Raw genomic sequence first — 223,034 nt, forward strand, 5'->3', positions numbered from 1 at the left:
ACTGCTGTTTCCCCTCTAAACTCTTTTATGGTGACAGTCCTAGTCTTCTAAAGTGTAAAGACTTTAACTGAAATCAGTGGGAGCTGGACAAATAAATACACTAGTGGTGTTCCCTAATTGCCAGATCCCTTGTGCAAATTCTGCTGTGACTGCATTATGTCCTTGAACGCTGTACCCCGACTGTCACTGTGGTGTATCATTTTAACGGCTGACATCCACAAATGCGAACTTATGTATTAAATAAAAATCACTCTGGACCATCCTCAATACTTTATTAACTTAAAACATTGTTCCAATAAATATGTATCAATAAACATAAGACACTCCATAAAATCGAAATAAGAACATTTACAAACCTGTCAACAAAGTAAAAACAGCATTTTTTTAACTGAGGTACATGCAGGGTCATTTAAGGCAAATTCAGTCAATTATACTTTTATAATGATTCCTGCCCACCTCAGCTGAGTTTCCCTTTAAAAATTAAAAAACAAACCCAAATATACAAATGATGCTATTGACTAGCTATTTTCCAGTTATTACAACAAGCCCAGAGTGCAGAAGGTGGTAATGGGTCTGGACAGAAAGTCCACGCCTCTCCGGTGCTCCTGCCCTTCCAGGATCACTTGTTGGATGGGTTTCTAGTTGTAAGGCGTAACTCTGTGCTTTGGCTTTTCCGCTTGTCTTTCACCAGCTTCCTCCTCCCTAGTGGATGTAGCAAGAAGTAACCCCCCATGCCTCAAACATATATGCACACAGCCAGGGCTTGCACAGAAAGAGAGAGATGCCTCTGGGAGGATAAAAAGGGCCTCTCTGTAACTGTTAATGCAGCTCCTGATTTGCACCAGAACAAGAGCAGGATCAGGCACAAACTGGTACTTTTAATTAAAAACTAGCAAGATGTCAAACTGCACAGTTCAGTCCTGATCCTCCAGGTTTTCCTGACAGAAAACCAAGAGTGAAGCCATTCAGCACTGAAACTCAACCAAGGTAAGAGGTCCCTACACCACAGTGCTGATGGCTCACTGTCATTATCATGTAAACACTGTTAAACCCATGTTTCACTGCAAGGTGATTCAAGCTACTAAAGACTTTCAAGGGGTTCATCTTGGCCATGGGATAAATATTTTCCAGCTTACAGATGTCTGGTAGCTTATCTGTCTTTGGAATATCAGGCTTCATATCTAAAAGGCTTATTTTCCAGTGTTATTTCAGAAACAGAGAGGGGAAGAGAAAGAGAGAAACCCCTGCCTTTAATTTCCACTTTCACAGTCATTCAGGTTGAGCTGTCAACTCATGGCCCCGTCCTCTTCTTTCCTCTCTGAGCTCCTGGTAATGCCAGGTTCTATGCTCAGGACAGGGCTTGGGTCCAGCAGGGAAGCCAAGGGAGTCTGTTCTCATAGTGTTGTAAGGTGCTCTCTGTATTGCAGCTGGGACTCATTTCAGGCCATGCTGTGTCTCCCGGTGTCTTCGTAAATCCACCTTCCGTTGGAAGCCTTTGCCACACAGATCACAGCCAAAGGGCTTGAAGCCTGTGTGCTTCCGACTGTGGGTGATGAGGTTGGAACTCTGGCTAAAGGCTTTTCCACACACCTGGCACTTGTGAGGCTTCTCACCTGCAAGTAGAAGGCGGGGGAGGGAGAGAGGGTGTGAGAGGCAACATGCTGCTTATGCAGGACCAGAGCAAACAGGAAATGTACACTGGGCCTCAGAGCTAATCAAAGGGATTCCTGTGTGATTACCAAAGAAGTCATTCTTCTAAAAAACATGCAATTGGGAGCCCCAAAGCATTAGCTTTGCACTGCACTGCCGCTGAGCAGGCCTGGACTTGGCTGCACCTCTATCAGCCCACTGTAGTCTTGGGAGCAGCCCGAAGCAGAGAGTGATCTCAGGACACCATGACTTGTGAATACATTGGCTGCATGGGCTCTGTGTGATTTAAACTGGCTTTGTGTTCTAGAAACACGAGGAACTGCTGGAAAGACCCCTAGGTCGTGCTGAATGCCTGACATTGATTATTATAGCATCAGCATGGGGGCAGGTGGAACAGATAGATGGAGGTTGTTAAGCCAAACCCAGTGATCTGGGGTCTGTTCCCAAGGGAAGTATGAGGACCCTCAAGTAAACCCTGAAGGGCAGAGTTCATCCAGAGATCTGCTCTTCTCTCCATTCCCCATGCTAAAATGCTAGCAGTCACCCCAAGCCAGCACTGAAGTTCTCCTGCAGACAAATAACATACATGGGAAAAATCCAGCCCCCGGAACTTCTCCTCAGGAGGTATCAGTGGCAAAACTCCACTGGCCTCCACAGGAGCCAGATCTCAGTGCATTTTCATAGTGTTTATTATCACATAACGGAGAAAAGGGAACCCAACCACAAAACCAAGCCTGATTTTCAGAATGGCTTTGCACCTGCAGAGCCCACTGACTTCAGCTGGAGCAACAAACTCTTTGCATGTTTGAAGATCAGATTCTTATAAAATAATACAAACTGTGCTGGAGGTTCAGTTCACAAGTGTATGCTGCATATGACAGGGATGCCTGATTCAGTTAAGGACATGGTTTTATGTTACCAGTGTATAAGCCCAGACTTTTAAATTGTGAGTTTCTGATCTCACAACAAAATAATAGTTTTGACTGATTCAGAATTTGGCTAAATTCTACTTAATCAAGCCTCCTTTGAAAAAGTTATTATGGAAATACTTTTTGTGTTATTTCCTAAATAGTTCATTTTCATCCAGGAAACACCTGGTAAAAAATCCCTGTAACTTAACATTTATTGTTCACTGCCTGTCACCTAGAAAAGTCACAACCAAGCAGTGCTACATATAATGCCATCTTTCTACAGATTTGCCCTTTTTAGGCTTCACCCTTGATATCTGCTAGTGGTCACTATCAGGGAAAAGGATTTTGGTCATCTGAACCTTGGGTTTGGCCAGTACAGCTGTTAATTCATGTCTACAAGTGCTTCTGTATCTCACACATCATTTATTTCCCTCTACTTTAACTGAATGGTGCAGGTCTGAAAGGTGAGATTTTCTTTTAAAGATTTCTGATAAACCTTGAATGACATTTTTAAAACAATTTGCTTCAGTGATTCACCTTCACTTTATTAGTTTCCATGTTTATTACTAACAGTGAAACTTGAGAACTCTGCACCTCTCCTATTCTGTATCAAACTGCAGCCATTTCTCAGAAAGTCCGGGTGGAAGTGCAGACAATCTCTGAACAAATATTTAGACTAAGAGTTGGACCCTAGGCCCTCCAGTTTAGTGTTTGATCTAGAGGAGGAGACTTCTGTTGCTCCTAGTGTAAATTGGTAGATCCTGCAAAAAGAAATGCTGCAATCAAATTCACCTGTCATTTTCCAGGGACCTCAGCTGTAAATCAAGGCTACATGAATACTCTACAGATCATCTTATACAAAAGCCCTTTGAACAAACATTGGTGGATTCTATTAAGGGAACACTGATTGGATTGCGAGGATTTGGGTTATTTTGCAGCTGCTGTTCGTGAAACCACACTCAAATCACCCTCCTTTGCACAAGTAGAGCTCAGATAGCATGAACAGCAACAGGGCGGTGAGAAGCAGGGGGAGGTGCATGTACTGTCCCAGCTGAGGAGGAATGGACTGCTGCAGAGAGACCTCTTCAGAGACTTGCCCTCACAGTTGGGGCCAAACACGAGCAGCTGCAGGGCTGACCTGTGTGAATGAAGGTGTGTTTCTTCATATCAGATTTCTGGTGGAACCGCTTCCCACAGTACTGGCATGGATAGGGCCGGGTGTCCGAGTGGATGAGCAGGTGGGTGGACAGAGTAGAAGATCTCTTAAAACTCTTGCCACAAATCTTACAATCAAAGCTGCGTTCCTGCATAGAGAGGAGCCCAAACACACACGTTACACTACACCAACAATCACACCAGCAACAAACTGCCTAACACCACATCAGTGTTGCCCCTTCCACCTTAGCAAGCACTTTTCCAGAGAGCTGGACTGGCCTGCAGAGACGCTAACACTGGCATGATGGCACTATAATAACAGAAAAGATAATGTGCCCTCTCCCAGTGCTGTGCTCCTCACAAAAACATAACTGAACAGCTCTTCCCACTGACAGGAATGGCCAGGTGAGAGCAGCCCAACTGACCGGGCAGAGTCTGCCTGCACATTTCAACAGGGGCCCAAGACATGATCACTCTGCTGGGAATCCCAACAGCTGCAGCACTGTTCAGAGGCCGCCTCTGAACTGTACACAGGAAAGTGGGTGCTGAGGTCTGCTTGACTCTCCTGGGAAATCTCGGTTGCAAGCTGACTTCTGCTGGCAGGGTAACAACTATCTGCTTATTTGTAAGTCCATTAAAAGTCAAGTGAAAGGTATCTAGAGCATCTGGGGAAAACAGCTTTTTGATCAAAATAAGTGTATTAAGACCTTGCTGTCTCTCTACTCTCCCTCACACACTCCTCTCCACTACTTTCTTCCACCATAAATCACCTCTTCTTTCTGTCCCTTAACTACCATCACACCTTCCTCTTCCTGCTATGCTTTCATACAGTCACCTTAGTTTATGTGGCTTTTAATACACTCTCCCTGAAATGTTGTGCCCTCCTCGGACACAATATGCAGTGCCGCTCTTTTCACCATTATTTAACGGGTGATATTTCCCCTCATTGTGTGCCCTGCTGTTGCACACTCATGAAATTATAAATAAAACAGCAAAAAACCATTGCTGTAACTCTAGGAAGATTTGCCAGGTCAAGTGGGTGGGTGAAGGGGAAATATGGCACAATATCAGCAGGTGGAAAATGTTACAAGTCCTCCTACCAAAATTAACTACCATATTCTTTTGGTGTGTGACTCAGAGTGTTGAGATGGGTGAAGTCTGTGCTCTATACCTGACTGGTCGTTCAGATGTTCCCGGCACAGACACAATGACTACAAACAAGGGAAGGTTCATTTCTCTGGGGGAGGGGAGGAAAAAGAATGAGGAGAGCTGCATCGAAAAAAAGCAAAATATGTTGCTTTAGCTGTTAAAAAAACCTCCACATCCACATTACAATTTCCAGCTCCAAGAGTGAAAATTCATTATTTATTATCTCTTACTTCTAGAGTGCCAACAGTGCCCATTGCTTAACAGACGCATGCAAGGTCTGGGGAATGGGAACAAAGCCTGTTCTTTAATTTGTTGATTTTCTCCTTTGCTCACTAGCTGTGCACCCTTTCCTCTGCCTGCCACCACATTCTGTACCCACAACAGCCCACTGCAGCCCTACCATGTTCTCTTCCTCTCCTCAGTTTAGATGCCCACCTACTGCCCTGCGATTGCCTTCATGGCCTCCCTAGAGCCAGCAGAAGCAAGCAGCTGGCCCTGGCCCTCAGACCTCCATCCTGGCAGTCCGCCCCGCTCTCACCTGCGAGTGCACGGCCTTGTGCTGCTCCAGGCTGACTGCATGGCCGAAGGTCTTGCCACACATGTCACAGGCAAAGGGCCTCGTGCCACTGTGTGAGCGGCGCACATGTACCTCAAGGCCATGCGGTGTGGAGAAGACCTGAAGGGAGAAAGCAACACAGGGTCAGGCTTGCCAGGGAGAAGGGGCTGGAGAAGAGTCATAACCATTGTGGGAGAATGGGATTCCTACCTTGCTGCACTTGACACACTTGTAAGAGCCAGTGCTGATGAGCAATGGGCGGCACAACAGGTCCGACTCCACTTTGATGCCACCCGGCCCCTTCTCTTGCTGCAGCCCAGGCTGTGTCTCAGCATAGAGTCCGGGTGCTGCTGCTGGTGGCCGCTCAAACAGCCCCGGGCCTGGGGAGCCGAAGTCACCATAAAGTCCGAGGGAAGAGCTACACTCTGCACCGTAGAGGGCAGGCTCGGAGCCTCGCTCGCAGAAGAGCCCCAGGGCTGAGGTTCGCTCCAGCGGCGGGCAGGGCCTGTAGCTCTGCACAAGATGCCTCAGCTCGGAGCCACCCAGGCTGTTCCACATGTATGGTTTGAAGGGCACCGAGAAGGGGGGCGCTTCATCTAGCGATGGACACACAGATCGCTCCGAGGCTGCAGAAACACAAGGGCTGGGAATTAGTGCGCTCCACAATCCAGCCACTGTCACGAGGCAAAATCGTCTCAGCGCTCAGACGTGTGCCCAAAGCCAGACCCCGTACTGCGCAGTAAGGCTGCCCTTTCATTCTAATGGGAGGACATTTTATATTGCACAGAAGGTTAGCTGTACATCCAGTACTACCTACTCACCTGCTGTCCTAGCCAAATTATTTAAAGCAGCCACCAATTTTGTCTACCTCCATCTCTGGGTGCCAAGGTGTGTACACACTGATCTGACTGTTGAGACACTAAACAGCTCAAGTATGCAACATCCTTTGGTTTTATCTGCAGATCCTCAGAAAAGTATATCCTCTATGTCCCAAGATGGGCATCAAAGCTGACAGTCCACATGTTTAAGCTCTGATGTAGATCCCACACATCCATATAGCACATGTGACATTACAGAGGTGCCAGAAGGAGCAAGCGTACCAAGATTTACCTGTTCAACAAAACTAAAAACTGCTTGTTGCACAATTTAATACCCAAATCTAGTCACTCAAGTTCATGCCACAACTGTCTGTAACTGTATTACAGCATAATTGAAATAAAGAACAGCTTCTGAAGTGCCTGAATGTCATGCCTCGCTTTGTCAGAAAAAATATAAACTAAGATCAGTCCTCATCTGCAATAAATATCACAGCTGTTTCAGATTGCTCTGAGTTTCTCCAAGTCAAGAAATGGAGTCCACCCAAAACACAGAACTTCACAAAATCATTGGTATAGGCCGCATTAAAAATTGAAGACACAAAAATATTTTCCTAGCAGTCATAATCAAAGAAATCTTTCACCAGGGTAAGCTCAGATGGTTTCAGCTGGCTCTAACAGGCTTGCCCTTAGCAACGGCTTCTGACCAAGGCAGTGGGCACCACAAGATTATTCACACTTGGGGGGCCCATAGCAGAGTCTGATGCAATGGCAGGAACACAGCCTTTGAGATCAGTGTCTAAAGGCACAAATGTTCAGGAAGCCTTACACAGAGGAAAGCACAGCTGGGCAGGGAACATGAGGTATCAGACCCCAACTGTGTCTGCCAGAGATGCTGATTAATGCCCAAGGTGCTCTGCTTTCACTCTTCATCACAACAGGCACTGGGAGAGTCAAATGTCTCCACTGGGCAAATGTTTTAGTGAGCCAAGGAAAAGATGAATCAATTAACTGCTGAAGTGCTGACACCTTCATAGAGATACTGGCATGGCTTAACTACTTGGGCTTCCAGAATAACCGCCCTTACCCAAAAACTTGTCCACCCATAATTCTCTTTTGCTTTTTCTCATTCCTGTCAGCTTCACAGCTCCTATGGCTTTCTCAACCTTCAGCAAACCAAGATAACCAGGGGTGGGCTAGGGAAGGAAGGCATGATGTGTTAGGCTATCCATCTGGATGGAGAAATGTTCACTGAGGGTTACAGAAGGGAGTGGGAAATTAGGTGAAAATTGAGCTTTGAATGACTTGATTGTTTCCTATCTTTCACATAATTTCAGAAATTAACAGTCTCAGATTCTTCCACTGAAATTAGCAGTCTTTTGGTTGGAAATATATGCGCACATACCAACTGGGACATTTGAACAGAGCGATGAAATCAAATTAGCTGACATGGTGCTGAGCATGATTTTTCCTGTTCTGCACTGACTGCAAAGTTGTGGTCAGCGTCACATCATCTATCTTGTGTCTTTGCAACCAGTTTCAGTGTTGCCATCTCTCACGATTTTATCGCAAGATTCAAAACTATCTTAAAGCCCCAGCTCTTGAAACTGCATGATTTCATCAGGCCCTCAGCTTTCCTTTTGTTTGCTTGTTCTTGTTTTAACTTTTTTTTTTTCCTCTTAAAGTCAACTTCTAGCCCAGACTGTAAAAAAACCCATGAAAATGTAAACCCTTGATATTTCAATACTAGAACTGAATATCCATAAGGTATTACTTACAATCTTGATTTCTAAGCCAGTCCGTTGAGTGAGAGGAGAGGGAAGGCTGACCTGATTTTTGAGCCCTTGGAACTGGCAACTCAGGACACAGTAAACATTGCACCACAGATCAGTTTGCGTGTGATGTTCCTTCCATCACCTCACATGCTTTGGAGACCTCTCAAGCACAAGTGCAGGGGAGCCACACACGCAATACTTCTCAGGGGCAAGCTCAAGCCATCCAAGCCCTATACCCAGTGCAAACGTGACCTGCAAACCCTGCCCTGTCACACCGCAGGGCACTTCTGTATCTGCCTCTCCTTCGTTCCACAGCATCTAGGCCTCCATGGGGAGAGACAGATTCTCCCTCCTCTTCCTAGCAATTCTATGCAGCCTTTCTACAGACCACTTCTGGGAGAAAAAACTTCAATGCTCTTTTTTGAAGGCAAGGCAAACTCAACCTAAAATAGTTGGGAATGGATTAATATGTACAGTAAAGAAAGATTCAAGTGTCCTCCTCCACAGCCCACAAAACACCACGCTCTCAGCACAGCTCAGTTATAGCCAGTAGAAGCCTCCCTCCAAGACTGCAGCATCAAGAGGCTCATCAGGAGATACTAATATACTGCTGCACTGAGGTATCAGGCAGCTTCTGTCTATGCAAACGCATGTGATTACAGACACACGTAGAAAGTGAGGTTAAATAACCGAGTGATTTGCACTGATGGAGTCAACAATGTATTAGAGTGTTAACAGGTATTGTGTCTGTGCATGCCTGCCTGGATCAGCAGCACAGCACTCAAAGACAAACTTGAAATTTGGCTTTCAGAGCGTATTGGAGTGCAATCTGCACCTATGTTCACTTCTCCAGATAAGGGGGTGATCGTAATACTCACCACACCTGCCCTGAGCATGATTTAGAAACATAATTTCTCATCTGCTCTGCCTGCCAAAGCACAGAAACTGTGCCCCACCGAGACAAACACAATCCTAGAAATCCCGTCTCTCACCAGTGTGTCTTCCAGAAGCAACCTAGGCTCAAATTCCAGCTTTGTGCTGAATCGGACAAAGCAGCTGGAAAGCAGAGGGGTTGGGGGGAGATGTGGGAGGAAGCCTGACTATCTAATCCTGCTGCCACTGTCTTCATCATTAACATAACGGCACCTCTCTCTATGCACTGAAGTGCATTTAACAAAGCTCTTTCCTTACAGTACTTGGCGTCCCTTACACTCCCGTTCCTCCTGTAAATGGGATCAGACAGCCCCAGGACCGTCCTTCCCCACCTGTCCCCGAAATATATTGATCTGGGGAGGTCACCCTCGTTTTACAAAGATACCTTCCCTGGGTAGCTGGATGGTTGGCTGGGATCTAACGAATCCCACAGCAGGGGAAGAAATAAGTAGTGAGGAAGAAAAGGCAGAGCAGTCCTGGTAAATACCTGGTCCATTTTACATCTGTCCTTTAAGCAGCTCGTGAAAGCGGTTTGGGAAAGGAGGAGCGGCACAAATCCATTAGAACAAAAATTACACACATTGCTACACTTTGTGCAGAAATATCAGCAAAAGAGAAACTGCTGCACTGCTGCATTTGGTCTGGTCTGTCATTTACACAGCCTGAAACTGTCCTGTGGCTGGCTGTAAGGACATTGGGCAGCATTTTGAATGTCCCCTCAAAGGGCTTTAGGACTCCTAAAAGAGGGGGAGGCTTTAAAAATGCAAACCCGCACCATTAAAATCAGCCGTTGATATGCAAGGACACTGTAAAGTGGGAAAATCAGTGGGGAAACGGGACTAAGTATTTGTTTGCTGGTGCCTGCTGTCAGTTGGTAAAGCTGAGACAATTTTTCCTTCACTAAGACAAATTGTTCTTTTTTTCCAGCTGTCACTTTTTAACCGAGGCAATAAAAAGTGGGTTTTATATATACGTATTTTTGTTATAAAATGACGCCATTGTATTTTTAAACGAGATAAGTATTTGCGCCAGGCTGGGGACAGCATCTCCCACTGCTCCAACCACATCAAAGGCAAGACGAGGGAGCTAGAGACAGGCGCTGCAGCCATAAGTGTGAGTTTCCTGGATTTGGGGTGTTTAAATCTGACCGTCATTATTTTCCTCTGTTTTTTACGAATGCGTTTTTAGAAAAGCAAAAAAACAAAAAGAGAGAGAAGTGGGGGAGGGAGGGAGAATAAGAGATCCTTTTTATAGGCAAGAGGCAAGAAATAACCTGGAAGGGAGTTAGGGAAAACGTCTAGCAGGTAGTACCAAACACAAAGTAAACGCTGTTTACTACAGGTATATAGATAGCCCAGTAGAAATGTTTACTGTTTTACAAAACTCTGGGTAGCAGGACCTGTAGGAAAATGCCGGGACTTTTAAAGCATAACCGGCTTGACTCTAGCAATTAATCAGAAACCAAAAAATCAACGGCCGATGGCATCACAACTTTCCCGTAGCCTCACACCCGCTGCTCCCTCAGCAGTGGGAGATGGGCTTGAAAATCAAGAAAGAGGTAACCCGAAAACGAGTGGAAGGGACAGATTTGACTTTTCTCACTGCGTGGAAAAAGGCAAATCTGTCCCTTCCACTCGTTATCGACGGTGGCGGCCAGCCATGCGACGCTGCCCCACGGCACCGACGGGGCCACGCAGCCGGACCCTCGCCGAGCGCCGCTCGCCCCGGTCCTACCTGGCGAGACGGAGGGCGAGGGAGGTCTCCAGAAATCCTCAAACTCGGACACCCTGTCACAGACGCTGCCCTCGCAGCTGGGCGCTGACTCGGAGGTGCCATCGGCAGCCTCGGTAAGGTGGGATTCCGGGGAGAAGCGCCCCTGGGAAGGCTCCGGATCGGGCAGGACGGTGCGGCACAGCCCCGTGTCCTCGGGGATCTTGCTGTCTGCGGGGCAAAGGGGACAAGGGGGGGTCCTCAGTGCGGGTCCGCGCTAGGAGCCAGCCACCTCCCGCCACGGCCCCGCTCCCACCAAGGTTTGCGGCCGGACTCCGTGCAGCCCCGCGCCAGCCTCTCCGGCGTGCCACGGGGGCTGCACGGCTACCGGCGGGCGCTGGTGCAGCGGGGCGATGCGGGGCGGGCGGGCTGTGTCCCCCGCAAGCGAGGCCGCCAACCGAGGGACTCCTACCTGCACAGATCTGGGCTAGCACCGTCTCCAGCCGCAGGCTGTAGTCCTCGTCGGCGGAGCGGGGCTGGTGGTAGCTGTGCGCCTTCTTGCTCTTCACTAGAAAGGACCTCGGCATGGTGGGGTGCTGCCACGGCCGGCGCGGCCGCACTCCCTCTCCAAGCGCCGGGCACGGCGGCGGCGGCGAGCGTCACCCCCGAGTGTCCCGCGGGGCGGCGGCGGGGAGGCGACCTGCGGGGAGGCGCCGAGCCCGCCGGTGAGGGCCAGGGGCGCCGGCCGGGAGGGGCCGCTCGCCGGGGGCGGCGCGCCAGGTGGCGGCGCGCAGGTGGCTCCGGCCGCCGCCCCCGGCCCCGATCGCCTCGCCCCCCCCCTTCCCCTCCCCTCCCTTCCCGGGGCGCGCCTACTCAGCCGCCCCCCACCCCTCGGTGCCCCTGGGGCCGCTCCGGCCACGCTCCGGCGGCCCGACGGGGAGCGGTGCCCGGCCTGTCGGAGGACGGACGCCGGCCCGACGGCGGCTGACGGATCGCGGAGAACTGGCAACGGCAGGGGCCGGGCATCGTCCGTCGGATGAGCGGGGGGCTGAGGGCTCGGGGGGGGGGCGGTCATGTTTACCCCCGTCCCTCCGCGGGAGCGCGGCCGCACTCGGCGGAGTGGACACACTGCGCCTCCATGTTGGCCTCCGCGGCGGCAACCGCAGCGCCAAGAAAACGCACCCGCGAAACGGCTTTGTCGGTCCTCGCCGCCCAGAGCGGGATGGACGGCGCAGAGCTGCTGCCGGGACAGTCGTTACAAACCCGACATCCTAAACCCGACGCCTGAGAGGCTGTTGCTGTCGGAGGGACTGATTCACCCCTCCAGCGCGAACCACGATAACGCGAAAACGAACAAAACGGAATCTCTCCTGCAGCCCGCAGCTGCAAGGTGCCGCGGCGCCAACAGCTGCGGGCACCGAAAGCCGGGGCGGGGAGAGAGGCGAGGTGGGAAACCTCCGGGGGGGGGCCCTGCGGGGGACCGAGGGGGTCGGGGACGGGGACCGGGTTAAACAGAGCTGCCCCGAGCCTGGTCCTCGGAGGAAGGCGGGAGTGGTTCACTCGAACCCATCCAGCGCCGGGCCGCCTCCGCCGTTACACTTGACACTTCGCCAAAAAAACGCGCGTTTAAACCACGTTTGTTTGGTTCTGTCGGGGGACTTCAGGGGGTCGCTTTTTTTAACTTCCTCCCGTCAGTGGCCTCAAGTTTGCGAAGGGGCACCCCGCCTGCCCCGGCCGGCGCCGAGCCCGTCGGCGGGGGCGCGGCAGCCACCCCGCAGGTGTCGACCCCGGCTGCGCCGCCAAGCACCGGCCCCGCCGCGCCCGGCGGGGCAGGGCCGCTCCGCGCCGCCGGGGAGGCGCCGCCCCCGGGCACAGCGCCGGGAGGGCTGGTGGGAGCGGCGCTGCCCGGGCCCACCTGCGCCTCGGTTCATCCTTGAGCGGGGGCTGGCAGCGAGCGGGCCCGCGCGAAGGGGGGGCGAGAAATCAAAGCGGCCCGATAACACGTCGCCCCCCTCCCCGTCAGCAACGGCAGCCGCAGCCGTTGGGGGGCTCCGGGCGCCGCTCCCGCCGCGCGTTTTCGTCCCGGCGCGGCGCTTTTCCCTCCAAAAGCCGAGGCGCCGCCGGCCTCCGCCGTCCAAGGCCGGAGGCTGCCGGGCGGGGGCCGGGCCCGTGGGAAGGCGAGTCCCGCGGCCCACCTGGCCGCCGCTCTGCCGCGGCCACCTGCCCCCGCCGGCCGGTGGCCCGCGGGCCGCGCGCGCTGCCGCTGCCGGCCCCGGGCGGTGCGCGGGGCCCGCGCCAGCCGAGGGCCGCTGCTGCGGGGTGCGAGGCCGGCGCCTCCCCGAGCCGCCGCGGCTGAGGCAGGGCCGGGGCGTCCCGGGGGGGCGGGGGAGGAGGGGGCTCGGTGCCAGCCCGGCCCGCCGGCCGGCAGCCACCCACGCGAGGAGAGAAAAGCAAGAGCGCTTACCCATCTGGAGGGGTGAAGGAAGCTGGGCTGCAGACGGGGTTCGCGCCGCAGCCTGCTAGTTTGGGCGACTTTAAATTTAGCCTCCCTTTAAGGAGTAATGGTGCTTGAGTTGGCTTTTTTTTTCTTTTTTGTCTCTCTCAACTCCCTCAGAGCTCGGCCCCCTAAACCACAAATTCCACTTCCTGAGCGTTAGGAGCTTCTGCAACAAAAAAAAAAAAAAGCTTTTTTTTTTTTTAAAAAAAAAAAGCCAAAGCCTCACAAATGAGCACTGTTTCCCCTCCTCTGTCTCTCATTTTTCCTTAAATGAAAATGTCTTACGGTATTCCACCTCACAGGGCTCACTGAAGTGACATCGAAGTGTCATTCTGGAATCGGGCGTTTCATTTCTCTCGGGGTTTTGCTCTAGAAATTACACACATCTATCTGAACTATTCTTGGATCCCCTTCAACTTCCGCAACGAGAACAAGTCACAGATTCAAAACACAGATTGACTCAAGGCGGGCAGAGGCAGAGGGCAGGGGACGGAGGCGCCGGCGCCCGCCCCGCCGAGCCGGCCCCGCGCAGCGTCCCTGCCCCCGGCCCGGGAACCGGGGACGCGCCTCCCGCCGCCGCCGGGGCCCGCGCGCCGTTATAATCGGGGCTAAGGCAGGGCCCTGGGCGACGGAGACCTCCCCTAGACTAGAAATAACTTGTTGTGGAAAACTCTTTTGGGATAAATACGCCCAACGGCGCTGAAAATACCTTAAGACCCAAGCCTAGAGGTTTGCTCATTTCCCTTTGGATTTAGGTAATAGTTAAATATGGAAGGGGTAGGCGAGATCCCCCCCCACCCCCCTTCCCCGGCGCACGGTGGCTACTGTAGCTTCAGAGCGATTCAAACACGAAGGCGAAAGAGGAGCGGACCCAGGCGAGAGGGAAGCTCTCGACTGCCTGCGTCGCCTGCGTGCCGGCGCTCAGGCTGCTACCTCGGGGCGGATCCGTGGGGCAGGCACCGGCGGCCAGCACGGTAGCGGGGGCCGCGGCAGGCAGCGCCCCGCACCGCCCGCACCCGCGGGGACCCCCGCGCTGCGTAGCCAAGAAGCCTGCTCCCTTCTGCGAAGAGAATGCTCGCCTTGCTTCACACACACCCCGGCCCCAAAACACAGTTTTCCAGGTCTAGCCTCGGATTCCTGATTCTGCCAGGAAATCCGGCTCGGGTCTTCCGTACCCTCTGAGGTGGTTCTGGGCTTCGCTCTCGGCATCTCAGGCCACCAGCAACTTCGTTTCGATGACTGGGCCGCCTAAAGTATGGCTCTGCAGGGAGCGAATCGAGATTTCCCCTTCAGAAACGACCGAGACTGAAGTCGGACAAGGCAGGAGCAAACCTCAGCCTCCCTCACGCCCGGCTTTGCGAACAGGTGCTTTTCTTCACCACCACCCCCCCACCCACCCCCACCCCACCCCAACCCCCGCCCCGAGCATTCACAGAAACATCAGTCACTTTGCGCCTCTGAGCCCGCGTGGAACACAGAATTAACGTGACTTCCCAAAATCTAACGAAGCAAGCAAACACCACGACGAGAAAACCCGTCCAACCTTTTGCGTGAGGCTTCAGTAGTGACACAAAAGGAAGTTGAAGAACACGACTGACACATCGCCCTTAACACCTTCGTTATTGCCGGAAAGTTCCTGGTGCTGGGCACAGCACTTTTACTTACGGCATCAGTGTACCGCGGGCTCCTTTCTGCGCCCTTGGTCGGTTACTCTGAAAATCATTCACGCCGTCAGCCTTGAAAATAAATGCTGGCATCAGTAGAAATAACCAGATTAGAACAACTCGGTGTGATTTCATGTACGTGTCTCCCTTGACTGTTTGTGACTTTTTGAAAAACAGTCTTTCTCGTTTGCCTCTGAAATGGGATGGTAAACGAACAGCCTTTCGATCCCCTTGCTGAGCAGCGCTTTGACTGCGTGTAATGAAAGCAACAGAAAACATTTCTGTAAGCACCGTTACGCTCATCAACAATTCCGGCTCCGTTGCCGTCAAATACGTATTTATACAGCGAAATTCAACATGTGTACAGGTGCTTTAGCGCGCTCTGCAGCGCGGTGGTGTCCGTGGGGAGGTGCCCGCTGCCCGCCGCGGGGCTGGACGCGCTGCCGGCCCCCTCGGGGCTCTCCGGCGGGAGGCACCGCGCCGAGCCCCCCTCTGCTTAGCCCACCGGCAGACGGCACGTTCTCACCTACTGCTTCCCGAACTGTTTAAAAGCCTTCAGCAAAAAGAAGGAAATCAAACGAGTGAATCAAGCAAATGCTTAATTCAGCATATAATCTCTCGTGGAAGAGTGGGTGCTGCGCGGGCACCAGGAACAGACATCGGGCTCGCGGGGCGTCAGCCTTCTCAAACGACTCGAGGAGAAGGTGTACGAGAACGGCTTTGTTCCGCGATTTGCAAAACCAGTCCGCGCCCCAAGTGCGCCCTGCCTTCCCCGGGCTTCCTCGGGACGGACGATTTCCTTGCCGCCGCCGGTGAGGACGGGGAAAGCGGGAGGCGGGCGGTAGCGCCGGTTTAGCGCTGTCCCGAAGGCGCGCGGCCGGGACGCGGCCGGCTCCGGGGGCCGGCACACAGGCCGCCGGTACCGGGGGCCGGCACACAGGCCGCCGGCACCGGGGGCCGCCGGCCCCCGCCGCCCCGCGCGGCCGCCTCGTGCGCTGCTGCGCCACGTGCCCGCGGGCGGCGGCGCGAGGCCGGGCGAGGCGGGAAGCGGCGGCGCCTCCGTCACGCCGCTGAGGGGAGCCGGGGGGGGAGCCGGGGGCAGCTCTGCCGCCCGCCGAGCAGCGGAGCGGAGCAGAGGTGCCCCGCTGCCCGCGGCGTGCCCTGCCCTTTGCCGGCTGCCGGGCACACGCGGGAGCCTCGGGGCGGGAGCTGTCGGGCCGTGCTGCTCCCGCGGCTCCGCCGGCCCCGGCTCTCGCTGTACCGCGGGAGCCTCTTTCATCTCGCGGACATCCAGCGTTTTTATCTGCAGCTCGCCCCTCACGTCGTTTTTATCTTGCAACCCAGAAATATCGCCGGATTGCTATCACCGCGGAACAGGAGACCGAAAGAAAAGCGCTGCAGCTGCTGCAATCCGCAGGTAGGGCCTGAAGGCCACTCCTTGGCCTCCGACAGCCATTGTCCCAGGGTTCTTTCCACCCCCGAGAGGAGCTCGCTATTTGTAGTAACGGCACGCTGAACAGAGGTGAAGGGACTAAGCTCTTATTCTTGGTTTGTGGTGTGACCTGTGTGCTGCAGTTTAGTAACCCTTAAGATGGCCTTGTGTATGCAGTGGTCATCATGTGACGCTGTAAGGGCTGTGTGACAATACCAAGTATTCTGTATGCCAGTGTGAAAAAGTCAAAAGCCAATGGTCCCAAGCTGGTGGAGGGATGTAATTCATCTGAAGTGTAGGTGATGGGGGCTGGGGATGGGTTTTAACAGAGCTGCTCACGCACAAAGGGAGTGTGATATTCAAAGTTAAACATAAAAACTCGGTAAGATAAGAGTTGAATGCAATGGTAGGTACAGGATCATTACCCCATAGTGACAAAAGACGGGAAAAAATAAAGGAGGGGTTTAAACTAGGGTGGGATTACATTATAGTCATGCTTAAAACTGAAGAGCTACTCAATGTAATTTACTGCACTGTTCACAGCAGCTGCCCGATGTCACCGATTAGATCTAAGAAGACATTATGCACCAAAGGTGATGGGATGCAGATGAGATCTTCAGGTTCAGAAGCCATGAGACACTTCGTAACAGGAGGAAGGATTTGAAGAACAGGATTGACAGGTTAGCTGCTTGGTATGTAGGGGAGGAGAAACAATTTCTTGTGTGTGGAAGTCAGGATTGGGAGAAAGCAGAATAGGGTGGTTCTGTGGGGAACTTGTAACATACAGTTTAAGGTGGTAAAACCCAAGATCACAGTTACCCAGAACACTTTCAATATGAGAAGCAACTAGAACTTGTAGCACTGCATTCTGTTGGGAACTACATCTTTTATGTCTTTTAAGGCATGATTTATGTCTTAAATCTGTTTTTTTATGACTTTTTTGTAAATGTTTAATTATTTTTAATATATCCTGATTATTTTTTTTTTCCCCCAGCATCTTGTCACTACCTTCTTTATGTTTGTCCTTGTGGCATAAACATGTGCTGTAAATATATGAGACATTAATCGGTGATTTTGATAGTAATTTTTCTGATTGCTGGGGAAACCAAAGTAACTTCTGCTGCTCTCAGAGCAGATTAGAGAAGTAATGATCACTGTGAGCACCTACTGGAAAGGGGAAGTGACAGTAGGCTGTGGTGTTGAAGGCTGGGATGGAAAGAGGGATACCAGTTTTGGGAAGGAATGGATCCAGAATTTACCCCATTATGAGTAGAAGAAAGTTGAATCAACAGAATGTTACAGAACGTAGACTATGAAAAATGGTCTCAGGAGTTATAGTTCTCATGGCAGAACGCTAGAAATTTCAGTCACTTATGCAACAGTATACAATTCTTAGCATATGCCACATTGCTTCTGTTTACATAACTGTGAAATGTGTTAATTAAAGGAGGGTATTAAGCTGTTGTATGTTGGATCTAGCAGTTGTACCTTAGTCAGTGCTCATGTATGTGTAGGTATGCATATGTTGGCATGTTTTCTCCACTCTGAAGCTGAAACTTCATGCTATATAGAAGTTATATTGAAAGTCAATTTGCCGTATGCTTTTGATTCCATCATTCAAAATCTCTGGTTCTATGGGCTACTCATAAATGTATTTCTCTGATTTTTCTTAAGTCTTAATCTAGTTTGTAAAAAAAACCCCAACCAACCAACCATCTAACTAAAACCCTCAGAGAATTACAAAAAATATATTGGTGCAGTATGATGGAAGTATTTCACAGAACAAAAATGAACTTTATTAAATCCAGAAATCCATTAGCTGATATATGTATAGCTTTCCTCTTCCCTCTCAATACACAGTCAGTAGCTGGTGCATAATTAAACATAACACTGTAGTTTCCACTTAGATTGTACTAACCTCTATTTTATAGATTGATTTTTTATTTTAGTCGCCAGGACTAGCCTAATGGCTTTCCCAGGGGATTTGCATTATCCTCTACCTTCCCCCAAACATTATTTGGAGCCTCTACAGTTAAGGGAGTTAGCAGCACATCCAGTCTAAAATGGAGGTATTTTATGCTAACATATCTTTAGGTCATTCTAGTTTAAAATATAAATGTTGTATAAGCATCAAGTTTCACTAAGTCACTAGCATACTCTCTGATATAGAGCAGTGATTACGTTAAAAACCCCAGAGAACACACAATTCCTTCTGTGTTGCAGTTCCATGAAAGGGCCAATTACTGATGAAGTTCAATAGTTTGAAATTTACCAAGTGGTTATGGTTAATTTATGCAAACACCTATGTGGATACTTTCATAGCAATTTATTTTAGTTAAAATCATATGGGAAATTGTGCATACAGTTGAAAATTTGATTTAGTGGAAAATACTTTGTCAGTGTGTACATAGATGAGGCCTGCATTTGGTCAAAAACCATGACCAACATGAACAGTGTTGAGCTGGGAACGTAATAAATACACGCTTCTTAACTTCACAGATGTACTTTCTCCCAACTAGTCAGGTTCCCAATTTTTCATAAACATTACAAACTTCTAATGTGTGAAATGAAATGTCTTAAGTAAAAAGAGATCTTAATAATAAATGCTATTGGGACCTAAAATATTCACTCCCTTACCCTAGAGAAATAAGAAAATGTAAATATTGAGGCATCTGTAGCTAGTGAAGACATTTGATTATCAGACTGGGAAACTAGAACCATTTTGACTACCAGACATAAAACATAATTTACATGGAAACTCTGTATATAGCAGGGCATCCCCCTTCCCTATTTCACCTGTCTTGTCAGCTGCAGCACTTGTATATTCAAGAATGTAAGTTTTCATGTTTACGTGCTTTTTTTCCCTTATGCTTTTAGCATTCCCATTGAGCTCTTACAGCCTGCACGTAAGAACAAATCTAAGTGAACAGCAATGTTTGTTAGAAGGTCATGGTGTGTAGCATAATTAGTATGCTTTATTTATTGACATGTTAATAAATACATTATCTGTGCTGATGATGACTTGATATTGTTGTGGTGTATATTCAAATTATAACACACATAGGCAAAGATATTTGTGTCATTTTTTGGCAGAATAGTTGCAGAAAAAGCAGGATGATTCTGAAGAGCCTCTCTTGGGTTGTCTTCCAGGATATTCTGTGCATAACTAAGTCTTCTGAAACTACAGCATGTCCAGTGATTCATCTTAATCACTAGAAATGATACAGTTTAGCTAGGTAAGGGCTTTTGCTTTTCCCTTGATATTTTTATTTATGCTGTTATTCAGTGTCAGTATTTATTCTATTAGTACACTTTTAAACCACAAAAGTTCAGGAAATAACCCTTGCCAACTAATCTCATTTGCTATCACTTGAACAGTAAGGCAGTTATTGCAAAATCATAACACTTCACTGTTCAAACAGACAGGATTTTTATGGCTCTCCAACTGAATTTTGCTCCTGCTACAGAACATTACCTTTAAGGGAGACTTGCAGCTGGTACTGATGACAGGCAACAAGACATTTGTCACCTATTCTCTCAGGCAACAATTGTCCAGGTGCAAACGTAAGTTACCAGATGCTCATTGGAAGGAAAAAAGGCAACTGTTACTTGTTAGCGAACGAAAGTGCTCATGATTTGTTTTTGCATACACGGAATTTCCAACAGGGATCAGAATCAGCCAGCTAATCCACTTTAGAGATGGCAACATCCAACAGCTATCCTGGGAACTATGTATTCACCTGCAGGATGTGGGGAAATTTTGGAGAAATACTGAAGCAAGTTAGGAGCTGCAGAAATCTGTAACTTGAAATCTGTCACCCACCTACTTTAAGATTTAAATTAGATTGCACCTGGGCAGATAATACTGTCGGGACACCCAGAATGCACTCCTTCCATGCAGCCTTCCCTATCATTCTTTGAACATCTGTTTTCTCCTCAGTTGTGCTGTGTCCTTCTGAGGACACATTCAAAATAAAAGCAAAGGAAATGCCTAACAGGACTAGCAGACGCTTTCAGCAGTATGTTTCCACCCTTTTGCATTTTTAAATAACTACACTGTTTCTCAAGAGTAGCAAGATGGTTAACATACATGCTGACTCTCAATACCAACTCATGCATGGCTTTTTTTTTTATTAATAGAACAGTTACAAACATTGCTAGAAAAGAAGTCTTAAGGATTATTTATGTAAAATGGCAATAATAGCTGCTGTTAAGAATATTGTTGACCAGAATGTGTCTGAGAGAGCAAGTAAGTGTTCACATGACAATAGTAGAATATCTTATTCTGTTCAAGAAATGACAAGGGTCATTGTACTGGATCTCAATTTTCAGGAAAATGTGAAAAAGAATGCTTAGCTCAGCTCTTACTGCTTTGGTTAGTCACAGCTACTTGGTGACAGGACCAATAGCTTACTGCTTAGACAGCTCTGCAATATAAAACTCTAAGAAGACTGAACTTAGACATTTTTACTGCACTGACCATGCCTTGATTAGAACTAATGCTAAGACATGAATAGTTTTTCACCTTATTTGAACTGCCACTCTAATCTAGAACCAGCAAACAACTATGCAGTAACCAGGAACTGTAGCTTAGAAGTGACTAAACAGTAAATGCTGCAACCTTGTTAAATCATGAAAAATTTATTTTCATTACGTATATATGAAGGTAAAAGATTTCAGTCAATAGTGTTTTGAACAAGCATTTCTGACATGAACCTGTTAGTGTAGCTAGGCTGAAACTTAATGCAAAGTTAGTGTTTTGCCTTTATTTAGTAATTCATTTCTAGTGTGTATATACAGAATTCATTTTCCTGTTAGAATACCAGAGACAGTAATATCGCAACATTTACATTCCTCATATAAAATGGTGTAATGTACATTTTCAGCTTGGTGTAGATATATAAATATGTACAAAATAAACATTATTGTAATTAATATATTTAGACCAGGTATTATTTAGCAACATCAAAAGCAGATGCACGTAGATTTTAAGTGAAAATGGTGAAAAACACCTTTATGACATTAGTGACCATTATTTGCGTATATGTAGTATAGATAAAGGCTCTTCTTTCAAGCCTTCTGTGGGCATCCAATAACTTTAGTAAAAACAAAAGTAATCGAGACGCATAAGATAATTATGTATATATATATGTGTCATGATCAGATGGTTTACTAAGGTCCATCTTGATCACAAATGGTTAACAATGTAAAACATACACATTTGTTCAGAGCATAAAATATTGCACAAGAGCAATTTCTTTTGAGGAAAATAATTCCTGTGTTTGTGAACAGCAAAAATGGTTCTTAGGCATTAAAGAAATGACATATTTGCAGTTTCTAAACCAAGGAACATTCAGTAATACTGTCAGAACTGTCATCCATCAACTTCTTCCCACCCTGTTTTATGGCAATGGTATGTCACTAGCAAGATTTGGCAAAGAGAGAAGGCAGACAGACAGTACATGTATTTATCACAGGCCAGACCAGATCCAATAGTTGTCTAAACCAATTGCTGGATAGTTTCATTTATCTGACAATTTGACCCTTAAAGAAATACGAAAGGCTTCAATGCCAGTCACAGTGATAATCACACAGTAGTTGAGTAAGATTCCATTCTTCTCTGCTTGGAAACCATCTTGTTTGAATTCCCGGTCTGAAGGGCACTTTCCTCAGTATCACTGTCACTGCTGTCTACAACTGTGTGATCCAAAACCATCTGCCCAGTCCTCCTGTGTAGATGAAAGTTCACCCCACTCTCCTGTATGGAGTTAGTTATAAAATCTTCATCAGAAGAATGAAATGATTCATCATCTCCTGTGAAATGGTTGACAATGTGAATCCCATCAAAAGTGGGTTGGTCTGAGAAGTCTCTCTGGCCTTTCAGACATTTGATCTGTTAGAAAAAGCAGAAGTTAACAGTTAATCAGAGCTGAAGAGTACAGCAGTAAACCAAACACATTTCCAATAAATGTCTCATTGAACTTCACTGGATTAAATTAAATTTAAATAGGTGTAGAAGTAGCACATTTCATGATCACTTTGAAACTCAGCTAGAATCAGCACAAAGTGACTTCTCACTTATGGCCACCCAAGCAGAGACCTTGAAAGAATATCTTAAATAGTACTTGGAATTTTCCAAAATTCTCCTTTCATGCCTGAAGTATTTCAGTTTCAAGGCTTAATAATTGAGGTACCTATAACCACTAATGACAGATTCCTCCAGGCTGTTTATTGCATCTGTAATATTCCCATAAGGATGGTTTATAATTAAGTTTTCTAGAGTGGCCTATTTGTTTTGACAGCACTTTTGGCCTTCACATCTTACTTTTACAGCTCCATTCTCTCCCTTATCACCTAACTTCTCATTTGAGAAGAGCCCTCCCCCAGTCTCAAAGAGCAGGGTCCCAAGTGAATATTGCCAGTTTCACACAGACACAAAAGAAACCCCAGAGAGTATGTTTAGTTCTGTCTACACTGCAAGATTGAGTGCCTTTTAATTATCTAGTTCAGACCCAATGAGATTTCAGATCAAGAACTGTGAGAGAAACTCCTCTTTGTACAACGTAAATAGATTGTAGTTTCAATTTGAAGCGAACATCAAACAAGACAAAATGATGTCATTTTTGATGTCAAAATTTGTCAACAAACAAAAAAATGTCAGACCATGGACAGATACAATACGATAACATTTTAATTCAGAATGCACCGTGGAGTGATAAACTATTACAACCATGCATTCAAGCTATTCAAAAATAAAACCTAAAGCTCTGAAGCCTGGCAAGACCCGTTAATTTAGTGAAAATAACTGCAACTCATAGAAGACATTCCTGAGGTGGGTTTTTTTTTTTTTTTTTAGAATTTCATGTTTGTTAGCTTTTAGTAGCAACTACTTCAAGGTCAGTTTGACAGTCTAAGGGTATTATGATAAAAAATCCTAAGGATGCAGAAAAACATTAAAAATGCATTACAGAGACTTCCTAATGTCACTCTGGAAGCTTAAAATGGAAGATGTACCAAGTGCTATTTTGTAAAGGACTTTTCACAGTAACGGAGACCTGGAAAATAGAGAGAAGACAAAGCCTGAAGAGCTTCTTTACACAAATCTATTTGACTTTTCAGAAATCAGAAGCAATATTCACTTCAATAAATAAAAAGTCAATGTAGGTCTTTGCTCTTGACACCAATAGATGATTTTACCTGTCCATTTGGGGAAGAACGAATCTCTGTACTTACCATGGGCTTGTGCAAAAGAATAAAAAGGGGTTGAAAAAAGATCACAGGGGTCATGCTAGAAGCCATCAAGTTGGATGTTAACAGCATGTAAAAGTTCCAGCTTTTAACGTATATCAAAACATCCCTGTTAGGATTATGGGTATATGCTGTAGATCTATACCTTGGTTGTAACTACACATACTAATGTTAGATTTTTGCATTATCTTCACATACACATAGGCTGCAGTCGTTTCATGAGGCAAGCAAAACCAAGTTCCACACTTACACACCATAATTCATGATGTAAGCAAAACCAGTTTATACCAAATATTAGATACTGGACATGTATCTGGAATAAATACTTTTTACTATCATATAACTAGATTCAGAAAGCCCGATACAGAGATTCTTGTGTTATTTAGAAATACTACCCCTAAAAATATCCTGCAATATGATCAGATTAGCTGCCACATGAAGTTTCCAAAACAGCTATCAATTTTAGTCACTAAGAAAATAAAACAGAGAAAAACAAAATGAAAACCAACAATTTCTCTCCACCCTCACCACAGGAAAAAAAGCTTCACTGTACAACTGACTACAAATTTCATATTAAAGAAATTATATGCTTTTAGGTCTGCACAGCTAAGCCATTGGTTCACCTAACCTTATAAAGCTGATGCTCGATGTTAGTTGTTTTGAACATTCAGAAAGGCAAGCCAATGACCTCAACTGTTTTCCTGAAGACTTTAACACAATACCTTTAGATGAGTGTATTTGGGTAACATGACAAAATCATGGCTTCACGGTTTTAGGCAGTAGCCTTTCCAATCACCAAATGAGAGTCCGTGGAAAATGCTGTTGGTGAAAAAAACAATGAATAGACACAGCTTTTGCCAATTCCTAAAGTGAGTCTGGGAAAACACCATGGTGTTATCTTCTGTTACTGTAATGAAAGGATGCACAATCTGTGATCTTCCAGAAACACTTCTTTTGACCTGCAGCCTTACACTTGCCTGTCCTTTGTCTCAAGTACTCCTCACATCCAAAAGGAACCAGACTGCTAGAAAGAAACATGAATGTACTGTAGAGAATATATGCGACAAGTCTGTTGATGGTCACATAGTTCTGTAACTGCTCTGTGTACTAGAAAAATGGCCATCTCAGCCAGAAGCACAGACACTGTAGCATAGAATTGCTCGTATTACAGGGATCGACAGGCTGGGTAGCAGCACTGCTGAAGAAGACAGGGCAGTCCCAACACGCAGGAGGCTAAACATAAAGCAGGAGCGTCCCTGAGCAGTGATGAAGACTAACAGTATACTAGGCTGTATTGGCAAGGGCACAGCCAGTACATCGTGGGATGGAGAGCTTATGCCTTAAAATAAGAGAACTCGTTCTTTACTGAAATGCATGGTGGGAGGAGACACTGATCACAGCACACAACACAAGGCTGTGTTTGAATATGAAGGGAAGATAATTGTTACAAGGCTAGTTAAAGATTAGAACAGAACAGAATCAGAATTGCTCAGAAACTGTGGATTCTCCATCCTCAGTGGATTTCAACACCCAGCTGACAAAGCCCTAAGCAACCTGCTTTGAATTCAGTGTTGATCCTGTTTTGAGCATGCAGTTGGACTGGAGGCCTTCCATGGTCCCTTCCAGTCAGTAAGGATTCCAGTTCAGTGAGAGACGTATTACTGTTCTTATGGCAGCCATTTTGAGTTTGAGAAATGAAAGTACCTGCCAATTTCTTAAAAATGCTGTCATTTGAATCCAAATGCCTTTACATTAAATGTCAGTACATTATCACAAAACTTAGTCTTCAACAGAATCTTACTTTTATTTTACAATTAGGAATCTGTCACTTAATCTTGAGAATAGTTAAAACAGGTTGTTTTTCAACTAATGGTAGAATGTGAGTTGCATCTTAATTGGTTTTTAAGCATGAACATTGATGAAAGTAACTAATCTTCAAGAAGTATTGAACAGAAGAGGCTGGGAACAGTTGTGCACTATTTCCAGTTCTGTGTGGTTTCAGAGTTGAAGATACCTCAAGCTAATATTTGTTTAGGAGCATTTCTGAAGGAACCTACTTATCTGTAATTTGTGTTGCAGCAGAAAGGCTTTGTAAGGCTTCTCAAAGCATTTGGAACAACTTGTAGACAGCATGTGCTCCAATGCCATTAGATATTAGTGGCTAATGCCAGCCTCAGGCTCTAAAATAGAGGTTTCTTAAAATGAAGAGTTTTGTACGTAACTTCACAGTCTAGCAAGTGAGGCTCTGCACTTCTAATAGAAAAAGCAGTATCTTTTTTCAGGATAGCAACATAAGAAGTTTCTTACTGGCTCAGGGCAATGGTCCATTCACCTAATACTTTGTCTCCAACAGTGACAATAGGACTTCCATGTTGTTTTGTTTTTAAGGGAAAGCATGTGAATATGACCGATTTTTGCAGTCCATTCCCTTCATATTCCTAACCCCCTGCTCACTTGTCCAGAAGCTGCTGCAGCAGATACAAGAATGCATCTCTTCCTAGCTGGTTCAGCATCCATTTATAGACCAGTTGTTCATGACTGATGATTTTTTTTATTTGCTGTCTACCTCCAGAACTTCCTGTAGCAGGAAGTTCCAGAAATTCCTTTATTTGTTTTAAACTAATCTCCTACTTGTTTCAGGAATTGCCCCCAAATTCTAGTCATGCAAGAATTAGTGGTGAAAACAGTTCTGCAGTCATGATTCCAAAACTTAGATCCTAATGCCTCCCTCAGTCTTCTGTCCAAGACAGATGAGTCCCAAGACTTTTTATCTTCTCACAAACAGGTAGTGGTCAAGACCACTGATCATTTTAGTTGCCCTTTAACTTCCCTACAAACCTTCTTTAAGCTCTCTACATCCATCCTGAGTTGTAGAGACCAGCACCGCACCAAGGTTTTGTAGTGGCAATATAAAACTCTTTGTGTTAATATGCCTCCTATTGATGCCCAACATTGTCTCATCTGTTTTGGCTGCTGTGACACACTTAAGCCAATGATGTCAGAGGACTCTCAGTGACAACTTGAAAATCTTTCCTACTTTGTAACTACCAATTCTGAGTTTGCCATCATGTAGGTATGGCTTAGATTTTGCAATTGATGAATTACCTTATTCACATTGAAGCTCATCCGTCACTTTTAAGAGATTTCTTGAGATTCTTGCTGTCAGTGTTTTATTTGAACATGCAAAAAGAGCTTAAAGTAGGAAGTAAAGCATTATTAATGCCAAGATCTTGTCATTCATGTAGCAAGCATATTAAGATAATGGGAAATCCAACTAAGGGCCAGGGGGAGGCCATGGACCCAACCCAAATATTCTCCCCCTCAACCCTACTTCTACTCTATCGTTATCATTCCACCTGAAGGAAAAATAACAGCCCTTTTTCTTGCAGCCATGTTGAGTAGAGTATGGGCTTACACTCCAGGGTCTGTCACTTCTGTTCTCTTTTGAGAAGAGCCAATATCGGTTAAAGCCTTTCAGTTCTGGGTCTGGCCCTCCTCCATGCGAAGGGACCTAGACCTCTGTTACCCCAACAAGTGCTATTCAAATGAACCTTGGCTATTTCATACTACTTCATTTTGGCAAGAATCTCAAATCTGATCATATCTGTAAGAAAAACAGGTCTGGTAAACTCAGATGTTTTTCTTTCAATTCTCAAATCCAGGCTGTATTGTCTAGATGACTGTAGCTTTACCCCAGTTTTCACTACAGCACATCCATGGGGTCTTTAGGACATTTCAAAGTGTTATTAACATTATGTGACCTAAATGTATGTCATCGTTACCCCTTCAAAAGCCAGCTGAATCAAGCACAGAATCTTAATAATAATTTTTGCATTTATATACCTTCTTGTGCCTAAAGAATTCATCATTTTAAAGACAAACTGTATGTCCTACTGGTCAACATCTGAAAAGGCTTTAATTGTACATACTCTGAACAGGTAACAGTGTACTTTCACAAATTCAGAAGAGCTGAGAAAAGGCTAACAATCAGATCCATGAACCTCAGAATAAACTTTCTTCTTACCTGATGCTGACTGCCTCATCAAGCCAGGCATGAAGGAGAGACAGTAAAAAGAAATTTAGAAGTTTTAGTACAATTCAAAAGTACCTGCATGTTAAATCCTAGAATAGTTTGAAGGGTGCTAGTCAGTTGCAAACACGTTAGATTTCTAAGCCCCTTTTATTTTTTCATCAGTGAACATACATCAAATTTTGAAGTGGGACTTCATGAAAGAGTTCTACTTAAGCTTTGGGAGACATTTTTATGTTGTAACCTGTGAGGGTTTTTTTAAAAGCTATGAATTCAGTGGTGAAAAGAAGTCACACTAAAATGTTAGTTTGCTTCCTTTAAAAGGCTTCAGTGACTAATTCTTGGAATTTACTCAGTTCTGAAGTAGCAAGGAAAAGTTTTAGCAAAGCTTGCCAATAAATAGTCAATCTACTCACAGTAGGATAAGCAAGCAATACACAAATGAGATAAAAGTTTGATAAAAATATGGTAACTGCCTTGGGTGAATGAAATTGATTTGGGCAGAGGGCGGTATGTTAATTTTTTATTTAAAGAATAAAGATACTAAATTCTCAGTGCTTTTACTTACAGCAAGAGGAATCTAAAAATCAAAGTTCCCTATTTGTCTCCACCTCAGTAACATTAGGAAGTCTTAGCAAGATTTCCTGCTTAAAAATCAAACATGATTCTAAAGAAAAATAGAATATTGCTGAAATTATGATCTAACCATGTTTATCTGAAGAGAAACAAGCCATAAGCATTTTCAAATACCCGTCCTGTACTTCAGAAAAAAACATTGTCAACTTGGCAACATGAAAAGAGCAATTCAGAAATAAAAATCTAATGACAGGCCAATTAAAAATATGTTATGATCTATTAAATTATAATCGCATTTGACATGAATAAAAGCAATTTAATTGGAGTTCTTAAAAATTCCTGAGACTAATGGTCCACAGCAGCTAATGGGATCCCTTATCATACTCAACAGCTGAGTGCTATTTACAGCTGACCCTCTCCCATTGTGACAAGATCACTCCAGCTTAAGGCATACACTAGTACGCTATCACTTCTTTAAAAAAGCTCCTAGTAACTTCTTTTGGAAAAATTGTTATCTCAGAAAATGAAGTAGTTGCAGTATCTCAGACAGAATTAATGGAAAATACATTGTCATTTGGGAGACAAATACCAGTCCACACAAATACTATTTCCAGTGGGTACCTACAATGCCAAAGCATTTCTGCACACGCACACAAAAAGAATGAACAGTGTTAAGGCTGCAGGTCTTTTCATGCTACTTTTTTGCTTCCACAAACACAAGCAACTCCTTAGATATCTTAAGCTCTTTGAAGCCCATTTTTAAATATACGGTTGTACTTCCACAGTGAGCCACATTCATACTGAAACCATCGCAACATGAACACTGCACAAATGGAGACATCATGAGCTAAATGAATAGTTGCAGAAACTAATATTAGCAATCCATCATCTAAAACAATTCTTAATGGCTGTACAGCTACAATGCAAATGGTGTTTCTAAAGCTCCCCAACAGAATCAGCTTCCTTATATGAAAGGGACTGCTAGGCATGCATTGTGACAGAACTGTATCAGAGCATTTTAATGAAAGCCACTGCTTACTGATCTTTGAAAACTCTGAGATTTAAAAAGTGCTTAAGTATGGTTTAATATATCGTGCAATAAAGAAAAAGTTTAATGCAAAACCAAACCAACTTTAAGACATTCTTCATTTTCCTAAAGCATGAGACAGTTTTTACCAAAATACGTGGATTATATGCAAAAGACAGAGGATAGTCTTTTGCGAGCTTCCTGACAACTTGTGTAACTCAAGATTACAAATAAAATGTATAAAATAAGTCAACAACACATATTGCATTAATCTGACAACTTACTTTGTTTAGAAACAGTGACACATTCTCTAACAAATTTAAATACAAATTTGAAAAGGTATGTTACATTAGAAATGTGTTATTGTTGTAACTGTTTTAGGACAAAGCTCAGAGTTGTGGCTTTTATTTCAGTGTCAGTGAATTTCCTGTTTCACTTCAGTTAACATTGAAAGTTTTTTTCTAAAGTCATAGATATAAATGCAGCCATAATTAGGATTACTAACTTGTAAATAGCAGCCATGAGCAATGGTAACAATGGTCATTCTTGGAAATTACTGATGATTCAAGACGCCCAAAGCGATCAGACCAAACAGATGCTGAATCCAGGAACTCCCATGTACTCTTCTTGCTCCCATTACCTGATCACTGTTGTCTCTCCTGAGGAAGAGACCCTAATATCATGGACTCACTGTTTGAAAGATAACAGCTGGGAAGGACTGTATAGGATTCTCTTCCCCGAAATCCATATGAAAAGCTTCAGAGATGGCCACCCCCACATCTCTTACCGAAGCCATTTTGGATTCTCCAATACCACAATCTACCTCTGGAGATTTAAAAACTGATTTAGAATACATTCTGTAGACCTCAAAAGATATGCAAGGAATATGTTAAAAAAAAAGGGAAAGAAAAGAAAAATCACAGTGAACCATCTTTTCCTTTCACTGTGAGGCAGACATGGAAGAGATCTGCAACAATCAGAGATATCCTTAGTAGAGAAATTTAGGAAGTAAGTTAAATCTTCATTTATTGCTTTCACACAGTTGTCTTTTTTCAATTATTATTATTTTAAAATATTAAGAGTAAAACTCTTCGAGAACAACTTTGAGTCTTCTCAGATTTCCTAAAGATGCTCTGCTTCATCTTAAGATCTAACTAATTTTGAAATGGATACAGTAGACAATTATATTCTCAAATACAAAGTGTTATTATGCCATCCTCTTTATAGCTCCTTTCCCTGAGATTGAATTTTGTGTCAAAATTCAAAAAATCCCAGCAAATTAGTTACATTTTGTTGAAATCAAGTTGTTCAACACATTCTAATAGGTTGTTGAAGAGTCATGGAGGTAAGAAGGAAGTGAATGCATTTAAAAATTAATTTTAAAAAATCTGGAAAACTATTTCAGGGAAGTTTTGCTACAACACTAACATGGACAGAAATACTTTTTCCCCTTGTAGTTCACCTAAACTACAAACAGTAATGTTAGTCTGAAGTGTTTGGGGTGGGGGTCTGACATAAATTTAGGCTTTAGCGGATTGGAATCACCATTACATATCATTATGATTTGTCTTGGCTTTTGCTTCCCCCCACCCCCAAAAGTGATGTTTAAGGCAGTACTCAAGATTCTAACCAGTCTAATTTAACAAATTAGATTAGTTAAGCAAAGTCAAGCAAACAGATTGCTGTTTAAAAACAATCCAGTGTATTAGGTACTGTGACTTAAGAAAGCAGGAAATGTCTTGATCATGCTTACAAATAACGTGCAGTGAAAGCATTTTGAAGTTTGTTTGCAAAATTGCTTCCTTTGCTTAACAGTTAATACATCACTATGTAACATTTCATTTATCCTAGAGGCTTAAGACATAGTTTTTTGTCTTTGATATCCTTTAAATGTTGAAATTAACTTCCTCATCTAAAAATTTTCACCCAGCAGGAGTTTTAATCCAATAAAGAAAATGCCATTGTTTGGGGAGTCTAGCAATGACCTCTGAAATGAAGTTGTTAGGCAGTTCCTGTAGGATCCCTGTAGGAAGAGCCAAGCTACACTCTAGCATACTCAAGACTGGGATCCACGTTAGCACATTTGGCCATTTATTTGGGACTGAGTTTAGCATGGCTAAAGCGGGAAACTTGCACAATCAACAACAAACCCTGAGAAGAGTTAATCATTCTAGAATAGTGCAATTTTAGTCGTTTCTATAAAATAGTATTTCTAAAGAATATAAACTATAAAGAAAATGACCTCTGCTTTGTATGGATGAGTTCAGAGCTGTATTCGCTTCTTGCTAACACTGCTTCATCTGCTTCCCGAACAATTTTATAATGCTCATACCAAGATAAAAATCAGTTGACAAAAATTCTTAGAGGACTTGGAATATTTGGCTCCTTGTTTTGAAGTGTCATAAAATGAATCTTAAGAGAAAAGTTCATTTGATTTGTTAGGTTTTTTAGGATAAGCAGGAAGAAGCAGATAGAGAAAATTAATTTTGTATTATTTTTAGTATGGCAGAAGGGTTCAAAGGAGGCTGATTTGCACCATAACTTAGTGGTAGGAAGATTGCACCTGTTCATACCTAGTTATCTCCAGGGTCTCAGTGCAGATTAAGAAGTTCAGGCACATATCTCAGAACAGTACAACTGTTTCTGGAGTTCATAATTTGAATTCAATCTAATATAGTTGCAGTATGATCTATCCACTTGTTAGAGCAATTGCAGCAAAACACCTTGACAACAGAAGCTGATCAGAAGTCTGAGCAAATATTAAACTCCAGGCTTGATAAGCCTACCAGAACAGCAGTGAATGACAGTATTATATACCCAAACTGACCTAGACTGCTTTTTGCAGTTGTCCCAATATGGCTGCTATTCTTAAAAGATAAAAACCCAAAGAGTTTCCACACTGAGATTTTTTTTTCTTTTTGTCATCTATAGTGGGATTAAAAGCAACAGTCATGAGGTACTACAACACTAGATGAATCTCCCTCACTCATTAACTCTTTGGAATCCAGGTTCACGTATGTGATTGACTACTAAATTCTCCTGTTTAAGAAAAGAATTACCTTTGTTTTTGAAACTCATACTTTTAAAAGGATGACCCAGAGTAACACACTGGTATACAACCTGAAATATTTATCTCAAATGAACTTTGATGACCATATCACTAGACAGAGTTCAAACCACTGCAGTCTGTCATAAGTGAAACGCAAAAGAGCAGCAAGAAATTTCCAAGACTGAGTCATTTCAGGCTTCTGGGTTTTTTAATAGCACTTAAATATTTGGCCTTTGTTTTAAATTGCCAGCTTCTGTAAATCATATTCAGTCTCACAGTAATACAAATGCGTTACAAAATCCCTATAGATGTCAGAAAGTTTAAGTAAAAACTATGAAATAGTTTTGTCTTAAAGAAAGCTCATCTCCAGTTGTCCTGCTATTTCATATTGCTCTGAATGTACTCTTACATTTCCTGACTTAAGTTCTTATAAAGTGGTTTTTCAACATTATCAGTTAAAGAGCACTTGAGCCAAAAGGAAATATGATGTTAAATATATGTTGTATATCAGTTTTATCATAGAGGAGTCTGCTGTATTGTAAACGTGACAAAGATTAAAACTAGCAACAAGCGTTCAGACCAGAGGGTTTCCAGTGAATCAGAACAGGAAACCAATAAAGCGATCAATGGGAGGTCATGACTTTTTGATCACAACACTATATGGTTAAAAAATCTGGTTTTGATCTAGTGCCGTGTAATCAAATTAAACTTTGAAGTTCTGTATCAAATATGCAACTGAAATAGCAACAGTGCTAAGGAAGTACCCAACTTTTAAACTGTTTACAAAATAAATCAGTCTTTGAGAGCTGTAAGATTTCATCTGTTGAAGGAATTTTTCTAAGATCTGAAAAGTTTGTTGTAGTGAGATTGTATGTAACTCCAAAAAAAGTTCTAAACTGACTTAGCCCTGGGAAGTTTCTATAAATAGCTAGTTGGTAGGTGGAAGGAAAGTTCCCAGAAACTCTTTCTACAAGAAGTTCTAATGAAAGTGTTTATTTGGAGTGAGGACATGGCAACAAAAATATTTTAAAAAAGCAACATGGTCACACTGAATGTACTGCAATTACTATATCCAAAGAACTACCTAAATCTCAATACTCCTTCTCCCTAGAGCATGCAGCTATAAATACAAAAGTTACTGAAACCTCAAGCATTAACTAGAATGTACTGGCTGATACAGAGACTGAAAATGTACCCATTATGGGCAACAGTTACAGGAAATGATCATTTCACACTTTTACTCTGTCCTTTTAAAGTAGGAGTTAAACTCAGCATTTTTAAGCCAACTAAGTGACATTTATTTTTGCCTCTGATTACAGAAATTACTTCTATCTGTGCTGGCTGGTACTGTGCAAGTGATAAAAGAATTTTAGGAGGCATTTCTACTGATTGCCCCACTTATATTCAGATAAATTTACAGATACATACTACAAGCTAATGCATAGCATTCCTCTCCTGAGATTGTTTCTCAGAGATGGCACCTGTGTATGGTTGCTAACACAGATTTTTTTGCAAGGAATAACTACTCAGTAAATTCAAACCAGTGGAACCTCAACCCCTCCACTTCTGAATCGCCGAAACTTGATTTAGAGACAGAAACACAGGACAGGCCCTGACATAGCTCTAATTAGTACAGTAGACAGGTCACACAGCTTCAACACTCAAGAAAAAAAGCATTATTACCATGATAATGAAGTAACTATCTATAATCAATTTACTTGCTTTGGCAATCCAGATAAAACTCTAAACAGGGACTTAGTATAGTTAAGTATAGCTAGCTAGATTCATCCCTAATGCTGCAATCAAAAACTAGTATATTGCTCAGCAAGACAGATCTGGAGCTTTGACACAGTAGGATACAGTCAGAAAAATGTTTGAGAAGGGGGGAAATGTTTCTAAAGAGAACAATCACCAATCTTTGTTTATTTGACCACTGAATCTAATCTGTCAGTAGTGGCAGTGAACCAGTTAAGATTCATACCTAAAACTGTTGGCTTTGATGAGGGCAACAAAATCAAACCTATTCTGTTTGAGGACAGGCTACATCACTGTCCTGGTAACACTGTTCACATCTAGAGGTTTCCTTCACTCTCATGAGAGATGGAAGATATTTTGCTGATGATGTTGTTAGTGGGGTGAAGGGAGAGGAATCAACCTTACCTCATGCAAAGACGAAGATGGAGTTTGTGGCCAAAGATTTGTGGAAGGAGTACCATTATTATGGAATCAATCCTGCCTTTTTGGGCAAGTGTAACATGCCTGTGTTAATTACACTATGAACACCCATTCAAAATTAGTTGAATTAATGTTCATAAAATATACACGGATTCCACTGTGCAATAATACTTCTGCCTGTTGATTGCTTAGTTAAGACAGACAGTTTCTGAAGTTACTTGTTTTGTTAAGGGCGGGGTAAATAAATTGGAGAAAGTTATTAGAGAATTAAGACTCCCCATCTATTCAGTCTCACACTTCTGTAACAATCTTGGTATTATCAAGCCAGTATAACATCTGAATCTCAAAGACAAGCTGAAGTAAAGGAATAAAGCAATTCACTTTTCTAAAGCGCACAGTGTATATTTAACTATCCTGTGTAGACAAAGCTGCTACATTAGATTGGGTGTTTGCAAACCACATGACCTCACAAACGCTATCTTATCACATCACAGGTTCCTCAGACTGACCACAACCACTTAAATCAGACTCTGCCAGCACAGAGGCTCTGTAACTTTGACACGTACTAGTAAAGCAACTACATATTTAACTGTCCAGCAGCCTTGAAAGAACTTTACTTGTGGGGAGGGAAAAATCTGATGGTCTCTTGTCCAACTGTGCTTGCAAGATATGGTAAAAGAAAAACACATGATTTATTGTGCTGTAAACTTCCACCACAAGTTGAAATGCTTACTTTGTAAATCTGAGGGCTAACATATTTCCTTTCAGGGACAACATTTCTTATCGAGTAAGAAAACACTTATAGAGCGCCACATATTTTGAAAGCATTTGCCTAGTAAAACAAACTATTGGAAGGTGTTAATGTGATTCTAGATAGTACTGAGAAACAAGTAACTTTGCAAGAGTTAATACAGTACTTTTAACAAACATTACAGTTTTAGTGAGAACAATGTAAAAATTGACTGAAATTAATCCCACAGATTATCTGGTTTTATGAAAGCAAGCAAGTAAAATGATTACTACTAAGAGGCAAATATATAGCTGCCTGTACTATATGGAAAGCAAATAGTACAGTCCTTCCAGAAGAAAGGGCGTTGTGAAATAAATTGGCAAGAGACTGAGTGGAAAAGCATTGCATGTAATTACAAATTTTACAGGAAGAATACTAAACCTTTTTGGATTTGCTGTTCTCTCCTTGGTTCTGATGAAAGAAATGTTACCAATTTCTGTTTCCAGGATACCTAAATGCTGATAATTCTAATCTTCTTTCATTCCCATTTGCCTATATGATCTGATCTGCTGCTAGCCATCACCCTATAAATATGTCTTCAGAGAACATCAAAAAAATTCTAGGAGGTTGAACTTTTAACTAGAATGCACTTTCCCCAGTTAATCCTCCTATTTCCATCATGTAAAGCTATGTACAGCTCGCTCATAGCTTTAAAAGTTCCTGAAAGATTTGCCCATGATGCGGTCATGTCTGCAACACAGCACAGGCACACCTAAAGATGGACATCAGCAGTCCAAGTACAGCAGGATGAAGCTCAGTTACATACCCTGCTTCTGAATGTAATCTAGTCGTGCTTCAGATAAAAGAACATTTGATTTGGTAAGCACTGAATTTGACTCAAAGGAAGCCTAGTAACAAAATTAACAGAGGAGAGGAATAATGTTTCCTGCTGATATCCCATCATCTAGCCCAGATACTATTACCAAGAGACACACAGGAGCTAGGAATGCTGCTAGAAGCGGCCAACCCATCTTGTGCTACTCCAGTGGGCCACAAACAGCATCCTAATTTTGTGGTCATCTACAGCTCACGCAGGAGTCATCATTTAGCTGCTTGTAAAGATATTCCTTCATCTCCTCAGGGGACAACCTGGACTAAACTGTGCTGGGCACCAGAACCACTCATTGTACCATACTCATTTAAGATTATTAACTAATAAGAAAAAAAACAGAAGGAAATAATTTAGCAGCTTTTAAACACAGCTTACCTCCATAAAAGTTTATAGTATTTAAGACTACAGGAACCGTTAATGTGGTTTAAACTTTCCTCCTGTGTACTATAGCGCACTGAGTTTTATTCAGGTGTTATATTATGTGGCCTATATAGATGATTTTTTTAATCCTTCACACTGATGGCTACAGTTTACTTTCCCTTCTCCATTTTAGTTTCAGCAGTGAAAGCCTAGAAAGCTAACCCAAGTTGCAAAATGTGTCCTTATTTTAGCCATATTACTAATTACTCCTTTGATCATAACTTATGCATTATTTATCCTCAAAGTAATTACTTAAAGTGTCTTGAATTTTATTTACACAAGCAAAATCTTTTAAAAGCATAGTATTTAATCTGCAACTTTTGTATCTCTTTCATTAAGCCAATCTTAAAATGTTAGCTCACCAGGAGCAAGATCAGACCATGAGATAACACTTATATCAGAATCTTACTGACTGCATTAGGTTCTTAAAACATAATATCAGATCCATTCCTAGATAAACTATATGTATGTGGTAATGGAAGAGTAGTAGACAGTGGTCACTACTTCTTCAAACAGCCATCAAGTTTTCAGATAATGAAAATAAGAGATACTTTTTAAAAAATCCCCCCTTTTCTGCATTGTCAACATGCAAGAATTCAATCACCAGAATTTCACTTAAATTTAGTATTATAAAGCCTTTTAAAAGCCTCAAAAAATTATTTCAGTGGAATAATAATGCTTCAGTCATCTATCAACTTGTTCTTTTCCATCAGCCATGCTGAAATACTGTTAACATGGGCAGGTTGCAAAGGGTTTTTTTCTACCTGTTGCAACAGTGTGCCACACTAACATCAGGATTTTGTTTTTCATTCAGATACCAAAACCACATGCATAATATTTGCACATGAGAAAACAGTCTCATCCCTGCTTCCTCTCCAAATATTTCAAGTAATTATTTGTTAAGAGGAGTTTATCTCATTACAGAGGAACAGCTAGGAGAAAACTAGCTCTATATTCTGTGTCTGACATTGGTCAATAGTTGCCTGGGAAAGAATATAACAAGAGGCAAGAATGTTCTCCCCAGACTCCAGCAAGTAGCCCACTTTTCAATTATACATGTGATATCTGTGCATCTCATGGGATCTCCCCCACCCCCCACACTTAGGCAGTTGGTTTTTTCCAATTTGTATTAACATGAGTTTTAGTATAATGAACAATTTTGGATCAAAAGGAATTACATCTTTCAAATTCGCAAAAATCATACCCTCTGGTAGTGTTTTTTCAACACACCTCCAGTTTCATTTGAAGATCCTAATTCTTGCACTGGAAGAGAACACATGCTCCCTCATCCACCTTCTTCATCCCACCTACGACACCCCCCCCCCCCCCCCCCCCCCTTCATCATTCCTTGGTTGAAACACCCCCCCCCCCCCCATTTTAATTGCTAATGTTATGTAGACACCAAAAGTAGGTGGGTAGGAATTAGCTGATCCTCCTTCTTAGGGTCACAATTTGCACTGGCTGACAACAAGAAGAGTATGAGAAGCAAAAGAAAGGGCACAAAGAAACAAGTCAGTTTATTTTAAAACTTGCTATTTTGCTTCAGTTATCTTCCCTGGTAACTTTGTGTTTATTATGCTTTTACAGCATTAGTTCTGTCAAGCCCTAATTCCATCAGTTTTTTGTATCCCCTGGAAATGGCAAGAGATATAGGAAAGAAACATTCCAGTATCTTTTGAAAGCTCTACTCAAATCTAAGACAAAAATTCACAGAATCTACCTTCTCTCCTTCACAGGTCTCCTTGACTCTACATAGGTCTGAAAACTTTTAACTGGAAATAATTTTTTTTACCTAAGAATATTAGGTAAAATATTAGGGATATGGTGTATTTGAGAATGGTCAGTGTTATGTTAATGGTTGAACTAGATGATCTTCAAGGTCTTTTCCAACCTAGATGATTCTGTGATTCTGTAATATTGACTAAGAGCAAGAAGTGCCAGGATTATAAATAATATTTTGTATGTCAAAATGCCAAATAATTTGTCAAAAAGAAAAAAAAAAGGCATCACTAAACTCTTGAGTATTCTTCAACTGCATCCAAACTAAAAACAACTACCAGATCTCTCAAGTTTAGGAAAACATGGTTAAAAATGAATTTTAAAAGAACGATCTTCAACATCTGTATTCCTGCTTTCTAAGAAAAAATGCATGCTAAATGAAGAAAGCACCAGGTTTCTGTATGTTGCTGCTCCCCTTCATAAACCTGTCCCCTCATGCAAATGGCCAATACACATTGGAATCATAGCCTTGTGGAGTAATGCTCCACAATCCCAAATTGTACAGGCTACTTGCTTTTGTAGGCTTAAATACATATTAAGCATAATTTAATTTTTCATATGAAAACTGTCATAAGATTAAAACAAACCTACATTTGAAATAGTGTAGTAATATAATTAAGAAACTGAAATTTAACAGCAAGACAAACTCACTAAAGCATTCCAACAGACACAAAAATCAGCTAGCAGTATGAAAAAGACAAACTTTGCAAAGTTTCACTTGAAATACAATTTAAACTTAAGCACTTCAGTCCTAAATCACAAAGTCTTTAAGACTGGAAACCACTTGCTTTTGTCTCCAAAGGTGTCTTGTGGTCTGCCAGTGTAGTTTGTGGGTAAGCACGTCAATTCTAATCTTTTGTACCACTCCTGTAATCTAGGTAACACATACAAGCCTTGCAACATCCAACAGGAAGCAGAGACAGCTGCTGTGTAATGTATATAAAGTGTCTGCATGTACAGAGGGGTAGTGCATGAAATGCAGAACTTCAGCAGTTTATAAATCATTTAATTCCATTCAGTTTGAATTAAAAGTAAAAAGTGGCAAACTACAAAGAGCCTCCTCCTTTTTTCCACAGTATGTGATTTATGTTGAAATGAAACAACTAGTTCAAGATTTATCTTAGCCAGGTTTTTTTAAACCTTCAATTTTACTTAAATGGAAACTTCTAACTGTCCAAACTTTCTACATATATTTTTTTCCACATCCAGTAACTGCTTTATTTCAGTACTATCTACTGAAGTGGGATATTCTCTTGAATAGTAAAAATATTTCACAAAAGTTGCTTTCACACAACATTTCACCTTTAATCAAAGGCAACTTCTATGAAGTACTAGCACTCCTTGTGCAACCTAAGAGAGTGTAACCCACGGTATAAATCTTGCAGTGCCTGTATAGTCATGCCATTTACATTACATCAGTTAAAGCACATTAACTGTAAGGTCAAGTGAGAGTATAGTGCTCACCAGACCTTTTTTCTCTTGTGTCAAAACCAGGGCAACGAAGCTTGTGTACTGACAGGAGTAACAAAGTTGCTTCACAGAAGCTGCAGCCTGTCAGGGCTGCACAGTGGAAAATTCTAAGTTAAAATCCTACTAAGCTGTAAGTCAAGAATGCTGTAGAGACAGCTTTAAGAATGGAAAGAAAATGGAGGAAGAAAGAAAATGCTAGGTGGAAAGATTTCAATTAATGAAAAGAACAGATGGCAGCGAAAAGGCGAGCCAAGTGTCTAAGTCTAGTGCATATTAAAAGCTCTGAAAGAAGTTTACGTCATAACATCCTGTTTGTGACAATCCTCAAAATTTCAGGTTTTCACACTAGTTTCAGCCTTCAACAATAAAGTCATAAGGCATAAGCATCTAACAGCTTTTTGCCCAATAAAGCAACTCAGCGAATAAGGAGGAAAGGAAGTGCAGCACTAACCTGATGCTAAATATACACAACTTTTCACAGGATTAGCTATTGGATAACTAGAAGTATTGCAGTCTCTGAGTGTCCTTTTATTATGCAACAGATATTCTTCAAATGTTGATAGGTTACGTAAAAGATTAAAGGATAGCTGTCAGTATCCTTCTAGGGAACGAACGTAAAAATGACTGACATACTTACTAAAGCTGAAATTGCAAGTTAATAGTAATTGATCTACATGTATGTGAACTCTGAGTGAAGTTATAGCTGTGCTGAGGAATTTAAGTATGAATTCAGCATTTTACATAGTAATATAAATTATGTTCAATCTTTTGATTCTAACATATTTGGTTACTCAAGTTAGTGCAAAGAAAGCTGCGTGTGAGTAGATCTAAGATGATGCGCATAGAGCAGAAGTCTACAACACAAGTCTTGTTATAATGTTCTCAAAGCTCCAGATTTTGGCTGTTTGCTCTCCAGAAGTGTTCATCAAATACAAGTCTAAGACCTACTGTGAAGAAGTCAATATACAATTCATCTTACTATGTTAAAAAATCCACTGGTTGAGTATCTTGTTAAAACAAACCAAAAATCCAATATGGTAATTCCATTTATAGTTATTTTACCTTATTTGAAAAGAAAGACAAAAGGCATCATCTTTTACTACTTAATTTACCTTGTATATTTAATAGCCATGTGCCTCATTGGTTCAGTTTTGGATGCGATACTACCAATTTCCAGTACACTCACTTTTACTCAGTAACAGGAATACAACTTGAATTTACTACAAATAAATTTTATAATATGATTCAAAGACTGACTGTAGCATTACTATTCCTTGACGAGTAATAAAAGCAGCTGAAATTTGTTCTTTGGGCTGCAAGCTGCACCATATTTAAGATGCATTAAAAATTTTGAGCTCAGAAAAGGAAGATCAAAATTAATCAGTGGACTCATATTACAACGAAGGGCAATTGGGTGGAAGTTTTTAAAAGTATAAACAAAACTTTTGTAAAATAAAATTAATAATCTGAAATTATATGAAGAGTTGTGGTATGTAGCTGATTTAGGTTACCACACTGGAATGGGTGAGAAATCTGAGAGTTAAACTTTCCTCCACTACAAAGTCAAGAAGTGTCACAGCAGCAGCCTGTTGTACATGTGCCATAGGAACAGACACACCACACCCCCACGGCCCCCCCTTTTAGTGGAGAGGATTCAGCTTTCAACCCTGGGCAGCAATAGTGACCCTCCCTTTGCTGTTCTCTGGTGTTCCTTATTGGTTTTCCAGGTTTGCCCTCTCCTTGGCTACTAGCCTGGCTTGCAAACACTGATGGAAGAGTAGACCCTTCACTGGAACTCTGTGATTAAGATGGATCGTGCTGTTGCCACATCTTGGTACCATCACCATCTGATGGATCATATCACAGGACAGAAATAAAGTAGCTCCTCCAGGTTCCACTGATACAAGAACACATGCATTCAGATTGCTGGCCAAAGACATGAAATAGTGTTTATCAGAAGGCCAGAACATGGACTTAGTTTGCAGTTACTTATATTCAATATAGAGTTTATTCATTACTTTGTTCTATCCTTCAGATGCAGAACCTGCAATTCTTCTGATGTAAATTTCTGTAAAAATGCAGTAGTACTACAGAGAAAAAAAAAGTTCAATAAGCAGAATCAACACTGATATCCATGCTAAGACATTTAGTCTTGTTCCACACCCACTCATCCCACTCCTACCTTAAACTATAACTTTTACATTAGTTTATATCCAGTTTAAAATTTCACAGTTACAATATATTAGATGGTAACCATGCAGTCACCAAGAACTTTGTTCCTTTACCAGTGCCTTTTACATGTTAACCAGTTGGGAGGTTGTGGTCAGCATGTCACATACACCATCACCCTATCTTCAGGAAGATGAATTTGCAAATTTGTAACGTTTCTTTTAGCTTTTGCAGAAGTAAAATCAAAAAGGAGCTAGCCAAAAAGCAAAGAACATGGTCATTCATGGATCCACACATGAAGACACTTCAGTGCAGTTCTAAAAAAGTTGATTTATTTAATTGGTATTGACTAAATGATACAAATCCTAACCTTTAGCGGTTGAGAGCAAGCATTTTTTCCTCTTTGTTTGCCTTCTTATTCAGATTTTGCTGTTTCAGGAAACACTGCAAGCAAAGTTCTTCACTTAGCAGCTACGTTATTTAAGACTATTATTTATTAACAGCAACTTACCTATAAATAAATACTACATACAGAATCAGCCCAGTGGGTTATGATCAAAATAAAGGATTATGTATGAAGTATTACTTTCCCTCCAAAGTTTTAATTTAAAACCTAAACAAATAGATATGTAAGGGAAAAAAAAAAGTCATTAGTAAACAAGGAATTCCAGGCTTAAAAAAACTCTGTGCAAGGAAGCATTCAGAAATGCTGCCAAGGTAGAACATGTCTACATACAGAGTTTATTCCTACTGTTTCCACCTATCCTAGAAAGAGATACTTCGTTCCTGTAGTGTTTACCTAGTTTGGAAATTAATAAAGATTTGTCTAGACTTAACTGTTTGGGAATCACTGGTATGACAGAATTATTATTGTTTTGTGAGGTAATGAACCTCATCTTCATTCTAACCTGTTGGTGTTCACTTATACACATTAAGCATGTACACAATTGTACGCCTTCATGACAATTGAGTTGCTAAGCTAGGCATACGACAAATGTTTGAGTAGAGAAAATTGTGCAACAGCTTTCCAACAGTAATTCTACTTTTCCTCCAAAGCAGTGGTTTCTTACCTTTTAAACCTACAAAGAGCAGAGGAAAAAAAATCAGTACAGTGCCTTATTTATTCGTAATGCAAAATATCTGGCTTTCTGGGAATTCTGCAAGCAACTTATTTTCTCATAAGGTACAAAGCGAACTAGTTATAGTACTTTAATGGAAAAAGATTATTGATTTTTAGATTTGTTTTTAAGTGAACTTAATGATTGGTAAAGGTGCTGGACTGATGGCCCTGGAGACTATCCTCAATCTGTAGCACAGACAGCATTCCGAGATCCTCCACTATGTTATAACTCTCAAGGGATTGAACCTAAAAGGTTGGATCCACTAAGACTGTTATGAAAATACTACCTACACTTAAATCAAGAAAGGATGTGCTTATTTAACAAAAGCAAAAAGGCAACAAACAAATAATAAGGTTGTACTGCTCTATAATACTGAGGTTTTAAGTAACACTATCAGATCTGTGTATTAGAAAACGTATGGAAACAGAAGCAGACTACAATGCAAGAAAGACTGGACATTATGCTCACAGTGTAGTATTAGGTAAAGACATTTCTTCACAGTGCAGGATGAAGTGAAATGAGCTAGTGAGCACAGTAGTTACATAAGCCACTTCAGTTTCAGGACCTTCTGATCTTTTTGACTAACAGAAAGTTACTACAGCTATGAAAGCAAGGAAGTTTGAAGACAGAAATTTCATAGGTTGAAGGTTTTGGCAGTTTAAAACTTAAAAATCTGTTAACTGATATTAAGCAAGCATCCTTTTTCTTTTTAAGCAATGTGGTGTATACTACCACATAAAATTCATCCTCACAACAGCAAGAACCCACAACATCTACACATGGACTCTTCTACTTGCACTAATGTAGTTTAGTTTCTAACTACATTAGCCTTAAAAGTTGTAGCAAATAAAGACATAGAGGGGCTTATTTTCATGCACACAGCTCCAAATGCAGTAAATGCAACACAGTGAAATACAATCAACTCATTAAATTAAGGAAAAAGCCAAGATGAAACATAAATACTGATCTCATTTAATGTCAAATCACGTAACAAAGCAATTTTTTATTCTCTTACATCCCAGGATTCCCAGGATAAGGGCAAGATTCATGTATAAGAGCTTTATTGCATTCATTTAAAATAACATACACTGGCAAAATCAGGTACTGAAGCTGTAATAACTATTAAATAATCAAAACATGCTACAAATGAAAGATAGGACAAAAGGTGCAAATGATCAGAGACGGTAACATTTTTATCACTTACCTCATGATGCAGCTCAGCTATCTGATCTTTCAGTTCTCTGATGTACTGGTTAGAATCAGACTTATTAAGCTGCCCTTGAATTTTTCCTTCTTCTTTCTGTTTTGGTTAAAAAAAAGAATCTTATTCAAATTATTCACGAAAATACTACATTAAAAATGTTATTTTAACTCTCTGCATATTTTTTGTCATGAACAGAAGCTATTCACAGACACCATCCAGAATTTTTCATCTGGTTGAAGTTACAGCAGGTATCTAGGGGTGTCAGTAGCTCAGATCAAGTTGACCCTCTAAATGCTGCCCATAATACAGACAGGATTCTATGGAGGAGCATGAAGACTTAGAGCTTCACAGGTGGAATTCACATCCAATGTACATGAGGTTGCATATGCAATTTAGTAAAGCATCCCTACAGAATACTATCAATATATGGAACATATCTTAGTGTACATTATTTTCACTAATGTGAAATTTTCGTTTAGTAACAAGTAATTTCCCTTTGTCTCTAAGTAAACAAAACATGTTCCTCCTTTGCATTGTAGGACATGCGCTGGGAAACACTACATATAACAAGCTTTTTTCTCCCCTAAAAAAAAGCTGCAATGTATAAAATAGTGGTATTTATCATATAGGAGTTCCAGAGAGCATAAGTGAAGAGAGGTATGTCACCTAGCACCAATGCTGTGAGAGGTAGAGAGAAAAATCAGCAAGTAAAAAAAGCCAGAGATGAAGAGGAAGATTAGATTTCCCTCATTTGTCAACCAAATGCAGCTTCTAAATTTCAGGATGTTCAAGAAACCATCATCTGCACTTGAATGTCTGCAATATTAACTTTCAGCTTGTCTCTAAAGGGAATCCTGACATGACTGAACCAGACTTAGCAGATCTGAGATAAACAACCACCCTTGATGGAGAAAGCAGCCCATGTCGTCAGTTTGCTCCAAGTCAAGAGCAGTGTTAGGTTTTTTTCCCCCAGATGAATAATATCTGAAGCAGCCATCAGCTTTAGAGGACAGAAGCACCTTGTTTTTATATAAATCTTTACCATGACTGTAAATCACATACAATCAATGTATTACAGAAATACAAATAGAATGGGAATGTCTGGTTTGCCTACCTGTAGCTCATTTTGCTGAAGTTTTAATCATACTTGAAGAAAGCAAACAGTTCATTCCAGCAACAGGCAAGTTCAAAGTAATTTGTAAACATAATTTAAATACCTTTTAGAATGAAAGGTGTTAATTGTTCCTCAAAAGACAAGACAAAAAGCTTTAATGGAGAGGTTCTTTTAAAACATCCCTCTAAAATAGCAACACCAGGACAGAACACATACCAGGACATTAGGGGTAGGGACAGTATACCACCTTCCAAACCCTTTTGCTGTATGAAGAGAACAACCTTGAGCTCTGTCAGTGCTGGCAATATCAAAGCAATTTCTTTAATTTCAGACTTTGGGTTTTTTTTGCAGCAAGGTATGCATTACAATATTACTCAAAAAATAATTGATTTATATTCACTATTGATTCACAGAATTGGCAACATGGAGACACAAGATCCTTTAATGCACAATTCTATATTGGACCTAGTTTCTAAAGCAACCTATGTCTCAAATTCACAAAGGATTAATATTAACAACATTACTAATTGTTCCTGTCTTAAATGTGTTTAAAAAAAAACCAACACACAAACCCATCATCTCTCTTTACAAGGATAACTGTTGATACCAGAGAAACCAAAACAGAAGCAACATAACCTGCAGACTAAAAATAATGCTGTCTAAATCTGTATATAGAAAAAGCTTCATTGCTCTCAGGAACTAAGATTCCAGACAACAAGAGTGACTGATCTCTTGTGGTAGCAGGCATATATGGGAGAAATGTTTTGTTGAAGACCTTTCCCTTTGTTTGAAACCCTGACTTTTCCATTTAAGCCTCTCGTTCTGTGGACTCCAAATTTCTATATAACCATATACTATCAAAAAGCTAGAGTAAAGCAAGGTTTTACCATAAATAGAAAATAGGTGCCAGAGCCCTTTTAAAATGAAAGCATAGTAAGTAGCTGAGCTTACATTCACACTGGGTGCACAAGAACACACAACAGGCATTCCCAAGTTAAGTCAGTATAAGCTAACAGCAGAAGCCTTAACATTTACTAGCTTAAGTTTGGCATTGTACAAATAGCTGAAAGCTGGTAGCGTATACCATATAAAGTATACCATATTGGGAGTTATATCCCTTTGTTATATTTAAGTGGTTTTATTGTTACTTTTTATTCCATAAGTAACACTCCAAAGTTAATGCAGATATCACAGAATAATTCGAGATGCATATCTGGTCTTGGAAGAACTGACTCTAGCTCCAGTCAATTGGAGCTGAATGTAAGGCGTAAGCCTGGCTTGCAAGACCCTTATTAATGAAGGGCAAGTAAGTTTCAGTTTTCCTTTCAGAACTACAGATTTTTTAGAGCTGACAATTCACAAAAGTGCATTTAGCACAAAAAAGGAACCCTGCAATGTCATTTTCTACATAAACATACTTTACAAAGAAAAGTCATGCTGTAACTTCCTCTTGCAACATTCAAAACACTGAAGGTCAGAAGATGATCCTTTTAACTGGCTGCAACAGAAATCAGATATCTCTACCTAACTAAATAAGCCTGTGTTCTGTAAACTACAAAGTCTGTCTACAGTGGGTAAATTGGAAGGATGACATAAGAGAAATTTTAGGACAAGGTATCAGAGCCTTCATCACAGCTGCTGTTCATCTCCGTGCAAAGACATATTCTACTTCTTTAAAAAAAAATAAGCTAAGTTGATCATGGCATTCGTTTAGTTATTGGTTTGTGCCAAAGTACAGCTGTATGTCACCGTGACTGGTCAAGGCCCCAGAGACAGCAAGCACATGGAAACTGCATGAAGGATATGATGTTCATATTTCATTTAGTAGCTTAGTGAAGAAGAAGAAACCTTGAGCAACTTCAGCTTGGATTTTTCTGTTTCAAATATAATACCGTATTAGAGAGATGTAATTCCTAACTCTTGAGACTGATCTAATCATGAAGCAACTGAGATTATAACAGAGTCACCATTTGTTCTTAGTTCAGAATCTGAATTAAACTTGGCCAAGAAACAGAGGGACAGGGAATTAATTAGCTAGGTTGTGAGTGACATGGAAGTGGGACAGACACTGAAAAGTGAAGATACAACAGGTACTGAATGGAACTGAAACAAAAGGTAAGAACCTCAGACAATAACACTGATGGATTCTTGCAGATTTCATCTTCAGCCCACTATCTGCAGGATATGGTTGTTGCATTTCATTAGTTGATGTACTGCAGGGCAACCGAAGATAATAATCTTCCAGGAATAGCTACGAGCCTTCTATCATTCATTTGCTTCTAAGGAGACTGCATGTTTTCCGTCCTTCCTATTCTACTGCTGCCATCCTTCATGTTTTCCGTCCTTCCTATTCTACTGCTGCCATCCTTCATTTTGCTTTCAGGTATCATAACCCTCTAAGGCTCCAACAGTGTATGTTGAAAAGGTTTCTAGGCTCAGGTAGGAAAAAGCCCATTTTGTAAGGATTAAGTCTTGTGTGGCCTCAGCCACCTCAGTCGAAGAACCAGATATGGCAGATGGAAGCTCAACTACTGAAATCAAAGGATAACTTGAGTTAGGGAACAGAGGGCTACTTGCCCAAAAGGACAGAAGTCTGCACTCTCTATGGTCCAATCCCAACAGCTGGAGAGGTCAGAGCCCACATTCAGGACATTCTTGATACCCCTCTTTCTTGTCAATCCTAATATTATTATTGCTAGCTTCTTGCTTCAAAGTCATGCAGATGTGCTGGAAAACACATGCTGGTAGGATAGATTGATTTGGCAAGCCTTTCACAGCTAAACCAAATTAATATCAACTCTCTTAAGTGGTAAGGGTGTTCAAGGGCAAAGGACATAAAACCTGTCTTCTGTAAAACCACCAAGGAAAAAAAGCTTACTGCCCTGCTCAAGGCCCTTCTACATTTTGAATTTGGCTTTAACTTTCCATTTTGAAAAAGTACCTAAAATCTAAGTGTTTCTGTTTCCATTAAGTTACGTTTTCATATGCTCTGCCTGCAAACCGGTCCAGCCTCCTCAGAAGAGAATAGACTATTTCAGTTGGAAGGGACCTACAATGCTCATCTAAGTCCAACTGCCTGACTAATTCAGGGCTGACCAAGTTAAAGCATATAATTAAGGGCCAAACTGTATTAAACACTGACAGGCCTGAGGCACTGACTACCCTCTTGGTAAAGAGATGCTTCCTAATGTCCAGTCTAAAACTCTCCTGGTGTAGCTTTGAACCATTCCCACGTGTCCTGTCACTGGATCCCAGGGAGAAGAGATCAGCACCTGCTGATCTCCTCTTCCCCTTCTCAGGAAGATGTAGAGAACAATGAGGTCACCCCTCAGACTCCTTTTCTCCAAACTAGACAAGCCCAGAGTCCTTATACACTCCTCATAGGACATTCCTTCCAGCCCTTTCACCAGCTTTGAATGCATTCAGAGGAGGGCAACAAAGACCTTCACATCCTTCTTAAATTGTGGGGCCTGGACTGCACACAGTATTCAAGGTGAGGCCACACCATAAGTTACTAGACAGCCCCACTGACACTAGAAAAAATAAACTGCTTTCATGTTGCTTGAGTTAATTTAATTGAATGCTTGTTATTGGTAGCATTTACTTCAGGAGGAACCTGGCATTTCACTCTGCATTGGTTTTATACTCTGCTTGAATAGTTTTGTACTACTGTGCTTGAGTAGTTCTGTACTTCTGAAGAAAACACTCAGATCAACTGTACTGATTCAAAAGTGAATGTTAAGACTTCACTTACAATTTAAGGTACAGTATTGAAGGTATGAACATTATACCTTTTAAAAGGAAATAGCACAAGCAACCTCTCTCTTCATGTGTTTTTTTTTTAAATCTAAGATTATACACATAGGATGTGGGTTGTTGGCTTGGGTTTTTTTGAGGGGGAGCACTATTACAGAAAATCTATGGTATTCTGGGGAGGTCACAACACAAAGAATAGCTGGTCTCTAGGCAAATAATAGGCATTTTAAGTTTAAAGCTACACAGTGAAAAAGCCAGATAACATATCAATAAGCAAAGTGTGAGTATTATCAGAATAGCAAAATAATGAAAGCTAGCCAGTTCTGGAATCTAGGAATTTTGTTTTAAAAAAACCCCCAGCAGTCAAATGTGAACGAATCTCTACATCCATTTCCCAAGGGGTACTGCTTCTGCATATTGGCACCACTGCAGTGCCTACCTCTCCTTCCTGAGGGGGTTTTAGAAAAGTAATGGCAGATGGTATTACATTGTAATTAAAGACCCATCATCTCAATTTCACTGCTTTTGAAGACTAATAACTTCCCTCGTCTGTCTTTCCCAACAGACAAGCTCCACCAACACTAACCAACAGGGTTAAAAAAACCCTGTATCAGGGAAGCAAACGCCCTAGTGGCCAGGTTTCACCTCTGCTCAAGGACAAGGGACTTCTAAGCGTAAGCAGACAAGACACAATCCAACCTCCTGCCTCAAGAGTTTGTGTATAGAGAGGGAGTAGCACAGGCAGTGAAGCAGGAAATAAGCCTACACATCAAAAAAATCAGCTGCTAAAACAGAACTCACATCCCTTTAGTTTTGGAAGCTCTCACCTCTCATCCTGCTCTGAAGTACTAGAGTAACTGTACTTGTGTGCATACCAAGAGTTACACTGAGAACTCCTGAGAAGAAAGATCTGTTCCCCAAAAATCTGCATCTTAGAATGAGGAAAAATTCTGCCCACTGAAACATATCACTTGAGATTCACAGTTGTAGTATCATACTTAAATCCTCCTTTGTCTGGCTTTCTAAGAGAAAAACAGCTTTTCTGTACCTTCAAAAGAAGTAGCAGCTAGTTTCAAGGAACATACCTGATGCGTACTGAGAACTAGTGAGCATGTGGAGACCTTCCAAACTCAATCAGCATAGGACCCGGATGCACAGCTAGCAACACAAGTGATTAGAGAGAGGCTGCTTCTAAGAATGTTGATCTTACATACCTGAAACCATTACTGTATACTACTCCCCAAAAATCAAGTATAGTAGTCATGATAAAACAAAGTTTAAATAAGAAATAAATCAATCAATCACTGGAAACCACCTGGAACACACAGGAAGTCTTAAACCTGCTTTTGCTGCCTGATCAAGGCTAAGTATAAAATGCAGAAGATCAGTGTAATCCCATTTCAGTTGCAGGTGTTTCATCCCAAGAGAGCACAAGCACTAAGTTTTCTAAAACATTCTTGATAATCACATCAGAGTAGGAAAAAACAAATACACATCAACAAGAAAATAAGCCATTTTAAGTTATAAGAAAACATCTATGGTTGATTTCACTTTAATAACTGTGAACTTCAAAACACAGAAAACCAAAACCAATGTGTTGTATAGGCAGCCAAAATCCGGGCACACCAGACAGTTGCTCTTCCTCAGAAAACAGGGTATCATCTTTACTAAAAACATCTAGAGGGTAGGACATTTACTTAACACCTTCAGTTTGATCTTTTCTGACTTAGAAATATTTACTTGGCAACAATCTGCCTCAGTCTCTTTTCAGGGGAGGCTCTTCAAATCTTACTTTGTGGCAAAAGACACTGCGTTAAAAATGTAAATTAAGTTTATTCAGAAGGGTAAATGTGGTAACTAGTGTCCTTTCAGTGACTTTACAGTGACTCATTCTAGACTTTCAAAAAACACATCACTAACATCACCACTATTGATAAGAGTAAAAAAAGTTTCCTGTAATTTGAAAAGATGGAAACAATTTCTTTACTCAACAGTCAGTACTTGGAAAAGTTATTAAACAGAGGTCATAGAAAGGCTTCATTCTAAGGAAGTAGTGCTAAAAGTTTAAACTGTGGGGGAGAGAACTAGCACAATCATGGATTTCCTTTACAGTTGTTCTCAAAGCAGCTTTGACATGGTTAGAGATAGGGTAAATTCTCTGAATCTGCCAGGAAATACAGCAGGAGGAAGTGATGTTACTCCCTGTCCAGATCAACCTAACAAAGAGAAGAATAAATTCTTATAGATCATTTTTGCTTTAAGATTACTCAGACCTAAAACCAGTTTTCTATATTATGAGTGTGCTCTGTACCTCCCCAACACAAACCAGCCATGGATAATTTTAAGACGATGCTACAAGTCACCAGCCTGAATAGAAATAGATGGAGACAGATTAAGCTGCAAAGCTCAGTCTGCCTACACTTTCACTGGCCTAGTGTTCCTTACCCTATCCAGCTGATTGACTCTAGCTTGTAACTGATTTAACCTTGCCTGTATTTTTCTAAAGCCTCTTTTTCTCTCACTTCATCTGTCCTTCCTTCAACTACTGCAGGGAAAAAAACCCAAAAAAAGCAGCAGCAAGGGACCAACAGGACTGCTTGTATGTGAACAGAAGGAATGCTTGTTCTTAGGCCAGAAGTGTAGCAAAGCTTGGTAGACTTTTCTTGGCAGCTTTAGGAAAGCACACAGAAGCTAAAAGCAACAGGGTTTTAGAGGCTGATACTAAGAAATTAAAAGCATTTGCTTGTTGCAGTTTGAAGCTATCAGACCAGCTCAGTAGAAAACAGGAAAGGTTAATTCCCTAGGAAACAAACCTGAGGTTTTGTTGATTGACTATAGACATAGAGGAAGACAATATCCATTCCTTAGCCCTGGCTCTCTATGTCTTACAAAAGGATGGGACAGAATGGATCAGAGAGTGCATGTAGCTTGGCCAAAACAAGTAATTTAGTTATAGGATGTGAACCTCTAACCTTTGTGACAAAGCAGAACATATCATATTAAAGAGAACAGCTCCTCCCCAGTGTGGAGGTACAAAAAATAGCAGCCCAGACATCAAAAAATCCATCCTTCATTTGTTAATAATTTGCTCAAATGTCCTGCTCAAGGCCCAGAAGCCTGCCACATACTTCGAAGTCATGTTTGCTTCCCAGGGGTTTTATAAGCTGAACTGGCAAGTGAGAGAAAAATAAGGAGAGAACAGAGGAGAAAACAAAGGCTGACAAAACCTTTGTTTACACATAACTTCAGCGTTTTTGTCACTTCTGGGGCTTAGGTATATGCAGCATAAGTTAAACTTCAGTTACACTTCAATTTTGTTATTTAGCTAAGGAATGACTGATACATTTCTTTCGTTTAAGAATATCCATCACATTGTGAACTATTCCTTGCACTTCAATACACTTACACAAAAGTTTAAAAGCTTAGCATCAGGAATTGTGAATGCCCGACCAAGGTAAGATAACATTCAGAATATATAAAAAATAACTTCCTAACATCATAATAAACTGACATCTTGCTGCAGAATTACATCTACTATTAAATGAGAGTTCTCCTCCTCCCTCTCTGTCATTATTACTAACCAAAACTAAGAGTGACCCAGAAACTGTGATTTAAATCTAGCATTTGTGTGTGTAACGTCAGATCAGTTCTTATGTGGGAGTAGTGATACTCTGCGTTACAAATTTAACACCAGTGTCTTGCACCTACACCTACATGAACATTTAAAAGAAAACGGTACAATTTAGGCTAAGCATTGCTATGGACCATGTGGACCTGGCACTGAATCCCTAGAGCTTCTTAGAAAAGCACCATCCCCCTCAAAAAAAAGGAAGGTTATGTGGTAAGTTAACTTCCTCCCTTCATCTTTATCAGCTTTGAAACAATATGACAAGCAGACCTATTTGTGACACTCCATGTTAAAAGCACAATTACTTTGAGACTGACACCTACACTCCTAGACTGACTAAATGTATTTATAGTGTTAAGTATTGCATTTCAAGTCATTAAAGCACATTCAGATTAAAAGGCCCTCTGCAAGAATGGGAGTCAGCTCTTTCTCCACTGATGAAGTTATCTAGGTTTTCAGTTTCCTTAAAAAGCAGCTTTTGTTTAAACTCTATTATCCGTTGCATGTTTTATAGCTTACAAACTTTGGGAGTTAAGGCTTTCCAACTCCAGTATTACTTTTTTTTTGGTGCAGGTGTTTCAGAGGCCTTTGAGCATGAGTACCCAAAAAGGAAGTTTTGATCATAAGTTTCATATTTGCTGGCAAAACACACTGGTCAAAAAAATATATTTGCTTACAGAATCTTACAGAAAAAAAATCTGTCACAGCCCAACAAAAGCACTGAGTCACATCCAGAGTGTCAAAAATAAGTAAATTGACATTAGAGGAGCTTATTTCTACTAAATGACTTTTGTTTTAAATGTCCTTATACAGTTAATGCTCAAAACCTGTATTTCACAACTGAAGAAGTTGTATTCAAGCTAGTATAAGTTTGAGATCAATATTACACCAAAAGCTTAAGAGGACAAACTCATTAAATTAGAAACGTGAACCACAACCACAGAATGACTTCATACTCCATGTACACAAAGAAAGCACAGCATTCTTATTTGTGCAGAAAATCAAGGATCTTACTAAGAGAGATCAACAAGTAATTAACAGGTGATTATCTAAGAACACCAAAAAGACTGGAACTTGAAATACACTTCAGTAGGCAACAAAAAACAAGGCTAGATAGAATATGATAAAAAACCGGAAAAACATAACTAAAGATTGCATCATCCACAGTAGTAATTGTGAAAATAAAGGAGAGATGATGCGGATAAACAACTGAACATGAGACAGCGCCATATCATGACAAAACAGGGACAGTGTAATCTCTGGATGTATTAGCCAGAGTCATGAAGTAGATTACATTTCTGCACTTCTTTACCTGTCTCATGACAAGATATTATAAAAATCTACAAGCATCTTCTGGCACCCAAAGCTTAAGCAGAAACATGGAAAGGGAATAGAAGAAAGCCATAAAATGATTGAACACTGATGATTTGATCAGTCAACAGAAAACTCAAGTCAGATGTATTTACTGTATTAAAAAATGGACACAATTCTAATGGGGTGACAGCTATCAGAAAAAAACAACTGATCATTATGGGATTCACCTTTTCTTCATTTTATAAAATCAGGACTAGAGTACTTTTTGGGAGACCCATGTCAGTCAAACAATGGAAGCAGGATGGCATTTAAAGTCTGCTGTAAGAAAAAATAATGCAAAATGAGTACTGGCTCCTCACCTACAAAATCACATTGTTTGAAGTAACCTTTAAACTTTTTTAGTAAAATGCTAACATATAAGATTGACCTAAACTCAGCTACTCTTGTTATCTTACTAGATGATAAATGATTCACATGCAATGCTTACTGTACTTATCTAAGAAATTCTAATGTACTGATCAGAGCATTATCTAAGCATTATGTGACTAAAAGAAATGATTGCTTTATCTTTCAATAAATTTAGTGCCTGCTGCTCTAGAGAAAGAATATTCAAAACGAGAATTCTTTATGCAAGCTCCATTAGATTTATTTATACGTTCCATATATGAAGAGATTAAAAAGATGCAAGTGGTTGACAACTCATAGGGAAAAGAAGGCTTTGACACAATACAGTAAAATCATCACCTTGAAGGAAGGATTTCAGAGGGAAGACAGACACTAGCAATATTGGTCTTTAAAATAAAAGTAAACTAGAGAGTAACTAGCTTGTAACTTAGGCATAATAACCAAGAAAATCTTTTTAAGTAGGAACTGCAGAATTCAGACCAGACAACAGTATGAGTATAGGAAGGACAGACTACAATAAGACATCATGATTTCTCAAAGCCAAGAAAATATAAAGCACAGTCATTTCTGGTTCTCTCAAAGGAGCAGCAAGTTGCATCTTCAGATCCTGCAGTGACAAGGTAGCAGTAAATAACATTCCCTATTTCAAGATTTACTTAAAGGAAATAAAGAGTTTTACAACAAATCTTCCAATACTAGTCATAGCAGAAGAGTAAGCACAGAAAAGAATGGTTGCTGAAATTAAAATGTGTGCATTTTTTTTTTGACAGAGGATGTTTTCAATCTATTAATTGGTAAAAATTGCCAATTACAAGACAAAGAACAAACACAGGAATCAGAGTTTAAAAGAGTGTTGCCTATAGCATGGTGCTTGTATAGAAGCAATTCTTAACAGCGTACAAGTATGCCTATAAGACAGATTTAAGGCCTTTGCTTATAAAGGAGGCCCATTCAGTAACACAGCATTATCCCACTTTGCAAAGCAGTGCCTTGTATTCACAGCAGGTTAATAAGCAAAGTGGAGGAAGAAAAAAATCCACAAATTACTAAAAGTAATCCCTATCAAGCTACCACATTTAATGCTATCGCTTGTTACCTGGATTTCTAATTCAGCAATATGCTGTTGGAGTTCAGCCACAGCTGCAATGCGGTCTGCCTCACGGAGCCGTACTGCCATCACTTCTTCTTTACTCTGAAAGAAATAATAGATTGAAGCTAACAAATTATATTCGTTTCAGTTGATTAAAGACTGTGCACTGATTTTACCCAGGATCATGTAAGTAAAGAAAAAAATTTCACACTGCTGTGTGAAATATCACACCTACTGATAAGGCATATTTCTAAAGAACACAAATTTAATTTTAACCCACAGAATTGTGTAATCATCTAATATCAATTCTAAACTATAATAATCTAAAAAAATCTGTGTACTTTTGAAAACATGCTGTTACCAATTTCCAGGTCCAGAAACCAGCTGTCTCATGTTCCAGAATTATTATATTGTAAATTAAGAAAAAGTATCATCAAAACAAAAAACACCCAGCTCATGCTTCAATTTTTGACTTTATATGTGAACAAACAGCAAAGCTACACAAGATTTACTTATTTCATAATTCTCTTTGTCTAAAGAAATATTTAAAGAAGCCAAAATACAAGAGCACAGATATTCTCAACCATATATAAGTTCACCTATCATAATCATAGTATAAAGTAATGATTTTCAAGACATTTTAGAATAAAATTCTAATGCCGTAACCTACTGTCAGACTCCTGGTGTATATTTAACCTGTAAGTTTGCCTGTAAATGATAGACAATTTGAGTTTGGACAACAGAGAAGGAAATTTCTTTATTTCTGTTTTATAAGGCAAGTCCTCAAGACTTCAGAGCACAGAACAATTAATATTATAGTCAGCAGTTTGGTATGACCACAGAGAGAAAATAGTGATAGAACTTTCAGCTAGACTGCAAGTAATTCTGTGGAAGACACAGACTAGGCTCAGGTACACCTATTTTATGGCAGACTGGTATAAGTCTGAAGACTGTAATTACTATAAAATAACTGAAATACTGGAAACAATTTACTGTGTGCTTCAAATGGACAGTACTTAACCACCCTTTGTTAGTCAGTTTGGTTAAGACTGAATTGAACATGCCAAAACTTATATATAGTAGCTACTGGAAAACATGCTGTTTGTTTTTAAAAAAAGACTCCTGTTATGAAGGTACATCATCTACAGGGTCCAGTTAACAGCATTTGTAATCAGTGGAATCCATTTCAGAGGAATCCATCATGCGTAAGCCAAAGGTTAACCATTATTGCTAAATTCTGCTGCACAATTGCTTGAATGAAGCCAAACCCACAAGTCCACAGGATTGCATGTATTTAACTGAAAGCTAAAGGACAGACCGGCTTGGTTTGACTTTGGTATCTAAGATGAGTCAGTAGTGTTGCTCTAGGCGGCACTGATGCTTTATCTCTGAAACTGAGCACATTCTCAATAATTACCAAAAAAGCTGGTATGGTAGGAAAGACAAGACTGAGGTGGGGGCACAAATCTTACATTGTAAGTTCTTCAGCAAAACTGATAGGAAAGATCAGTGCTGCATTTCAAGAAACAACTTCAACATAGAGACATAAAAACCTAACAGTACAAACCAGTGACAGAAAACACTTGCTGTATAGGTGATATGAAATGCAGCTTGCTACAAAAATTTTAACTTATGCTTACATATTTTAAGCTAGCCTTTAAAAAAGAAATATTACAAGCTCCAGAAATAACGTACTAGTTCTTTCTTCAAAGAAAAAAACAATTTGAGGGGGTGAAAATCTAAAATACATCTTTTTTTCATATACATCTTCAAGTAGAAATAGTCCTACCTAGCCAAGATGTAGTGACAGAAATAAAACTAGATCATTATTTCAGATGACTTGAAACAACAGGAAAAAAAAGAAATAAAATCAAACATCAGTTTCTAATGGAATCGGGAATAACAAACTTGCTAGATTTCAGGAGATGCAAGGTGAAACTTTTAAAAATATTTAGTGCTACAAAAACTTAACATTTGTCTGTATTGCTCCATGACATTACCTGAAAGATTACCAAAACTTTCTTCATCAGTTTTGAGTACAAAGTTGCTTTATCAGTAACATAGTAAACAGCTTTATTTCGGGTATTTACACAGCAGTACTGTCTTTTCAGTTCAACCTACTTGCTATTATCTGTATTTCAACTCAAATCTAAGTTGGCAGCAACACTATTTAATAAAGTTACAGATACTGAACCTACTTTTAGAAGGACTGTAAGGTGTGACAAGTCTGCTGTTACTGTTGCAGGCTGACCCTTCATGCTTGTAGTACATGCCTTACATTGTAGCCATAGAACAGGATGGTTTCTTGTACACTGAGTTAGTATAAAAAGCCAGTAACATTGCAAGGTTTTGGCTTGACAAGCATAACACTGTTTCTACTTTAAGCTTCAGCTTTTCTTTTTTTCTTTCAATTTGCTTTAATGTTAAAATCTTGTTTTCCTCACAAAGTGAAATGCCCTTAAATAATACGAAGCAGGAATTTCCTTCATTTACTGCAGTGCAGTGTGAAAGCATCTGGCATGAATCTTAGATTAAGCTAAAAATGCTTCCGGCAGTTCGAATGTGAAGAGCAAGGGACAAGAAACAGAATGACTGACAATCCTTACAAACCAAATGTCAAAGACACTGGCTTTTTATATCGTCTCATTTTCACTTACTTTGGTATTGAGCTTCCTATTGCTGCTTCAAATTTATGAAAATCTTTTCAATTTCAAACTATATGATAATATATAGTTATATCTCTTAAGGAGCAGGAGAACACTGAAACTTGCGTTAACATGGCTTAATTTTTTCAATGACACTGCATTCTTATTAAATCTGTAAAACACTGCTGAATTGTTTGTATAAATTACTAGAGAATAAAGTCACAACAACAGTTCATGAAAAAAGTCAGAGGTAGAGGGAAAAGGACATATGAGGGGAAACTACGTTGAAGAAAGACAGTTTCCAACAAGTTAAATTTGAGCATCTTTCAATACAGTTAGCAAAAAAACCCAACTTGTGTATTTAAACAGTACGGGAGTCTATATAGTATTATACTAAGCCTCATCCCAAGAAGTCACAGTCTAGCTCAGTTAAACAACAGAACTCCAGGCAATGTATAGGCAAAATTGGTAATAATTCATTTTATATCATACATGTCAACTTTGAAAACACATTACAATATAAACTGTAATCTTTTTCCTATCAGTGACTGCAAAATAAGTTTCAGGATCTAATGTTAGTGTATGTCAGTACCGCTATTTCACTGGCTATAGACCGTTGCTACTTGCAGAGAATCTCTAAAAAAAATATGGTGCTCTGGCTATTACTATCACACTTTTCTCTAGCCCATATTCGAACATAACTGTCCAAACAAATTATCCCAGTGAGAATAGTCATATATCTTATTTCATTAGAGATAGGACTTCTCAGTCAGATTAAAAACGTATTACTCTTTTTATAGTCAATATAAAAACTTCAGAACATTGACTATACCTTCTTAATCTGTCAAGGATTGATGATGACCTTCAGTATCAAATACCAATCACACAAAAACATTGTGGGTTATATGAAAAGACATGTCACCAAGATCATGAATATTTAAGAAAATAATCAGTAAGAATAATATCAGCATTAAAAAAAACAGCACTTAGGAAACCAGTGATGATGGTAAGCAAAAAACAGTCAATAGAAGCAATTTCTTCTAGTTAAGATTCAGTGTCTTGTTTTCTAAAAGCTTGTAATGGAGTTTGATGAGTCAGTAGTTATGTCTTCACCACACTTTACATTCAGGTTCCATTGGAAACAAATAGAACTGGCAAGACAGCAAGAAAAATGTAAGCCTAAAAAACCCTGAAATACCTGGAGTACATCTCAGTTATTTACCGTTCTTAAATTTCTTTCAAATGGAAATGAACAACCACAAAAATCAGCTTCATTTTGCTGAAAGAACTATAACTAAGGCAAAACTAGCAAGAAATTGTGGATTACAAATTACACGCTATGGCTTTGAGTCATGAACACAAGATTAGAGTTTACTATACAACTAGATTGCCTAGACTTATGCATTACCTTGGAGAAAAGAAATTACAAGAAGAAATGAAAATCTGTAAAAATTGAGAAATACAATATTATAGCAAAACTACACATATTAATAATTAGGATATCATTTCATCTCCAGGCTAAGTGACAATGATAAGCCACTCAAACTACACTCTTGATTCATATTGTCCACAGAAACCTTTGATGGAATTGCAGCTAATGCAGTCTTTGGGGTACATACGGTGTTACAAGCAAAATGCATGTATACTGGATAAAATTAAACACTCAACCAGTAACAGTGTTCTGCATGAATGAACAGAAACAAGTAGTGCACATAAAAAAAGGTTCGGTTACATTAAAGGCAAAACAAAGATGTGAACATGAACAACAAATTATATAACAGCATCTGCTCTCAAATTGTCAATTCACAACACAGTTTAATAAATAGTATTCTGATATTCATCTCATATTACAGTACTATTTTTAACATACTAATCCTATTTAGAAATTGCTAACTGTTCAGCACTAGCTGATTTCATAAAGGACTATTGATACATCTTTTGGAAGTAAGATTTAAGTAAAAAGTTGTTCCCATGTCTCTAGCAAATAATATCTTAACTATAGTGATTTGTCAACTGATACTGCCCTTTTTTAAAGTAAATACAACTAATACTGCCCTTTTTAAAAATAAACATCAGTAGCAATTTCAGGAAAATTTTCATCCAAGTTAAGAGCAAAACATTTGTAGGACTTATCCTTTATTTCTTGTCCATATTATGTGTGCACAAGTTAAACTCATAAGTTATTAGTAAATGGCTATGGATTTAGTTATAAAATTAAATAATTAAATCTGAGATTCAAATATCAGATTGGGCTTTCCCTTGTGCATTGACAGTAATGAAAACAACTCCTGCCCAGTGTTTTCGGGCTGTCCCCTAAAAGTCTGGTTACTATTAGGCAATGACTACTGTAATGCTCCCTTCTGTAGGCCTCTCCATTCAAATACTACTTTTACTCCCTTTTTTGAACTTGAACTAATTCTGTGGCAATAGTCAGAGTTGAAGTAACGAACCTCTTCTGTCACTAAAGACAACAGTGATCAGAATCGGTTGTGTAAGAGTGTCTTCTTATATAGTATACACAGACACTTTTCTGAGTAGAACCACACTCAGAAGTTTATCTTTGTGGGGCCATAAAGAAGCAACTCTGTCAAAACCTCAAGTGATTTTTTTTGAGATGATAAATTCAAGATGATGTCAAATCAGTAAAAGAGAGTTCTGGTTTTGTGATTTCTACTTCTCAATTAACACACAGTCCAACTCAGCAAAAGCAGACAAGACTAAAAAGTTCATCTACATTACCACATGAAACAGTCTATTCACGATGTTTTTTACCTTGCATTCAATCTCTGCTTGTCTACGTTTTGCTTCATTCAGCTGAGCAAGAAGTCCTTTGTTCTGTGCAGAAAGATACTGTACCTTCCCCTGTAGGTTGGTAACCTCTTGCTCTGCCCTTCGTAAATGGTTACTATTGATCTGATTCTGAAATTTATGACAAAAAAAATAAGAAAAGAAAATGTTAAAGAATGATCTTTGATATTAACTCCCCAAAGCCTGACAAAAAAGACTTATAAATCATTTATTATAAAAAAATTCTAACAAAAAAGCATTCAGAATTTTCTGAGTATAGTCAGAAAAGTTTGCATGATGTTTGGTTTACGATGACCAGGATATTTAAATTGTTCTTAAACAACAGATGAATCATTATAAGAACATTATTGCAAAGCTCCCTGTACATCTCTTGCTTAGGTAAGGCCAAGGTATTGTGAACTTGTATCCCAACTACAGCAACAAGCTGATGCATCCAAGAAACATCAGGTATGTCAGAAATATACTGGACAGAGAAATGTGCACATAAAATTCCTGAAAGTAACATGGCACGTTAATTAAGATCAGGGCATTAGTACAAGTCACATCATTTTCATAGGAAGCTGTACACAGACCACAAGCTGTGTATGTAATACAAGAACCAATGCACTTCTGTCAACTGATAGCTCAACAGCATAGGCATATACAAAGACTTGATGTGTAACACTGCAGTGAGAAGTACCCAAAGGTCTTGTGACTTTAGTACGGGTAATCCAGACAGCAGGATACCTATGCCCCCTGCTGACTAAAATACACAGATGGGGGGAAAGCAACAAAAGCACTCTAAATGTATGTAGTGAAACAGTATCAACACTTTAATTAAACTTTTAAAAGTTAAGGCAAGAGGAAACTATTATTCAGTTGATATAGAAAAAGTGGCACTTCTGTCAGAAATAAACCACTACGTGCTCTGCAGTTAGCTCATCATCTTCAGTAGCACATCCTCACACACTCTCTTGGTTTCTGGGATTGCTGAAGCTTGTCAAATAAAGTTTTTGTTTGTTTAGCCTTTTGGATGCACAGGTCTCCTTCAAGTAACAGTTACATTAGCAGGTATATCATAGAAGATTTTTCAGAAGCCTATTAGAAACCCTTCTCAATCAGCACATTGTGCTTACTGCTTCAGTTGAAAGTTCACTAATGTAACACAAACTGACTTCAGTGCACTTTCATTTCAGATTTGTCTGCTTAATAACAACTTATTTCCTAGTTACTCAAAAAAGATCTCGGCAGACAAAATGTTTTTGTAGTTTCTGCACAAGTCTCAACAACGGTGAATCATGCTTTTCGGGCACATGAAAGGTAAAGCTTCTGCTAAAAAAATCTGACAAAATGTAGCTGATTTGCTGAAAGTCCAGTTTACTAACCTGACTCATTACCATAGTAGGATAGGCTGTTTCACCAGAAGAAAGAAAAAACTGCTATTTAAAGAATTAGAATTACTGTTATCAGAATCATCAATTAGGTTTGTGAACTTTAAATTACCTTAAATATACTTTTACACCAGTTACAATTTAATGGAGATTCACACACATTCAGAGTCTACCAATTAGTCAAAGAGAAATTCAGAAAGTTTAGTAAAGTTAATTGGACTGTATGCACTAGATTCTCCCTCCTAGTCTAACAGCATTAAAAACCCCATATTTTGGAACTGAAGTCATGCCTGTAGATGGTAAAGATCGTCATTGGATATCCACCATTTGACAACAATTGTCAGCATTCATCTCAGTTCACACATACTAGTGTTCAGTAACATACCTGTGTTTCCATCTCCATCATTCTTTGTTTGGTCTCTTTCAATTCAGCCTGAGTTTCTGCTTCTCTCAATCGGACTGTCATCAGCTCATCCTGTAGCTCATTCACTGTGTTTTTTCTGGGAGGATCTTTCCATCTTCCAGTGGTACGAGCTAGATGACGCTGAAAAAATACCATGCCATTGCTGACAATGCCTGACCTTTCCTGGTGTTCCCTTATTTCACTTAAGGTCTCAGAGTTATAGGGGAACAAGTTGCTAGAGTGCTCCTGTTTATCCTAAAAACCAGAGACCCATGGAAACTTACTAGTTTTAAGAATAGATAATTAAAAAGCTGAAGACAGTCATTCCCAACTACAGCAAGTTAGTGAATTGCCAGTATATCCTGAGACTTTTACCTATTTCTAGCCCTTATTAACATTTAGTGCAGTAGGAGTACTGATCAGGTAATCTCTTTCTACCAGAATGGTTATCTGGTAGCACAGGCTCCTTGCCATCTGTAACAACCAGGGACCAATTTCTAACATACTTTTGAAGTTTCTTGTAGCAGCTGCATTTAAAGATTTTTTTTCACCTCAGCAGCTTGATCCACTTTATCTCTACACTTCAAAACTCCATAGTCCTTTGCTTTATCATCATTCACTGAAAACAGAAATTGCTAGAAGTGTATTGCCAACCATACCTGCCAGTGTTCCTCCAAGTCTTTGACTTGCTGCCTCAGTTCTTTGAGACCCATCAGAGCTTCCGCTTCTCTTAATTTTACTGCAATCAGTTCTTCTTGTAGTCTAGCAACATTTTCCTCATCAGGCAGAGAGCTGTTCCTCTGCAACAAGGACCATCCTCTTAAATGTGTATTTGAATAAAATTGTGCTTAGTGAGACCCACTCCAAGAATACAGACATGGAATGATAACATTACTAATGAAAGTTTCTTAATTACATATCCCTTGCAAAATAAAATCTCTCAAAAATCTACGTTCCTGGGTACAGTGAGTGCATATAAATGTCTTCCAACTGCCAACTTGAGAAAAAAAATTGACGAGGTAGTTTTAGGTATTCTGACTTCTAGATTCCCCTGGATCATATCCCTGACAAAGCATTATTTACACTATTTTTCACACATCATCAAAAATATGAAGAGGAGAAATCTGAAAGATTTTGAGCTAGTTCATTAAAGCAATTGAGGAACTGAAATTACAGTTTTTAGAGTGATAACTTTTTTTTAGACTTACAGGAAAAATAGTAAATGGGAATTAATTTTTGGGAAGTAGGTCATCCATCTTTGAAAAGGAGAAAAGATATGCTGACAAAGAAACCATCCATTAATATTTATAAACCATCACCAGTCAAGAAAAGGTCTTACAGATGAAAGTGCATGGACATTTACAAAAACATGTGAGGAAAAAGTAGAAAGACTAAATAAAGCTAAACAGAAAACAGGAAAACACATGGCAGGAGTGACCTGGGGAAAGTAAAACAGCGATGAAAGGACAGTAACAGAAGTCTGAAAAAAACACAGAGAAGAAAGAGAAAGGACATAGTCTGCCTAACTACAATATCCCTGCATCGAATCATTGGTCACCAGATACTTACTCAAAGCTGAACTGTGCTTCATCCCTTTCTACTGTGTTTCTCAGTAGTACTTTTCAGCAAAATCACATATTGTAGATATATAATACTGTGACAGTTGCCAGGTTTTTTTGAGAGTTGAGAGTAAAGTACTTTATTAACAGAACACAGCACAACAGCCATTTATTAGCACCATCATGTTTCAAAATCATGGGACGTGAGTACCGGCAATATAGGAAGTGATAGGATGTGTTTCTGGATGTTTACATCCCTGTCAGTATAGTGATGCACGCCTTGGGTTATCAAGCAGAATTTTTCCAGATTACATGACACATCACTAACAGCAGTAAAAAGCTGTATTTGTAGGGATTTGGGGGAGTTAACTTCAGTCACTTTCTCATGTGCCTAATTATGACATCTGTACATCTGAGTTTGACTGGTACACTGGAATTTCCTCCGCTGCTCTAGTTTTTCTTCACATTTAAGTTTTCAGTGTATGCTATCTTCATGCTGATGGTTAAATAAGTAAATAGTCTCTTTTTGAACTTTGAAAAATACCTTAGATCCTGAATTTTTACCAGTGTTCAGTAAAAAACTATCACACTATTAACCTCTCAGACTCTCATCAAGCCCCTCAGACAAAAAGAGAATGTAAAATCTTGACTCTGGTGAGTTAATCTCATTAGCTAGTAAATTCTGGCCACACTCTTGAGAATACAGCTCTTTAAAATTTCCATGAGGAAACAATTTCCAAAGCCAATACAACAGGATCTAAAAAACATGCTTTATGTTAGGTCAATTAGTGGGTTTTTTCTTTCATTTTTTTCTATTTAATTTTGCGGTTAGGTTTTCCTTCAAAGAAAAGTAGGTGTTTGACACTTGGTTTGAGTACAGCTTGAACTTGCATAAAAAGCAGTAGAGATTTTGATACTAAGCAGTGGAGGTATTCTTTCCCTGCCCATAATGGGATAAAGTGGGAGACACTCAAGAACTCAAGACCTGGGAATGGTAATGTTGAACTCTTTCTGCCTCCCCACCCAAGCTATTTAGTTTCACATCACTTCAATGCTCACCCTAAGCCTACTTGTTGCTTTCCTCTGCAGTGGGCTTCAGGAACAGGAGAGAAGCTATCTGTTCTTCACAAACCTTTCCCAGTGCAAACAGATCTTAGTTTTTTTGCTATATTAACTTCAGGTTTGAAAAGCATCTTGCAGTCATGAAAACATAGAAGAGTCTAGAGAAGAGTTACGTGAAGAATTACAGGGATCTATATTCTATTTCTAGTTTTATTTTATACGGAGGGTCCTGGTTTGATTTACCTTTTCCATCTCTAGAACTTTATCTTGCATCTCCTTCAGGGCACAATGGGATTCTGCTTCACTCAGCCTGGCTTGGACCAGCTCTTTTTCCAGCTGTAGCACAAAGTCTTCACTGTATCGTGAACTGCATTTATGCTACAAAGTTTGCAGAAATATGTTTAGTATGAAGCACAGATGGTTTGAAAGGGGTTTTATATGCCAAATTTGGAGTGAAAAGTACAGTCAAGTGTTTAACATTAGGAATACTAGCTTAAGACCAACAGAAGTGCTTACCTTACACAAGTCTATTACCACGTCCATCCAGGCTGCTAACAAGAACCCTAATGCTGTGCCTCTCAAACAACTGCTGCTCCACGCAGCCAAACAGGTAAAACCAAGCTGAGATCCCTATTAGTACTTGATGAGCAACAACTCACACTTTTCTCTCATTGTTACCCAAACTGAAAAGTTCTCAAAGAATCCATGATTATTTTGTGATATGCAGAAAAAAAATGCTTAGGAAAGACTAGCTAATTACAACATTAATACAAGTATCTCTCTTGATCCCTACTCACTGAAACTCCAACAGAAGACTTCCATAATCTTAAATTTAAAATAAAGCCATGTATGCTTCAATACACAATCACTTTGATTTACCCCTTTCTTTCACTCCAGCCCTTGTTTCTCATTTATTCACACTATTATTACACATATTCACACATATTCCTTCTGAGATTCTCTTCTAAGGCAAGCCTTGTGGACTTATGAGAAAAATCCAGGCACAAGTGGCAGTACAGCCCCTTCTAGACAGACAGCAGAGGCCCAATCTACAAAGAAATGTGGCTCTTTCCATAAAGGACTTACTCCATGACTATCCACAGCAAGCTCTGCACAGCCAAACACATTCCCTCAATAATAAAACATCAGTTCAGAACTTAAGGTCACCCTTTGCAAACTTCAGGGGGAAGGGAAAAAACCCACAATTCTGCTCAAGTAAGTTGATTTACCATTAACTTATTTCTTGACTGTTGATTCATTGGAATTGAGAGCTATCCCTCCACTTGCTAAAGCACAATTTCATGAAACTGCATCTTTCAACAGACACATGCAGCTGAAGTCATACTAAGCATTTGTATTCAAAAGGCCCCATTAACTTTTCCTCCACTCAATAGTTACAAAATACATTTTCTTTCTTTCTTGGGTCACTTAAAAATGACTTGAGATTCACCAGAGATTGTCAGACTTGCTTGACAGGCCATGCCATCCCAAATCAGCATTTTAATTTCTGATTTAGGAAAAAAAATGGGTGTCGAAATCCCCAAAGCATAGTTGCCTAGTTACTACGTATGCATAGCTACCCTGAAAATTAAGTTTAAAGGGAAATAATTTGATACATCTTTGGTGCCATTAACTACATTGTGAAGAACAAATACTATAGTATTGGATTCATAGATGACATTTTATTAACAATGCAACTTTAAAATTCATATAGCATTCAATGTACTGAAGATACAACTATTTCTTACTTTATGGCTGCATCAAACAATTCAGCTTTCTAACCAGTTGACAAGATCAACAAAAAAGTCTTCAGTTCCATATGCTTCCGTTAGGGTATGACATTCCCTGACCTTTAATGCACAAACTGAAGGCAAACAGGACAAAGCAAAGTTTACAACACAACTACATGGTCAAGAAAATGTTTTTTCATTTATTTTTATACTACTGCATGCCAACTAAGCCTTTTGTCATGATTTGTCAAAGATCCAGATTAAAAATCTACACGAACTAACCTTGGTGTTACAATTTACTATATTTCTTATATATATATATATGTATGTATGTCTACAGGGAGCTATAACAGAGGGTATATATACAAAGCATTAAAAGGCAAATATAGCTCATACAGGCAGTCTTTAGTATCACCGAGACTATCCATTTAAGCACTTGGCCTACTTAACTGTGCAGCTGAACACACAGAGAACACTTAAAGTACAAAGATCATAGTATATTTAATATTAATTTTCCCTTATACAATACTAATTTCATTCATATTATTTTCAACCCATTTAGCATCTTTTCCTCAGCAAGTAGTGAAGGCAGCCCTGATTTGAGTGTAAGGAGAGGATGGGTGGACAATGCCGATGCATTTCTACAACTGCTTCACATGATACAGGAGCATGAGTCGCATATGCGATACCAACATGCAGAGGCAGAGAAGCGACAACAGCTCGCTCTATTCCCTGGCTGTTTGTACAAGTTAATCAGATGATAGACACAGCAGCTTAAATGGACTCTACACTTCTGGCTCCAGATTCTGCTTATGATAAGAACAAATGCAGTGTTCTTCCCTCAGGTAGGAAGTCCTCTTGTACTTCCAGGAAATCAAGAGAAAACAGCAGATTTGAAGGTCTGAATACATTCTGAATTTGTAACACTACCTAACTGTACTCTAATAGTTTTGGACTACAAAAGTCTAACTGATGCTTGTCAAATAATAAGTAATAAAGCATGTAAGAGAAGTTACTTATCCAGTTTCAGGCATAAATCATGTTTTCTTTCAATCTGTCTTTAGCTTTCCCCTGCCTAAGGAATGTTAAGAGTACTTATCTATTTAGCCACAACAAACTTTAAATCAAATCTTGACAGACTGGCAAAAAAATACAGCAAAGATCATAACATTTAAAAAACAGTATCTACAAGTTCAAAGTTGTGATTTTTTGCTCCTTAAAGAAACACCACACAATTTTAATAATTTAGTATATAAAGGTAACACAAGTTTACAGTCAAAACAATGTTTGAAATCTATTTTAAGACTGACTTCTTTAGCAAAAACCCCGCTTTTCTGTATTTTCCTTAAGCCCTAGAATTTGTGACAGAAACCACAATATGAATCCAGATTTCCACACACCAGCCAAACGTTTTAACCACAGTAACACTGTTGTTCTTGGCTGTGTTGAAAAGATGTCTGCAGTATGAAGCACTAAAAATGTAGTTCTACAGCCATTTAATTCTGAAAGAAACAAGTCCTCACTTGGCTTCACACAAGTGGATTTATTCTTTCCCAACTTTTCTTAAAATCTCAGAAATATTAAAATCTCAGAGACTGACACAACCATTCCTAGTATTACTTTGGCCTATGACAAATTATTACATGTGATTACAGAATGTTTTTCCAGTTCTCTGTACTGACAGGTAACTAACAGATTGTCCAGCAGCTGCCCAGATAACTTAGTTTACACATTTAAGCACTAACTGTAGTACTTTACTAAATACAGTATTTATTTTCTACTTTTTGGTTGCAAATTAGAAAATATAATGAAAGTATACTGTAAAATAAAGTGAAGCCTTCCATAAGGTTGCAACAGTCATTTACAAGCATATATTCCCTATATCAATTATTATGCTCTTAATCCCACGTGGTGGGATGGCTCCTATGACTGGAGTGTTGGAATGGAAGGATAAAGGCTCTTTAGGAAGGACAGGCAGGGGGAGCCGAGGAGGGATGTCACCCTCTATTTCAGTGACCAGCTGGAGTGCACAGAGCTCTGCCTGGGGATGGATGAGGAGCTGACTGAGAGCTTAGGGGTCAGGATTAGAGGGAAGTCAGGAACAGAAGATATTTTAGTGGGGATCTGCTACAGGTCACCCGACGAGGAAGACTGTCTATGGAGGGCCTCACCTACTCAGATAGGAGCATCCTCACATTCACAAGCCTTGAACCTCATGGGAGACTTCAACAACTCCAGTATCTGTTGGAGGGACAGCACAGCAGGGTGTAAGCAATACAGGAGGTTCCTGGAATGAGCTGATGATAACTTCTTTCTCCGAGTGACAGAGGAGCCAGTGAGGAGAGGTGCTATGCTGGACCTTGCTCTTCACCAACAAGGAGGGGCTGGTGGTGAGTGTGAAGCTCAAGGGCAGCCTTGGCTGCAGTGACCATGAAATGGTAGAGTTCAAGATCCTTGGGGCACCAAGGAGGGTGCACAGCAAGCTCACTACCCTGAACTTCAGGAGAGCAAACTCTGGCCTCCTCAGGAATCTGCTTGGCAGAGTAGCACAGGATAAAGCCCTGGAGGGCAGGGGGGCCCAAGAAAGCTGGTTGATATTCAAGGATCACCTGCCCCAAGCTCAGAAGTGATGCATTCCAACGAAGAAGTCAGATAAGAATGCCAGGAGGCCTGCATGGATGAACAGGGAGCTCCTAGACAAGCTCAGACACAAAAAGGAAGCCTACAGAGGGTGGAAGCAAGGACAGGTAGCCTGGGAGGGATACAGAGAAACTCTATGAGCAGCCAGGGATCAGGTTCGGAAGGCCAAAAGCCCTGATAGAATTGATCTGGCCAGGGATGCCAAGGGCAACAAGGACAGCTTCTATAGGTACAGCAGTGATAAAAGGAAGACTAGGGAAAATGTGGGCCCTCTCTGGAAGGAAACAGAGACCTGGTTACTAAAGATATGGAGAAGGCTGAGGTACTCAACGACTTTTTTTACCCATCTTTACCAGCAGGGGCTCAGCCACACCACCCAAGATGCAGAAAGCAAAGGCAGGGACTAGGAGAATGAAGAACCACCCCCTGTAAAAGAGCAGGTTCGAGATCATCTAAGGAACCGGAAGGTGCACAACTCCATGGGACCTGATAAGATGCATCTGCAGATTCTAAGGGAACTGACAGATGAAGTGGCTAAGCCACTATCCATCATATTTGAGAAGTCACAGCAGTCTGGTGCAGCCCCCACTGACTGGAAAAGGGGAAAAATAACCCCCATTTTTAAAAAGGGAGAAGACGATGACCCAGGGCCAGTCAGACAGGCCAATCAGTCTCACCTCTGTGCCTGGCAAGATCATGGAGCGGATCCTCCTGGAAACTACGCTAGGGTACATGGAAAATAAGGATGTGACTAGTGACAGCCAACATGGCTTCACTAAGGGCAAATCATGCCTGACAAATTTGGTGGCCTTCTGTGACAGGGTTACGGCACTGGTGGATAAGGGAAGATCAACTGATGCCATCTACCTGGACTTGTGCAGGGCATTTGACACTGTTGCACATGAGATCCTTGTCTCTAAATTGAAGAGACATGGATTTGATGGGTACCCTACTCAGTGCATAACGAATTGGCTGGATGGTTGCACTCAAAGAGTCGTGGTCAAGACCTCAATGTCCGAGCGGAGAGCAGTGATGAGTGGTGTTCTTCAGGAGTCGGTGTTGGGACCAGCGCTGTTTAACATCTTTGTTGGCAACATGGACCATGGGATTGAGCGCACCCTCAGCATGTTTGCCAATGATGCCAAGCTGTGTGGTGCGGTTGACGTGCTGGAGGGAAGGGATGTGCCATCCAGAGGGACCTGGACAGGCTGGAGAGGTGGGCCTAGGCAAACAAGTTCAACAAGGCCAAGTGCAAAGTCCTGCACATGGGTAGGGGCAATCCCAAGCACAAACACAGGCTGGGTGATGAGTGGATTGAGAGCAGCCCTAAGGAGAAGGACTTGGGAAAAGTAGTGGATGGAAAACTGACTATGAGCCAGCCATGGGCACTCACAACCCAGAAACCCATCAGGAGAAGTGCAGCCAGCAGGTTGAGGAAAGGGATTCTCCCCCTCTACTCCACCCTCATGAGACCCCCACCTGGAGCCCCCAACGTAAGAAGGACATGGATCTGCTTGAGCAGGTCCAGATGAAGCCATGAAGGTGCTTAAAGTGGCCTACAAGAAAGATGGGGAGGGACTCTTTATCAGGGAGTGTAGGGATAGGACGAGGGGTAATGGTTTTAAACTGAAAGAGGGTAGATTTAGACTAGATCTAAGGAAGAAATTCTTTACTGTGAGGGTGGTGAGACACTGGCACAGGTTGCCCAGAGAAGCTGTGGCTGTCCCCTCCCTGGCAGTGTTTAAGGCCAGGTTGGACCTTTCAGCAACCTGGGCTGGTGGAAGGTGTCCCTGCCCATGGCAGGGGGTTTGGAACTGGGTGATCTTTAAGATTCCAACTCAAATTGTTCTAATTCTATGATTTTGTATTTATTATCAGTCATTTCAGCATGAGTTCCTGAAAAGAAACTATGCATTATGGAGTTGCTGTAACAAGAACCAAATACATGGCTATAAATTACCTTGCAAAATGCATATGCTTTCATTTGAATGTTTAGTCAATTAAAATTCTATCTTCACATAATACACTTGGAAAGACTATTTAAAAATCAGATGTGAAGCAATTTTAACTTGAACTGTCTCTCACTTCTCAGATTCAGTTTTCAAGAATTCAAACTGATGAACTGGATAATCATCGAAAAAGACTGAGATTTGTGTTCTGGAGGTGTATCTCACTGGCAGAAATCATTACAGATTATTCATTTTTATACATCCAGCAGAAGCTACCTTTCTCACTTAGAAACAATAAAAGAAAAAGAACAGAGAAAAAAAATTTATCACATGATTATCAGGAATAAGTCAGAACAGGCTGATTACCCTCACCTCTTAACTCCTCAAACACCATCACTCTTAGCATGTCTCAAAAGAAAACCTTCTGTATTCTGTTGAAGTCAGACACAACTTTCTCTATGCAGTTCTTGATTTACTAGCAGTATGAAGAAGAAACCACTTTCCTCAACCTTTTGGTTACCCACCACATCTAGAAGCCTTTAGCAAGTTTCTATATTTAAAGATGATACATGCCAAAGACAGGTTAGTATCATTTGCTTCAAAACCATTCAGGCAAATGTATAGGTAGCTGAAGCACTGAACTCCAAGAGCCCTTCAAAATATTGTTAGCTTTACAGTTATTTTTTTCCTAGTTATCAGTATAAAAAAGTGTACAGGTTATACATGTTTTTAAAAACCTTACACTGGCTAAGTTGCTCTCCACTAAGATAGGAAAGTTCATATCCAAAGTAAAATTAAGTGTGAAGTCTTCATCTCAAACCTTATTATATTCCACTTCCTCTCCTCCTTTCAAATGACCTTAAATATATTCAGAACATTTGATGACACTTGACATGTGATTTATTATACCATCATTAGTACTATTTTCAGGTTATCCGGGAGAAGTACTATAGCAGAACTTCCTTTCACTAAGAAACAACAGTAAGAACAACCTCCCTAACTTGAGTCAGCACTCAAGTTAGTAATAAAGTCATTCTCGTTCAACTGAAAACTCCCTATAAATACTTCAGCACAGGAAAAAAAGTTGCATGTAATTTGGGCTTCTAGTGTTGGACTTCAGTCAAAATAATACTTCTCTACCTGTCTCTGTATTCTGCCTTACAAATAAGTGCTGCAATGGAGAGCTTCTTCATACACACAGCCCTCCCCCAAACCCCACCCTGTAAGCACTTTCAGTACTTACCTTTAAGCCATCCAACTTGTGCTATCAAATCTCATCGAACAGATAGAATAAACCCTAGATAATATTTAAGTACAAATGCATAACCTTTTCACAAAGGATTTGTTAGCCTTCTTAGAAATACTATGGTTTAGATATTTTTGCTACCAACAAAACAATAACCCCCTACTCTTATTTCTCCTGCCTCACTATTTACAAGTAAAAGTGGGCTGTGTTTTCTTTTTTTTTAAATCCCATAGTGCTGGTCAGAAGAGGCAGCCACAAGCTTTGACAGTTCTTTTCATACATTCCTTTCAGAAATTCATACCTGAACTTTACAGTTTCTATCATGCTGAAACAGACAACTCAAGATTGGAAAAGATCTAGATTATGATATGTAGGACACATGATGTACATTTAAATAAGTACAGATAAACTATGAAGCCATTTATAAGTTCACTGTGCAATCGTTTTTGCTAATCAGAAACAGAACTGAAATAATTGGAGGAAAAAAACCAAAAAACCCTATTAAGATTAAATATTCCTAAAACAATACTGAAGAGGAATATTGCCAAGACCAATGCTACTGGCACTAGGAAGCGACAAAAAGATTTCTCTGTGTATTCCACTTAAAGGACAATGCCAAAATTCAGGAGAAATTCCTGGATTTCCACTAGATGGTGCCCCAAGTGCACGCAGCTGTTACATTTGTTGCTCCTATTTCCGTGCTTGGAAACAAAAGTTAAAAGCCTGTTCAATTACACATCTTCCTAGTACAGCAGAATCTAGGGAACTACTAATTAAAACCATCTTAACACTTTCACTGTATTGTCCAAGTTAATGCAGAGGGCCCCCAAAACCACAATGCTATTCCTTACATTTCAAAATTACTCAGCTACTATGCACAAATCCCTCTGTAACCGCATGGATTTACAGCCTCAGCTCCACAGAGTCAGACTATTTCCTTAATCATGTTCACATTTAAGGGGAGGAAAATAAGGCTGCAAGCATGCAGGGTAGCAAGTGTGGCTCTTAGTAACTGCCCATTCTCGCATGCTACATACTCTCTGCTCCTGCGGTACCTATCCAGTCTTCTGCCCTCACAGCTCCAATTCAGCCAGTTTTGCAATTCACAGTTACCTGTACTTTTGCTCAGGACTAGTTCCCATGTCTAGGCAGCCTGCCAGGCTTTCCCATTATTGCTACATAAATAAGGTCGCAGGGTAATTAAAAGCATTAGCTTTAAAAGCCAAATCACCTATCAATTAACTAATAGATAAATATAGCATTTTAGTCTCTTTTAATAACTTTTGAGTACAGGTAACATGGATGCCTCAAAAAGCATGCGTACTATTGTAATCAGACAATAAACAGCTAGCTACCCAAGTCTTATAAATATTTCTCATTATTTCACTTGAAAGAATACAACATATCTATAATTTTGGAAAGCATAGCTAGAACATCCTCATCCTAATCATAATTTCTTCATGTTTTTCTTGCTAAAGAAATTGCTAAAGTTAAATAAAGTTAAATGAACAGCTCATTAGTAACTCCTTGCAACTCTTCTAAAAGATATCCTTTTTACACTGAAATGCATTTAACAGACATAATAAACTATTTCTATAACGTTGCATTTAAGTTATGATTTCCTTTCAGTCTAACAATAAATCCTATCTCTACCTTCCAAGACAAGATACAAGAGCTCTAGTGGAAGATGCATAAACCAAACTGCTATATTGCCCATAAGGGATCTGGTAAACAGCTGCAGCATGCTATAGTTGTAAAAAGTTGTGTTTCATACACTGATATGCCCAGCTTCAGACAAGTACTTGGATATCATTTACTTAAAACAACATGAGCATATCCACATCAACACTGCTAGTGCAGAGTTTACTGAGCAAGTAAAGACTGCTGAAACTGCTTCCCTCCCTCTCTCAAGAGAAGATAGTGAGCAGCTCGTAAGTAACTTCAGTCTTACAGTAACAGTGCGAAGTCTTGCACATTATACTACATAAAACACATACACAGTACTACACAGAGCTGCTAAATTATTTTTCTGCTCTATCTGCACATAAAACCACACCTTTTAGTAAAGTCCTGTAGTTCCAAACTGAGAGACAATACTCTTCTATTTTTGCAAGCAGCAAACTTAAGCATGCTAGGAAAAAAAATAGGTACACAGAAGAAATGTTAACATGGAAGAGACTAACTTAAATGAGAAGCTAGGCAGAGGCATTATGAATCAACTCTCAAATTTTGAGTATTCAGAGTGACACAATTTGCAGTGGCTAGATTTCTAGCACTAGAAACTACCAAAGATTTTGTGTGTGGTTTTTTGTTAGTATTTCATTGGTGGTGGTAGGTTTTTGGGTTGGTCTTTTTTGTTGCTGTTGAGTTTTTGGCTTGGTGTGATTTGGTGTGCTTTGTTTCTTTGTTTGCGTTTTGGTGGTTTTTTTTTTTTAAACTAATAACTTACATCTATCCAGGGTTATGAATCTCATCTACCAGCAAGAACAGACCAAAATACCACCTAGTCCAATTTGTGTAGTTTTAAGAATGCAAATCACAATGAACAAGCATTTACAAGGACAGCACAGAGATCATGTCATGATGATGAAAAATAGACACAAGTGAGTGAAAAAGATGAGATGATGTGCTGCCAGGCTCCTTACCCATTGTTGCTGCTGCTGGAGCTCCCTGATGGTGTTCTCAGCTTGCTCCAGTTTAGTAATGGCCTCATCACTCTGCTGTTTGATGGTGGCCAGCTCCCGTTTTATAAGGTAGTTTTCCTCAGCCTCCTGGGCCCTTGTCACTTGTCCCTTAGGACATAATTTATTTTTTTTAAGCAATTGAGGACAAATCCAAGAAAGACTGCCTTTGTGATGCTCAGCTACTTATTTCATCAGATTCGTTTTGCAAAGGGTACAATTGGTAGAAATTTTAGGACAAGGTAGTACTAAACAGTTGCTTTTACAAAGTTCAGCATCCATTTAGCAAGCACAATTGTGTACTTGCATTCAATAAAATTCCTTTCATGCAATATTACTTGATTGTACATGCACAGATTTAAGCTTGCAACATTCAATTTCGGTGTTAATACAGTCATAGAATCCATCTGTCATAGGGATTTGTACCAAAAATTACATTAGGTTAGGAAAATTATTATAACGTGCAGGTATTGGGTTTATATATTTTTAGTAAATAAAATTAAGTAAGTTTCTAGCAAGAGATTAGCTCTATATTTATTGCAAATCAAAGCAGGGAGAGAGTACAGCATGCAAATATGCATGCATTAAAGCAGCTTGGGGGTTTTTTGAGAGTAGGAAGAGTCATACAGGAAAAGACTAAAAGACTATACCTGTATCAATCTATCTGCCAAGGAAGCACTTTCCTACAAAGGAAAAATTCAGATAGGAATAAGGAAAAGAAAAACCAAAAAACAAAGGGGTGATAACAGTGACAAAAAAGACAAGAGCCGATAGAAAGAGTATGCCCAAGTTCTCCCACTTTCTGTACAAACTCTTTTTGCTAAATTAACAACTCTTCATATAAATTAAAGGAATTCAAGCCTGAAAGTCCCAGGAAGCAGCCTTTTCTGCAACAGATTCAACACAGTCCATTTTTGATACAAGAAGATTTCTGTAATGCGTAACAGCCAATTAATCAAATTTACTGATATAATCTAGTAGATAGATGCAAGATGTCATCTATGGTTCGTCCACAACATGAAAGGCAGACATAATTTGAGCACAAAGAAAACTCCACTAAGCACCAAGGCCTTCATGCAGAACTAAAGCTCCCAAAAAGATGCAGGAAAATGGTGCAAACTGACAGACACAAGTATAAAATTTCAACTATGACAGCTAATATTTTAATGACCTCTTGCAGTAAGTCAATTGAGCACTTCATAGATTCTCTTCCCTTGCCAAAATTTTGCAAGAAAGAAACTTTCATTTATACACACTGACAAGCACTGCACCCCCTCAACTGCACATTTAATTAATTTCTACTCTATCACCCTTAAGAGCACTCAACTTTTGCAGATTCTAGAACAGAGAAAACATCTCTTCGCAGACCATCTTTGTCCTTGGAACCTTTATTAAAACTCAAGTTCAAACTGGTTAATAAGAGCTCTTACTTAGAAGATAAGGTAAGAAGTTTGTCATTACACTAAGGAAATCACAACTAAATCATACAGGTTAGGATGAGGAAAAAATATTTCAAAATAAAAAGAAGCTTCCAGCAGAAGAACTGAATGTGTTTGTTCACACTTTATGATCTCTTTTTCAGATGCTGTGATGATAATGATCTTCAGAAATTCTTACTAATAGAAAATATTTTCCCATTTTGAAATGTTCCAATTCCAGTCAGAATGGGATTCTGAAATTTTCAAGTATAGAATTGCAAAAACACTAGCATCTGGCAGTTCATCATGAACTTCCTATTAAAAACAAACAAACAAAAAATTGATTTCAAATCTCTGCAAGTTAAGTATAAAATAGGGATATTTACTATTATAAATTTTCCAAGAGCACTGAAGTGATTCACTAGAGCTTCAAACTTCTTAAAAAGAGCCTGCTCTTTTCAGTTAATTTTATCAGCACTTCAATATTAGAAACAAGTAAGTTTACAAAATTGTATTTTTGGTCACAACTTTCACAGTATGTCCTCATGTGCATTTTTGCAAAATAAATTCAGAAATCATTTAACTAGAATTTAACATAGATTGACTTTTTTGAAGAAACTGTAATGGATTTAATATCTGAAGTGTGACATCTTTCAATCGTGTCACCCTAAACTGAATCTTTACCGTTTTCTGCCCTGTGAAGCAACTCACAAGAGTATTCAATTTCATTTGTTGAAAGATAGTTGGTATTTGTGGTTAAGACAGACAAGAATGGTCTTCTAGAGCAGACCAGCTTGGATGCACTGTCAGAGGAAGCATGACACCAGAATATAGGAGAGACCATTGGAGAACAATGCCTGCATGTTGGCAACATACCAACAACAGTTATTGTGCATACCTGTAAAGTTATATCCAGTTAGAGAAGCCTAACAAAACTCTATTTCAGACTAAATCTGAGAAGTCTTAAAAGACATTCTCCCCGCTGCCACCCCATGTACCCAGAATTGCTACAAAAATTCAAAACTGTGTAAAAACAAATAAATGACAGCAGACTTCCTGTACTGAATGTGAATGCTGCAACAGCACCCCTCTACTGCTGTATTCGCTAGTGATGAAGTTATCTGCTTTCATCTCCATCTCTCTCTGGTCATTGGTAGGACTGTCATTTTGCTCCTATGTAAAAACACTCAGCAACTTCAGATTTTCAAAACCGAGGATTCTTTCATAACAACCTCTTTTCCACCCAAGCAGTCCACTATTTCATGCAGTCTTCTGGACTTTGAACAGATGCTTCTAATTCAGAAACAAAACACTACAACAAAAGTTGGGTATGTCAAAATGCTTGATTCCATATTCACTAAGAGCCAGACATAACAACCTTAAACCTTAACAAGCACTGACCCTAATTGCTTCGTTATTGCCATGCTATTTGGTTAAGGACTGTCAGTAAAAACCATAGATTAGCAGGAAAAACATCAAGCTATAATTCTGAGATTCCCATTTAATGTAATAAAATTGCCATCAATTTAAGTATAAATTAACACAGATTAAATCTGATCACCAACATACTTACTTTTTCTAATGTTTCAATGCGCTGCTTTAGGAGTCTATTTTCAGTTCGTAACCTCTGGAAGGTAAACAGTTAAGAATTGTATTTCTCGAGTTAAGAATTGGAAGTCTGATAAAAGCCAAGCAATCTAACAATGTTTTTATATTATCACATCTATGAAAATCTATATAAATACAAAAATAATTAGTGACCTTTTTAACATACTGTTATATGATGTACTAACTCAAAAGATGAGTTTGATACAGCAAAGGTGCGAACTCCTCTGTGTTACGCGAAAGCATTTGTGTTCATTAGAAGAAAGCAGTATGTCTGCAGGCGAACCACAGAGCTTAACCACACATCAAACTTCAGAGAGCCAGACACAATCTTCAGGGTTAAGGGATATGGAGGTGCACTCCTGGCACTAGGACAGGCTGATGAGATAGCTACAAGGTTTCCTTCCTTTCCCTCCCAATAATTTATGTTAAATTATAAAATAATTTTTATTTAATCTGTAAAGTTATACTAAGAATGATTTACCTCAATGCCCCAGACGTGAGAAAGAATTGTACCAAATTGCAAATTTTACAAGTGCATTTTCTGTAAATTTTAGCAGTCAGCATTCAGACAGAAGAGATCTGTATCCCTGAGAATAGAGCCATGGATTATCAGTTCAGAAATGCTTTATTCTGCCAGGCTAAGAGGCAGACTCAATGTGCTTGTTTTTCCATCTCCCTAAAATAGCAGAGCTTCTTAGCAGAAGAGAGCAAGTCAGAAATGGTTTATATCAGATTGCAAAGCAGGGCCTAGAAGCAGACAGCTTTGGGTTGTTAGGGTGGGTTGGTTGGGTTGGGTTTTTTTTGTTGGATTTTTGCTTTTGTTGGGGTGTTTTGGGGTTGGGGAGGGAGCAGGGCAAGATTGAAGTTAGAATAATAAGAATCTAACATTACAGTTGTCTTTGACATTATTTTATTCTGTCCTATTCTGGAGAGAGCTGCCATTTAAGTCCTGCAAATCTTCTGATTTCAAATTATAGACCATTACAGGAGGCCTAACGTTGTTAAATGCCTTGCTGCCTGTTACAACAATAACAAACTGCCTGGAAAAGCTTGGAACACCTTTGTGCTCCCAGGTGCATGTCACTGAATTTTTCTGAAGAACCAATGTCTTAAAAACTGATACTGAAAGGCAAAATGACTAGCAGTGGACAGGAAAAAGGAAGGCTGTACCTTGCTCCCTCTACTAAGCTTTATATACTACACTTGCCCATCATTTCTCCCACTACCTTTTCTCATGGAACTGGCTAAAAACATGACACAAAGAAGCAAATCCAGATCAAACACCATGCTGTGAAAAAAACGTGAAAAGGGGAAAAAAACCCAGCAAAAGCCTATTTATGTCACAAAAGCAAAAAGGTGCAGTGATTAAGGACATACAGAAAGTAGGTCAGTTAGTAAAAGGAAACAAACTGCACTTGCAGGGTGATTTTTTTTTCCTCACATTATGTATCAATTGCAAAAGCTCCAAAAGAAAAAGTGACTGCAGACAGAAGACACTCAATCTGGGGTCCAATGCACAAGAAAAATTAAGACCTCAAAATCAATGATAAACCACTCAAGTGCATTCTAATAAACTCTATCTTAACATGTCTTATAAGCTTGTTTGGGACACTTACATCTAAACCAGCATGTTCAGAACCTCCGATAAATGATGCCATTTGTAATCATGCTTTAGTCAGTAGAAAATAATGAAAACTAAATTACAGGTCTCCATCAAAGATTTTTTTTTTAAAAGTTCATCAGAAGTCTCAATAATTTCACTAAAAGTGTCCTTTATGAACAGACATCCCAAATACAAATGTTGAAAGAAAAGAATTCAGGGACCTCAATTATGTCCTGCTACATACACAGATCAAGTATATAACCCCACATCTAGGAATTTAATCTGTTTTGTGTCTCTTACTTTAATTTCAACTTGTTCTTCCATTTCTTTTGTCTTTATTGTAGTGTATTCCTTTTCTAACCTAAAAATTAGAAATCATAAATTATGATTAGAAAATTTGTGGATAGCTTGGTGTTGTACCTAACGACAGTAGAACAGAGATACAGATTATTGATATTTCCTCTGTTTAAGTAGACACTTAAAATGCACTCCTGTAAATATTTAGACTGGACATTAAATTCAAACACAAAGACTTCTGTAGATATGAACAGAGTCTGAACCAGCACTCTGAAGTGCAGGTGCTTGCTTGTATACATTACAGTGGCAATGATTTGGAGCTACTCTGTAATAACCATTCAGTGTAATGATGTGATAATCAATTTGATAGATTCAGCCAAAAGAAAACAAAGCTTGGAAAGTCTGGAAGACAGAAAGATGCAAAGAGATTTGAGACAAATATCTTAAACGTACAAAACAATTTTGGCTCCTCTCCAGCAAACCACAAAGTTGTCCCAATCGAAAAAAGTGCCAACAAGAAAAACAAGCTGAGATAAACAACGCCTCTACAGAAGGCAACCAAGGAAGTTTAGACTTGGAATGGCAGGATTTTAAACTATGTACATTTATATCAGCTTTCAGAGAAAATGTTTTTCCTGAAAGCTTTGTTACCCGTTCTGTTTTAGAGAAGACTGTTCACTCTACACCATTGATCATAGGCCACTGACAGAAGAATTGGCAAATTCAACTTGAAAGACCCTAACACAGACTGCAGTGCAAGAACAGTGAATGTACAATACATTACAACCAGAGAACGGCCAAACTTAAGCCTGGAAAAGCATAGTATGTGCAACTTGGCTTATCAAAGCATAATTTACCAAAGGCAGAAAAGATAAGACATACAACTGACCTTAAAAAGAAGTAGCACTATGCTCAGGATTTCAAACCCCAAATGAAAGTGATTTTACAATTATCAATGCTATCACAAAGTTTCATCCATTTATATTTTACATAGAACTAATCTTGACCATACATGTACTCTTCAGCACAGTGATTACTAGTCTTAAAAATTCAGGCCAGATGAAAGTAACCTCCTTTCCCTACACTTCACCCTCAGAAAAACAAATAATCCCTCTCCCCACAAAAACCCACAGCCCGCCACACGTGCCGCTTTTTTTTCCTATTCAGATCCTGTTTACAGAAGTGCTGTAATTCCCCATAACTTGCAGCTTTCTTCAAAAAGCTTTTTAGGTTATTCTTATCAATGAGATACAGCTCTACTGTATTTTAAAATAAATGTAAATAGTTTTAGAAGAATTTCTTGCAGACCGAACTTCAGTTTTAACTGTTTATAGTATAAACAATTTAAAGATGGAAAATTCAAAATTAAATACTGAATAAGTAGTTTTAAAGATAAACAAACATCTTAGCAACAGTATAATCTATTTTCTCAAAATGTTATACCTACTTTTTCATCTTTTTTGCATTGTATTTGACTTGGTAAGATGCTTGGATTAATTTGTCTGGACCACTGTCAAACTGATGTGGAATGACCTTTTGAAAGTGCTAAAAGCAATCAGAGCACAAGATTACATATAATTAATAGCTGCAAGGAAATACACACACATTACACATTTTAGACATCTCTTACAATTATTATGACCTTAATTTACCTGTAACATTCCTTCCATGTCAAGTTGCAGTAATTCTGCTTGGTTCATCTGAAGTACTGCTAAACCTACTCGAAATACTATCTCTAAACCCTGAAAACAGAAGTTAAGAAATATCCAACAATTATTCATGGCATTGTCAACAGTAGAGAACAATTCTACGATTTATCAGTGTTGGAAATCTCACCAGTTTCTCAAACAAGCAAAAGGACTACTGAAAAAAATATTTCAGCAAATTGGTTGTGGGTTTCTTATTTTGTCCCAAGAACAAGCAGTCCAGCTATGTGTCCTGATGCCAGACCCAACCCCTCAGAGAGGCTAGTGCTGAAGTAAAAATTCCTGAGTCACAAGTGTTCTTTATGTCAGCTTTATCAAACATTCTAAATACACCTAGTACAAAAAAACCCCAGGTACTCCTCAAAAAACCCATTTTCATTTCAGACATGGTATAACACAGTTGAACTATTTAAGCAGATACAAGGGAATGTCTCACTCATGTCATATCTGCTCTCTTGGACATTCTTGTGCATAAACTGAAAGGATCCACCTCTGACTTATTATTTTCTAAAAAATGATTGCCGAGAAGGAGCATAAATGGACCATAAGCTTTGGTTTGTTACCAGTTACAATCATGCAAAGCTCTAATCCTAAGATAAGTACCTTCATGATAGTTATAATAATATATAATAACTGAATAATTCCATCAATTTCTTTGGCTACAGTTCATCATTTGGACAATAAAAGATGCCAATACTCCTCTTGGCCTGCATATCTCCATGGAGCTTTAACTTGGCCTAAAAGCAGAACTAATTCCACCCCAAACTTACTGTAATACTGAGAAACTGCTGTCCCTGCTGTATGCAGTGCTATTGCATTGCATCCAGAACTGACAGATTTGGTAACTCTTCAAGAGACTTAAGAGAACAAAATTGCAGACAGTATCTATAGTCAAAGATTTAGTTGCTCTTCCTTGACAAACTACATACACAGACATCTTCCCCTACAAAATCATCTGATAAGCATAAGGACTAAAAAGCAAGACTATTGAGACTTGCCCATCATAATGGGATTTAAACCACTACCTAAATAACTGCTTTTAACAGCTACTCTTGAAATACAACATATGAGTATTGAGTAGTTACCTCAGACATAAAGATATCAAATATTCTTGTTGCAATCGGTAGTGGAAAAGTTGTAAGGAATATAGTTAAAAACCATGACGATGCGTACATGGAAGTGTGGAAACTCTGAGACTGAAAGTGCACATAAAGCTCTGGAAGATGCTCCTGGAAAAGAAAAGGAAGAAAAAAAAATTATACACATTAAGCTTCTGCTAGTAGTTTTAGTGTGCCCATGTTTGTGACAAATTTTGAATACAATAAAATAATTGATATTTAGGACAGACAGCAGCTTTGTAACACAGGACTAGGAAAGATATTACTCATCGTTATCAAGAACCATGTACCAGAAGTCCCCATATAGAATGCCCTACAGCACTTCTACCCTGAAAAGCACAGGTTACAAAAACACTTCTTGATCCTAATAGGAAGTCACAAGCTTGTAAATCCTCAAGTTACATCTAGAGCAGGACACAAAAAAAGAGCTGGAAAGATGTAGGGTATGGCCAGAGACCATTTGCTATGTACATCCCACCCCTTATCATCATGTTAGGAACTGGATTACAAAACACAAACCTGTTTGTCTCTACCTGCTTGACCAGGAAAAAAGTGTTTCATGTCCCAAATCTGAACACAATTTTAATTCTACATATAAGGGTATCTCCCAGCTTCCATCTTTTAGAATAGCTACGAAGACAATAACTATGAAGACACTGACTTTCAGAGTCTTCAGTCCAAACAGAATTAGACATTCTTATGCATAAACTGCAGCAATACACATCCTCATGCTTCAGTGTTTCAAGCCAGTCACTGTCTGCCAAAGGTTAAAAAAGTAGACAACACATGCATTTACTTCTGAAGTTCTGAAACCAGCTACTGGCAAGAGAGCAGCCTAGTAGCCAACAGGCATGCCTGCTATTGAACTGTAATTCAAGTTCCTTACTGCTTACTGAAGAGAAAGTTTGATAGATTTTGTATGTACCTGTATCATGCATTCAAACTGGTACATACAAAGGCCCAGTTCAGCCATGCTTGGTTTAAACAGTTCTCGTAGTCTGTAATCTTGCATTAATTTAACAAACACACAGAATGCCTCTTCTTCTGGCATCTATATTGAAAATAAAAAAGCACAGTAAAAACTCTGGACAAATGTAAGGATATATAAGAGTAAGTGCCTGGAAGGTTTAGTTGTTTGGGTTTTTTGCATGTGTGCGTGCGGTGGGTTTTTGGGGGGTTGGGGTGTTTTTTTGCTTTTGTTTTGTTTTTTTTAGGGGATTTATAACCCATTACTGTAATGAATTTTTGCATATATTGAATTCTAGCAAGTGATTTCTAAACTTAAATGGGAGTTTTGCAAGTATATCCTATCTTGTCATAAAACAAAATGCAGTAATACAGAGGCAGCTTTAAGATTATCAGATCAACTGTGAAACTTTACTTGAACTCTGAGGAGATTCAGTGTAATAGAACTGATAACAGAATTTAAATGAGACGTGCGTCAATAGTTGAAACAACATTCATCAAAATAGCTTGCAAGTCTGCAATCCTACCTTAGCTCTGAGAAATAAATGTGTTCTCCCACTCAAAGATAGTATCTTCTTGGCAAATAGAACCACAGAGAATAAATCTCATTTGATATGCAGAGTAAACAGCTGCCCTTGACAATTTCATTGTAACAAAATGATGAAGGAAAACTATTATAAAAATTCCCAATAAACCACCATAATATATTATGCATTCTAGTAGGGATTTTAAAGGTTCACATATTAAAAATATCATGTTTACCTGCATAAGCAGTAATCCAACTATAAAAGCACTTCCTTGACAGTATCCAACTTCCCGATCCACCAAGGAATAAGCCTGGGAAATAAAATTTTAAGACTCTCAACAATTAAAAACTTATTATCAATAAAAAGTAATCATAGTTCGTGCTTTTTTTGCTAATAATATATTCTTCCTCTCCCAAATCCAGTGAGGACAGACATTCTCTTCAGAACTTGTAGTTAGATATTCTAGCTGCTACTAAGGGGTATGAACTCTGCTCTCTGATAGCCTACAAAGCTAAAATAAAAGGCATACCTAAAAAAAGACATGCCATTTTCAACTACAGGAATTTGCCAAAAGACAACAGAGTCAGCTAAGCATACAACCTGCACAAGGTTACTACTTGTATAGGAGGCAGACCAGACAAAGAAACAACAGTTCTGTTCAGAGAACTTATGTGCTCCAGTTTTATTTACAGGTGGAGGTAATGTGGTAATCTCCATGCATGATGCATCTTCACTTTAGAGTTATGGTAATTACTGTGATTTGAACAACTGCCAACTTTTCTGTTGAAACTACATTGTATGGAAAAGTCTATCTTTCAAAAATTAACTTCTACCACAATGAAGACAGAATAATGCAAACTTACTTCTCTGGTAGCATTCTCATTTTGTGCTTGGGCACTGTAACAACTGCACATTAGCTTCTAACTGCTATTTGTTGCTACCACTTGCAGGTTCAAAAACACCTGAAAACTAAATGCTAGTTCTGATTTACAATGTTCTTGTCTTGGTCAACACTGTTTACTTTACTTCACGGCACACTTTATTCCATTATACTATCAGCAGTTAGCATGTGACTTTTAATGCAAACTTACTATGTTTTTTAAATCTCTTATGAAGTAAAACCATTAGCTATAGGAACACCATATTTGAAACCAGAATGTAATTTGTTAAACCATTCCAGTGACAAGTAAGTTGTAAAAACTTAAACACATGTAACTGATGCAAGTTCCCTACACACAAGGAAAATTATTTTCCAAACCTTTGTGCACATTCTTGCTAATGTATTTTCAAAGGCTGAAATACTGACTTACCTTCATTACATTGAACAAGACCTCCTGACCAAGGCTGTCTTTTTCTTTAAAGAAGTCATGTTCAGGGTATGTTCTAGCAATGTCCCTTCTTATTAATTTCTCACAAGGAGATGTCATTTTCAAAAGCTCTGAATACTGATCCTTAATTGGCATGCTTTGAGCACTGCATAACAGTTGCCAGACAATGGCTCTGAAATGATGAGGTATTCCTTTTCGAACAAGCTCCTAAAGCAAGAAGAGACACAGAAAATCATTTTTATTGCTTGAAAATATAAGCCTAAAGAACAAAACGCTTCAACAAATTAAGTTCCTTACAATTTCAGAAAATGTTTACATATTGTCACAAACCAATCATACAGTTGTAACGTCTAAACCTCAATTTCAGTGTGATAGGTTGTTAGCTAACAAAAGTAGTGAGACTGAATCCTTTTTAATAGCTAAATTAGCTAATGAAAGTAGTCTCTATACTTCATAGTAAGCTACTTGAAAAACTGAACATTCAAGTAATTTTAAACAAGAACTCCCTTAGCCAGAATTTAATACAGTTATTTTTATATTTCACTGAAGATAACACCCTTAATTATATTTGTAGTGATTGAGATAGAAATCACCAATTAAAAATTATTTCCAAGACAGGTGAATGATAAAGTGGAACTAACTGTAGCACAGCCAACTGCAACATAAGAAAATTGTACAATACTACTATCAGAAGTCATTTGACAAAATCGACAAGTTGTGTCTAAATTATCTTATGTGACAGTATTTCCAAGTTCTCTTTTAAGAAAGTATTTAAATGTAGTTTCAGACACTGGACCAAGAAAACATTAAGTTCACATCTACTGAATTAACTAAATTTACTTTATCTTCCCTGGGAAAAAAAAAAAAAAAAAAAAAGGTCAGGTATTATACAATTCAAGCCTTCCCAGATCAACAGATCTAAGAACATGATACTTGTCTTTCAAGAAAGCACAAGCAGAAAGTAGTCTTATTGCTCGATCTGAAAACTGAGAAAAAAAGTATGATTCAGGAAGTTTACAGACTGTCTTAGTGGTACTTTCTGCAACTAGGATCAGTCTGACCTAGAAGATTGTCTCTTCAAGACAAGAAGGTTCCTTCAGTAATTTTGTGTACTTTAAGAATTGTTATCAGGTATTCTGTCTCAAGTATAGTCTCTTTCACTAGTATTTATTCTGAAGCCAGAGTACTCTTATTCTGCACAGTTTTCTCTTTTTCCTGTTTGTTCCAAATATTTCTTCTACTTCTCCAAACATTAATGCAACAGTGATAACTTTTAAAGATAAGACTCTTGCTTTCAAGTTTTGTTTTTGTTAAGCTTGAACTTTACCAGTTTTGCATCACTGACCTCAATTTTCTAACATCCCTAAGATCTCCAGCCTTCTTCAGAACCATCCTAGTAATGCCAAACCAACTGTCTTGTCTATTGTGTTATTTCCTAAAAAAATTTCCAACTCCACGACAACAACCCTAATGCATTAGCTTTCCACATCTGTCTCTAGATATCATTTATCAACAATACAATAACAGATTGTAGATCAGTCATCTGAAGCCTCAAGGGCTACTAATAACTAAGCATTAGCAAGTGGTTTCTTGCTTTAAGTGACCATGCACCTGCTTGACAGAGTAACAGGGTTAATCCCTCCAACATTCCTAAAGGAACAGCAGAAAAACACACCTACTAAGCAGGACTAAAATGATGCTATTCTACATGGTATTATGCACACTGAAAAGCAGGACTTGTCCTCCTTCAGAATCCCTCCATAAACAGGAAGCAAGTTCTGAAGTGGATCAGGAGACACAAGGATGGAACACATCACCTACGCAGGAAGGTACATGCATCTATGCCTAAAACTTAAAAAACTTATCTACTAACTTAAGACCAGCTTTTACAGCCAAGACAAAACGATACCTATTCTGCTGAAGTGATACCTACTGGCGCAATCAGGAAATTAGGTAAGGATGTTCTGGTATTCCATTGTAAGTACAGAATGACACAGTTTAGGCTGACTTTCCACAAACAAAACAAAAACAATATTGAGAATTATTTAGCCAGCAAAGGAAAACTCACTAGTAATATAATTAAATATTTACTAAAATTTCATCAAATGCTCCCCAAATTATACTTGGCCAGCTGTAAAAATAAGTGATACTTGTGACACTTTAAAATGTTCAAATGCAGGCAGTTAAAATTAATTCTATCCAACCAGATCTACTTATTACCATCTCACTTCTCCTTTCTCTTGCCAGGTTCACGTGGCCTTCTTTTCGTGGCCTCTGGGGAACACCTTTCCAGAAACTGTTTTCCCTATGCAAGCAGGAAGTCTTGAATTCATTTTCTTCCCTTGTTTCCTCTCTCAAATCATGTTCTCTCTTCACAACTGCTTCACATAAAAGATACTTTACTTTAGCCCATTGTTCTGCCTTCCCACAATCTATTCACACACACACATTTCAAACTGCTCAAAAGGCCTTGAAATTTGTATTCTGCACATAAAACTACAGACTACAGCCAATAGAGCCAAAACAGAACAGACTTGCCTACAAACAAAAAAAAAATCCCACGCTGCTGTACTTGCTGCCTCTGAAACATGGATATGTTCAAATGCCCTAGATGCTTTTTAGTTGAATTTAAAGTGTAATTGAATTCCATTTCTGTACATGCCCACAACTAACCCAGACTGGACACATACTGGTCAAAGTTTATCCAATCCACCCAGAATTTATAAAATATGTGTTTTTCCACTTGAGGTCATCCCTGGGGTCAACACACTTAGCATGCACAAAAACCTACACTCATCAGAGCCTCATACAGTAGAATTACCAGTTCTTCCAACAAGAACACTTTAAAAAGACAGCTGCTCAATAGGAAAATAATCACAGCATCCAGCTATCAGATGCCCTTAAGTGGGTTTTAAGTAATTCCATTTTGGAAACATGAAGCAAATCTTCCCTATATTCATGGAAATCTCTCATTAGAGGTAGACTGAAAGCTTTAGTATTCGAGATATAGTAAACACATCTAGTTTCCAATAAGATACTTTTGCTGGGCAAAACTGTTACCAAAAGTCTGGTAAAAATCACATAGAAAGTACTAAGTTTTAGGGATGGAACAGATTCAACTGGAAGCTTCCCTTACATATTTATTTCTTTAAAAAAAGGCCAACATTTATATTACGTTAGAAATATATTCTAAAAAATAGTGTCCAACTACTACCTTAACTTGCTTTTCTTTCTTTTTCCGTACATCTTCCCACTCATTCACAATTCTCCCCCACAGGATCCACGAATCTTCTTCAAGATGGCTGAGATTGCTAGAAGCTGATGAACTAGATACAAGAGAAGATCCACTGTTTCTTCTTGACCCATTTACTGATCGCAAGGATTTGCTATCTGTTTCCAAGAGTCTACAAAGAAAGCACACAAAATCCAAATTTAAGTTCTTCTAATCACAGAACCACACTATTAATAGTTTGTTTTGAAGTCAATTCATCCAATCTCTTTACAAAGAATGCACCCAAATGTTCAGTGAAGTCGTTTTTCCAACATACATTTGTACTTAGTTTGAAAAGAACTACTGGTCAATGTTACTGTTTCTTCTTGAGATCTCAAGTAATTCTACAAACAGAAGAACAGCTCACATAGCAGCATTTTAAAAAACAGATAAAAATGTCACACCATGCATCAACAACAAGTAGTGAGATTTTAATATAAGCATTTTGCAGTCTCACAAACTAGATCTTAATACATAAAGATATCAAATTAGAGAAAGTGCAGAAGCATTGCAAGTCCAACTCTACATATTCATCACCTAGAGATTAATAGCCCTACAGGAAACATGCACAAATTTTGTTTTGAAACATAAGTACCAGCAAGAGGTCTTTGATTTTACTAGCAACAAAAAACCCACAGCTGTTGTGCATCAGACAGACAAAGAGAACATAAGGAAGTTAAATATCATCAGTGATAGCGTCAAATGTCAGAGTACTGCAAAAGAGACAGTGATTTTTAAAAAAGACAAAAAATTAGCCTCCTAAAAGACACGAGAATTTCTGGGGTTATCAGGCAGCAAGGTTTGCCAAGTGCAGGACAAGTTCCTGAAGAGACTTCCCTGTTAGCTGGTTGCTATGGCCATCAGTTTTGCAAGGAGCTGGGATTCTGGGCAAAAAGGTGTTTTGTTTAGCTTCAACCAATATTGAGCCCCATAAGCAGGGGGAAATTTTTTAGACCACATATTAGGTAAGAGCAAGAAATCAGACTAACTTGATAAAGTCTTTTTGCTATATCATGAGTTTCATTTGTGATTTAACTTCCAAGAATTCCAACGTCTGTAAATCAGTGATCTGGTTGAGTAATTTCTCAATGCACCTGCACAAAAGCTAACACCCCTCCTAAGCATTTTGGCACAGCCAGGTTAGGTTTTCGATATTTAAGAAATTATCACCTGAGTTATATTTTACCTGAGATTGGACACAAATCTCAGCATACCTACAATTTTTAAGCTCTCTGCTACTATAGAGATATTTAAGCTAGAAAGCTAGTAAGCTTTCTCTGTTCCCACCTTTCATCTACTGTTGTTTATGGAAGTTAGGGATAAATGTAATTTAGTTCATGAAGACAACAAGTACAGTCTCTGCAATAGTATTTTGTCTGGAAAAGGGTTAAATAGTAAAGCCTTTGGGGAAAAAAAAAATTAAGCTTTTTCAAGACCAATTCTAAATTTAGTCTATATTACTGGAATGCAGAAAATCTTGTTTTGAGAAAAAAAATGAAAAAACCATTTTTAACATTCAGAAACGTGGTCTATGCCGATCCATAACAAAAATTTACAGTTTGGAACTCCTCCTCTCAATCTGAGACAGTGCCTAAAGATCAAATTCTAAGTGATCACAGAGAAAAAACAAGCACAAAATAAACATTATTATTACAAAAAACAAGGTTCTAACTAGTCACTCAATTTTACAGCTTTCTACAGAAGTTATGCTAAATTTCTGTAATTTGACCTTACCTGGATAAACTCATTGTCCTCAGATTTGAAAATGTGAAGTTCTTTTTACAGTAAGTAGTGAGTTCTGTGGCATTTAGTCACTGTTTTCTTTCACTTAAAATTTATAAATGATTTACTAATGCCAAACAGCTCCACCAGGACTCTGGACCCAGCTACCTCATTATTCTGAGGGGACTTTCAGTATAATTGGATTACAGAATGCTACAAGGCATAGTTTGATACAATTTGAGTTCTTTCTAGCTGTTTAATTCATATTATCCTTATTGACATAGAAGCCAACAATGAAAATGAAACCTTTAAAAATAGCAATCACCAGCAACTCTTTCAGCACAGAGAAACAAGAATAGTTCCTTGTGTTCAGAGTGCAATTCTTTATCAACAAAGTGCCACTGTGCTAAAATGCAGATTCAAACTGTCCCAAAACTATAGTGCACCCAGCATAAGAGCACCAAATTTCTGTATTAAAGTGTAGTATCTCACAAGAAAAGATATGCTTGCTAGGATAGCCTGTAACTAGAATTCACACACAAGACTAATGTGGGATTGAACAGGTCTGGCTAAAGTTAAGTAAAACCAGACAAGATTTGCTAGCTTATTTACTAAATGAAGAAAGCTGACTTGAAAAAGAAAGCCTAGCTATCCCAAGCTCCCATTCTTCTTTCAACAAGCAAGCTAGTCTAACTGCAGGGCTTAATGAGATGACTCTGATGTAAAGACATTATGCTCCAACACAGATAAGGGGTCCAAAGAACCCTGCTTTTCAAATAAATTAATCACTTAGTTGTGAACAGAGCAGAATGCCTCAGATTAAATGCAAATTAGCTTTCTTAAGAGTACTGTTTAATTTTCTCCTTCTTTAGATAAATTTTCATTTGTACATCAAAAATTACATATAGTTCATCTTTGAAGGAGAGACGATCTCATGAACCACAAGGAGAAAAGGATGAGGTGGTTCTAGAAGCTGCCTTCCATTCTCAGTCAAGAACCAGAGATAACAAAGTCCCTGTAATACGTGTTGCTATTAGGCTGCAGAATACAAACATGAGAGAAGACATGCCAAGTGACACAGTGGCATTAGCCCCTCCTCCTCCTAGTACTCTTCTCTACTGAAAGTTACTACCCTTATAACTGAATCAGCAGAGTTAAAGAACAAAAAGGTAGTCCCTCAACTGCCTCAGTGCAAAGTCCAGCACACTAGCAGAAGCTGGAACAGAAGCTACTTTGAACTAAACTATCAAACCCTGCACTTCACTACAGCACAAAGGATAGCAATCTCAGGAAGTATCAAAGCCCTGCAGTTAATGTGCTACATCTAAAATGTATCTGGAGCTCAAGTCCTCCTCTACAGTAAACCTCTCATGAACTACTGGAACATACTTGTCTAATATAACCAAATTTTGATGACATAAAAGTCCCCAGAACTGCAAATACAGGTTCTGGAAATTCAGCATACAGTCCAATTTTATCTTAGTGAGCAATCAGTGAGATTGCCAATTTGCAATTACTGTGCACGTCAAGAGTAACTGATCCAACTGAAAGTTGCATCTTGAACTATAGATGGTGCAGATAAATATAGATGGAAAGCCTGCCAAGAAGACGGTTGCTTACTATACAAAAAAAAAAAAAGCCAGAATGAACATAAAAGACTCATTAGGAATTTACTTTTCATGAAATTAAGACATTATGCATCTGCCACCATTAGTGTAACAGCAGTAAGATGGCCGAACACTGTTCTTATCTCTAAACATAGCAGGCTATATAATGAAAAGCAAGACCTGGGTAAAAATGGAAAAAATAGAGAAAACGGAATTCAGAAATCCGTAAGATTTCAAAAGCTATTTGAAATTATAGTTTTGATTTAAGAAGGTGCAAAGGTTATATGAAAGTCTCATCCCTGAGATACTGTAGTTTAAATTGAATTCTGAAAGTCACATGGGTCCAGTGTAATTTCTTAGGATTAGAGGCAGCTGTAAACACTCCTGTAAAACCAGAAGATAAAAACACATTTCAGAGTCCCACAAAACCAGAACTTGTGAAAACACAGCACAAAAACACAAGTACATAAAACTTAGGGCCTTGAAATTGAAATGTTGTGCCATGAAGTTTTACCTAACCCCTCTTTAATGGCCTCTATGCTGAAATTGCAGTAAACCTATTTTGTCTCATTACTATACTTTGAAGACCAAAACATTTTCCATTCACCTGTTCTGTTCCTCAAGTTTAGCGAGTAATTCTAAGTCATCTGGACTCAGCTGTGTTGGTGAGGATGGTGATAACGCGGGTGTAGACAGAGTGGTAGAGGAGGATGTAGTGTGTAATGAGGCAGATGGACTTGCCACCTGACTGGCCATTTGACTGACGGTGTGCGATACAGTGTTCTTCACCCATGAGAGAGTAGAGCTCAGCTTTCCTGCCACCTTGTCTGTCGCCACCTGTGATGACAAAAAGAAGAGGATGCAATAGTTGTCTTTTTTTAATACCTTTTTTCAGTAGACCTGCTGCACTGAACAACGGAAAAAGTATACCATGTGCATGAAGTGATAGTGAGATTATTTATTTCTCCACAACACCCAAGACTCTCAGAAGCAACACAAGCATCAACAGCAATACAATACTATAAAAGTAGTAACATGTAAGTATGCTGCTAATTCACAAAGAAAGACTCAGGAATTCCTGATGTATACTCATAGAGCTCATTTCTGCAGTACAGAAATACTACAGGATCCAGGACCAGCTCAGACTTCCCGTTACAAAAATAAATAGAAATAGAAATTTTAAAACATCTTAAACTAATAATGGCATAGATACTGTAGAAAAAGAGGTATAGAAACAGTCAACTACTTTACTGATGGACACTGGAACAGTACATCAATTCAAACACTCCAGATCACTCACTGCTCACCTTCATTAATCCCTACGGTGGCAGGACAGATGAGCAGGGGCACCACATTTCATATCTACAACAAAGCAAAAGATCCTTTAGTATCTGCCAGTGCACAGAAAAGAGTCACAAAGAATTTATGCCCATGAATCTAAACCAGCTCCTGAATGTCTATATTAAGGCCTCATGCTGCCAGCTCTTCTCCTTCCTCACTTTCTCTTCAGATCAGCCCTACAGCAAGCATCCTTGAGCCCTGATCTCACTGCCAGTGCCTGGACAAGCCTGGGGTTTGAGAGGGGTTCTGAAGGAACAATGAGAGGTGCTACTAGAGCAGAAGGAAACTCTGTCAGACAGCCTGGGAAACTGCAGGACCAGGAACAACAAGGTTGACTGGGGTTGATCATAATCTACCGCTACTTCTTGAAGAAAGACCAGCAGCCCCTGGAGGCATTTTCTAATGAACCCCTCACTAGAGCTTCCTTCAGCAACTGAAAACGTAAGAGGCTTTAACCCACACTGATTTACGACAGAGTTAATTCATCCCCAGCCCAACTTAGAGAAAATCTAGATGCACCTAAAAAGAGGAGCTAGCTGCCTAGCAACAGGTTAAAACATTTCAAAACCACGGTTGAAGAGGAACTTCCTTTGAAGTGGTGCTGCTGGCAACTATTTATTTCTACCTTTGCTGACTTCCTCAAAACACTGCATTGCTCAATGATTGTCACAAACAATTCTGCAGTACAGCCTATACAATAATTGCTAAGACACAAGACACTAAGCTACAGGAAAAAAATCCTTTCCCAAGATCCTCTAACAGAAACTAATTAAAGCAGAATTTCAACTGGAAAGTAACTCCATCTCAGCATACTTTGCATTTATCTGAAGCACAGTATATAGACTGGTTGCTAAAGCAGAAGCTTTTATTTAGATATAATGCTACAGTGAACTTTTTTGTGAATCAAATCCAGCAGTATTTTATTTTCACATCATATCAAAAGGAAGACACGCTGATTGCCTTCAGAAAACAAGAGGAACACTACAGGCCAAAGACAAACAGTGGTACTCAATCTCCCCACTTCCTCCCATCAGCAAGAAGATGCTTAGAGCTCTCCTAGAGGACTGCAAAGGACATATGCTTAACGTTCATTCCAGAAACAGTAACAGATTCTTCTAGAAATCTTCAGATGCAGGGATACAAACCACAGGTGGGAATAGTAAAGGTCCCAACAGAAGCATTAGAAAGGTTCCAGCTGGTTCTTATGTCACTGCTGGACAGGAAAGCTCAGACATATCAGTATGTTTTTAAAAAAAATAACACAACACACATGATCTTTTAAAGATAATCTTTGAAAAATCATTTCCAATACTAGTATTTGATACCATTTTTTATGCAAGAAAGGGAAAGAAAATTGCTAGGTTTCAAAATCTTAACTTTAATACATGCATTAATATTTCACTCAGTCAGTATCCTTTATTCTCTATTGCTATGAAAGGATAAAATATTGCTGTTTCACTTTGAATAAAATAGTATTATGATAAAGTTAACTCATACATCTCACTTAAGACTGATTACTTTCTCAAAGGCTTTAAATTGCTTCAAATATGACAAGTTAATGCAGCTATTGCAAAAATAAATGCTGGCAGAAAAAGGGCCAACAACACAGAAAACATGACTGCCATACATAGCACGTTTTAAGAGTCACCCATTATAAGATTCTTACATATACATACTAGAAAAGCAGTGACTGAGTAATACCCTATGTGACAGAAACTGGAAGAGCAAGTATACAATCAATTTTTATCTCTTTACAAAGTAACTAGGAAGACTTAAGGTGAAAAAAGTAAACCCAAGCTGAGCCTGGCTTATGCATGATGAGGCTCACACTCCACGTTAATATAGCTGAAGCAAGGGGTGAGGTGGGGACAGAAATCAAGAATCTGACATTTATTCACCAACACATCACTAGGCATTAAAAAATTAAATGAAAATGTTTGTAGAAACCAATTATGTTAAGAAAGAAAAAGTATGGTCAAGAAACCCATGCAAGACAGCAGTTAAATCAACAATGTGTCTAACAATACTAGTGTTTCTAAAAGCAGCTCAAAGTTTCATTAGAATATATTCAGAGAATTAGTACCTAAAAACTATTCCTAGTCAACCATCTAAAAGCATTAACACATATAGCAAGCAAAATGCACAGCTGCAAAAAGCAAATGTTTGAAGATCAAAAGGCTCACAGTGCAGTTTGCATCAAAACACATGAAGAATTTGTTTGGGGAAAAACAGCTACTGCAGTCACCCAGGGCCAAGCTAAATTAAGAAAAAAAAAATCTAATCTAATAGCTAACTGCTCAAGCCTACATCCCTTTTGCCAGGCTTTTCCAGGGTTTCAAAAAAAAAAAAAAAAATCTAAAACTAGCTCTCAAATTGTCAGCATCGGTGAAAACTCCTGGACCTAGACATGAAGGCATTTAGCTATCAGTTTTTTACCCATTTCCCTAAATAGGATAGAGTAACAGGATTATCAAATTTCATCACTTAACCTATGTTAATTGCAAGATTTATATTCAGTGACAGATTTCATTGAGTTATTCTTTGACAATTAAAGCCTTCCAGAAAACAGGTCACTGAAATTTAAAAATGAGAAAACCTAAGAGCAACACACCAGTAATTCCTATCAACACACGCACAGTGCTTCTACACTTGCCCTTCTTTATGCATGATGAAAATCACTACTACATATCAGAAGCTTTTCAGCTATGTACATTGTTCCATCTAACAGGGTAGTTGTAGTCATTACTCAACCACAGACCCCTGCTCCTTCCCACCTTTCTGCTGACTATCCCCACAAAAAGACAATAGATACACAGAGTACAGAAGTGAACCCCACTGACTCCCACCACTATGACAATATACACATAGTACAGAAATTAATCCTACTGACTCCCAAGAGATACGTACCTCCTCCCCTGACAGCACAAAGAGCTAATCGTTTTACTCTAGCCCTGTTGGAGAACTCCCACAATTAAAAAAAACACAGAACTATCAAGTTGTTGACACTAGTCCTTTTGCCTTTAGTTACACCAGTGAGAATAAACCCAGTATGAATGATGGCAGATACTTTCACTGGGTATCACCAACTCCAGGAAACAGGAAAATCTGTATGAGCATTTGGTTTAACACCTCCCTGCTTTAGAGATGTGATTTTGCTTAACACAGCATTCTGGAAAGACTCAAGAAAGCCAGTAGCGGTAAACCTTTATTTTTTTTCTTTGTATTTTTGCACAGTCTCCTCAAGGCTTTCCTAAACAAATTTATTTTAAAAACTGGTTATTATTTAACCAGTAATATTTCTGTAGGCCTGCAGCAGTGTCTCCCTTTTGGCTACAACAATGATGCTCTGCACTTTAGTTATGAAGAGTCCTTCCCTTTGCAACTCCTCATTACTGTGAAAAGAGATCAGTCACATGCTCAGCTGTTTGTAGCAGTAACAGGGACAGCCAGATTCACCACAGCGTCTATCCCAAAAATCTCAGCTAGGTCACAGCGATAAATCTAACTGCACGTGAGATAGGACTTTCACCATCATGCTCTCACTAACCATATACACCTATGCTATTCCCGTTCTGTTCAGCCTTACCTTACTGCTGAAGCACTCACACCTGTAAAGCTGCTCTACCTGGTGCCCTCTTGTGCTACAACCATGCATGGCAGGCAGCAGCTACATGGCCAGCCCAAGTCCAGACATGGCTCTGTGAACCCCAGTACTACCAGATTCACACAAGCTCTCCATCCCTTCATCTAAGCAGCCCAGGCTGGAAGCCCCCGTTAACAGCATTCTTTGCTCTGCTCACCTCAGCCAGTTTTTCAACTAGGCAAAGAGACTTGGTTTCCTTTTTATTCCCAGCCTTTTTCAGATACTGAAATTCAAGTTACATTTGAAGAGTAAAAGGTAACCTACATTGCCTGGGAAACATGCCAAATCGAGAACACCATCAGGATGATCAAGCCATTATTAATGTGTGATCAAAACCAGAGTCAACCCATTTTAAAAACGTGCTCTTCCCCTCAGAGGGGTCTCACTCAAGAACCTGCCAATTAATCAGACTTTGAACACCAGTGCTGCTCCTGGCCCACTCCCAGGGACACTAACACTTTCCATTGAAGACGGTCAAGTCTGGAGACCAGCACGCAGGGGTATGCCACCTCTACCCTTGGAAAGAGGACCCAGCAGAGCTCCAAACCAGGTATATTAATTCAGGCTCCAAGCCATTATTAACAGTCACACTGCTCCCGGTTTGCCAACAGACCAAGAGCACAGAATTTGTTTGCATCTGCCTGCTTAAGACCATGTAGATACCTCCTAAATGAAAGTTTGCCCCTGAGTTTGAAAATATTGATCTTTAAAAGGATGAGGGGAACAAGACTTAACTACTAAAGACTTTCTACTCTGCTGCAGTTTCCAGTGAGCAAAACAGAACTACCAGCAATGCTCAACCGTCTGTTCAGTCATCACACAAGGCACGGACCTGCCTGCTACATACTTTAAGCTACTGCAAAGATAATAAATGTTTACACTGATATACACAGATACACATGATGTGAAGTTTATATATGTCAATTAAAAAACATACAATTCAGTATCTCCACTTTACATTTAGTATCTTTAATTAGCTGATTACAGCACTTTATTACCAAGAGGAAGTACAATACTGTGTTTAGATTTTTGAGTTACTCAAAGGAATACTGCAGTGGAGCAGCATATGAAATATTTTAAGTAAGGCTAGACCACAGCATCCCACATTACATACAATTACATAACTCCCCTTCCCTGAGAATCCCAAGGTGTTGTGCATCACCTTACAGTAAATCCCAAAATATTACCACTCCATATTTTTGCATTTGCCAGAAACAGTATTTGTTTTTCAAAAAAAGATATCTGTATAGATTTCTTTAAAAAAGGTTTTTCACTGGACACATTGAATTAGCTTAATACCTGTATTCTGCATTTCCCTAAGGAAGATCTGTATTAAAGTTACAGGTATCCTGATTACCCAAAATACTGTCTCAACTATTCTTGTCATATGACAAAGCAAAGATAACTGCAAGCCTTAGACAAACACTACTGTATATATTATATGCTCTCTACTCTTTCTCCTCTTCCTGAAAGGAAAGAAATGGGAACTTCCAGAATACAGGAAGTAACCCTCATACTATTCTACATATAATATTAAGTCTCACATAATTTGGGCTGAAATTGTATATGTGGTTTTCAAGCCAGTTCTATAGCATTCCATGGACCCAGCCTCCTGCTTGCTTCAAAAAAGTTAGCAGCATTTTAATAGCTGAAGAATAAATTAAACTGACTCAGTCAATGACATATGCAGGAGAGGTAGCTGGTGAGTCAGCCTGTTATCATGCTTCCTGACAAGCTAAAATCCTAATTTAGGGCTCAAACACAGTTTCACTATAAGCTTCATCTATATCTTTTACTGTACAAATTCATATAACTGATTTCCACTGAAGTCTTAGGAAAAAGTACTGATTGACTCTCATATTCCTGATTTTTCTTGTAATATCACCTAACCATAGTCAGGAATATCATCGCTAGCATTCACCAACTTCCATTTCACTTGATATTCACTAGCTCTCCAACTCTTTCTGATATAAAGAATAAAGCAGTCTAACATTTTATATTGTGTAAATCTTTAGCTGTCAGAAAACTTTCTGTAGTAGCATTCTTTGAAAGTTGTCTTCAGACTCTTAACATGTTAGGGTTTTGATGGTCCCAAAACATCTGAAAGAAGGAACTTGAAGCTGCAAGTTCACACACATAACATCACAATCTAATGCATCAGGTGTTTTAAGGAGGTACATCATTAGAAATGTTGTAGGGATCCACTAAAGGTTGAAATCATTGCTCAAAGCCATATGAATAACTTTTCAATCACTGACCAAATTGCACTGAAATCTATTTATTTCCAAGAACAATTGCAGGTTTTTGATTTCCTCTGAAGTCCAGCATTGTTTACAATCTGTCAAGCATTGCCCCAGTATGCTAGCTGAGAAGACAAACCATGATGCTTTTGCACATTATCTCCTGTCCATCTAAAGATGGTCCTTTACCAAACAAGTTTAAAGTTACACAGGTATGTAACGAGCTCAGGAAACCATCGCAACCTTTTTTCAAGGGAAAAATAGTTAGACCTAGTGCTTTTGTACCAAAGATGGCTGAGAGCTCCTCAGAGCTTCAAGAGAAAATTCTGAAGGACTACAGTAAAAACCTCTACCAGGGAACTTCCTTTGTTTCGTTGTTCCCTTAGACCTCAGTTTGGATAACATCTTTGTATTTGAGGTTCAGCATGCCAAGTTACACACACATATACTTGAAGGACCACCCCCTTGGCTAACAAAACAGAAGGAAGAAACAGATTAAATCAGCTAAAACAACTCCTGCAAAGTCAGTTTGTTTCTGCACTAGATTGGAAGATTTTTTTTTTCTTTTCAAAAAAATGCAACTCAGTCATTTCACTGAAGTTCAAGTAAGTATCATCAGGCATTTACAAAGAAGGAACAGACACTGAAGAACACATATGTTTAACATTAAAACTCCTTTCTACAATTTTACTTTCCTACTCATTCCCCAAAGCCTAGCTTCCTCAATGTTGCTTTTAGCCAACTTCCTCCTGGAAAGGAGCCAGGACTAGCATCTAAACTACATTAGGGCAAAAATAGCAAACAAAAGTATATAAAGGCAGTTAAATTTACTAAAAGCCTTAGGTCCATATTTTGGAAGTGAGAAACCACTAAGTCGTATTTTTAAATGTTCACTGAACCTTAACTGAAATCAATGTTTTTAACTCTTCATTAAAAAAGTAGACAAAATTTGCAAGGAGTTAAATTGGGAAGTTTAAAAGGATCCAATATCTGACAACACAAAAACATAACATTCCATGCAACATCAATTTTTATGTACTAGCAGCCCCAGTATTTTCTAAGTGTAATTCTCCTTGTTTATAGAGATTAGGTAAATTTATGCCATAATCTACAGGCTAGAACCAAAATGCGCATCTCCTGTTTACGGAGTTGTGCATGGTTCCCTTTCCAAAGGGATGTATGAAACAAGACTTGATGGAGAAACCAAGGAACATAAGCATGGCCTTATGGAGTATGGTAACACTTGAAACTTTATGAATTCCTAGAATTTTAAACAAATCAGGTAACAGAGGTTGATGAGGCCCTACCTCCAGAATATTACTCTTCTTTCCCTTAAATGATCAGCTAAAAGGTCAACTTTCTATCAAATACACTCAAATTCAAAAGAGTAAAGCAGTTTCTAAATGACTGACAGGTAACCAGCTTTACTTGTGACCCACAAATTCATTGCAACCTACAGCTATTACCAGAAAAAGGTGAAAGTTTTAGAAGTGAGAAGTATAACAAATTTAGTAATTTCCACATAGGAAAGCTGTCTGAACTACCCAGTAAACACAGCAGATTTAAACCTAGATGCATACATCAACAGTCAATTCCTTTAACACAATCCATGCCAACATTTAATTTTGCCCACCAATTTACTTTGTATATCCACAACTTGTCTTCAGAAGCACTTACAGTATAACCTGAAGCAAGCATGTTTTTGTGGCTGTAGAATTCCTCCTACATACTACTGAAGTCTGGAACAGTGCTCCTGCAGCCTTTTCTGAGCACAATGCTTAGAGAGAAGTAACTTTCCTCAGTTATTGACTAAAGAAAATGAAGATGGCTCTACAGAGAAATTATGTATCTACTCATCAAATGAAACCAGTTATCTTCCGATTAGTTGACCATTAACTTTTACGCTTTCATTTGAAAATAAGGGCCTATTTACTCTTTCTAAAAGTCCTACTAGTGGAAAAATGCAAGGAAGATCAATGAAACATGAATGATTTTTAGTGCCACGTGTGACACCAAAAAGTTTATGTAAAAATCTCAACCCCATTCTATCATGGTCTGTATCTTATTATGGAATGTTAACTTGCCTTTGTAATTTTGTCTTTAGAAAGACTGATCACAATTCTTTTTCCAAAGGGCTGAGAGATACTGAATCTACAGCCAAACCCATAAAGTTCCACCACTAGTACATTCCAGGGCAGGGGAGGAATTATTTTGCTTAATGAATATTGGGGTTTAGCTCTGCTGTTTCAGAGAGCACAGAAGTTGGGATTTCTTTTTACTATGCCTGAAAGTAGTTCACTGTTTGAACTATATATACATCAAGAAGAACACCTGAAAAGTGAAAGATGTAAAACTAACTTCTTTTATACAATGTCACTCTATATAGTCACGTGAATGGTACATATCCAAAATGTTACGTTTGGGTTAGCTACTAGTTTTTGACACCCATTTTAAGTGACATTTGATAGTTTTACCCTTCTATAAGAAAAATAACAGTAAGTTCTTCTAACATGCTCATAGAAGTGCTCCGTCAACCTGTGGCGACAAAATCCACTACTAAAAGACTGACTCCATCTGCCAGTCTGATGAAACCAAAGAAAAAAAATAAGTAGTTAATCCAGTATAAGATATTGAAGAGTCAGAATTCTGTATCATCGCAACATAATTATACTTTTTTTAATTAAAAAAAAGGAACAAGAACATGTTATGATGTCATCAAATGGGTATTTAATGCTAAGAATCATTAAAACTTGGTCATCACAATAGGGCATAAGAAGTTTGAGAAATTCAATAGCTTACCATGTAGCAAAACACATTATAACCACCTCTTACCAAAATGTTAAGTTTGGGGATTTTTTTCTTTAAAGGATTAAGCTGTGGAAGTAAAAATAATACAGACCAGACAAGATGACATATTTTGGTAACAACCCCATTGGAGACAAGTAAAATTTGTTCCAACAAAAGAAAATAAAGATACTTGGTGGTTGCTTTTGGCTGCTTCCCAAGTTGAAAACTAATACAAAAAAGTTAAGTGCCCACAGCAGTTCTATCACACTACCTTACTTTTTGTCCAGAATAAATCCCAACCTTATATTGTACTTCAACCCCAAATCTACAATGGCTGCCTCACTGGGACTCGGGAAGGATTACTGTTACAGTCAGCAAAACAAAGTTGACAGCTACACAGCCTGGAATAACACGAAGACCACAGCAAAATCCCTGTCAGCATGACCAAAAAGGAGATCCCATTCTTCATTGCCTAAATCCTACAGCTGGCTCAACACTTCTAGGCCCTCCCTGAAACACTACTTCATGGCTAACTGAATATTTTCCACAGTTCACACGAAGTTAAACACCACTGAGAGTAATTAATGAAAAGCTACAACTCACTAAATCACTTCTGCTGCTGCCTTGTGAGAATACAGTTTCTGTGGACAAGCATACAACAAAACCCATCACAAATATATATAAAATGTGCAAAGCAAGACAAGAGCCCCTGCACTATCACTAACCCACCACCCATTTATTCCAGTCACTTGCTGGAGAAGGAATTCATGTGCTACAACTACAGACACTTAGGCAGACAAGACTACAATGGAAGGAAGGCAGTATTCCCAATTTAACAGACTCAAAAACTTTACCAACAGATGATGTTGGTCATTATGAATATGAAAGACACAAGGCTTTAATTCAGTTTGCTTTCTACAGACTTAAGTGATGTATATTGAAGGGCTTCAGAGAATATATCTAACAACTCAAAATGACAAACTCCTACAATACTTACTATTTGCTTTTTTAAAAAAAAATGATAACTATTTTAATTGGGTCTTGGAAAAAAGTTAATTAAGAGTATGTAATCAAGGCAAATATGTCATCTGAGAAAACAACATTCATAGAGTCAGGATTTGTTTTCATTATTGTTCCTCTTCTCAGACTACCAAAAAATACTTTCCTTTACAACTGTGCGTTTGACTAAACATTAAATTAAAAATTAAACTAAAATATTAAATTCTACTATGTCTCTTCCATAAGCATTAGAAATATATTTTTTTTTCTGCAAGTTAAGAAAACAAACAAACCAGGATGAGTAAGAAAATGTAAACAGAATATTAAGTATGCATAGCCCAACTTCACAGTTTTCCCCCTTCTAAATCGAGATATTAGCATCTTGAATTAACAAGATAAACATATTTGTTTTCCAAAAATTCATTGACAAAAGACTCTTCTTTAAACTTTTATTACTTCTCCATTTATTATCAATCCTACCCAGAGAACAAACTGACTGTAACTGTTTAGGCACATCACTTCCCCCATTGCTTCTCTTCTTGTAAACTTCGACAGGCTTTTCTCCCATCTCTTCCTTTCCATGAACTCCACTTCAGCCATTCCACTCTCCAACCATCTCCTGCTTACTTGTTCAAAAGCAATCAAACAAGTCCACAGAAGACAAACATAGGGGGAGCAATGAAAAACAAAACAAAACACAAAAATCCAAGCCACCATCTGTAGCTGGGGAAGTCCCTAGGCCTCAGAGGGTGGGGGGCAAGGAAGAGATATGGAAAAGTAGGGCTGCTCTGTCAAAGCTTTCTTCTGCAAACATCTGCTCCCTCTGAGGTGCTGTTGGGCTGGACATTCAGTGACAGTCACTACAGCTGCTCTCAAGCCCAGTTTATCAAACTCAGGCAGTGCTGATTCATAATACCAAATGCTTTCCTCCTGATCATGCCCCTCTTTTTCACTAGCTGTCTCCCTTTCGTCTCATAATCCTTACTTGAAAACTAATTCATATCTACATATTTCAAAATAAACCTTCAATCTTTTTAAGTGTAAATACAGAGCTGTACAATCATGATCAAAGCAGAAACTGCACATAGAAAGCAGGGAAGGGAAATAAACAGGCACATTTATGCAGAACAATTTTTAATATGATCTACCAGGAAAACAAACAGGATCCAGTTCCTTTCTTGTTTAGGCATGTGAAGTAAAGCAAATTTTAAAAAAATAAAGTTTTAAAATTTTTGACAAATACTTCAAGAGATAAATAAAACATAGCAGATATTGTCAGTTCTCTATAGGAATCTGCCTCCTCCCTCTATCTTTTGTACGGGATCTTTGAAGAAAAAACCCCAACTGTCCCAGGCTGATGTGAAACTGTTTTTTGATACAGTCAGTGTTAGTGCCAGCTCATGCTGGAAATTCAAAATAGTATGCCAACATCATGTTTGCTATAAAAGTGCTCTGATTAGCAACGCTGAGAATTAGCAGGAATTGTACGGAACTACAGAAAAACGACGCTAGGAATCAAAGCTGGAATACATAACGAGCAGCCAGAACACCAATATCGACTTTTTACCCCCATTATATAATCGCGTTCATGCAGCTGCAGCAGGAGGTGCTAGCAAGGGAGATCTCCGAGGCGGCATTTGAAAAGTACCTCTCAAGAATGAAAGACCCACGGGCTCCCGGTTCAACGTTACGTCCACGGAACCAAGGCAGAAATCACCCCCTGCAGCCAGACCCGCCGAAGTCTCCCCCGGGCCGAGGGCGGGATTCCCCCCCCCCGCCGCGTCCTCAGCCGGCACCACAGGGCACTTCCACTGCGGAGCCAACAACGACCCCCGCGCGTCCCCGCGGCAGCCAAGCCGGAGCCGCCGCCGCAGCCCAGGGCACGGAGGGGCTGGGGCACGGCGGCCCCGCAGCCCCCGAGTCGGCGGCAGGGCCGCGCCCCGCGGCCGCCCGTCGCCCCCGCCCCGCCGGCGGGGAGCGGGGCTGGCCCTGCCCGGCAGCGGCCCGCCGCCGCCCGCTCCGCCGCCGCCCGCAACAGGAGGGCCGCGGGCGCTGGGCGGGGGCGGCTGGCGCAGCCCGCGGGGTGGCGACACCCGGCCCCGCCGCGGCCCGACGGGAGGGGCCGGGCAGGGTCAGCGCGGCCGGAGTCGCCGCGCCCCGCCTAGGCCCGGCCGCGCGCCGCCCCCGGCCCCTCCGCGGCGGGGGGGTGGGGGGGGAGGCGGGGGCACGGGCCCAGCCGCGCCTCACCTTGGAAGCGTTGCCCGCGGCAGGGAGCTGCGTGCGGCGGCGTCCCCCGCCGCCGGCCTCCCGCGGAGCTGCCCCCTCCCCCGGCGGCTCGCCGCGCTCCGCCGGCCCCGGCAGCCGGGCCACGTCCCTGCCCGCGCCGCGCGCAGGCGCACTCCGCGCGCAGCCGCCGCCACCGCCGCCGCGAGGGGCAGCCCCGCGCCCCGCCGCCGCCTCTGCCCGCCGCGGCGGGGGGCCGCCGGTAACGGCCCCGGCGGCCTTGCGGGTAGCCGCGGGCAGGGCCCGCCGGCGGGACAGCGGCGGCGCTGCCCTCGGGCGGCGGCGGCGGCTCGCCCAGTTCACGGGGCAGCTCCGGGCTCGGGGCTGCCAAGGCGGGCGGGCGGGCCAGCTGCCCCCACAAGCGCGCCTGTCGCCTCTCCGCTCCTTCCCTGCAGCTCCCCCTGGCCTGCCGCGGCGGCGACCTCCCCCAGCCGTGAGCCGGGCCCCCGCCGTGCCGCTAACCCGGCTGCCCCTCGCCCCGGCCGCGGTGCGTTGCGCCCGCTCCGTTAAGAGGCTCTTCTGGTGTGGACGGAGCGTCTGCCCAGGGCTTCCCAGACGCTCTCTGCACGCTGGAAGCCGCACGGCACCGCACGGCGAGCGGGAGCGGCGGCGGCGGCCCCGGCCCGATGGGGGCTCGCTGCGCCGGGTGCCGGCCCGTTACACCAGCAGCGGAGACACCGTCTGCCCGGGACAGGGCCCCGTCCCGTGATGAGCCCGTTTGCCATTTTCCTTCTACAGTGAAGAATAGGGACTCCTAGACAAAGCCATACAGAAATTTTCATTTGTAAGGATTCTAACAGAAGCTTATTTTTAAAAAAATAAAATCCAACACTGCCAAAACACAGACATACTGCTTTAGAGCAGGTTTTGCATATTGTCAAGTACACAAAGAGTAGACTCTTAGAAAACAAGTAACAACTGGAATAGGTTATAGATAGATAGGTCCCCAGCATTTTTTTTTTTCTTCAGTAAAGATACTACTCTTGCAATCAACAGCAAAAAAGGTGCAATCACCACAAGTGACCACATAGACCAGTCCAGTAACAGCCAGCAGCCTTGCAGCCTGAGGTCCCCCACAGATACCAGGGAGAGGGATCCTGCTTACAGGAGATGCTGCTAAAACACCAGTCCAAGAGACTTCTTCCAACCACAAGACACCACTCTAAAAGACCTGCGTGAGACCTTACTCTCCAGAACATACCTAAGTAAAGACATCATATACAACAAAAATTGAGAAATAGCATCTGAGAGAGGGGGAAAAAAAGCAAATATACTTTTTTCCTATCAATAAGTGCTATCAGTAAAAAGTATTTTACTAAAGCATTGAAATACTTGCTTTTACCTCAACAAGTCCAGAGCCTCTACGAACAGCAGTCAACCTTTCAACAAACATTTCTGCTGAAAGCAAAAAGAGGAATTTGCCCTGAATTTGTAAGTGATTCAGAGGTGGGGCTTAATGGCTAATAAGCTCAGCTGGAGCCTCCTTGTTTTGTAGAGTGACAACTAGTAAGAAAGTATGTGGTGGTATTATGGGATAACAGGCTGGATTTTGTGATGGTGAGCAATTTTAGGAACAAAAAGTCTTCTTACAGAGAAGAATAAGAAATTGGTTTTATTTCTTCTTGTTTAACAAGACTAGCGGAGTCTTGCTTATGATACCATTGCCTTGAGGCGTTTCTCATCAAAGTAACTAATCACTCAGCAGTTGCCAGCAGACCCGTAGTGAGGAACAGGCATTTATATGGTAGAGAGTAGCTAAAACAATGTGCTCCCCTAGAGTTACTTTATGTAAAAATTGAAAAGCACATAGAATTCTGAGCTTTCTAAAATTCAGTCTTAGATATTTTTGAAGCTAGTAGGTACCTGCCTGGCATAGGAAATATTTAATATTTCTTTAATTCTCTTGTGGTCATTCATATCAATTTCATAACTTTTTAAAATGTTGGTCAGTGTATAACAATTAGTGTCGGTTTGCTGGTTTGCTTTTTTTTTTTTTTTTTAGTAAAGTGAATAAGGATAACCAGACAAATGCATCAGGAGCAAAGATGCTACTGTTGTGCACTTCTCTCTGACCGTGTCAAGAAATCTGACACCACTTGACCTGTTTGTCCCAGCATATGTGCATATATATATATATGCAAGTGCATATTCTTGCTTTAATTCATCAAATATCGATTATCCCAAGGATCTATAATTTATTTTAGGAACAGCATTTGACTGGGTGTTGGTTGGTTGAATGTTTTAGTTATTTACCGTTTCATCAACTATGAGAAATTTCCCTAGAAAATGAAGGGAAATAAAATCCTGTGACATTTCCATACCTGGTGATTTTTAAGATCAAATCTATTGATTTTTCTGCCGTAAGAATCCCTTCGCTGCCCTTGCTAATAACTGCGATAGCTAACGCAAAGAGACTGGGAGGCGACGCCCCGTTCCGTGCAGACATTAGCCGGCAGCAGTGTTATTTTTTCTGTGGCAGGGCACTGCTCCGCTCCGCCGGGGGGAGCCCTGTGCCTGCAGCCCCGCAGGCAGGGAGAGGGGCCCCCATCCCGCTGTGACCCCGCCGGCCGCAGGGCCCGCTCCTCCGGGCCGGCAGGGGGCAGCACGGCGGGCGCCGGGGACGGGCGTGCCGGCGGCGCCCCGCCTCGCCGGGCAGGCGAGTTGCTGCGGCTGCGCAGTGGGCGCGGCCTTTTCCCCCCTGCTGCGGAGCGCAGTCGTTGTGCGGAGCGGGCCCCGGCCTAGGCCTAGACCGGACAGTACCTGGCACGATGGTCAGTACCGGCCGCTGCGGGGCCCGCGCGGCGGGGGGGGCTCTGCTCGCCGGTCTGCGCCCGCCGCGCGGCTCTGTCCGCCCGGATGGAGCCCGATTGACTCGGGCCCGGGGCCGGCTCCAGCGTGGCGATGGCTGCCATTAGCGTTGGGGCTGCGCCGCGGGGCGGCTCGGCGGGGCCCGGCTCGACTCCGCTGCCGGCCGCGCTGCTTCCCCGGGCCGCGGTCCGCCGGCTGGGCGCGGCGGCAAGAGCGGGTCGGCCCCGGGCGGCGGGGCCGGGCTCGCCGGAGCCCCTCGTGCCCTGCGGCGGCTGGCGGGGGCTGGTGGCCCGGGGGCGCGGGTGTCGGACTGGCCGCCCGCCTTAGTGCCGCCGGGACGCGCCTCCGAAACGGTGGCGGGTGTTGGGGAGCGCCGGTCCCGTCGCGGTGTCAGCAAGGGTCGTTGTCCCCGCCGAGTGGCGGGGGGCTGCGGGAGAGGCCGGCTCCGTGGCGGAACTCGCCAAAGAGATAACTGCGTAGGGGGTGACTGAAAATGACTGCGGTTACTGTCTCGGGCCGTGCGGGCAGGCGCAGCGTTAGCAAACAGAATTTCTGGCTTTCTCCTGAAACTATATGAAGTTATGGGAGAAGTGTGCATTAGTTCCGGTGGGAAGGATGGAAATTCTGGGATTCGATGTGTTAGAGTTTTCTTAACATTTTATTTTTATGATGCTTTTTTATCTAAATGTGTAGGTATGCTTGCTACTTTATTCCTGATTTTGTCACGGTTTTATTCATGGCACGTTTAATTAGAATGGCCTTGGCTTATGTGGTTGTATGTTAATAACGTCTAGTTATATTTCTTATTCAAGGGGTTTGTGAAAGTTGTCAAGAATAAGGCCTACTTCAAGAGATACCAAGTGAAATTCAGGAGAAGGAGAGGTATTGTTAAATTTCCTGTAGCATGCAATTGAAAGTCACTGATGAATATTCCCACTTCTTTCACATGTGTTTGCCACACCATAACTTCTTTTTCAGAGGGAAAAACTGATTACTATGCCCGCAAACGTTTGGTAATTCAAGATAAAAACAAGTACAACACCCCAAAGTATAGGATGATTGTGCGTGTTACCAACAGAGACATCATTTGCCAGGTAAGGTCTGTGGTGCTTGCTGCTTACTCACCAGCTTTCCCACCTGAAATACAGAGAAAGGGGGATGGTTGAAGCAGCTGGAATCTTTTAGGCTTGATCTGAGCGGTTTTTATATTGGAAAATAGTTCCTTAGAGAACAACCTTTAATGTTGACACAGATTCAGTAATAAACTGTATTCATCATTAAAAATAAATTTTAGTAGTGTCAACATTCTTCAGCAAGGTTATTTGTAACATAAGACTGTACTGGTTTAATGATGCTAAATAGAAGACTTTAGGGAGAGGGAAGGTATCTCTATTTTTCTTCTGCTGTACTTAAAGTGCATTGAAAAGGGCCTTTTTTCCTTGGCTGAAGACAACAAAGTTGACTGGGTATCCTGTCAACCCAACCTGACACTGTATCTAAAGGTGCCCTCTCTTTTGAGAGTGCTTTTCCTGTGATGTTATGTGGATGACGTGAAGCAGCTAGGCCTTACGATGGCTTTCCTGTGAGATTAAAGGAGACCAGTAAATAAGAACAGTAGGCGTTTTTTCATCCTTACTAAGTATGCACTTGTGTGTCCCATCATATGCAGTTCCTCGCTGTGGTTCACTTTCTTGTTTCATTTTCAGCATGTTTTGATTAATTTTGAAGTTTAAAACTTAGGTGTGTTTGTTTTATTACAAATGCATGTTAGTAAGCTCAAAAAAGAAGCTAGAAAAATTTTAATTGTAATTTCTTCTTGGAATAATTACCTGTTAAAAACAGTGGACAGTGCTCTTTTTACAGTCAGTTCAGAAAACGTTATATGATCTTGACGAGGTTGTTTTATTTTTGAAACTCAAACCAAAAATGAGCGGTGGTAGGTGCTCATATCTGATAGTGCCTTTCCAGTGGGTGGGAATCCTGCAAAAAGGAGACAACTTTTGGGTGTAGGAAGGAGGTGTGGGAGTCAAAAGGAGAAGGTTCTGTATGTGAAAGGAACAGTAGAAACAAATCTGATAGTACTGCTGTCTCACAGGAAACCCCTGAGATGATGAAAATCTCAGACCCATGAATTAAATCATTGCATAAGGTTACCACAAACTCTGTATTGGATGCTTTCTGCATTTTTTTGGAGGTACATTATATACTGTGTCACATGAGAACTACATTCAGAAAGTGGGACAGAATCCATCCACATCCATCATGATTCCTTGAAAGGTTGTCTTTGTAGGCAGTTCCCTGGCTTCTTGATGTATGTGGAGAGGTAGACAAAAGTTGCTGGTACACTTTCTGTGGCCTAATACAGATTTGAATTCTTTGTGTCTGTGCTTGAGAAGTTATTTATGTCTTAAAAAAAAAAAAACAAACAAAAAACAAAAAAAAACACAAACCCTTGAGCTTGCGTGCAAAGGTTGTCAGTTTGCTGGACATTCCTATACAGAACTCCTATCAGTTTAAGTAGATGTCAAATAAATAATAAATTGAGCCCAGAATTGTGAGAAAGCTAACATTTGTTTTGTTGTCAGATTGCCTATGCCAGAATCGAAGGCGACATGATTGTCTGTGCTGCTTATGCCCATGAGCTGCCAAAATACGGTGTGAAGGTTGGCCTGACCAATTACGCAGCAGCGTACTGTACAGGTCTGCTGTTGGCACGCAGGGTAGGTATCCGTCAGGTTGTCTGGAAGTTGCTGCTCTGGTTTTCCAATTTGCTTACAAAATAGAAAGCCCACTTTAAGTGGCATGTTAGTGTAGATACTTGACTCTGTGGGCTTCTCTAAATAATGTCTGCTCTTTACCATAGAGATTTGATGGCCTCTTGTGTCTGTCAAATCATAGTGAGAAGTATGGCAGCATGCAGCTTCAACTCCAGCAGCTCACTTTAAGTCTCAGCACTTAAGTATCGTGGAGGGAGGGAGTCAGGATAAAAATGTAAGAAAGGTACCTTTAAGAGTTTGAAAACATATAAACAGTGTCCTTCCATATGAGCTTATGAATAAGGCTGAAGTTCACTGGTGTACCTGTTGGAACAAAAGGTTGAAACTTAACAGATGTGCTTAAAGTGGTGGTTGTGAAAACCCTTGTTATTAGTATGGGGTGCTTAATTTTTGTAAAGGAATTTGTCAAAAACATCAAGATGCTACTGCAAATTTGTGTTTTAAGGTAATGGTGATTCTTCATTTTGTCATTAAGTTGAAAGAATTTAAGAAGTGCTTTAATTTTTTTCTTCCTTCACAGCTTCTGAATAAATTTGGCCTTGATAAGATCTATGAAGGCCAAGTTGAAGTGACTGGTGATGAATATAATGTGGAAAGCGTGGATGGAAAGCCTGGTGCTTTCACATGCTACCTGGATGCGGGTCTTGCCAGAACTACCACTGGAAACAAAGTCTTCGGTGCTCTGAAGGGTGCAGTGGATGGTGGTCTGTCCATCCCTCATAGGTAATCTAGTCTGTTTGGAAGAATTCTGTTAGACTTAACCTGAGATGCTTCTGTATGCGACAGTCTACTTACAGTGTCATTTTATGTTGAAATAGTTCTGTTATAACCTGGTAGTGATGATGTAGCCTAGATTCTGGGGTGGGGGTTTTTTTGGTTGTTTTGTTAGCTGTTTTTTTAATCCAGAGATGCAATTCTGATAGTGCTGCTGCGAATCTTGCAACTATTGAGATGCTATTATATTTTAGAAACTAAAGAGCCATCTTGTTGCTTTTACTTAGTCGTCAAATGCCTGAATGCACTTAAGTAAATATCCTTTAGTATTCCGTTGGTTTAAGTCCTTAGCAAATTGTGTGTATGCATTAACTTCACCGTGAAAAACTGTACATGCCAGGTAAAAAACCCACTGACATTTGCTACAGTTGTCAGTATGATAGTAGGTCCGAGCACTCTACCTGCTCTAGAAATTTCCACATAGAAGTTTTGACAATTCTGTCTCAAGCTGTGAATGACTGAATCAAGATTTTAGGCAGTGTTACCTAACCCTGATACTATAGCTGACTGCTTCTTTCTGCTATATCTAAGATCTGTTGTGTATTTTCCTACCCTCTCCCATGCTGTCCTAGTCATTCTTGACTAATTGTCCAGTTTTTCTGACTTGGCTGCTACATGATGATACTCCCAAAGACTGAACACTCTGTAGTTGGTCCACGGTGTGTATATGATGTACTGCACTGTTTCAAGACGGGACTGATGGCAGCTAAGATGAACTTAAAACTTCCATCTCTTAATTTTCTATATTTCTTAGTTTTTAATTGGAGGGTCCTACCCCTCTGTTACCTCTAGGAGAATCTGATGTATTAGTCACTTCGGTGTGGAACCTAGCCTCTGAATTAGAGCATTCGTCAATATGTCTTAATTTGAGTGTAACTGCTGTTTCACAGTACCAAACGCTTCCCTGGTTATGACTCGGAAAGCAAAGAATTCAATGCAGAGGTTCACCGCAAGCATATCATGGGCCAAAATGTTGCAGATTATATGCGTTACCTGATGGAGGAGGATGAAGATGCTTACAAAAAACAGTTCTCCCAGTACATAAAGAACAACGTAACACCTGATGGGGTAAGATTTATCTGGCTGGCTCCTGTGCATTAATAGAGATATTGATGTCTTGTGTAGGGACTTCTTTAGTAATGCAAAGAAGTTTGGTATATAAAATAATGTGATTCATGTTGTATGTTATTCATGCAAATACTTTTTTCTTCATTAGGAGCTGTATAATACATCATAAGTCTCTTGAAAGTGATATCTTTTTTCCTGCCGTGAAGCTGAACATTTTACCTATAAATCTCAGCTTACAGGACTGCATTTTAAACTGGAATACTTTTTTTTTTTTTTTCCTGATAGGGAAATTGACTTGCAGTTTCCACACATGCTACCCACTCATTCCCAATCCTCCACCAGAGCCTGTCATTTCTGCAGCTGTGAGGGTGTGTTCTATGTCACATCTGTTTCCATGATTGTGTGACCCTATAGGTAGTTCTAGGTCCCAGGTGAATACAGAACAGCCCAAGCTAGCTCTGGTGAAGCTGGCATCTTGTGAAACTACAGAGTGTAATACATCTCATTTTAGTACTACTTGAAATTTAAAGAGCGTTTTCTACAAAACACTAGAAGATATGTAAGATAACCAAGGTCCTTCTTTCAAGTGTTGAAACTCCTTTCAGATGTCTTGCTGCCTCTAATATTCTTGCTTGGTTTCCCCAATTAGTAGTCCTGAAGCTTGAAACAAACATGTCTGCTTTTTAGGCTGTGCAAAACTTAACTTCATTCTTTATCCCTTTATTGCTGTGGGGTCTTGTGGGGGTTTTTTTGTAAACTTTGTTTTAACTTTAGTCTTTACTGAAAAATAAGTCATGTATTGTAAATGGCAACTTATTCTATTTCACTGAAGAAACCATATCTGTATCTTGTACTGCAATTGAGTCCACAACTTATGTCAATAGCTGGACACTTATCCTTTGTACATCTAGAAAATTTTATGCAGCTGGGATCTCATGGTCTGAATTAACCACTACCAAAGGTTATTCTTTAAAATTGGTGCCATTCTGGAACCAGAATTGTCTTTGGGACAGAGCAGTGTTATTGTATCCTTGCGGACATGGCAGGAACTGTCATGGTTCTTGCAAGACTTGTTAATCTGTACCTGCTTTCACAACTTAGACTTTCTCCCCCTTCTCTAAGCAGCTCTGTAAGGTGTATTAAAAGTGGTAAGATTGCAGGTCTGATGACAAAGTTTGTGTGGAATCTTTTTGGTTTAGTTAGTAAACATTAAGTATTTTATTCTGGGTAGACGTAGAATAACTTTATATACTACCTTTTAAATGTAGGGAAGCTATGGCACTGAAAAGTAGACTTCAGAGGAAATAGTGTTTCAACTGCAAGATGCTAGTATGCATTGGAGACTTGTAAGTAGCCTGTAGTTACTCCATAGCCTTGGTTCCTTAACTGTAAAATAAGGATAAAATAACTTTGTGTGTTTCAGTATTTAATTTGTATTATAGTGGTAGTAGGAATTTCAGTATGCTGTGGCAGTGATCTTCTGAATAACACTTTCTTCATAAAGGCAACCACCCAAAATTACAAGATGTATTGTGATGAAACCCATTTCTAGTGCATGCTTTGGTAAGGGTGTCTTTGATTTTTTTTCTATGATTCTCAACTGGGTCTCTGGAGAACTTAACAATTCTTTTTGGGTTTTTTGTCTTCAAGATGGAAGAAATGTATAAAAAAGCCCATGCTGCTATACGGGATAATCCAGTCCATGAAAAGAAACCCAAGAGAGAAGTCAAGAAAAAGAGGTAAAATTCATCCTCTTTAACATGAATTTGACTTCTCTGTTGAAGATACCTTAGTTATGCTAAAACTATCAATGTAATTCACATTGCAGTTCTGTAAAAACACATGGTCTTTTAGATTAAGCTAGAAGGATTTCACTGTAACTTTGTCAGGAGTTAACTTTAGCAGTAGGAATCTAAATTTAAAGAGCTCTCAACTATATACAAAAAAAGTGGAATGTGCTCATGGCCTGAATAGCTGGAACTCTTAAGGGGGAGAGCAGCTTCTCTTCAGGTGAGGGCAGGCTGATTTAATTTGTCAAGATCAAACTATTTCGATTTTTCAGGAGCCTGGGAGAAAAGAAATTGAGGCATAGCTGTTGCATTGGGCCTTGATACTGTCTCTAGTCACTAAAGAGTAATTCTTGAGGAATTAAACTGCTGCAGTCAACCATGCCTTTTTGCAGCGCCCTAATTACAGCCTTAAATCATTACAAGGAAGTAGTGTGTTACAGAAGTGGGAATATGTTCTAGCATAGCACTTTTAACCATAATCCTGGTGCACTGCAGCTTTCTTGACCACCTTTTTGCTTATTTCTGCCTTAAATATCGTACACTGTGCTTACATTGCAGATGGAACTGTCCCAAGATGTCCCTCGCCCAGAAGAAAGATCGTGTTGCTCAGAAGAAGGCTAGCTTTCTCAGGGCCCAGGAGCGTGCAGCTGATAGTTAAGACAACTTCCACAATTTTCTATGAAGCTTTGGAAAAAGTGGCAATAAATTTATTGAGTAAGCAACTGTGTAAGACTGGCTTATTAATATATCTTGGATACAGAATATTTTTTAATTCAGATATTCTGTAGCCTTAAGGACTTTTTTCCCCTTTCAAAGTATGAATTGTAGTCATTCACAGAGAAGAGAGGTGACAGACCTAAAAGCCAGGGCTGCTGCATTAGAATTACTCCCATAAACAATTTGATTAATTTTTGGCATCACTAGTACCAAAGCCTAGGTCTAAGAACTCTTGCTTCTAGCAACAACAATATTTACGTTTTTTTAAAGGGCTTTTACATGTCCTTCACCCTTTTTCTTTCAGCATACTTAATGTTATGGAGGAATCTGTATGTAGCTTTAGAGAAAAAAGCAGCAGTAATCACAGTAGGTTCTGAAGCTTCTGCCTAAAGGCAGCCTTAGGCTTTCAGGAACACAAATGATAACACTTTCCCTACTGAGACTTAACTGTAGCTGATTCAGACAGGCATTCCTAACTGAAGTGCTTAAGGTTCTTCCAGTAACTGAAGTAAGCCCTTTCAGACACTCAGCTTTAAGCTCTGGATGCTCCTGAAACATGTATGACCTTAAGCTGAATACTTCACATTATTTGATTAGACAAGAGGATTCACTTTTAAGTTGCATATATGGGCTTAGTTACAGAGGCCTGGATGTGCTCTGATCCCTTACTTTCTCCTACATCTCCATTTTATAGGAACTTCTTGTTTCCTATTAGACTTACTGAAGCTGCTTGCACAGTTAAACACAAGTCAAATAGGTTACATGGAGGAATGTTTTGCTCTAAGATACTAATAGATAAGTACTGCTATTGAAAGAAGGAGGCCTGTGATTTATTGTAAACAAAAGTGTATTTTTTTCCACTGAAAACTCGATGCAACAGCAATAAAAATGACTGTTCTGTACATCAATCTGTACTATTAAACATGTTTTCCAGTTGTTTAAAATATCCAACATTTTATAGTCAATAATCTCTGCCCAAAACCTAGTAGCAATTACAGTCAGATTTTTTTTTTCCACCAAGAACATGACCACTTTACACTTGAGTGCATTGCTGGCTATAAATAATTCTTAGCTCATGGTTGAAGGACATTATCAAGTTAGAGACAGTGATTAGCATAGTAATTCTTAAACTGAAAAGCTGCTGTTTACAAAACAGTACATCCTTAACCCAGGCTGCACACTATTACAGAGGATAGGGAACAGGGACTTGATGTTGGTCCTGGAATCCATTCAAGGAATGCATTTAATACAGGATACCTAAAGCAATTAACAGCCTTTCACATATATTTAAATATAGCTTGTCCTTCTTACAGTGAAAATAAATTATGGGGCCAGGGTTTAGGAGTATATGGATGACAGCTATTCAAATAAATAAGGATTGAACTACTTCACACTTAAAGCTTTTATAAATTAAACATTAACAGGGAAGTACTGAGCACAGTATTAAGGTATTGTATGAACATCCAGTTCTACTTAATTGTGAACACAGATGTAAACCTGAGACACAACAGGGATGCAGGTCACAGGTGGTACAGTGGTCATGCCACATCAAGTGCCATAATCAGATGGTGTTTACTTACTCTGCACTTGAGACTTAACAGTGACTCATAAACAGTACTAGAAAATAATAGTAACACACTACAGCTCACTTACGTTCCACCTTGGTCCTAGCTGTTACTATCTCAGGCTCCTATTTAAGTAATATTCCATACAATCCAGCTTCTGCCCTACAGTTCAGGTCTAGTTCTGGCTTGCATAAATCCTCTTAACTATTGCAGGAAGTAAGTATAAGTCTAGCTCAATTTGGACAGTGAAAAGTCAAGACTTTAGACAGTTATTACTTGTTTCACATGTTCAGTAGATTCCTACACTATGCAAGCTTCCTTTTTTACTGTTAGGTCATTTCTGCTATCAGTTCTTTTAAAAAGAAATAGCTTCAGTTCTGATACCTTAGTCCACAAACTTTACTCCTCAGCTACTACAGCTTAATTTGGGTTAAAGACCTCAAGTGATTTACAAAAATGTAGGTATTGAAACTGATGTTGATATTGCTGCTAGACTATATACATGATTTTAAGAAATAACATTCTAAAATTCTTGGCTCCCAACAGGGTTCATTGTTTAAGGACTTAAATTGTTGAACTACTTAAACATTCAAGATGTAAGCATGAGGTAACAAGGTGTAAACAGAATCTAAGTTTCATAATACAACCTGTCAGTTCTAGAATAAAATTATAATCTTCCACAGTTTAAAAATTTTTAATGTGCAAATTCTGCCATGCCAAGGTATTAGTAAACTTCAATCTCACAGTTCATTTACGACAGCAGCTTGGACTCAGACACGTTATTTGCAGTAGTGGTGGTTCTTCATAAAACTACTTAGGATAAAAATCTTTTGCAGGTATTTCACAAGTGAGCAATGATTTTCACAGAACTGTAAGATATTCCATCAGTTGATGTGGTGGCACAGTGAATACTTTTTTCCTGTTCCAAGACCTGACAAAGTGCACATAACAGTCAAGCATGCAGGGGTTTTGTTTCCTTAACAGCACTGGCACAGAAGTGCTTCTGGCCTCTGCCCGATCATTCAGTGGCATGTTCATTCTTTGAGAAGCCCTGTCATAAGGTACTGACTGAAAGGCAAGAGCCATTAATGAAATCTGAGTAAAGAAACAGCTTTAAAAAACGCTGCAGATCGGTTTTAACAAATGTGGTAGGCCACCTCTAGTGGCAGGCATCAGTATTGTCTTCTGCTGGTGGAGAAGCTAAGAATCATTTGTATGGGAAATTTTCTTCCACAGTAAAGTTTTTAAGTTATTGAGTATTAAAGAATGCTCCATTTCCATCTGATTTGCTGTGACTTTAAGGGCAATACACAAGTACAGTTGTTTTTCTAGTTCTTCATGGATATCAGAAGGAGCACCACGAAGCAGATAGTCTTTAAGTAGCTGACAGGCTTTTGCCAAGTTTGGCTGAATTACTTCTGTGGTGCATCTCATTTTGCTTTGGTCACACAGAGTTCTACAGTCTGTACCATAAATACAGTCCAAATCCGATTCACACTGACGATCTTTAATTATTTCCTTCAAATTCATTTCTGGCACAATTTTTCTCATGTCCATCATTTTCAAATCATATTTATCATTATATCCCAAGTTTTTGGCACTTGTATCACACATAAGAAAGTTTCCATAAGGTCCATGGAAAATATCTTCCACAAACTCTAAAAGCCCTATAGCTATTTTTGCCTTTCTTGGCCATGATGGAGTAAACCATTGATCCATGCTTCTTCTGAAGCCAGAGGGAATGAAAAGTTCTATAATCCATGGAAGGCTGATTCCATAGAGAGAGGTATATTCAACTCTTTCAGTCACATAGAGATCCCCACAAAAACCCATCAACTTGGGAGTATGTTCTTTATCCTGCAAGATCACCATTAACAGAAACTCATCTAGCTGCAGCAGTGCCCATGCAGATTTCGCCTCTGGCAAAGAAACTCTACCATCTTTGTTTCCATCAGCAAAAGATAGGATGAGATTAACCAGTTCTGAAAGATTTCCTTGTTCACCCAATTTTGCCTAAAAGCAACAAATGAAAAAGATTAAGTATGATTTCATTAACTACCACTATTCCACCTGTCATTCTACATTCTGTTATTCTCGTTCTATGGATAGCATGGTAGGTGATATTATGTTCTAGTTTTCTTTGGTAATAGATGTTATAGACCTTGCTATCTGATGCCTGAAGAGCTTTTTTTTTTTTTTTTTTGTTCTGTTTTCAAAGGCACCAAGTATACGATCTTCTGAAAGTAATAGTGTTGTTTGCCTTTCAAAATGCAATCATTGGTTTTGGTCAGATCAGTGTTTAAAAAAACCATATCAAGTAGTTTATTAAATATTCTCTTCTAAAAGTATGTAGAATTGAAATGTTTAGATAAGGTTTAGTTTTCAGATTATTAAACCTTACAGGTGTACAGAAATTACACTATCAACTGCATTTTGACCAACTATAAAAAGTACCAAGACACACTGGGTACAAATCCCATATGGTAAATGTACCAAGATATTTAATTTTGTTATTTGCTGTAACCACCACCATTGTATCAATACAGAGAAAGAAGCCATTGCTGGAATCACAACTGTTGCCTTTTCAACTACCACCAATGCACAAAGACAGACAAGCTTTTTTCCAAATTCTCTTAAAAACTACTCTGAAATACCTGCTGCTCACTCGTTCTTAGAGACAAAGCTACTGTAATGCGTAACAACCGTTATCAGCTTTACATAATTATGCTGTGTGTGTACATGTGTACACATGCTCACTCAGCTGGAACAGCATTACTTCCATCACTGGAGACATAGCTCCTATGACAATAGCAAAAGAACTTCAAGAAAGAAAACCCCAAATCAGTATTGATACAGCACCAAAGTGACTATATTATGAAAATTCTGGGGTAGCATTAAGACAATAGAAATAAGCATCACATTAATATAACAAAACAAAGAACTGGGAGAAGTATGGCTGGTCCTTCTGGTGAGAAAGATTCCTGCTGCTCAGTTAACATAATAGCTCTTCCCAAGCATGAACAGTTTTCAAATTGTGCTTCAGTCTTTGTACTTGGTTACAATAACTCCAAAAGCAGCACAAAAAAAATATACCATATTTTCTGTACAAACAGAAGTGAAAGCTGTAGACATGCAAGATGCATACCAGCTTTCATCTGTTAACAAGTAAGCAAAAAACCTGATAATCAGTTACTTCAAACTTTGAGATAAGCACCTCTGGGAAAAACTATTTTAGTGCTGATTATTCTTCTAACATGCAACTGAACAAGGCTTATACAATAGGGCATACTCCCCAGCTGCAGGAAAATAAGCCTGTCAGGATAGATTAAATAAGCATATACTTACTTTAAAAAGACCATATACCATTTCTTTGAATTTCTCAACAGTGGTTCCTCTTATTGGTTTATCAAATAGGACAATTTCCTTCCTTGGTTCTGGGTCAGCACCAAGATCAAGTTGAGCAGCTTCTTCCATTTGGCATTTTATAACACCTTGAAGATTTCCCCAGATTCCTAAATACATCTATGCAGGAAAAGAGGGAAAAAAGGTAAAAAATACTGTATAAGTCCAAGATCTAAAGACCACCCATAGTCTGGCCCAGTCCAGCCACTGCTTCAAGTAGCAATGCAGGGTAGAAAACCAAGTCCTGTGTACAGACAATGCATGCAGCACATTCAAACAACAACCTTAAATACAATACACTATTGCAGGTACTTCAGAGACACTACACTGTCAAAACACAAACACAGCTTGAGAAACAGTATATTGGCATTACTATCACTGCTGCATAGGTTAAGAGGCTGCAGCTTCTATTTGGGAAGCAGGATAGCAGAGTAGTAGGCTATAAAAAGATACAGTTATTCTGTCAAAACTGGGAAAGATACAGTATATTTTTTATATGTATATATGTTTCCAAAATATATGTATGTGTATTACACAATAATAATATAGTCCTGTGCAGGTATATTCTATATGGGTGCATACCATATATAATCTGTTACCAATAATATATATTATACCTATATAGGTATATTTTATATATATATATAAAAACATGTTCTGCATGTCACAGCAAATCAGGTTTGAGATAATATGTACTGAACAGGTACAGCTTGCTGACACCAAGGTCTAATTCATGTTCCAGACAATGATAATTTCAGTAGGAAATTACAAAACTAGGTTGGATGAGTAAAGCCTTACCTGGTTATTAGGCTTTGTTGACAAACATTTTCCAAAATACAGTGTTTCTTTAGCACAAAGACTGCTACATGCTGATCCATCAATAACTCCAGTCTTGTATCTATCACACTGAAACAAACAGGGAGGAAAAAAAATTATTTAACAATCTGCCTGAGAACAGAGACAACAACTGTATCTCTCTTAACACCTGATTCTTGACAGAAAAATCTAAGAAAACAATTTTAATAGCCCTATACCAAAACAGTGTTAAGAAACCTAACTGGTTTTATCTGTAATTGAAGATGTAATCTTACTTCAACATGATGGAATATCGGATTTTGAATAATTTACATGTGGCACTAACTGAACTGGCTGTGGAATTAGTCACTTAAGAAAAACATTTAAGAAGGCTAAGCTAAATATACTTACTATTATTTTCCTACAGTCATGTCCTCTGCATAGTTCTGTGTAGGTGGAGTACTGAACATACATAACCCAGCTGCCGATAAATACTACTAACCAAGAGATGAAGAGATACTTCATCCGCATATATGAGAAACGTACCTAGAGGACACAAAGAGAAAATATTATTTGTAATTCATTCAGCAGTAGTCAGAATGATAGAAACAAACCTGATTTACTATTTCACCTTTAAGGATTTGTCTTCCACAGTGATAAAACAGACTGCATTACATGAACATTCACTTCCTTCAGTGAGCAAAACTGACAGAGGAGGTCACTTTGATTTATATGAGTGGAAGGAAAATTAAGATATAAATAAACAGAAGGTGACAGACCCTCATAGGGCAAGCTAGGCTGCAAGAACCAATCTGACCAAAACCATAAACTGCCAGAGCTCAACTACTTGCATTTTTCTCTAAGACCAGTTACTTGTGTTCCACTCCTGGTAAACCAAACGCAACAGACCAGGAATCTGGTCAAAAAATAATCTGTGTTAATGTATAAGTACGCAAGATAGATATACAATGAGCAGGGTGGGTATCGGGGACAGGTTCCATGTGTGAAGTCTTCCACTCCTTCCTTGAAATGACACCATTTAGTTACGCAAGTAAAATTCTTCTGTACTAACCTCACCCTCAGTGGTCTTTCCCATAACAGTATGCAAGACTTGCCTGTCGTTTCTGTGGCCTCACATTTACATTTTCCACTAGGGACAGAGGAAAACAGTATTTATAAATTAAGAACTGAGGGAGAGTTAAGTGCCTTGTAAGGGAGCAGGCACATTTTGATTGTTTTCTCCCCCTCTGCTGAGTCTGGTGTGCTAACAGTTTGACTTTCATACTCACATCAGGATTAGAAAAGAATTAGAAAGTCGTGATCAGCTTTAACAACAGTATGTAAGGAAAATTCATGACAGCATCTATATTGGGTCAGTACAAGATCCACTTCTAGTAGTATCCTGATCTTCAGCAATAGCTACAAACAGATGCCACTGAAGAATGAGAACATATACTATACATCCCAAATGTGATCTCATTTTCCTCTAGAAGAAGTTGCTAAGCCAGATGTGACTTTCTATATTTAGTAAATCTCAAACCACTTCTCTTTCAGGAACTTACCCAGACTCCCTTAAAATCCAAGTAAACTTTTAGCATCCACAACACCTTTAGCAATTAATTCCACAGGACTACTATTCACTATATTGAGGTTAGGTACTAGACTATTTTGCTTAAATCTGGTTCATATTAGCTTTGCTTGAGATTTCTTAGTTCATGTATTGGAAGAGATGAGTTACCAGTTTCTGTCCCCTCTCTCCCACATCTGCCATGATTTTGTAAGCCTCCATCACATACCTCCCTGTCATGTCATCTCTCTTCCCAACTGACAGGTCCTAACTTAGCTGTTCCTCACAGAGAAACCATTCCATATGTTTGGAAAAGGTTCCAAGAAAAGTAGTAATGATGAGCAGTTTTGCTGTCACATACATACATACCAAGTTAACCCATCTCACACACACTAATTTCAGATGGCTCCATCTGCATGGGAGAAAAAGCACTAAAGTAATTCCAAATTACTACAATTTGACAGTAGTTATCTTAAATCTCAGTAAATTGAATATATGGCTTCAGCTTTTAAGTATTTTATATTTTACAAGAAAATAATGTTATTAAGGAAAATAATCTTCCACAGATATAGAAAGATCTTCAAAGATGAACTTCCCTTTCTAAATATGTAATTTATTTATTTTTAAGGGAAGTAAGGTCAAAGAAGCAGTTCTAATCAGTTGATTGGTAGTTTGGTTTAACACTTATTACAAGGACTGACTACTTCAAACCTTAACAAAAGTAGTATAATCCCTAGCTACAGGAGTCTTACTCAGCCTAGAGTTTCAACTCTTCTACTGTAACTCATCTCATGATTGAGGGTGTACTTTCACACAGGTACTCACTACATCCAAAGACTAAAGAGGAAATGTATCTTGACCCTACAGAGTTCTGTAAGAAACATCAAGTCTCAAAGATAAGCAAGAATGCAAGAAACAACACAAAAACTGCTAGGAAAGATGATGCTATATGGCTCATCCCTTAATTCTATATTCTATCACCATTCCATTTTATAGCATAGCAATTTTTAAAAAATAAACAGGTAATTGTGAATCAAGACAAAGGTGCACAGGTGTTTTCACATTTTCAAATGTAAAAAAGCAGTCCCAAATTCCATGTGTCTCATTCTGAGAAAGACTGAGAGTCTCTTCACTATATTTTAAGAGAAGTGAGTAGACACCCCTTATGCCCAAACAACCCTAAAATACAATGCTGCCAAAGTCAAAGGCCACAGTCTGAGGAAATCTTAATTCCCGCCTGCCCCCCACAGCCCAAACTTAATAATGCAAGAAGTTAACCCAACAAGCTATTCAAAATGCAGGAGCATGCTGGTATGGCTTTTAAATAGTTCTAGCATAAATATTTCTCATGATGCTTTATGTCCCTTCAAAATATGTAGTCCCATGAAATTCCACATCAAAACAGTGTCTGTAGTTTCAAGATGCTAACAAACATATCCAAAATCTCTGCAAGAAATATAAATCTAGATACAGAACGGGTGAACACTTCTGAGCACAAGCAGAAGCAGATCAACCCACTCAAGGCCTCACAGGTAATGACTTGTACTTAAATCTACATCTCCAAAGTCACAGTCCACTGCTCTAACCACAGTCTCATATTTGTCTCTTCCTACAGTACAAGAATGTTTTGATGTTGTCTTTACATGATCTGCTGAAGCTTATTCAAATCTGCACATTTTTCACCTTGCTCAGCACAAGAATTCAAAGCTTCAGAAAAAAAAAAAAAAACAGGAGCATCACTAGTTTATTTGGGAACAAGCTCAAACTTCAGACACCTCACTGAAGTAAATGAGTTGTAACATGCTTGTATACAAGTCTAACACAAGAGGCTTGAGTTGAAAGTGGATGTTTTCTTTCTATAGGATCATACTGGTCCACACACACACTTGTCCACTTTATCATCTCAAAACTTCTTTCCTTGTTTCAAGACCAGTTCTTCTGCCTTTGAGTAAATACTATAGATACATCCCAGCATCTGGAGATTTAAGAAAGTGATTTCTATTTTCTTTAATATACTAAGATATAATTTTCTGTATTTCAGCTGAAATATCACAAGATGATCTGGTCATACAGCCATAGGAACTTCACTGATAAGTAAGTAGTTATAATCAAAAACTCAGTGTCATATTCTAACTTTTTCGCTTTTGAAAATCAGAACCAAATCTTTGGATTTGCTTAGACTGCAATTTCACTATACAAATTGTTCAGCATGGTACAAATTGCTTTGCCCCTACTTCTTCACATCTCTATACTGAAGCCCATTTTTGTTGGAATTACACCCAAAGAACTGTTTGTGAGAGTATACCACAAGTGAAATCAGGGAGTTGACTTGACTCACAGAACAAGCCTGCCAATAGTTGCATCAGCACAACAACTTGAATCAGATCACATCTTATTCAAAATAAAACTTCCTTAAATGCTGGTGACTGAAAGCTCATCATATTATTTCACTGCTAGAAGTCTCTAAGAGACACACCTAAGAGAAGTGAATTTTCTGTAACCAGGGGCTTGAAACGGCTTATACCCTTGGGTTAAGGTCAGCAAGGGGTCAGTGTTAAACAGATAGATCAGATGCAAATTTATCTATGTTTAAGCAGAGGATTTTTGTTTCCAGGACAGCTAGCTCCGCAACTGATTAAAAATTTCAAACTGTTTTTCAACTTTTATATAACTATGCAAATGTTTTACTGTGAACAATCAAGAGTTAAGCTAAGAAAAATGAAATGGAAAACCTGCTACTGCTTCAGAGTGAACTCTCAGCCACAAGCTGAAAGCTTGGAAAGCTTATGGAGGGAGACCTGGGAGGGGAGGAGCAAGCAGTTCCAGAAGATGGCAACAGGATGAACAATATTATCTAGCTTTAAAATGGAGGGAAAACACTGAATTGCAGCAGATGTAAATATGTCAGCTTTTTTAACTAGAAAGATTACAACAATTTATGAGTACCTTTAAAAATATGGCAATCAGCCTGCATTACACCCTTTCCTCTTAAAGGTGAAGAAAGGTCAGTTCGAGAACATCCAAAGGTGATTCCAATCCACACAGCTGTGGCCCTGCCACATGCCTCAGCTGTGCCTCCCTATTCCTTCACACACACACACTCAGAGAACTTGATCTGAAAACTACCTAGTTCAAAAACAAGATAGATAGAGCTAACTGCTTTTATTCTGGTGATCTATTTTGACCAGATAGTTCCTTCAATCATTTCTTCTTTTATGATATTTTATTGACAGTGTTGTAAGACAGAAATAATTTCTGCTATTTTACACAGAGCCACAAAGGCCTTAGTTAGGAGTAACATATAATTTCCTCTAAAGCATGGTATCCACAATATGGATACAAACTGGATGGAGTACAAACGGAGACTGACAATAAAGCTGTGTGGTTTAGAGCACATTTAGAAACAGCTTAGAAAATGTATGAAGAAAGTGGGGGTAGGGAGGACAGAATGGCCAAGAAAACAAAACTGACAACAGGGTGCTGGGTAGCATCAAAAAAGAAATATTATATATAAGCCTTTAACATTGAAAGAACACTACTAAAATGACAGAATTGCAAGACATTTAGGGCAATTTTCTAGCTTAAAAAAGACAAAATACCACACCTACATGCTTACAACATGAAGAATCCCAAGCTTTCTTGCAAACCACACTACTTGAACAGACTGATGAAAAGCAGAAGTCATCATTCATGTGAACCTGCAAAAGTGAGAACTGATACTTTACCAATGGGTTCAGAAATACTTCCACCACCCCCAGAACAAAACTGAAATCTTAGTTCAGGCTCAGGTGGACTTCATCTACTCTTTCTTCCAGACCATCTTCTGTATTTAGTCATTTACATTTTTCACTTACGTTTTTTTCTATCCAGTACCCATCTCAAACTGTTTGTTTAGCCAGTCTTAGTGTCCCCCTCTTGAACCACTCATTTGCTATTCTTCTTCTTCCAGTTACTTCCAGTCTATTTCCATCTAATTATGCAACACTGGCCTCAGTTCTTGTCTTTCTCCTTGTCTGTCTTCCATTCTCAAGTAAGTTTCCAGCACTACTCAGTGCCTCATCCAGTTCTTCAGCTTCTCTAGCTAAGTTTTCCTGCTTCAGAATCCTTGTCCTGAACTACTGCCCATGTACTAAACATGCTTATCATCCACAAGCATCCTTCTTTCACAGCTCTGGGAACCCAGCAGAGGTAGTATGGCAAAGCACTAGGAAAGCATTTCTCTCCCTGTTCCCACTTCCAGAACCAAAGGAAAGCTGTAAGCAGGTCAGATGGACTCTTTACATAGTTTAAATCTTACACCTATACTACACAAAATAAACCAGAGTGATCTACTATTCCCCAGCAGATCTGTCCCCAGAAGAACAGGTTACCAGCCCTGAGGCAGCCTCCAGCAGAGGTCTCTTGAAACACAGTTTTGAGCTGAAAGGTTAAACAAACCAATATATAAAAAACATTTAAGGTACAGATTGAGTGATCACCTGATCTGGATCAGTTGTGAGGATACAAACAGATTTTTCTCAGTCCATATAAAGAACACAATGTGTTGGGGTTTTTTTGCTCCCTTCATACTTTCTGTTGGTTGAAGGACAGATGATATATAATAGTTTTAGCATTTACAAATAAGTACTAATATAGTATATAGTCATGCAGGTTTAAGGTCTTCTGTAATAATTCTGTTTTTTCTTATACCACCCAAAACCTCATGGTTTCATAATCTAGAGTTTATTTTTTTTTTTTGCTGGTTTCAACATAGTAATAATACCAATGAGTGTTCTATAGTACAGTTCCTGAAATTATCTAACTAGGTGAGTCATTCATCTATTTTTACTTCGCCCTAACATTTCTGTAACTAGATACAGCATCAAACAGAAAGAATGACCTTCTTTGCCTTTGCAAGCACAATGAGATACAGCAGCATCTGAAGAGCTGTGTGAGAACTCTTTGTAATTAAAGCATGGAATTTTGATAAAATCACATTCAGTTAGTGGTAACTGTGCAATGAAGGCATGTTCATTAGTCTTTTGTACTTGTCTTTTTATCAGATTGACTTCTAGTCAACCTGAGCAAACAGCTGCCAATTATTCCCACTTCCACTCACTTGCCCAAATCTTATGTCAAAGGTTACCACCACACAGCAGAGTCTGTAGACTAAGCTAAGTTAGGTGTCATGCTCTAATAATCACCATCTTAACGAAAAAACATTTTCACTGGAAGTTTCCAGTAGTCGAACTAATAATGAGCTGGAGTAGCTAAGGTATGGGTGCATGCTCACTCTGCCCCTTTAGCTGTATGTATACTAAACTTACAGAGCATGGGGTCAGATGAGCATCTTGGACTACCCCAGCAAAACTCCACCAACCTCAGTTGTTAGCCCCCTTACTAAGTACAATTCAGATGTGCCAGGCTGAAATGAGAATGACTGCACTGGCAAAGGCTGACTCAGACCACCCTTAACTGTGTGCACACTGTCACAAAGCTAACTTCAAAAATTTTATTTTCTCTCTAAATATATACTACCAGTGTAGTGTTGTGAACCTAATCTCAGATGAAGTTTCATCATGTATTTTGTAAAATAAATAAACCCCAAACACAATCATTACACACACTGAACTCCAGCAACAAAACTCCTAAGCATCCGATCTGAAAAGGATGTATATTTTTAAACACCTTGTGGTATTCTGCCTACTGAAGAAAAAAAAAAAAAAAAAATCTTGTTTGGAGTTTCAGGTAAGTCCTCTTCCTTCCTACCCAACCTCCCATGTTCTTTACTCAGCCTAGAGCTGCCAAAATACACTATACAGTAAAAAAGAATGGTAGTCTCCTACCCTCCGTCCAGCACTTGGCATACCTCAGCTGAAAAAGTTGACAGATGACATTCCTACACATAAAAGCTTTCTCCAGAAATGAGTTAGTGTGTTTGTTTGGATTTTCTTTTTTTGGGGGGGTGGGGGGGGGGTGGGGGTGGTGTTTTTTTGGTTGTTGGGGTTTTTTGTTTGTTTTTTAGTAAACAGTACTACAGTATAAACATCATAGTCTAAGAATTCAATAGCAAAGCTGGGTGCTTTTTCTATCATCTCATGTACGTTAATTTTCAAGTGTCTTTCATTTATGAGGTTTAATTATGTTTCTTCAAATTAACTTTTTTGAATCCTACCAGAAGTCATCTCATACCCTGACATACCCCCTGTACATTCTTGTAGGAAACCCTTTCTCCGTAAGTCTCACCATTCAGATAATTCTAGGTCCTATTTCTGTCAGAAAGTAAATAAAAGCAGCAGTTAAAAATAAGCTTTAAAAGTGTTTCCAGTCTAACCAGCATATTTTAATTCATTTAAAACATTTAAGTTCACGGCTTTCTCCTTTTAGCCACACAAGGGCAGGACCAACTATGCAAATCTTGGGGGGGGGGGGGAGCGGGGGGGAGAACCAGGTTAACAGAAAGTATATTCAGTTATAGCATTTCCCACTTTTTCGCTCTTCGAGACTCCTATCTATAAGCAAACCAATTCCAGAATAGCTATTCTTACAATATAAAAAGAACCTAACTTACATTTCAACCATGCTAAAATTCTGTGCCAAAGAAACACATGCATGAACAACAATAAAGGTTCAATGTTAGATTTACTTAGCTTCTTCAGAGAAGAGTACAGGGGACATACTCATATGGTCCAAGTCTCGAACCCCATATTGCATTCTACCTAGCATTCCAAGTATTTCTTTCAAGTTTTATTATCCAAGTTGGGAGACAAGGAACATAAGGAAATATTTTTTCTTGCTATAGAACGGGTATTGCCCCAAAACTAAGAAATCAAGGCAGAAGCTATAGCAAGACACCTCCTTTCTTCTAATAAGCACCAAGCATTCTGGCAACTTTAAGTGCTTTCTCTTAAATGCAATTTTTAGTTTTATTTCTCCAAAGAGAAGTATGATTTGCCAGAAATGATCACAATTTAAAATATAGTCCACATATTAATACCCAACACCACACATAAAAACAATCCATGACAAAAACTGCATCAGTACAGTTTCTGGTTATGTTTACTTCAACATATCAGCATGTCTTCCAGGACTTTCTAGCTCACAGAAGCTAACTCTGGATCTCTAACTCCATCACATACACTTTCAAAGATCCAAAGTAACATGAGAACTTATTTTATTATGTGAAATTCTATCCACAAACAAGAAAGGATACCAAACATGGCAGGCAGTTTTCAGTGATTCAGGCAACATCTGTGTGAGACAGAAACTCATAAAACCCTAAAGAAAACATGGGTTGCAGATTACTATGAACAAGCAACCACAAGAAGGACACAAATGGCATTTACAGATATTAAATGCAAATATACGAAGGATTATTGTTCCACAGCTGCAGTCAGTCTGTAAAATAAATTTGCAGAGAACAAGATGCTTGGGACTAAGTTTGAACAGGAAACGTAAAAGAAGTATTCGTGCTTTTTTCAATTTGATTTTAGAAGTGAATCATTCAGAACTATTGAATTACCCAGTCCTTAACAAAATACCTAGAGGGAGACCAGTACACCTAGAGGGAGAACCAAAAATTATTGCATCACATCCTCATTTTTACAGACAACTCTGACAATGGTCTTCCTAAAGCCTGTCACAAGACTCTTCTCTACAAGATGTCTTCTATTAATAGGATTAACGTAAACTCTAAGAAACTAACTTTCTTCAGCATTTTTCCACACATACACAAGAAAAAGATTCTATGAATGAAGAATTATAGCAAGTAAGTGCTAATGATTATCTTTTTGAAAAGTAAGATACAGTGGTTTCCTTGAGAGACAAGTTTTGTTGTTCGTTTATGGGGTTTTTTTACTATTTCTAATAACCCTAGTATTGTAGAACATAAGCAACACAGCACACCAAACTACTGGTAAAATCTGAAAAAGATCAATAGAAATAAATCTGACAATTTTAGGCAAAGTTGTTTCATGTGTAAAAATTGCTTGGGAACCAAAGCCTCTGGGAAAACAAACCTTCTTTATTTCTTGAAGTTTCTTGCTGACTCCTTCCACGAACGTTTATAACACTAAACTTTAAACCAAAGCACTATTTAATGCAATTCTGTATTAAATACATACCATTTAGTACAACCTCAGGGACCAGCAGTGGCCTGCAGGCCTCAGGACCACTGCAGAATATTGACCATATTCATAGTGAAGAAAAAGATACTGTATATACGGGCTTATCCAAATTTATCCTCCTTCTCAAGCAGAAAGATAATGTGTTTGGGACAGAAAATCCTCCCCAAATGCCATCTGACTACATCATATACTTGGCAGGGAGTTCCGGAGGAGCTAGATTTATTCTCGGCTCAGCACTGTGCCAATGCAGTCATGTAGCTTTTGACTTGCAAAAGACTCAAAATCCTGCCAGTTCAGAGCATGGACAAGAACATACATCTGCTTACAGAAGACGACAAGGTTCCACTCTCTTTGATGCCAAGGGAATTACTTTTCTAATACGGACTTCTTTATCACACTCAGCAAAAGTCCCGATCATTATTTGGTTTCCCCTTATCAAATTTCGATATCCTCCCCACAATTAGTCTGTGAGTATAGGCACACTTAGACCCTTCATGTAGGAAGTGTCAGAAGTGTTGTGCATGGGCTGTACTAATGCAGCAGGGACACGGATTTGCTGAGCTTGGCTGGGTCACGTGCACTAATGCACCCTGACTACAGCAGACTTACTGCACATACGCTATGCAGATCATCTGAACACATTTCTGAGCAAGAAGTCCCAGGCAAAGATTAGGGAAAAATACATATAAACAGACTTCATTTGGAATTCTGACCAACTGCTAGGAAGCTTTTAATAACAACGTATTCATTCGGGGCAACACAAGGACTGAGAGTTCCAAAATTATTGTAAGTCTTCAGAACTAGGAGACAATTTCTCTTTTCTGTTTCACTCTTCCATCAAGACTTTTAAGTATGAGCCAGGGAACACAAGAATGAAGGACAGCACTTGTAATGCTTAAAAGGATATTAGTCAACTCCTTCCATCACTTGTATATTCTACTAAGTCATGTGTATTGAATAATAATTAGACATTCATCCCCTGGAACAGAACTGGAAAACCACTTCTGGCAAAACTCAAGCCTGGATGCACTCCAAAGCATATGGAGAGTAGCAGATCAAAATGCAACATAACTTGCCAGTTTTTTTGTAAGTTTACTTTTTATTTGAAACATTTTTATGGTTAAAGAGTATATAACGGTTTCTTTGTTTAACAGTACAGAGAGCTTAATTCTGCAAAGCATTCCACATAACCATAGTGCACTAATCTTCTCCAACTCTGAGTTGCTCACTCCATTTGTTTTTACATACAACCAATAGGAAAGAACAGATAGAAAACCTGTAGGCCAATTATGTTAGAAGTCCTCTTTTGTTCTCTGTTCAGGTTGGTTTATAGATCATAGGATGCATTTCAAGTAGGCTTACATTATGTCTGAGAACATTAGCCAAGATATGCTGTCTGGGATGCCCTGTACTGGACACACTCACATCTTTAAGAGCAGACAGTGCATGCTTAAGATTATGCTACAGTCCTGAGTTATATGTACCCTGAGTAATCAAACTGAGTAAGCAAAGTTCAAGATACCTTTTGAAATAAAATAATGACCAAGATGGAAAACAGGACATTTCTTCTTAAAAGGTTAAGCAAAATAAAAAAGAAAGGATTAAAATCTTGGAGAAATGAGAAGATAGAAGAAATTTCTGTTATGTTAGAGGAAATGTCTGAATTTCTTGTTTATTCTTTGATCCTTCAGACAGTCTCTTGCACATTACTGAAGTCCATGGGACATCTCTAAAGAGTCTGTAAACTTGGTCCAGAACCTCTAGAAGCCAGAAAACTAAAGCATGCAAGCGTTCTTTACATTATTATTATCATGTGCAATTCTGCTGGCTTGCCCTCAACCTTATGAAACAATCGCTAACTACAGCTACCACAAACAACCTCAGGACACTGTCTCCTAGATTTGGGATACTAACCTCTCCCTGTAAAACATAAATTCCCAACAGTGTTAATCACCCAACTGTAAGATCCTATAAATACAATTAGATTTCTTTTTTTGGTAGTAGCATTTAAAAGTTTGTCACATTTGAGGGATTTTTTTGTGATTTTGTTTTACTATTATTACATGATTTTCAGCCTAAGCAAGGGGAAAATTTTGTTCACCCTTCTTTTACATGAGCTGACACTTTGCAGCACATCTTTCTTAACCAGAAAGATCATTAACTGATTACCTGTGGATCTAGTAAGGTGTATAAAAGCTAAAGAAAATGTGAAATAACAACAATAGAACATTTGCCATAGACTATCAGTTACAAACCAACTGATAGCATCCTGCTCCTAATACAGCTGGAAAGCTAGAGCAAGAACTAAATTCTGTCTCACAGAACCTCATGTTCTATCAACTCACCTCACAACACAGTCTGAGGCCAGAACACGGGTCAACACAATCTCGAAGTCACTCAGTAATACCTCCCATTGTACAAGCATCTTGTCTGGTGTGCTACTTGAAATATTGCATAGAAATACTATACAAATCTTCCCATCTGGTTCGTAGTTACATCTCAGCAAGTTAAAGTCTAGCATTTACTTTGAAAGCGTTGGCTTCGTCAGAGATAAATCTCAGTAAAGCACTCAGCCATCAGTATAGTTTTAACTACATTTGTCATGTACCAACAGTAACACACAGTGACAAGAAAAGCCAATATATTGATAGCTTGCTGCCATTCTATGGATGCATCAAATATCAACATACATTCACTGTCTAGAACAGAAAAATGTTACTGTTCACAAAGCCACTATTAGATCACCTAAAACAAATCTAGAATATTCAAATGCAGCTTTGAGTATATGAAAGCACAGAGATATTTTTTTAATCTGCAATAGAAACAAACATAACTTCCATGGTTTTTCTAATAAATGATCTTGCTGTCTTCCTCTTTCTTAGATTTTAAAGATAACATATTTTTCTTGAAAGGCCTTAAAATAAATATTGATAAAAATGGAGAAAAAACATTATCAGACATCACCATATAATGATCACAGAGATTTATCAAGACAATGGAGGCAAACAGTTTGGAGAATCCTAATTTGAAAGGTAGCATATAAATTATGAATTAATTTTATTTGTATCAGAGGCTTTCTCCTATGGGAACCCAAATGCTGTACAAGTGTCTATGTCAGTAAATAGATTGAGAGTAATCTCTTCTGGTCTAAAAATCAAGTGATACTGACCCAGATTAGCAGATACATACCATAAAACAATTACTAAAGAAGGTTAAGATTATACTCATATCTGTAAACTTCTCCTTCAATGTTACATCCCATTTTGGGTACTTCCAAAAAAAGGAGTAAGATGAGAAAAGTTCCAGATGAGGAGGAATTAAAACATTCAAGAATTTAAAATGAATCAGGATGAAGTTTACATTCTTTAATTCAATGATCCAATGCGTTTCATAAAATAACAACAGATGACAAACATGTAAGTAGAAAGTAAGAAAAGTCAACACAGTATTTACCCCCTCTAACTCAACAAATGCTCATTTTAGTTACAACTTAATTAAAATATAATGCAACGGATAAAAAGGAATCCCAGAGAATAACCCTCAACTAACCACAAGGTCATAACTGACCAACATTTCACAGTAGAACTTCCTGCTACGTGAGAACCACAGCACTTTCAACCAAAACATCCTTACACAGATGGCTTCAGGAATACAAACGTGTCCCTGCATATGTAAATACAAAAGTGTGGGTCTATGAACGTATACACAAAAGCGCGGAGCAGCGAACTACCGGACAGCAAAAGAAAACCGCCCGACATTAATTCTTTCCGGACATGCAAAAAAATGAGTCTGCTTATGCAAGCCTAGTCCATCCTCTGACGGGATGGATGTCCACAGCACCGGCGACAGGTGTAAAGGAGGGGCATCCGGAGAGAGGCACGAGGGTTCCTCCGGGCCCTGGCAGTGCCGCGGGTGCAGCTGCCCAACCGAAATATCTCTTGTGAGCCCGAAGGAGCGGGCTGGCAGGCGGCCGCGTAACAGGTCCTGCCGGCGAGCAGCGCGGGCCGCTCGGGCAGGGCGCGCCGCGGGACTCCCTGCACCCCAGCGGCGGCAAGAGAGGCCCGACGCGCCCGGCAGCCGGGGCGGCAGCAGGCACCGCGGCGCCCCGAGACCTTCCGCCACCCGCTCCCGTGCCCCAGGACCCGCCGCCAAGGGGCTCGCCGGCCGCGACTAGCGCCTCAGCCCCGGCGCCGCGACCTCCCGCCGGCCGAGCCGCCGAGCAGCAGCGCGGCGCAGCCGAGCCCCGGCCGCCGCCAGGCGCCGGCGGGAGGGAACGGCGGCCGCGCCCGCGGCGGGCCGGGGAAGCGCCGAGCCCTGCGGGGGGCGCCCGCTCCTGAGGTAACTTTGAAGCGGAGGGGGGGTGGTGGCGGAGAGCGGGGAGGGAAGGGTGCCGGCACCGGCCTGCCCGCCCCGACCCGCCCGCCGCGGGGGGCGGCCCGCTGCCGGCCTACCTGCGCGTACTGGGGTTTCCTGAGCCAGGCCCCCGGGAAGAGCCGCCTCGCCATGGCAATCACACATCCCCGCAGCGGGCGGCGATCGGAGGCGGAGCGGTGAGCAGCGCTTCCCCGCCTGCCGCTGCAGCCGCGCCGCCGGCTCGGCTCGGCACAGGCGCGGTGGCGAGCGAAGAGGGAACGAGCGCGGCGGCCGCTTTCCCTCCGGCACCGACGGCTGCCGAGCGGCAGCAGCTGTCAGCGGGGAAAAAGGGCGGGCAACTACCGCCGCCGCCGCCAAACCCGCTCGCCCCGCCGCCCTCTGCCTGAGGGGAAGGACCGCAGCAGCTCTGAGGGGGGAGAGGGCGGGGCGAGAGGAGGCCCCGCCCCGCCGGCGGCGGGGCGGGGCCTCCTCTCGCCCCGCCCTCTCCCCCCTCAGCCGCGTGGAGTGCGAGGGGCTGTGCCCGGCCCTTGTCCCGCTCCCGGGCCGTGGGGGGCAGGAGCGGGGCTCGTCCTGCCGAGAGCCACCCCCGAGTTCCCCCTTGGCGCTCATGCCTGCCAGAAAGTGTTCGGGCCCTGTCTGGGGACAGTTATGAAGAAGTCAGTTAATAAATAGTGTCTCACTGATTGCAAACAGGCTCCCGTCATTTACTGGACAGGGTATTAAAACCAGCTGCAGGCCTGTTACAGTATTTAAGAAAAGACTATTTCCTCCAAAATAAGAAGGGAGAGTTTGCCTGGGCCCTAATTAACACAGATTAGGGACATCAGTCTCAGCAAGCAAAAAATTACCAATTTCTCCTTCACTGGAGGATCTCTCAACGCTTCATGCAGTGAGAAGTCCCAGTCCAGTTGAAATTAGTGGGAACGGTGCTAACTTTAAGTAAAATCACCCTTTCTTACATAAAGTTTGATTTTAGTTCTGCCTTCTTGTGTTTATGACCGGATTGTGACTTCTTCTAACGCAATTTGTTCAGCAGAATCAAAGTCAGATGCTCAGAGTCTCTGTTCAGATGCTCTTTGGCTGTAAGACTTCGGGCAAAAACATTGTGCCACAGTGTGGGGATAAAAATAAAGAGGAGATGGCTTTTGGTGTTCAGTATGCTTACCAAAGGCTACTTTGATGAAAGGGCAGGTCACAAAAAGACTACTTTAAGAATAAGTTACCTTTTTTTTGGCAGGGCTTACTCCTAAGGAAAGATGTGTATCTGGAAACCAAATGTTAGGAACTCACAAAGTATTAAAACTCTGCAGAATTTAAAAAGACTTGTGCTTTAAGGTTCAAGAACAGACTGTGACTGCTTTTTGAATAATATAATCACTGCCAGAGTCACTCTGAAGTATAAATCTGAAAATTAATTAGTAAGATTTGGCACTCCTGTAAAAGCAATTCTGGCTTTAATAACAGCCAGCGACTCTCACAGTAAGGGTGTTTTCTTCTCTTCCTATTCAGGCAGGCCCAGATGGCCGTGCTTTCTGCATCACCTCCCTCTACAGTTCAGTGGTTTGCACAAGTTCAGCTAGATTACGGGCATGCAACGGAAAGGCAACAGAAGAGGAGACCACAGAGCAAACATTCAAATGTTTTGCTGAATAATCTCAAGCCGTTACTTCATCCAGTGCTCTATGCCAACCCTTGGAATGACAGGCTGGGAGTAATCGTGAAATGTGGGTCTCCCATATGGCTGGCAAGGATCTAAATGTTTCATTCCTGTTATGTCTGGATCCAAACAGTTCCTGGCATATGTTCATTAGGGGATATGTTTTTCACTTAGTACATGAGATCGTCGTCATCTGTGAGAGCAGGTGCTTTATTCCAGCACTAAAGTGTTTAGTTCTTCTTCAAGTACTCTTTGTGCCCAGGCTTTGCTAAATGCTAAAAAGTAAGGCCATTTCAGCCTTTTTCAGCTACCTGTTAAACACAGAATTCCCAGTTAAGCCTCAGTAGAGGCAAGTCCCATTAAAAGCTCGGCCACGTAAGCCAGAACAGTAACAGAAAAGGTGGAACATGCGCTGACTTGGCATTCAGTGGCTGTGCAAAATCAAAGGAATATTCTAAAGACCAGGGGGCAGATGCAGGAAAGCAGCAGAGGTAGAATATAAATCATACTGATACATTATTTACTGTACAGCCTTCCCATTCACACATGCCTTTCCATTCTGCACATTATCCACACATTGTCCATTTTTATATGCCATTGCCAAAACGTTGGTATATCTTAATGCCCAAGCAGTAAGAGTTATGCTGATTTATTGCTACCTGTTAATATTTAAGTTTCCTATCCAGCTATATCAACATTGAGTGTTGTTATTCTAGTGATGCAGGGCTTGTGTATAAGATAGAAATCAACTGCTGATTATACAAGTGCAGTGTTTGTCACTCACACTGTCAAAAGGTAAATATGGTTTTATAATACCTTCTTACCTTCACGTTCAGCTCTGTGACAACCTGGAGCTTATTACATACTAAAAATAACTCTGAAAAAGCTTAAGAATGGTTACATGTGCTGGAGCATCCAGGAATTCTGGATGTATAATGAATGAAAATAGGAGACTAATAAGGAGAATGGAAAACTACAGAGAAGAATCTGAATTCTTCAAGACACTCAGTATAATGTGCACCTTTAAAAATATAATAAAGATTTATCCAATTTCTATTCAAGGAAAGTCTGTGTTACTTGAGCAAGTAATACAGGTTTTTAAATTAAACAAAAGCTAAACATTAACTTACTGCAATGGTGCTGGACTTGCTTCTTAAGCAGCTGCACCCACATACCGATTTAACTCAAATGCTATCGTAAGAGGCTGCATGGGAAATCCTCAGAGTTCACACAGTCTCCTCACCATCATATTATATGCGGAGAGCCTCTGGCTAATGTTAATAATCACAAGACTTCTAATGTTAATAATCACAAGACTTCTCTTTCTCACAGCAGCTTTACTAACTTCCAGTCTGCCTAGCATGGCTTCCTGGATTAGTGCTCTTATTCTCTGGATATGCCTAAGAAATATTCTATGATCCTGCACAGTACCACAGTTAAAAGTATTACAGCACTGGTAGGAATGGAATGCCTTAGTATTTGCCAGTTGCCTTGGTTTGAAATTACTTTTAATTAATGTATTTACACAATATACAACACAACAATGATTTAAAATAAAACCAACTGCATTTCCTAAAATAAAGTCTGCAAAAATGTAGACGTTTCTCTCTCTTCGTATTACCCAGCTATCAAGGTGCTTGCTCAGAGATCTGTCCGAGAGTTTGTTTTTATACAGACACTACTTCCTCAGGTCTGTCTTCGTGGAAGAGAATGAAGATCTTGGGACACATCCAACCATTAGATCTAAACTTTCCCTCATGTTCCCTTCAGAGTGAGATTCTATTTCCTTCCCCTTCTGCAAATTGATGTGAACAATGATTTAATCAGGGTGTTAACTTTAATTTTATCCTAATAGATTGTTTCCTATCACATTCAAATTCTTAGAAATGCTAATGCTTTTAGTGCATGAATAGGTGGAGCCATCTCTTACCCAGAAAGCAGACAAGGCCTGTTAAGGATTCCCTTGAGGTTTAACTTGTTATAAACAAATCATTAATCTGTTTGAGGAAACAGACTCTTCCAGCCAGCAGGTTTCACTTCTAAGGCTGTATTTACATGGTCACTTTAATCTTGCATAAATCCACCCTGCTGCCAAAGCAGATGGTGTCACATGCTTCTCTTGCTCTTGATGTTGGTGCCTACCTTCTCCCTTGGGTTGGCACAACCATTTCTCTCGTATAAAGAACTAGATCAACACTCTGAACTAAAAACTAATCTTAATTATTTTTTCCTCTGAGTTAGGTTAGAGGCAGCCCAATTCCTTTCATCTGTAGCTTGGATTTAAGCCAGAGTAAAGTGGCTGTTTGTAACGACTGGAACTTTTGTCTTATTTAACATATCTATATCAAAAATCCTGTTTTAATACAGTCAGATAAATTATACAAACATATGTGACTCATTTGTAGCTCTTGACTGAGATTATATCCAACTATTACTAAACAGAGATGACAATTTCAGGTACAAGTCTTTTCTTTGAGAGACACAATGTCTTTTTTCTGATATATGCTTAAAATTCAAAATGTACTAGAAAACACTACAGTTAATAGGTCTTAATAACATAACATGTTTAGAGTAAATGGGTCTTCAAATAAATCCAGAATAGAAAGCTTTATCTATTATAGTCCTTTGTATGTTAGAGGGCTGAGGAAACCCCAAAAATACTCTGCACAGAAGAAAAGATTTGAAGGTAATCATTACCTCATCAATGGTCAATTGTAAGCAAATGCTAAACAACAGTTTGCATTTGTGTTGTCATTGTTTCAAAGTCTACAAAGACAACACAGTTCAGATTCAATCAACCAATAAAATTAAGTTTCTTTTGTACATATTTGTCCTTTCAAGTCTATTTCCTCCATTAATTGCTTGAAGTTACGAGGTTCAAGAATTTTACTCAAGATTAATTGAGGTTATATGTTAAAATGCATGGTCAGAATACACTTGCTAGCATTAATCTATTTCTGGCTTGGAAATCATTTCATCATTTTCAAACAACTTATTTTTGCCTAATGATTTTTACAGTGTACTCAGCTTTCAACATGGTTATTTTGCTTAATTATCCAGGCTGTTTCCTTCTTTTAATTAGTGGCAAAATAAAGTTATAATCTACTATGAACTTTTGTTCACACTGCTTGAAGTAAAATACTTGTTTGTTCTGTTTATCTTATGCTCATGGCAGTCATCTGTTAAAAAAGCCCCAACATTTTTATAATCATGGACTTTCCCATACAGAAAAATAGTCTAGCTGGCATTTCCTTAATGCCCTACTGCCATTTCCCAAAACTTCTTACCCTGAATTAGCACTTCCACCTTTCTCCTTACTTTATAAAGTAACTCAGAGAGCTAGGAAACATCCAAGTTCTAGCCCACACTCTTTCAAAAATCCTACTTACATTCTAAATACTGGATTCTAGTACCGAAGCTAGTAGATGCTGACATAATAAGATCAATGGTGAGAAGGAGATGTCAGCAGAATTCAATTCAGAATGAAGATGTTAATTTTTAACTCCTAAGGAAGTTTAGTATTGGAACAAATTACCTAGCAGGGTAGTACATTTTTCAACACGTGGTGTATTTAATTAAGAGCTCTGACTTAAGCGCAATGAGGAAAACAGCTGCAATGGTTTAATGCATTGCTACCCCCAGCTGTCCTGCCATCCCCTCTGCCGGAGGACATTTCCACAACAGAACTGTTTCAGTTCACAGTCTACCATATTTGCTTTAATTGCCTGTGAACGTCAGTTCACACTAAAATGCTAGACTGTGAACCTCAGCTAGTGAGGTACTGATATGCCCTGCCTTCTTGCCAGCTATGGTATGGAGAAGAAAAATGGGGAGAAGGGCAACTACAGATAACTTAGCTGCTATGTGAAGCCCTTTCCGCTCTTGTCCCCTACGACTAGACCTATTCCCATGCTGTTCTCTCTCTTCTGCTGTGCAACTGTTTGTGTATCTGAATGTGAACTGTTTGCTGAACCCAAATTAAAAATAACCCAGAAAAAGCCACATCAGCAATCTGGTTCGATTCTGCATGCCACTGTGGACTGTCACATTCAGAAATGCAGGAATAACTTGGCATTTGGAAGAAGCAGCAGAAACAGGAACTGCTTAAAATGGGATAAGAAAAGCTCTTCAAATCTGCCCTAAAACTGATGTCTTCTTAAAATATATACTCCATCCCAGTGATTTGTTGGGCAGAGTGAATGAATCATTGTGTTATGTAGGAATTTGAACTGAACTAATCATTCCTTCAGGCATTAAATCATACATAAATATACCTGCTTCAGTTTGCAGGTTTTAATAAAGTTGAGAATCTGGCCCTGTATGAAGGAGTGAGTAGAATGTACCCGCATGCCTTATCAAACAGTCTTCATGATACTGGCAAAAATTACTCAAAACTTTGTCTTACTTGTTTTGCTACTTTCAAAACCTCTATATGTGAAATGCAGATATTTTGTACTGAGTTGTTAGAGGATTTTGACAGCACCCTGGAAAAGCAGTAGGAATTAGCAGAAATCTTTAGGAAATAAATATTTCCTTTTAGGAAAGCTCTAATTATAAAGATTATAAATCCGTTAGGTCTAAATCTCTGTTTTTTTTCTTTTTGGTATTATCTTATTAAAGTTGGCAATTCTGAGGTAATTTGTAATATATGAACTTTCTTAAAAAGCTTATCACCCCTTACAAAGGAAGCAGAAATGTACTGCTTAAATTCCAAGCTGTTAACTAACTATATGTATAGTTGATCTACTTAAGTATTCAGCATTGTTTTTTTCCAGATAAAACAGTTTTCACTTCCCTTTAAAATTTAAACAACAAAGCAAACAGCTAGACAGTCAAGTATATTCCTGGCACAGAGCAGATGCCTTTTTCGATCCCTAGAGTAGGCAGTCTATTGATTGTATATTAATTAATTCCTGTAGCCTACTTTATAGAAAGTATTGTGGGATTGTTGAAAGAAAATATCCCAGTAGGCATAAGGTATTAACTGACTTATTTTAAATTTGTCAACATCTATATTTCTACAGTACTTAGCAGCAATTCCCACTATAAATGTAATTACTAGAATAAAGTAAAACTATTTTATACCTAGAATAATTTTTTTAGAAGCAAAAACGTGGTTTTATGCGAAGTACGGAACTGCATTCACGCACAACTTTTCTTGCATCATTAAAGATACTCAAGCAGAACAAATTCAGTAGCCTAAAATATATTTTTTTAGGTTTTCTCTACATTTCTGAATAACAGATGTTTTTGTTCCATCTATACAAAACAATAAATGAATGGCAATAAAATAACTACTAGGTTTAGGCATTTCTTAAGGTGCTTTTTTACCTAATTGAATGACAAAATGCAATTTGGAGCAGTAAGATTTTAAAACTCTTTAATTAAATTATCAAGTTTATGCTAATATAGTACACAGTATTATATTTATCTATAGGCTTCGTTTAACTTTGGGGAGGTAAGTATCACTGCAGTCATAGATTCACTACATCGTATCAATATACCATAAAAGTATCTTGTCAAATTAGGCTTTCATGCCTGGTTCCTGCAAGGCTCTGCAAGCCTGGCTCTGTGCAGAGCTGCAGCTCTCCCTGACCAGTTCTGACACATGCTTTTTCAGCAACACTTAAGTTCACAACAGAAGTTATTTTTCCCCTGCCCCCTCCCAGCTCATTTTATTTCTGCATCACAGACATCCCTGCTTCCCTGTCCCGCCTCTCTCAAGCTGGATAAAACTGTTTTGATACGGTCTTGTAACCTAGAATATCATTACTCAATTATTTTTAATTAGAAGTTATTTTTAATCCAGATTGCTTTTCTGATGAAATTCGCAGCGCAGCTGAACAAATTTTTCGCCTGCACTTAAGGGTGTGTGGAAAGTACCTGAGAAGGAGGTTGCAGTAGGGACCTCTTAAACTAGTCCAACTGGTAAAGAAAATGCATGGTGGAACTGCAACTAAAGTAATTTTGTTATCTGACAATATGATATCTGTAAGAACATAGGCCTCACAGATGTATTTTAAGAATGTTCCTCAGTAATCTACATCAGAAGTCATGCTAATTGATCCCTTGTCTTTTGTTTAAAAGAAACCAAGGCTGCATTTTATATACAATTACGTCTATCAAAAATAGCTACAATTTATCTAAATCTATAAAGAATAAACTATTGCAATTAATTGAAACATTTATTAGCTCAGAAGAAACATATTGAAAATATATATTGTGTGATAAACTGAATATATTCAGTGCTATTATGGTGAACAGTCCAACTGTTGTGCATACCCCGAGTTCACATTGTATGTAGCCTCAGAGCCCTCTTTCCAAACAGGGCATTCAGATGACACCACCATCACACCCAGACAGAAGCTGTAGCAGATAAAGCATTTTCTATTGACCGAGCAGGCAATCAGAGCCTTTCTGGATCTTTTATATTACAAAGTACTAAAGCACAAAAGGAGATTTAATCCACAAACCTGCATTTCCAACCTACAAAACCAGTCTGAGTTTGGGATTTGGGAGTATACCTGCAAAAAAAATTAGTAGTGAGGTAAACTGAACAGTTCTCTGAAGACATAGAGAGTCTTTGTTAGACTTTTACACCTCTAATAAGAGTTAACTGGTAGCTGGTCAATGCAGTCATTGTATTTGACACAGGTAGTGCGATTTCTTCAAAAATTCTTCAGATGACTACAGATATTTATTTCCTATTTTGTCTAGATATGTACTAAATAACTTTTTATAGTTTAGGTCAACTTTGATGTGAGATTTGCAGAGTTTTCAATCAACTTATTTTGTGACTGCCTCTGCATACACAGACAGACTTCCTGTGTGCTGATATCCAAGCTGACCTCTTTTTACCTATGTTTTATCCCAGCTTCTTTTTTGCATCCTACAACTGTCTACATAAAACCCCTTCTGTGCAGTATTGTTTGAACCTGGACTCATTTACACAACTGAAGATATAGGTTTATGTCCAGTTTTACTTCAAGTCAAACTCTAACCACAACTATTGTTCCCTATCAGAAACTGATGGTTACTATTTGTTTTAATTTAAAATCAGAACAAAGTGGAAACCACACAACTTTTTAATCTTTTTTTTTTTTTTTTAACCTTCCTCCCAGCCATCATGTATGATTCAAAGTGCATTCTAAACAGAAGAAAATTACATACTCAACCAGCAATTAATTCATACTAAATTTGCTGTTTCTGATTTAAAATGTTTTTAAATAAGACCTGGATTTACAGGTCTAGCAAGTAGGAATGTCCTTTTCACCACAGGCTATCCACTGGTAATTAAATCTCATCAGTAATCTGATACAGCATTATATCTTTACTAGTATGTACTGTCACAGATATTTCACATCCTAGAACCTGCAGTAAATTAAAAAGTCCTCAGAGGACATCAGTACTTGACCTCTTGGTCTGCTGAATTCCAGGCAGGGCAAAAGAAAATCAGTTCTACTTCTAGTAATCACCTGCATGCTAGTGCAGTGTCTTGTTAATGCCTGCCTGCATTTCCTCCTATCCTTGGCAAGTATGGCTCTAGAATAATTTCTACCTGAGAAATCTGAGACAGTTGGTAAAAGAACTGACAACAGACGGTTGTAATTTCAAGGAGAATTAAACTGTACCAAACTGACTTCTGAATTAGATAATCCTCACACACACTTAGTACGCTTTCCCTTTCGTGCATTGCCTTCATAAGTTTAATTTGTCTCGGCTTTTTAGGGTATTTTCACATAGGCAAGCCCTTTGAATGTGGCCTTTCTCATCCTGAAGTTGTCTTCACATCTGCTATGGCAGGTCTGGGTATTCCCCTTTGCATTCCTCATGGGCAGGAGGATGGACTCTGACTTGCTGTAATGGAGCACAGCAGAGCCATTGGGACCCCTGTACAGCCATCAGTGCAGCCCAGTTTAGGAAAGCATGTGGTCCTCAATTCCAGTCAGGCTGAGGCCATCACATGATGCTTTCCACTGAATTTGCAGGGCCAGCATGTCTATTTGGCAGTCCTGCTTGGTAAACTTCTGCTTTCCTGACTCAGGAAGCAGCTCATTTGTCCCATTATCAGAAATATTTCAGTTGTCACTTCATGAGCTGCCCATGACCATGGAACATACATTTGGCCATCTGAAAGAGAGATGGCAGTCCATGGGGTCAAACCAAAGGTCAGTTTATGTTTCTCTGTTGGCTTGTAGATGTTTCATTCTATACCTGGAACAGAGGCAAAATAAACCTCTTCTCTTTGCATTTCCATTTTCTAAAATGAATATTTTTACTGCCTCTTCTGCTACTTTGGTTCTGTACTCTCTCCTCAGTGTATACATACTGGTAGCTCCTAGACTCATTAAATTACTGCAAGCTGATCTGCCTGAAAATGAACCCATTTGTATACACGTATGTGTTATATATACATGTATGCATTAATGTTTTTCAGCTGGAGCAGTTCACTGACCTGCCACATCTGCGTGGTTCCTGGCACAGGGGACAGCCACCAAGACAGATGACGTCCGCAGCCCCCTGAGCAGAAACGAGCACAACCTTAGATGGCAGCAGCTGCCGGACAGCTTTGGCTGGGCCAGGAAACTGCACCCTCAGCTACAACTGCAAAGGCTGGGGCTCACCTCCCCACCCCCTCCTTCAGCCCAGGCCTCCCCTGCCTCTGTGAGGGGTAGGCTCAGGGGACTGAACCAGCAGAAAACGATTTATCACTGTTGTGGGGTTAGTTTATACTAATTAGCGCTATGAAACAGGTCACTGTAACGTCGAAGGAGCACCCAAGTGGGCTCAAGGGGAAACTGGGGAGGGAAGCAGCGGGACTGCCAGCCCTTAGCTCACATCAGCTGCCTGGCAAAATTCACGCTTCCACCTGGCCACAAAAGCTAAGGCAGGGGACTACTCGGCCAGCTGTGCACCTGTGCCATGTTCAAGTCCCAAACCCATCTTTAAGTTTAGCTATCTGGTAACTACATCCATACTATAAGTTCAGATTGTATTAACTACATTAATCTAGTATAAATATAGCTCTTCTGTGCTGATAAAACCTTTTTTTTTTTTTACTATTGATACATTATTAGAATTTCACTAGCTTACTGAGGCACAATCTGCCTTACAGTATGCTTTTGCAGCCTGATGATATTGCAAGTGAACGTACTGTTGCTTTGGTTTTACACTAATATTTAGCTAAGGTTCTAACTCATCACAAAAGCACATAGCATGAAAAAAGAAAAAAAATATTGTCTGTCCTGGCAGCCCCAGATTTTAGGGATAAAGTCAGAACTGTATAGATGGGGGTGTCAGTCCTCGTGTGAAGGATGTCAAAGTAGAAAATGACTGACTGATGTAATAAGAACTTATTTTGATCCTGTTTCTGTATATCTTTTTTAGTTGAATGCAGATAAGCAACACTGTTAGAAGAGAATCTGGGCTTTCAGGCTGAGACAACATAGCATCAATGTGGAAAGATCACAATATATGTCAGACAATAACTATTTACATTTGGATTAGCCAAAACAATGATACTTAGACTGAACCTTTTACTTAAGCATATCAAAGTTAACAGATGTAACTATCATTATTTCATAAGCAGAGGACAAATGAAGTATGGAATTGATGACTTGGCTACTGTGTCAGCCTGGGACCACTTAACGGTTCTTTCTGAAGAGCCCTCTTGGACTAGCAGCAGTTACAGAAAGGGCTACTGGCTTATCTTCATCCCCTGCAGCTGAATTTCCAGGAGTGCAAACAGCTGTAGGTGTTAGCAGGATCCTGTCATGCAGCACTGTTCAAAAGTATTTTGTCTCCATCTTCATCAGATAAAGAGATGCTATTAGAAAAAATAAAAAAAAAAAAAAAAGAGAGAAGTGAGGGACTTTCCATTTGAGTGGGACTTGGCAGGTCTGCTGAAAGCTTGTGAGAAGGCCCATACTGCATTCCAGGTGGTGGGAGAGCAGAAGGAATGCTGTACTAATTCTCCCTCCGGCCAGACTCATGTCCAGAACAGATTTTTCACCGCAGATGAAACGGCAATTTTCTGCCATGTAACTGTGTCCTGAGGGGCCGTTAAACATTTTTTTAACTTCAGTTTAGAGTTAAGAGATACGTCTGGTCTATACTGCTACAAAATTTAACCACACATGAGCTGGAAATTCTACTCTATAAGACATTTTTACAGGCCACAAAGGAGCATAGGATGCCGGTGGACAAAACCTTTCCATAAAACTGCATGATACCATAGTCTTCAAGAAGTTACGATACAACTCATCGTGATGTAAAATATTGGAGACTGCAATTAGTTTCGCAAATCTGCAGAACGGAGCTAAAGTGAATGCTTAGGCTTTAACTCTGAAATGCTGACTATGCATTTTAACTTTAGTCACTAGAGCTTCAGTAACTGCTTTCAGATCTGTGCTTAGAGAATAGGGTAAGGAATGCATTCCACCAGTGCATGACTGAATTCTCAGGGAGTTTGGGAACTGTAATATCTTTCTGATCCAGGCAATTAACCAAAATTTCAAGTCTTGGCAGGTGTTTGTCTTCTGAAGGAAGGTGATTATATGACCAGTGCAGCAGAATGACAGTGCAGTGAGAATAGTAAACCTCTCTTAAATTCCAACTCTGAGTAATGAGCTCATATTTTTATGCACTGGTCTCACAAGAAAAAGACAGGAAGAAAGATTACTCAGGACTATGCTTGCATACCTTCACAAAATTCCTACTAGGTACAATAGTAATAAGCTGCAGTTCCCTCATAGCTACTTTCTGGAGCTAAAATAATGCTGCATATGCTCTTAAGCCTTCAATACAGGAGGAGTATTACCAATAAGAACAGAGTAACTCATACATAAGCACCCTCAGCAAGGCCAAACCTAGTCAAGCACTTACTTTCTCTCCTTTGGACCTCACTCACTCTCTTCAGGTACAAGAAAAGCATTAAGTATAACTACTTATATATAAGGATATATAGGATAGATGTGAGACACACATTCTCTCACAATAAAAGCCTTTCCCACTCTTTACCTAGCATACTCAAAGATGCTGTAAATAATGGAGAAACACTATGTCTCGAGCTCTTACTATTTCAGTCCTTGAATATCTCAGTCTGTTACAAGTTTTATTTTTTCTACTGTTAACACATATGTGAACTGAGGGATTGCTTCTTCTTCAGCCACTTCCAGCAAACAGAGAGATTTCAACCATGGCAGTGTACGAACTGCAAATTAGGAATAACGAAAGGCATGTTTTAGAATTATGTAAACATTTAATAGCTTTTAAGTGCTTTGAATTGTGAACTATAAAGCACCCGAAGAACTATCTATCCACCTACCAAAGATCACTCAGTCATACAAAATCTTGACTTACGTTTTACAAGAAATTTCAGAAAGGTTACACATCTGGAATAAAATTTTAAGTGAGTCAAGTATTAAGAACTTTTTAAGGTGCAGCTTGGTCTTTTTTCAACCATCTGAAGTGTCTTGTATTAGATACAGAGTTAACACCCATAGTTGGTCCTTTTATTTTTAAAAGTCTTTGGTGTTTTGAGTAATAGTGCCAGGGAAGAATTTAAAGAACAGTTAGATTGCTGAATGTTACTTTTTAGAAGATAAACAACCTTCTAATGGTTTTCAAGTTTAAATGTGGCTTAGTTCAAAGGCTAATAAAGATTGTGATACAAACAGATCACATACTAACCCACACAGTAATTGCTGTTTAATTCACATTTCGAGACTTACAGTCAAAAATAGCAGTGCATTACTCTCATAATATTCTCTTCAAAAGTTACAAGCAGTAGATTGCTAAATATTAAGGAGATAAGAATGAAGAAATAATTGCTTAGGATTAGTGAAGACCAATGTAGGGTCCCTTACAGCCAGTAATATAAATTTATTTTTCTCTGTATTGTTGACATATGAGGATGAAAAATTATTCACATTTTTATCTATCTAGAAAAATAAAGATGTCTATTTAAAAATATTTTCAGTGCTATTTTAATAACTTTAGTATAAAGATAGAATAATTATTGTAATTTAATAACAATTGTTAGGTAGTTTTAAGACAATATAAAATTCTTTAACAAAAATCTTATGAGTTGCCTATTTTTTAAATTTTGAAATTGAAGATTCTTTTCTAAGTTGAGCCATAATAAATGAAGCATATGTGCATTGTCTCACTAATTATTATGTTCGTGTAAAAATAGATGTACCATATTTATCTTGATTTAAGATAGGATGATCCCAGGTGAGCTTCCTTGCTGTTCCCATGCTTAAACAATGCAGAGAAAATGGCCTGGGATCTAATTTTCCCTCCTTACTGAATTGTGGTCATGACAACCATCTGTACAAGGATAAGCTTTACAGCATTGTCTTGTTCAAGGGTATCATTTTGGCATTATGTTGTGTGATACAATAAGGTAATGGAAAATAATACTGTGCAGCAGTTAGTGCTCTCATCTACATATACTACTGACATACTTTTGGGTTTTGTGTGTTTTGGTTTGCTTGTTTAATATTTATGTGGCAATTGTGGCAAGGAAATTATATAAACATTACACCAGCCTTTAAAAAATATGTTAACATTTGAGAGAAGGGCCACTGGTTAAGGGGAATGCCACTGTTTCTGACTTTTCAAATTTTTCCATCTCTACTGGGTACCAGGGAATTTACATTTTGAATATGAAATTTAATTTTTCTCTGCTGTGCCAGCAAGGCAAGATACAATTTAAAAAAGCCAAGGCTTTGCTTTTGCATATCTTTATGACAAGAACTTGCCTAACTGTATGTGGACAAATATAAACAGAAGTAAAGACAGTGCCAGGTTGTTATTCTTCAGCTCCTTTCTGAAAAACAGCTATTTATGAGATGACATGGAATAAAGCTGAACATATCTATTATTAAACAGAATCTGACAGATAATCAAAGACTTTTTTTTTTTTTTTTTTTTTTCTGAATCTCCTACATGAGAAAGCCCTTACTGACATTGGAGGGAAAGTAATTTAATTTGGCTTTGGCCACTCTGCGCCTCAAAGTACATACATAATATATCTGGAATTGAAAACACAACAGGAGAGAATGCTTAAACTATGTTCAAATACTTTTGAGGTATTAGTGGAAAAGAAGGTAAGGCGGGAAAGTTCATTCTGAAGTCATGACATACAGTCTTGCCATATGTTAACAGAAGAAATAACTGGTTATTTTAGTACTAGCACTGAATGGAAAGCAGACAAAGATTCTAGCTTGCTCCAAATCAGATTAAGCATAGATGTTTCATAGTATAGTAATGGGAATTGTGGAAAGAGTGTTCAAACTAGGTTTTTTACTATTGCTGTTGATTTCTTTGCCTCACATATGCCAGTGATTAACAAGGATGTTCCTTCTGCTGCAAATATAGGTTTGCTGATTTGAGCGTTTTAACAGAAAACATTTGTAAAGGATCATTTGCATGTTCCCAGTAAAATCCCCAGTGCTGTAATGATCTGGTCAGGTTGGGCAAAGGAACAATGAAACTGACTATTCTAGTGCAAATTCCTCCTCCTAGAGTACAAGTTGCTGAACTTGTCACCTGTGTCTATGTATACTTCAGCCATTTGATTTACTTGATCTAGCAGATGGATCAGATGGGTAGTCACATGGTCGCTGCTCTAGAAAGAAGCTTCCTGTCAGATGGAAATTCAGTGACCTGCTAAACTGACTAAAAAAGGATGTTATGGTATGAGTTACTACATTAAGGTGGAGGGGGGCAAAGTGTGTATGTGGGAGGTATATGGCTTGGAATTCTTCTAGCTGTCAGTAATAGCTGGCCTTAAAGGGTACAGAGTGGTTTTATTTGGTGTTTGGCTATGAGGTCATATTGTCCTTCTTGGATATTATGGGAGAAAAATATTATGTGGAATCTAGGTTGTGGGAAAATACTGATAGAGTCTGCTGCTTGTAATAACAAAGCTAATGGTAGCAAGCTTTGGGAAGGTACTTTTTGCAGTAACTAGTGCAATTCCTGTCATAGCAAACTGATCAGTTTATCAAACCCTAACTATTCTTATATAATGTAGAGATTCCTAGTTTCTTTTCGTGCTGCCCTCAGACAATGCTATTCCAGCTGCAACTCCTAGCTCTGTGACAAGTGGTGCTTTGTGGATAGGATGGGGTCGTGCAGCTCTGCAATTCTGCAGTGGGGTTATGCAAACTGCTTTTGGGAACAATATTCTAAGGACAAGGAGGGTAGAGCTAGCATGTGTCTTGCTGGTCAGGAGTTTTTGTGTTGGGTTAGTGGCAGTTTTTTGGTGCTGGTGGTGAAACAAACAATTTGCATTATAGGAGAGTGATTCTACTTTGACAAGTTTTGATTTAAGTAATTTCCAGCAGGACAAGGCTGGTAAGACCTTCCAAGTATGACACTAAAAAAGTTGTGAGGGAGCCAATTATTGATGTTTAATCATGTTTATTCTGTTGCTGACTAGAAAGTTTGCTGGTTCTCACACCACTGTTGTGATTAAAAAATAATAACTTGTATGCAGGCATATCTCAGATTGAGTGTAATTTTTTTTTTTTCTCCTGCTGGTAACCCTTTGCCTTTAGCACTAGCAGTACCTGACTGCTGTTCACAGTATGTGAAAATCCGTGAAGAGCAGCCAGGGACCTTTGTGTTGTGCAAGACTTTTTTTAGCAGCAGACCATCACAATTACTGAACAACATCTAGTTAATGCATCCAGAGGAGAACTATCCCATAAAATGTGTATCTAAAACAACTGTGAAAAAGAGATTTCAATCATAAATACTGCTTTATTCAGATGTAACGAGGAGTTGGCCAGACTAAGCTGTACTCTGCTGTTCTGCCCAGGCATCCCTCCCTGTGCCCCTTCCTGGGATGGCAAACTGATTCAGTGTCTTCTTTTCAGTGGCTTACCCTTGGAGGGAAGGCAGCTTTGAGAACTTGAGGCAACACAAGCAGGACCAAGCCAGGAATTGGAAATTCACCCTCCAGTCCACGGAATTCAGCTGTTTCCTAAGCGTCTTACACCAGTTGGTGAGATCCGGTTCAGTAAATATTTGCATTTCGCTATTGCGGAGAGGCCTGAGCAGTGCTGAGCAACTGCCCTTATATGACACCACTGTATTGGGAAATTGCTGCATTTAATCATGGGGAATACACAGCGGGCTCCAGTACTACAGTCTAAGAAACTCTTCACAAATCCAAGCTGTTCTTGATGACATAAAGTGAAACCCCTATTTTGCGTAGCTAATACAGCTAAATTGCGTAGCTAATACAAAGACAGAGGTTTAGCTCATCTCCTAAAATGGCAGTACCCCAACGACTGGCGCAGCAGAGCACTCTCTAGATGCTGCCCCGTGCCCTTGGTACCAACGAACTGGCTGCTGCAGCCTCTGCGGGCCGGGCGTGGGCCAGCCCTCTCCCCGCCTCGCCGGCCAGGCAGCCGGGCTCCCCTCCTGCCCTCTCTGGATCATTCTAGATGCCAGGGCCGACCCCCGCCCCTGCGGGAGGCTGCGCCGCGGCCCCGAGCCCGGACGAAGGAGCTCCAGAGCCGCCGGGCGCGAAGGAGCGGGCGGGTGCGGAGGAGCCTGCCCGGGCCGCCTCCCCGCAGGTGCGGCGGGGAACAATAGGCAGCGGCTGGCGGGGCAGCGGGCACCCCTCGGCACTGCCGCAACGAGTCCCGGGCGGCGGGCAGGGATCCCTCCCTCGGCAAGCACGCCCAAAGTAGTCCCTCTTTGTTCACCAGCGGCAAAAGGTTCGGCTTCACCTGTGTCCTTCCGCCGCGGCGCTCTCCCTCCCCGCCCCCTGGCCCCGGAGCTGCCTGTCGGCGCAGGCGGGGCCCGCCGGGGCGGGGCCCGGGCCCTTTGTGCTCCCAGAATGCACCAGCTTCTCCTCCGCGGGAAACAAAAATGGCGAGGGGCTGCGGTGGAGCCGGGCTGTCTGTGAAGCGGGTCTGACCCCTCCCCCGCCGCCTTTCCGCCGCTGCGCCGCGGGGTCCGTGCTCGGGGGGGTCCCGCTGCGCACCGAGGGCCCGGCCGCACCGGGGCGCCGGGGGGAGGCTCCTGAGCGCGCTGATTTCCCTGTATGAGGCGGTTGGCACCACTGGAGAGACCGAATGAGGTGAGGGGGGGGTGGGCTGCGGCGGGGGGGCGGAGGGAGGGGCGGCCGGGCCCCGCGCGGGGTGGGGGGGCGGGCGCGCCCCGCAGCTTGGGCCGCTGGTGCCGCATCCCACCCCCCGCGGCGGCCGCGCCACCCGTCGGGGAGGGGGTGCGAGGGGCCCCGCTCCGGCGCGGGGGGCCCCGGAGGCCGTCGGGGGAGGGGGAGGAAGCTCCCTCCGAGGCGGACGCTGGCAGGCGAGGAAGGGGTCAGCGGTGCTCTTCAGTGACCAAAACAAAGGGAGCGGAGGCAGCAGGCCAGCGCACGGGGCCCGTGGAGGTGCTGCAGCGGTGAGGTCGCGCTTAGGCTCGCGCCAGCTGTATTTTTATCTTCTCGTCTAAGGATATTGTCCGAGTAGGCTGCGTTTGCTCGAGTGTGCAGAGAGCAGCACAAAAGAGGTGGTGGTGTTCGCTGGTAACTTTGTTTTTGCTTTCTTTTTTTGTTTGCAACGCCTCACCTCTCAGGCTCTGTCAAGCTAGACGGTTTGAATGTGCTTAGAAGATTACATTTTTTTGAGTCCGCTCAAATATGGTAACTGTTGCTGGCTGAAAGGATGTGCAGTAACGCATTTTCTTTTCTTGGGTATTTGAATTCTGTAGGAAGAATAGATTGATACTTTTGTTAGTCGAGAACAATATGGTACTGTGTTAGATGCTCTGGAAACTGATATTTGTGTTGAACTACTAGGGGTCATCATCCTTCCGTGAAGTATCTGGGTGCTGTTTAAAGGAGAAGGCCAGCACAATTAAATGAAAGGGCCAGCCAGGAAAGCAGTGTAGTGCTGTTTCTTGAATTTCTGATAGTTAGGCCTTGCTTGTGACTTTAAAAGGTCAAACGTAGTAATGGGTAATAGCATGATTTTCTCCCAAGTTACCGTAAGGGAAATTGATCGATGCTTTATACCTAAACTGTCAAAAGCATGGGATAATAAGGAAAGTGTCCCCTGTCGGTTTTCCTTTTGGTCTATAATTAGGTTGCTAAAAGTCAACACGTTAATGCTTGTTCCTTTTTTTGAGAGCTCAAATGACAATTAATTTGAAAGCATTTGAGGTTAAAAGAAGAAAAAAGAGCTTAGTTCTTACAGTATTAGAATACAGGATAAGCAATTCATAGCTTTTTAGTGGAAGAAGAATAAGGGAAAACAAGGACTGAAAATATGTAAGAAGGTGCATAATAAAGTAATGAAAGTCAGAAGGATCTTTGCAAGGAGCTACAAGCTGATGAAATGTGGATCTGTACTGAGAGTGTAATGTAGTAATGTTTTCCACAGTTACAGATGTGTGGCTTCTCAACAAGTTGTCTTTTCTACTCTGGGAGGAATTTCAAATCGGATGTAGATGCTTCTCAAAAGTTGGCTTAATATGGCTCTTCACCAGTTGTTGAGGGATATAATCTTTTTAAATAGGTGCAAGACATGCATTGGTACTTCTCAGATACACTTGTTTGTCTTTCCCTGCATTAGGAGATGAGGTAAAGCTTGAGAAGAGCATCTGTAACAAATAAGTTGCAGTTCATTTCCTAGTGAAGAGTGGACTTCTGTATTCCCTGGAGATAGATGAGAATGAAAATAGTACTGGAGGCACCTAAAATGGCTTTAAAGCATATTTTGTGCTCCTCATGCTGGTTGTGGAGGAGAAAGCTTGGGGGGAAGAAACACCTATAACTAGAAGCCAATACGAATGTTCCTTGTGACTGATCTCTGAGCTTGCTGCAGGGTTGGTTTTACCTTCTTTACAGGCCTTCCTTGCAGGAAATGGAGGGGAAGTGTGTCTGAGTAAAAAACACCAGGAGAAGAATTACAAAACCACAGGTATTGCTGGAGGGTCCTTGGGCAGGGTAATACCTGTTACTGGAAGCTCTGAAACTAGTTGAATTTACTCTTTGAACAATCTAGATTTCAATCTCTTCATAGAAGGTATAATTTCTATGGAGGAGTGAAATCAAGGTGCTTAGTTTTCTTTGAGAGAAAGAGGGCTGATGACGAGAGCACTCCTGATGAGTCCGGACATACTCCATTCGCTACATATTTTGGAGGATAATAATCTATTTATGGTTTAGATATATTTATTTTTAATTTCCTTCTGCGGAGTGCTTATGAAGGTTGCTATTCTTGTAGACTAGCCTTAAAGAAGGTAATTTTATCTTTATGGGGTTTTGATCACCTCTGAAATACTTTTTCTTCCCCCAGTGCAAGTCAGTACGTTGTCTGTTATCTCTTTCACTGGTTGGGTGCATGGTCATGCTAAACTCTTATGTATGTTGCTGGGCATCCTGTATTTGGATACTATAGAAACACAAAAGGCAGTTGCTGTGCTCAAGGAGGTGCTAAGTGTACAATTAAGGGAAGTTCTGATCTGAAAAGGTGCTTGCAACCTGATACCATTGTTTTATCCCTGATACTACCTCCTGCCACTTTGTCTACAAACACATGATCAGTCCCAAACAAATGGCTCTTAAGAGTACAGGACTGCCCTACCCTATTTTCCTACATACTAAAAAGTATTCTGTAATGACCTTCTAAAGACTAATACTTTGCATATCAAATAGAATTAAAACACTTCCAGTTACTATTTTTTGAGGGAGAATGTGAGCAAGCAAAACCACAGCCACAAATGATTGTAGTATTCTGGACGTGAGAATTCATTATCCTGGTGTCTATCTCTTTTTGTTTTAATAGTATGAATCAACCTGTTTAGGGACAGTCATACTTCATAGGTTCAGAAGATGACTCAGGTTAGAAGGGATCTCAGGAGTTCTCTAGATCTGCTCAGTGTAGCATCAGCCATGAGGCCTGACCAGCCAGCCCTTGAAAGCCTCCCGTGATAGAGACCACGCAATGCTGAACTGTCCTTATAGAGGGGGAAAAAACATACCCACCCCAACCCCCTGCCCCGGACCCAATACTCATCAGAATCTCTCTTATTTTGACATATGCGTGTTATCTCTTGTTCTCCTGTCATGCACTGCTGTGAGGAGACTAATTGCACCTTGCTGGTCTTAGCACAGGAGCTGGAAGGCTGCTGTTTGGCCTCCCTGAAGTCTTTTCTTCTCCAGGCTGAATGAGCCTGCTTCCCTCGGTCTTCTCTCCCAGGACAAGTGCTCCAGTCCCTGACTGCTTTGGTGGCCCTCCACCAAACTCATCTAGTTTGATGTCCTTCTTGCACTGCGAGAACCGAAACACAGTATTCTAGATGCTGTCTGAGTTCGGTGTAGAAGGATGATTCCCCTCAATCTTCTGACCAACCTTCTTTCTAATGTGCAACAGACCTAACTGGTCATCAGCTGAATGGGCTGCAGGGACTCATGTAGTTCTTAATACCACTTATTTCTTTAGAAGCAAGACTTATTACACTTGTTGGGTATTGTGATGGATATACTTTTGAAGGCATACTCAAAAAAACATACTAATGAAAAGATGTTCTGGGACTACTAGACAGTTCTTCAAAGTGTCTAACCAGACAGAATAAATCAGAGCAAAAATCATACACACGATTTAAGGCTCTTCCAAAGGATTTAAAAAACAAACAACCCGCAACCCACAAACAAAACCTGACAAACCAACCACCATCCTATTGGAACAGTAATATATTGAATGAAAATTACATATGATCATGATGGGTGGTATTATGGTTGACTGGGTAGAGCTGAGAAGTAAACAAGTTAGTATTTCTCATCTTGCTGACAAGAAGCAGCATATATAGAGTAGTTGCCCTGAAATCATTGATAGGACAGTCTTTCTGCATTAAATGATACTTCTACTCATGATGGATTTGTTAAGTATTGCTTGCTTGAGTGGCCTGTGAATTGGCTTGCTGCACATGTTTAAACAAACATGTCAGCTTGACTCACTCAGGCCCATGGGACAAGACAGGCTGCTTTTTAAGAGTACCAGGATAGCTGTATGATGTTCTCACAGGGCTGTTTTTTACCATCGTAGGTTGTAGTGAATAGGGGTAACCTGTAATGATAAGAGAATGGCACATGTTACATCTATCTTCAGAATGGGCCAAAAGTTCAACCCAGAAAACCACAGACTGTTTAGCTTCACTTTGGTCTCTAGGAAAGTCATAGAATAAGTCTTCCTGGAAGACACTTCTGGACATGTTGAAAAGTGGTGACTAGGAACAATCAGTGCATGTTTACCAACAATAAATCATGGCCTGACCAACCGGATCACCTTCTGAGTTAAAAATGGCAGGATTTGTAGATGACGGTAGAGGAGTGGATGTCACCTCAACTTCAGCAAGGCTGAAGGAGGTGCCTGACAAGAACCTTATGAAATTCAAGAGGCAAAAGCAAAGGTCTACTTCTGAAGGAAGAACCCCAGGCTGAGACTGGCTGGGGGTCAACTTTGCAAGATGGGCTGGTGGTCTACAAGACAGAAAGCAGAACATGAGCCAGCAGTGTGTCCTGTGAGCAAAGGCAAGTGGTATCCTGGGCTATATTAATAGGAACAGAACCAGAAGATCAAGGGGAAGTGATTATTTCCTTCTACACAAACTTGTTAGCATCTAGAATACTGTGTTTTGGTTCTCGCAGTGCAAGAAGGACATCAAACTAGATGAGTTTGGTGGAGGGCCACCAAAGCAGTCAGGGACTGGAGCACTTGTCCTGGGAGAGGAGACCGAGAGAAGCAGGCTCATTCAGCCTGGAGAAGAAAAGACTTCAGGGAGGCCAAACAGTAGCCTTCCAGCTCCTGTGCTAAGACCAGCAAGGTGCAATTAGTCTCCTCACAGCAGTGCGTGACAGGAGGACAAGAGATAACAAGTATATGTTGAAATAAGAGAGATTCTCATGAGTATTGGGTTGGGGATGATGTTTTTTCCCCCTCCATGAGGGCAGTTCAGCTGTGCAACAGGGGCCCAGAGTGGTTGTGTGGTCTCTGTCACGGGAGGTTTTCAAGGACTGGCTGGATAAAGCCACCTGGTCTGGCGTCATGGCTGATGCTACACTGAGCAGGTCTGGAGAACTCCTGAGATCCCTTCTAACCTGAGATAGTCTACTATTCTGAACAAATGGAAAATAATTTTGGGAGTGTATTTCTTATCCCCAGTCATTACTCTTTGCTTTTCTAGGCTGAGGGATGCCTAGATAAGAGTCTGCTCTTGCTTCTGTGCAGCTGATGATGTGGCTTAGGCTTTTGATTGTATCAGAATATAATATGGTGTACAGATAAGGACCTCAAAGTGTATCTTGTACATATTATGTGACATGACACATTGGAAGTTCAGTATTCATTTGTGTACATGAAGTAGCATAAAAGGATAAACTATATCTAAACATTTGTACTGGATCCTCTGCTTGAAAGGAATTCAAGGCAATTTACTAATAGCCTGTTCATGTATAATTTCAAAGGTGACTGTTGCAACAAAGTTGCCATTATAAAAATCGAAGTGAACTTTCTGTTTTTTGAATTGGACTGATCTAAAGTTTGGTCCCAGGTTGGGGTGGAGGAAGTATCCTGTTAGATGTTGTCTTGGCTCAGCAAAATCTTTTTCTTTGGGGGAGGGAGGTATGGCCGACACAGTGATAAATAATGTTTGCCATGAGATCTCATAAATGACAGAGAAGCTGCAAGGAAGATGGGAAGAAACCTGTGGCTGGGATCCAGAATCTCTCCAGCTGCTAACAGAGGTACTGGATCCCAGTCACAGGTTAGCAGCTACATTGGAAGCATGGCTTAGGTTTGGTTATGCAGTGCTGGGTAAACCAGCTAAGATTGTGGGTCTCAAAGATACATTTCCTTTTTCTGCTGCCTTCTGGCTGTGAGTGTGCGCTGCCTACTCTCGTCACCAGACCCTTCTGTGAGGTGCTTTAATTGGTTTAAAATACCACAAAATGAATCCATATTAAGGGAGAAAAAACTGAATGGAAAGTTTATGGAGAAGTCAGCTTGTTATTCTGGAACTGGTGGGAGGGGAGCCAGTTGCTGTAGATAAGTTGTGTATGAAACTGCCCTCACTTTTGTGTGTTCTGAGCCCTTGATAGACCCCCACTCCCCCATTCCTTGTGAGATGTGAGCCGTCCTGTTTTAAGGAGAGCAGAAGAGACTGCTGGTATCTTACAACCCTTCTTCAGTTTTTAAAGTTTAATAAAAGTGTAGTTTGTAACTTCAGGCACAACAGTTGTGATTAATAGGCAGTAATGTCACACTTCCAGAAATTAAACTGATTATAGTAACTTCTTTCACTAGATCTTCCTCTCCTATGTGATACCAAACTTTCCAGTTTTGAGAGAGATCCTAAACCTATGTGAATTGTCTTAGTAGGATGATGTGTGTGTATGTGTGATAATCTAGTCTGAATTATCTTCTGCTAAATCTGCTGGGCTCTCTAAGCCCATCTTCCATTCAGTGTGATTTGTATTTACTGAGAATAAACGAATTATCTGTATGTCCTATTTGTGAGTTGTCTCTACTGGATTAAAATTTTCTTATAATATGCTTTGGGCACTTAGTTGTTGAAATTTAGTATCTTTAAATTGTCTTCCAAAAACGAACTACTCATAGGGTAGCTATCATCTGTTGCTGTTGCAGTACTTGTGAATGAGGCAGCCCTTCTGGAAGAAATTTCCTGAAATTGCTTGGATTGTCAATGAAACTGTCTATAGTTCAGTCATGCAGTCTGGCAGGGCCAGTTCAGGGAGTTTGTGTCCCATGTTGCTTGTTTGCATTGGTTCTGTTGTGCTGACAAACCATTCTGTGAAACAAATCAGTGAACTGAGATGGCTGAAAAAATAACTCTGTCAAGGGAATTTTTCTTAACAGGAGTTGTTTCACAGCAGCTGTTACAACTGAAGGAGTACAGGAGTGTGAATGACCTTAACCTGGTTGTGCTGCTCTTGGAAACAAGAGGGAGAGCGCTCAGCTTTTTTAATCCTCCAGCCCCTTCTGGATTAGGATTTGGCCTTCCAAACTCTTTTTTTTTTTTTTTTTTTTTAATAACTCTTCTGCTTTTTCCTTCTGTAGGATTGCTGTGGAGACAGAGGAGTAAGAGGCACCAAATAAACAGTAAAATTTTCTATGCTCTAATAAAGAGTTTGGAAAGAATTACAAACAAGTCAAAACTAACAGAAACCTGATTTTAACTAAGACAATGCTATGTGTAGTAAGTTGTCATGGTTCACAAATCAGACCGATTTAGGTAGCTTTAGAGAGTTTGCTGTTTCTGTTGACAAAGAATGACAGCTATCTCCTGCTGTTGCAGCATATTATAAACTAATTCATTAAATAGATGAATAGAAGGTCTTCTGCCTGTCTTGCTTGAGAATATCTATGGTTATCTAGGCCCCAAGGTGAAAAATTAATGAGTATTTTCAGGAGATCAGCTTCTCAAGAAGTGGTGGAAGTGCACTTCTATTTTGAAGAGTATTTCAACACACGAACTCATTTTACTGACTTCCCTCACTAACTTCTGAAAGATTGTATGTGTGCATGAGTACTTAATTTGCATTTTAAGTGCCTGAGTAAGAATACAGCCACAACATATTCTGTATTGAGTAAAGGATGTGAAGCCAAGGTATGTTACATGTGTATGACGTGCAGTATAGTGTAGTTGTGCAAGTTAAAATAAGATAAAGTAGATTCTTATACTGGATAAGTGTTTCTGAAAAACAAGACGTTAGATATTTTGCAATGAGAAGTTCTTGTAGAGAAGTTTTTAAGACAGTGAGGAAATAGTTATTTAAAGTTTACTAATTTTGTCGGTAACTGTAAATGGCATGGTAGGGAGGTGCTATGGAGCTAGCTTCAGGGAAGACTGGAAAGCAAGTTTCTGGAAACTATGGAATGGTTAAACTAATTTCAAAATCGGCAAGAAGTTAACCTTGGTTTGCATTTTGACTTAACTTCCAACAGAAATTTTATTTTAATGGTAGGTGTGGATTTTTGGTACTCCACTACAATGGAAAGCTGTGGCAAGACAGATAAGAAAGTTGTTTTTATGCTGGTCTGCACTGAGTTTCTTGTGCAGTTTCCAGAAGGCACTTCAGAGACACCTACTTGAAGTAACTTATGGTTTGCTAATTCAAGTCAACTTGTGAAAACAGTAGCTCTTCCTACTTAATCTCCCATCAAAAACATTGAGGGAATGTTTCCCTGAAGAGGAACTTCTTATCCATGCGGAAAGCAACTGTTAAGCTAGTGTCAGCCTGTTGTGATAACTAACCCTATTTTCAGTCTATGCATTAGATAAACCATAAACTGCCACAGCAGGAGCTACTTCATGAGCTGTTTAGTCATCACTTCAGCGGTGCTATCTCCCACAAAGAGGGCAATGTGGACAGTGAAGAAGTGTCTGCTTTATTGGCTCAGACCTTTACTGTGTGTCAGTGTCTGAAGTAGCTATTGTGAATTTAGGCTGTTGTATGTCAATGTATAGACTCATTTAAGGGCTTTGTGCCAGAAAATGATGCACAACACATTTTTGTTGTAATTTGAATGGAGTTATGGGACAAACTTCTGTACTTAAAGGATGTCATATGTTTTTGAAGACTTTTTTTAGTATAAAACTCAAAAATAGTTGCTGATTGTCAAATGGATGTGTACTAGATTATGTATAATAAATGAATTGTGTCTATTTGCTTATTCTGTACGAGATTGTTCACACCTTTTTTCAAATACTGGTAAAGAAGAGCCAACATTTCCTGACTTTTAGCTGCTTTCTCTAGTCTCTTAAACCAGATAAAAATCTGGAAAGAAAATCTTTGAACCTCTGAAGACAGTAGTCCTGTCAAAACACTTGTAATACGGTTTCAAGGTGCACTAGTGAATTTGCTTCAGGTGCTTTGAACTACACAGGCAACTTATTGACCCCTTTAATATGCTAAATAAAGTTCATAGATGTAATTTGAAGTATCTGAATACTCTGTAATGCTGAGCCTTTTCCAAGAAAAGGATTATTAGCTGAAACCCGGTTATAGTTTTGGAAGTATTTCTACTTTTTTGATCAAGCCTTGCCTAGCCTTTGAACATTGCTTGTTTTGTCTAAGGTGAGTATTTGTGTACTCAGAAAGGTTTGGGGAACTAGTGAAGGTGAAACCATTTTTTCCTCTCTTGGCTGGCTGACTTCAGACTCGTTTGTTTCTGAGCCTGTTTGGTACTTGGGTATGTAAATGGTTGTACAGATGTCAAGGAGAGAGTAGAATGTGGTTGCAACAAGTGTTAAGGGCTGGGGCCCTGCTTCAGAGGCCCTTGTAAAAAATGAAGCTGCTGTACAAGATAAGGGGCAAAGTGTACAGTGGTGTACTAAAGATGGTAGGTTTAAATAATGAAATACTCTAAGCTTGTGAGGATATGCAGAATAGTGTAGAAAGTGTAGAAGGGCTACATGCTACTGAGTGGATAATGAAGTCTGGTGCGAACAGTGATACACAGTGGGAAGAGAAACAGCAGTTAGAATGAGAACGTGCAGTTTCTAATACTACTTCAAAATTTTTTTTAACTCACTGTCTCGTTGCAGCAGAGGGGAGGGAAGACTACAGATGTTACTAGTTTGAAAGGAGCAAGGAATAAAAAATGGCCTGGTCTGCCATGCTGTTACCCTGTTACTGTAAACTGATTTTGAATGCTGCATGCATCCCATCCCATTTATCAGAGGGTAGAGTAGAACGGGGGGAAAGCAGCAGTAATTTTAAACAGCTTTCATGTGAGAAGCAGCAAAATTGGTAGGATACTTTATCTGGGAAGTATGGCTGGGTGGGTCTAAACATCATTACTGGGGTTTGAAGGGAGAAGGGGGAAAATGACAGTTTAGTGTTGTGATGCAATGATGAAGGGTGTCAAATGAAGTGCCAGCTGTGAAAAAACAAAAGAAGTGCTGCTTTACAGATAGAGGAAAACATGTAGGGACTACATAGGGACTAAAAAAAGAAAGGCTTTACTACTTGAGCTCTTTGGATCCTCAGCTTATAAGAAACCTAGAGAATATTTGGGAGAGGAATACTGTTAAAGTTCTGTTTCTCTAGTCTTAGCTAGTCACCTGTCTGAGTATTTTTGTATTTGGAATCAGGCAGGACTTCAACTGGTGACCTAGTTGTGCATGAGGGTGCCAGAATTACTGGGTCAAGTGGAACATTTGTCTGGCCCTATATGGCTGCTTTTACTGTCATGTCATTGTTTAGACTTAAACTGATTATAATAAATATGCTTAAAACAGCTGTCTAACTTTCTTTTGTCTAAGCTTCTAGGTTTAAACTGTTTAGTACAAAAAATTTGTTGATTGCTCTCTAGAATATTAACTTCTGCATGTTTTTTGATATTTTTGTTATTTTTGATGTTTTAAGCCATTAGAATTCCAGTTCTATTTTTGTATTAAATGTTAATAGTAAAATTTTTAGGGGGAAGGGATTCCCTTCTCTTTGAAACTTTAGAGTAACTTCTCTAATATTTGAATAGTAATTCTCATCAAACTATATAAGGCACTGATTCATTTATTGGTGGTGGTGTCGGTTTTTGATTTAATTCAAAAGCTTCTGGTGCTGATAATACACCTAAGACATCTTGAGCGAGGTGAAACTGCTCTTTTAATTGCCTCTCTCCTATTTAAATCTGATCTATCCTTGTGTCTGCATCATTGTTATATATATATATATTTAATTTCTAAAGAAAAAATACGTTTGGATATATGAATGGTAGCTTTGTTTTATAGTCTCAAATTTTGCCTATTACTTAGGAAGAGTCTTTGTGCGGTATCTGCTCCTATTTTATAATTTTCTGTCTTCTGCGCCTTTACTTCAAGTGTAGTGTTTGATAGCTAGTCTGACATAAAAGCATATTCATACTTATATGTATTTATATATAAATAGACTATGTATTGTGAAATTGCATGAGGACAGAAGGGTTATTGATTCAAGTAATTTATAGTTTTGAGTTCCATGTGTAAAGAAAGGTTGCAAGATGTTTTACTTTTCCTTTTTCTTTTCCTCTTGGATTCTGACAAAGAGGAAACCCTATTTTGCATTAGAAACTTAACATGTAGAAATATTTACTGGAAACCTCTACAGCTGTGCTTAGTCGCAAAGCATGGTGCTCTGTTGGAGGTACCCGAGTTAACATAGATGTTGACTTACCATAGTGCTCAACCTGGTTTCTTCCTTTCCAACCCCACCCCTGCCCCCTGTTATGTGGTGTGGTGATTTTTATTTTTTTTAATTCATTCTGAGTAACTAACTGCTGGGTACCATGTTAGTTGTTGACTACCAGTCTTCCAACCAAGGTAACGTAGTTAGAATTGGCTTGGCACCTTTTTTAGCTTCCTTGGAATTTTAGAAAACTGTCAGTGGCTAGTAACTAATGTTTTGTAGAAGTAATCCTGTATTGAATGTTTTTGATGTTTCTGGTGACTTTGACGAGTCTCTAAGCTGGAAAGTTTGTGTCTCCTCATCTTGACTTACATTAGTTCAACTCATAGAAGATTTTTCTTTATATAAACTTGTCTCTTTCAAATTTTGTAGACTGTTACAGTAGCAGAGGCACAGCTACTAGAGGTGCTTGAAGTCTAAAAACATAACTAGATTTTTAGTTACTTGAAGTTAGCTGAGTTATTGCTGTGAATCATATTAATATTTAAAATATATGGTTTCTTTAACCTAAATCTGATTACCTTTTCTCTTGCTTCCTTTTCTTTAGAGACTCTACAGCGGTGGGTAATTCACTGGTCCATAAGCGGTCTCCTTTACGTCGAAGCCATAAGACCTCAGCATCTCTGACCAAGCTGTCGTTACGTGATGGACAGAAAGCCAAAAAGCCACTGTGTAAATTTGAAGAAGGTCAGGATGTCCTAGCTAGATGGTCAGATGGCTTGTTTTATCTTGGAACTATCAAAAAGGTAAACAATATTTTTAACTTCACTGGAGTCTTACAGTATCTTATATTGGTTAAATATTACAGTATTACTGTCTCAAATACATTCTTCTGTTTAGTCCTTATACTCATAGCTTCCACTGTATTTTTTATTTTTCAGATAAACAAACTGAAGCAGAACTGCTTCATTATATTTGAAGACAGTTCTAAATCCTGGGTTCTCTGGAAGGACATACAAACAGGCAAGAACTTCAGTGAAGTAGTAATTGTTTGGTATTTTATTTGTTTAGGTTACTAGATATGTTAAAATAAGTTATTACATTATATTCTTGTGTCCTAAAGACCAATATAGTTTAATGTGACCCAGATCATGAATTAGGCAGAAAAAAAAAAAAATCAAACAACTATACAGTTACTTTTTTGTGGTGGTTTTTATTTTATTTTCAAATAACTGTGTGCAGGGAGGGGAGAACACTTCTAAGAGTAATCACACTTGAGGATAGAGTATAATACTCTGTCTTAACAGAAAACTCCAGGCCCTAATTTACACTGAGTTTATGTCCTCCTGTTGTTTTCAGTTGAAACAACATGGAAAGAAACCAAAGACTGGAAAATCCTAGGTTTGAATGGGGTTTTCACATTTAACACCATAACTGTTGCACATAATAAACCATTACAGATTTTGATGCATTCATGTGATGTAAACCAATGTGCAATTATCAAATGAGACATCTATTGTATATTAGCTTTGATTTTTTTTTTTTTAGATATTTGGGGAGTAGCTAATATTTTAATAATCTAATGCTAATGAAGCATAGATGACAATTTCTTCTGAAAATCAGTTATTTCCTCATCATATGAAGGCAATGGAAATCTGATCTCTTGCTGATTCTTGATGTTTAAATTAAACACTTTATCTGCTAAGAGGAGTTTTGTATTCATAAAATCAGCTGCTTTATTTCTGAGAAGCTTTTAAAGTACTGTTCTGCTTCTATACAGTACTAGCTTAATGATCTTTGATTAATTTATTGTAACAAACTAGTGTATAACATGTAGATTAAGAAATTTGATCTTTAATCCATTTTTTTACATTAATAATGTGGTATAACTGGAGAAGATGTAGTTTTGTTTCCAATCTGCAAGCTGATTTTTTTCTTACCTGTACTGTTATGATGTGCTTTGTATGCTTTCTGATATCTATAAGAAGTAACAGCATATTTTCTACGAGTGTTGGAGTTTAATATTAAAGCACCTTGAGCAGATCTGTCAAAAGATATTTACCAAATTGTGCATATATTTGCATAAAAAGAAGTACGTACTACTGTAAATACAGAACATATCCATCAGTAGTCCAGATAGGATTTGTTTCTACATATTTTTTTAGCCTGCATTTACATTCTTTAGTTACTTAATTTTCATTGTTGATATTAGGCAACCATGGACTGCATAGTAAATAGGTAATATATAGCCTATAAAGAGCCGATACTCTATAAGTGATATAAATATTTGTAACCCATAGAGTCTGGACAAAATGTCTGCATTTGTTTTTGTTGGGTAGTCAGGCTCTGTAACAACATGTTTCTACAATACATGGATCTGTAACTGAAATGATCAAAAAAGCCATATGCCTTTTTGTCATAACCATTCCAGCTGCAGGTGTAATCTGAAAAGAAATATATCACGCTTTCATCTTTGTCTAGGAGCCACTGAAAGTGGGGAAATGGTCTGTACAATATGTCAGGAAGAGTATTCAGAAGCACCGAATGAAATGGTTATATGTGATAAATGTGGGCAAGGTAACTACGCTATTTTTTTTTTTCTATTTAATGCTTTGTAAAAGATGCTTTGATTTGTTTTATGAAGGACGATATTTGCCTGGCTATGATATTAAATTTTATAGACCTTAGTGACTATTAAAATTTCAGTGAATAATGATAATCCATGTTAAAGTGACTAATGCCCGTTCTGTAAGTAGAATTTATTTTTTATACTAAGAAAATTTAAAAGATCATTTTGAATGTGGTGCCAATCTTTTTGATCAAATTTTTGACACTTAATGGTGGATAATTATTTATAGTTGCCTTAAAATTTTGTATAGATAAATCTGTGTAATCTTCTTTTGCCCTTTTAATAACACTTTGAACATGTTTCATACAGGTTATCATCAGCTGTGTCACACACCAAATATTGATTCTAGTGTGATTGATTCCGATGATAAATGGCTGTGTCGACAGTGTGTTTTTGCAACAACAACAAAGGTGTGTTTCTAGAAAGATGTTTCTTAATACATCCCATATTGCATGCATAATTTGTTGTTGAAGTTGAAAAAAAAACCCCACAACTTTTTTTTCCAGTAGATTTTTTGTTAATTTTGATCTGAACATAAGTTTTATGTTAGGAATTTTAGAAATAGATGGCATTTGGCTTTCAATTTATTTTTAAACAAATATGCTATTAAAACACAAATGAAAATATTTTACTTTATTATAGACAAATTTTTGTAACTTTTAAATGATTTAAAAGTTTGAGAAATAATTATTGGCTTTGTTAACTAATATATTTGTTTTGGCTCAGAGGGGTGGTGCGCTTAAGAAAGGACCAAATGCCAAAGCACTGCAAGTCATGAAACAAACATTACCATATAATGCAACAGACCTTGAGTGGGATGCAGGTCATAAAACCAATGTCCAGCAGTGTTACTGCTATTGTGGAGGACCTGGAGAGTAAGTAAACAGATGATATGCGAACCTTCCTCTGTAATGTAGGTGTGAACTTTGGCCCTGATCATATTGATGTTTACTTCTGAATCTCTTAGTTTTATGTTTCTATTGTGAGTAAGTATTAATGTAAAGTGGAATTTTGAATTTTATATATATGTTTAAGTGTCTCATGGGAAATACTTGATTAATGGCTTTCCTTCTCCCATCAGATCTCTTGGTTTGTTATAATTTTGTTATGTGACTGTCACATAACATCACAGTCCATTCTACAACAAGCAAGAATATATTTATTTACATCGCTCCTGTTAACATGTTGAGATTGGAGTTGTTTTGTTGATCTCTTTGCAATTCCAGGCATTGTTTTTCTGATGTTAACTCTACTCTGTTATAAATCACAAATATAAATGTATCTAGAGACTATCTTATTAAATTTTGTTGGAATAGACAGCTGTCTGACTTTACCATAACATCATACCCTGGATTGCAGTTATTAGCAGGGGAAAGACTTTTTTCCTTTTACAGCATTACAGAGTCCTCTGGTCCTTTCTTACAAGAAAGGCAAGAAGAGGTCTTCTTAAGCAGGTAGAGATAAATACTCTGATGTCTGCAGTGGATGAATAAAATAGCACTGAAGACTTAAAGTCAAGGCAAGTCAAGAGTCCCACAAAGAAGTGAAGCTTTTGAGATTATACTCACAGGACAGAGATCTGGTTTAGAATTTTGCAGACTTGGACAAACATCGCCTTCAATTTTGCATAGTTCCTTTCTCAAGGGAGAACCTGGAAAAGGAAAAAAGTGTAAACTGTGAGTTTAATTTTGAGGATTCAAGTAGCTGAATGCTCAGAACAAGTGTTTGAGACTTAATGTGGCTGTGTTGTGCTTTGGAAAAAACCAAGGAAGGTAAGCTGGTATGTGAGAAGGAGCTTACGTGGAGTTACTGAATTGTAATTGAGAATTAAAAGGTGGTTGTCAGAGGAAACTAAATTTTTATTTTCTTTATTAACTTAATTCTTGCTTTTACGATACTGTATTTTATTATTCTGTGTCACTTTTTGTCTACTAATGATTCCTTATGGAACTAAATGTTACTGAAATGTCTCTACAGATGACTGTTTTATAAACTCAGAATCAGCTTGGGTCAGAAGATCCCTTGCTACTTAATTTAAACAATGAAGAACAACTCAGTAACTTTTTTAACACATCTTGTTTTTCTTTCTGTTGGTGAAGCTGGTATCTAAAGATGTTGCAGTGCTGCAAATGTAAGCAGTGGTTTCATGAGGCTTGCGTGCAGTGCCTCCAAAAGCCAATGCTTTTTGGTGACAGGTAAGAAATTTAAACTGTACTTTATCGTTGTCTTTAAAATGTGGAGGGAATGTCATGTGAGCTTTTATTAAGGCATCCATAATATAACGGTGTTTTCCAAAAACGGTGTGAGGTTTTTGTGTAGATTACATAAAATAAAGCCCACGTTTGGGTGCCAGGAAAATATGGTCCTTCATCTCAGTTAATGAAGGAGGGTGCGATGGCGGGTGATGGAGAGGTAACCAATGGATAGTTGAATTCGAACTGTTACTGACTTCACTTTGTGCGAAAGTCCATAATACTATAGGTGCTGGCTACTGGGAGACTGGAAGCTTTTAAGCAGACCACTTTAGTGGGCCTGTAAATTATATAAGGGTTTTACAGTTCAGACTTTGTCACTTGTATGTGACTTAATCTCTCGTATGCACCAGGCACTGTGCTTCAAGGTAGGCTGTTAATGTGTGTGTGTGTGCAGTAGTAGTTCCCTGTACTAACAGTATAAGAAACTGGAGAAATCTGGAAGAGTAGTTAGACTGAGGGGAACTCTACATCCTCCAGTCATGTGTGATGAGTCAGGACAAAAAGAATTGAAAAAGAGCCCTTGTCTATGCTTCCATTTCAAGAGGAACTTGGAGCAGATGAGAGAACTGGAGAAGGGAATCAAGGAGTGTTTCATTATCCATTGTACTTTCTTTTAGCTGGTGACTGTGCTGGAATGTTTGTATGAAGGAATTGAAGGACCCAGAAATGCATGGGTCCTTTAAATGCATGCTTACACTGGTTCACAGGTTTCTGCATTTGAGAGAATGGAGTTGGGGACATTGCAGAGCATCTTCACTGCGATAGTTACAGGCTGAGGGACTTGCTCAGGGAGTATGAAACAGTGGTACTAGGGTACAATTGGGGAAGTACCTGGTATCTGTCCCAGTAAACTATGAGCACAGATTGTGGAAGTTGACAAAAAGACAGAGAATGAAGAACTCAAATACCATATGGCTAGGTTTCTAGCTGGCTTAACTTTAATTTTTTCATAACTAGGGTGTTAAAATATTAAGAGAGTATGTGTATGTGTACGGACACCCACTACCCAGGCACATGTACATGTACATATGTATGTATTTTTAGGTTTTATACGTTCATTTGCTCAGTTTGCAGTTCTGGACCAGAATACCTCAAACGTTTACCCTTGAGATGGTAAGTATGAAATGAGAGAGGAAAAAAAAGGGCGGTGGTGGTGAATTGAATACTTTCTCTGCTTTTCTCTGTGGTATTTTGATTATCTTTGCAAAAAAGCAAATCTACTTGCTGTCTTGAGTTGTTTTTACTGCTTGTATGAACACAGACAACTTTTTTCCTGTAAAATGTAGAGATATATTGCAATAGTGTGTTCATGGGATTTATTCCTGGGATTGTTCAGTAAAGTAGCAAGCACGTACTTGTACATGTGAAGATAGAGATACCTGAACAAGTCTTTTTTGAAGGTTTAGGATCCTGCCATTAGATAAGCCAAATGTAGTGAGCACTTGATTACACATCTCAACACATTTTATAGTAGTTTCCTTGATGAGACTTAATGGTTAGTTGTAACTTGAAATCTTTGAACTACTCCATATTAGAAATTATATCCCATTTAGTTGGATATATATGCTCACAAATATATGGTGGAAATTACCTTGTTAAATGTTAATTCACCAAAATACTTACATGACTTTAGAATTGGTACATTCAGGTACGAGTTCGGACCGACTTAAATATACCAAGGTTTAGACCAGTTTTGGAGTTTAAAAAAGCATCGTGACAGAGATGAGGCAGAGATGAAAGCAAAACTGAAAGCAGAAGGAATCACTTGAAGAGAAATGACAGGAGACTTCATAATGTTGTTCCCTGGATTGAGTGTTTTAAGTTGTGCTTTGTGTTCCTGTAACTATATCAAGCTAATACCTTTTCTACTAAATTATTTCAAAGAAGAGAAATTGGAAGAAAAATACTTTTTCTGTTTTTGTTTTTTGTTTTTTTTTTTAAACTCAAATATTCCTGAAATCTAGGGTAGATATAGCACATCTATGCCTTTACAACCTAAGTGTTATTCATAAGAAGAAATACTTTGATTCAGAGCTTGAACTCATGGCCTACATTAATGAAAACTGGGATAGATTGCATCCTGGTGAGGTAAGTAATTGAAATGCTCTTTCTTGTTTTTTTTCTCACAGTACATACATATGTTCTGAAAGTTAGTGACCTATGAACTGTTTTACTCTGGACGTTAAATGCTTTATTACCTTAAAATCTGATAATCCCAGATAATGAGGAGATCATCTTTAATTTCCTTGCAGAAATAGAACGGTTTAAGTGGTATGTTTTAGAGCTGTAAAATTTCTCAAGTGATCCATGTAACTACTATTTTATTATTTGCATGGCAACTTCAATTATTTATACTCAACTATTTATTCTGTTGCCTATATATTCCTTTTCTTGCACTTTATAATTCTTATGCTTTGATATTTTCACATGCACAGACCAGAAAATCTAAATGTAGAACAGAATGCAGAGTATGTTGCATATGAAGACATCTTCAGAGTCTCTAAGGTGTAACACGTAACAAATTATTGTCCACAAACATTTCCTCTTTCCTCACTCTTACGAACATGGGGATGATCAGTTCATGTCCAGGTCTAAAGACTGTTTTGGTTCTTTTCCCATTCAATTCTGCTGCTTGTCAAGGCATCTTGGTTTTACTTCACTACTACACTAGTTATATTTCTAGCTATTTGATTTACTGGGCAGTTATCTTAGCATTAAAGGAAGATGATTTCCCCAATCAGACTGACTAAATATTGAACTAAGAGGAGCAGTGTAGATTTTTGTTTCTGCATGTAAGTTTGGGTGCAAAATTAAGGTTTAAATTCAAATTGGCATATTGTTAGTAGAGAATGCACTTTTTTCATGCATGAAAACTGTTTAGGGTTTTGATTTTTTTTTAATACAGGTGGCATAGAACTGGCTGGAAGTTTTTTTAGCATGAGTATATTCTACTTCTACACTACTTCAGTAAATTTATGCATCTGTAATCCATTTTTACTAGCAGACAAAATTTGAGAATCAAATGTGTATTCTTTGTTTAATTGAGTAACTACTCATAAATAATGGAAAATAATTTAAAATACATATGTTTAGACTATACCAATAGCTTGTTAGAAAGACAAGCAAACACTTGAGCATTACTAAAAAATTACAGTTAGTATCATGAATGGACATCTTGTTTACTTTGGGATGTATGGCATATATTAGTTAAATCATAACGGGTCAATAGTTCTGTTATATCATTTTTCAATCTTTAATTAAAAATGCTGCAGAAAATGTAAATACCACCATTTTTTCAATAGAATGGAATGTTCTGACTGTCTTACTGTGCAGTTTAACAAATACATAAACAGTGTTTAATTTTGACTTTTGTTTCTCTTGGTATTGAGGGAAATGTAGAAGAAATTAATGTTTATTTCACATAATTTTTCTTTAGATTTAAGAATTTCATGTCAGTATGGCTAGTCAGAGCAGTGTGGATGAGGAGAGTGGAGCTATCTGGCTGCTATGGAATTGGAGGACATACGACATTTTGAAGTCGAAAGGCTACAGTCCTTGTGCTTTTCTTGCCCCTTTCTGCTTCCAATCCATCCATGCCGAACCTATATGAAAAACAAATAATTAAGGGGGAGGAAGGATAGGCGAGATCCAAAATACGGAAACCCACCTCTTTAAGTAATACTTTCAGTTCCTTAATGTTTCTCCACCTTTAAGGAAACTACTTTTTAATTCTGAAGATTACCTTTTTGAAGGAGTAGATTTTGAATAAGTGCATTAAAAACTGTATTGAGGAAATCTTCGAGTTCATTCTGAAAAGGTTCTAAATGTCTCTCACTAAGTTGGGAGAAATTGTGTCTTGAAAAATTTGAGGCAAATATATTTCACTACTTTGGTTAATCTGGTTTCTTTAGACAGAAATTAGTCACGGAAAGAATAACATCTAAAATATAAGTTTTTCAGAGAGAAGATTCCATGTTTTGGTAGCTTGATAGGGACTACCTACTTCAGGCTTTGGTGCAAGAAAGGAGATTAGACTGGGTCTTAGCAAAAGGGGAATGAAAATGGATTTACTTTAAGTCTAACTTTTCTGGGCCTTTTTTTTTTTTTTACCATGTTGAATACTGTTGGCAAAAATGGGAATTAGATCTTGTGGCAAGATTTTGGTTAAAATGATCACCAATAAAATAAGCAAGTTAATACATCAATATAGTTATCTTGTGCTTGCAGTCTCAATCTGGGAGTATGTAATGTCACAGAAAAACTCTTGTTAGCAGTCTTGGGAGGGCAAGCTATTGTTAAGGTATTTGAGTATACTAAACTTCTTTGTGATACTTTTCTTGCACTTCTTACAAGTGAAACTCATTCTTTTGCCTGGGCTTGATCTTGGCATGAAATCTGTGGATGTAAATCACAGAATATATGGTATAATGGTTAATATTCTTTGGGAGTAGGTAGTTTCCACAGGTAATACTTCATAAATGTACTTCACATCCAAATCTGTAGTTACAGTGGCTCAAAGTAACTGGAATACTTCTATTAATAAGAATTCGACAGGTTAAATGATTTCTTAATACTTCACAGCTGGCAGATACACCAAAATCTGAAAGATATGAGCATGTACTGGAGGCATTAAATGATTACAAGACCATGTAAGTTATTGGTACTTTTTGTTTTAAATGTTGTTTGCCTATTTAATCTGATAGATTACAGTCTTCAGTCTCCTTTGCTCAGTGATCTGATAATCACTTTGGCTACAGATAGCATTTAAATTTTAAATACTCTTCTGTTTCAAACTATAACATTACATAACTATTCAAGTGGAACCCAGACAATGAGAAAAAATTTGTTTTAACTTCCATCCTCTTTCTACTCACATTCTGTATTTGAGAGTGAGGATTGTGTTACGGGAAAGAGGGGAATGAAATAGCATTAGAATGAATACTCTAGTTTGCATAGTTTTGTTTTGCATGTACACTGTTATTTAAAAGTTGCTTTCCATGGGGTCAGAATTTTAACAATTAATTTAAAATCATCTAGGTTTATGTCTGGAAAAGAAATAAAGAAAAAGAAACATTTGTTTGGGTTGAGAATTCGTGTTCCTCCTGTGCCACCAAATGCTGCTTTAAAGGCTGAGAAAGAACCAGAAGGAACTTCTCATGAGTTCAAAATTAAAGGCAGAAAATCATCTAAACCAATCCCTGATGTGAGGTAAACTAACCTGGTTATTTGAGCAATGTTGTTGTAGATCAGGGCTACTTTGGGTGTATTTTTGGTGCCTGTGAGAAAGGCCTTTTCACTGTAGAATGTGTTTTTCTAAAAACTGAAGGTGGACTATTTATGAGAACAAGGTCTTTGAATGGATTTAATTAGCTTTGTATTAGGATCTTTCTAAAAAACCTCAAAAAACCAAAACCTCAACATGAAATTTAGCAGTAAGAACAATAGAAAATATCCTAACTTTGCCGTTTGGGAAACAAAATCTCTTGCCTTTCTGGAGCTCTTATGCAATAATCTAGCTAGAATTCTAAATAGGAAGTATGATGTGAAGTTGTCGCTTGTGTTAGTAAATGTGCCATCTTCTTTACCAAGTCTGATCATATGAATAAACAAACTTGTTCATTTGTCTTCAGTGTTAGGGAATCAGTAATATCACTAGAAAGATCTTGTATTTGTTGATGTTACTCTAAAGGCAACAATATGCAGCTTTGTATATGACAACTTTGATTTACCAAAATAACCTCATTTAGTGCAATGTTTAGCAGTAGACATGTAATTGTGTATTTATGGCCAAAGGAAAATATGTATTCAATGAAAATAATCTTCAGTAATACAGAGTAAAATATAAATTCTCTTCTAGGGAATTAAGTAATGGTATAGAAAGAAAGGGGAAAAAAAAATCAGTAGGTCGTCCACCTGGTCCCTATACAAGGAAAGTGATTCACAAAACTCCAGAGTCGTCTCCTCTGGTAAGGTTTTGGATATTCCCCTTTCCCTGGAATATAATTTTTGAAGAAAACCAACCAGTTAATCTAAATCATGATATTCCCCCATTTGCCCTCAAACAAAGTTGATACAGCTATTAAAACTTAATTTGAAGTAACTTTTTTCCCCCCTCCCCCTCCTTAGGATAATGAACCAGTTCCAGTGACAGAGAACCCAGCCTTGGAATTACCCTGCACTGTTGGGTAAATTAAAAAAACAAAATAAAAAAACCCCACCCCTACCCCTGTAAAACATTTTAATGCTATGTCATTTATCTGTTTGCTTCAAAATGTCAGCTCAGTTTTTAACATAAGAATATTTTCATTACATGGAAACCCTGTTATCTTGCATATCAGGAGATCTGATGGAACTGCACACTCATCCAATACCTCAGATGTGGAATCCACAGGTGCTGCCAGTATGAAAGAAACTACCTCATCTAGTATTTCCAGACATTATAGGTAATTATTCAATTATTTTATCTGCTATAAAGATTAAGATTTGCAATATATTCATTTTTACAACATTTTCTGAAGGTGGGGACAAGAAACAATCGGTTCAGCAATACTTCACTCTTAATAAACAAAAGTTGCAGGAATCCTACAGGAGATATCTTGCCAAAGCATGACATAAAATGTTCTAAATCTGTTTTTAAAAAAACCTGAGGTTCTGTTATACTTCCAGTCAGTTCTGAACCTTTTGGCTAGCTTGCATGAAGTCTTATCCAGGTAGTTTCAAAGAAATTAGTGTAACAAGATTCATGAAGATAGATGCTTGGATGAGATACCCAAATCAGCAACCCACACTTAGAAGAAGGGCAGACAATTTCCTAATTGTCTGTGAACTAGTCATTGCCAGTGCTGTTTTGTTGGGGATTTTTAATGTGTGTGTGGTTTTGGGTTTCTTTTTTAGTTGATGCTTTGGCAAAACAAAGGTAGAAGATAGGTAGGAGGCTGACTTAAGTTATGAGGCAGCTGGAGTAGATGTGAAATGGAGGTAAGGGTATTGCAGAACTGGTGGGAGAATAAATAGAGAAGAACTGAGGATATGGCAAGGGGGTATAACGTCGATGTGGTAATTCATTGGAGTTTGGAGTAACGAGCAACTGAGACTTGGAGTAGAACTATACATTGCATGAGGAAATATAAAGGAGTAAGACAAAAGAAAACTAGTCTTTAGTTCTACTTTACAAGATGCAGGGTGAGTTGTTTTTATTGATGTAAAATATGTAGTTAAATTACATTTACTGAAAAGAGTTAAACTCCATAAACACTGCCTGAGCTTAGTTTTCTAATAAAGGCCAGAAAAGAGCTGATGTGTACCCTGAATTATTTTAGCAACGGTTTTTTTTTTGTAGGTTTATGTATTCATATTAAAGAATAAGAAGTATGCTTGTGATATTCTACAGTCAATAGAGCATGAAAAATTTTTGGCACAGTCTTCATAAATTATTAACTACAATTGGTTTTTCTGCAAATAGTTATTTGAACTTTTCCCTCTCAAGTTGAGCAAACAAATTTCTGTCTTACTGAGGTACATGGATCCTCAGTCTACTTCATCTCCTATCGTTCTGGTTCATGCTATCAAGTCTTTAAAAACTCATGTTTAACCTAGGGACTTCTGAAATTCATACTTAAGGATTTGAGTCACTGTTTCATATTTCTGCCCTTTATTCCATTCTTTTTTAATGTTGACAAGATACGCTTTTTTGCTCAGTATGTTACTTAGGAGTCTTAACATCAAAGTTTGCATACCATTTAATTTCAGACTATATTAAACATGTTTTAGTATGTGCAAATTATAGGTGTAAGATTTTTCATAAGGATGTGTGTCTTGGATGTTTTTAATATTTGGATGATGGTTTATTCTTGGATAATGTCAGAAGTTGCTTTTTTCATTACCAGAGATAAACCTTTGTGAGTTATGAATATAAATATTTTTCTGGCCACATGTAATAAATATTTAGAAAATAATAGACTATAGAAATGTAGTGATGTAGAATACATTTTGCAATATCTTGTTTCATATTTCAGAGTTTTAATTTATTGAGATAAATCCAGCTTGAAAAAGAAACTGTGTAAATTCTTTTTTTATTTAGTCTTAACCAATATCAAGTCTCAAACTCTTTTACAGAATAGCTTTTGTAATTGATGCCTACCTGTGTGATAAAGCTGTATTTTTAATTTGCGAATTTAAGCATACTTTGGTGATTTCTCTGAAGACTGTTTCTTCTAAATTTGCTGAAGAATGGGATTAAGCTGTATCAAAATACTACTCTTATGCCTAGATATGTTAATATGATTTAGCTAACCTTTCTGACATTGTTAAATCACTACAATTTTTCTTATGTAAATAATCTTTATTTTGCAAGTGCCGTATTTATAGTCATTTATCTTTTGGGCAACAATTATTTATATCACTGAAAAATAGAATTAAAGTTATGAGTTGCATGGAAATAACTGATGATAAAGCATACATTTTCAATAAGTTTCTTGGAGTTAATGCTGGTTTTTCTTTTTTTAATAGTTTATCTGACTCGAGAAAAAGGACTCGTACAGGAAGAACTTGGCCTGCTGCAATACCACATTTGAGAAGAAGAGGTCGCTTTCCACGTAAAGCACTCCAGACTCAAAATTCAGAAATTGTAAAAGATGATGAGAGCAAGGAAGATTACCAGTATGATGAACTCAATACAGAGATACTTAACAACTTAGCAGATCAGGAGTTACAGCTCAATCATCTAAAGAACTCAATTACTAGTTATTTTGGTGCAGCAGGTAGAATAGCTTGTGGGGAAAAATACCGTGTTTTGGCTCGTCGGGTGACACTTGATGGAAAGGTGCAGTATCTTGTGGAGTGGGAAGGAGCAACTGCATCCTGACTGTAGGACGGAACATTATGTTCACTGCACTGTCATCTGTAAGTACAGTTCATAATGCAGAGCCACGAGAGAAACGTCTTTAAATGTGTTTCTAAAAACAAAACAAAACCAGTTTAGCCTTAACATGTAATTGTTATCATTACAGCTCTTGTGATAAAGACTTATCTTTCTAAAATCTGATCTGAAACTTAAATTTTTTAATCTAAACATTGTTAGATTGTTTTAGGTTGGGATATTTTGGGTTACAATTGCTTAAAAACGTGCATGGTGTTTTAAAAAAAAAAGACATTTTATAGAGAACATTCCATGGATACAGTTATTGTGATTTAGAGAAAATACTATGTAGATAGCACAAATCTTTGAAAAATTTTGGTTTGTTTTCTTACCCAGATGTTTGCAGAAATGTATTTCTATTTCAATACTTTCTAGATTTCATAAGTGCAGTGTATATAATGCCTACTGAAGACTGTAAAATACTGAAGTTTTCTTTCAAACAAAGTGTAAAAAAAAAAAGAAAAAATATATTGAGCCTGTAAATTGCTCTGTGACCAGACTTCATTGTCTTCTTAATATATTCTTTGTGTGTGTGCGTGTGCGCATGTGTGTGTGTATATACATATGTATATATTCACACACATACTTGTGCGTGTATATATATGTGTGATTGTGACCTATGCAATACAAATTATGGGATTGGGCAGCTTCTGAGAATACATCCCATAATTCTTTTTTCAGGAATAGTTGCCAGTATTTACACAGCAGCATTTCTTCTCAGGCTTATTGGGTGCTGTTGCTTTCTATGTACTAAGGAAAAGTGTCAAACCAGTGCAGCGTGTTCTGGCAATGGGTGCAGTCATAGATGTTCATGTGCTCTAGGTAATATATTCCATTACTTTCCATGTGAATTAACTGTTAAAAAAAAGCAGGATCTGAACATTTTGAAATTAACTCTACTAGAAATAACTACTTTAAAGTTATTGTGGCACACTGATTGTAAATTTTGTGTCCCAGTTATAAATTAAGTTGACAGGAGTCACACACAAGATTACTACATATTTGTAGAAACAGTCATATTTTGATAAATGTAGTATGAACAAAGTGTATTATTGCACAGGGTCAACAAATAGTTTGTTGCCATTTGAAGTAACATTACTGATTTTATTACAACATTACCTCTTTTGTTTTTATAAAATGTACCAAGTTTGAAATTGATAAGTTTATTTTACTTGTTTAAAAAAAGTCAAATTTCTTGCCAGTATTAAATGTTTTTTTGTCTGCTACTTTTGAGGGGGTTTTAGCCAAAGAGTAAACAGAAGAATATTTTTACTTTGGTTACTCACTGTGCTGCATAAGGTTAGTTTTCTTATATGCTTACAGTTTACCACCAAAATAAAATTATGTAACACTTACAAATGACAGAGTGGCTTAAAGTGTACTGCCTGGGTTAGTACTTATTTCTTCCATTACTTGATTATTTGACTTTTTCTGCTCATCTTGAACATCTTGAAAAGGTGATTTTTCTTTTTTTTTTAGTTTTTTTTTTTTTCCCCTCTGTCACCTTATAGCCAAAGGAAGCAGAGAAAGCTTTTTATCCTGGGCTTGGTTTATGGCAGGCCGGGTAATACTAGCTTTATAAAAATGCTAATTAAAAACTGCCACTTCTGTTTACCTTCACTAAAATGTGTTTTTTTTTCTCACACCCTCAGCTATTAATTTAATGTTGCCTTGCCTATAGCTGCAATATTTTGATAACACAGCAACTCCATGTTAATTTTTGAATGTTGATATCTTGGGATAATGCAAAATGTAAAGCCTTTGTAACCTTACTCACACCATCTGTATCTGTCTTGTATTGTTTCACTTTATACAAGTCCTTTAATTCTAACTGAACACCAGCAGTATTTTTCATAAAGTTTCATTTAAAGATAAACATTGGAATGTACTTGGGGACTTAAGGGGGGTGGTGGGGGGATGGGGGGAGAGAAAATATTTGTCAAGTTTAAGCTGTCCATAGACTTAACTGTTGTGAATGTTGTTTCATTTTGTTATGGTGGTTGACTTGACTCTGATGTTCAGTTTGTATTTTTGGAATTGCTTTTTTCTTAGAATTAAAAGACCAACATTAAATGTGTGTATTTTTTGAGAGAGAAGAATGAGTTTTGATTCTGTATTCTTGTGAAGTACATGCTTGGTGGCATCTTCCCATCCATTGCCTCTCTTATCTCTAGCTTTCCTGTTACTGTCCTGGAGACACTTGCTCTGCACATAGACACTAACTAGTGTTCCATCTATGCTTGAGGGATGCTTTGTTACAAGGTGTCATGTACTGGAAAATGCTGCAATAGTGCTGCTGAAGATACAGCTAGAGTAGTAATTAAAGCACACCTACAAATGCCTTTCTCTCATTTTATGTGAATTTCATTGTATGTAGTAATGGAGTGTCTAAAAGAAAAATATGTTGCTGTACCTAACGACTTCATTTTGGTATGACTTGATCATTGTATGTATGCATGTGTGTAAATATATGTAATTCAACTTTGTGGTTGCTGATTTAGAACTATTCCTATCTGTATCAGATTTAATATTTTTCCATTATATATTATTTGTTGTATTACAGTAGTATTTAGGTAGGTGAAGCCTCTCTTGAGGCTATTCTAAAAATGTAGGCATCACATGAACAAGACAGCAAAGAAGTAATAGCATGTTTTGGTCACAACTGTAAAATAATGATCATAGTGAACTATTTGTCAAATCATTGTTCTCAACAAAAACTTCAAGAGGAATTTTGAATAAAAACTATGCTTTTCTATGCATAACAAGCATTTTGAGTGAGATTACAGAGGAATTTTGAAAAATCTGTGATATGTGAAATGAAAGTCAATATTTTGATTTAACAAGAAGACAGAAATAAACCAAAAAAAGGCCTTAAAGGTGAAGACAAGCAGTTTGTCTAGGGAGTGTGTGTGTGTGTGGGAAGATAAGTTGATAAACAGAAAAATGGGCATGTTTTTGGAACATCTTACTGAAGTGATCTTTAGTGTTATATTTCGAAAGGAAATTGATGGATTGAAATGGAACATGCCAAGGCTGGAGACAGAGCAATAGTCAGAACGTAGTGGTAAGGATGAACTGGACAGGAGCATCAGTTCTGTGCACTGAGGGAAGAGGAGGAATCTTGCAAATGCTATCCAGGTAACATTTTCAGGCATTTAAGCTGCGTTACTTCTCTAGTTCCCTCATATCTGCCTGAATGAAAAGTAACACTTGCAGTTAAGGGTATGATGGCAGAAAATTATATTTTCTAGGAATTGAGAAAAGGGTTTATGATGGTGAGTTGTGTTTGGTTGGTGCTAAACATAAGCTGATGGCTAAACGCTCATGTGGAGGTGCCAGATCCGAGATCCTAGTTTGGTCAGAAAAATGTAATTTGTGAGTAAAAAACCAAAAATCCGAGTTGTCAACCTAAAGTTTATAGAAGAGTTACTGTGTTGTGCTTTTTTTATTTTTTGGTTAATCAGATTGTCTATAGGTGAGGTATAAAGAGAAAGATGGAGGAAAAGAGACTCCTTTGGAGTCCCTGAAGAAAGTTGAAAGGGGAATTAGCATCTTCTAGAAAAGCTAATGCAGAAAAACAGAAACAAAAGCAAAATACAAGTGCAAATAGTTGTGCGCAGTCTGAGACTGGCAAAAGCATTGAATTCCAAGCTCAGTCTTTCACTTCTATCGTTTAGCAACAATTAAACAGTAGTTTTTTATATTGTCATGATGTTTTCATTTGTTTTGCATTTCTGAATCTCTTTAATGTTCCTCTTAGCTAGCTCATCTCTGCTATTTTTTTTATCAGATTTTTTCATGTTCCAGCATTGAGATCCATATACTGTAACATCAGCAGTTGCTGGTTTTCATTGATACCAAAATATTTCGCCTTGCTGATACTAGTTCTTCAAATACAGCTGTAGCTCGTACAGCTCTTTGCATATCATCTTTCTCCTAATCTGTTCACTGACATTATTTCACCAGTGTGTATTTCTTCACTTGTTATAATTGGTGTTTCTCGCTTCTGAATTTGACAATATTCTGTTCTCTTCCCATTATTAGCTATTTTGTGTTTGGCACTGATTGACTTCCATGTGGTTTTGGTTTCCTAGTGTTCTGTTTACTTAATGACCAGTGTGGTAGCATTAACTTGCAATCTTAACATCTGCAGTCTTACTCTAATAAGCTCATTTGCTTCAAAACCTGCTTCATAGCAAGAAGCTAATTAATAGTGCTATCTTGCTCTAAATAGTTTGTTCTCTGTAAGCACCGTTTCAAAGTACTTCATTTGTGCTCTAATCCCTAATGAGTACTCACAAAACTTGCTTTTCTTGCATTCACTCGTGTCATCATCCAATGTCATAGTTATTGCTTTGCTACATACATACTTCTCTCTTGTGAACGTCACTAAGGTTGCTTGCTTTGTGTTTTTTCACCTGCTTGGTATTCGTAACAACAAATTGATTGCATGATAGAAGAGATTGGAAAGCACTAAAATAGTAAAATTCTAGAGGTTATCAACAATGGCTAGAAATTAAGGGAAGTAATGAATGAACAATTAGAAAGGTTTTGTAGTGGTAGTGGAAGGAAAAGTTGAGCCTAAAAAGGGAAAGAGTAGAACTAAGAATTGATGAATAAAAATGCAAAGTTCCTTGGTTAGGGAAAGTGGTGCTTTTAGTACAAAATCCACACTTGGAACTGTCCTTTCTGACAAATGGACTAGGGAGGCTAACTGGCTTGTTGCAGAAAAGCATGTATTTATAAATATATGTATAATTATGTATAGAAATACATAAGTCTGAGAAATACAATGAGAAGCAATTTAAATGTATTTAATTACAAGAGTTTATTTTCAAGGAAGTCTATGTGGGCTGTGAAGTGCTTATTAAAAAGACAGCCTTTCATGGACTGCAAAAAACCCCCCAAAACCATAGAAAAAATATCCTAATTCTGTCCTTGCCTTCTTTCCTCCCATGCTTTTTCTTCTCTGCTTGTGGTAATGAGCTCAGGTATTGTAGATGCTCACCTGCCCCAGTCCTTCAGAGGTAAGTGCTGAAGCTTCAGAATGGGAACTACTATCTGTTTGGCAACTTGGTGCCTGAGCCTGTTTCTTTCTTCCCAGTCTTGTGGTGTCATCCTGTGGGGGAGGAGTGACTGAGAAGAATGATTTCAGGAGAGGCGCCGTAAGTGAGCAATGGCTGAAGCATGCTCAGGGCTTTGGAGTCATGGTGGTGGTTCTACCCTTTTCCTGTCTTTCCAGAGAAAGTAATCAAGAGTCTTCTCACTGATTTTTTGGAACTTGGATTACTGAACAGGCAGAAGCTTTTTGTCTGGACAGTCATGTGTTTTTTTTTTTTTTACTTGACTCCAATTGATTTTTACCACTCTGAAATACTCCAGCATAATAGCAAAATTACCTTAATTAGATGGTTAATGTCAGGTCCTTTTAACATAATGACATAAAGATAACAAGACTACAGATACATGCTTTTAGAACTTTTCTCTTAGTAACTGTATGCTTTCCTTACACCTGTATTCTAATTTGGCAGGTAGCAGATGGAGAGCGAAGGAGGGTATCTTGTTTCCAGAAATTTAGTACACACTAGGGGAAGAAAGGGACTTCTGAGTTGTAAGGGCTCCAAGTCTCATTTACTGTCCTCAACTATAGCAATTGAGATCATGGGAGATGATGTAGTTCATATGCTTCTGGTGAAACTCCAGCAGTGTACGTGTGCTTACTACTACTAGTTTCTTCTTTTATTATTTTTACTACTATTATCTTTATCTGTGATTAAAAATCGACAGCTACCTTAAGTAAATGGTTGATTTTGAAAACAAAATCAAACAATAAGGTGTGTATAGCTTTTGATCTGCTCTGCAATAATTGTGTTTTTCTCTGTACAAGCATTCCTTCTTTATGAAGAGTGAGTTTTGGTGATAGGGTACTACTGGAGCAGGGGGAAGCATAGAAAAGGAAGGGCTTCACAGAAGCCATTTCTCAATGTTAACCGAGTTGTTTGTCTCCTGTCTGCACCGGAAGTTGGTATGTTCTTAAACAGAACAGTCTCAAGGAGGATTGTTATTTGAAACTAGGGAGGGCACAGGAACTGTTTGTGTTTGAAGACATCAGATGTAGTTCAATCTACTTAGTTCCAGGCTGTCTTGACTAACTTGGGGATAACAAGTCTCTAGGATAGATTGCTATGTAAGTATCTATTTTAAAAATACTGGGGGTGGGGTGGAGTGGGTGGAGAGAGAAAAGTACTTTCTGTGGCTGGTAGTTTTTTAACAACATAGTCTTACCACCATACCTACATGGTCAGACTGAGAAGTTCTGCAACCTGACGAGTGGAGTTAAGGAAGCACTGCACTGTGGTGAGATGAAATGGACCTGTGCCAGCCCAAGGTAGAAGGATGTTGTGTTGTACATAGGAAGATGTTAAGGCAGAAGGTGTCATTTCTCATGGTGCACACTTCGAGAAACCAGGAAAAGGCACATTTTCTGATGTCTTTGTCCAAAATGGCTTTTGATAGTTTTCACTGTTGTATCCTTCCAAGTCAAACCACTGTAACTTCTACCATTAACTGCACAATCTGGCACCATAACAGTGTACCTTAGTGTTGTATGATATCTAGTTCATCAGTTCAAAACACAGTGCAAAAAGGAAGTTCGTGTTTCATTATTTGAACAATGTGGTTAGCAGGCTTCCGCACAGGCCCAGGTTTCTCAGGAGTCTTATGGTAAACAAGCTTGGATTTGTCATGTGTATTACTTGATTAAGCTGAAAAAGCTCCTCCAAAACTTTGAGCTTTTAGTCTCAGGATCTTGCGTATTCTCTTAATAATGCAAAATTATTACATATTAATAACTCTAGTTTATATTATGGGAGCTTTAATTGCTACAGTTATTTTGTGATGCTACTTTCCAGTTTTCCTTATTTTTCCCTAGGTGTTAATTTTTAATGTTGACTGCCTAATCAGAAATTAAAGTATTTATATTGCAACATAAATTGTTTCTTTAGAGGAAAATATAAAAATTAATGGCAGCACTCAACAGATCATCAGATGATGTCAGCTGAATTTTGCTGCTAAAAAATAAAACTATGAGAAGAATTTAAAAAATGAATTTGTGACTTGTTTCCCATTTACAGCAGTACATAACACAAACATGCACACAAGTTAGAACACTATCAAAACAAAGTACCTTCTGTAAACCCTGTTTTGAAGAGGGTTGATGAGGACAAACGGCCACTGGGTTAGAGCAGTAAACTTCTTTGAGTTCAAGTGTCAATTTGTTGCAATTTGTGGTACCACAAGTTTACAAATTCCTGTAATCTGCTCTTTGGGATATTTTCTCTCACTTTTTTTTTTTATTTTGAGGGGAGAAGCTTGGGACCTGGTTTAGTTACTAACAGGTAACCCTCAACTAGACAAATAATTTAATACTAAGCTATTTTGATTTAGGCTGGCCTTAGTGTCTCTTGCTTTGAAGACATTAGTTAACTAGTCTCAGTAGTGTTACTGACCTCTACTGTAATTTTGCACAAGAAAATACCTACTAATCTTGGAATTGCTCTGAACCTTACTGTCTGCATAACTAGAAGCTATCCTGTTCTGTGCATGTGTATAATAAATTGGAGGTGCAATGTGGAATATAAGAACTAAGGTGCAAATACAGAAAAAAATAAAAGGCTCATACCTGACATGCATCTGATAACGTAAAATATTAGTTTTGAAGTTACAGAGGTTGGTGTCATTCTGATCTGACACATGTCTAAATCTTAAGTAATCTGCATTGATAAAGTTGATTTTGAGTTACAGTGAATAAGAACAGAATTTGAACACTGCATAAGGAAGAAATGAAAAAGCTGCATTACTAGAAACAAGGTTCTTGTTAGCTTAGTATCCCTGATCTTTCGTAGCATTCATAGGTAAAGCATTCTTCCCTTATGAAATGGAAAAACACAAACACAGGTTTAAACTTCATTTATTGAAAATCTGTTGCATAATTTTATTCAACATCTGCAAGTCTTAAAACATTTAATTCTGAATAAAAAAATCCCTTAAGAAAAAAATTTATATTTATATTCTTCTTTGTAAATCTTACATAATCAAAAGCAATCTACTCTTCAAAATCCAAATGAAAATTTATCTGCAAGTTTAAATGCCAAATCCTTCACCTATGATAAACATTCCAGCTGCCAAAGTAAAGCGCAATTACCTTTACAGTTATTCCCTCTTTTCTTTTCTATAATGAACCTTGAATGGAGAGAAAATAGAGGTCTTAGTTGCAAAATAGTAATTTCTTCCATATGAACTCTGCTGACATTTGTGTTATTTTCCTTCTACCAGAGACTGCTATTTGTAATTGAAGAAACTGGTGCAGTACATTCTTGTGTCTTTGAGAGAAGTCTGCATTCATGAGCAGCTTAAGCTCATACACAATACTGTTTTGCCACTTGGATGTATAACCACTGTCAGAGGGGCACAGTAGAGCAGCTGGGGAAGGTAATCCTCCAAGGTGCCCTTGCAAAACTTGGCAGAGCTCATCTGTAGGAAGCCTAAGCTGAAATCTAGAATCTTAGTAACTTTAAGAGGTAGATGTTTTAGTCACAGCTTCACAGAGCTGGTTCAGCATTCTGCAGATGGTTTGTAGCATCCCACTCATGGTGACGCAAGGGAAAATGGATCTCTTCTTCCAGCAGAAGGGGCAGAGCCCTAGGAATCTTATTTGCCTGTCCTGAGGGACATGATCAAAACCTTGGAAGTTGACTTCACTGAACTTTGGCTTATGCCTTTATGTAGATACATGGTATGTTGGTACTGGGAGATGTACAGGGAAATGGCAGAAAAATATTATTTGCCACTCTAGCAGAAAGAATTAATTTTTCCTAGACTTGGTCCTGATCACAGAAATAAGCTTTCTAATTTCAGGCAGTTTAGAATAGAAAGCATCAGGTGGAAAAACATGCAGAACCCTAAAGGGAAACAATTTTTGACACAGCTTTGCAGAAAGAAAGTAGCTCAACAGCCTTTGGAGCCCTTTATAACAAATTCTGTAAGGTATAATACTTTTGCTTATAAAAGCTATTTAGAAATATTATTGCTAGGTCCCATTGTCTGAAGTTGAAGTGCTGTTCCTATGTACTGTAGCCCTTGCTAGCATCTGCTTCATTTGAACAAAGTGTTTCTTCATGCATCTATTGACCCTGTTTTATCACTATAAAATAATTTTTAAACAAAGTCTCGAAGTTGCAATTCTGCTTTTCATACCCAGATGACCCAGCAACAGGCAGAACACTAATACATAGGCTTTTTTAAAAACACTTTTAAAGAAAGGGTTTTTAAACACTTGACAAAATGTAGTTAACACATTTATACAGGAAATTTCAGTGACTTGGCACATTGTAAAAAAGACTAGCTTTGAACAATTAAAAAAAGTTAGTTCTCATATAGCAGTGGTTTTGGCAAAAATTCTCCACACCCTCACTCCGCTATTAAAAGCCACTTCATGTAGAAATGATAAATTACTCATTTGAGGATCCCTTTGCCTTAGTTAAGTGATATTACATATTCAGTTAATCGTAAAATTTGAAGCCTGTACTTACTGCTCATGTAATTTCATGCCTTAGTCGTATAAACACCTAGATACAGAAACAATGCTCATAGCTGTGTAAGTAGACTCAGTTCCTACAAGACTTGTGAGGATGTGCAAAAAGGGATAGTTTAGGTTAACAGCTTTGGTTTTTCATGCCTGTGTAAGTCATTATGTTAGCGGCTACATTATTCCTAGATGTAGTAGACAAAAACTAATAAAAAATAAATTGGCAAATAAGAGAGATTGAGACTACAAAAATTTATATTGAGTTTTCATATACTGTGACCACGCCCTTATTAAAGGGAAAGAATGAGAAATGACTTAAAAATTTTCTATTACAGTAACTAAGACTCTGCAAACTGTACTTCAAGGTCTATGTGCATTTGTTTGTATATCATAGTCACTTGAATCTCATGTAACATCCGAAAAGGAAAATGGGGCTGTACAACTGTAGAACAAAGACTTACAAATAGGAATAGCAATTATTTTCTTCAATTCTTTTCAACACTGACTCAATTTCACATTGATGGTACCTTTCTAAAGTGCTGATGTTAGTCATCTGTATATAAAAAGTTCTCATCTTGTTCTCACAATGTTAGCCCAGTGTTTCTCTGTGATGCTGTACAACAGAAGCTGAGGATTTTTAAAACCATGTAACTTTGAAAATAAATGACAGTACTACAAACTACCCCTCTGGGACTCAATCCTGTAAACACTTAGGCACATATGTAAATTCAATGTTTAACAGCAAATTAACCCATGTCAAAGTTACCATTTCAAGTTTTATATGAACATGAAAAAAGTGACAGTATTAACATTACTTTGCATATGCGCCAAACATCCTCTGCACTATGCATGTTAGTCATTAACAATCATTAACAAATGCTACAAGTACAAAAAAATATTGTTAGTAGCACTTGCAAAAATGGAAGAGCTTGGGGCAAGGTATTCCATTCATGTTAAACAAACAAGACCACCATCACCACAAAACAATCAAAAAGCCCAACATTAATTGAAAACCTGATGTCTAGTGCCTCTTCGAAAGAATCTGTAGGGTCATGTTTCCTTTTGTTCTCTTTACTGTAAGAGGTTATTGCTCCCCCTCTCCCCTCATACCTGTTACATTGTTACGATCATACTGAATATTAAGTTCTACTTTTCCTCTTATCTTCAAAGAGACTTTTCAGCATGTAAACCTGAACAGCTGATACTACCACCATTACTCCCAAGTTGACCATGGACCAGAAATTCACTCTGTCAAAGTTGCTTTCTTGTATATTTCGGTCACGAGCCTCAAACGCTCTGAGCAGGGTCTGAATCTGGACGCTTTTACTTAATCTGGCTTTGACACTGTTGATGGATTCCTGGTAAGTAACAAGAGTTTTTTTAAAAGAAAAAAGAACACCTGAATTAACACTTGTACTTGCAACACATACAAAATATTGATAGTTCATAGCACCTATAATTTAATGTCTTGCCAAGTAGACAATTAATTTCACTTTAAAATATATAGCTCACCACAGTTTTCATTAATTTGTCTAGTTTTGTTTATTGTGCACCACCTAAAAAGGCTTAATTTAATATAGTATTAAGGTTTTACAGTAATTTGGTTTTTCCCTTTTACAGGCTAGGGAGGTGAGAGAGAAATCCAATCTAAAATCAGTTTTTTAATACTCAGTGTATTTTGGTGAACATTGATTCCAGGTATTCAGACAAGTAAAGCAGTGATCTGTGCAGAACTAGTCTCAAAACAAAAATTATGTACTAGCAGACAAATGCAGGTTTTTTTTCTGCTGCATAATCAAATTAAGTAATTTTTTAATGCCAGCTACCATCAGAACTGTAGCTGTAGCAAAAGAAAAGTACAGTAATATTATATTCTCATCTTCTTATGCTTTCCCTGTAGTAGCTATAAACTGCTGCTTCAGCTTGGATACTAAAGCAGAATGTTGACAATAAGTTGTGAGTAGGACAACTGGAGGTACTACAGAGAGAACCAGAGGAAGTACATGGACACTCTTGCCATAGTAACAGCAGCTCAAGATTCGTTCCTTATTCTGCATTTATGAAATAAACACCTAGTCCTATCATCTGTTAAAGTTTCATCCACAACATTATATATAGTCACAACCTAAAAGCTGATTTAATGAAGTGCTGATTTATGCTCTTGGTATATTTCTTGATATAATTATGGGTTCCTGAAGTAACTTACTTAGTGAGAAAATTAAAATGTGCAGTGATAGGAGCCTAGAAAATATTTTTTTTTAAAACCATTTGCAGTAACATTTTCTGCATGGACATTTTTCTCTGTTGCACATTTAACAAGTATTTCAAAAGAGCTATTTTATGATAATAAAGTTCACGTGTTACACAATTGAAAAATCAACACTATATAAGAGCTTTAAAAATAAGAAAATCCCCCATTTTCCCCAGCAACTGTGTTGTCTTAAAAAACTTAAACTACTTAAGTATTTATTGTAAGTCCTCACAGAACTTGCAAGTAAAGTGATAACTTGACAAAGTAAACTGGCATCGAATACTAATGTTAACTTTACAAAAATTACCTACTTCATAAGATCTGCAAGGCTCTCAAAGACAAGCTCTGCCATTTCTTTTCCTTTTGGAAGAGATACTAGTGTATATACACAAGTAGCTATCATATCTATTCAAGTATTGCTTGTAATTAGCAAGAGAGGGATTTTCTTCACAATTTCCCCTATAAATTTTGTTTTTTCTAATTGTCTTGCTTGCTAATTTTAAAGAAGATAGGGCCAGCTTTTCAGATTCTGTGTTTGGTTTTAACTATTTAGAAGTGTACTGTATACCTATCTTAAACATGAAGTTTGTTTTGTTGTTTAAGAATCTGGATTTTATTACAATAAATAGAATACGTACAAACAATGTCATTCTCTACACCAGTGTATTCAGTGTTTGTGGATGTTGGTTTCATTTTGAGATACCTGTTGTCTGTAGCTATGAGCAAACAAACAGTGGCTTATTGCATCATAGCAAGCACTAAGGACAGTACAGGACTATTCTATTTCTAGAGTAATTTCAACATTTAGTGATCATCAAAGGGAATAAAAGGTTTGACTTGGTGGTGGCCTTCATCCTGCATCAAACAGGGTCAGCGTACAGTTTAAGGAAACATTACCATTCATAGAATGTCTGCAAAGGTGAACCTGCAGTGTAGTACAGATTAACTCCTGTCCTCTTTATTAGTAAGAAAAGTTCTAACTAAAGTTCCTTTGGGAAAAAAACCAAGAGAATAATATATAAGTTACTGAAGACAGAAATATTAATCCATATACTGCTTGGGGCACTTCTGCAAAGATGGGAAGAAGAGGCTAACGCACTACTTCATTTTCAATTGTTAAAAATCAATGCAGTGATTCCAACTACATCATTAGGATTAAGCAATACTTTAATACTATAAATATTCATTTCATTGCTGCTAGGGAAAATGTCCCATTTTTGCAGTAGGAAGCAAGAGGTATTGGAAATGGTGACTTTGAGAGCTAGGTGGTTTTTTTCTTGCTGATTAAGGGTCTATTCTAAAAATATTCTCAAGTGTCTGTGTGGAAGCAATATATGAAACTGGTATAGTTTCCAGGATGATACACCAGACTAAGGCAGAATGGCTAAATGACAGTGATGTTTTTTCCAAATGTTCTTACACTGAAAGGAATTAAAGATCAAGTACTAACCAGAATGTCTTCCAATTTCATATCTAGGAGATCTGTGCCTGTAACATACTTCTTCCAGTCTTCCTGATCTTGTCCGTCTTCTCCCATATTGTCCAGGATCAGTTCAAAGAAAATCACCTTTTCAGAAATGGTACTGAATGTGTTGTCAAAGCAGAACATGTAATCCCCATCTTCTGTTTCTACTCTGTGTATATAAGGAAAATGTCATTAAACTAACTACAGTTTTTGTGCTGGTTCTCAAAAAGTGAGTTTTTATAGGAAAATATTCCTCTTTAAGACTGACAATCATGCACTTAGAAATAACCAAATATACTTTTTATATAAAAACAAGAACTCTAAAGACACATTGCACAAGTCACAGCAAAACAACCCCACTGACTCTTAAGGCTTAAAATGACAAAATCAGCAGCTTACTTCCATGTTCCATTATTGGCATTTTGAATCATGGTTAATCATTACAAAAAAGCTGTAATATGAGTAGGATTCTTATAGTAAAATTACAGTAATTACTACATATTTTGATAAATGGACTAGAAAAATAGGAGACTTTTCAGTGTATTTACATGACTGACAAGATCTTTTGATATCAGATGTGGAGATCTTTTCCAACTCCACAACAGTTAGTTTTGTTCACTGACCATTAACAGCTATCATTAAAACAAAAATATCCTTCACTTCATGATAAGATCCATGTAAAAAGCATTCAGTGTTTATAAAAAGGTAATTAGTATTCTCAAACTGTCCTATTAGAAAGTCTTTTAAGAGTCTTAAAAGACTCTTAAAACTGTCCTATTAAAAGTCTTTTAAGTAATACCAAGGAATACAAAATACTCAACCTTTCTGTTTTCTTTACAAATTTAACTACAATAAAAGTACTTTATGGAACACTTCTTAAGTTTGAAGATTTTAAACTTACGTATGTACTCCATCTGATTTTCTTTCATCAAAAACTAGAGTTTCACCTTTTGGAGACAGCAGATGAAAATCAACATCTAATCCTGCTCCATCTAGAACCTGTGAAACAAAAAAACCCAACCTTCAACCAGTGGCATTCTGGATGGCAACATTTTTAGGGAAGGCAATTATTTTTAGGTAAGGGAACCAACATAAAAAGAATCTTAAAGTTGAATCTGGCCATGAGTTCACACCATGTTAATTAGATTAAAAACTGGCTTAACCCAAAAGCATTTTAGCCATTTCAAATCTTAAACTAAATATGATCTAATTATGCTAGGCTAGGTTTATACCGAGCCTTTCCCTAATTGTTTTTAAGAATGTGTGTAATTTTGTCAACAGGCAGGGTTAGCCAACCTGTACAAATACCAGCAGATGGCTAAATCTAGCACTACTATGGCAGCCCTCATCAATGGTGAAGTACCAGCCCTAGTTCAGTGGTAAAAATTTTACAACAAAGGTCTGCCACTTTTATGTACATACACATATATATTTGGACAAGTATACAGTCTATGCAGCATCCTCTTTGCTGGGTGAATTAACAGTGCAGAAGACACAACTACATTTCTTATGCCAAAGCTGTACCACAGACCTTCTCACCTTTTGATGCAGATTTAAGGTCTGAATTCTCCCAAAGCACTCTCATTTCCCAAAGGTAGGAAGCTAAATGCCTGCAGTTCCTTCTAAGCGTGTAATAAGTGCATACAGCATCACAAAACTGTGCTGCTTTAACTCTGTAACATGGCTGCAGACTTATCACCACATCTGTTGTGTTGTAAAAATTCTCCGTAGGGAAGGTAGTAGCTACATAAGGGGGCAGAGTGGGATCATTTTTATGACATTACTTAGGTCCATTGTAGGGGAATTTTTTGCTGCTTGTTTTCCAGTAAGCTATTTAAGTACAGCAGTCTGCTCCTGCTGAAATTGAGGGCAAAGTTTACGCTGGAGACTTACCAAAAAGAGAGAAAGGACAAGGAAAATCAGTAGCTAACAGCTGATCAAATTAAAAACCATACATAGTGATGCACCTTTAGGGCTATGATATAATCTAAACACCCAAAACAAAACCTTGTATCAGCATAGTTATGTCTTTGAAGAATGACCTGCATCGTACATTAAATATTACATTTAACTGCTGACAATTCAAGATAATTAAGTACAAAATAAATCTATTTCTAATGACATACAGAGCTCCTTTTCTACACATTCAAATAGAAAGATGAATCCTTACAGTCAGCAGTAGTGCTAAGAAATCTATGTCTGAGTAAAAATAGTTATACACACTTTTTCTAAAATAAAATTATTTTGATTATAATTAAAATAAATCCCTACTTTGCCAGTGCAAAATACACTGCTATTTTGCTTAGGGCTCTGAACAAAGCTTGGACAGGACACCTCAATCTTTCATTTGTGTTCAGTTCTGCATGTAGCAATAATTAGAAAGTAATGAGGAATTTCAGCTTTGTAATTCTAGTTGGGAAACAGAGGGGAGGAAAAGGGGGCAGGGGAGAGAGACAGATCCCAGCCAATTCTGAGGCACAGTAGCAGGATGGGAAGACATTCGCTGTAGCTTCCCTCACTATGCCTGTTCTACTGAAAAAAAGTCTTTTATTTTAAGAAAAGAAAAAAAAGGCGGCGGAGATCTTTCCCACAGATACCTGGGAACTCAACTCTATCCCAAGGATATCAAGACCTTAAAGTTTTTCTAGTTAAAGATGGTTGTTTCTGAAAACTTTCATAACTGAGATAAAAGGTGTTAAATATCAACACAAAGATAGGTAAGGGTTTTGTGCATCAGCAACAATCTTGCTTATGCTTTAGAGCTACTACACAAGGTCACAGACGTTAACTTTGTTAATTTTTGCTCTTTTAAAAGATAGCAACTTCAGATCTCAGGGAAAAAAATAAATCTGGTAGAACAATTTTAAAAAGGCTGTAAAAATTTAGGTTTTTTCCTCCCAAAGATACAGCTTTTAACAGCGTGTAGCTCCAGCGCGGCTCTGCGGGCGCTGCGCAGCGCCAGCAGAGCTCAGCACCGCGGCGGGCCGGGCGGGCAGCCTCCTGCCGCCGCCACCCGGGCCGCCGCTCGGGCAAGCGCTCCGGAATGCCTGTGACCTCCGCGCACCGCCCGCTCGCAATGCCGTGCTGGCGGAGCGCCCTGAGGCGGCTCCAGCCGCGGCCCTGGGTAGGGAACCCCCGGGAAGCAGCTGTCTGTAGCTGAGGCGGGCAGTGCCGCCGCCGGCGGAACCTCACCGGTGTAAAAGGGAACTGGCAGCCGAAGAGGCCGGCACCGCCCACGGCCCAGGGACGGCAGCGACGCCGTCGCGGCGGGATGCGGGGCCGCCCGGCTCCCTCAGGACCACCCCGCGGGGAGGCCCCTCGCCCTCCCGGGGCCGGCCGCCCTGCCCGACCTGGTACTCGAGCTCCAGCGAGGCCTCCTTGCGCATGGGCTGGTAGAAGCACTCCTTGCGGCCGGCGGGAAGCGTGAAGGTGAAGTCGCTGTCCAGGGAGGGGCTGAACTCGGCGGCGCCGGGCAGCGGCTGCAGAAGCAGCGCGAAGCACCCGAGCGGCAGCAGCAGCCGGGGCCACGGCGACGGCACCATCCCGGCGGCGCGCGGCGCCCTCCCGCCGTTGCGGAGAGAGCGAGGGGGCGGGGCGGGCCCGGCCTCCGCGGGCGTGGGCGTGGCCATCCCCGCCCCTCGCGCCGCTCCCCCAATCGCAGCCACGGCAGCGCCGCGCTCCGCCCACCCACAGTGCACCGCGGCAGAGAGGCGCGGTGGGTGGGGCTTATTCCTGCCCGGGGCGTGCGTCCCCCTCCCAGGGACCCCTGCGGCGCTGGCGCACAGCGGGGTGGGCGGGGCTGCGCATGCGCCTTGGGCGCGCCGCCGTGAAGGCGGGCGTCGCTTTCTATGGCCCGCGCTGTTTGAAGCGGGGTAAGGACCGGGCCTCGGCGCCTCCTAGGGAGGCTCCTTTCGGCCTTTCCCTTCCCTTTGGCTGGCCGGCGGCCTGGGGCTGCTGGTCGGTGAGCGTCGGGACAGGTGAGTGCCCGATGCCGCCAGCTCTCGGCTGGCCTGGGCCCCTCCACCGCCGGGCGCCCCATAGGAGCGGTGACCGCTGTCGCGAAGCCGCGCCGCCGCGCTGGGGCTGGGGCTGGGGCGCGGGCGCCTCTCCCGGGGTTTCCTGGCCGCCTGGACCAGCCGTGGCTTGGGGCGGGCGGAGCGGCGCGAAGGCGGAGGGATCGCAGTAGGGCCGGGCGCCGGCCAGCTCCGGCCAACAAAGATGGGCGGCGAAGGGACCCCCGTGCTGCTGGAGAAGGGTGGGCGGCGGCAGCGCCTCGCCCGGGAGCGTTGGCTCCTCTGAATCATCTGACCGTTTCCCATTACAATATCCCAGGCTTGATTTGTGAAATCTTATTTGTTGTGGAGCTGCTCCCGCCCTACCCCCAGCTTAGTAGCTCGCGTCTTCAGTGCTGTGAAGCCCTTGTTGCTGATTTTTTCAGTTTCACTGGTCACGGAACAACGAGGCGAGTGTTGTGTTCTGAAGTAGTTGGGATGCGTTGTGTAAGAGATTTTTGGCAACTAATGTCAGGCAAGCTTTTCCAGTTTTTCTAGTGGCAATTAGTGAAGTTTCTCATACTTCACGAATACATACAAAACTTTTTTTCTCAAAAAAGATAATACGTACAGAGTGATTTTTATCTAGTGATTGTGGGAAAAGGTAGCATGGAAAATGTACATTTACATTTGGAAATTAAGTATTTCCTTTTTTGTATTTCTTTTTTTCCCTCCTTTCCTTTTTTTGTATTTGCCTTATTTTGGTGTGTTTAAAAGTATCGTTGCAAATAGTACTCACTTGCATTTAACAATGTTTTAATATTAAATATTTAGTCATATGTATGGTAAAAATGGAATATAGTTTGTGGACTTGCTCTAAAAGTGCTGCTGCGGAAGACCCACTTGCAAATGTACAGACATTACGGAATCAGCTGAGGAGAACTGAAAGAAACCTTCAGGCTGTAGAGGAAGAGCTTTCCAGGTATGAGTGTGTTTGGGAATGAGAACAGGCTGTCTTGCAGTGTAAATCTGTCTTATTCAGTGTAATGGATTATTGCAAGTAGCTCCTTTTGTGCTTTTGCTACTCTTTATGAGCAATTTTTTAAAAAAAAGAAAAAATGGTATACCAACTTTTTACTCTCCCTCCTAGCACTAATACAAGTGAACATTATGGCCATTGCTTTGATGAGGCTGTAGACTTCATTCTGGAGGACTTTGTTCAGCCTAATTGCAACTATCAAGGCTTTTCCAATTGTAAGAAGAATGCTGGTAAAACGTCTTGCCAGGATTTTCAAAGAAAATCCAAAGTAAATATTGCACTCTTCTTTTTTTTTTTTTTGTGCTTTGCTATGTTTATAAATATGTTTTTACTTTTAGGGCTTGAATTTGATATGCTCTAGCATTGGGCAGTTATATCAATGGAGCACTCTTACATTTGTTTTGTAGAGTTTCCACTGATGTATATATTGTTCACATATGCATATATGTGTTATATATATATGTAAAAACCTTTTTTTATGTCTAGTCTTACTCAGTATCCACAACTTCTGATAAAACTATGGAAGAAAATGAATGTCTTATGGAGAAGCTGGGTGCCCTTCATGAGCAAAATGCATCTTTGACTTCTCAGAACCACTACCTAAAGAACAGAGTGGAAACAATGAACTTGGAATTGATGCAGTCAAAAACAAGAGTATGTATCTTTAGTGTGTTCATCAAAAAGAAAACCAAACCCCCAAACCCAAAAAAACACCCCAGTGACCATGACATTTGAGTCTCTTATTCGAAGCAGAACATAGTATTTTTTTGTCTTGTCTTGATCTATCTAAATTTAATATTTAAAGTTTAATATTTTATTTTTTTCATAGTATTTGGCATTAGTCTTGGAACAGAATAGTTTGGAATCTATGAGCAAAACAAGTATATTAATTATGGATTCTATCTGTTCATGTTCCGAAGTTTAATCTAAAGCCAGTAAGTCACAGAATGAGGAATACATTATGTAAGAAAACAGTTCAATAATGTATTTAGTACCATATGTTCACGTGTCTGAGCTACATCAAGGTTAATGTGAATAAAACTGGCAAGGTAGTCATTTATCTAGGAAAAGAAAAATGTTGACCTTTTAGGTTGGGTTAATATTGCTAGTTTGAAAAGTGAAGGTGAGTTAGAATGAAATACTATATCTAATAAATCGTTACTGATTTAATATACACTTGTATGTACAGGTTTTTTTCAGGGTAACTACAGTCTTGTGTTTGGTTTATGTGTAACATAAAGCATTAAGCATAGCTATGTTTTATTATTGTTTGAGAAATGTTATCTCCAAGACAGTACAAGTAAGGAGATAAACAAAATGTTTAACTGTCTAGCATGGAAAGAACAAATAGCAGAATATAAACTTTTGGGGAAAAGCAAGGGACAAGATCAACATATAAAGAAATCACTGTGCTAGACAGCATATCACACTGGAATGGTGCTAGGGAACTGGAAGGGTGTTAAATGAGCAGAAAATTGGAGATTGGGTTATGTAGATACACAGGCATCTTCCACAGTGAGGTTAAGAGCACTGTGTCATTCGCTAGGCAGATTGTTCTTATGCGTGTCACCTGAAAAGTGTTAATGAAACCCCAAATGTGTTTGCATTTCAGATTTCTTATCTTGAATCGATTTTAGGTACACGTTTAGTCAGTATTCCAAAGTTGAAAGAACAGATTGTAAACTTGGAAGCAGAAGTTTCAGCTCAAGATAAAATTCTAAGGTAGTAAGTGTACTTTTAAATCAATATTTTATTGCTAGCTGCTTGCTAGTCTGGTCTCTTTTGGGATTACATAATTACCGGTACTGTGTGGGTCAGGTAATTTGGGGCTTGAAACTTTCATTTTGGAGCTGTATATAGGAGGTGGGAGGTGTTTTATTTTGTGCTACATGTACTTCAAGAAATGGAGAAAAAAGGTAAAAGAAACTAGTTTATAATGTTATAATTAGTTTAGCTAAACATGAATGTGCCCTTATAACCGACTGAAGTGACTGTATGCTACATGACTCTATATATTCTGTAGTGAATAAGCATACACATTTTTCAAACATGATTCTGCAGCATGTAGCATAAAGGATTCTTTGTGCATATTTTAAGGCAAATGGCCAAAGAAAGCTAATGTAAACAGTGTCCAGATGCTGTCAGGAAGACATGCCTGGCTGTCAGTTTATCTTACAACCTCATGCACTATAATAATTAATTAATATCTCAATAGTGTGTCTTCACAAAAGAAATAAAATACTTAAATTTAAGTGATATTTTAGTGTTGTTTCTCACATGTGTATCCTGACCAGTCACATCTATTGCCAGAAAAATGGTGATTTCTATGTTCAGATCTCATGACACAAAGGCAACTACCTGGGTCCTTGTCAGTTGTGACACCAGATGCCTATTGATGAGGTCTTGACACCACTCCAGGCTTCAAACATACTCCTGGAGGGTCTGGGAACTGTGGGTGTTCCAAACCTAATTTTGAGTTGTTTGTCTAGTGCTTCTGAAACATCATGTGCAGAAAAGAACAACAAAAATCTACTTTCTTTACAGAAAGGTTCCTAATTTTTAATTATGCTTTGTTTATTTGATAGAGATGCAGAAGATAAACTAGATCAAAGCCGGAAAACAGGAATGCAAAGAGCAAACATGTTGCAAAGATATAAAAAGGACTATAAAAATCTGAAAACTGAGTTAACTGCACTAAGTAAGCAAGGAAAGAGGTAGCTAAGTAATTTTAATAAATTGAATGCAGAGTAATAGTGTATAAGTGTTTGTTTCCATTGGCAGATGTTTACTTTGTGGAATAAAATTATTTCTGTGCTTTAAAAATGATTTTTTTTTTTTAAATGGGGAAGTTCTGTGTGAAGGTAGTTATTATTTAAATACGCACTTTTTAAATCTTGAAATTTGGTCCTAATTACAGACTGATATCATACACTAGTAACTGGTTTATCACCTGTTCTTTCCCTTCCGAATAGATGTACTTCAGTGGAGAGCTGAAATGTGTCCTGAATGTATTTTTCCTGAGTTATTTTTTACGTTGTTTTGCATGAACCTGCAGAGTATGCTTAGTACTCAGTATTCAACAGGATCGAATGCTGTATTTTTAGGGATGGTGTGAGGGAAGTTCTAGAAGCACAACTTAGTTGAGAGAACATTTTTGTTAACCTTAATCTTACCTGTTTATAAGGTACTGTTGAAAAGGGTGCTGTAATTCCATCTCAATCCCCATTTTCCTTTCCTATTGTCTCCTTTAGCCTAGTGGTTTTGTGGCTACTGGGAGGGTCACGTAATTTCTTTTGACTCTTGGAAGTTACTATATACAATCCTGTCCCTTCCAAAATGTAATTGTAAAGAAATGAGCAGAATAAATACATTTATTTAAATAAGATTCCTAACTGCCCAATTCATTTAACTGCAATACTTGGGGCAAGAATTAACTGAATTAATGACTTAAGAAAGCTTTTCCTGAGCCTTTTGAATGTTCACCCTGTGTTTGGCTTGTCTGTGGAGCTTGTGCTACTGGTGAGGGAATGTGTTGATTTATGTTCACTGTTCATTCACAGAGCACATGGGGTAATTAGTTCCTAGTTGCAAATGTAAATATTTTTGAACTTTAGAAAAAATGAGCTTATACCATGTGTTAAAGGCAACATGCGTGTTATGGTTAGTATTAAAATTTATTACAGTTTGCTTTTAATCAGTAATGACAATCACTTACTATTCTTTGGCCAGGCAAATGAAGTGCTTTAGACTAACACTATTTTGTTTGTTAATCTGAAATCCCTCGATCCCCTTCTCTGAATATTTTTGCCATCTCCAAATGGGCAGTGCTCCTTAGATAGAGAAACAGGGATCAGAGGGTAGGCTGTGCTTAGATGAGGCACTTGCCCTGTCCCCATGGTTCCCTTAGTGGAAGAGAAACAAATGTTGCTCAACAGCAGTAATTCTTGTGTGCCTGTGTTGGGTGTCCTGAACAGACTGTATACCAGAGCTGTGCCAAAGTTACTGTTCCAACTTATTCCTTAGTGAGTAACAATAGGGGAAAGTAAGAAAGGGGCAGGGATGCAGAATAATAGTGTGGAATAGTAGGCAGTCTGGGTTGCTGCTTTGAACAGTTGCTCATCTGATACCATTCCAGTCTCAGCTTCCTTCACTGTTATTGATGCCATCTCTCCAGGATCTTCCAAATAGTTTAACCTTTCATCACTTCTTGTCAGCTCATCATAATTCCATCACAAGAGCTCCTTTCAGTATCAAAATCTTTTCTAGTTCCCCTTAAGCAGTTTGAATTTTAAGGAGCACTGCTTCTATCTTCTGCTTCCTTATCATGCATGCTATCCCAGTCCCTAAAATGGACTTTTACTGGTAGGGACAGGAGGATGATTTGAATCAAACTGTTTTTGAAAGGGAATAAAAAGTGTTTATTTTTACATTCTTAGTCTTATTAGAATCTCTTTTATGTTAATATGCAAATATGATATTTAAAATTAATTTATGCCTCATGAAACTTTTTTTATTCAGGGCTTGGGAAGTTGGAAGAAGGGAAGTTATCTGAAGCAATTAATAGGGTAGTTGTTTTTAGTAACTGGAGGAGATAATTACATAATGACTGAAATTTGTGATTTTTAAAGTTGGTTTGCTTCTTTGTAGAGCAGAACAGCAAAGAGATGAAGCTTTGTTGAATGTGGAGGAGCTGACGAGTGCTTTCAAAAAGTATAAACAAAAAATAACTGAAAAATTAGAAAAAGTAAGATTTTTTTTCTTCACTTATTTTTGTCATGCTATTAGGGTTTTGCTTCTTCAGTAAGCTAGGCAGCAAACAGCAACAGGTTCTCCAGTGGGTCAGTTGTTTCTGCTTGTTGCTGGCAAAGTTGTAAGAGGGGTGACACAGATTAAACAACTATTTGTGGTGATAACTTCAGTTATCCAGTTTTAAACTGTCTCCAGTCACAGTCTGGACAGTCTGCATCTTTGAGGTGTCCTAATACTGCTACTGTTTCTTTGGTCTCTTGCTTGCCAGCTGGGAATTCTACATTTTAAAAGTATATAATCTTTTTAAAAGAACTCATTTGACTCCATCTGTATAACCTGTTCAATGAAACACAGTCTAGAGAAGGGCTAAGATGAAAATGAAGTAACCTCCCAAAGTTCCAGTGGTCAAAATTGTTAATGCTTCCTGCCTCGTGGAAGGAGAAAGTACAGGCCTGAGACAGTTAGCTCTTACAGATAATTTTTGTTTGAGTAGACTTCTTTCCTTGTGGAAGGAGGTGGCCAGCTACAAATATGCCCTAAAATACTAAACCAAAATAACATTACTTTTTTCCCAGATGACAGGAAAAAGAGAAAACTTCTTTGACCCCTCTCCTTTTCTTCACAACAGTGAGCAATAGCATTACCTACAGGCTTACTAGAAAGAAAAAAGGAACAGCATAATGTTTATAGTATTCTTTTAAAAAAGCCTATTGGAAGCTTATATTATTGTTGTACAGTAACAAAAAAAATTTGCTTCTTAAGGTTAAAGCTGAAGAAGTAGTCCTGAGAAAACGTTTAATTAATTGTGAAAAAGAAAAGGAGACGTTAAATGAAAAATGTGTCAGCTACAGAAAGGATCTAGACATCCTAGAAGAGCAATTAAGGTAATGCAGAGGCTTTTACAAATCTCCATACAGTTATTTGAGAAGAAATTGCGTGTTACAACAGTTACTGTAAACATGCTGCTCAATTTGCATAGTTCAAACCAAATCAGGACCAGCATCAGTGAATACTTAGCAGCACAACAGACAAACCATAATACTAAACAGGTAAAAAATGTTAGTATGTACTTACAAATATCAAAATTCTTTTCTACACTTAATTCTTAAAAGTTCTAATCCTGCACGTTGCCACATATTCACAGTAACAAGCAACACGCCACCAAGGCTTCTGGGAGCATAGGTTCCCTTGCTCACACACTACTTCTGTGGGAGATGTGGGTACGCTGGTTTTATGGATATCTGTTTTGCTGCCTGCTGTTCACTCATGTATGAGAAAGCACCCTGTGAGTTCACTTAGAGCACCAGGTGCGAGTCCCTGATAGCTGCACGGTATTGCTAGTCCCTAGCTAGAGCGAAGGATACTCTTGGCTTTCCATAGGGAGGCTGCACTCAGGTCTGAACAGAGGTTGTGTTGCTGCCTGCAATGTCTGGAAGTGTCAAACCAGGTTTTGACTGGTACTCTGTTCCCGCTCCAAGGTCTTTTCCCACCATTAAAAATTTTTATGCTCCTTGTATGTTTCTTTTCAAGCTGAACCCCTTTTGTCTTTTGTAATTCCCTCATTAATGAGGGAAGACAACCATCAGCTAGTTGTCTTTAGCATTATTAGGTTTGGTCAGACACCTTCTCAGACAGTTTTGGGTATCCCATTCACACGCGCTGTCCACAGTCGTGTTCCTGCTGTAGCAGTTGTTCTGTAGGCCATTTAGGCAAGGATGGGCAGTGTGAGAGCACCCTCATGGTAGCTTGAGCGTGTCTAATAGCTCTCTGTGGCTCATGGGGGTCTTTCCTCTAGACTGCCCACTTTCTCTGCTAACTTGCACTGGGTTTGGCACTCATTAGGACTTTGAGCTAATTCAGTTTGCTAAATCAACAGGTACCTAAAAAAGTAATTTGTGATAGGCTAAAAATACAATCGGTTCACTGTGCGGTCAGATATGAGGGAAGAGAAGAAATGGGACTTCTCCCTCTCTTGTTAGCAGAATGCTAGACAAGCTCAGTCTTAGTGCATTGTGTTTATCCACTTTGATTTTGGGTATTGTTATTTTATCCTGTTCTTAAATTCCCTTGGCTTCAGCACAGTAAAAGCCACCTTGAACTATTTCTTACCAGTGACTCTCCTGATACTGCATAAAGCTTTACTAAGTTGCTTCAGAATGAGAAGTTTATTCTCTCCTGCTTGCTAATAGCAGTTTAGATCTTGGACCTTAGGAGCAGTGAAAGATTAGTAAAGCAGTGAAAACTTTTCTGTCCTTTGTATGGAGCTAATCCTAGATTTTGAGAGGGAGGGAACTAGTAAAACAGCATAGTTATGGTGTGTTCTTCTGGTACTTTTAATAATGAAAATCCTCTTATGCTGAACTATACCTTTTAAATGAATATACTTTTTAGGCAATTAAGGGAAGAGAATCATAGCACAAAAGAAGAAATTAAGACTCTAGAGGTAAAGAACACTGAAATGGTATCAATGCTGAGTCAGTCTGATCAGAAAATCATTGAGCTTGAGAGTGAACTGAGTGAAAAAGAAATAGTACTTAAAGAGAAAAATTCTCTAATAAGTGAAAACGCAGAGCTGAGAGCACTTACCGCACAGCAACATAACCACTTGAAATTATGCCATCAAGAAATTGAAGACTCAAGGGAAGAGCTTAACGTACTAGAAACCATTATTTCCCAGCTGTCTCCAAGTACATCTGAAAAGGTACAGTAACTGATACATCCTTAAAAATTGTCTTATGTGTCTGGAAATCCTGTGTTGTTCTTGAGAAAATCTGACTAAAATATTTTTGGTTTTCAAGATGCATGGATGACCTATTTTCTTAGTTGAAATATTTTACTTTTGTCTTCTCATTCAAGAACAAGGAATAGGTGCATTGGAACTGATTAATCAGCAAGCATTTAAAATTACACTTTCTGTTTCTCTGTTCTATGTATTGATTCTTCAGATGTATGTATATTCTCTAACATGCTGATGTCCTGTTACAGGTTGTTCTCAGTAGAAAAGTATGATGTTTCCCATGTGACAGGCACGTGGTGTGACACAGCCAGGGTTGATGTGTCAACTTTAGCAATGGAGAAATTAGAGCAGGACAGATGTTTGTAGGAACTTTTTTTTTTTTCCTGGAAAAGAAAAGGTGTGCCTTCCCTGACTGCAAATGAACTCTTGTTTTCCTGGGATGAACCCTGTCTTATGAGCTTGAAGCTTGTACTGGTGAAGTTTATCACTAAACTGACTAATTGGGAGTCATGTAAAAAAATTCGAAGTTGTGAACTGACTGGGGTTACTGGAGGAACTGTTTGGGAAGTCAGGAAGGTCTGGAGAGATGTAGGAGGTCAGGAGTACAGATTACGTCTGATATCTTTTCGTTTTGAAGTATAAATGTAAGTAGCTGTAATGAAAACAAAATCAAAAGTATGCTTTCTGCACGATTTTGGAATTGCCAGAGTGACCTCTGCTGAAGAGATGGTAGTGATTTTGTATAAAAATTATGTTTTGGGCTGTTGTGACCACAGACATTTATTTGGAACAGCCTTAAAAATTGTTTTAGGGCCCTTTTTGGAAAATATATTTTCTGGAAAAATTTGGGATTATTCGTGTAATTTAATGAAATATTCAGAAGCCTTCTGTAACTTGAGGGAAAAATGGTATTTAATGCAGTCATCAAAATCTAAAAGGAAACATGATGTGGGAAGCTCAAAAGGTGGAATTACTGATAATACCTCCCTTTATTCACAGCAAAAAAGTTCATGCTTCAGTACCTGTATGAAGATGTCTAAAGGAATGATCTCAGTTTCAGAGGGCCTTAATGCCTATAATTTTGACTGGTGTGAGACAAACCTGCAGTGCTCTGCAAGAACTTACTTAGGAGAATAATTTTAATGATCAATTATCCAGACTTTTAACATCCTGGTGTATGTGTCTTAAAATCTATACGCTAGTATAACACATGAATTAATCACGCTGTGAAGTGTTAAAAAGTCAATTTTGCATTGATCTTGGTTTTCCCTTAACTTTTAGTTTAAATGGCACCACTTGAAACACCAGCTATCCAGTTCCTCAACAAAAGAAGCACTCTCTGAATCTTGTGAATTGAATAAACCTTTGATTGCAGACCCAAGGTATAGCTTTCTGGTTACTGAATTTTGGCAAGAATAGGCAGATAATAAGGTGGTATTAGAGCTAGCATGTAGAAAGAATGTTAAATAATTGTCTCTTCCTTTATAATAGCATTAAACTGGCAATGAAAGAAGCAGAAATTCAAAAGTCTCGTGCAAACTTCACTATCTGTACTGGAACTCAGCATCTTTCTAATGATAATGAAGGACAAGAAAATAGTGGGTTATGTGGCCTGGAAATAGAGCCTGTCAAATTGATCAGAAGTCAAGGAGGTAAGCTTACCAAAATAGCTGTGCAGTTCTGTCTGATTAATCCACAGGATAGGAATTTTTTGGTGGGCTTTAAATTGCTTTTATAGTGATTTTTAAATATATCTCTGAGCTAACAGATATGGTTTGGTTGAACAGGGAGCATTTTGCCATCTTGGAATTCCATAAATTGTCATGTTCTCCAGGCACAATGTTATTCTTCCCTTTGCTAGTTAAATTACTTATTTGGCAATATCCAGGCTACAGCTTCTGTTGAAATAGAACCATGTATTACTTCTTCATGCAGGTTATGCTAAGGTCTCCATATCTTCTTTGATTATTTTCTCTATATCCTGCTGTTACAGAATTTCTGAAAGTGCTTCTGTGATTACTATTTGAACTGCTCCATGAAATTACTTCAGAGCACCTGTATAAAGATTCTGTCTTCAATTTTTTGTCTGTTTTGTCAGGATTTTTTTGTTGTATGTTTTTTATGTTGTATGAGGGTGTTGGTTTCTTTTCATGAGTCGCAGCTTTCAGCTAGATTAGGGGAAAAAATAGTCTTGTTTCTGAATATAATTTAATGGCAGCGTATTAAACTAACACACGTGTGTGTTTAATATGATGTCATATTTCTCCTCCCTTTGGTTTGTATGATTATTTGCTTGAGTGCTGATTTGTATGTTGTTTTATGAATTAATCTTAAATTTATTTTTTTCTGCTTTGAGAGAGGAGAAGATGTCAACAGTTGGAACTGATCAGCAAACAATTTGAAAAGGAGAGGCAAAGATTCCAGAAAGAGGTAGAAGAGTTACGCACTAAACTGACAGAAGCAGATGATGAGAATTCTTCTTTGAGGACCAGCATGGCTCAGAGAGCCAGTCAGTTTCAAATCATACAGGAAGACCTATTGAAGAAGGCTTCAAAAACTAGTAGTTTAGAGAGAGAAGTAAGTTTTTAGCAGCACTGAAAAAGTCACTTTTTATTTAGTTCCGTAACTCTTAACTATCTTTGATTACTGAAAACTCTAATTGCCATATAAATTTTAAAGTCTGGCTTATTTAGGAAAAATTGGAAATAAACTTTTGAACAAGCAGAAGAAAAAGATAGCAGCCTTAATTTGTCAGTTGTCAGAAATCTTGTTTTAAAGGTGATGTGGTTAGTGGGCTTTACTACTACTATTTTGATTTGTTATGTGGAAAATATGCACAGTCTTGTTGTGCTGGTATTGTTCAAATAATGTGTAATTTTAAGAAACAGATGTTGAAGCAACAGTTGTATTTTTCCTCATTATATGTTAGTACAGTTACCAGAGACTAACATTATTACCAGTGTGTCACACACACACAAAAAAATTAAAAAATTTAAGCTTCAGCTAGCTCTTCTTTGTTTGAATAAGTTGAAATGCTGATGTTTACATTCTAGTGCTGTGTTTGTAGAATTCCAGTGTAATGGGATTTGCAGTATTTCCTAATAATGGACATAATGTTATATAAATCTGTAATAGCTAATTCACTCACATGGCACTGGTAATTATCATGAATTGGATAAATTTGAGGTAAATTGTCCTGAATTCTTCTCTGTAAGTACTAAAGTTGAATAGATCATACAAATATAAACAAATAATTAAATCATTAGAAATATTAGGAAATAGTAGTAGCTAAAATGGAATTGGTGTTAAGAAAGTATATACAAATACTTGAATAAACCCAAAACAGTTGTCTTCATACTGTTTTGTGCTATATTTAATTTCAGGTAACAAAGAAATCTTCTCAACTTTCTACACTTGAGAAACAGTTGAAAGAGAAGATTATTGCTTATTCCACTGCTGCAGCAAGAAATACTGAGTTGGAACAGGAACTCATGGTAAAATGTTCTCAGTGAGAAACTACATTTGTGTAAAAAAGACATAAATGGAGATTAAAGTTTAAGCTAAACAGTATTATTCCACATACTCAAAACTAATAGACTTTCAGATCTGCTAAACAATCTGCAGTTTTTAGACAGTGCAGTTTTAAAAAACTGAATCTTGCTTCAAATAAAACACCCTTTTTTCCCTGCTTTTGAACATGGCAAGTTATTAACGGACATGTTACTTTTTTCCTTGTGATATGTGCAATGAAAAGCCGGTCCTATTGAAATCAGTTGTAGCATTGCCGTTTGTTTCAGTGAAGTACGTGTAGACCTGTGAATAAAAGTCTTCTAAATCATAAGAAGTGAGGAAGGTGATCTAACTTGGAGCACTGTAAATTCTGGTCTGGTTATCGTTATGCAAACTTAGTTTTGGGAGGAAGTCTAGGGTTGCTAGAAAGGGAAGCTGTTTATGTGGCCCCTTTCAAATGAAAACCTGTATTTTAAAGACTCCATCTATCCATATGAACATAAAATTTGGTTTTGTCTTTGTCATAAATTCCCTGCTCCAGTTGCTTTAATTTGTGCCAGTAGCTCACCTTGGAAGACACCTTGTCTCTGTGTAGTGGCTGCATTTAGTGACATTCTTATACCTGTGTTACAGGTGTGACATCCTTTGAGATGAAACATGCTGTGTATTTTCTGTGGTGTTCTTTTATGAAATCTAGGAACTCAATCATCAAATAAAACAATATTTAGTGGTACAGCGAAATATTGTTAAGTCCTCTTTGTTGTTGCTGTTTCTCAGGAAAAAAACAGACACATTCATGAGCTGGAAACAACTATCAGTGAAGAACATGAGCAAATAACTTCTGCTTTTGAAAAAGCAAAGTTAGTTCACCTTGAGCAGCACAAAGAGATGGAGAAACAGATTGAACTGGTAAGCCCTTCCTTGTGTGCTAGTATGTATATACTATATACTATAATCAATACTATACTTGGTAACTGTTTTCTTATGTTAAATTTCTTTGTCTTTTTAGTAACTGAGGCAGATATCCAATTAAAAAGTTTTATTTTCTTCCTGTGTTTCCTTATTTTAGTTCATTTTCCATCTAACATTACAGAGTCTCATGATTTCCCTCTGAGATACTCATATCCTCTTTTCTGCTCAACTGAAGAGAAATAGTAACTTAGGAAGAGTACTCTTGTTCTTTGCTCCAAACACCTGGTGAAAAAAACCCAAACCCTATAGCTTTTTTGCCTATGGGGATTAAACCATAACAGCTTCTAGCAATATTCTTTCGTGTGCTGAACCTCTGCCAGTCTGAGCCTTATGAGCATCTGTGTGCGGGGACAACTGTTGGTAGGTGTTTTTAGTCTTTAGAGAAGAATTCTGTTGCTTCATGTGGTTAGAAATACAACCGTGGCTATTTCTACCTATTTGAGAAGCTTGTCATCTTTAATAAAGAACATATGCATGTCTTGCTGTCTTGGCTTATGACAGACAGTTACACTCTGCCTGCTTTCATTCTCTTGATTCTTCTGTTGCTTTACAATATTAAGTGTTTTGGATTTCTCTGTTTTTAAGACTCTGCAGTGCTGCTGATGGCAGGAATGTATTTTAGTTTTCTTTCCTAAAACAATGGGTGGGTACAACTGAATAATGTATTTAGATGCAGAAATAATCTGAAAAAGCTTATTAAAATAATAAACTTGAATTACTTATGGACAGCTTCAGACCCAGCTGGAGAAGAAACATCAACAATTCATTGAACAAGAAAAATTAATATCTATTTTGCAACAAGATGTTATACATAAACAGCATCACATTGAATCATTGGATGGGCTGCTGATAGAAAGCAGAGAGGTGAGGCTGGCTCTTTCTTTAAATGCAAATGAAACAAGTGACTAATAATGATGAAAAGCATATCCATAAACAGATGGTAAAATTAAAGATACTTATGTTTTTGCTTCTTAATTCTTGTTTGAGGAATTGACTAAATCTAGTGTAGTCCACAGCTGTTACTACTATATATTGTACAAACTTCAATGACCATTTGTTATTTTCTATCTCAGCATTTCTGTTCATGCCTCTGGTTTGCCCCTTCGTCTTCTTGCTCTAATCAAAGGAAAGAGATCTGGATAAAGAACAATTGCATATATTCTGCACTAGGTGGAGAACCAAGAATGTTCTATTAAGGCAATGTTTTATTCATTTTAATAATTCCTGCTGCTGCAGAATATGAAGGGACACCTATCAGGAACCAAATTAACTTCAGAGTATGATGTACACAAATACAGTATATAAGCAGTTGTCTTGTAAATACACTTTTTTTTTCTGAGTCTCAGTATGAGTTTTTATTAGTTTAATCACTGTAACTATACTTACATTTTGTTCTCTTGAATAAAAATATTTGTACAAATAGGAAATGGAAAATCAAAATGTCAAGAAAGATCAAGGATTGAAGGTGCTGAAAAGTCAGTTAAGAGAGGAAACGATCAAAGTTCGTAAGCTCTTTGTGATTTTCAACTAATAGTTTTAAAGTTTGCAGTAATGTGTATTTCCTTTTATCCTCTATAGAAAAACTATATAAGGCTTCTCTATAGAAGTTAATCTCACATAAATATTTCAGAAGTCATTAACCTGTAGTCTTTCCATTTAAAAAAAAAAATTGATTAAAAGTAGTATGGTGAGACCTGCAGTAAGAGATTATTCAATGCATAATTGCTTTAGAAAATTACTGTTGTTACATATAGGGCAGATTTGTGCTTGTTGAACAAAGATAACATTATGTAAGTTTTTGCTCTACGTACGACATATATTTTAGACATATGTGATATTGTAATATTGGTCATGTTTTTAGCCATCTATACCTCTTCCTACTGTTTGGCTGATGAATATTTTTCATGCAGCACTTGCAACAGTATTTTAATAAACCATTGCCATGTGGTGATTTACCACGGTCAGGTTTCACACAGTTTTAAATCTTCAGGATATCACTAGAAGAAGATACTGGGGACTTAGCTGGTAGTATGCTCTTTCTAAACTTGTGTTGAACCAGTTTCCTGTCCAAGTGGCTTTGTGGTGTTTGGGATGTTTTCCAGAGATTTAAAATTAAGACCTGTTATCACTTCTCTTCAAAAAAACCTCTTGATTTGGGTGGGGAAAGAGGTATACAATCTAATATGGTTTAGAAAACTGATACCATGGAAATCATTAGCCGTTCTGCACCTAAATGCAGCACAGTTCTCATTGATGAGAAAAGTCTTAGTGTTGAAACCAAAGAGTTAAGAAGAGTTGAATTACTACGGCTTAAAACCCCTGGGTTTGTTCATTATATTTTTTTTCTTATCTGTTTGAGGTTGTAAGATGTTTATATTAGAGATTATTCAAATCCAAATTAATAGTAAAAGGGTAAAATAGATTAGCAGTGTTGACACTGCTAAAAGCTTTTACCTTTTGGTAGAGCTCAGGCACTCAGTGCAGAAAGGAGGAAAACATTTCTGTTTAGTAGCTTTCTGAGAGGAATTGTATTAAGATCTGAATGTTATTTTTGAAAAAGACTTGTCACAGCTCATATGATAATTGTTCCAAATTTATTAATACAATTCTGTATGTAATAAAACATGGTGGACTAATGATTTGGTATTGAGCGTATATTTGCTTTTAAACTCTAGATACTGACAAATACTGGAATATCTTCTCATAACTAATAGTCTTATCTGATTTAAACACAGTCTAAAGTACTGTAATTTAATTTCACAAATAATTTTAATTTTGAATCCTTTAGATAAAAATGTAGTTTTTCAGACATTTTCACAAATATGTTTTTTAACACTTGTTTTAGACTAGTTAAAAAACCTGTGACATGCAGTTAAGTAACCTGTTACATTCAACTAGGTGAGACAACTTGAATCAGCCCTAGAAGCGTGTGAGGAAGAAGTTGCACTGTATTTGAGTCAGTCGCAAGAAAATAAAGAGATATTTGAAAATCAGCTCAAAAAAAATTTTGAAGAGGTAACAGCTTGTTTTAACAACTCTTCTGTATGCAGAGAACATTTGTTATGAATGATTAATCTAAAAATTTGTCTGTGAAATAAGGGACAGAACATTTGCATTGTGACTAGTACATAAGCTGTGAGAAGGCTATACATTTTGTGGAGGCAAGGGAAAAGTCATAATTAAGAAATACTGGATAAGCTTAGGGAAAAGAAATACCAAGATAAATGAATTGTTGAAAGAAGTAACAAAATCAGAATTAACTGAAAGGTAGAATTACCTTGGGGAAAAAAAAAGGAGAGCGCACTATTGCAATATGAACTTAGGTGTACGTAATTGATTTGTGTTTCAAGTATCTTAATGGGGAAGAAGTCCTGGGCATAAGAAAAATTTTATTTCAAGCCCCAGAGTTTTACCATACTTTCTACTACTACATGAAAGCAAGAAAGAATTAAGTTTAAATATTTTTAGTATGAATTTTTGTTTGTGAGGATGCCTCACCATGTGAACTAATTATCATAGTAGGCTGTTCATGGCAGTGCTGCCTTACCTGCTGAGGGATAGGCTTTAGTCACCTGGAGATGACTAGAGCCTGTACAGGCGTAACTGGATGGAAATTTATCATCTGTGTTACATATAAGCCTGTGATATTTACTGCTGCTTTCAAAGCCGTAAAATCTATTGTTCTTATACTGTATATGAAGTGGCTGGATGCTGTGTGAAACTGAAGGGTAGCAAGTGAGGCTTTCTAATTGTGACCAATGTTTTCATAAGTGACAGAATCACGACTTCCACTTTGGAGTGAGCAGTTAGTGATTTATTTTTTTTTTTTAAAGTAACATTTTCTTTTTGTCCTCCACCCAGAAAATTCTTGGCATTCATCACATGACAAGTTAGGCACTCAGAATTCCTGTTTTTTATTGGAATGACTATTGTCAAAGACAGGAAGAAATAAAGGGGAGGACCAAGAACAAAATCTGAAGGGGAAAACAAGGACTTTCTGAGAACTATAGAATGACAAAGAAAAGTGGCTCAGTAATTAAGAGATGAAAAATCTTTGTTACATACGTTTTTAAAACATTGACCAGTTTAGGTAAATTTTGAAAGCAAGAAGTCAAAAACTGGGGCTGATAAGTTATTTCTTTCTTCAGTTTATAAAGCCCAAATCAGTGATGAATTTTGAGATGTGTTCTCTACTGTTGAAACAGTAATGCAACTAAATTCAGAGCCAGAAGTTTTATTGACTCATAGGTGTGATTCTGTGCCTATTAAGAATGAAGAATAGCTGATACAAGTGCAAATAAAAATGTTATATTGTAATGGAAAATAAATGTGTTTTCAGGTTCATTATTTACAGAAAGAAATAAAACTAAAAGATCAGAATATCCAGGATACAAGTGAACAAAATATTCTCCTACAACAAACTTTGCATCACCAGCAGCAAATGTTACAGCAAGAAACTATTAGAAATGGGGAGCTGGAAGATAATCAAATTAAACTTGAAAAACAGGTACAACATGATGAGAAGTGTGTACATAAAGAAAGATAATTAAATGTTTTTATATATGTTTTTGTAATACCTTTAAAATCTTGATAACTGAGTTGATAGTTATTATTTTAGATATACCTAAAATTAAGTGTTCAGTGGTTTGTGCTATCAGGTTCTGTGCTATCAGAAGCTCTAGCTAGCATTAGAGTGGTTCAGTACTTGGAAAACCAAACCCTAGACTGCAGTTAAGGAGAGATGTGTTGAAATTCAGGAAGCTGAATATTTTTATATTTACTAGAAACTATTTGTCTTTCAGGCATGACTGCAAAGTTCTGGTCTTAAATTATGTACATTTTTAGACTATAAAGAAATGCGTTGTGTTAAAACTGTCACTATGAGTTGCAAGACAAGGCTGTGTATTTCTTTTGTATGTAATTTAAAAGTACCAATACTTTTTAAACACCATTTAAATAGGTATCCAATTTGGAACAAGAGCTTCAGAAGCGGAAAGCATATGCAGAGGATGAGTTGAGAAAGGTAGAGCAGAAACTTCACCTAGCTGCTCAGGAAGCAGATTTAAACAGATGGAAGGTGGATGAACTTAACAGTACAATCAGGTAAGTTTAGAATAACCAAGAGGTATATTATGCAGACAGACATATCAATAAGAAATATTGCTGTCTGAAAGGGTATCTAGCTGTGTAGTCATACAGTGCAGTCGGTATGAGCATAGACTGGAAATCAGAAGGGAATTTTTTAACTAGCGGAGGCATGAGTTTCTGGAATAGTCTTCTAATTGAATTAATGTGAGTCCTGGGAACCTGTTTAGCCTTAAGATGGCATGTCATAATGCAATTCATAAATATATCAAGTTGCTTATAATTCTAGATAGGAGATTCTAGGAGAGCTTGGTGGTCTTGAAGAATATGGTTATGATTGAGAGAAAAGTCTACTTAACGTGGCTTTTTTATACTTACTGAGAAATGCTTATTGTATTTGAGCATGTAAGGGCATATATATGTTGGTTTTGTTATTACAACGTTCATGTTGTTCTGGTCGCTTCTTCTATTTAGCCAAATAAAATTGGAGATGGATCAATGCAAGAACGAACTTACTGGTAAGGAAAGAGAAATAGTGCAATTAAAACGAGATGATGAAAACAAAGCAATGCAGATAAATCAGTTGGATATTATTTTGGAAGAAGCACGATCAGAGCTCAATGAAAAGGCAAGTAAGGGTAAGTTTGCTGTTTTATTTCTCATTTCCTAGTAATGGTGATTTCGCTATTTCCTTTCATCATGCTATTTCTCTGTATGTATTAGATTAGACATTTTTCCTTTTCCCCTATTTTATGATCAAGTACACAAGAGTCAAAACATGATAATTTTTTTAATGTGTTGGTAGTTCCATAGCTCTAAAAAACCAAAAAAAGTTAAAAAATCCACCCCAGCCCCCTCAACCCCTAAAACCCCATGGAAGTTTTTGTAATGTACCTTTGCAAATTCTCACTTTTGTGGGATTTAGCTTTGTTGCAGGTGAAATGAATAAGTAGTTTTCCCTGTAAATTGCTAATGCAGATTCTTAATGTGGTAATCAAAGAAGATTTAATAAAGGTATATGCTATTCACAAAAATGCAGCTCTAAAACAAATCGAAAGCCCTACGAGAGAGTTTATGGAAATAACAAACTTTTCAACCCCTCCTCCTCCATTTAATTTAACCATTATCTTAAATGGGAGGCTTATTTGCAATTCTGCTTGCATTTTTCATAGCGCTACATATTCAGTTACTATGTTGTCTCTGTACTTTCTCCTTGGACAAATGTTTTTAGATCCATCCTCACATTTGAAGCCAAGTATAGATTATGCGTTGAATAAAAACAACAAAGACTTAGGTGCCATACGAAGGTTGTATATCCTCACAAGTCACTGTTTTTTTAGATTTTCCTAAAAATAGTGATACTGAAAACTGTTTATGAGCATAACTGCTAGTAGGCAGTGGTGTTGGATAAAGACCTGACTTTTTTGTTTTGTTGTGTGTGTAAAATAGTGAATAATTTGGAAGATAAGCTGCTTCAAAATGAGACTTGCCACAGGGAAGCCTTACAGAAAATAGTAGAACTAGAATCTGCATTACAGACTGCCCGTGGAGAATTAAAAATCACTTTAACACAGCTTCAGGAATCGCAAGATGCATTACGGAATGCACAGTCCTCTCTGGAGGAGAAACACATTGCTGTCATGGATCTAACAACTGAGCTCAGGTAAGCTGACATATTTTCCATAGTGAAAAGTTGCTTGTGTTTCTCCTTAAGAACAGTAAGTAGTTTGGATAGTCTTTTTTATGTTCTTAACAGTTTTCTATAATTTTTAGGTCTTTTGTGGTAAGGTAACTCGATACAGTAGCTCCTCAGCTCACTTTTTATTTCTAAAATTGCTGCTGAATTCTTTTTTGGGAAACCTGTTTTAAAATCTGCTAAAATTGTTTTCTGAATCCCAAAGCTGTGTAATAATTGTAAGAGGAATTAATTTATTTTATAGTGAAATTGTCCAGTTTCCTTTTGGGCCATAAATTAATGATACTTTCTTCTGTACTATTCTTTTTTTAAGAAAATGTTGTCCTGATAACCAACTAAATAACTTGAATAAAGAAGTTATTGGGAAATCTCTACCTGGAATATAGTTAACAGAATTACTCCATTTCAGTTTGTTTCTTTGCAATCAATTAGTTGATTCATATTTTAGAGTAATTTGGCTTTAAGTAAGTAATAGATCTCATGATTTTCAACATGGATACTTCAAGCTAAGTAGCTGAATGTGTATTAAGCAATTAAACATGAGAATTTCAGGTATTGCAAGGGAGAAATTGAAGATAAAAACCAAGAACTCCTTGACATGGACCAAGCATTGAAAGAAAGGAATTGGGAACTGAAACAAAGAGCAGCTCAGGTCAGACCATTTTAAGTATGTTACTGACAATTATTGCTGTTATGTAGTAGATAAAACTGGCAGGCTTTTTATAAGTTAATTGCCTTCATATATTGTTCCAAACTGTACTGTTAATATAGCCATAGTGTCAACTCAAAACCAGCTGTATATTACTGAAGCCTTATGGTACCATGAAAATCAGCTTGTGCTCCCCTAAGGGACCACAGACTACTGCTTTGATAGAACAGAAGCCTTGTGCAAACCTGTCCCATAACTCTTCTTTAGTGACAAAGGTACAGGACATCTGTTGTCAGCTTGACGTTTAATGAAATGAAGGAAATATCTGCACTGAAGTGTGCTTGGAGGTGTCAGATTCCTTTCCTTGTTTGCACTGGAGCTTATTTTATTAACTCTAAAGCAGCCTCTAAATATGAAATGGTATCTTTGTTGTGAAAAGATTTCTGTAGCTCACTTGAAGTGTTTTCAGTTTTTTGGTCTGGCTTCAGGATTTGATACCCATCATGGAAAATCTATTTTACTGTCACTAATAATTAGCCTTCTAATAGTTCCTTCCTACAGGATTTACTAGCCTTTGTACCCAAGATTATTTGAGGTTCAGAGAGAAGGAGGGATGGAGATTTAAAAAAAACCCCGAAACCAAATAAACAAACAAAAGCAAACCAAAAAAACAAACAAAAAAACCTGTTCAAGGAACAGATACTGTAAGGAGGCCAGATCTTCCAGTGTATTCTTGCTGCAGTACCCTGTGAGCTGCTCTGGGAATTCATCAAAGAAGTGGGATTTTTTTTTTTTGTTTGTTTTGGTGAAATATGTCAGTTACTAACAAGATGGATTAGTATAAGAAGCTACTCATGACATTCTGTTTTAAATAAGAACTAAGTTTGTATTCTGTGTATCTGAGGACCAGACATATTTATGGACTTATTCCCAGTTTTCCCCCTTTCTCTTTGTGTTTGGCCCTATTTTTTAAATGAGATAGCTATGGTGCATTTTTATATTGACTACTTGAGAGAATATTCAGGAGACTCCACAGAATTAGTTTCATTCCTTTTGCTGTCATACTTTGTAGTATTATTTCTTAAAATCAGTATACATGTATAAAATAAAACACATCTTTTTCTTTTTTTACCTCTAGATTACACAGTTGGATATGACAGTTCGTGAACATAGGGGAGAAATGGAACAACAAATAATTCGATTAGAGTGCAATTTGGAGAAGTCTGAGTTAGAAATTAAGGAATGCAATAAACAGGTAAATCTTGCTTAAATTAAAAACTCAGATTCCCTAACAAAGGGCAGCTAATTGTATGAGAGAGTCTGGTCCTGGGACACAATAGCTGGCTAGATTTAATCTAGAAGAGTAAAATTGGTTCCTTATTGTAGGGAGAGGGAAGAGTACCTGAAAAATGTACCAGCAAAAATATTTTATGCTTGTCAATTAAAACTAAAAATTTTGCAGGAATATACCAGTATAACAATGAAAATGTACTTTTTTTTACTTGATGTGTTATAGCTCCCAAACTGCTCTTTCAATAAATGACAATGTTGACAAAATAAAAATAAAAAATTCATAAGGTAATCCAAAGTCAGAGGTAATACTGATGGTATTTGTGAGTTGTTTGGTTTATTTTAAATTGTTCTGATTTCAGTAAAACATCAGTTCTGATATAACTGCATTTTCTGTTCAGATTGAGAGCTTAGAGAAGAAACTCCAGCATTCTAAAGATGAGCTTCGGGAAAAAGAGTTTGAATTGCTCCAGAGAGATCAAGAAATAAATCAGCTGAAGAAAAAGATTGAAAGAAAATAATAGAGCCTAGAAGCTCTTGAAAAGGTAAAGTGTTCCTTGGATACACAACAAATTATCAAATTTTTAATGCGGTTACTGTAACTACCTAGAAGGAACAATATGGTGTCTCTTTAGAATAAGTGTTATTACTTCTCCCCAAGCAATGGTATTTTATATCCTGGTGTTTGCTGAATATTAATCCCTTAAAGTTAAACCATTTTAATGATTCAAAAATTACAAATTTAATGGTACTCTTAACTGTCTGCTTTCTGGAGGAATGTGAATATTTATTATCTTTAGTAACCTGATGTTTTGGCTATGGACATGGTCTTCCTTGAAATTAATGATGAGAACTTCTTATGACTTAGGTATCTATCTTGTGAAAATAATTGCATCAAAAAGCACTGAGGTCTAGGATAACTATAGAAACAAGAAGAGAGAATTTTCTGGCATGGTGAATGGGAGCATACAGATAGCATAGGGAAGGTAGCTCATTTTACTTTGTGAATTATACAAATCTTTGGGGCATGAATCAGTCACTACGAGTACAAATGCAATTTGAGATATACAGACTTTCTGCAGAAATAAGTTCATTCAATGATGCTTGCCAGCTGGAGGTAAGCACCAAAACGGAAATGGCTCCTGCTGTTTTGGTTATGCTGCATTTGTGTTATTTCTTTCCCTTGGATAAGATATTGCAGAAGTCTTCTTTCTGTGTATGTGCCAAAGGCATTTGATCTGTATTCTAGATCATGGGGGCTTGTCTTGTGTTGCAGCTGAATATGAAGGTTCTTTCACTGCAAATTAAAGCAATGTCAACTCTTCCATCTTGATTTTCTGTTAAAAGTTATTTATGACAGTTGAGTACAGTACCTGCTGCTATCCTTCACACATATCATTAATATATTTCTAATTTTTTCTAAGAGTTTGGGGATGATTCTGAAGGAAAGGGCTTCTTAGCTAGCCTCTGTAAAACTGCTGATTAGACCCTTCCTTTCCAGACAGATTGCCTTATTTTTGCTGAGGAATACCAGGTAGGAAGAGGCCCAAGAGTGATACAAGAATGGCTTTGAAAAGAGACCTACTCCAGTCATGTTCCTTTAGAGACCTGGAATGAAGGAAATGAAATGTCAAGTTTATGTTCACTGTAGTGAAGTAGATAAAGCACTGGATTTCGGAAGCATTCTGCGTAAAATATGAAATATATTGCAGAGAGGTTCTGGCTCCATTTAAAATATGATATGGTTGCTTCTTTGTTTAAGAAATGTGTATATTAACATGTAAGAAAAGACTTTTTCTGTTAGTAAAACATTGCAGACTGACTGACCAATCTTTCACAGCAACTTTTTGTCCTAGTTCTAAAATCTCTATTACCTAATCTATCTGGGGAAAAGGAGTAGGGAGTGTATATGTGTTTTGTCTGGGGGTACAGTCTGTTTCATTGTTTTTCCCCATAATACACACTACCTTCCTTGCTTATTTACAGGAAATATATTAGTTTAGGGAAGGAATTGTTAGATTGGGTTGATTTCTGTCCTGGCTCACTCTGCCCTTTTGGGACTCATGAAATTACCAGGTCACAGATTTTTCAGTTGAATCTTTCTTAGTTCTTACTCTGCTTTAATCTGCAGTGAAGATCTTGTAACAGTACAGCACTCTGCTACCACTGTAAGTTGTAAGTATTCTAAATAAAGGAAGTGGAAATATCTTACTGAACATTCAGGATAGCTTTTTTATTTTTCTGGGAAATTGAAGTAATTTATTTAAAAAAACAAAAAACAGACTTAAAGCAAATTAATGTTTTGTGGCCACAGTTCCTTACTGAAATAAGAAATAGAATTGTGTTAAAAATAAGTGAAGTAAGAAAAAAAAATAGTGCTTACAAAGATTGAATATTTTTAAAAAGGACTAATTTTTACAATGTTTTTAAGAAAGTATATAGTATAAAAATAATTAAAGTTAGTGTAATAACCTTTCAGTAGCTGTAAGCTTATTATGTGCTGCTTATAGATGTCTGTGTACTCTATTTATAGCATTCCTCATAAAGAAGCAGCATCTAGCTAAATATTAATAGATACAGCATAATCACTTTTATATTTATAATTAACAGGAGCCATAGTATAACATGATGTTACGAAATGTAATGGCTGTATGGCCTCTGTTGTGCCACAGTATTGGGTCACATAAACATAGCTGCTGTGTATCATGCTAGAGAGACGATTTTGTTGGTCACCTAATAGTCCTGTTTGTTTTTTCTATAAATGAACTGTCAAATAATTAGGTCTAGCATGTAAGCCTGTATTTTGGGGAGGGCGGGGGTGCTGAACCTCTAGAAATTAACAAAAAACCCAACCCCAAACCTGCCATGTTTGGCTGCATTTATTTCTGCATACCATAGAAAATCCAGACTGCTTACACTAATGTTGATAAGATTTTCCTTACTTTTGTACTGGTAGAAATCACAGGCTTTTTTCCTCTTGATACCTAATACCTTCGTACTGTTGATGGGGTTTTTGCAAACACTTCCTTAATCGTTAGGAACTTATACAATAATACTGTTCAACATGAAACCTTAAGGCTTAAACAGAGGAATTATTTCAGAAGACTGCTCCTTTAAACCACAAAATTTTTACACTGATTTGTATATAAAGATTTATTCTCAATGTTCTGTGTACTATTTTCCTACTTATCTGCTAGAACTTAACATATGTTGAAAAATGTGTAAGTTATGCTCATTTTGAGAGCAAAAGCACTTCAATTACTAGAACAGTGAACAAAAATGCATTAATAACTTCAGTGTAGGGGGCAGTATTTGAGATAAAAGCCATGCACTTGAGACCTATAGCTAGTTTTCTTGAATTTTTAAGATAAAACTTAATAACAAAAAGTAATACCTTAGTACAAATGGATTTAGATACAGTAAATTGAGTGCAGAAGTTTAAAGAAGGTTCTAATCACAGATATTTTGTTTCAGGGGCAAGAATTGTGAAGGAAGGAATGTTGCCCATTGGACAAGCAGCAACCCAGGAATGCTGTTGCTGGCATCATAATGGTGCATTCACCAAAGAGGAAATTTTAACACTGTATTTGTAAATAATCAATGTGGTTATTTGTACTGACGCAGATGATGGCCTTTATGTTTCCAAATGGTTTTGAGAATATTGCCTTGATATAATAACATCTTAATTTATTTTTGAGAAATAAATTTTATTTTTTAAGTATCTTGAGTTCCAGGAATTAAATTCATCTGTGATGATTTTTTTTCTTTTTCTTCCCCAAGGTTTTTACAAGTACAAGTGTACTTATGTTTCACATCTAACTTCTTAACAATTTTTGTTTGGGAAAATTTTCTCTTTGTTTTTGTACACATACAATGTTGCATACACAATGTCTTCCTGAAATTGACCTGTTAGTAAGATGCTTTAGAACAATGATTTGATCACAGACATTGGGAAAACCTGCTTGCTTTACGCCAAGCAGTATCTTTGAGATGTAGAGGGGTGTGGGACAGAGCCATAAAGCTTGAATTTTTTTTCTCCAAACAAATCCATACAAAAATTACCATTGATTAAAATGGTATAACAGTGCATTCTAAAAGATACTTATTTTCCATTTTCCAAAAGTACTAAGCAATTTAGTACAAATGGCTAGTGACCCCAGTTTCTACCACTTCTAGTTTTACATAAGTGTCAGAAACTGTGAATATGGTTGAGGTCTAAATCTGAGCCTGATTAACGCAAAAATGATATATGTGCATTAAGATATGATTCATACTTCAGAAAATCAAATTAGTAAAATTATTTGACATAAAGTAGAGGAATAGAATTGAATGTATCACAATTTAAAGATTAGGCTGAAGTCATTTGTATATTAAGTCTTGGCCAACAAACCTGTTGTATTTCAGCAACTCTGCAGGTGGAAGTGTGCTAAACTCCTTGGGTAGGTGTTTCACTATTTAGGCAAACATGTCCCACAAATGCAGCTGTTCTACTTTAAGCGGTTATACAAAGCCAGGCACACATTCTGCTGCCATTGAGAAGATCAGGATACACTCATCTAAAGTATTTCTGCAGTTTCAGATTATTTATTTTGCTATTATCAAAATTATGATGTAGCAAAAAGATACTGTTTGTTTATGGAAATAAATATACTGTGTGTTTTAAATCAAGCTATTGTTTTCTACATGATAGTAAATGAAAAACATTAGAATTCAGTTGACCAGTGTAATAATTAAAAAATACTAAACTCCTTTAATTTTTTTCCTTTCTTTAGGCAGATCAATTTGCCTTCAAGCTAGAAATATATGCATAAAATTTCAGACAGATTTCCTTAAAGCAAAGGAACATGTGAGTCCTTCAAATCAGGATTTCAAGTGGAAAATATAACCAATCTGTAATTACAGTTGCATCACAACACTATTGGAATTCCACTAACGTAGTGTTGCATAAAGCCTCACTTGCTCCTCCTACATGCACTAAATATAAATGTGCATGAGCAGCAAAAGCAATTTGCCTAATACCTGAATCAGCTAAATAGCATTTGCACTAAAATTGTGTATCTGGATACTAACTTAACTGGTAAAGCTGTGGCTCTAAACATGATAAATAAGTAGAAACATAATTACATTTTCTCTAACTTTAGATGCTGTCTTGCTGTTTTGTTGCTTGTCTGATAATGATTTCACTTGCTATACCGTTGAAGTGAATTTATTTGTTTTGGAAAGGAGGGACATAAGTTAAATGTTTCTGTAGAGTCCCACTTTTCTAGAGTTACTAACCAATTTACATCTATACAAATCCTGGAACACTTAAGTTCATTCTTTTGAACTGCATTGCATTAACATAGGCTTACTGAATCTTGGAAAACATTTTTCTATGTATAATGGCATTGTAATTAGCTGAATGCTGTTCAAAAAGCTAATTGCTTATTGAAGTGATTCTTTTTCTGTCACTCAGGATGGGTTATAAATTTCACAATAGACCGATTTTTTTTTTTTTTTTTTTTTTCCTTTCTGAATGTAGTATGCCTACAGTTACTGTATGTTAAATGTGAATTGCACCAAACTGCCAGTCCAAATGTCCCTCTGTTTAATTCAGAGTTTATATGCAGAGTTGGTGGAATATTTTCCCCAAAACTAGAACTGAGTCACATA

The 223,034-nt window shown here is 38.9% G+C and overlaps 7 protein-coding genes and 1 non-coding gene across 18 annotated transcripts; 4 read left to right on the plus strand and 4 right to left on the minus strand.

Annotated features, from left to right (window-relative positions):
- Nucleotides 1-270: 270 nt before the first annotated feature.
- Nucleotides 271-11,329, minus strand: GFI1 (growth factor independent 1 transcriptional repressor). Of its 2 annotated transcripts, none has more exons than XM_074908205.1 (6): nt 11,127-11,329; nt 10,679-10,885; nt 5,632-6,047; nt 5,404-5,541; nt 3,700-3,865; nt 271-1,613 (listed from the first exon to the last, which is right to left on the minus strand). In XM_074908205.1, the coding sequence occupies exons 1-6, from the start codon at nt 11,239-11,241 to the stop codon at nt 1,435-1,437; spliced, it is 1,221 nt and encodes a 406-aa protein (XP_074764306.1). In that variant the 5' UTR covers nt 11,242-11,329; the 3' UTR covers nt 271-1,434. The 2 variants fall into 2 exon arrangements, with proteins under 2 accessions (XP_074764306.1, XP_074764305.1); XM_074908204.1 differs by having other exon boundaries at nt 10,679-10,820; nt 11,077-11,305.
- Nucleotides 11,330-20,991: 9,662 nt separating this feature from the next.
- EVI5 (ecotropic viral integration site 5) lies at nt 20,992-106,088 on the minus strand. Of its 9 annotated transcripts, XR_012633682.1 has the most exons (22): nt 105,966-106,088; nt 94,016-94,070; nt 93,316-93,545; nt 89,323-89,512; nt 86,091-86,315; nt 85,016-85,090; nt 84,213-84,338; nt 83,255-83,398; nt 82,116-82,205; nt 81,911-82,008; nt 80,467-80,527; nt 78,529-78,582; nt 76,188-76,220; nt 75,502-75,648; nt 65,535-65,669; nt 63,330-63,470; nt 62,653-62,811; nt 60,862-61,008; nt 55,451-55,546; nt 44,138-44,233; nt 42,324-42,425; nt 22,082-22,140 (listed from the first exon to the last, which is right to left on the minus strand). XR_012633682.1 is itself a non-coding variant. In XM_074906564.1 (21 exons), the coding sequence occupies exons 2-21, from the start codon at nt 94,019-94,021 to the stop codon at nt 21,835-21,837; spliced, it is 2,559 nt and encodes an 852-aa protein (XP_074762665.1). In that variant the 5' UTR covers nt 94,022-94,070; nt 105,966-106,088; the 3' UTR covers nt 20,992-21,834. The 9 variants fall into 9 exon arrangements, 8 of the variants coding, with proteins under 8 accessions (XP_074762665.1, XP_074762667.1, XP_074762668.1 ...); XM_074906564.1 differs by lacking the exon at nt 42,324-42,425 and having other exon boundaries at nt 20,992-22,140; XM_074906566.1 differs by lacking the exons at nt 42,324-42,425; nt 105,966-106,088 and adding an exon at nt 105,367-105,624 and having other exon boundaries at nt 20,992-22,140.
- A 2,586-nt stretch (nt 106,089-108,674) lies between these two features.
- RPL5 (ribosomal protein L5) lies at nt 108,675-115,940 on the plus strand. Its single transcript, XM_074906576.1, has 8 exons — nt 108,675-108,772; nt 109,622-109,691; nt 109,788-109,903; nt 111,395-111,529; nt 112,107-112,309; nt 113,251-113,428; nt 115,079-115,167; nt 115,777-115,940. The coding sequence occupies exons 1-8, from the start codon at nt 108,770-108,772 to the stop codon at nt 115,874-115,876; spliced, it is 894 nt and encodes a 297-aa protein (XP_074762677.1). The 5' UTR covers nt 108,675-108,769; the 3' UTR covers nt 115,877-115,940.
- Nucleotides 112,971-113,067, plus strand: LOC141961546 (small nucleolar RNA SNORD21). The gene has a single exon (XR_012633778.1). It is a non-coding gene; the product is annotated as a small nucleolar RNA SNORD21 (small nucleolar RNA).
- Nucleotides 115,941-116,069: 129 nt separating the features above from the next.
- DIPK1A (divergent protein kinase domain 1A) lies at nt 116,070-136,107 on the minus strand. 2 transcript variants are annotated; one of them, XM_074906573.1, is made up of 6 exons: nt 135,821-136,107; nt 126,873-126,962; nt 122,109-122,243; nt 121,701-121,808; nt 120,846-121,022; nt 116,070-119,513 (listed from the first exon to the last, which is right to left on the minus strand). In XM_074906573.1, exons 1-6 carry the CDS (start codon nt 135,872-135,874, stop codon nt 118,701-118,703), a joined length of 1,377 nt encoding a protein of 458 aa, XP_074762674.1. In that variant the 5' UTR covers nt 135,875-136,107; the 3' UTR covers nt 116,070-118,700. The 2 variants fall into 2 exon arrangements, with proteins under 2 accessions (XP_074762674.1, XP_074762675.1); XM_074906574.1 differs by lacking the exons at nt 122,109-122,243; nt 126,873-126,962.
- Nucleotides 136,108-153,276: 17,169 nt separating this feature from the next.
- MTF2 (metal response element binding transcription factor 2) lies at nt 153,277-181,122 on the plus strand. Its single transcript, XM_074906577.1, has 15 exons — nt 153,277-153,505; nt 165,168-165,366; nt 165,502-165,583; nt 167,042-167,137; nt 167,499-167,599; nt 167,916-168,064; nt 169,289-169,384; nt 170,489-170,557; nt 171,409-171,532; nt 174,026-174,093; nt 174,482-174,652; nt 175,302-175,410; nt 175,571-175,629; nt 175,783-175,887; nt 177,953-181,122. The coding sequence occupies exons 1-15, from the start codon at nt 153,501-153,503 to the stop codon at nt 178,305-178,307; spliced, it is 1,788 nt and encodes a 595-aa protein (XP_074762678.1). The 5' UTR covers nt 153,277-153,500; the 3' UTR covers nt 178,308-181,122.
- A 5,191-nt stretch (nt 181,123-186,313) lies between these two features.
- On the minus strand, nt 186,314-195,249 carry TMED5 (transmembrane p24 trafficking protein 5). The gene is made up of 4 exons (XM_074906578.1): nt 195,014-195,249; nt 192,565-192,662; nt 191,649-191,832; nt 186,314-189,305 (listed from the first exon to the last, which is right to left on the minus strand). The coding sequence occupies exons 1-4, from the start codon at nt 195,203-195,205 to the stop codon at nt 189,087-189,089; spliced, it is 693 nt and encodes a 230-aa protein (XP_074762679.1). The 5' UTR covers nt 195,206-195,249; the 3' UTR covers nt 186,314-189,086.
- Nucleotides 195,250-195,501: 252 nt separating this feature from the next.
- Nucleotides 195,502-222,360, plus strand: CCDC18 (coiled-coil domain containing 18). The gene is made up of 25 exons (XM_074908206.1): nt 195,502-195,640; nt 196,490-196,637; nt 196,806-196,962; nt 197,181-197,348; nt 198,307-198,416; nt 199,280-199,408; nt 201,342-201,438; nt 202,206-202,327; nt 203,835-204,144; nt 205,462-205,562; nt 205,672-205,832; nt 206,537-206,757; nt 207,564-207,674; nt 208,468-208,599; nt 209,392-209,526; nt 210,086-210,163; nt 211,561-211,677; nt 213,002-213,169; nt 213,623-213,765; nt 214,222-214,385; nt 215,197-215,410; nt 215,996-216,095; nt 217,231-217,347; nt 217,784-217,927; nt 220,857-222,360. Exons 2-24 carry the CDS (start codon nt 196,498-196,500, stop codon nt 217,901-217,903), a joined length of 3,315 nt encoding a protein of 1,104 aa, XP_074764307.1. The 5' UTR covers nt 195,502-195,640; nt 196,490-196,497; the 3' UTR covers nt 217,904-217,927; nt 220,857-222,360.
- The last annotated feature ends 674 nt before the right edge of the window (nt 222,361-223,034 follow it).

Source organism: Athene noctua, chromosome 5 (genome assembly GCF_965140245.1).
Source record: "Athene noctua chromosome 5, bAthNoc1.hap1.1, whole genome shotgun sequence".
NCBI lineage: Eukaryota > Metazoa > Chordata > Aves > Strigiformes > Strigidae > Athene > Athene noctua.

Bases quoted from the DNA above. Each gene is read 5' to 3' on its own strand.
- GFI1 (XM_074908205.1), bottom strand. From the start codon at position 11,241: ATGCCGAGGTCCTTTCTAGTGAAGAGCAAGAAGGCGCACAGCTACCAC. The intron at 10,886-11,126 runs GTAGGAGTCCCT...TTTGCCCCGCAG, and splicing joins GCTAGCCCAGATCTGTGCAG to ACAGCAAGATCCCCGAGGAC. The intron at 3,866-5,403 runs GTGAGAGCGGGG...CTCTCTATGCAG, and splicing joins ACAAGGCCGTGCACTCGCAG to GAACGCAGCTTTGATTGTAA.
- EVI5 (XM_074906564.1), bottom strand. The intron at 86,316-89,322 runs GTAGTAGTTGGA...TTCTTGCTTTAG, and splicing joins AGAAAGAAAAGCAAGTTAAG to GAGCTTGTTCGAAAAGGAAT. The intron at 78,583-80,466 runs GTAAGAGACACA...TTTACCTTCCAG, and splicing joins AAGAACAAGTTGAAATTAAA to AGGTTACGAACTGAAAATAG.
- RPL5 (XM_074906576.1), top strand. The intron at 109,692-109,787 runs GTATTGTTAAAT...CTTCTTTTTCAG, and splicing joins GAAATTCAGGAGAAGGAGAG to AGGGAAAAACTGATTACTAT. The intron at 111,530-112,106 runs GTAGGTATCCGT...CTTCCTTCACAG, and splicing joins GTCTGCTGTTGGCACGCAGG to CTTCTGAATAAATTTGGCCT.
- DIPK1A (XM_074906573.1), bottom strand. From the start codon at position 135,874: ATGGCGAGGCGGCTCTTCCCGGGGGCCTGGCTCAGGAAACCCCAGTAC. The intron at 121,809-122,108 runs GTAAGTATATTT...TGTTTGTTTCAG, and splicing joins ATGACTGTAGGAAAATAATA to TGTGATAGATACAAGACTGG. The intron at 121,023-121,700 runs GTAAGGCTTTAC...TTTCCTGCATAG, and splicing joins CAACAAAGCCTAATAACCAG to ATGTATTTAGGAATCTGGGG.
- MTF2 (XM_074906577.1), top strand. The intron at 175,630-175,782 runs GTAAATTAAAAA...CTTGCATATCAG, and splicing joins GAATTACCCTGCACTGTTGG to GAGATCTGATGGAACTGCAC. The intron at 175,888-177,952 runs GTAATTATTCAA...TTTTTTTAATAG, and splicing joins AGTATTTCCAGACATTATAG to TTTATCTGACTCGAGAAAAA.
- TMED5 (XM_074906578.1), bottom strand. From the start codon at position 195,205: ATGGTGCCGTCGCCGTGGCCCCGGCTGCTGCTGCCGCTCGGGTGCTTC. The intron at 192,663-195,013 runs GTCGGGCAGGGC...TTTGTTTCACAG, and splicing joins CGCTGGAGCTCGAGTACCAG to GTTCTAGATGGAGCAGGATT. The intron at 191,833-192,564 runs GTAAGTTTAAAA...TTATATACACAG, and splicing joins AAATCAGATGGAGTACATAC to AGTAGAAACAGAAGATGGGG.
- CCDC18 (XM_074908206.1), top strand. From the start codon at position 196,498: ATGGTAAAAATGGAATATAGTTTGTGGACTTGCTCTAAAAGTGCTGCT. The intron at 198,417-199,279 runs GTAGTAAGTGTA...TTTATTTGATAG, and splicing joins GCTCAAGATAAAATTCTAAG to AGATGCAGAAGATAAACTAG. The intron at 205,833-206,536 runs GTAAGCTTACCA...TTCTGCTTTGAG, and splicing joins ATTGATCAGAAGTCAAGGAG to AGAGGAGAAGATGTCAACAG.